The sequence below is a fragment of the Pagrus major genome, chromosome 11 (genome assembly GCF_040436345.1).
Source record: "Pagrus major chromosome 11, Pma_NU_1.0".
Lineage (NCBI taxonomy): Eukaryota > Metazoa > Chordata > Actinopteri > Spariformes > Sparidae > Pagrus > Pagrus major.
Window position 1 is genome coordinate 7205417 of NC_133225.1, and position 211164 is coordinate 7416580.

General features: G+C 42.4%; 17 protein-coding genes across 23 annotated transcripts; 9 read left to right on the top strand and 8 right to left on the bottom strand.

The window, feature by feature from the left end:
- Nucleotides 1-10479: 10479 nt before the first annotated feature.
- On the bottom strand, nucleotides 10480-52993 carry herc2 (HECT and RLD domain containing E3 ubiquitin protein ligase 2). Of its 3 annotated transcripts, none has more exons than XM_073477267.1 (91): nucleotides 52907-52993; nucleotides 51865-51973; nucleotides 49894-49987; nucleotides 49604-49735; nucleotides 47123-47345; nucleotides 46825-46925; nucleotides 45601-45742; nucleotides 45084-45188; nucleotides 44819-44990; nucleotides 44451-44624; nucleotides 43927-44115; nucleotides 43696-43847; nucleotides 43053-43210; nucleotides 42842-42955; nucleotides 42501-42752; nucleotides 42218-42411; nucleotides 41929-42129; nucleotides 40840-41068; nucleotides 40567-40691; nucleotides 40135-40313; nucleotides 39850-40034; nucleotides 39581-39736; nucleotides 39294-39479; nucleotides 39012-39173; nucleotides 38766-38869; nucleotides 38523-38673; nucleotides 38208-38422; nucleotides 37979-38111; nucleotides 37640-37767; nucleotides 37317-37512; nucleotides 37093-37226; nucleotides 36743-36919; nucleotides 36488-36624; nucleotides 35825-35976; nucleotides 35544-35735; nucleotides 35262-35449; nucleotides 34952-35144; nucleotides 34685-34867; nucleotides 34401-34585; nucleotides 34149-34296; nucleotides 33867-34063; nucleotides 33516-33746; nucleotides 33290-33428; nucleotides 32976-33122; nucleotides 32449-32591; nucleotides 31767-32034; nucleotides 31493-31635; nucleotides 31272-31370; nucleotides 31016-31184; nucleotides 30781-30906; nucleotides 30446-30554; nucleotides 30222-30361; nucleotides 29942-30132; nucleotides 29726-29831; nucleotides 29476-29567; nucleotides 29209-29384; nucleotides 28759-28870; nucleotides 28148-28229; nucleotides 27826-28060; nucleotides 27519-27696; nucleotides 27193-27274; nucleotides 26864-27035; nucleotides 26624-26768; nucleotides 25963-26188; nucleotides 24711-24882; nucleotides 24176-24362; nucleotides 22609-22752; nucleotides 22325-22516; nucleotides 22082-22235; nucleotides 21872-21979; nucleotides 21651-21782; nucleotides 21300-21458; nucleotides 21080-21198; nucleotides 20296-20421; nucleotides 20048-20203; nucleotides 19640-19954; nucleotides 19301-19515; nucleotides 19005-19182; nucleotides 18638-18799; nucleotides 17449-17540; nucleotides 17213-17352; nucleotides 16849-17036; nucleotides 16519-16716; nucleotides 16339-16422; nucleotides 15718-15859; nucleotides 15436-15630; nucleotides 15057-15169; nucleotides 13005-13195; nucleotides 12811-12916; nucleotides 12515-12727; nucleotides 10480-11412 (listed from the first exon to the last, which is right to left on the bottom strand). In XM_073477267.1, the coding sequence occupies exons 2-91, from the start codon at nucleotides 51934-51936 to the stop codon at nucleotides 11140-11142; spliced, it is 14475 nt and encodes a 4824-aa protein (XP_073333368.1). In that variant the 5' UTR covers nucleotides 51937-51973; nucleotides 52907-52993; the 3' UTR covers nucleotides 10480-11139. The 3 variants fall into 3 exon arrangements, with proteins under 3 accessions (XP_073333368.1, XP_073333367.1, XP_073333366.1); XM_073477266.1 differs by having other exon boundaries at nucleotides 33867-34060; nucleotides 39012-39188; XM_073477265.1 differs by having other exon boundaries at nucleotides 39012-39188.
- Nucleotides 52994-54092: 1099 nt separating this feature from the next.
- nipa1 (NIPA magnesium transporter 1) lies at nucleotides 54093-58592 on the top strand. Its single transcript, XM_073476506.1, has 5 exons — nucleotides 54093-54272; nucleotides 55442-55489; nucleotides 55571-55661; nucleotides 55927-56090; nucleotides 56226-58592. Exons 1-5 carry the CDS (start codon nucleotides 54143-54145, stop codon nucleotides 56723-56725), a joined length of 933 nt encoding a protein of 310 aa, XP_073332607.1. The 5' UTR covers nucleotides 54093-54142; the 3' UTR covers nucleotides 56726-58592.
- A 186-nt stretch (nucleotides 58593-58778) lies between these two features.
- Nucleotides 58779-62453, top strand: nipa2 (NIPA magnesium transporter 2). 2 transcript variants are annotated; one of them, XM_073475781.1, is made up of 6 exons: nucleotides 58779-58936; nucleotides 59578-59808; nucleotides 60219-60275; nucleotides 60670-60760; nucleotides 60866-61026; nucleotides 61234-62453. In XM_073475781.1, exons 2-6 carry the CDS (start codon nucleotides 59670-59672, stop codon nucleotides 61890-61892), a joined length of 1107 nt encoding a protein of 368 aa, XP_073331882.1. In that variant the 5' UTR covers nucleotides 58779-58936; nucleotides 59578-59669; the 3' UTR covers nucleotides 61893-62453. The 2 variants fall into 2 exon arrangements, with proteins under 2 accessions (XP_073331882.1, XP_073331881.1); XM_073475780.1 differs by lacking the exon at nucleotides 58779-58936 and adding an exon at nucleotides 59417-59482 and having other exon boundaries at nucleotides 61234-62217.
- cyfip1 (cytoplasmic FMR1 interacting protein 1) lies at nucleotides 62374-91490 on the bottom strand. The gene is made up of 31 exons (XM_073475779.1): nucleotides 91154-91490; nucleotides 85946-86066; nucleotides 85065-85154; nucleotides 84432-84509; nucleotides 83358-83459; nucleotides 83074-83255; nucleotides 82245-82341; nucleotides 81683-81811; nucleotides 81452-81556; nucleotides 80658-80749; nucleotides 79445-79562; nucleotides 78024-78146; nucleotides 77727-77852; nucleotides 77475-77641; nucleotides 76519-76666; nucleotides 75415-75568; nucleotides 75163-75319; nucleotides 73484-73580; nucleotides 72819-72895; nucleotides 72372-72480; nucleotides 72150-72269; nucleotides 71821-72020; nucleotides 70316-70403; nucleotides 65841-65984; nucleotides 65564-65654; nucleotides 64809-64939; nucleotides 64643-64715; nucleotides 63985-64079; nucleotides 63633-63871; nucleotides 63384-63531; nucleotides 62374-63036 (listed from the first exon to the last, which is right to left on the bottom strand). Exons 2-31 carry the CDS (start codon nucleotides 86060-86062, stop codon nucleotides 62872-62874), a joined length of 3762 nt encoding a protein of 1253 aa, XP_073331880.1. The 5' UTR covers nucleotides 86063-86066; nucleotides 91154-91490; the 3' UTR covers nucleotides 62374-62871.
- LOC141004347 (fibronectin type III domain-containing protein 9) lies at nucleotides 69069-69751 on the top strand. Its single transcript, XM_073475782.1, has one exon. It carries the CDS (start codon nucleotides 69113-69115, stop codon nucleotides 69749-69751), a length of 639 nt encoding a protein of 212 aa, XP_073331883.1. The 5' UTR covers nucleotides 69069-69112.
- Nucleotides 91491-94576: 3086 nt separating the features above from the next.
- On the bottom strand, nucleotides 94577-103075 carry tubgcp5 (tubulin gamma complex component 5). Its single transcript, XM_073477323.1, has 23 exons — nucleotides 102678-103075; nucleotides 102532-102585; nucleotides 102064-102172; nucleotides 101753-101849; nucleotides 101577-101656; nucleotides 100997-101135; nucleotides 100788-100905; nucleotides 100032-100121; nucleotides 99716-99809; nucleotides 99369-99621; nucleotides 98519-98721; nucleotides 98292-98407; nucleotides 97940-98208; nucleotides 97651-97849; nucleotides 97151-97339; nucleotides 96890-97072; nucleotides 96543-96627; nucleotides 96336-96456; nucleotides 96045-96196; nucleotides 95651-95776; nucleotides 95475-95563; nucleotides 95111-95211; nucleotides 94577-94986 (listed from the first exon to the last, which is right to left on the bottom strand). Exons 1-23 carry the CDS (start codon nucleotides 102809-102811, stop codon nucleotides 94940-94942), a joined length of 3048 nt encoding a protein of 1015 aa, XP_073333424.1. The 5' UTR covers nucleotides 102812-103075; the 3' UTR covers nucleotides 94577-94939.
- Nucleotides 103076-104297: 1222 nt separating this feature from the next.
- On the top strand, nucleotides 104298-109324 carry chst7 (carbohydrate (N-acetylglucosamine 6-O) sulfotransferase 7). Its single transcript, XM_073477011.1, has 2 exons — nucleotides 104298-105737; nucleotides 108324-109324. The coding sequence occupies exon 1, from the start codon at nucleotides 104441-104443 to the stop codon at nucleotides 105707-105709; it is 1269 nt and encodes a 422-aa protein (XP_073333112.1). The 5' UTR covers nucleotides 104298-104440; the 3' UTR covers nucleotides 105710-105737; nucleotides 108324-109324.
- A 1721-nt stretch (nucleotides 109325-111045) lies between these two features.
- Nucleotides 111046-140744, bottom strand: slc9a7 (solute carrier family 9 member 7). The gene is given in 17 exon segments (XM_073477010.1): nucleotides 111046-115440; nucleotides 115442-115699; nucleotides 119141-119246; nucleotides 120808-120890; nucleotides 122073-122136; nucleotides 128719-128872; nucleotides 129158-129269; nucleotides 129647-129760; nucleotides 131066-131154; nucleotides 133228-133333; nucleotides 133428-133569; nucleotides 133889-133994; nucleotides 134100-134212; nucleotides 134317-134393; nucleotides 136836-136913; nucleotides 136999-137201; nucleotides 140177-140744. Coding segments are annotated over 17 exon segments (2319 nt in total). The 5' UTR covers nucleotides 140463-140744; the 3' UTR covers nucleotides 111046-115212.
- A 2701-nt stretch (nucleotides 140745-143445) lies between these two features.
- rp2 (RP2 activator of ARL3 GTPase) lies at nucleotides 143446-150920 on the top strand. Its single transcript, XM_073475940.1, has 5 exons — nucleotides 143446-143713; nucleotides 146375-147043; nucleotides 148254-148368; nucleotides 149015-149100; nucleotides 149204-150920. Exons 1-5 carry the CDS (start codon nucleotides 143549-143551, stop codon nucleotides 149285-149287), a joined length of 1119 nt encoding a protein of 372 aa, XP_073332041.1. The 5' UTR covers nucleotides 143446-143548; the 3' UTR covers nucleotides 149288-150920.
- A 69-nt stretch (nucleotides 150921-150989) lies between these two features.
- Nucleotides 150990-160735, top strand: jade3 (jade family PHD finger 3). Its single transcript, XM_073475939.1, has 12 exons — nucleotides 150990-151230; nucleotides 154179-154247; nucleotides 154384-154443; nucleotides 154536-154618; nucleotides 154716-154873; nucleotides 154962-155152; nucleotides 155312-155523; nucleotides 156075-156242; nucleotides 156346-156462; nucleotides 157535-157993; nucleotides 158891-159008; nucleotides 159135-160735. Exons 3-12 carry the CDS (start codon nucleotides 154395-154397, stop codon nucleotides 159893-159895), a joined length of 2316 nt encoding a protein of 771 aa, XP_073332040.1. The 5' UTR covers nucleotides 150990-151230; nucleotides 154179-154247; nucleotides 154384-154394; the 3' UTR covers nucleotides 159896-160735.
- A 2077-nt stretch (nucleotides 160736-162812) lies between these two features.
- Nucleotides 162813-169653, top strand: plcxd1.1 (phosphatidylinositol-specific phospholipase C, X domain containing 1, tandem duplicate 1). The gene is made up of 7 exons (XM_073475941.1): nucleotides 162813-163442; nucleotides 163576-163693; nucleotides 165147-165289; nucleotides 165360-165488; nucleotides 166029-166184; nucleotides 167407-167587; nucleotides 167681-169653. Exons 2-7 carry the CDS (start codon nucleotides 163585-163587, stop codon nucleotides 167923-167925), a joined length of 963 nt encoding a protein of 320 aa, XP_073332042.1. The 5' UTR covers nucleotides 162813-163442; nucleotides 163576-163584; the 3' UTR covers nucleotides 167926-169653.
- Nucleotides 169654-171986: 2333 nt separating this feature from the next.
- On the top strand, nucleotides 171987-174809 carry plcxd1.2 (phospholipase C, X domain containing 1, tandem duplicate 2). Its single transcript, XM_073477083.1, has 6 exons — nucleotides 171987-172381; nucleotides 173046-173182; nucleotides 173695-173823; nucleotides 173905-174060; nucleotides 174132-174315; nucleotides 174414-174809. Exons 1-6 carry the CDS (start codon nucleotides 172303-172305, stop codon nucleotides 174662-174664), a joined length of 936 nt encoding a protein of 311 aa, XP_073333184.1. The 5' UTR covers nucleotides 171987-172302; the 3' UTR covers nucleotides 174665-174809.
- A 6-nt stretch (nucleotides 174810-174815) lies between these two features.
- Nucleotides 174816-178358, bottom strand: gtpbp6 (GTP binding protein 6 (putative)). The gene is made up of 10 exons (XM_073477084.1): nucleotides 177756-178358; nucleotides 177536-177673; nucleotides 177377-177447; nucleotides 177168-177298; nucleotides 177004-177074; nucleotides 176766-176924; nucleotides 176472-176680; nucleotides 176241-176389; nucleotides 175177-175329; nucleotides 174816-175091 (listed from the first exon to the last, which is right to left on the bottom strand). Exons 1-10 carry the CDS (start codon nucleotides 178138-178140, stop codon nucleotides 174965-174967), a joined length of 1593 nt encoding a protein of 530 aa, XP_073333185.1. The 5' UTR covers nucleotides 178141-178358; the 3' UTR covers nucleotides 174816-174964.
- A 1721-nt stretch (nucleotides 178359-180079) lies between these two features.
- On the top strand, nucleotides 180080-182773 carry LOC141004734 (ICOS ligand-like). The gene is made up of 5 exons (XM_073476392.1): nucleotides 180080-180533; nucleotides 180639-180962; nucleotides 181506-181790; nucleotides 181880-182056; nucleotides 182712-182773. Exons 1-5 carry the CDS (start codon nucleotides 180257-180259, stop codon nucleotides 182771-182773), a joined length of 1125 nt encoding a protein of 374 aa, XP_073332493.1. The 5' UTR covers nucleotides 180080-180256.
- Nucleotides 182774-182956: 183 nt separating this feature from the next.
- nit2 (nitrilase family, member 2) lies at nucleotides 182957-186950 on the bottom strand. The gene is made up of 10 exons (XM_073477017.1): nucleotides 186857-186950; nucleotides 186604-186722; nucleotides 185494-185614; nucleotides 184901-184989; nucleotides 184690-184783; nucleotides 184522-184596; nucleotides 184356-184434; nucleotides 183997-184095; nucleotides 183658-183713; nucleotides 182957-183537 (listed from the first exon to the last, which is right to left on the bottom strand). The coding sequence occupies exons 1-10, from the start codon at nucleotides 186882-186884 to the stop codon at nucleotides 183437-183439; spliced, it is 861 nt and encodes a 286-aa protein (XP_073333118.1). The 5' UTR covers nucleotides 186885-186950; the 3' UTR covers nucleotides 182957-183436.
- An 864-nt stretch (nucleotides 186951-187814) lies between these two features.
- On the bottom strand, nucleotides 187815-197877 carry tbc1d23 (TBC1 domain family, member 23). Of its 4 annotated transcripts, none has more exons than XM_073476566.1 (19): nucleotides 197784-197877; nucleotides 196761-196872; nucleotides 195913-196018; nucleotides 194250-194454; nucleotides 194031-194154; nucleotides 193806-193930; nucleotides 193664-193710; nucleotides 193480-193583; nucleotides 193227-193358; nucleotides 193027-193119; nucleotides 192766-192936; nucleotides 192637-192679; nucleotides 192371-192477; nucleotides 192080-192222; nucleotides 191631-191675; nucleotides 190859-190947; nucleotides 190589-190724; nucleotides 190191-190385; nucleotides 187815-189779 (listed from the first exon to the last, which is right to left on the bottom strand). In XM_073476566.1, exons 1-19 carry the CDS (start codon nucleotides 197819-197821, stop codon nucleotides 189695-189697), a joined length of 2100 nt encoding a protein of 699 aa, XP_073332667.1. In that variant the 5' UTR covers nucleotides 197822-197877; the 3' UTR covers nucleotides 187815-189694. The 4 variants fall into 4 exon arrangements, with proteins under 4 accessions (XP_073332667.1, XP_073332668.1, XP_073332670.1 ...); XM_073476567.1 differs by having other exon boundaries at nucleotides 193236-193358; nucleotides 197784-197851; XM_073476569.1 differs by lacking the exon at nucleotides 191631-191675 and having other exon boundaries at nucleotides 189612-189779; nucleotides 193236-193358; nucleotides 197784-197851.
- A 2058-nt stretch (nucleotides 197878-199935) lies between these two features.
- tomm70a (translocase of outer mitochondrial membrane 70 homolog A (S. cerevisiae)) lies at nucleotides 199936-207660 on the bottom strand. The gene is made up of 12 exons (XM_073476328.1): nucleotides 207344-207660; nucleotides 206049-206222; nucleotides 205065-205191; nucleotides 204858-204967; nucleotides 204614-204762; nucleotides 203007-203214; nucleotides 202752-202886; nucleotides 202518-202625; nucleotides 202252-202368; nucleotides 201996-202093; nucleotides 201785-201907; nucleotides 199936-201703 (listed from the first exon to the last, which is right to left on the bottom strand). The coding sequence occupies exons 1-12, from the start codon at nucleotides 207575-207577 to the stop codon at nucleotides 201550-201552; spliced, it is 1737 nt and encodes a 578-aa protein (XP_073332429.1). The 5' UTR covers nucleotides 207578-207660; the 3' UTR covers nucleotides 199936-201549.
- Between the last annotated feature and the right edge of the window lie 3504 nt (nucleotides 207661-211164).

Consider the following 211164-nt stretch of genomic DNA (forward strand, 5'->3'; position numbering starts at 1 on the left):
GATTCTTAGGATTGTTTTGGTTTTTTTTGCTTTGGACAATAGCCATGTTGCTAAAGCCGTGTTTCGCTACGAGGGGAGGAAAGTTAAAAAGTCGTCTTACGTCCACTGTAAGTTTATGTGGCTAACATGTTAGCACACAGTTGCCTTAGCCACACATCCAGCAGATACGGTGCAACATTTGCATTCATTTGTAGTCTGTAGTCTGTCAGTTCGTCACTATGAGCAACCAGTTTCACATGCAAGTTATCATGTTACCCACTGTTAATATGAAAATATTGATTATAGCAGCTTTAAAGCAACATTATGTAACTTTTTTACCTTTAAATATCAGCTTCAGAATCACGTTGATGGCTCGGTGTCTTGTAATAGAGTGAATGGTGTCTCTGTCTGAGCCACTATAGCCCACTATCACTTGTTTCTGCACTATGTAACGTCACAACCACAGGTTTGAGATTAGCACACTCCTGAGTGACCGAGAGACACACACACTTCAGTCTCAGTGTGTGTGTGTGTGTGTGTGTGTTTTAACTTTAACTACAAGTAAATTCCAGTCTTTTCCACGTATGTTCATAAATCCCCTGGAAGGTTTAACCGACAGGCCATGTGTAACGTGTGCACGTGTTGGTTCAGATACTTCAAACTGTCGTGTGACTGACTGGACCTCCAGACGCACAGTGAGAAGAGAGAACGAGTGTTAATCTCTCTCTGAACCAGAACTAGTTCAGTGTAAAGAAAACAGTCGGTCAACAGGCGGACATCTCTGTGGCCAATATCTTTAAAATGGATAAATAACACAATATGTATGAGGATTTTAGGGTGAACTGTCCCTTTAAGACACTTGTTTTATTTAGTTTTTGGCCACAGTTCCTTCCCAATTTCTACATAATGTTGCTTTAATATGAACGTATTGATAATAGCAGCTTTAAAGTTACAGCAGTGACTTACTGTATTAGCTCATCATACTTTCTCTCCTCATTTACTTTCATAAAATATCTTTGTCTTAACATTTATTGACTTTTATAACATTTCTCATCAATGATGCAATTAAGTTTTCCATCACTGCCTAAAGCCGGCCCTCAGGATAAGTGAGGGGCACAAGTCACTTTCCTTTACATCATTAACTGACTGGAACAAAGGCCATAAAGTGAACAGTGTTTTTGTCAGCGACACAATGAGCTAAATACTGTACATGTAAGTTATCAGGCTTTATTTTAACTGAGTACACTGTATTATTCAACTCGTGTCATGCTCCCAACAACACACCGGGGAAGCCAACATACATTATAACAGCTGAGTGATCCACAGCACCTATAAAGCACAGCGTGAGGTCAGCAGATGAGGTCATCTACAGGAGACATGTGGTCCTCGCCGACACAAAGGCTGCATCAATCGGACAGCAGGATTATTGCTCACATGAAAGGCTTCATGAACTCACGTGTAACATTCAAGCTCTTTGGGATAAGGCCTCTTTGAGGAGTGAGACTACAGTCTTAAAAACTGATCCTTCCAACAATTTGCAGGAGTATTTCCAGGAAAAAACTACTACATGTAAACCCCTTTTATATCAGACATCGTGATTTCATCCAAAGTTAAACGCCGCAGCTTTAATAGTAAACATTATAATTGATTTATTTTCAACAGAAACAAAAAAAAAAACAACTCTTCAAGTCAAGTTAAATGTACTTTTGAATCAGAATCATCTCAAAGCGCTGGCTGGTGCTTTTATTACGCCTCACATAACATCCTTGTCCAATGCTTGTGATGCGCCACATCAGGGAGAAGAATGATCCTTTTTATATAACATCCTGCCTGTGGGCTGAGCGTGACAGCAAAGACAAACTGCTTTTCTTAATTTTTCCACCCTCGTTCACAGCAATTAAGAATTCAAAATGAATATCTGTCAACAAGCGTTTTTTAGGAATAAGACTAAATCACATTTCAAGGAGGTTTATCGCTGCAACCGCAGTACAAACAGCGACTGTAACAGACGGATTATATGCGTCAGGTGTTTGGTTTTATGTACTGTAATTCAATTTTCAGTATCAGATAATGTATAAAATGATATAAAACAACATAAAAAAGGGATATTTGCATAGTTTTTGTGGTCGTGTATCAGGACATAATGCTTAAAGCAGCTTAAACAAAGCACACTAGTGTAAATCCACAAGACTGTAAAGGAACTGAACTTCAACTAAAACCATTATTTTGGCGAGTTATGGATCTTACCTTTAAAGACGAAGACAGTTCTAGATGATGATGATGAGGACAATCACACCGATGATGATGAAAGTAGTGATGATGATGAAGTTACGATGGACATCCAACAGCAAAAAAATCACAATTATTCACACTGACAATCCTGTAAAAACGCAGATATGTTTGACGGATGCTGGAACTGTTTCCTTGTTTTGGTTTTTCTGTTATATTTAAGCACATGAACCTGGTGGAAGACGAGGTTTCTTCTCCTCTCCTGTGCTCCCCAGCAAAGGAGAGAGATGTTGCAGAGCAGTCTGGGGTCTTGAGGAGCTGAGGAGGAGTTGAGGAGAGGAAGGAGGGGAAAGGCACAATTTGCTCTCCACTTATAGCAGAAAAACTTTCCCATTCAATCTTTCTCTCTCCCCTTTTTTACAACCAAACCCTGCTTAGCCACCTCCTCCTCCCACCACCTCCACCACCCCTGACGCCTGCACTCCAGCTCCCCCGCTGAGAGGAATGTTTCTCCAGCTACATAAAACACAATTTTAGCCCTTAGTGGAAGTGAAATTTGATAAAAGAGTGATCATTTTATACAAATGCAATATGGATGTGTTGACTAAAGGTTTTCGAAGCATCCTGATCTTGTAAAGGTCACACATTTTAAGAATGACAAGCTCATTTTGTGACTTGAGACTGAAGGAGAGCTGTCAGATATAAGCCATTAAGCCTAACTTGCTCCAACAGCGTGAGTCAGCTCCACAGATTTAAGGTGTAGAAAGGTCAGACAGGTCAGAGACAGAGAAGCTTCGAAGAAAAACTAAACTCCCAGGCTGCATTTTCAGAAGAAATGCTCCATTTGTGCAATGCTTTTTTTTCTTTCTTCTTCTTCTTATTTCTCTGAATGGTTGTTTATCTCCATTGTGTTATATTATATATCATATATGGGGGGCGGGGAAGCCGGTTAAGCTGGAATTAGTAAAACAAGGGGCAGATTTGGATTGTTAAAAAAAAAATGTAATCCACTGTGTGAAAAAAAAGGTCTCTGGGAAAATAAAAAGCCTTTACTGATGTATTAAAAACTTGTCAACCTATATTCAGTTGAATACAGCACAAGACAAGATATTCAATGTTCAATGTTGCTTTTTGTGAATCTACACAATTTGAATCCGACAACACGGCCCAAAAAAAGTTGGTACGTGGCGTTTGGGAACTGAGGGAATTTAACTGTGACCATTTGAAATTGAAATTCTTGCTCAGTCTTGTTATATATACGCTTTACAACAGTTTCCATTGTTGTATTTTGCTCTTCACGATGCAGCAACATTTTCGATGGGAGACGGGTCTGGAGACTGTAGGATCTAGCTTGGCATGGTCTGCATCGTCTGGATGGCAAAAATCTGTGTGTGACTTTCAGACTGAAATTTCCCTTCACAGATGTACAAGTTACCCACTGATACGCCCCCATACCATCACAGATGCTCGATTTTTAACTTTAAACTCTGGAAAAAAATACAAAAAAACTGGACAATCCTTTCCAGAAATGACAGCCGTGATTCCCAAAAAACAGTTTCACTTTCCAGCTTTGCGTCGGTCCATCTCAGAGGAGCTTTGGCCTAAATAAGTCAACAAAGCCTCCGGATGTTACTGATACAAAGATTTTTCATGGTCGAGTCTTCACTTGCATTTAAAGGTGCAGCTGCGACTGTGAATGTGTTTCCTGACAGAGTTTTCTGAAGCGTGTGAAGGGCTCTTCCTTCTTACTTCTTCTATTCTGTGTTAGCTTAATTCTGTACTTAGCCGTGACCTCTCAGGTCACTGACCAGCACCTGACTTGGATTTGACCTTAAGACAATGACCGACGGCATTGTGCAGTATGTGGCCCTGATCTACACACAGCAGGAGAGCGTGTGTAGTTTATTTTGTGTCTCTCAGCTCGGTGCGGCTGTCTTTGATAAGACCGAAGCAAACAAGCCACGTTTCTGTGGAAGGTGAGCGCGAGATAGAGAGACAGCTGTGCAGCAACTTGTCTCCCGCTGAAGAAGTCTGTCAGTCCTCCATAATTAATCGTCTCCTTACTAAGCAGCACATCACAGGCTCGACCGATTATTCTGTCCACGTACTGAATGCATGCGCGTCAACCCAAAGATAGGACTGTTCAGGGATGCTCTTCAGACTGGTCGTGGTTGGCACACTACTGATCTGATATTATTCTCTTTGATCAAGCTTTTCAATAAACGCTGCTTCTTAAGACATTCGGGTCTCAAGTCCACCAGCTCTACACAATTTTTAATGTAGTGCCGCCTGAGGGATCAAAGGTCACAGGAAATCAGTGTTGGTTTTCGGCCTAAATGCGGAGATTTTCTCCTGATTCTCTGGATCTTTTGATGATATTATCGTTTGTAGATGGTGAAATCCCTCGAGTTTATTGTGCTTTGAGAAGCAAAACAATTTTCTTGTGCAGTTTTTAACAAAAGCGTTGAACCTCGCCCCGTCCCTGCTTGTGAACGACTGAGCCTTTCACACCCAATCGTGACACCATCACCTGTTACCACTGAACCAAACAGGTGTTTTTGTCCCAACTTGTTTGAAATGTGCTGCTGGTAACAAATTCAGAATGAGGGATGTTTAGAAAAAGCAATAACTTTTTCTCCATATGATCTTAAAAATTCAGTCAAATACAGATTGACGAGGATTTGCAATCATTGCGTTCTGTTTCCGTTTAGGTTCAGCATCCCAACTTTTTTTCAGTCAGGGAATAAAGGGTGTCACATTTTAAAAGACGTTATTGATTAGCTACCCATCAGATGACCCCATCCGTATTCAGCAAGCTCATATCCCTCGAGGCTAAAAAGCATGAGAGTACTTCTGATACCATTCAGATTTATTTTAATTTAAAAAATAGTCAGAAAACAACCGAGCAAAGGCCACAAATGTGCAGATTCATCTCAAAATGTATAATTTGCAATTGAGTTAGTGTTTCCGGTCGGGGGTTCGGGGAATTTCGGGGTGCATTATCTCGAGTTATAACAAAATCAGTGAGTTTATTTTAAAATAATCTCTTAATACATTTTCCTTTGACCCAACACAATTTAGCAGATTAGGATTTTAACATCCTGCCATCCATGAGGGAAAAGCCAGTGAACCAGACTAATAGGACCTAAGTAATTAGAAACTCCCACCACTAAAACCTTCCCCCAATGAATTATCTATCCAGTGAACTGAACAAAATCAGCGACAAAAATATATTTCCATTAACTCCCAAAACGATCACCGAGTGACTGCAGTGGAGTTCCAGCATCGACCTTCTCATTTCCCAGAAGTCAGCGAAGACAATGTTTCCCATTGAGCGGATGGAGTCACCTGGTCTGGACTCACTGTTGCCTGTGACACCAAAGGATGAAAGCTACGCAGTAAAGATGACCCGGGGGGAGGCAGCACACTGGTCTTGTGGGCTGGCGTGAGATATAGTAGAGCGATCACATGTGCAGCAAGGAGAGAGGAGAGTGAGCCTGAGGATTTGAATGATGTTAACTAGTCCCACTACTGACTCTGTGAGTCCCATACATGCACAGACTGACTGAGTGATGACCTCCCAGCAAACAGGAAACCTTTTTTGTGACTTTTAAAGGGGTGGAGGGTGTTTTTGTCTCCGTTTTTCTAAAATAGACAATCAGCTCCTTGGTTTATCTGATGCTGAGCAGTAGATTTTTCACTGATTTCCTTCCAATATGAACTCTCATTGTTGTCTGTCATGCAGCCGGTGACGGTGGTGCTGCATGCATACAGTCATGCAGTCATGGGTGTACAGTGTGAACAGGAGGGGGTTCAGCTCACAGCCCTGAGGGACTCCGATGCTGAGTACTAACATAGAGGAGGTGTGATTGTCTGCGATCTGCTTGTGAGGAAGTCCAATATTCAGCTGCAGGGTGTTGTACTGAAGCCCAGAGTGTTCAGTTTTCCAATCAGCTTCATCGACAAGATTGTGTTGAATGCTAAGCTGAAGTCAACAAACAGCATTCTGACGTAGCTTTTCTTATTATCCAGGTGAGGTGAAGACTGAGTGAAGGGCAGTGGAGATGGCATCCTTTGTGGATCTGTTGGTTCTGAAAGCTCACTGTTGAGAGTCCAGGCTGGCAGGGATCTTGTCTTTAATGTGCTGGAGAACCAGTGTCTCAAAACACTTCAATAAACACTTCAGTAGCAGATATATTATATATATTATATATTACTTTAACGCGTCACACAGAGGCGTCTCGGTGTCCACTTACCGCTCTGTCTGCCTCTGTTGCACTGCATGTGTAGTAACTCGTGAAAAGCATTTTGCAGTTACTATAACTTTTACTACTTCACATCACAAGAGAAAACAGTCTTTCCAGTGTGTCCATTCAGAAGCTGCTCTGGAGCTCCATCACATGATCTTCACCAGCACATTGTATCAAAATGCTATCAAACAGCTTTCGTGCCATTGTGTATCAGAAGTCCTTAAAGTGCTCAAAGAAAATAGGAATTATTGTGACGTGTGATTTGATGGAAAGCTGGAGAAAAGCTACTAAACGGAGGAACTTGAGGTGAGATTGCTTCCTCAGCTGCTGTTTCCCAGAGTCAAGACTCAACTTCCTCACCTCACTTTATCACCACGCTCCTCGTCAGACTGGTGAGAATAAGATGTTGCCCCCACATTGAGCTTCAGGCCGCTCTCTGTATTCACTTACCTCCCTCTCAGCATACTGCAGACGGGCAGGATCATTTGCCACCAACTCAGTGACCTCTCTGGCTCAGCAGATAGCTAACCAACCGTTTGGAGAGAAACAATGGGTGAGGCCTAAGCCACCACTGCCAGTTCATCAGGGCTCTGGCACAAATGGCTGACAGCCAAGCGAGGCGCACAGCACACATTCAGCCTGAGTTACAGAGTGAAGAAAGCGGAGCCGCCCTGAGGGCTGAAAGGAGAGCAGATGATGAAGATCAAGTCCAATTAAAGACCTATAGAGCTCTGGTGGGCTTATGCTGCTGATCTTCCTTAAGAAACCTGATTTAAGAAGTTGTAAACCCTCTATTTGGTCGTGACTCCAGCTTGTCAGGTTGAACTAGTGGTTGTATTGAACCTCGGGGTTGAGGCTAATCTGCAGCCATTCATCACGGCAGTAATTGCACTTCTTCTTCGGGAAACCCCTCGTTTCTTACACCTACTACAACTTAATTCCTTCCTGTTCAAACACAGCAGCCCAATAAAACCTTCCAGGTCGGCCTGAATGATGATAATAATCTCCAGACCACCGGTCCCTCAGTGACTTAATGTCTGCGGATGGAATCTAAAATCTAAACTTCTCATTAGCTGGTTAAACCCTGGAAAAAAAGGCCATTTTGGGGGGATTATTGTGCCAGATTTCCTCAGAAGGCGGGCTGTTATGCTGTTTCGATGGAATTTGGATGTTCCCACTGAACCATCAGAAGAGTTGGACTGCTTCTCCGACCGGCCATGGGTCAATAGTTTAATCTTCTCAGTAGCTGTGGCTGGGCTGGCATGAATTTTTCATAGACAGCCCCGAGGCCTAATGTCTTGTTTCCATGATCCTCTGATCCTTTCGGGGTGCAAGGAGAAGCTGGGTTCCTCTGGTAGCTGTTTAAGTCAACAGGTGCATAGGTCAGGTCACTAAAGGACTTCAGACAGGAGGCAGCATATAAAACCTTTAGGATGAGGTCAATATGTGGTGGGATAGGAGACTACCGGTCACCCTGGTCAAACATTAACATCTTTTATTATTATTAATTTCAACATAAGCCATCTCCAGTGTCACAGTACATCCAACCAGCACCACATGTAACCAGGCCCGACTTCTTCACCTGCATGATCGTCTCTGACCGGTCACCCAGACAGCTGGTGCAACAGTCGGTCTGCAAACCAAAGAAATCTGTCCGAAACCATCTCATCTGCGATGATGATGAACGTGGTAAATATTATACTTGCTGAACCTCAGAATGTTAGCATTGTCTATGTGAGCATGTTAGCATGTTTACATTAGCATTTACAGACTACAGTATCTGAGCCGTTAGTATAGCTTGAGCTGTGCCTGCAGTCATTCGCCATTTACGTCATAGTGCACCATATTTACTGTCTTCACTTTCAGCATGCTGTGCAGCGTTGTGTCCGCCACTGGGCACAAAATGAAGGCCGGTGACACTTTTATCTGCTTTCATGTCTTCATGTTATAAAGAAATGCAGAAGGCTTTAAATGTTGTCTATTAGTGTGACGTACATTAACTGTAAAACACGTAGAGCTCAGTATTGAGTCATGCAGCCTCATTCCCCAACCCACCGCTCCAAGTCAGTCTCACACTCACTCTGCCTTTCCAGGAATTAATAGTGGTTATACACGGCTCACTGGTCCTCATTACTCCGGCTTTGATCATGCAAGTCAAAATTCTCTCATGACTGATCCCAAACCAGTGTTTATAGTAACTCATGGGTTCCTAATGCTGAGCTTCAGTTTATGAAGAAGGAAAAAACTGGGACAAAAGTAACACGATTTATGAATCTAGTGTTTCCTGACAGTAGATGTTTATAATGTGAAACCATTTCTCTGCTCGGGAAGCTGTCGAGAAGTTGCAGACACAAAGCCACCAGGCTCTTTTGTCTACCTCCCACATGCAGTCATGTGCTGCAAACCCAGAGAGCTGCCTTCTCCCTGTCTCCCCGTCTGTCTGTCTGTCTGTCTCCCTGTCTGTCCATCCCAAGCTGAGCAGCATCCCTCCCCCCACGTGATCTGAATGCAGCGGGCTGAGACTTCTCTACATGTTAACATCGACATGTTAAACAGCTGACCATGATGTTTATACTAATACTCAAGCTTCCTCCACAACTCATTTCCTGGAAAAGCAGCGACTTTTCAAAGGATCCAGTCACATTTGTTTCAAGTCCGATTCAAAACACCACCCACATGCTCACACTGCATGTATGTTGAGACGCCGTGATTAGTGATCCACACCCCTTTCAAACAAGTGATCAGAGATCAGGCAAGATCACAAATACAGAACTGAATGAATGAATGAATGAATGAATGTGAAATTGATTCTGTGTTTGTGCATCACTGAAAGCAATGGACAGAAATCTGTGAAAATTATTAAAAACCTTAAAAGGGAGAAGAAATTCAATTGTTCGCAGAGGAAAATAAGGTCCCAGAACACTGTTTGAAGCTAGAAAGGTGGCAGGGTCCGCCACATATAAGTTGAGTTTTGTTTATTTAGGTTGTTTAGACATAAACTCTTCTTTCTCTTGATTAAAATGTCCTCCACAAAACTACGTAGTGCACCTTTAAAACTTTTTTTTAGTTACAATAGTAGAGATTTGCCACGTTTACTCACATGTTTCCTTGTGTGGCTGCTGTCAGAAGTAGTTTACGTAACCGAGTATATAACACACAACTGTAGCTGAAGGAGAGCGTTCAGTCCTCGTCTCCGCTCTCCTCCCTCCTTCACTGTATTGAGAAGCACCTGACTCCCACCAGCATAATGTACTTTGTGATTATTTCTGAAAATAAGCGCTAAGTCTACAAAGAATGCTAATGATTTTTAAGCCAAATCAAGCCTTCATAAAACACTCTTTTTTTCACATGCCTTTGAACTGCACATGATTTTACAGACTCACACACTCGACAAAGTTTACTACAGCCAGAGACACGATGAGGAATGTGTAGTGAAGTCTAAAGCTCCCCCACATCACATCACCTTTTTTCCCAGCACGTGAGGGAGGCGCGGCCCCTCATGATACTCGGGCACAGCTGACAACAGCTGGTAATTATGAGATTTCTTTAAATCCCAGAGCTGCGGGGTTAACCGTGATGTCAAGATAACACCCCGCCACCACCCCGCTACAACCTTTGTGACAGTTTATTAAAAAGGATTCTTAAAGAAATCGAAAAGGAAAAATCTGATTTAATTTCGACCAAAGCTCCTCCGCCTGGTGAGAAGAGGGGAGGAAAGCCCGAATGATCCTCTGACCTAGTTTAGAAAAAATTCAATATGATGGTTTTATAAAAGGAGAGCAGGCTGTTAACCCTTTCCAAACAAATAATCCAGAGTACAACGTCTGATAAAGATTTACAGAGAACATTTTGATCATTTTTGAAATGATTCCTGAAACTGCTTGTTTCAATTCGTGTCGCGCTTGTTCCTTTTCAGATCTGCCGTTTGTTCGGCTGCGACGACAACACACACAATCACTGAAGGTAAATCTGAATGAATGTTCAACCAAACCCACACAAAGAGGGCTTCGGCCTTCAGTCGTCCTTTTTTCATTTGAATTTATTAACAGAAATGTATTAACATTTAATATGCAGGAATGAGACCTTTCTGTGAATACATGGCACAATCATATTATATACATTCTTTAAGGAGACAGTGCACAAACATGGTGGAGGGGGGGGGGTAAGTACAGGAATCGTAAAATGACCCTTCAGTGGGCTCTGACCGAGCCGAGTGAGAAACACTGACTTTTTTAAGTTAAAAATGTTTGGGGTTTTTTTTATAAAGAAACATGGCTATTACCAAGAAACAAAAAGTAATACTACTGTTTTGTTGCACATCAATTTCTATATACAAACTAGGGACAGGTAATTCACACAAACCAGAGGGAGAAATCTACCACAGTGCTAGGCTGGAGCCATTTTTTAATTCTGTAACTGTAACAATATACATATTTCCCATGTAACACGACAATTACATGTGCAGCTGATCACCCCACTTTATTTTAAAGAAACTAAATCAGAGCAAACCTGCGTTTGTTCCTCTCTTTAGCTTATAATGCTTTTAAAGCTCATTGCACGTTTTTCCCCCACAGACGTTTGTGTCTTAGTACAATGCCTGTATGAATGTGTGGATTAATTAATAGGTGAGATAAATTGCAGTCTTTCTGTGGCAGCTCCGCCTTTCGATTAAGCTCACAGTTCAGTGTCCAGTTAAGTAGTCCTGGGTGGAGTCCGAAGCGAAGGAGTCGGCGTCTTCGTTGTCGGAGTCTTCGCTGCTGTCGTCAGCGGCGGGCTCCCCGGACAGGGCGATGCGGGCGTAGTCGTCGGTGTCGATGGATTTGCAGAAGTGAATGGCGTATTTCAGTTTCTCCTCCAGCACCTGTTTACACGAGTACCTGGGCAGCTTCAGCAGGAAGAAACATGTGTAGGACTCTGGCAGGAAGTGGTCAGGGGGGTTGTATTTATCCAGCACCTGCAGACAGAGAGAGTTATTAGAGTTATTAGAGTTACACAGTCTCCGAATCAGGTCAAAACAAAGCTGGATTTATACCTCTGTGTTAAGGGGCTACAGCATTAAAAAGTTTAAAAACAAATGTGGTTTAATGCGTTCAACTGTTTTCTGGCTGAGCTCAATGACTTACTGGAGTCTCCACTGGTTGCCTGGCAACCTCTAGGTAAAAGACAACGACTCAGAGTCATTGTTCACGGCCAGGAAAGAAAATAATCCAGCACATCACCTGCAGTAAACTGTTTTTACACAGATCCACACATTCATCTCACTCGCAGCTACACAAATAACAATAATACTAATAATAATAATAATAACAATTTAAATTAAAAGCAAATTCTTTAAACAGGGTTTCTTTTGCATGATTCTCCACAATAAAGCAACATTATGCAAGAATTGGTATTTTTTAGCACCCATACAGTTTTAGAGAGCAATTCACTTTCACATGAGCTGGGGTGAATTTACAAATCGCCATTTCGATCATATTTTACGGAGAAAATTTTCTGTCCGGCTGCTGGAGTCCTCTGATGGACAGGTCTACGCTAGTTAGCTCAGGTAGCTGTTGCAGCTCTCGTATTAGCCGACGCTCCCCACCGCTCTGCTGCCCGCCAGCATTTCCACGCGGTCTCCCCTGCTTCGGGTCAAAGCTCCTTACTTTGCTTGATGTGTAAACACCAACACTCATGATTCTCTGCGCTCACAGTCAGGGCAGAGTCAGCTAACGTTAACAGGACCGCTACCTGCACGGCTAACTGAGAGACAGCTAGCAGCAGTTAGTGGTTACTTAATCAACAAGTTGGCTCTCAGTAATGGTCTGCTCCAGCATAAATTTTTCCACCATAATTTTTGTCTCATTTGTGGTCTGATAAACAGTAACTGAGAATACCAACACAGCCTCCCCTTAGCTGGAGACTAATGACTGGTGGTGTGTGAGTTGGTGGTAAGTCAGTTTACCATCCAAATGATTTTGAAGCTGTTATTTTATTTATTTTAAGCTAAAATATTTGCAATAATTATTAAATAATCAATAATTAAAGTTAGGACTACTCAGGTTTCCTCTTCTTACCTGCACGACAAAGTCTCGCCCACGGAAGTCAGCGATGGTGCGAGGCAGGCGTGTGCGACCCCAGACGAACCTCAGGAACAGAGACCTCTCCGTGTTGGAGAAGGACTCCATCACCTCCCAGAACCACTGAATGAGCGACGATGTCGGCTCCACTCCCTTGTAGGTGGCCACTGACTTCAGCAGGTGGAGAGGGATGTCGGGGCTTCCACACACCTGAGGAGAGGAATACATTTACTATATAACCAGCACACAGAGAGAATAGAGACGTCACAACTTTAAAACCTGCTCTCACTAACCATAGTTTCCAGCTCGTATCCGGTGAAAAGCGACAGCAAGGGAACTGGAACGACTCGAGCCATTCCCTCGCGTACGGCAGAGACCTGCTCGTCAAACTCATGGAGCCTAAAGAGTGGGGAAACAAACAGAGAAAGGTAAACACAAACCAAGATCAGAGAGTCCTAACTTTGTTCATTCAGTGAGGATTTCTCACCTGTAGTTAATAGCCAGGCGGACATATTCTGCTCGGTTCTCCAGGGTGATGTGGGAGTACTTGGAGCTGAGCTGGATGTCCTGGCCGCTGGCGTTGGGCACTGTGAAGGGCAGGGTCATGGCCTCGAACTCCTCGGCTGTGGCCTCGTTGTCCCGGATGTACATCAAACCAGGAATGAAATCCTTATCAACCTGAGGAAGAGAGCAGATCACCGCTTAATATTCTGACACAACTACCACACCCATTTGTCTGAATATAATCTTGTATACACATTCATCTGTTTGTTGTTGTTGTGTGTATTTATGTTTGTCTGCACTCAGGCCCCTCGTGCGCACAACACAGTTCCGGTGAGCTCCATCCGTCTTGTGCTGGATTTACTTCCCATCCAACCTTTCGAATATCTCAAGGGCAAAACCGCGAAACAAGAGCGGCATTGTGCAGGAGAAAGGCCTTTTTTTCCACTCCAGTATCCTCCGAAAGATGGTTCAGGAGCTCATGATCACAGCGTGAGGGCAGGAGTGGACCCTTGAACAAAAGCCGAGATTGTGGCTCACAGCTTCTTCTGCTCAAACGAGTATTGACTTGAACCTTTGAATAGCAGGTACAGTGCGAGTTTGCAGACACGTTTCTTATTGTAGAGCTCAGGCTGCACCCCTGAGCTGATAGGCTTAAGGCTTAATCTGGGGAGGAATGTATAGGAATGTGTTCTTTTTGCAGGTTATAACGTTGATCATGAGGGTTAGAAATGTTACGTAATACGTGTCATAAAGGGAGACATTCCTTCGTGTACCCAGAGACAGCCAAAAGGTTACAGAACATTACAATAATATTACACTAAGCTGCTCGTCAAACAAAGACGCAAGAACAGTTTTGTGCTTTCTCTTTGTGAGGTTTGTCCAACGGCTCGAAGTCAGACTCCGACTCTCCGAACTACATAAACTCAAAGCGAATGGCTGGTTTCAAAACCCCCAATGATGTTTAAAGACGAGATGGTTTGACATGAAGTTAGCCGCTAAAAACATCTTGCTAAAGATGCTCTAGGAGGAGCTTCTTGCCCTCAGCTATAAGGGTGCGATAATAATTTGCACAGGCCGTGAAAACACAAATTCTCTACAGAAGACGATAAAGAATGAATCTGAATCGAATGCAAACAAAGGAGAGGCCTCACTTACATGTCTCTGTTGAATTTCATGGTACAAAAGCATTTCAGTAACCTTCAGCACTGAAAGACACCTTGGAATCAAAGAACTGGCAACCTTACAGGGTTACTCTTTAAAATTATCACATAAAGCACACGAACAAGACGAAAAACTCATAATAAAGCAAATTCTAGAGCGGGGAGAGGTCAGTACACCTTTCTCTGTTAAATTGTAGAAACATTTTGGAAATCCATTTCTTAGTTTCAGCAAGACATGCTGTAATTTGAGACACAGCTACTGTAGGAGGATTTACAGGGACATCTGGTTGTATTCATCCACATAACAAAACATGTCAGTATTATGTGACAGTGAAGGAGATGGACGGATGGCGGATGGAGTCCACGATGTTTCTACAGTAACCCAGAACTGACAAAGTCAAATTCGTACTCCAAACAAATAGGGGGCAGCATATCGCCCGTGAAACCGCTAAATGCTGCTAACAAAGCTGCCGTTAGCTACACAGCTCAGTTAACCAGGCCCCCGGGGCAAGCGCCAGGCTTTAAAGGCAGTTTTCGTAAAATTCATGAAGTCTAGAAGAGCTGCACGATTAAATTATTTTATCTCCATTCTAGTTTTTCACATTCTGTTGATAATTTAAGTTCATTTTTTAATATTTTAAATTAAGATTCTTACATATTGCACCTTTAAGTGTTTTTACTGACAGGTCTGGACCACTTGTGCATTTTGTCTGCACCAGAAAGAAAAATCTATTCAGTTTCTTCTAAATAATCTGAGAAGTGTGTGTTTGTACTCGTGGTTCTTTCATCCAGTGTTATAAAAGTAACATTTTCCTTATCAATCATCGGCAGTGTGTACTTGTAGCCTGTAGAGAGGAGCAGGACTATGAACATACCTCACTGAGGTCGGCAATGGTCAGGTTCATGCCTGCCAGCTGTTTCCACACTGGCTCGGCCAGGTTCAGACTAAGAGGGCTTCCAGTCCGGATTGCAATGCCCAGGAGGACTCCTGCAGACACAGCAAGGCAGAGCGCATTACACACAGATCAAACATGAACAATGCCCTCTCACTGCACTGTGCAGAATGTTTGCAACAAAACAGCAGAAATATCTATTTTAAATGAAGCATGCTCAACAGTTCAGGCCAGGTGTTTTATCAGCGAGAACGCACACGAAGCATTTGTTCATTTTAAAATAAACACGCATATTTTCAGTTTCTGTTTATGGAGGATTAACACCCCAGAAAACCTGACTGGGAGATTAACTGGATTATACCTAGGAAGCGGAACATGCTCATGTGAAGAGGGGACTTGGCGGCGGGGTTGAGCAGGAAACAGTCCCTGTTGGCGCCGGACTCGTCGCGGCCGTTGGGGGTGACAATGAGCAGCGGGGTCAGGGCGTTCTGAAGCTCCTCGCACATTTCGGCGATGGACTCGCTGTAGCCTCCACCACAGTCGTCCACTGACTCCCCTGAGGAAAAAAAAGAAGAAGGGTTCTTAAAACATGAAGAAGGATGAAGAAAAATGCAAACTTTTGGGGAGACAGTGTAGCACCTACCCACAAATTTGACCTTCCACACTCGATGAGGGAGCAGCAGGCTGTCTGGGCTGAACGAACTCATTTTGGCACACATCTGACCAAATACAGACTTGGTTCCGTCAGGACCTGCCAGGCCCCCTTTGCTACGGGAACGCTTCACCTTCAGGGTGAAGAAGAAATAAAAAAAAAGAGATTATGGTCTGGTTTGTTTCTCTTCTGTGCTTAATAACTTCCTGCTAGATAGAAGGGAAGTCCTGACAGGCATGAATTCCTGGATGTGACAGCTCGGATAAAACCGGAGCTACATGGGAGGGAGGGAGGGGTGGGGAGAACAGTGGTCCTGAACGGAGACTGTATGTGGAGTAAAGTCTAAAACTCAGTCCAGGAACTCCTGTAGACAAATCACACACACACACACACACACACACACACACACACACACACACACACCGCAGAAAAAAAAAAAAAAACCCCTTATGAAAGACATCACATGTAATGCTCAGGAGTCTGTCTGGAACACAGCCTCCAAGGGAGAGTAGGGAGGGGGGAGAGAGGTACAGCAAGAGGGAGGAGGAGGCTTGAAGAAAGATGAAAGCGGTTGTGAAACAGATTACGAGCATGTAAATGTTAAAACTCTACCTGTATCCTGTTGAGCTCCACCACAGGTCCATGCTGTCTGTCCCTCACCATTGTAGCTTGCACCACCTTCCTGAAAGCTGCTTCCTGTTCCACCAGACAAATAAGATACTGTTTTAGTGCCAAGCAGACAGTCACTGCTGTTTAAGTTTTATATATAGGTTAAAATTCATGCTATCTCACCTTCCCCTGGGAGATGAGGATGCCCCTGAGCGTGTCGAAACCCACTGAAGGTCCGTGACCCGTCTGACCCAGTCGACCCTCCAGGTCAAACATGGGTATGCAGGGGCAGAAGAGCTCGGAGATGTGATGCAGCAGCAGCAGCCTGTTCCTCAGGGCCATGATGGGGATCTCCTGCAGGTGGTTGTACTCCATGGGAACCTGGAACAAACCACACAGACAGTCAGATTGACAGCATGAAAGGCATCTGCGAGTTTGCTCTGATAACGCTTCTGCTGGCAAAGTTTTACTGCCATCTACTGGAACATATGGACAGAGAAATCTGTACAGTACCTGTGCAGGCAGTTTCCCAGCGTTGGTGGGCTTGCTGGTGGACCAGGCGAGGGTGTGAGCAGAGCCACAGGCCACCCTGTTGATTTTCTTGCCCTGCAGCGCTGCCACAAGCCGCGGCCTCTGGATGGCATTGGTGGTCCCGTCTCCAAGCTGGCCCTCATCGTTGTCACCCCATGTGTACACTTCTCCTGAGCCAAACACAACAGAAAAGCTTTCTGTGAAGCTGCAGTCCAACCAGACTTAGCTGAACTGTTGGGACTCTGATACCAACTGGCAAGATGGCAAAGACTATCTGTAGATAAACAATCTGAATAAACAGAACACGTGAAAAAAAGGAATATCTGCATAAAATGGTCAATCTCACCATCTTCTGTGCAGCACACACAATGCAGTGACCCCGTAGCGATGGCGATGACCTTTTTCCCCTGAAGCCCCTGAACCTGTCTGGGTCGTCGAACGTGGTCGTCAGAGCCGTGGCCTAGCCGGTGATAGTCCCCTTTACCCCTAGAGATGACACGACACACAACTGAGCCATCTTTTCTCCAACAACAGTGAGACAAGACGTTACGAAAGATGCACTCTGTAGTGTGCTGAACATACCACGTGTACACGGCACCAGACTTAGTAAGAGCCACAGAAAACTGAGAGCCACACTCCACTTTGACCACCCCGAGGCCGGTGAGAGAGTCAATCTGAAAACAAGAAATCAATACATCAATCTGAGGATGGACTAGTTCTTACTAACGTGTACCACAACTTCTTAAACATCAAATTCAAGTTTTCAAGGACTTTCCAGGCAACTTCTTTAAAATTCAAGGACCCAACACGGCATAGTTTGAAACATGGACCAAGGGTAAAAACTATGAAAGAACTCTGATTTCTATTCTTTCTATTCTGTCAGTGACTCACGTCTCTTTATGTCTCATGTTCCCCCTTATATGCAGACTTTCAAGGATGTCTGAATCAGAATGGGACTAACATAAAAGAATTAAAAATAGAAATGTAATTAAACAATAAAAAAAAGAGTGTATGTGCTCAGTGAAGGAGTGTGTAGGACTCATTTCAATTTTTCAGATAAGTGAAGTCCAGCTGCAAATGCTGAGTCATCAATGCCAGATTCATTTTACAGACATTCAGTATCAGATGTTTAGATCCTTGAGGGAACATGTTCATTGCTGCATGTTGAGATTATTAATACCTCTTCATCATTCCTGGTGAAGAAACATCCAACACGCAACTCTCAATGGAACCAAATCTGGTTAATTTTCCACATAAATGAGATATGCCATGATAATAGAGCTGCAAATTAAGATTCATTTTATTATCAATTAATCTTCTGATTACTTTCACAATTAATTGATTAATCGAGTCCACAGTGTCGTCTTCAAAATGTTTCCATTGTCCAACCAACTGTCCAAAAGTAAAGACTCTTTATTAATTATCATAAATCACAAAGAAAAGCAAAAAATTAATCGATTATCAACAAAGTCGGAAACTTTTCTCTTCATAAACTAAACAACTAAGTGTTGTAGCTCTACTTGTGATTTAATGGACTTTTCCTAAAAAGTCAAACTGTCCCTTTCATCCCTCTCCATGACCAGGTTTCTTAGTAGCTGACTAAATATTGAAAATAATAGTTGAGGCTTCTCATCTTACAAGAAACCCAAGAAGTTACGTCTGTAGTTTTCAACACACTCTGGTCTCTTCCTGTTTAAAATAACTAGAGAAACAAGTATAAAGTGATGCTCCGGCTGACCTCCGGTGCAAACTGCAGAGTAAATTGCCTCACCTTCATGGGGATTTTGCAGCCATCGCTGCCTCCCCGGCCCAATTTGCCGTAGTCCCCGTCTCCCCAGGACCAGACCATGTCATCGTCTGTTAGACACAGTGTCTGGGCGTCCCCGCTGCCACAGGCTACGTCGATGACCCTGTGACCCTGGAGTGCATCCACCTGGATAAACCACATGGACACCAACATCAGTTTTATCTCACCGTGACCCTTGTAGGAGTGAGGCGGAGTAAAACTGTTTGATTCCTGTCCAAACGCTTCGGGTCGACAGTTATTCTTTTTTAGCCTTTTTAGTTGACTGGCAAGCCCTGAGCGCACTACGTGTATACTGCAGTATTTTGAGTAACCGAGTTGAATGATCACTAACCAGCTTGGGTTTGAGCTGGTCCTCGCTGTCTCCATGACCCAGACGTCCGTAGCGACCCTTGCCCCAGGTGAAGAGTTCTCCACTGGCAGTGATGCAGGCGCTGTGTGCCCCTCCGGCTGCGATATCCACCACTTCCACTCCCCTCAGGGACTCAATTACACGAGGACGGTCACAGGGACTAAAGTCAAGAGGAGTCACAGTTACTATAAAAGCACTTAATCCTTAATTCTTACAGTGACATGGATTTGTATTGACGTGTGTTGTGAGCTGAAAATTGTGGGTGATTCGGTCTCGACCTTCTGTTCCCATGGCCGAGTTTTCCGTCCTCGGCCTCTCCCCACGAGTAGACTTCTCCCTCGGAGGACAGCGCCAGGCAGTGCTTCCCTCCAGAGTTCACAGCCACTTTCCTGATGTAGACGTGCTGGATGGACTCCAGTAGAGTCGGGGTGGACACAGACTCTGTGCCTCCGATACCCAATCTGCCTCCAGCTCCATATCCTGTTGCATACAGCTGAGGATAAAGACAACATATGTTAGACTGACAGTATATTACATTTCCTGAAAGTCATCAGATTGACATTGTTGATCAATGCTCTAATAAAAAACATGCAGCCTACGTGAGTTGTTTCAAATACCTTTCCATCAGCAGTGACAGCAAACAGAGTCTGCTCCCCGCCGATAAGCTGCACCGGCCGCAGTGTGGCGAGGGCTTCAGTGGGAGTGGGCACTTTGACCTTTGCGCCCTCGATGCCCCCCAGCTGACCTCTGTGGTTGTGGCCCCAGCCGTAGATGGTGCCGCTCCCCCCGGCGGAGAGGGTCCAGTCGTCTGGCCGTCGGTTCATCCACTGTACAAGCTGCTCGTCGTGCTCGCGCTTGAACAAGTCGTGACTCTCATGGAGGCTGTTCATGGTTTCGTGATCGGCCATGAGCTCCCGGACTTTCTTTGTCACCTTCAAAGAGGAACGGATAAAATGGAGGGAAAAGGATTAAGATCATTTTCCCGTCAAAGTGCGCTGAAGGAAAAGTAAAGGTCAGACGCTCACCTCATCCAGAAAGGGTCTTGGTAGAGACGTTCTCTTGTCTAGAGCCACGGCGACTCTGGAGGCGGTGCAGTACCGGCGGAACCAGGCCCACTTATGGGTCTCGGCACAGCAGGGTAAAGTATCCAGCTCAAGATCGCAGGCAAGAGCAACCAAAACCTGAACAAAAGGTTCAAATTAGCTTAGCATCTGTAAAGATTCCAACACACACTCAACCCATTGTATTGTAAAGGAAACAAACGTGAGCATACCTTGAAAAATGGACTATGAAGCAGCTGCTTCCCTCCCCTGACAATGGGGTCCTCGTACTCATATTGCCTCTGCAGAGCCTCTGGTAGCCCCTTCACTAGAGCGGCCAGCGCACTGCCTGTGAAACTCTGTAGGAAAAAAACAGGTCATCGATCAATTTCTAAATCTAAATCTAGGCTTTGTTTATTTGTATCCATGTTACAGTTCTCAAAGAATTAAACAAAACATAACAGAAAACTGCAGCACTGCAGTAGATGGTATACGAGGTGAAGGGAAGAAAAATTAGCTGCGAGAGTGGAAAGCAAATACATTACAAAAAGGTACAAAAATGTAATCAATGGAACAAATAAACAGTCAGAAATCGTCTCCTACACTATCAATAACAATTGAAGAAGCCCGGCACACACAATTACCGCAGGCAGAGTGATGCCATTGATCACTTATCTTGTTGAAGCTTCTCAGCAACACAATTATTTCCGCAAAACATTCAGTTACCCTCGCAAAACTACATTAATTCTAATCTAAATCTACTTGCATGCGCTGTACACAGTGTGTGAGCAGATATCAAGAAAACACTGAAAGGAAAACAATAAGAAGACTACGTCAAAACCTCGTATATGGCTGGATTGTGTTTCTGTGCAAAAGTGTTGCCAATTCATTAGTCAGTGGTGGAGTTTACTAAATGAATTCCTGGATTTGAAATGCTCTAGTGCAAAAAAACAATAAAATAGGGTTATAGGTATAAGGTAATAAAATAGAAACATTTCAGTTAAGCTGTTTACCCACCATAGAGCGAGCTTCGCCTTCACTGTCACCCAGCAGCCTGTTGATGTTGATGGACTGACCGTACTCTGTGGTCAGGAGCTTTCGTAGTCTCTGCAGAGCCCACATCCTGTGTCCCGCAGCTGGACAGAGTGACATCAAATACAACAAGAGTACATATTTAATCTCTTATAGAAAATGTATCAAATACATTTGGACATAAATCTGGACAATCATACTGTACCTAGAGCACTAAGTTGGGCACAAGCAGCGAGGGAGGCAGCCAGGCGAGGCACGATGCTCCTGTTGGAGGCAAAATTGAGCCTGAAGTCCAGCAGACAGGTGACCAAGTCCATGGAGGGGCAGGACAGGATACAGCGATCTGACAGCAAGTCTTTGGGACCTGAAGAAAGACAGGAAAAAGGCTCAGTGTACATCCCAGTTTAGTGGAACACTTATGGTATGATGTCACTTTATCTGGTTTATTTATGCCAATGCGCAGAGGGAGTTTTGTTTTGACAGGTCACTCCGTGCAGTTTGATATCCGGTGACAAAACTAGTGTCAGCGCTTGTTGTGTGTCTTCATGCAGCTCACCAGCAGCAGGCATGATGGGGTAGACAGTGAAGCGCCAGCCCCAGCCGTTGACAGAGCCATCGCTGGTGAACTTCCATTTGAGTTCGTCTCCTGGGATCCTTAACTCGCTGGACCAGTCAGACCACTCCCGACCTGAAGCACACACGGCATGTCGCCACATTAATATTTGATTCATTGCCATACACTCTACACTCTTAGATTTACGGTCTCCCTCTCGTCACCTGATCTGACAGAGACAATCCGATTGGCTCCGTCCATGATTGTTAGCGGGTCGTGGCGTCTCTCGGTTGAACACTGTCGGTCGAACTCTATCCTTAAACCTTCGGCACCTATGATAGGAAATAAGAGATGTTGTCTACATCCAAAAGGCAAATCATATCAAACAAGATCCTGAATTTAAACTAACCAATAGTCCTGTTTCCCTTTCTTACCTGGGATTTTCACAGTACCACTGGTGGAGGTGTCGTCTGTGTACGGATGGCTGCTCTCCACAACAACTGGCTGAGAGGACAGACGGCCACTCTGTGAGTCTGTAGCAACGTCTTCCAACTCAGTGACGCACAACTCCAGCAGCATGTCAGCAACCTGCACACCACAGAGACCCCAAGATGTCAAATGTTACCCTTTACTTTAAATCACTACATGGAATCAAAAACCAGAATACAGTAAATCACCTGTGGATAAGCTGTCCCCATGCCGGACAGCACAGCAGACAGCACTTCCTTGCCTTTCTCCCCAGAGCGAAGAGACACTGCTAGTTTGAGCACGTCCACCATAACACGTGTATCATCAGGCACAAGCAGGCTGGTGAACTCATCGAGGTACTGAGGCTCTGGACCGACCACTTTACTCTGGCTCTCCGAGTCCTGAAGGTGGACATAAAATAAAAACATGGATGAGTAAGGTACATATAGCTGAGGTTAATGGCTTCCACACGTGCTCAGTTAGACAGACTTACCTCTTTGGTCTTTGTCATGGTTTCAGCTATGATGCTGGCTGCTCCGGGGTCATCAGTGACGGGGATGAAAGGACGTGAGGAGGCTCCAGAGGCAGAGGGAGTCATAGCTGATGATGGAGTGACAGCTTCTTCTGATGAGGCGACCTGCTCACACACAGAAACACACATATGATAGGGCCATATAACAAGGAACATACGGACTGTGTGACAGCATTAAATATATATATTTAATAATATATCAGTTCATAGCCGTACGTTATTGAAACTTTATTTATTTTAATACCGAGTGATATGATGAATATTTATTCTCAATAGCTGGAATAATTATAATGAAGTATAAATGTCTCGTGCATGATTTTAAACACATTTCATAGAATTCAACAGTAGTTCAAGTATGGTGTACTTCGAAACCTTGTGATCTTTCTTAGTATTTAGAGTAAAATTATGTGAGTTTAAAAACTGCTAACAAAAAGCCGTTGCCTTTGATTTATCCCCAAGTTCAGGAGATGGATAAGATACATAAGAATCAGCTACAAGGTGAAAAAAAAAAAAAAGACGCTTTGCAAAACTTCCTGTTCCTATTTTGCATTTAGTTGTCCTACACGTTCTAGATAAAAGTTGATAAAAGCCAATGTTTTTGGAAAAGAACAATAAGTATCTGGCAGGAAAATTTTACTGTGTATGCAGCTGACATTTTTTTAAAGCTATACAAACTTGAAGATTTTCATTAAATGAAACTCCTTTTTAAAAACCATCTATGGTCTGCATGTTTTCCGAAATAGCCATTTAATGCATGAGCTTTCTATGGTGGCTATGTGCCGCCATTACCTCACTGGATTTTGATTGCTTTCACACTCCTGAGGGTTTCACCATGCTGCATCTCATTCAGTGCAATTTTATCTCATTGATATCAACCTGTTTACTGTTCACTTTAGACCGTATCAGACTTATATTAAGCTAATGCTAATGCACACGGAACATCCTACTTGGTGCCTCATATGGAAAGTGGTCAACTGGCGAAACACAGGATGACTTTTATTGTGAAGTAGCCACAGTAAATGCTGTGTATGTCACCACCGTTAGCACTGGCTATAAACATTTATCAAAAATGCATCTAAAACACAAGAAAACGGTCATTTTTCATTAGTGTTAGTACGTAGAATCACACATGCTGTTATAAACCAGTACCTACAGGTGTCAGCAAATCAACCAAGACTGAAATCTTAAGGATCTTAATGTAATTTTCACTGTGGTAGAAAATTCTGAGTTGTAATCATGATCAAAGCCCTGTGAGAGTTTGTGGTGTTTCCAAGTTGAACCTCAATATAGTTTGCTGATGGCTGCAGCTGCACACCTGGTCATTATGGAGAAAAATGCACATTGCATAGTCACTTTTTTAGAGTAAATCAGCATAAAATGCAGTTGAGGCAGCGGTTTTGTGACCAAAAAAAAACAAAAAAACAAATAGCATGGGAACACCCTCACTCACAGTTATTACATTAACAAGTTTCTCAAGGTTGGCGTATGTAAAAAGAAGTCGAAAAAAAATATACATTGCGTTCCTCACCTCTCCCTTCTTGTCTTGCCAGGGATTAGGGCTGACTCGTTCCTCAACCTCAGGCAGGACGGGAGGACTTTCCTCATCGCTCACGCTGGATGAGGATGAGGAGTCTGACGGGGGAACAGGTGAGCTGGAAGGACACTCCGTTGGCAGAATCATGCTGGCTGGCATCAGAGCGCCGACCACTGCATCCCTGGGGAAACGCACAACACATCCTGTCAACAGTAATACCCACTGATGACAATTACCAGTGCCAGTCCGCCGGTTTAATCATTTAGAGGTCGCACACAGTTTCAGCTCATCCTGTTCAGAATTCATGCCTCAGCAGGGAGTCGCTCACCTCTAGTTTGTAAACACAGCAATTAGGATTTTAAGTGATGATTAACAAGATGGTCCTGAAACCCAACGTGAATCTATGCATGGCTGAACTGATTCCAGGTTAGATGTGGAGGCCATTTCAAGATTTGAGATGTGTGTTACAGTTCAATAACGTTCTTCTATGTCTTCTGGACAACCAGTCGAGGCTGTGCAGACAACATACCTTGCATACAAGATTTGGAGGGCTGACAGTACATGAGACAGAGCCTGCTGTTTGGCCAAGTTGCCATCCAGACTGAGGAGGATCTTGGCCAGCGAGGGGCGATTAGGCTTCACGTTGCTCTGCCCACTCATCTTGTTGTTCACCGCTGATGAGTCACTGTCTGACTGGACGCCTGCGGTGTACAACAACAAAACAATGAGACATGCTGTCATTGATGGGAAGCACCCTAAACCAGCCCCAGCCGTTATCAGCCAGTCCCAGAGCTGCAGTGCCAACTAAATCAGCCCTGCAGTTCTGGACATACAGTATAGCTCCAGTCCAACCTGTGCCAGTTCTCCAGAAGAAACTGCAACAGCTGTCTAGATAAGAAGACGTTGGATGCACATATTTACAGGCAGGACAAGAAATGGGGTCTGCAACTGTGCAGGCAACTGTAGGTTTTCTTTTATAAAGAGGACTACATGTGCAGGTCTGAAAATGCTTCTGCTAATTTTGTCCCAAACTTCTAAGAATTACGCTTAAGAGTCAAAAGGAGTGTGAAGAATAAATATAAGATGCTTAACTCCTAACTAGAGCAAAGTGGAGGAGAAAACTTAAGAGCCGTTCTCAAGTGATCACATGATTAATCACATGTAAACTATGTATAGTATATACATAGTATATGTTTAGCCAATCAGAGAAGAGGATTTTACCAAGATCTGCCCATTGGTTATTCTTTAAACAAATCCTTAAAATGTATTCAGTCATAAAAGAAGAAAAAGAATGATAATCTAATATGTTAGGGACAAAAAAGAAATCATTTAGTACCACAAGGTCAGGTGCAGACTGAAAGGGAACATGGAAAGTGATTAATGTCATCTTTAATTATGCCAAGAAAATATAACAAATGCTCAAATCAAGGACAAATACTAGACTAAAAACAAACCTATTCTGAATTTTCCATACAGCCTCAGCTATTGCGATATTATTCATTATTTATGACCAATCATTTTTTGTACATTCAGTCCAAAACATGTCCCAGAGCATTTCACTTTTATTTTAAGTCCAAATTTCTACTTCAGGTTGTTTGATAAATTGAGGCTCTAGTCTGATGATGAAAGAACAGCTCCCTCTTGTGGACAACCTGCTAAACATACTATATGTGTGTGTTTGTGAGACACATACAAAGAATCATTACAATCCTAACCACCACGACTGACAAAGACTGTGTAGGTGGTTTGTGTTAACAGCCTGCAAGGAAAAGGAGGATTACCTAAATAGGATGCTCCGAGGGAGTCCCTGGCCGTCTGGAACAGTACTGGCTCGTGAACTGAGGGCGTGGTCACGTCCACAGTGGTCCAGGCCACGCTGTGGGACGAGCCGCAGGCCACACGAGTGATCTTCTGTCCTTCCAGACCCTGCACCAGGGTGGGCTTCCTGTTGACCGTGGTGGTGCCGTTCCCCTGCTGCCCATGATCATTGTCGCCCCACGCAAACACCTGACGGACACACAACACCATCATTAGATTAGTTTAGTCAGTGTTCAGTGAAAGAAAGCATGTGTTGAACAAATGTTGAAGTACATAACTCTACACAGCAGGACTAAAGAAAAGCCACACAAGAAAAAGTAATGGCAGCACTCCAAGCACTCAATCTTAACAACCTCTTAAAGTGGTCAAATATTGAGTAGCTGCCTCTCATCATTGGAAGTGATGTGCTAACGTTATTAAATTTGTTCTGACGGAAGGTATTATACAAGATGAAATAAGCTGTGTAACGGCAAAGGTCAGAGGTGTAGAGCGCGAGTCGATAAATAAACTCCCGCTGCGGAAGGAGAGATCCACGGATCTGGACCAGTGCCATGGCAGTAAATGAGCAGAGTGCCTGAACTATGTGCTCTGGTTTATAATTCCCTGATGGAGGTCAGTACAAACCTGTCCTGTGTCTGTAACAGCCAAACAGTGCAGCGCTCCAACAGCGACGTGGACAATCTTTTTGCCTCTCAGTCCCTCCACCATCTGGGGCTTCCGCACATGAACGTCGGTGCCATGGCCCAGTCGGAAGTAGTCGCCTTTGCCCCTGTTTGGAAACACAAATCATGAAACACTCCTTGGAACAGAAAAGGGGAATTGCTGAATGACCCGAAGAGTCGCTGTCTCATTCGTCCATCTTACCAGGTCCACACAACTCCAGACTTAGTGAGCGCCAAGGAGAACTGTGCTCCGCATTCAATCTGGCACACTCCCTGCCCGTTGAGCCTCTCGATGTTCTGGGGGATGTTGCAGCCCTCGCTGCCCCCACGACCCAGCTTCCCAAAATCTCCATCGCCCCAGGAGAACACCAACCCTGACAGAAATGAACACATACGTTACCACCTGGAAACTGAGACACATCCATCTAAGCAAAAAGAAAACTTCTACACGGTATTAAGGGGATTTTGTGGCATCTTCATTGTTGCTATTTGTCTAAATTCCACAGGATTTCTTTAAGTTCATTGAATTACCTTCATCAGTGAGGGCTAAAGTTTGAGCATCCCTGCTCCCACAAGCCACCTGGATAACGCGGTGTCCCAGAAGCACTTTTACCTAGATGACGAAGACATGTGCATGGTCAATTTACACTCATCATTGTATACATGGAGTCATACCAGCAAAACATCATAAGTATAAGTCTTTCTTTAGGGAACCTTAAGCTCTCATGAATTACATTCTCAGTGCTGTATATCTCTGTGATAAAGTTTCTGGCTGTTATTTTGCCATTTAAGAACCTTGAGCCCATCATTGTCCCTGCAAAGTAAAGAAATACCCAAGGAGGGAGATACAGACATACCAGTTTAGGCCTCAGCTGAGTAGTGTTGTCCCCATGTCCAAGTCGGCCATATTCGCCCAGACCCCAGCTGTACAGCTCCCCACTGGAGGTGATGGCAGCACTGTGAGAGCTGCCACAAGCTATGTCACGGATGCGCTTGGTCTTTAGTGCCTCAATCAGCCGAGGCTTGTCACAGTTCCTAAGACAGAAAATCAAGACATCATTAGAATAACTTGTCCATAACGCTGCATCAATGACCGCCAACAGTACTGATATACCCAAATGTGTATCTCTGAGATATGAACAGTTTCAGTGCAAGATAACATACATTCTGCTGAAGTGTCCCAGTTTGCCGTCGTCTCCCTCTCCCCATGAGAAGACCTTCCCGTCCACAGTCAGGGCCATGGCGTGGCGCCCACCAGAGTGCACGGCGACCTTCTTCACCACGTAGTTACTGAGTGCGGTGATCTGACGAGGGATTGGGATGGTGCCGCTGGACAGGCCCAGGCCCAACCTGCCGTTAGTGGCCTCTCCACATGCGTAGATCTTCCCCTCGACCGTCACTACAACAAGGACACAATGGTTAAATTCAGCATGAGGGCATGTCACTGTATAAAAGAACATTAGCTCCAGAAACATGTATCACCCACCTGCAAAGAGGCTTTTGGAGCCGCCGGCTACTTGAACCACATTGAGTGCAGAGAGAGTTTCTGAGAAGGAGGGCACCTTGATCTGTGAAGGACACAAACCAAACTGATTAGAGAATGCAGCACCAGAGAGACACGTCTGCTCCCATCTGCTGTACACCGGTGGGCATATAGTGTTCGACACATCCTCAAATGTGCTTATCATACAGTAAGCCCCAGACAGAGCATAGGCCTGTGTTACATGGGGTCACTGGTGGAAAATAGTCAAGTACATTACAAACTCTACTTATCGGTCAATAATTATTTGTCACTTTGCAGGTGAAGATTTTACATTCACCAAAACAGCAGGCTACATAGATAAAATGACCTCCACCATGACCAGCTACAGTGTCAAAATGCTCCTCACATGTTAATGCAGCAGAGCTAAGAATCCAATAACAGCAACTATAATGACTGGTAGCTACCTAGGAAAACACTTTTTTTCATATGTCATTTTAGTGCTGTGTAAAGCTCAAACTATGTGTGTTGTCATCACAAGCATTTGAGGCATGTAAGCCATAGCATAGTTCGGCCAAGTGGCTAATTTAGGATCTCAAATACACTGTAAGCTTCACCTTGGAACCCTTGAGTCCTCCCAGCTGGTCCTTGTCATTCAGCCCCCAGACAAACACTTTGGTCCTGATTGTGGCTGCAGACTCCAGTCCCGATGACTTCTTCCGACCAAGACTAGAGGACAAAACACAAACACGCACGGTGAGATCCTGGATGTGAATGCACTTTATTTTAATTTAAGTGTTCTTGTGTTGATTGTGTGAAAATAAATAAATAAATAAATAAAAGATCTAGTAAGCAGCTGTATAGTTAAATGTTCACTGCTGGAACAGACCAAACACACTCTTAATGGATCTTAATGTTCCACAACTGTGGAAATCTTTCATTATGACATTAAGTCATGCACCTGTAAGACTGTACAGGATGCTTGTTAAAGATGAGATAGATATCTTCAACCACACCACACATATTCCTTCAAGCATTTTAAATCCTTATGTCTCAGCCGATCGTACCTCCCAGTGGCAGTTTTGTCGTCATCCTCTTCTTCATTGTCGGATGCCAGGAAAGGGACTGTGGCCAGGTCTTCGTCCTCTGCTCTGATGCGTCCAACGATACCAAGTCCATGAATCTTACAGTCTATACCAGAGCTGCGGCACTGTTTTATTGCGATCTCGATGTATCTGTGATACTGTGGGGGAAGACAAAATTTGAGTTAATACAACAAGGCAAAAACATTAATTAGAAGTTGTTGTCAATTACTAAGTTTTAAGCCAACCCACCTCTGTACAGTCACTGAGGAGAAGCACAGTGGTGTCTGTGGGATTGATGTTAATCGTCTTCAGCTCAATCAAGTTGTTCAAAGAGCTTCCACCTGTATATTGAGGGGGAAAAAAGTTACCTGTGGTTCCAATATCGTTTTAAATGTCAAATTCAAGGACTTTTCAAGGACCCAAGACTGCATAGTTTGAGCATCTGTCCAAATAAAGTCAAGTTTATAAACTTATAAAGAGCAACGTAAATCTAACCCACCTGACACCACCACTAGTGAGGGCATGTAGCTGCTGTCTGCTGGGTCCACCATCATCTTCAGCCTGTGCACGAGAACGTCAGGGAAGAGCTCGAGACGAATCCAGTGCTGCAGATGACGGAATGACAAATCCTGTCAGATGAGGCATTACACTTTAATAAAGCCAAACTAAACAGACTGTCATCCAGCTTATTAGAGTATGCAATTCAATCTCGTGCCTTTCCCTGCGAGCCGGAGGACTGCCAGCACTGATCACTGCAGTCAATGAGGCGTGACGCCTGGTTAACGGAGGATGACACGTTGAGGCTCTTGACAGCGCGGGACCAATCGTCAATCAGCATCCCTCGTTGGTTGCTGTGATGCTTCTTGAGCTGTTTTCCTGAGCGGCCGCAGAAAGCTGGAGACTGGCCTGATTGTGGAGAAGATGGACAACAGGTTCACACACACAGATAGAAACAGAAACACCACAGATGGTATCTCAGTGAATGTGTGACTAACCGGGCTCGTTGATTCTGCCAAAGGAATGTCTGGTGTTGTGTTTGCGGGTCTTGAAGCAGTTTTCACAGAAGTCAAAGTCGTCGCAGTTCCTGCATTTGAACCTGGCGCCGTTTATAGGGAACATTTGGCAGCCATCGCACCTGCAGACAACACAAGGAGCTATTGAGTATCACACTTAGATGTATCAATAACTGGGCTGATAGAAACCTTAAACAAATCCATACCTCACTCCAGGGTGAACACTGGGGACCAGTTCCATTTCAGACAACAAACCAGTCCAGTGGGACTGCTGAGGGAAGTCTACGATCACATCCTTTCCATTGGCACTGAAAGCTGAAACAAACCATTTGGCTCCATTAGTACAGAGTGGATTTAGCTAACAGCTTTAAAAAGGTGTACTGTTTAAAGAGTGGACACATGTGGAAGGTCACTCCAAACTTATAAGGGGCCGTATATCACCAGAGGAACCACCAATTGCTGCTATTTAGCGGAGTCTGCCTAGATACATCTTTCAAATTACACATTTAACTATGAAGTTGAGCTACAAAGACTGCCTTACCTTTCACAACCCCAACACTCCTGTGAGTGACGGAGCCCCATTTGTACTTTGGTGTGGTGACTGTGGGCTTCACTCTCACTTTGTCACCGATCTTTATATGGGAAGGAGAACTTTGTGGTGGGAATCCTGGAAAAACAAACAACAAATGTTAAAGGATGAAGAGAAAATGTGCTGTCAAGATTTCCCCTCAACTAATCACTTTTTGCTACATCACATTAGAATCACACCAGCTTACCAAGTAGCTCGATGTGGATGTATCGGACCCAGTACGTTCCTCCTTTCTGCTGCCAGTCACACTGCACATTCAAGTCATGAAGTCCGTCTCTGTCCAGCTTGATCACTTTCCCGACATCTCCGTCATACACTTCCTCGTACGTTCTGCAGCACTTTACCATCATCCCCACCTGAAGAGAAGTCACCGATCCATCAGACTTCTGTCACAGTTCATCAGAGCAGTTTTAGAGAAATCTTTGAAAGGCTGCTGATCTTACCTGAATGTTCTCTCTCACGTACACAGCATAATCATCGTTGCTTTGGAAATCGGATCTCTTCTTAAACGTTTGGCTTTCAGTCACCACTGCTCCTGGAGGCTAATGTCACACACATATAAAGATAGTATTAGTCATGTCAAGAGGAGAATTTGGCAGGCTTAGTGGCAGGTGACTCATTATTGAGTGTTTTTATGGCAGAAATAAAAGAAAGGGTATTGTACCACAGGGAAAGTTGGCTCGGCTTCCTCGAGCTCCTCCAGCACCTCCTCATCAGAGTACTCGTCTGACACCGTGTCGGCATCTGACAGCTCAGTGACGTGAATGTCTGGATGGTCCAACAGCCAGCCCACTAGAGCCTCAACACCTGAAAGTAGATTTCAAAACAATACATCACAAACGTACCAGACAAACTACGGCAGTGACAGCTCCAGAGTTTGGTGACACAATCTTACCAATGTATTCACAAACTCAGGTTTGTGTCATGTGAAACTGTACCTGGGACACCAGAGGCACTGCCTGTAGTTCCAGAGAGCGACTTCAAGGCAAACTCGATGTTCTTCCGCGGGAAGCCCATCTCCATCAGCTGGAGGACGATGGGTAAGGGAGGGATGGGGGAGGTCTTCTGTTTCTTCTGTTTGGGAGGTCGGACATGTTGTACGGTGACAGGTGTGGTGGCCTCGCTGGAGCTGCTCTCCTCAAACAGTGGAGAGGACGGGTGGGCTGATTCTACAGCCAGGTACTGACAAACTGCCAGAGCTGCAGCCTGCATGTACAACCATACAGATAAGACTGTGGTCAAAACTAATACACCAGCACTAACTTATGCAACATCACTACTGACATGGTTTCTGCAGGTTCCTACAAGTAATTAATTTAAGATCTTTTAAGACCTTTATGAATTTAAGACCTATTTCACCTCCATGCCGGCAAGAAAAACTGCAGCCAGGAGTTGCAGGAGATAACATTGTTAATGTAGCGTAACATATTGTAAAATATTTTTATGATTACACCACGGTTTTTTGCAGTGGTTTTATGTTTTTCTTACTTCCTATGTGACTCTAATCCCTTTATGCCTTAAATGCAGCGTAAAGGTTAAAGACCTCATCAACTTTTGGAAAACTTTTAGAAAACCCTGTATCTAACAGGGGTGTAACAAAAGATATGTCCATTGACTCACCTCCATCTCTTGCCTGTCAAAAATGGCTTTGATGGGGGAGGGCTGAGTGGCAGCAGACAGCAGCTGCTGCAGGAGAATCAATGGAGGTAAGGGGCCCTCAGGGGACAAGTCCCCTACATCAGGAGATGACACCACTGGATCTTCTGCAAAACCAAAAAGAAGAGCGGTGTCATGAAAAAGCCCAAACAGTACAGATAAGTAATTGCAAAATGGTGCTTCATAAAATAATGCTTTCTAAACTTTTACATCCACCCACATGTAATCTAAACAAAAACCCTCCGAAGTGTGCAAGATAAGCAGACTAGTTTGTCCTCCCACACAAAAAAACATTGCCACACTGTGTGATGACCCAGTGGGAGTCATGATGTTGACCCAAACAATAATAACACTTTTTCTTTGTAATGGCATTGAGTGTGCAATTACAAAAAACAACAAACAAAGCAATAAAAACTGTGAAATTAAAAAAAGAAGTAGTCCACCCTGTGACCTCCTCAGAAACACAGCCCCTCGACCGGGTGAGCTCTTACCAATGGGGTTGGGCCCTATATCCACGACCGCCGGTTGGGAGAGGATCTGCCGTAGTTTGTCCTGATGAGAGAGCAGGGCCCGTCCTGCCTTCAGAATGTACAGCCTCAGCTGCTGACACCGCAGCAAATGGATGTCTACCTGGTCAGCTGTAAAAACAACAGGCTTGATTTAATCCACTGGACTTGATCTCTGGGCCCTGAACACTCAATCTACACAATCTTCCACAGCCTAAAACATTTTGTTGTGGTCATTATTGGTAAAGAAAAAATGAGACAAGGTTACATTTATCGTAAGTCATGCATATTACCTGTACCTGTAAGCCCTCGACTTAGAGACTTCTTCATGCGTTGTTTCTCCAGTTTGCTTCCAGCCAGGCTGACCAGCTGAGCCCAGACTGCCAGCATCGGCTCAGTGAAAGGCAGGTTCTGCACACTGAAGGTCACTGCAGGCAGCTTTTTTGACAACAAAAAAAGACCGTCATTATTTATTATCTATTAAGTATAATTAGAGCTAATGAGAGCATCTAAAAAAGTCTGTACCGGTTTGAGATGACTGAGCAAGCAAACCCTGCAGGTCCTCATCTCGTGAAACTGGACGGTGATGCGTCCTTTTGGGGTGATGCGAGTGACTGTTCCCTCTCCATACTCCTCATGAATGACTTGGCCTCCTAGCCTGAGGCGGCCATCAATTCCCCCAATGACTGCCAGCACTGCCATCAGACTGCCGACTCTAGGACCCTCTGAATCAGGAAAGTACTCCTCCAGGAAACACTGAAATAAAGAGAGGAAGCACTTACAGTCACCATTTTGTTAGAACTTATCAATGAAAGCACTAATACATACACACACATACAATAATTGAATATTGCATGGTACGGCAATAATTCTTACTGCTTCAGACTGGCAGCCTGCCATAACATCTCCAATGGAGCTCAGCTGAGTGTTGATGTAATCGTTTATCATGTTGTTCCACTGGCCCAGAGAGTGCAGAGTGCGCAGGACAGAAACAATCTCCTCCGCCAGCGTGCTGCTGTGAGTGGCTGTAAGAGACGCCTGAGGGCGGGACTTCCTCCTTCGTAATGATCCTTCTGTGTGGAGGAAGTAGTCATTTAAATCATTTTTAATAACAAACATCACATTTCCACTAAGCCTGTGTATGATTCATCGACATACCTCTGAGGAGCGGCAGGTCTGAGGAGCAGGTGCTGAGTAGGCTTCCCAAGAAGTTGAACAACTTCTCCACCAGGAACTTCATGTCGTGAGAGCTTTCCGTCTTGTCCCATGAGGGCAACACTGCCTGCAGGAGACGCAGTGCCAGGATCTGGGAACACACGTGGTGCACAAAACAAGTGTTAGGAGCTGGTTTTCGCCTGAAATGTAACATTTTCCTACAGAATCCAGAGAAACCAATGTGAATTATCCTACCTGTCTCTGCAGAGTAATAGCATTGAAGGACTGGTGTCCCTCTACAATTCGGATGAGCAGGCCAATCCACGCAGAGGTGCTGAGCGTGCTGCACATCTGGGGCATGAGAGCGATGCTACGTATGAAACCCAGCGTACACCAGCTCCTGTGCTGCTCCCGAGAGACCAGCCTGTGGGAATGACAGCCTGACAAAAAAGATGGGTCCACTTAGAATAAAATTAAAAACCAACAACTTGTCTTGCAAAATGACAAAATGTTTATTATCAACATGGCAGTTCAGCTACCTGACTTGTCATTAGCTCCACTTTCCACGAGCATCCTCAGCAGCCCGCAGAGCGTCCGTGTAGCGTCCGTCTGCAACACCTCTGCATAGATCCCGGCTGAGAGAGACAGAGTCTTCAGCAGGTTGACGGTGCTGGTTAGCATCATAGCTGTCGGGTGGCTGCTCTTCTCCATCAGCTCGCCTTCTGTAACAACGAGAGGAGATCGTAACGGTCATTATTTGAATCGCACACTTTGTTTGTAGCTGTTTGTCAGTACTGTGAACTGACCCGTGTCATCCTCTGTGTCGGAGTCCTCAGTGGGGGGCTGGGCAGCTGGTGGTGGCTCTGCCAGTTTAAGGTCGTATTTGCCCTCTTTGCCCATCCTGTAAGAGTTGGTGCTGCTAGTATCCCACTGGACCCTGATCCAGCCGTCCTCGCCCAGCTCCCCGATGACCCGGCCGAGACCTGGTGCGGGTCCGTCCTGGACAGAGCATGCACAGGGTCAAATATAATCACTCTGGCTTTTTCTCACCTGCTGTAATAATTACAAGCACTCATCCATCAACTACTAAAATGACCTCGAAATGCATTCAGGTACCTGATCTCCCCATTTCCAGTCGACTCCCCTCATAACCCTGGTTCCTATCTTCATCATGGCAGCCAGCTCAGGGCCGGAGGCAGGTAGAGGGGCGGGTGTAGCCTCCTTTCTGGACTCTTCCAGTACTGTGGCTGAGCCTCCCAGTGCACATAAACTCAGGTCCTCCTCACTGCTGTCTGTGCTAGGCCCTGGATACACCACAGGAAGAGAAATCAAACACCTCTATCCATGAATGCAGATGCCCCTCTACTTCTACTCTGTATTTGACTGGACAGTACTCACCTATGAGCCGGAGTATACTCTGTGTGAGGGCCAATAAGCCAGAATTTAGCAAGAGACTAAGGCTGTTGGACCCATGTTTCAGGGACAGCATGTGTATCATAGACAAGAGGAAGCGGGCTTGTGGAATGGTGCCAAGACTTGGTCCTGCAGGGTTCTCATTAGTGATGGTCTGCAAAGGAACAGGCTGCACACCTGCTTCCAAGAACAGAAAGGCAATGCGTTAGTTTGTGTGTCTAAAAAAGTATATCATAATAGTACAAGTTTGAGAAGGCGCCACTCACCGAGCTCTTTGAAGCGGGCGCTGGCCTCCAGCAGGATGTTACGAACATTATGGATGGCCCAGGAATACAACTTGCCGAAGGTCACTTCCAAAAGCATGCGGTTGAAGGGAGGGATCAGATCCACGTCCTTCAGGCAGTCAGACAGAGGCTCTCTGATAATGAGAGTTGAGACTTTAGAGGGCATATTACCTGACCACAACAACACTGTAGCGAAAACAGATACTATCATTACATTGAAGAAGAAATGCAATGTCAGAATTTTAATATTTACAATATTAATAAGGTAATAATACAAACTCATAAATATTTATCTTTGGGTTAACTGAATAAACAAGCTGTTCTCAGCGGAAAATAAGGTCCTCTGAACACTGTTTGAAGCTAGAAAGTTGGCAGGGTCCGCCAAATATAAACAAAGTAAAACAGCATGAAACTGTGTTGTCCTTTCAGGTCAGTTTATTTATTCAGTCATGAAAACAAAAGAGAGTTTGTTTATTTAGTTTGTTTATGCATAAAAAACAAAAATCAGTCAATGAAAAACTTTCTCTTCTGTTTAAAACTTTTTCCCCAAAACTACATAGTGCACCTTTAATACATCAGACTGTTAACTCACTCCACAGGACTCAGGGAAACTTTTTCATCTAAGATCCAAAACTGTTGACTTACCCGATGTTGGTCCCTTCTGGTATGACCCTTTGCCAGCCACAGAGCATTGCATACTGCACAGACGGCAGCAGGAAGCTTCTGGAGGCCAACTTCAGCATGGTGTCGATGCCCTCGAGTCTCACCTCAGCCCTCTCCAGCTATGATGAAACAGATTCCAAACATTAAGATTTAATCATTTTGTATCCCCTTATTTGTTTTTGACTTTGTCACAGTGACTTATTATGAAGTTGGTGATGGTGTGTTGTTTACACCCACCTGCTTGAGAAGACACTTCCTCATCTTCTCCACGTCCAGTGGCTCCTCTTTCAGTGCAAACTCCACAATGGTGGCCATAAGGCTGGACTGGGAAAAGACACCCTGAACACTGTGTTTCAGCCACCGGTACTTCTGGACATTGGCCACATTATTCAGAAGTGGATGCCATTTGTCCTGCTGTAAAATAAAAATAAAAATACATGAATGTCAAGCTGCAAAGCCACCGTGCTGTCTGCACTGTCTGAAGCACTAAGGTTATCAGTTATCCTCATTTTTCATGAGGCCTAATGCATGTTTATATTGTCAAAACTGCCAACAGACCAGAGAACAGCCATCTTATGAAATGTTACCTTGGATGTCCTGCTAGTGGGTGATTTCCTGTCTGCAGGTGTGGGGCTAATGTGGACATTTAGTTCTTCTTCATTGGTCCCTTCATTCTCCAGCTTTGGCTCTTCTATGTCAGCAGACTCTGACTTTTTAGGCACTAAAAACAGAATACATTTAAATTCAGACACAGCTTAGATGCAGAGAAAATAAAACCCAGTTACTGTGTACCATGTTTTAAAAAAGCCACCTCTTTTTTTCCTACGGTCCCTGATGAGTTTCTGCGTGATCCTCCTCCAGCGTGGCTGAGAGCTCAGCAGCTTCAGTTTGGACACTATAGACAGGTCGTTGCTCACAGCCGGACGCAGCTCATTGAACAGGAAGCGCAGACGCTCGATGACAGGGGCGCAAACCTCCTTGTACGAGCGACCTTGTTCCTGATGGGTCTAAAATAAGCGGGACAAAGCAAACACAACATTAAAAAGGCCCGATTCTCTTTGTTTCTCCTTAGTATGCCAAGTATTACCTGCACAACATTCTCCACTAAGAAAAGCATACAAGCAGTAATCATACCTTAATTAAAGAACACTTTGCCTGGTACACCATACGACACACGTCAATCACAGATTTAGGGAGGGACCTCTGTTTCCCCTGGTCCACACCCAAGGCACATTGACTGACGAGTGAAAGAGCAATGTGACCTGTGACAGGAAGAGAGTTCACACTAAATTGCTGTGCAAGCGTAAATCATTTCAGAGGGGAAGAGCTGCTTATAATAATGTTGGAGATTGAGGAAGTGCAGAAAGAAAAGATTTCAATTAGAACAAAGAGTCAATTTCAATAGCAAAGTGAGCTAAAATTAGCTCTTAATTCCTCGTCAAACAGCCTGTCTGAGACCAGCTGCTAGCTTACCAAGGTCTTGATGTTTGAGCAGGCAGCAGAGCAGCAGGCGGCCGACTTCCTCCACAGGGTGCTCCGGGGGGAAGGTGATGGGTGTAATAAGATGGTACTGCTTACAGCAACGCTCTATTTGGCACAGGAAGTCCTATAATGTGATGATAAAACAAGACATGAATGCATGACTGCATCCTTCTGGTTCATGGCTCCTGTGTAGCTTGAGTCATTTTTGCCATGACTGTACCTTCACAGTGTGGTCCTGAGTGTTGTTGTCAGCGATGGCCTGCAGGAAAGGCTGTGCATGGTCGCTGAGGGTTATTCTACGGGAGTACAATTTGGCCTTGTCTGGAGTGGTTGTACCCAGAGAGCTGCAGTGGTCTTCATCCTTCTCTTCATTGTAGTTGTAGTGGATCTGACTGGTCTGCAGACCCCCAGAGAAAATGGAGGACTGGAGCCATTCTGTGCAAAAAAAGACACAAGTGAAACCAATTAAAATGCAGAGTTTGGAAAAGACACATTTTGATTTTCAAACCAGGTAGCGTTAAAGTAATGAACTCACTGGCACATTCAATCTCCATGGGGGACAGTGGGGTGCTCTTGGCCAGGTAGGAGGCGTGGAGACCCAGCAACAGCCCCAAGTTCCTCTCTGTGTCAATCAGCGGGGACGAGAGACTGCTGAGGTCTGGAGTGGTGACCGTCTCCTGATTAGGCTGCAGATGGTAAAACATCAAAATATCAAAAACTGAAACCAATCATGAAGAATAAAACTGACCTGGAAAATGTGTATTGGGATAGTCGGTACCTCCATGTACTGGCCCACACAGAAGGCCTGCATCGACTCTCTGGTGTCCTCAAACTGCAGAGCAGCTTCCAAAGCAACCACCGGGTCCTCTCCTGCAAACTGGGCTGTAGAGGGAGGAAAACAAAAATGCTATAAGATCCGGCTTTATCCCGTCATCTCCTCCAATGTCTGATCGAAACATTAGGTTCAAATGTATTCTGACGAATTATATTACATCTGATTCCAAGAAAAGATTTTTAAGCTTACCCAGGATACTGTTTCCTGTTAGCGACTGGGACTGAGCCTGGAAGTCCTTGATGTCATAGACCTTTCCATCAATCACAGTCCAGAAGCCGCCATCTTTGTTGTGGTTCTCCAGGTCAGCCTTGCGAATGAGGGAAACCTCTTCATTGTTCTTGGAACTTTGGCCTGTGAAGAAAGATCCTGCCACAGCAGAAAAACAGCTAGTTACATTTGAACATTACATCTTCCCCTCAAATTTAGAAAATGTAGGATTCTACTAATTGTAAGATAAAATTGGTGTTGTACCCATAATGCCTGGCCAGGCCAGATCCTCGTTATCATCCCTTTCATGTCCTGGCGCTAGGTGGTTGAAACGGTCGAGGTGTTCCAGGAGTCCAGCCAGGAGTGGGATAGAACCAGTCTCCTGCATCAGACCTGCATCAATGGTGAGGAGGAGGACGATGGACACCACCAACTCAGGCAGAAGCACTCCTGTCGAATAAGAAACAGCAAGACATCCATAACTGTCCCACAAGGTCCTGAAAGGTATGCATGCAGCAAAAAAACAATCAGCACAATGATAGAGGGATTACCAGTAAGATCTCCTTCGATTACACGAGAGACTTCAGCAAAATGCCGGCGACCCGTAGAGGCGATGCTTGTTGCCACTGGGAGGATGTCTCCAATGTGAGTGCACAGCAGGGCAATGTACTTTTTTAACAAGGAACCGACACCCAGAAGCTCCGGATCTGCAAAAACAAAAGAGATTAAATACTATTCATATTCATCTAGAGCTCATTTTCAAACTTGATAGTCAGTTAATCTTATCTGCATGACTAGAGACTTGAAATACACGACTTACTGTATCCATTGACGTTCTCTGTGCCGTTGACACCCAGGTAGAGCTTGCTAACCAGCAGCCTCTGGAAGCGCAGCAGCAGGTCCAGAGACGCAGAGCGCTCCTTGCTGACATGCTCCGCCTCTAAATAGTTGGAGATCCGCCGAGCAACATCCTTCAGCCTTGCGATAGTCTGGGAGGCAATGTTCCTGCAGAAACCAAATTAGTAAATAAATCTGCTATCAGACAGCAAGCGGTTACTCTTTGTAGTGGCATAGGTGTAGCATGATTCAGGCAAAAAGCAGGTACCTCAACAGCTGCTGTACGAGCTGCACCAGAGGCAGGCTTTGCTTCCCCGCTGACTCGTAAATCCCCGTGTTGATGAGGTCTTTATCCAGCATGGCGCGACAGCGGTGCATGGTGGAAGCATTGGCCTCCTGCTCATCGATCTCCTTCTCTTTCTGAGCCTCCTTCTTGGCTTCAATGTCCTGTCATTAAAATGAATTACAAATTGTGATTCATATGTATCCAGTGAGAGGCTTACTTTAGGTGCTCAGGGACATGGATGCAGACGATTTTAACGTCTAATATTCTGCATTAGCTGAAGGACTCCAACTGTACATTAAGTGCGTCTAAAAATCACATTTGCCCATTGACCCAGAGCTTGGGGAAAACTAATCATTTGAAATTCAGTGAATGAAAAGAGAGACAAGTGATGACTCATGCATTTAACACACTGACCTGTATTTCAGCAGTGATGGCTGCATTTAGTGCAGATTCCAACCCTCCATCAGCCATTAAGCTGCTGACCAACAGGTCGATCATGAAGCGACGTCCAGGGCTCACACTCATTTCATTTCCAGATGCTGGAAAAAAATTTTTTTTAAAATGAAACCTACCAACCTAATGCCTCCAGTGCCGACCATTTTTTGACTGCATATTATAGTTAATGGACTATTAAGTGTCCATTACTGTGTTTAATCAGCAGGAGCAGATGTTCTGATTTGCACTCACCAGCATTAGGCAGAAGTGAGGATAACGCCCTCGCCCTCTCCTCAGCAGTGGGCAGCAGCACCGACCAGCCACTTTGAAGAACTGCCTGGGCAGCTGCCTGCACAGTGTTGAGCACCCCAGCATTGCTCGCGAGTACTACCACTGTTTGTTTGAGGTTGTTAAGGAGCACGCTGCCAAGACCCAGTCCCAGCTCTTCTGGATCCACCTGGTTACTGATGGCTGCATGGAGCTGAGGAGGGAGGTTAGAAAGACATTATGATCCCGAGTTCACTGTTGCAATATTTTAGAAATGATTAAGCCCAATTGTGTTGAAACTGGGCATAAAAAAGGGTGTGGTGTGCTTAAAATGTCTGTTATCATATCTACTGTAATGACCTCATCACCCTAACAATGTTTTTAAATCCTCCACCAAAATCTTCAGTTTGAATAAAGTGACTCATTGGATTTAGTGAGGTAGTCTATTTTCTATTAAATCTACATTTTTTAATGAATATAACTGAACCAAACTGGCGATTTCCTCACCATCTTTTGTTGTTGGCAAGAAAGTGATGATGTCTTGATGTAGCGCCAAGCGAATGTGAATAAATATTATCTCTTTCTCTGTAACGACTTAAATAATTTACTAAAACAGAGCTGAAATTGATTTTTTGTTATTGTGGTTATATAAATGGCATTTATGGTGCAGTTAGACAGCGTCTAGACTGCCCCGTAAATACAGATATGCGCCTCCCTTTCTGTGCAGCAAGTGGGAAAGCAAACAGTCTTTTGACCGCAGTGAAAATGTTGTTATTGAAACGGCAACAAATGTGGATCAAATCAAAATAAATGATTATGACTTTTGGACTTGACAGCACTCAGTTATTGTAAATGTTTGGATCACATGCGTCAGAAAACAATCCTTACGCAAGCAATCTAATCCTACAAATAGTATAATACTTTTAATAATAGTGTAGCCTAATCTTTACCTGCAACTATGCAGAAAAACAAAATAAATAAACATGTCATAAAAACCTTTAAGCTTTGAACTTTTCAGTACAGCCTTATTGGAGATGCAAACATTTGTATATATGTTGATAGGGTGTCTTCTACCTGGAGCCGGAGCAGGTTGAGTGTGGCCACCACCATGCACTCCTTCTCCTGTGGGGGAGGCCAGTCTGAGCTGCCGTCCATCCCCTCGCTGACCTGTCGCAGGAGTAGGTCGAGCTGCTCAAAGGTCATGGAGCAAACATCCACCACAAAAGGCACACGCTGCCCGACAGACCACTCTGAGCACGAGGACCAGGCGAAGCTCTGAAAACAAACAACCACTAATTGTCACTGAATGTTTTGCGCTCATCTATAAAAGCATTTAAAAACAATTAATCACAGTTAGTATTACCTGTCCTGGACCACAGGAGATTCCCACTATGTGTTTGGAGTTGAGCCCTGGGAGTGCCTTAGGCTGTTTCTTGTTAGAAAAGAGTGTATCAAAGTGTTGTAGCTTATCATTGCTGCCCCAACTGTGCACCTCTCCATCGTCAGTGAGGGCGAGGCAGTGTGTAGATCCCACAGCAACATCCACAACTTTCTTTCCTGAATGCAAACACAACGACAAACATCATTCTTCGTATTCTAAAAGCTTCTGAAGACAATATAGATATGTGAGATAACAGTGAACTCACCCTGTAGGCTGTCGAGCAACTTGGGGTAGCGAACGTGCTCATCGGTGCCATGACCGAGGCGCTGGTTGTCTCCCTTCCCCCAGGTGTACACTTGGCCATCTTTGGTGAGGGCCACTGAGAACTGGCTGCCACAGCACACCTTCACTATGTCCAGGTCCTGCAGTTTTTCCACAAGTTTGGGCGTCTTGCAGCCATCGCTCCCTCCTCGGCCCAGTTTACCGTAGTCTCCGTCCCCCCAGGACCAGACCTGACCTGTTGAAACACGGTGAATAAAAATACTTCAGTTCTGATACTGATGGATTTTACGATCTGAAGTCAAGCCAAAAGACTCATGTTCTTACCATTCTCTGTCACAGCAAGCGTCTGTGCATCACCACTTCCACACGCCACATCCATCACCTTTAGTCCCTTCAGCGCTGTCACCAGCATGGGTGTGGTCTGGTCCTCACTGGAGCCTAGAAACAAAGCCAGAAGACAGTAATAAAACAGAAAAAAAGATGCTATATTTCCAACTGAGGCTGCGTCCAGCAGTTCACAGCTGATGGATCTTACCATGGCCCAGTCGACCGTAGTTCCCTCTGCCCCATGTATAGAGTTCTCCATCTGCAGTGATCGCAGCGCTGTATGTGCTCCCACACGCAATGTGTACCACGTGCTTTCCTGTCTGTTTACCATTGAAGGCTGCGATCATTGTAGGCTCTTCTAGATACCTTAAATAAAGAAAACATGGAGATAAAGCAGACTGATGATTCTGATGGATAAAAGGAGCTTTCCTATCAATGTGAAAAGCAATAATTAATGTCTTAAGCATTGTTTTAGGTTTTCTTAAAGGGGCACTGTGCAACCTTTTTCCAACCTTTATTCTTCAACTGTAGGACCTCTCAACGGGCAATTGACTCTTTGATCTCACACCATCAAAATATACATCTTTTTTTATCTAATGTTTAAACATACAAATGTAAACATATGACTTTCAAGTACATCTTAATTCAAAAAAATTATACCAGGTGTGTTCTCAGATTTCTCCTCTATATGGTCAAGTATCTGTTTGAGCAATTCAATTTGGTTACATTCTTTTCATAATGTGATTTAGTTATATTTTAGTCACACAATTGCAAAACTCCTTTACATATTAAGAACAAGGTGGAAATGATGAAAATCAAGCATCAGATCGGTGTATTCTCTAATTGCTTACGTGGTGTCTCCATGTCCAAGGCGGCCTCCATCGCCACAGCCCCACGAGAACACCTCTCCGTTGGATGACAGGGCCAAGTAGTGCTGCCCGTCAGGATGAGCTGCTAGCTTCAAGATCTTTCTGGAGCTCAGACCGTGGATTAACATCGGAGCCTGCAACAAAATAACTCAGTGAGTCAATCTGCAGCAGACACAGAGCTGCTACTTTTTTAGTAGTCATTAGAGAACTTACCAGGGTTGTGCTCTTGTAGTTCTGGGTGTAAACTGCGCCACTGCTGGACAGGATGAGAAAGCCCTTTTCTGAACAGACTACTTGTGTGACTCCGAGGCTTGACAGGGCTTTACAGTGAATGGGCCCATTAACATTGGCATAAAGTTTCCAGCCCAACAGGCCCCAGGCGATCACTTCCTGCAAGGTTCCCTGGAACAAAACGAGACAGAGAGGGAGACAAAGTCAGTCACATGGCGACTGTCTGCCATTGTGGTTATGATTTCTCCTTAGGCAGAAATACATAACCATAATCAAATATGAAAGGATGACATGAATTTAATACACGATATTTTTTAATCTGCTGTTTTTCCAAAAGGAGGATCCACACAGGACACAGAGTACACAGCCCAGATATAAATAGCACAAAGATTGAAAAACAGGCACACAACTCAAGCATTAAATGAAGAAAGGAGAAGCGTCAGTGACCTAAAAAAATGAGACGACTAATAATCCAAGCATTTCCAGTTGATAAAAGGAGTTGTCACCTTGTGTGACGTGGGGGAGTTGCAGTGTGGGGGGCTGCAGGGGGAAGCCAAGCGGTCTAGATGAGCCATGATCACCACAGCTGTCTGCCGGAGGTCAATAGCCAGGTCGTTATCCTGAGGCAAGGTCAGGTACCGCAGGAAACTCTCGTTTGGACTCAGAGGGGATGTGAGGATCTGCAAATCACAGCAATCAGCCACAAAGTACTTATCAGTTTGATTATCAACAATTATCGAGGACAACAGGGGTATTTTAAGACAGGCGTTTCCAAGCAACAGACCTTTATTTGATGAAAATCTGTTTGAGAGGTTTCTCTCATTGTTCTGTTTTTAAGCAACACAAAAAAGAAAAACTGAGAGAAGATGTTCACCTCTGCTTCCTCTTCAGGAACGGGCTCCTCCTTGCTGCTCTGTATGTTCTGAAAGCGCTGCAGGAGGGGCAGCAGAGGGGCGCTGGTTCCCTGGGTGGAGCGCTCGTTGTCCATCTCTCTGGTGCCGCTTTCCCACAGGCGGAGCAGCAGCAGAACGGCAGACAGCAGCTGACTGGAAAAAGACACAGTGACAAAATCATTGTATTTCAGCTGCAGGAGGATATCAGCATAGGCAAATCAGCAATGATTAAGAGTATCTGGTTACCTGAGAGTACCCCTCTGTACAGCCAGCTCCAGCAGGATGGCCAGGGCCAGGTGCTGGTCCTGGAGAGGAATGTTGCCTTTGGTGCTGGCACTTCCATGAACATCGCTGCTCCCAGAGAAGACGAGACATGAGGACCAAGAAAAGGAATATCCAACACATCTTACTATTAGGCCTGTCACGATAATTATGTTATCAGCTTATAAACCATTTCTTATCTTATTTACTTACCGATACATGGATGAATTGCCCGTTGTGTTTATAAGCAATTTATGTTAACAGAGCATTTTTATTATTTTTCACTTTCCAGTTCCAATTACTTAATATTAACAATTAAAAGTTATTTGCTCTTTGAAAATTTATAATTGCATTACTATGCTATTATATTATCATTATATCAGTGGCATAAAATTGTCTTAAAATTACAAGAATGTGGTTTATCACAATTACTTCTGGGAAGATATATCGTCTGACAAAAGCAAGGTCTGCAGAATAAGCAGCTGATCTGTAAATAACAAACCTGAGGAACTTGGTGGCCCTCTCAACGACTTCCAGCCACACCGATGATACAGTTCCCTCATCGAACAATGTAGCCTCTGGCAGGGCACGCAGGGCATCCAGAGACTCCTGGAGGAGTTCACTGCAAAGATCTGCATCGTCTCCTGTAAAACACATCTTCTGTTTTATATACGGCTACGCAACACACCAAAGCCAAAAAACAGCCAAAAGCCAAACACGAGGGCAAAAGGAGGATTTACATGATTTTAGTTTACACCATTTTCTCATGTTTCCCTAAATCTGGAACTAAAATGCAGTTAATGCAAATAAGCATATGACACATTTATTGCAGATTCACTAAAATCTGGTTAAAATCTGACTTCGTTATTCAATTGCATTCCTCAAAAGGAAAACTAGAGCTATTTATACTTCACTTATTGATTCTGAGATGCTTGACGAGTGTGATTATAACCTTGCATGCATTTACAGAAAGTAACCTTTAAGCTTCAAGTAACCAATCAGATTAAATGGTCCTCACTTCTTATATGAACCGCTGTCCCAATAAAAAAAAAAAAAAAGATGAAATGGTCCTCGTCATCCTCATAACATCCAGGATTTGTACATGTATTCATTCAGCAGGTGAAAGAACACACTGTTACAGTTCTGTTATTCTTACAGTGTATTCCAGGAATACAACTACACCGAGGATGAGAGGCTTAACTGTCAGTATGCGGGTGTGTGTGTGTGTGTGTGTGTGTTGCTCATGTTACAGGAAGGCTACAGAGAAGAGGCCGGCTCTTTGTTCCCACCCAGTCCCTGTGGACAGGAAGCTCTCAGCCTCACATCAGGGCATGTAGCAAAAACAGCATCTCTGCTTGTCGAGCTAACGACGAGGGACTTTTTAACTTACACAGCCAGAGTTGTTTATCATTAGACAGAATCTGACAGTGTGAACGATGTACAGGTGTTTTAACTGTACATCACTTGTACAATCTCATTCGAATTCAACACTGATGGCTTTTTTTTTGTCACCAACAAGCCATAAACTTTCCTTCCTCGTGCCAAAATCACATGCTAAGGCTAAAAACAAAGCATTGAGAAATATGTTGGGTTGTTTACTATGAGCAGCCTGTTGCATAACATGCAACACATTCATTAACAGCTGTTGAGCTGAGCTCCATTACCATGACACCAGCTGCCAAGGGCACAAAACATCTTCACTGTCAGTATCTCAGGTCATTCTTACCTGACCTCCAGGCCCGCCGCAGGAAAGCAAAGGCAAACGAGAGAGCCGCCCTGGAGCCGACTCTCGCCAAACCTTCAACGCCTTTACTGGCCGGACGAGGGCTGAAGAAACACAGCAAAATAAACACAAGACAAAATACATAGGGATTAACACAAGATGCATTTGTGTGTGTTAGAGAGGCCTCCACAGGGACTACACTACCAGCTGTTGGGTTTAAGTCAAACAAGCATGAACAGTCCTGTAGGTACATTCCAGGAGGTTGTATTTTGTACATTATAACTGCACTGGCTCCTCTTACCTCTTATTGTCAGCGGCAGGCAGTGGTGGGCTGGGGGGCGTCTTCCAGCGGACCTTGTACTTCTCCTCCATCATGCTGTGGCTCAGAGAGATGAGGTAGCGCTCCAGGATGACCAGGCGCTGGCGCAGACGCTGGGCAGACAGGGTGCTTTTGGCCATCTGAGCCGAGAGCTTCTGCTGGTCATCAACCAGGACCAAGAGACAGTCCTTCAACTCCGTCTCATCTAAATGCACCGGGGAAAGAGCAATGAAGACATAAACATAATGGAACTATAAATACTTCTAAAAAAACCAAACATGATTATTACACTTTATTTTGAGTGCAAAAAGAGCAAGTGTTACAAAGATATCTATATGGACCACTGGCATGTTGTTATTTAATCTCTATTATTATGATGTAAGCAAATTGGCTAAATTTTTAATACATGTAGAGGAAAAGTTGGACTTTAGGACAGTGATGTCACTCAGTTGCATTGTGGGTAATGTAGGTATCAGGTTGTGAAAAGGAAGCAGAAGGCATTACATGGAAAAGCTGATGTCTCTGGTTCTGCTGTATCGAGGCAGTTTTTAAAACTGTCTATAATGAGTCCAACAGTGTTATAAAAGTGCCTCGACCAGTGGACAGCTTTTAAATCTGGCGCCTACATTACCCACAATGCTACTTAAATTACATGCAGCTTCTCCTGGAGCCAAAAAAAAAGACTTTATACTACTTTTTCACGTGTGCAGTAGTACTCCCCAAGACCTGAAAACACACTTTAATGTGTAAAACTGATGGAGTTGACCTTTAAGGGTTAATCTAAATTATCTTGACTTGATTTTACTGTTGTCAAAAACATTGATATATTGATAGATTCTGAATATTTGAAACAATTTCAATACTCATTTTCAATACCACATAGGCCCGCCCCCACCCACTCTTCTGACTATGGATCTGAATTAACTTAGATGCTATTGCTCGTAACACACAGGCCTTGTTATATTTATCTTTTAATAAAAATCTTAATTTGAATGCTCTCAATGTTTTCTCCTCATTTTTTTCCCTGTGGTATTGAACATTATCTATGTTTTCAAGGTATTGTATAAAAGTGAGAAATTCCAGTGTACAACACCACTTGATTTATGATGCATCATGTCCACAGAATGTTCTATATTTTTCTGTTTACCAAGGTAAATAAACCACAGATTTAAAATTAGGTACACTGCAATAAGTGATGAAACATACATCACCCTCATGACACGAACAGCATGGTGTTTCAAGAAAGGCTTCTTTGACACTTCAGCTTATTGCTCGTAGTCGTGAATGTTTCATAATAAAAACAGAATATTCAAGATGTCCCCCACTGGCCTTCATCACAAACAGTCCTTTGTTCTGATTCAGTTCAAGAGAAAATGCTTTATTAGGCGTCTATAAAGTAGCGCTGCAGGGAAGACGAGAAAGGCCAAAATAGCAGGTCTGAAATCCACTTAAGCTTTATGTAAGCCAGACTGGCCTGAGGTTGTATGAGCCACACTACAGTCAGCTGTGCTCAGCTGTCAGGACAGATATGTATCCCACTCAGACAAAGTCTCCAACTATTTATTATACATCACCAATTGCTCAAAAGTTATTTGTGCTAGAGAACTTCCAAATTATAAAGTATCTGGCATGAAAAAGCGTAAAAACACATCCAGTACTGAGAATCAGAGCAAATCTGTCATCTGTCACTGCACCATCCGGCTCTCAAAACAATAGGTAGTGTCTGGACTCTGACTGCTGAGATCAACATGTTCCTGATATTGGACCACTCAGTGGAAAAGCAGGAAGTGTGCCGTTTGAACTTTAAGCATCAATGACAGAGCACTCGTCCATGCAGCGATCCAGTTACACTCACTGTACAATCAGACCATCGTGATTCCCTGACTCACTCAATAAAATAAAAAAGAGAGATGCAGCCAAGAAGCTACTAGCGAAGATTGCATTCAGTAGGCATGTAGACCCTCCCCCAACCCCACCCCCACCCCCACCCAACACTTATCTCCCACCACCACAACACCGTCCCACCCTGTCCTGCTAGTAAACACAACTAGGTTGAGAGACGCCCCCCCCATGCTGGGCCACATTATAACGCCTACCAAGATTACACTCGGAGGGGTAAAAATAACCACGGAGACCTTCGGACTGCAAGTCATTTCAGAGTTTCCACAACTCACGTGACAGCAAAACACGCACATATCAGCGGGGCCTGGCGGACGTGAAATTGATAAACAGAGAGGCTGACCATGTGTCGAAACGGTCAGTATCACTGTATCTAGTCGACATTTAGGTGTTGTGAAACCATCTGCTGTCAGCATGGTATTAATTACCCTACTTGGAAGCAGAAAGGTGTAAAATAACAAGACAGGAGAAGAGGGCAGCGGAGTCGTAGTGGAAGTAGGCCACGACGAGATATTTTGTAGCCAGACACATCTGAACCTTGTTCAGGACAGGTAGCACTCTCACCTGGCTGCCGTCCCCAGTCCCAGGTCTCAATGATGGAGTGATGTACTGATGTTGACGTCTCCTCCTCCTCCTTCTTCTCTTTGTCGTTGGGTTCATCCTTCTTCTGAGTTCCAAAGCAGTCAGTGCAATCCTCTGAAATAACCACAAGACATTCTGACATTAACCTTCTTGTCCATCAGAAAAGGTTAAAATTATAACCCTGGCTCATGTATCATCTTTAGACAGTGACTTAAACTGTACCAGGCCACCACAAACAGATGGCAGCAAAAAAACAGTGGTCAGTGGCATACCTGGGTGAGCTGACTCCTCTCCGTTGAATGTTATCTCCTCATCTTTTACCATTTCATTCCACATCTCACTCAGTCCCTCTGGAGAGAATGCCCGCTACGAAAGATTAAAAGAAACAAAATCAGCAGAGGACATTAATAAACTTGTTTGTTCACGTCTTTATGCGTTTGCTTTGTAGCCTCTGCACAACTGTCACCGACAGGCTGTTATCACATCATGATCGCAGCTAAAATAGATGCAGTGAACTTGGGATGTCATGTTTTTTTTTTATTGCATCTGATCTAAAACTGTTATTTTCACTCGAGCGCATTTTAAAATAACCATTTCCATGTGTGTTATTTGCCTGTGAGTCATTCCTTTTTAGGTTTTCAAACATTTGAAGCAAACAAAGTCTAACATCTGTTGAAAGAAATCTGTTGTACAGTCTTCATAACGAACTAACATTAGGTTAAGTGCTGTGGGCCACACAGACTAAACTCTTTTAGGGCAGCAATTTACGATTATTTTCATTATCAATTCGTCTGCCAATTACTTTCATGATGAATCATTTGGTCTTAAAACATTGTGAAAAAAGCTCATCACAATTTCCCAGACCACAAAGTGAAGCCTTCAAATTGCTTCTTTTGTCAAACCATCAGTCCAAAACTCAAAGACACTTCATTCACGATCATAAATGGCAAAGAAAAGCAGCACAATGTTTGACATTTCTGAAGAATGACTACAATTTTGCTTGTACCGACTAATCAATGAATCTGCTAATCGTTGCCATTTTAATCAAGTATAAGTAAAGACACAGTACAAAGTAGCTGCTCTGTCACTGAGCATGAACTGGTTCAAGGATGCATGTGCTGTAAAACATCTGTGTCATCACCCTCTCGGCACAACATTCACGCTTTGCTTTACTAAGAAACATTCACGTGGAAAGCCAACTCCTGCTTTCAAGGATCTAATGTCTGAATTCTCAAAAACGCGTAAGCTCGCAGACGGCACCATACCAGACACATAGCTGCCTTCAGCACTGGGGTGATCTGTAACGATGGGGAAAACATGACACCCTTCCCCAGTTTTGGTCCTCATTTGGTTGTGCAAACCAATTTGCAAGTTCAGGGTGAGTCCAGACAGGCTGCAATTTGTGGAGGTGACAGCAGGCGGCTCATCGCACAGCATATTTTGCGGTATGAGACAGTTGACTGAAAGTGTTTATCCCCATCTTCTCTAAAGCAGTCATATGTAGATGAAAGACCTCGTAATTACAACCAACATGAGTTTGTTTTCACAACATAGATCCTTTTTAAAATACCTTTCCCTCTAACTTACTGTAACATTAAAGGCTAAACCTCTTTTCACATTACAGAAAAAACAATAATCATCTGAACAAGAGGCTTGATACAGCTTGCAGGCCAGTGGCTGCAGATATGCCTCAAGTGATGAGACATATCTCAGCTTGTTACAACAATGTAGTCCCTGTTGGTCAACTCAGTGTCGGACTCTGACCATGTCAACGTAGCAGGATTTTGAACGTTCATGCTAACGAGTGTAACAACATTCACTTTCAGGCACTGTAGAAGAAAATGTTTTGGAGGAAAGCTGTAAGATAGACATTAACTATCAGTGAGACGTCAAGGTTTAGAGATGTATTGAGGTTAGTCCCCAACGTGATGCAACACAGACTCAACAACTATTTAGAAACGAAGCTGTTTCTAAAAGAAAATCAGCAATAGAGCTGCAAAACAACAGCTGGGAGTGCTGCAGCAGATGAACATGCAAATGTATTCAATAACCCAAGACAGTAACATTGTCTAAGCTGATAGAAGAAAGAGTTACAGCTGAAGCGAAGATGACAATTTTTGTCAGAATTCGCAGGTTTTCACTTCTCCCCCAGTCACATATGTCTGAACCCACAAAGTATCATGCTATTCTTTAAATATAAAAGCAGTCATTTTTCATTTGACTCCTCCTTTACATGCACATACCTGTAAGTCTATCTTCAGCCATTTGTCATGAAATCTCAGCTGAGCATCGAGGGTAAAAGATGGAGAAGGCATCTTCCCCTCTCCTCTCCGGGCTGCAAACGCAGCCAACCTGCAAGGTGAAGGGATGAACAGCTCTGTTATGATATCTGCTGTGATCAAGGTGAGATGAGAATCAGCTAAAAACGCCTGTCATCATCAGGTGTCTGTGTATCAGTGAAGCACCAGTCAAACTGGTGAACAGTCAGGAAACATCACCAACCAGTATTCACATTTCAATGTAAACACAAGGGAAGCCCAACAACGCCAGTTTCCAAAACATAACACTGAATCACTCCCATTTCAATGACAGATCTTAAAAAACACAAACTACCATTAGACTCACTCAGGATACATCTAACATTAAATACTGCTGCTTTTATCGTGGATCTCTCTGTTGAATTAAAGCTACACGAAATGCTTCATCCTTAGCTAGGTCACCCTTATCAATTATATATCTGCGACTATACATGCAATTCATAGCTTAATCTACACATGACTATTGTGACGTGTCTATATAAGTTGCACCTTGCATTATCCTTGTAAACATTATGAACATTGGAGTTTAAGGCCAAAGCTGTGTCCATAACTCAAACGTTACACGAGACGGTGGGAGGAAAACGAGAATTTCGTAGCATTAAATGCTAGCAAGGGCACATTCCGCGTTAACCTTGATAAAGTGGTTACAACCTCGTTATCACGCATGATAACAGACACAAGTCATGCGGGTATTAACGCACACTGACACAGCATCAGCACTCACAACGCAACACCTAATGCTAGGTAACGTTCACGTTAGCTCGGCGGCTAAGTGCTAACTTCTTAGCTAGACAGCTAATACTCAACACAACGTTAGCTAGCTAACGCTAAAGCAGCTCTCATCATCCAGGCAGCGATGAACAAGCGTCTGTGTCATGGACACCAAAGCCTAAAGAGACGCAGCGTCCCGGCGAGTTCACCAACGCACCGGTAACGTGACGATTTTGATCACAAATACCTGAATTACCTGCGGTCTCTGCTCAGGCTATTCTCGTCCCCTCAGCTGCTTTGCTGCATTAACGAGACGTTCATAATGGGCTTGATTGACAGGTCGCGGACTGGGGCACGAGGCATGGAAACACATTACGTAGTCGTAACTGGGAGATCGAATGCGATTCGTCGTCACCGGGACCTCCCGCCGAGGCGGGGCTTCCGACGCGAGCACATCCGTTGGACATTGTTTCTACTACTCCGCCCGCGCGTGCCGGCCGGTGTCATAAAATGTGCGCTTCTTTTGGTTGAGAGGCGGGACATAGGAGGGGCGGGGTCGGCCCAGAAGGAGGAAGAAGCGTCCGGCAGGTGGCGCTGTGTCTCAGTGGAAGAGAGGGGGTGTTTATTTCACTGATTTATTTGAGGACAGAGTTATATTTCACACAGTTTTAGATGTACATTTAATTATAGTAGTATTCTTTAAATAATAAGTATTTATTTTATCCACATCTGCAGCTGTTTTATCTATTTGACCACGTGACAAATATTAACCTGTCTGCAACTTACACAGTCATCAGACATCTGGGTTCCACACGTAAATTTAAGTTTAAGTTGTGTTTAAGTGTTTAATTTATGTATATATTATATATATATTTGAGTCGAGCGTGTTGTGTCTTATTTTTATTTCCTTGTGATTAATAAAATACCTCTTATATTGAGTATATAGTCTATACAAAGGGCATGAAGAGCAACATGTCAGGGACCACCTTATTTAGTCTGCTGGATGTGCATTTTCTAATGTAATAGTCTATCTTATTTGTGTGCCCAAAATTTAAGTTATAAAATTCATGGATGGAACAGGTGACCAAGCTGCCAGTGGACCACTATGCTATTGCCAGAACCTCTGTGTGAAGAGAGGGTCCGGACCAGAACAAATTAAGTGTAATAGATGATGCATTGATGTAGCTCCTTTAAAAAGGGGACCCAAAATGTCATTTAGTTGTTGTTGTCGTTGTTGTTGTTGTTGTTGTTTCATCTAGGAGGCTTGCCATAAGCCTTTTGGCATGAAAAATAGAATTTAGTAAAGTGCAGTGAGAGTAATGTAACGTAATGTAACGTAATGTAATGTAACGCTGAGATGCTGCAGGCTGCAGCCGGGTGCTTGCAGGTACCGCGCATGCGCACTGTCTCACTTCCTGGATTCAAACCCAGAAGTCGCTGCTGAACTTCAGACGTCCAGCAGCCGGTGTCGAGCTGAACATAAACAACAGCGATGGAGACCGAGTCCGATCCAAAGGGCGTCCCGGTGTCCGTCGGGATTCTGATAGCGGTGGTGTCGAGTTTAATCAACGGGTCCACGTTTGTGCTGCACCAGAAGGGAATATTACGGTCCAAGGAGAGAGGTAAAGAGGGAAATAAGCGTTTAAATCCACTTAAAAACACGCACTATACAGTTACTTTTGAGTGTTTGTATGTTGTTTTGTTTTGCTGGAGCCTAATTTCTAACAAAATACTTCATTTAAAATACTTAAAGTACATTGTCGAGTACGTCACTTCATTGTCATGGTTTTAATGGTTACATTATACAACAGTTAGCCTGTTTGTGAATGTGTCCAGCAACACGCTCATTTACATCGTCAGCTAAAGCTTTTCATTTGTGTTCCTCGTTTGTAATCAGGATATTATCGGATATTTCATGTTAAGGTTATTAGTTGTGCTGAAAAAAAAACTACTAAAACTGGAATGAAAGGACAAGTTGGATGTCTGACAAAGGTTATTTACTCCACTGTAATTATATTTGTTATATTTGCAAAGCTGTCCGCTTAATGCACAGTGTTTTGTCTCATGTCATTTGAAATGCATCAAAGTTTTGTAGCTGTTCACTTCCTCCTGTTGTGTTTCAGTGGTCTGCTCGCAACAGAAACCACACACACGCTTCAAATCTATGATGTGTGAAAATAGCAGAGCTCGACTTTACAATATAGGGGGGTTTCGGACAGTTTATTTCAATTGGATATATTTTCACATTTCACATCAATAGCTGTCAATAGTATATAGACCAAAAAAAGAGAAAATCTCCAAACCCTCTTTCCCGCCACCTTCTTCCAACTCATGTCGAAACTGATAAAGAGAAGAAAGAAAGAGAAGTAAAACAATAACTAACAGTAAATGGTGTCAGAAAAGGGACACGAGGAGTCAGGACAAAGACAAATATGGAGGGGGAGTCATCCTCTTCTGTGTCAAGTGAAATGCCTTAGTATAGTGGATTTTGTATTAAAATTTTGCGTTGAATCAGCCCCTATAGAGGAGGAGTGTATTTTATTTTGATACATTTCATGAGCAAGTATTTGCTTCTTTTGTCCAACCAGCAGTCCAAATCCCAAAGACTCTTCGTTTACTTTCACAAATCACAAAGAAAAGCAGCAAATCCTTCATTTAAGAAGCTGAAACCAGCAAATGTTTTACTTGCAAAAAGACTGAAACAATTAACCGGTTATCAAAATAGATGCTGATCAATCTTCTAATCGTTCCACCTCTAAACTCTTTTATTTTCCTTTTTATTCTTCCATAGGCTGCTCCTACTATTTAGATGTGGTGTGGCAGACTGGCACATTGTTCAGTGAGTATAACACCATCTGTCAGCTCTGGAAGTACAGTTCAGATGCAGTGTAAAATAAAATCTGTTTATGAATCTCATCAGTGATTGTTGGTCAAATTGGGAATTTCCTGGCGTACAATGCGGCCCCTGCTGTGATAGTGACACCTCTCGGAGCCCTGGGAGTGTTGTTTGGGTAAGACCAAGAGAGAATTAGATTATTTCTTTTTGTATTTGTTTCTTTCTTGAGCATTTTGCTTGACATTTTGACATGGTTTGGTGAAACTATAAACAAACTGTATTTTTGGGGTAAGGAGGTATTTTGAAGACATTTGTTGTGCAGTGTCTTGTTTTTGAAAATTGTTAGTTTCTAATATAGTTTCAATCTATATTAATAGTTTTGCTCCCATGACATTAAGCCATCGTGAATTGCCTTGTGTATGTCTTTCTGTGTGATGCAGGGCTTTGCTGGCTTCCTTGGTCTTGAAGGACCATTTGAATATCCTGGGAAAGCTTGGCTGTGTGCTGTGCTGCTGTGGCTCTGTTGTTGTGGTGATCATCCACGCCCCTAAAGCAGTGACTGTGACGTCGAGACTGGAGTTAGAGGAGAGACTATCTGACCCAGGTGTCAAGTTTGTTTGTGTTTTTTTTGCCTTTAATTCAGTCAAGTAATTGATAAATGTGTCGTCCAGAATTATTAAAGATGAGGTGCCATGTAGACATGCAGGTGAAAGTGACCATATCATTTCTCATCCTGCAGTGTTTGTACTTTACGCCATCTTGGTGGTCTTGCTGCTGGTCATACTAATTGTGTGGGTGGCCCCAGCTCACGGTAGATCAAACATCATGGTGTACGTCGCCATATGTTCCCTCTTGGGAAGCTTCACGGTGCCAAGCAGCAAAGGGATCGGGCTTGTTGCAGAAGAGGTCTATGTGGACGGGCCCTCCAACAGCAGAGCTCTGGCTCTCTTGCTGGGCTTGGTGGGGACGCTGGCTGTCAGCATCCTCATCCAGTTCTACTTCATCAACAAGGCCTTGGACAGTTTCACCTCCAACAACTTTGGGGCCAGATACTATGTGGCGTTCACTTCTTCCGTCATTCTTGCCTCTGCTGTTCTTTTCAGGGAGTGGGCTGCGCTAACCTTACCCGACATCTGTACCATGCTTTGTGGTCTGCTCACAGTGTTCGTCGGGGTTGGTCTGCTCCATATTTCTGAGGAGGCTACAATTACTTGGAAGAAGAAGAAGAAGACAGAGTGATTGAGGTGCCTTCATATGTACTTGAATTTGTGCCATACTGAATTTCTTAAAGCACAGAGTCTATATTTGATTTGTCTTGTACAACAAATGTGAATGACCAAAGCCGAAGTGTATTTTTAGCTGCTTTCACTCAAAGGAGACATATAATGCTCATTTTCAGGTTCATAATTGTATTTGCGGTTACTAATAGGCTTACATGCGTTCATACTAGAAAAAAAGCATCAGTTTTCTCCTACTGTCCCCCTCTGTCTGAAACGCTCTGTTTTAGCTCCTGTCTCTTTAAGGCCCCGCCTCTGAAATAGCCACTCTGCTCTGATTGGTCGGCTCACACATGCCCGAGCCAGCACAGCTCACCGTGTCTCTTGTCACCTCTGCCGTGTTTCAGCTTCTAGTCGGCTTCACTTCTACCGTGAATAAAGGCATTTATTATGCAAATGTGTGACGTGGTGACATAGTGTGATGTCACAAAGTCACGGAATTAAGGGCTGACTTTTTTCGAGCAGTGTTTTCTGTGGGGGGAGCTCCCACTGACGCGGACTTTCAGCCTTTTAACTTTCAAGACTTTTTACATGCACAAGAACTTATATAACCGACTGAAGGAAAGGAAACAAAATGTAATTTAACATGGAGACCTTTTATGGAGACGATGCACAATTAAGTGAAATATTATCGAAGTTGCAATATAAAATATAAAAGAATATATATATATATATATATATATATATAAAATCTACATCACATCTACATGATTTTTTTTTACGATGCAGCCCTACTTAACATTTATTTGAATATCTTTGTTTGTTTTGTTTGTGTAATAATGATCATTCCTTCTTTAATTTCATAAATACTCACAAATGCAACTCCTATCATGAGATTGTCACTCCTCCTCTCATAGCTTATAAACAGCACATTCAGATATAGCCTGGAGAAACGGTTAATTTGTCAACGTCACGTTTTTACACATTTCAAATATTTACAAAGAAGCTTATCTATCTGTAAATCACTGTTAACTGTTCAGATAAGTACTGTAAATAATTCTGTTTACTGTCATGTAGAGCGGTGCCCTTTTATAGGCCTTTTCAATGTTCTCCCAGTGTTGGACTGTATCAGTGTTGAATCACCTACACTGTGACTTATTTAGTATGTCTCTGAATTATTCAGTGTTATTTCAGGAGCAGTCTCATTTGTGCCGGAGCTGCATAAACCTTGAGTATCAACAATGACTGAATCATTTGTCTAATAGAGAGATTTTTTAAAGCTAATATACCAAATAAACTTTTGTTCTGTGGCTGGCCACTAATTTTCTTGTCACATTGTGTTGTGACTACAGGATATACACGTGTAATTAAAACCTCTTTGTATTGTTATTTTTTTTACAAATGTTGACACATATTTCTGATACTGTGTGTCTGCTATGTGCTGGCTTTTGCAAACGGTTGTTGTAATAATAATTGTCTCTTACAAGCCCTGCGAGTCCTTTGGTCATCTTGCTTGATTTGTAAAGTATTAAAGGTGCACTATGTGGTTTTGGGGAAGGAGTTTCAAACATAAGATATCCTCATTCAGTGACTGATTTGTATGCCTCAAAAAACGTAATACTTTCATACTGTTTTGCTTTGTTTATACGTGGCGGACCCTGCCACCTTTCTAGCTTCAAACAGTGTTCTGGAGACCTTATTTGAATTTCTTCTCCAAAACTACATAGTGCCCCTTTAAACTAAAAATGCCTGCATGTTCAGGTTTTGGAGAAAGAAGAAAACTAACCAGATATGTAAAGTACTTTTAATACTTTTAGTAAAACAAAGTGGGACTTAATCTGAATTTTTGTAATAAGCATAATTTTTAATAAACAATGATTTTCAAACTAGTTATAGTGTGTTGGGTTTTTTTTATGATTCAATGTAGAATGACTGCAATAAAGATTTTAAAAAAAGCTCGTAGTAAACACTGCCTCTAGCACAGTGTAGTGTGTTACTGGACTTCAGCCTGCGGAGGGCACACGGTCCGGCGCCATCCTCTCCGGTGATAAGCAGAAGAAGAGCCTCGCAGTGCGGCAGTCGGTGCTGGCTGAGTGCGGGGAGAAGCAGTATGAGATGTTTAGCCACAGAGCCAGGAAGCAGGCTAGCTGTTATTAGCTAACCTCTAGCTGCTAACCAAACCTTCCTGTCGGGTGGAAACCAGCCACTTTTTTGTTGTTGTTGTTGTTGACAGGTATGTACTTTCATTGTGACTTCTTCTTGAACCGATACTCAGACTCTCGGTCAGCGCGAGCTTAATTGGTTTCGCTAGCCAAGCTGTTAGCCGTCGAGCTAATTTAAGCTAAAGTGGCTAACAAGGGGGGGGTGGGAGAGACTAGCTAGGAAAATACTGTTAAATTCAACTCTGTGGTGCCATTATAATGCTGCGGTCCAATGAGAATAGTTTAGTGTCATTTAAAAATATTTGTGTAATTACGTAACGGACTATTATGGGCTAGCTGGTTAACGAGCCTCACCTAGCATTGCCCAGGTTAACATCAACGTCAATGGCGTGACACTTCCTGAATTCCTGAGTGTTTTAATGACATTATTGACAGAGCAGTGGAGCCACACAGTGCTCCTGTCTGTACAACACCCAAACAACCGGTTGGCCTCTTCAGCATTCACTCCTGTGATTGTCTGGGAAGCAGTCATACATGTCCTCTCACTCCTCTTGTGATGGATTATTCACTCACATCAGATCAGGGTTTATCAGTGTGTAATGTCACCTGTGGAGACGGTAGGTCACTGCTGTGAAAAATGATGTTTTAAAAACTTTTGCTGATATTTCATGTGCCATGTGTTGTTGTCTTCCTCTTGTTTCTCGTCTCTCAGGTGTCTGGGTTGGCCAGAACTGTACCTTTGGTCAGCATCTGCGTTGTTTGGTCGTAAATGTGACAGAGGACACCAACACATCCAGCCTCGCTATGGGTCAGGACAGAGGGAAGTATGATTTTTACATCGGTCTGGGATTGGCCATCAGCTCCAGCATCTTCATCGGAGGCAGCTTTATCCTCAAGAAGAAGGGGCTTCTGAGGCTGGCGAGGAAGGGGTCGATGAGGGCAGGTACTGACCCGACTGAGTAACTACTGCAAATCACACACACACAACCGAGCAGGGAGCAGATTGACTGACTTTGTCAGCTGAGTAAAGGCACTCCCTGGTGTAGTTGTGCAACACAGAGTCAGCTAAGAAGTCAGACCAGTGGGGAGAGCACACAAACACACCTGATGGCACTTTCCCTACACTTCAGACAACTCGCACAGTTTTGTTCTCTGCTGCAGTGTGTGTGTGTATTCAGTCAAGTGTGTGTGAGTCATCAGCTCTTAACGCCTAGTAATCATTGACTCCACAATGACCTTGTCCTTCAGCTCAAAACCAGTGCAGCTACCTGACTTGTAGTCGTGATCATGACACAAGTCAGATTTTTGCCTACAGGCAAATGTTATTTAAATATTTGTCTTTTTTCTCCTCAGGCCAGGGCGGCCATGCATATCTCAAAGAATGGCTGTGGTGGGCTGGTTTACTATCAAGTAAGTGATAACACCTGAGTCGCAGGTTAGATGATGTTAAGATGTCGAGATTAGAACTGGGTTAAAGTTGGTTGAAAACATATTTTTCAGACGCATAGGTTACATGTAACTGTTGTTTCTTCAGGCCCTTTTTAAATAACTATATTTCAGTGTGTTGTAAGTCCACAGTATTCTTTGACACGTCATTAAAATGCTGTTAAACAATAACACGTAGCCTAGATGTCTTAAAAAACTTTTCCGCCAACGTCAGCCAAGTTTAAGCCGAGACACCTTGACATCTTTGACCTGCATATGACCTAACCTGTGCTTGCAAGTGTTTACTTCTGTCTGCCATCACTACAACCGTTGTCTTTTGCGTTTGGTATTTAACTTAATATGTCTTAATCTTTTACAGTGGGAGCTGGTGAAGCAGCAAACTTCGCAGCATACGCCTTCGCTCCTGCCACTCTGGTCACCCCACTGGGAGCCCTCAGTGTGCTTGTCAGGTAAATACGACTCACTGCACGACTTTGACACTTAAACCTTCCTTCTGTTTGTAAATGTATGTTGTGGAGTGGAGTCACTGTGGCTCATCGTAAATGTCATTGCAGCGCCGTGCTGTCGTCGTACTTCCTGACGGAGCGGTTAAACCTGCATGGGAAGCTCGGCTGCCTGCTCAGCATCCTGGGCTCCACCACCATGGTAATTCACGCTCCAAAAGAGGAAGAGATCAGCAGCCTCGAGCACATGACCAAGAAGCTGGTCGACCCAGGTACAGAACAACTGACCATTAGAGATCCTGTCCACGATGACTTATCAGTTTATGTCCTTGTTACTCCTGATAACAAAAACATTCTGAGATGAATTACATGAAATACACCTGTTCTCCATCAGAATAGTGCCTAGTTTGCTTGCTTGAGACCAAACACAACTTTGTTCACATTTATTTCCACTTTCACACCTCCTTTCTTTCTTTCAGGGTTTTTCCTCTTTGCCACTCTAGTCATCATCGTGGCTCTTATCTTCATATTTGTTGTGGGTCCCCGTCACGGTCAGACCAACATCCTAGTCTACATCACCATCTGCTCAGTAATCGGGGCACTATCTGTGTCCTGCGTCAAAGGACTGGGTATTGCCATCAAGGAAGCAATCGCCGGGAAGAACGTTGTGAGAAGCCCACTGGCGTGGATCTTACTTCTGGGTCTGGTGGCCTGTGTGAGCACACAGATCAACTACTTGAACAAGGCTCTGGACATATTCAACACCTCCCTGGTGACTCCCATCTACTACGTGTTCTTCACCACATCTGTGCTCACCTGTTCCGCCATCCTCTTCAAGGAGTGGGGGCACATGGGCGCGGACGATATCATCGGCACGCTCAGCGGCTTCCTCACCATCATCGTGGGGATCTTCCTGCTCCACGCCTTCAAAGACGTCAGCGTCAGCTGGGCTTCGCTCGCCGTGTCCATGAGGAAGGACGAGCGGGCGTTTCCCGCGGCCAACGGGATGGGGTCCCACAGCACCTACGAACTGCTACATAATGAGTCCACTGAGGACATGGAGGACAGAGAGATGGGTTTGCCTTTTGATAGTGTCTCTAGAAGAAACGGGGCGATGACTTCCTCATTGGACCATTAAGGAACTTGTTTCCCCCCCAGCCCTCTACTGACTCACCAACCATGGCATTGTTATGGTAAAACAATAAGACAATCAGCTGTTTGGGGGAGTGACTTGGACAGACCAGTGGATTGTATTTAATGTTTTAATTTGCCTTACTTTTCTCAGAATATGGCCTGGTTGTAATCAGTCAGTTAGAACTTAATTTCATTCCTTCTGTAGCGCTGTAAATATGAGTTTTTTAAGAAATGTTTTTGTTATATGTACATGCATATTCATGCACTGACTTTCTTTCTATAAATCAAACAGATAAAAGTTTTAATATATATTCTCTATATGAGCTCCTGCTGACAATGATGACGACAGTTATAAAAAGGACAGTCACTATGATTTAAGTTTTTTTTTTTTCGTGATACTTGAAAGTAACAACAACTTTTGTTGGAAGTCGTTCCGAACCTTTTTTTTTGTAGCGTTTACATGAAAAGCTCTCGAGATGAACCAACAGATTTGTTACATATTTATTGAATTAAAATGATTAAAACGTTTGAAACACAAGGCACAGTGAATAAATGCTTAACATGAGTATGAGCTTTGTTACTTTCATTTAAAATGTTTAGCATGCATGTTCAACAATATAGAAAATACAAATTTACCTCCACCCCCACTTAAAATAGGCTGTTCACCCTAAATATTCCACCACTGCAAACCCTTAAATACGCATCTGATAAAACTACTTTCCCTTCCCTGATCTATAACTTTCTGCAGGTATAAAACAAAGAATAGTTCATCCAAAAAGGGGAAATATCTATTCATTTCTGATAAGGCACAAGTGAATACAAAAAAATAATTCTCACAAAATGTGGCCCAACTTCCTTTCATTTAATGGTCCTTTGCTACTAAAGACCTAAAGTAAATGAGGAATATTAGTGGATAGTCTGGTAATGATGACAGTGTTTGGAACTTCGCGCTGGTCCACGGTATCTACGGTGGCTGCGGCACCTCAGCTGCTGGCGAGTGACTGGTGTATCGGTGGCTGGAAGCATCGGACGTGTTCCACCGGCATGTTCTCTCCGTCTCCAGACTTCAGGTACTTGTTCAGGATGGCAAAAATCTCGTTGTTGAGGACTTGGAATTTGCGGATTCTGTCGACCATCTTCTTCAGTGGCTGAAGGGAGGCAGAAAATATCAATGAACAAGTGAACAAATCTTTTCTCTGCGTCTGATCAATGTGCTATGATGATTCTAGGCTGACTTTTTTGCAGAGTTAGATGAGAAGATTGATGTTATTCTTATGTCTAAGTTTAAAATGAAGCTACAGACAGCAGCCAGTTAGCTTAGCTTAGCATAAAGACTGGATACGGGGAAACAGCTGGTCTGGCTCTGTTAAAAAGTAAGAAAATCCACCTATCAGTGCCTCTAAAGCTCTAACACATTATATCTAGGTTGTTTAAATATATAAAAAACCATGTGAAAAACTTCCAATATATTTATTGCTAATCCCCTCCAACTCACCACACTCTTGATGACCTCATCCTTGCCGTCGTGCTTCTGCACCTTGAGAAGGTGGTAGCTGAAGTCGAGGATGTCAAAGCGTCTGTGTTGTCCCAGCAGGGCGATGATCATGCAGCCAGCCCAGTGGAGGCCGTCCCCGAAGCACTGCCTGTAAAACAGGAAAGAGGATGCATGAATGAAGATTTGGCACTTTAAAATAAATCACGTGGTGACAGGATGTTGCACAGACGCGTGTACTGCTGCACTCACTCCACTGTGAACTCGTGGGCTCCCACTGGGATGCAGTACACGAACTGCATGGCACTCCAGAGGCGGTGGAACTCCACGCACTCGTCCACGTGCATCACGCCGTTGCTGGGCAGCGGCCCCCGCCAGATGGGGTCGTCCAAGAAGCCTCGCACGCGAGTGAGGATGACCTCGAACATGGACAGACCGCAGCACAGCCTCTCTTTGGTCAGGAGGTCGCCCTCGCGAGCAATGGCAATTTGCTAAAAGAGAAGAGAGGCAGGAGACACGTTTAAAGGATGCACGACAGATCATCCAGTCAGTATCTCTCACTGTGATTCTGCAATGAACACAATAGCGATTGGTCTGGTCGTACCTGTGGGGTGCCAAGGCGCTCGATCAGTGGAACCATATGCAGTGCTGTGTATTTGGATTCCAGCCGCTTCATCTTGGCATCAAGGCGTTCCCCCTCTGCGAGGAGAAGAAAAGCGTCGTATGATAAATTATATTCTGTGATTTTCTTGTTGTCAACAACTCAACAAAGCACTGTGTGTATCCACAACCTGATATAGATCATTCGTCTGTGCCTTAGAGCTCCATTGTTGTCCATAAACACACAATGAGCTGTTGCTCCTGGTTATGTCTTCCTCCATTACAATAAAACACACACTGTAGTTACATGAGTCAGTCGAACAAAACCCATCGTGCTGCCATAAGTTATCTTTTACTCCCCTATTTGTTACACAGCTATTTTTCTATTTCTATAACAGTGTGAAACACTATATATGCCTTGCATCTCGAAGGGGGACAGTCTTTAAAATATCTGCCAGTATGTCTGTATTTAATTGAATACCATGTCTCACTTCTCTAACTGACTGTCTGGTGTTTCACTCTGACTTTAAATGTGGCCATTTAAAACCACTACTGTGTGACCACTTCTGCCTTTGAGGCGGACAGACAGCACGTAGCATGAACTAGTTCACAGCAACACCTCTCCACATCTAAATCAGCCACATGTTCTCTCATGCGTGTACCTTTGACGTGAACTCTTGGAAGAATGTTCTGAAAAGGTGCAGCGTGCAGCAAGTCACAAACTTCTTCCTGTGACTGACAAAGAGACAGTACAAGTCAAAACACAAAGGCACGAAAATACATAGAAATTACATCCTGAATCAATAAGATTCCAACTGAGATCAGTACCAGACTCTGCTCGCTCAGCAGACAGAACAGGAGGGCGTTGCCCACTTCCCTCAGGTTCTGGAAACACACCGTCTTGAGCTCGGCGTACTCGACAATGTCCTTCAGCTGGTGGTGAAAGAATTCCAGGATGCCTGAAAAGAAGTACAGCCTGTACATGTCATCTGCCACCTTATTTCATATATCGTATGTGAGCGCATGCTGGTGTCCATTTGCACTGCTGGTGTGGCAGCACGGCTAATTTAACCGTGGACAGGTCTGTGAAATGAGGGTATTCAGTGTGATCTATTCTTGACACTATTCTCCTGCATTTATATGAATAAAGGGAGAAAGAGATGGAACAAAACAAAAAAAAAACCTTTGTATTTGTTCTATTACTTCATGGAGATTTGGCACAAGGTTATTCCCTCAAGCAGCTGTTCTGAAAAGAGTTTATTTCAAAGACTCAGACTAGTTTCGCTTTCATCTGAAAGCTTCAATCAAAGCTCTTAAACAGCCGAACCCATTTTTCTGTGAAGAAAACTAATGTGAAGTAACAATGTTGAAGTCAAAGGCACGGCTAGATGAGGCGCTTTCATTTTCATCATTCTAGTAAAGGTAACGTAGAGAAAAATCAGTTAAATCACATGACACTGAAATTAATTCGCCAAATTCTCCATGGAAATTCAATAAAATGCAATTATGTCTTAATGCTTCCATGAGTTTAATGGGCCAAATGTCTGGCCTATTGATCAGTAGAGTGCTGCACGGTCAGTTACCTGGGGAGCCGTACTCGTGGCGGGGAAGTCTGCAGATCTTGGGCATCACCTCCATCAGGGTCTTCACATACTGCATTATGGTGCCCTGAAGCTGTACAGGAGAAGCAGAGTTAAAGCAGCAGTTAAGAGGAAACAGTAAACACAGACATTAACACACTGATCCGACGATAAAATCAGCAAATAAAGAAAGCAACCTCTTCTAACGCCTCCTCGCTGTCTCAACAGGAATTGACTTATGCCTCCCACACACCTTTATTGCTTAAAATGTCTGACTCACCAGGCTTTTGACGACCTTCAGCAGTTCCTCCATCACCACGGCGATGCCTTGGTAGCCCAGAAGTCTGCACATGACCTTAATGTGCGGGGGACCGACGAAATTCCTGTAGGTGCTAAATATGCTGCTGTACGCCAGGTTCAAGGTCTACATTCAGAGCAGAGACAGGTGGTGTGAAAGTGAGGATGAATATTGAAAGATAAAAACACATTATTTTTCTTATATTTAACTCACAGCTTCCTCATATTCTATCAAATACTAACAAATGGGTTCTGGAGGCAACCTGGCCCATGTGGGTGTACATGTATTTGTAGCCACAGAAGGGCTGAGTCACTTTGTCACAGTGAACACTTACAACGTCACCATCCAAGGGCACATCAGTAGTTTGTCAGCAAAACAAATGTTTCTTCATAAAACACCACAGTACCGATATTCAGAGAGGTTGTACAACAGCCACAATTTTGAGGTTCTTAGTATGTATCCTTAGTATTTGCTCCATGTTAGCATAAAGGACATGGGCCCAACTGGAATATGTGACATATTTACAATGACAATGCTAACATGCTAATGTTATAATAATAATAAAAGTTATAATGTTTACCATGTTCACATTATTGTTGGCAAGTGTTAGCATGCTGTATGTTAGCATTATTTTTGTAGGTATTTGGTCATAAACCAAAGTATTAGACACATTAGAGTTTTGACCCGATGGTGGCGCTGCATGAAAAGTCAGGGGATCAACAAAGTTACTGTAATTCATCCTGAGGGCGACGTGAATGTCTGAACCAAGTGTCATGGAAATCATTTAATAGTTGATGAGACATCTCACTCTAAACCACAAATGTCCACCGGGTGGCACACTGGAGATGGAGGAAAAGTCAGGATCACCAAAGTCAATAGGGTTTATCCTCTGGGCACCATGAACGGCTGAACAAAATTACGAGTAAAGCTATTATGTACATTTTGACCTGCTGGTGGCGCTACATGAAAAAGCGGGCACCACCAAAGTCATTAGGATTCAACCCCAGAGACCATACATTTCTGGCAATTCATCCAATACTCGTTGAGACAATTCAGTCTGGACCAAAGTGGAGGAACAACCGACCGATTTCCATCCTTAGAGTCATAACACCCCCACATGAACTCATTAATAAGGGGCGCCACAGTGGCTCAGTTGGCGGAGCGTGCGCCCCATGTGCAGAGGCTGTGTCCTTGCTGCAGCGGCCCAGGGTTCGGGTCCAACCTGTGGCTCTTTGCTGCGTGTCGTCCCCCCTCTCTCTCACCCCGTTTCCTGTCTTATCTCAAGCTGTCCTATCAAATAAAGCCATGAAAAGGCCCAAAAATGGGTTTATTACCCTAAATTCAATGGCAACCTGCCTGATAGATTGAGACACTTTGTATGCAAAGGTAGGCTTTTAGCCTGAGGGTGGCGCTAGAACAAAGCTCAAGGAATGTTAAAGATGCAAAGGATAAATTTCACAACAATCCGTCTGTTAGATTTCAATATTTTTTATGTCCAAGTGAAACGTCTGCTTGAAGGGATCACCGGTGTCAGGGGATCACTAGCATCATTAGGAATCATCCTCTGGGGACCTCGAATATCAGCAGTAAATTTCATAACAATCTGGCCGGCAGTTGTTCAGAGACTTTGCTCCGGAACAAGCTGCTGGACAGATGGATCGACCAACTGACAACATTTCAGCTCACACGCCATATGACAACAATAGATACAATGGTGTGGACAAAAGTGCTGGTGAAGGAGAAATTAAAGATCGATATCACTCTGATTTTCTGTCAATGGATTAGCAGCAGAAAACAAGAACAGAAAACAGCATCAGAACAGCCACATTTACAACAATCAAAACATATAATGGTCCATTTGGATGTTATTGCACTCTTTTCTAACATCCACTGCAACAGATTTCAGCTCTCTCTCTCTCCCCTGTCAGCAGAGAGTTGCTGCTGCTGTTGCTCTAATCCAGCAGCGCTCCCACTAGTGTGGCAGCGGCAGAGAAGACAAGGACACAGCAATCTCGGGTCCACTCCTGAGGCTGAAAGCACCCGGAGTCAGTGACAGTGGAATAGATGCTCAAAATGTCTGAATAGCAGGACCACAGGACGGTCTATCGGAACAAACACCTCAGGCACGACAGACTGGTATGTTCAACACGTGCTCGCAGTGTTTTTCTGGTAAGCCTTCCTTTTTAATCATGCTTTGAAAAGCTGGTCACGAATGATTTTCTTAACATGGTTCATTAACATTTAGACAAGTATGTTTTGTGGCTATTATTTACAGCTGATGAAACAGGGCGTGTGAAAGGATGCATTTAGTGAATTTTATCAGAGGAAAAATAGAGATCTCCAAAGTGAGGTGCAAGCTAAATACTAAATGATTTAAACTCTATTCTTCTGAGATGATCTGTGTCTGAACATGTAATCGTTTTAGTTATTTTTATGATGGTTTATTCAGAAGTCCATTTAAAAATCTAGAGTTCTGAGTAAAAATAACATAAATGTGCCTTGTTCCAATGAGCACCACGCCCTATCTGCATTTGTTAAAAGTGAACACGTCAGTTGTTTCACATTTAATTTCATTTGGTTAATTTTGAGCACTTTTAACACCTGAAAGGCTTCTATTACCATTAAACAACATTTGTTTTGGATCAAGGCCGTGCTATTATTTTGTGTTCTCGAGGTGAAAAAAGCCAAATTTAAATAAATATTACAAATAATGCTCCAATCAAAGCTGAAGCCAATAACTGTACCGTAAGCTGAGCAGTGGGTTTGCTCAGATCGTCAGTTCGTCACCTGTCCTGTAACAGGTGACTCGACAGCACAGATGAGCCTCTTCAAAAATCATTACGCATTACATTATTTGCTCAACATCTGTGCATACACTCACCTCCCTCCCACCACTGCACTTTGTTCCAGATAATCCTTCATACAATGCTTATTATCCTCTTATATTGGTCTTCCACTTTTCATGCTTTGTAGGATGTGGGGATGGGTAGGTGGCCATGATATTTTTCATTAATTCTGTTTAACACGATGTACTGAGAGCGTGAAGAATAGGGAGTGTGTGGTTACATTTTAATCTTTTTATGTACATAGGTGAGTCAGGATTCTGAGATTTAGGATAATATGAAATTCTTCTGTTTTGTCTCTTTTCCAGTTTGGTTTTTTCACTGCGACACTGTGATAACTGAGGAAATCCTTCACTCATATCAACTCAGCTCTGGACACACACAGACGGACTACACAAACAGCCGTGCATCATGGTGGTTGTGGTCTACAACATCTCCACCACCTCAGCCAAAGTGAGCTGGCCGCCTTCCCCCGAATGCCTGGACACCTTCTACAGCGTCATGTACGACCCAAACTGGAACAGCCTCCTGATGGGCTACAAGCGCAAGAGCTTCATGCACGAGGAACGCATCCCTGTCAGTCAGACCACCACGTACCTGGCCAACCTCCTCCCCCAGACTGCCTACTTCCTGTGTGTGACGTGTCAGGCGGCCAATCCGGTGCGGGAGCAGTGCCAGGTGTTCAGCACTCTGAGCGATAACAGCGATGGTCATGACAGATCTGGCTGGGAACTCGCCATGGGCGTCTGGCTGACCTGCTGCATCTTGCTCCTGGTCATCGCTGGCATCCTGTTGTGGGGATGTCTCCACACCATCTGCTCCATCCCCACTCGGGCCGCGGACGGATGCCACGTGGCGACCAACTCAAATCACCAAGATGTATCTGGATCCGGACGCATCTACACTCCACCCAGCAGCAGCGAAGACAACTCTAAACATGCCAACGTCATGCAAGGCCCCCTCCTCTCAGCGCAGACCACCAACCACGTAATTGCCCAAGACCATGAGCTGAGGACACTCGCTAAGCTGTCTGGCACTGAACCAGCATGAACGCACTGGATTGAGGTCATCGCAGCAACATTCTGCCAGGACTGAACTGTCACAGAGTTTTATTATCCACTGATGAAATCTACGGAGCCCCGGGGGTGTCAAAAATGAATACTTTAATTAATTCATGCTTTCAATTTACTACTTTGTAAAGCGCTTGAACAATATCTGAGAGTAAAACTTAAATCTTTTGTTTTTCATGACACCTCTGTAACATCCTAATCGTGTCTGGGATAAAAATGTTTTACAAATGCAACACTGACAATTTATCCTGTCTGTTTAAAATTGTTCTTGTAATACAAATTTAGATTTTTGCAGACAAACATCTACATTTTTTTCCATGTACCTTAATATTTAACGTATTGTTTTTCCAGCATGATGCCTGTATATGTGATCTACGGATATGTGTATATGTCTAACGTGTAGTGACTGTTTGGCTTCAACATGTGGACTGAAGAGAGCTCATACACAGCCAGCCAGGCCACGCCAGAGAACAATAATGATGGAATACAAGAAAATAAAGTGAAAGGCTTTTTCTTTGTGACTGATTCAGACGAGTGTGCTGACCTTTGAGCCGTACAAGTAATGGGGCTGAGCGTTGGGCGGCTTGTCCCTCTGGAACTCCTGAGAGAAGGGCAGGACGGTGCGCACAAACCTGAACACACGGATAAGAAACTCATCAAATATACGTCACTGTATCACTATACACACACACACACACACACACACACACACACACACACACACACACCTATGGGTTTCATCCCCCAGCCCTCAGCCACACTGTGTTGCATATTCTGAGATACAAGCGAGTTAAGTGCAGAAATAAAATGTGTACGAACCAAAACACTGACCATGAAACATCTGTGGTTTAAACAACAGCCGACAAGTTCAACAGTGTTTGAAGCAGACTCTACGGATGCTGTTACTGCCAAAATGAAAAGACTCCCACTGAGAGAGGCCTCCTTTTCATCCATTTATTATAAGGTTTCGCCTGCTGCAACCAGGAATCTGATCCCACATGAACAGCACATAAGCAAAGAGATGATACAGTATATATATAACTAGGAGCTTCATTAGTTGCTTTCCTGCTGTGATCTACAGTTAACACTGGAACTTTATTGCTCGGTTGTAGACCTTTTAATAACAGCAGGGCCAAAACAAGCAACCTTTGGCAGACAAAAGGCTTTGACTGTTGAAGTCTTCATAACATTTGCTTTTTGCTCAGTGCCAGATTAACCTGCTGTAAGGACCTTTGACAAATATTTGTCTTTGGGCCCCTGTTGACCTTAACTGTACGGCAGCATCATTATTTCCCCGGACATCTACAAAACCAACAAGTAGTCTGGAGCTGAAACAAGCCGACTGACAGATGACTAAAAAAGGCATCATTTTGATAATCAATCTAAAGTTTAATTAACTATAAATTCCCCATTTATGAATGGTGGTTATTGTAACAATTCTTTGTATTTTTGACACTGAAGTCAATATTTTTTTGGTTTTGTACTTAATTGGTCGGACAATGCCAAATAATTTATGTTAACTTTGAGCTTTCGGAAACCGTGATCAACATTTTCGCTCCTTTCGGACATTTTACACACTCACACACACAAGTTTCAGCTGTACAGCACTATTGCTACCTTGCCCCAGGTTTGAGTACAATGATAAAGGTTTTAAAACTAGATTTTGACACAGGGCTGCTCTACAGGACGAGTGCCACACGATTAGGTAATAAACAAATTATGCAAATAATCAAATTACAAACAACCAAATATATCAGGAGTGAACCCGGGGCTGTTTTGGCTCCTGGAGGTCTGAGGCCCTGGCGAAGTTTCCCACCAATCCAGCCTTGCTCCTGATGATGCTAGTTGCATGCATTTACATTAAAATCTATGTCTTTAAATCTGTGTTTATCATTCTAACCTGTCCCTGAATCACCACTGACCATAATGGCAGCATGTGGACAGGAATTTGCGTGTGTCATAGTAAAGTACCTAAGTCGCTTACCACCAGTGCAAGGAGAGGACAGTCATAATATTGATAATAGTCGATTGGGACTCAAATTAACACACCTGTTTGTGGAGCCGTTGTAGCAGTAGTTGGGCAAGAAGTCATAATTGAGCTCCCAGAAGACGTGCAGTGTTATCCGGCCATAGGGGGCCGACACGTTGTGGTTGGCCTCGCGGAACATGGCATCCATGCTGTCCAGAGTCAAGTACTTACTGAGGAGCTTGTGCGTCATGCGGTTGATGTCCAGAAGACCTTCCAGTTCCTTTAACAAAGTAATACACAGAAAAATGGTCTACAACTGTACACAAATGCACATGATATAAAATAATAGAAGCAGACACAAATGTTATGTGAGGATGTTACGTATTCATGAAGATTTAAATGAATATACCATGATCGAGGTGAGGTCCTCACTCTCAAAGCGATTGATGGCCAGCTCTAGAGACTTGTGAAGGGCAGCTGAAACCCTCTGAGTGATGAGTCTGTTCAGATCGATGGAGCGGCCTAGAAGCTGAGATTCACAACCACTCGGTAAGGCAGACACAACATGACACCAATATAATGACTGTGGCAGTGCAGATCATTCAAAATTCACGATTGGTGCGGTAAATACCTGGACGTGGCGTTGCTTCAGAAGTGTCTCATAGCGGTTGGAGGACGGCCAGGGAATGTTGGCCCCTTGATTCTTGCAGTCGGCTCTTAAACGTTTGTCGAGCAAAAGACTGAAGCGTTGAAATGAAGAGGGAAGTAAAGTTTTTTGTACGGGCTGTTTCCATAAAGGTGCAATTCTGTTTTTCAAACAATATCTTCTGGAATGAAGCTCTTTACAACCGTGGTTCGACCTTTTTGACGAATACCTTATTGTCTGATTTCGTCACATCTAAAAGTTCACACATTACTCTGAGCCATAAATGTTTCAACTGTTTATCCATTACTTTTAGATACCCATTTAATTAGGTTATGAATCACCACATACAACAGAGGTAAATCCACCACATCCATACTAATTGAAACATATGAAGAAAGAAAAAAAAAAAGTTTACATGGACATTTCACCCACCTTCCAGCTAGGATCTTGTAGTAGGCAAATATCTGATCAGCCAGCTTGTAGACAAACTGATCAAAGCACAGGTTCACCTGAAATAACAGAAGAAGTTCAAATTAACATGTATGTTTGAGAATAAACATTTCAATCTGTGACAACCATCTGAAAAGGGACGAAAATATCTACAATAGAAAATATTTTTCACAATTTCAGAAAAGTTGCCCTGGCATAAAAAAACCCTACAACATTTAAAATGTATTTAGTACATTGTTATGTTTTTGTTATTCATAGGGAATAGGATCAATTCCCCATGTGGTGGTTCGGTAAGAAAAATAATCATTTTAATTGGTTTTGCCGACGAGAGAAAACAACAGAAAACACTTTTATGAACATCTCAACTCAATTCTATCAGAGTTGAGATGAGCAATGCTTATACGCAGGCCTGTAGTCCTTTTTGAAATTCCAGCTGTATGAACTGCACAAACACACCTTCAGAGCTTTTTGTTACCACATAATGACTAGAAATACACTGTAATAATAGCACAATGGACTGAGAGCAGATATGGAAAACTTGCGCATAGAATAGTGACAGCACAAGGACACAGTTCTTATGAAAAGATGACACTCTGTGTTGCCTCTCTATCACATCACATCAAATCATCCCCCAAATATTTCATTACCTCGGCCTCTATTTCATCATAGAGGAACTGCTTCCTGAATTTGGTCAGGGCGTAGTTTGCGCTGTCGTTGTACAAGTCCAGGGGGTACAGCACATACCTGAAGAGGATTAAAGAAAAAGGCTTTACTTCAAAGAGCCTGAAATAGCGAGGCCTACATATTGGTTTATAAATTGCTGAAACTGTAGAAGGATACAAAAAGAGGAGAAAATAAAACAACCATGTACATATATATACACATATACATATATACATACACACACACACATATATATATATATATATATATATATATATATATATATATATATATATATATATATATATATATACATATACATATATACATATATACATACACATATATATATGTATATATATATATATATATACATATATATACATATATATACATATATATATATATCTTTTCAGACTTCAGTCTGAGTAAACATATCAGCATTTTCAGTCTGAAAAGTACTTGAAATGAACCTCTAAGTTCAAAAAGTTAAACATATTAAATTTACATAAGTGAGTGTACTGCACGGCTTATCTCTTAATTTGCAGAACTGGAAAAGCATCACTCTTCCCGTACACTGTAAAGTAAACTCCCTCCTCTAAAGTATCTAGACAGACATCCAAATGTATCTGGGTTCCATAAAAAGTTTACTGTCAATATCAAACATCTATATGGTTGAAATGCAGACTTTTGAGGCAATTTGGGGTGAACAGTTGAAGAATTACAGCACTTATGGTTCGTGCCAGTTGATGTGCTTAATGGCTTATGTAAAACCTGCCTCGTATCAACATAATCCTGCAGCAAAGATTTAAAACAGACATGAAAACATTCACAGTTAATCCCAATTTTTTAGGATTTTACCCAGGGTACTTTTTGAAAATACAAGATGAGAAGAAACTACCGCTGCAGCAGCTGAATGCCTCTGGCCAGTCTTACCACTAATAATCTCATATAGCCAATACTCAAAATTAAAGCACAAAATTTGGTTAGAAAAAGGGAAAAGACACAGTGTGGCATCTAAGTACTTCCAACCCCCTGAATGAGCCTAAGAATGGAGCAATCAGTGATGTATCTTCTGGGCTTCACCATTTTTAAACACCTACTTGCTGCTTCTCAATATTCAAAGTGTCTTCATGCCAAAGTTACAGTTTCTCCAGAACTGGGGGAACAGTGCTTGATGGATGATTCGTACGGATTTGTACAAGCTGAAGAACAGCTCCCAGAAAGACTAACAATTAAAATGTCTGTATGTCTTAAAAAATTATTTGGTAGGAATCTAAGGGGGAATCTCAGCACTGTTAGCAGAGCAGCAGCAGCGTCAACACTCCATCTGTCTTCACTGGGTGCCTTCAGGCACAGCATGGAGTGTAGGTCACCCACATTTCAGCAGCGCTCAGAGTCCAAACCACAATCTCTGCAGTTACATGCGTAAGATGGAAAACAAAATAGACTTGCAGCTCTGGCACATACAGAACAGCACGAGAAAAACGTGAGCAGTGACACAGGCTGTGTAGATCGCTGTATCGATTAAAACGGAAGTGTTCAGACATCTCGAAAAACGTGACTGAACACTTCCTGTAGTAACCTTTTTTGGATGGTGTGAAACTGTTTCACCACAATGATCTTTATCACAGGAAACAAATTTAGTTTTTGCTCTCCTTACTCCATCATGGATGCTTCCTTTGTCTCCAGGATGTGGTCGGTGAGGATCCAGGGCATGGACATTTCGATGGGGAACTGGATCCTGCGGCCCATTGTGAGCTCAAGGAAGAACTCCCTGAACCAGAGCTGGGAAAGATCACAACACTGCTGCAAGGTCTCTGTGAAAAGGGAGAGGACAAAACAGTTTTTTTTTATTAGAGCAGTTTGCTGCAGTTGCACAGCTTCAGGGTCACACTAATCTTTTTTCTCTTACCACTGAAGTTCAGCAGGTGAGTGTAAAAGAAGGACTCCCGGTGAAACTTCTCAATGTCCATGATGGTGGGGCCTTCCAGACTGCTGCGCAGAGTCTTCTTAGAGCCGCTTTTGTCCGCGATCAGAGACTCCAGCATGGTCCTCACCATGTAGAGCTGCATATGAAAGACAAGTAGCAGAGCAGAAAAAACATTGTAGAGGATTCACTGAAGAAAAAAAAAAGAAGTGGAATCATTGCAAGTGCAATCTTATTAGCATTGGCACCCTGGTGGTTTTACGAGCTACATCTCCCTCAAACACTGCGTATCATTTCAAGATACTAGTATCCTGATCTCATTATATGTGTGAGGCTTGTAGAAAAGCTCTTTTCTCTGTGGTGCCTCATACGTGTCACAGAGTAGTACCTCATTAAAAAGAAAGTGTACGAAAAAATGTCCTCTTGATTATTTCTGGTCTTTCAACCACAGCATTAGTCTGGAGGCTGCAGTGCATTTTCCTTTTGGTTAGCACACAAATACACTCAATGCAGTGGAGCCATATTCATCTCCATCTTTTATGACTCAAAACACTAGAGTTCAAATCTGTTGATCCCGGGTAGATAAACACAGAAGGTGACAGTTTAGCTGAGCTTTGCAGTGCTGCACCTGGAAAACAGATTAGTTCTTGGAACTGAGCTCTAAGCTGCTAAATCTGTGTGGTTTATGTAACATAAGGGATGCTACTACAAAATAACATAACATAATTGCACAGATGATTACTATTCAGCACTGGATGGATTTACATGAGAAGTGAGGCTCATTAACATTCATTCAGACATGAAGTGGAGAGAGAACAATGCAGAATACAGAACAGGCTGGTTTATGAGGCAGAGCAGCCCTGCCTGAGATCGTCTGGGCTCATATTATCCAGTGATGAGTGATTCATCTTTAACATGACATGCTGCAGACCTGAGCTGAAATCTCAAGTGCTACAGAGGCTGCTTGAGCTGCACGAGCCTGATTAATGTGGAATTGCAGCAGCCTGGGTCACAGTGTGTGGAGGTGTGGGAAAAGGATAACAAGAGGGAAACGTTAAAGCGAGGTGTGGTGAAGAATGGAGGCCAGACCTGTGTAGTGGAGGGCCCCACTGCACGGCGAGGAACCTTGATATCAAAGCCACCCTTGGGATCTTTTTCTCCGCGGAGGGCAGGGTCGTTGTGGGGCTCCCGGCCGGTCTCCCAGTCACACACCGTCTTCCGGATGGCCTGGAGGACGCTGCAGTGAGAGGACAATTCAAAAATGTAATGACTTTTCACACACTGCAGCTGCTACAGCTTCCCACGTGAATTACGAATGTGATAAAGTATAAAATATTGTTGCTCTGACAAATTTGCTGGAGGATCCACGCAAATCAGTAGACCTTAACTTATTGTATCTTAAAGACATTTTCTGTGCAGGGAGTTGCTGCACAGGAGTTTATTGAAGTATCAAGGACATCAGCAGGAAAACAGATTCACCATCACATCCAAAATGACCAAACTTCAGATAGAAACATGATTATGTGTGGTTATGAAAAAAGCAGTATTTTATAGTTCAGATTTTGTTCATGGCAACAGCCGTAAAAGAGAAAATGTTAAATCATTTCTCAATTAAACCAGCAATAACTGAAATGTCCGAAGCGAGACATATTACCTTTTAAGTTAAAGGTGAATGTGTTAGCAAACATTGGCATGACTAGACGTTGTGTTTCTGTCCACTTGACAAATGTAAGTTCAACATTCACTCTCCTTTAAGCTCTGCTTTGCTCTCCAGGGTAAATAGCTGGCTGCTTCAGCTGGGATAAGCTCCACTGTGTTCACCAGCTGGTTGCTAACTTTAGCTGCTGTTTGTTTCTAGGAAGCAGGCATACAGTAGGTAGAAGGGTTTACTACCCTCAAAAAACACTGCCCGCTTTGGCCAACAAATGCTGAGATATATGCAACTATGGGTGGTATTACTGTGTTAATGCTACAACATAAGTCTGAATGTTGTGTGTTTTTGCACCTGAGATACGATTACTTTAGTCACTTCCACTGATCCATACCTCTGGACGACATTCTTCTTCTTCTTGATTGCCTGTCGTAGGGGGTCACGCAGGGTGACTTGAGCAAAGTCCTGCAGAGCCGAGTAGATGGTGTGGCGTATGGCGTGATTGAACACACTCTCCATGCGTCCCATCAGCACCTGTAGTCCCTTTATCATTGCCATCACCTGCCAAAAGCACAACATTTACATCAGTGACAAGATTACTAGTAGACTGAACAACATACAAGTGTGTGATGAAGACATAACTGACCTCCACAAGGGCAAATTTCTCCTCGCTAGTGTAGTTGTATCTAGTGGCTCTCTCGTACTCCTCAGCGTTGTCAGGACACTCCTTGTTGGAGTATTTGTCAGTTGGATGAACCAGTTTCCAGGAGTACTGTGAGGAAAGTTTTTAAAAGATGTAACCAAATAATACATAAGATGATATATAAATCAGGGATTATTGTGTTTTCATTAATTTATTTAATATTTACAATAATTTACACAAGAAATAGAAAGTCATCAATACGATCTCAACTATGTCTTTGAACAGTTTGTGCCTCCTCACCACTTCCATGACGTGAGCGCTCCACTGGGAGAGCAGCTGCATGCCCTGCAGGGCCAAGTCGAACAGCTTCCTGTACTCTGAATCAGTCTTTTGGGCCTCCTGACGCCCTGATCCGGTCACCACCTACACGGACATAAATAAACATACTTTTAGACACAGACTGTTTTCAAACATGCATGTAGTAAAAAATCCACTGGCCCAGATGGCATCTCTGACCTGCTCCCAAGGCATGTGCAGAAGAGCTAACCCCAGCTTGGTGCCCCATTTTTATTCTTCCTGCCCTCAAGAAAAAATCTATTATAGTCCAAATAGCTAAGAAACTGTGTCCAACTGACAACAGTGATTTTAGACCTTTGACCCTGACTTTGATTGTTATGAAGAGCTTTGAAAAATACATGTTGTTTGGCTCAAGGCAGAGGTCAGCTCAGCACTTGACCCATACCAGTTTGCTTATAGGCAAGGGAGGGGCACTGATGATGCCATTAACAGCATCACCCACCTCATTGTCAAGCACTGAGAAGACCCTGGGAACGAGTACGACACCGCTATCCTCAGACTACTGCACAAAGACATAAGCCCATCAGCCTATTTCTCTGAAATAGGAAAGTTTGCACAGTGTTGTGACGACAACAATCTCACTTTGAATGTTGCCAAAACTAAGGAAATGGTTCTGGACCCTAGATCAGTGGGGGATCATGGCCCCTGTGGTCATACATGACACACACGTTAATCAGGTCTGCTCGTACAAGAACCTCAGCGCTTATTTGGACAACAGTTTAAGCTGGAAGGTTCATGTGGATGATTTGGCCATGAAGGTGATGGTGAGGAATGAACACCAGCCCCTTCAGTCCATATATGAACAGTCTGTTCTCAGGCAGGCTCAGAGGATATTGGCCAACCTATCGCATCGTATCATATCGTATTGTAAAATGCTGACTTACTCCGTAAAAGTTAGTGGGGAGAATTTGCAAAAAATGCTATGAAGGGGCAAATTGTTCAGTGACTTAATGAAACGTCAGAGATTTTAATGATGGCATCCTTTTATCCTTTCCTTTCTCAATCAAGACATTTCTGCATCAACAATTCTGATCCAGAAGTCAGTCAGTTAAACTTGCATCTGAGTCACTCTGGGTTGTGTATCCTGAAAATCCACTGGGGCAAGACATCTGGTGAAAAGCTCGTTACATCACCACTGAGAGCTCACATGTCCCCTTACATACGAAAGAGCTCTTAAGGCCTACTTGTAAAGAAGATTGTCAAAACAGCCAGGTGGTGGATGTTTTTTAATAGGCTCATGTCTGAGGTAATAGTATGCATAGAGTCTTCTCAGCCACCCTTCAAAGACAATCTAACACCTCTCTGATGAAACAACCTCCACCTAAGCCATACCTGGGTGTCTCCCTATGGAATTCCATACTAACCTCACTGTTGCTATAGCGAGCCAGCTCAGAGATGAAGCGCATGTGATCCTCGCGGATCTGAATCATCTGCTCGCAGATGTTGTACTGAGGGCTGCTGGATATAGATGTGCAAGTCCACCTACGGGGGTAAGAGACAGAGTGAGGAACACAGAGATATATTCCTTATTAAAAAAAAAGGCATGTCAACACTGACAGGAAGAAAACCACACGGGGGATAATGGAGCAGAAGAAGACTGAGCAGAACACAATTTAAATGCAAGATAAGGCGAGACACGATGCCATGAGGGTGACATGTGTTTGATATCACAGTGGCTACACGGACAGTACTTGTTAGTAAGATAAATTCATTGTTAGTTTTAGACTCTTCAGGGGAATTGTTGATAATATTAAAGACAAAATCCTCATTAGCCTGATTTCTTGAGGTGTAAAGTGGTTTTAAACAAAAGAAAAACATAAGATGATTATACTTTCTTTCTGTTTTACAGTCACACTGAATGAGAACTGCCTTGAAAAATAAAAAGGAAACATCAACGGCATCTCAAGGTAAACCTTTTCAGCTGTGAGGATGTGATGGTCAGGCAGGAACAAGCTTTCACTGAGGTACAACAGACAGAAATTGTATCATTTAACTGTAATTGAGCCTCTAAAGATGCACTATGCAGTTTTTATTTTTATTTTTTGGTATTTTAAAGCCATATGTTTACATTTTTATTTGTAAACATTAGAGCAAAGGCTTGTGTAAAGAATAACAAACACTGTTGCTAAAAAAAGTTACATAGTTCACCTTTAAGATCAGAAAAATAATATTTACAGAAAAAGGCTGGTTATTTTCTATAAACAAGTATAATATTAAACGTGTTCTCTAGCTTGGCATGATGTAGAATTACTAATTAATCGAATTATTGGAAAACCTTATTGCTTAAGCTTTTAACATCATGATGAGATAAGAAGATTATATGAGAAGATAATCATGACGAAATCATGACTTATTATTACTAAATCAATATATTATCAATACAGGTTATACTGCAGCTCCACATCCAAATGCTCCAACAACAGAGAATTATTAACAGGCTAATGAAATGATCGTTTAACAACACCGAACACCACCTTCATCCTTGTATGACATCTTTCATATCATTCTTAATCATCAGTTGCATATTTTATCTTTCGGTGACACATCCTGATCATTCAGTGTGAGATTTCCTCTCACCTGGATTTGTTCTCTTCAAAGTGGGCACTGGTCTTGATGTAACGAGACAACTCAATCTGCATGTCACCAAACAGAGGGACCACCTGGAGTTGCTGTGAACACCAACAACATAGATTTGCATTACAATCACATCAAACAGTGGGAGCTCAGAACAAAATGGCCGTCTCATTAAAAAGGCAAAATAAATTAAAAGAACGGTGCAAACAACTCATTAAAAAAAATGGTTTATAGTGGACGAAGTGCTGATGGACAGATGGTCCAAATGAAAATCCTGAAAAATATAAACGACAATCCTCATTCACAACATGTAAAAGCTTGTCAAGAATATTTATTTTCTCTTGGGCAACATAACATTTTCTTTTATTATTATTAAAAGAGCACACCGCTACAAATCAAGCATTAAGGATAGCGTGCAATTCATTTGTCACCTTTGACAAAAGGAAATGGTATCGGATGCTTTTCACTATTTAAATTGATAATGAACATAATAGTTACAACCATATTTTTAATTAATTAATTAATTATTAACACATATTAACTAAAAGAGGTTCTCTTGGCCATTTGTTTGTTTTTCTGTCTGATCTTATTGATCCACTCGTTGATTCATGGCCTCCATACATTAGGTCGACCCTGGTGGATACAATGATTCATATAACTCAGCAGCTATTATAATCAAGGCTATTGTATTCCCTATAGGGTTGGGATTTTAAACTGTAATGTGCTCTTGTGTGGTGAATTAAAATACAACTAAAACAAAATACGTTCATGTGTCCATATTTACCACATGTACACACCTTGAAAAACTTGTCAATCTTGGTCAGGTTGATTCTCTTCTTGGCGTCTAGTTTGTAGATGTTGCTGCTGTTTCCGTCCATGAGGTACAAGCCGAAGCCCATTACCTATAAAGTGGTTACATACAGGATGTCCATTACCATCAACAATGCTCCAGTAAATTGTTTCCAATGACGGGATCACAAAGTCAATTGTTTACCAATCGACAGCTGCAGGTGCAGGGCTTTACTTACTTTGAGCAGCATGTGCTTCTCGCTGGGAGTCAGGTACATCTTGTTCTCGTAGTAATCCACACACAGGTTGACGATGTCCGCCAGCAGTTCCTCATATCCATTAATCACTTCCAGCTGCTGCTGCAAAGACTGACAGAGAGTACAGAACAGATGATTGAATATTAAATTACAGTGCTCTTACTGAGGCAGTTCATTTACTTGAGACGCTTTCCTCATTTCAATATTCTCTGTGTTTTCTTGGCCTTGATTCGCCTCAGACTTGTCAGACTTGTCATTTACATTCTGATCATAACAAAGCAAGACAACTGAAGCACATCACTCTGTGGCTTTTGCATTATTCCTGACAAAATTGCCAACAGTGGGCCTACAGTGACATTATCATAAAAACAGTTATGGACATTTTACACCTTGGAAGGCTGTGTATTTTTGCATTATGTTCCAGACCTGCCTGAGAACCTTTAGATAAGCTCAACAAACCAACAGCAACACAGCTGTTGAGCCTTTTTAAGTCAAAATTATCAAATCCTAATAATGTCGAAGTAACAATATGATGCTGACCAACCTGTGTGATTTTGTTGTGGTTCGCCAGGAACATGGACAAATTCTGAGACTCCTGGATGGATGACGGCTCAGACATTTTTCTGAGGAACTGAGCAGCTCTGGGCAAGGGCAAGAAACAGATTTTAATTAAAAAGTTAACACCAAGCCAAACTAAGCAGAACTGTGAAGCGAACCTCCCCATTGGGGATGGAGAGGCACCGAGCGAAAGACGTGAGGCATCATGACTCAAACAAATCTAAACACGCAGATGTGATAAGATATTTTTAGATCCAGCGTGAATTTGTCCGTTGCAAATAACAGCTTTGAAATCATAGAAAGAAGGAGCTCCCTATAAGTGCAGAACTAGCCTAAGAATTATCATGTTTTTAGGATTTCTTTAGTAACAAAGTAATCCAGTGACGGTTGTCTGTACATCCATGGGACACTGCTAACGGGAACTGCTAATAGCTAATTCGGCATCCTTTATGGTGCAGATTTGCCAAAATGTAAATAAATACAGGCTTAAAAGAAACTCATCTCACAGAATCCGAGGCAACATTACACTTCACGCTGACATCCCTTAAATTATAAGAATTATAGTAGTAAGTCCAAAACTTAGATGAAGATAAGACCGATATTTAAAACTCTCTCTGTGTTTAAACCTGAACTAAATACAACAGAAGTCAAAGGTTTGGGATGCCACACTGTGGACACCTCTGGTCCAACACATGCTGTTAAAGAACACACAGTCATGGGTGCTGAGTGATGCTGCCATCTAGTGTCTGTTATCATATTCAACTGTGTGAATACATGCAATAGGCTGTAACTTTAAAAAATAAGTTCCTGAATACCTTTTGTAGGCAGAGTGGTCGTTCTTGACGCTGCACTTCATGTTCTTGAGCTCGTCCAGCACGGCGAACATGTTGATGAACTTCCCGAGGGTGAGCAGGTACGCCTCGGAGACAAAGTCTTTCCTGCGCTCGGTGTGACACAGGCGACGGACTTCCCCGCAGAAACGGTCGATCGCTGTACGCTGGAAGAGAGAAAGAGGAGAGAAATGAGCAGGTTTTTGTGACTTTTCTTGACCAGCCTACATGTAGCGGACAGTCCAAGCTGAATGTAGATTGTAAATTACCTGGAAGTACATGAAATTCATCAGCTTGGTGACTTCGGGCTCCAGGACCTCCACTGTCTTCTCATAGATCTCCACTCTGTTGGGTTGTTCGTTGCATTTCACCTAAAAGAGAAACAATATTGAGGAAAAGAAAAACCTCTGGAGCTTCTGGGATATTATTATATAACATTAGGGTTGCACCTAACAATTCATTTCACTATTGATTATTATGGAGATAATTTTCTGGATTAACTGTTTCATCTTTAATATGACAGAAAGTCAGAGATCAACAGTCCAACACCAAAAGATATCGAACTTGCAGTGAAATATGACAAAGAGGCCGTTCACATCTGGTATAAACATACATGTTGAGTGATCCAATCACAAGTTGACAGCTTTTAGCCCGTCAAATATGTCTCAACGTGCGTCTCAAGTGCCCTCTTGTGATCGGATCTCACTTCCCCGCTTTATATGCAAAATACATCTAACGTTACATCAGCGAAACAAACGGAAACAACGTTTTATACCAAAAGAAAGAAATATCTTCATGTACAACATTAGCCAAATTAACAAGTAAGCCCAACTAGTTATGAATTTGTTGTTGACAGCGTTTCAGTTTATAAAATTCCTCCAAACGCAACAAGTCTCAAAATAGAGCACTTTTTTAAGGGAGTCTGTGGACTTTCTCCTCAGACAACAAAGAAGTCTTATTCTTATTAGCAGAAGCAGACAGGGCGCACTTTAGACATGACAGGCTGGTACAGCGTGTTGTAACATTAAATAAATAACACTTTTTACAAGAGAAGAAACATCTTGTTTTGTATTTAATGCCAAATTTACAAGTTGTTAAGTTTCTCCTCACGCAACAACTCTTAAAATCACATGATTTGTCAGGAAGCCCGGGGATATTGGTCCTTCAGTGTGGCCCCGAACACATGACTGCACAGTCTGCTTAAACAATGTCAAGATGGATGTCAATGCCAAATGTGAAAACCCTCAAAGATTGTCTTCATATCCTCAAATCTTAGAAGCTGGAGATGATTTTCATAAAGTGATGATATGGACACACAGTGTGAGCAGAAGCACAGTGGTTACCTGTGGTATAGCACGTGAGCAGCTCCTCCAGGTGTAGAGCATGATGGCATACCCCTGCCCCTCCTCCAGCATCTCATTCTGATTCAAACACAACCAATCAGTCACATTGATAAATAAATCTCATGTCATCTTCATTAAAAAAAAAAAACTACACTCATGTTATACAAGCTAAATCAAGACACGGAACAACACACATACGATACGTAAGGACTACGACGTACACGCACCACTGCCTCTTTTCTAAGTCTTTTATCCCCAGTGGGTGGAGGGGAGGTGCACTAACCCTCCCTCCACACAAAGTGCTGTTTGATTCAGACCCTAGGCAATTATCCCTCACTAATTAGACACAAAGCCCTACTATTCCTGTTAGGAGATGGTCCAAAGCATCCGTTTGTCCCCGGGCCATTTGCTCCTGGGCCTGGATCCTAGGAGCTGCCTGCTAGACAATACCAAATGCTCTGGTGAGACGGGCGAGTCCCCTTACCAGATCCGGTTCACAGCAAGCCTTTGACCCAATTTGTGCTGAATTCATTTTTCCCTGCCAAGTCATTAGTGAGGTGAGAGAGGACTGACACTATAAAAATGAATCGCTAAGACGTGTTTTCCCACTGAAATGTGAGCCTCCTACTGTACCATGCTGGAGTGGACGGTGGCCTGCTCGATGTATCTGGCGATGCCGGTGACGAATGCATTTCTGTCCTCAAAGTTGGTGTTGAAGTTTGGCTGTGGACAGATGAAAAATGATGATTACAACACTAATGACACGAGTACAGGTGTCATACATGTAACAGGCAAAAACATCATGAACACTACATATTGAACAAGCACTTTATTATGACTTCACAAAATATTATGTTATGACAGACATGAAATTTGATATAAACTTTCATATATATGTTCTTTAATAACAGTACTGCCTGACTGTTGCATTCATGTGCCTGTTAGTGAGCATGAATTTCTGTTGTACAGTCTCCCAGCAACACATTGTCTTCCTGTTAGAAACATTTTTTGTAGCACTCAAAACAAGATTTTATCTCAAGATCTTCTCAGAAGAGAAACTCAGCACCGCTTAAGATCATTTTGATGCACGTGATTAATTTTGTTTACGGCTTTATGTGTTGTTTTTCACTGCAGATCAACTGTAACAGTTTATTTCTGCTGAATGTATTTTATTTAGGGTCTATTCTATACTTTTTACTATGCTTTAATTGACCATTTATGGGGTTTTGGATGGGGGGAAGAAGAAGGAAGTTTTACTTTAATTTGACCTCTGTTGTCATGGTGCTCAACTTCTTCAGAAGAGGAACAACACTTTATTTGGTATCAGTTTGTTCATCCACCACAACAGAAATAGTCTGATAAAAACGTGGTCACACTAGTGGCCTTCAAAATGATTAACTAATGTTAACGATCTAAGTTAGTATGAACAACTGTGTCTCTGACTGGAAACAGCATAAAGTGTCACTTATCACACTGCAGTTGGACAACAGCAGAACTCGGACTTCCGCACCGACCTGATACATGACGGAGGAGGGGAGGGGCTCGATGCATGGCTGCTGGTCCGGGAGTGGCAGCTCCTCCAGCAGGTCCACGTTGGAGAGAGCATCCTCTAAAGTCACTGTGGACGCCATGTTGCTGAAAGGGACAAAAAAGGAAGCGTGTTTACAACTTTTGTCTGGACCTTACAGCTCTTATCAGATGCAATAAAGCACGGCCGCCTTTATGCACAGGCAGTAACAGATGATGCACCAGACTTACGGCTCTGTGGCTTCATTTTGGTTTGACAACACAAGTCACAGTAAAAAGCTGTAAGAGAGAAACTGCTTTGGAGGAGGGGGAGGGAAAAAATGCTGGATTCACTGGACTGTGTTGGAGGCAGCAGCACTGCAGAGGATGAGCTGAGAAAACTGAACCAAACTAATCTTCATTTTAAAACTCTCAGACAAATTAGTAGCTGATGCAGCTGCAGGCGGAGGACCTTTGGCTCTCAACAGTCGCCATCAATGAAGCTCCACAGAGCGCTCTAGGTTTCCCTTTGTGCCAACAGGCTTCGCATCGCTTCCTGCCAAAATAACCTCAGTATAAAGGTGAGAGCTGAATCATGGCCTCTGAAAACAGCCTGACCCAATCTATCTGAGAATGGCTTTGTACATCTTGTCACTTCCACCATCTGGCCATAGGTTTGAGCTTAATGCAAAAAAAACTGTGCATTGTTCCAGGAAAAACACTGAAAAACACAAAACCTTTCTTTCCGATACAGCAGATAGTGTAGCCATCATATTCTACCATTCCTCGACATCACCAACAACATAATACATGAAATAAACATCGTAAAATCAAATGCAAATGCATTGGTACTGTATTAGTAAGTGGTGTGGTAAGCTTTTGCATTCTCACGCTGCTGCTGCTGCTGACTGCTGACTTCACTGACACCGAACAATCAAAAAACCTATTGCAATCAGAATTAACAATCCACAGCGACCGACCAACGACACAAAAGCCTGGCAGGCACAGCGAGCTCAGGCCCAGGGGTCAGAGGAGGTCACTGACCTCCTGATCTGTAGATGGAAGTACAGCACAGAGCACAAAGAGGGGAGGCTGCATATAACGAGCAGACTGCTGCAGGATGCTGACGTTTTTAACGGCTAATATAACACACAGTGACACTTGTGTCTTTGGAAAATGTTCAACAACTAAAGCAATGTCTTCCCATGAAATCACTCCTTTAAGTTTGGAAATTGTTATGGCAGTCCCACCCTGCTGGCTCATGGGATATGTGGCTGTTGAATGCTAACAATCACCATTTCATTTCAGTTAAAATGGAAAGATGTTCAAATGTTTCTATCCGGTGGAGTCGAGCAGCAGAGCAGCAACATATTTTCATTAATACAGACAGAAGCAGACGTTTCCTGTTTCATCTGCTCAGGAAGGCTAATAAAACAAAAACAATGACTTCGAGCTGCTGATAGATCAAATACAAGAGACCGACCTGTGACTTCACAGCCTTACTTCCCTTTTTCATCAAAATATTTTTTAATTATGCGTGAATTATGCAAAGCCTACAGGAGGCCAGGGTGATTGGCTGATACGAGCCCAGACAGGCACTCGGCAAGGATTCCTACAAAGTATGTGGAGTGACCACCATCAACAGTATCACATTACAAAAGGCAGCTGCTCTTTGATCACAGAATCGAGCCGCAGACCAAAATGTTTTAACTAACTGCAAGGTAAGGTATTGTAAGGTTTACTTGGGGGTTCACTGAGCATCTTGTGATGGCACTGATTAATACTTAAACTAAAAGAGTAGTTGATTTCATTTCAAATCAAAGGCTAACGCTCTGAAACACAGCATCACAGCCCTACAGGTGTTGACAGATCAAAAATGTGTGTGGATGTGTAAGAAAAGCGGTGTAAACATTAACACTCCCCTGGTCCCTGAGCTCCCAGTCTGAACTGCTAGCTACATGGCTAACTGAGCTAACTAGCTAATGACAGCTACAGCGAGCAGCAGCTGACATGTAAGAATGTTTATGTCTATAATGGGTGCAGAGTACCAGAATTATAAGTATAAAGAGTATTTGACATATGGTACAGTTCATACACTGTTCACCCAATATAGAGCCTCAAATCAGAGCTGAGTGTCAGCACCTGAACTACATAATCATTGTTTTGTTTCAGATCACATGCGTGGGAGTACAGAGCCAACAAATCCAAAAATGATGTTACGCTCCAACCACTGACAGGCTGTGCTGTGTAATAACAAAAGTAATTCAGCGTTATCGAGAGTAAAAATAGGTGTGGTTAGTTGCAAAATACAGTTTTTCAAAATAGAGGAGGAAGTCAGATGGGAAGTGCTATGTAAAGCAGTTTTCAGATCTGGTCTCATTAATGATTCATCCAAACGTCTTTTTTTAGTTTGTCAAACTGGACTGCAAACAAGCAGCGTGTCAGGCTGCAGCTCACTCGTCTTCGTCACAAAACAGGGAAGTGTGAATCCCAGACAATGAGAGCATGTGATGCAGGGTTTACTTCAAGACAGGGAACGACTGACAATGAACATTTAAGCTGACTCCAAGGATCTGAAAGTAACAAATGAGAAAGGATGCAAATACAGTTCTGCATTTCACAAAAATACATTTCTGTACTTAGTTCAATAGTTTGAGTTGTTCATGTGGAAATATATTTAAAAAACACATGAAGTCGCTTTGAGCTGTAATTACAGCGACTACAACTATGGCTGAGCCTCTTGGTCAACTTGAACTACGGAGAGAGAACATGTTCACCATCAAAAAAAAAGGAACCTCAGTGGCTTTTGCTTTCGTGTCCAGTTCCTGTTAAGACTGCAGCATCTTGAGCTGTCTCCTCTGCTAAGAGGCAGGCAAGGGACAAATTAGAAAAGGCATGCCTCTTAAAGTGTTAATTTAGCCTGTCAGGTTGTTGGACATTACGTTGTACACCATGTGTTTGTCGGGCTCCATCCGTAATGACACAGTAAGGAGCTTAAACCAGCCTCAAGTAGGTAACCTTGGCACTACCATGCAGCAGAATAAAAACACCAGCAATAATTCAGGTTCTTAGCACTTTTTGAAATCACACAAGATACTTCATGGGATATGATGAAATAATAAACATCAACCAAGAGACATGAAGTGTCAAGAACTAAACAAAACAAACAAAGTGAAAAATAGGAAAGAAACTAGAATAGTTAGCTAAAGTGATGGATAAACAGCTAAAATAGTTAGCTAAAAGTAATGGATAAACAGCTGAAATAGTTAGCTAAAGTAATGGATAAACAGCTGAAACAGTTAGCTAAAGTAATGGATAAACAGCTGAAATAGTTAGCTAAAGTAATGGATAAACAGCTAAAATAGTTAGCTAAAGTAATGGATAAAATGTTGAAATAGTTAGCTAAAGTAATGGATAAACAGCTGAAATAGTTAGCTAAAGTAATGGATAAACAGCTGAAATAGTTAGCTAAAGTAATGGATAAACAGCTGAAATAGTTAGCTAAAAGTAATGTACAAACAGCTAAAATAGCTAAAACCAATGGATACATGATTAAAACCATATGCATGAATGGATACCTCTATGAGTGAGTGAAAATATGACATCTGTATTGACTGACCTTTCAAGGTAGTTAATGTATGCAGCAGGAACATTAATCCGTGGTGCAGTTTGACTTTCGATGATCAAATGCAACCGTCTAAACAAAGCTAAGATGACACATTTGACACTGTATCACAAACCTAACCAGCGGATCACACTTCCATACACAAAACATTCCTCTTAAGTGAGAAACAGATGCAACGGCAACAGCCTACACCTTGCAGAACACGTCGACATTTCCTCAGAGGGCAAACACAAAACAGTTGCGATGAAGCCACCTCACATGGTTACATCAAAACAGTGCCACTCTGAAGGAAGTTCTCTAGATTGAGGTGTGAAAACACCATTTTAACACTTGCATGGCAGGATACCATGACGTCATTTATCAGTGCATTAAGAATCTCAGAAATTTTCCATAAGGCAAAAAAAGGACTTAAATTTTACAAAACATCCACATTTACCTGGTCTATTACGGACAACTTAGGAGACATTAAAAAAAGACTGATCCTCCAAACGTGCCAAAAAGACAGAACAAAAATAGAAACCCATAATTCAGTTTCATTGGCTTCACCTCTGTACTATATTCAATATAACTCGAGCATCGTTGAAGAAGGCATCCAACCACAGGAAGACAAACCTACACCACTTTCACCAAAATTACAAATGTGGTTTCATCTGTGATATCTCCATGCCTCATCACCTTCTCTCCTTCCTTCTATCCTTCAAGTCCTCGGAGGTAAAGCTGATAGGAGACTGCTGTAAACAGAGCAGCAGTGTAATAAAGTGAAACAGTCTTCTTCTCATTGTGCAGTAGGACCTCAAGTTTCCAGGTTTCATGGACACTGAACACAACAGTTGCCATATTTTTTCCTTCCACGGTGACAACACAGGCTAAAAATGTTTACGATGAACAGATTTTCAAATGTTTGTAATGTCTGACTTGAACTGGTATTTAGAGTGAGTGGCTGGCCGGGCAGTGAATGCAACATCAGGAGGGTGTGGAATACAGTGTGGTTCCTGAACACAACATCTGTCCTGCTTTACAGCACTTTCCCAAAGGAAGAAACAAAAAGGAAAATAAAGAAAGTAAATAAATAAGATTAAGCAAACATTGGGTTTGACATTGAATCTCGCTGACAGATAATAATGTTCAATCTGGGCCTTTTTTTTAACGTTTATTTTAGATACTACTGCGGCTAACACACCTTACGGACACATAACTCGACTCCAACTCGTAATAAGTGATAAATTCAGATGAAATAAAGTTGTATAAAGTTGTGATGTGATGTGGGAAAAACTCCTGTAAAACATGTAAGTGTGCGGTCGTGGCTGTATCCCTGCTCCGTGCCGTGGCCTGAGATTAGTCACAGCTCGGGCCTGCGAGCCAGGAAAATGGCTTTACATTGCAAACAAGCCGCTCACCTCCGCAAGCTAATCACTCAGAAGTCCATTTGAAAAAAGTGCGTTTTTAGACGAACAACTTTAGCGAAGCGGCGTGAAGCGGAGAGGCTACACCCAGAAGCAAAGCCGCTCAACTTTTCTTTTTCTCCCTCTCTCCACCGTGGCTGAAAATACAACTTCGCGATCAATCGTTTTTTTTTTTTTTTTTTACTCACCCGGAGTTTGTTGGTTAGCAAGGTAAACTTGTGCGGTTTCGAGCCGGACTACGGCGCCATTCAGCCGGACCGTTGGTCCCCTCTGACGACAGTTAAGTCCGCGTCTGGACGAGTTTTAATCCAAAAAGGTTTTTTGGGTTTTTTTTTCTCCTGTCGTCGGCCGAAGGAATCTTTCCTCGGTCGCTGTTATTATCATGGGCGGGGGAGAGAAGTAGAGCAGGGAGTTCCTGTCCCTCAGACAGGGAAACTCAACAGGAAACTCCGCTCGCAGCTGCGGTGCTGGTCTCCTCCACCAGGGCGGGACGAGCAGGACGAAGGTAGAGCAGGAATGTACAGTAAGGACCTGCCCGAGGTATGGCGGGCCGTGCGGGCCAAAAACACCGCCCCGCCCCCACACAGGGGGCATTTTACCTGCTATACAATTATCATTTTTTCTTAACTATTTATTTTTTGTTGCTGTTTATTGTTGTTATTATATTTTATTTTATAGCATTTAAAAAAAAAGTTTAAGTGTGGTATTTTATTTTATTTATCGTTATTTTTTATTGCTTGTATTTTTCTTTTTTTCTTTTTTTTTATTAGTCCAACAAACGGGGAAATTTGTGCATCACAGCAGCCAAAGGAGAATTCAATATAACAATAAAAACAATAATAATAGTAAAATATAAACAATATAATAAAATATTAATATCCCATGTTATTTGAATCACTTGTAAGGCACTTCAAAATGCATTTTTACCATTTTACTGGTCTATTCATGCCCTGATATACCTGATATATATGTTATATATATATATATCAGGTATATCAGGGCATATATATATGGCATTTTACCTGCTTTACAATTATTATTTTTTCTTAACTATTTATTTTTTGTTGCTGTTTATTGTTTTATTATATTTTATTTTTTAGCATTAAAAAAAAAAGTTTAAGTGTAGTATTTTATTTTATTTATCTTTATTTTTATTGCTTGTATTTATCTTTTTTCTTCGATTATTTTAACCGCCCACATTTTATTGCCTGTGGTGAGCATTTGTCTCTAAATCCATTTGTCTTCTTCAGAATCAGAATCAGAATTCCTTTATTAGTCCAACAAACGGGGAAATTTGTGCATCACAGCAGCCAAAGGAGAGTTCAATATAACAATAAAAACAATAATAATAGTAAAATATAAACAATATAATAAAATATTAATATCCCATGTTGTTTGAATCACTTGTAAGGCACTTCAAAATGCATTTTTACCATTTTACTGGTCTATTCATGCCCTGATATACCTGATATATATGTTATATATATATATATCAGGTATATCAGGGCATATATATATGGCATTTTACCTGCTTTACAATTATTATTTTTTCTTAACTATTTATTTTTTGTTGCTGTTTATTGTTTTATTATATTTTATTTTTTAGCATTAAAAAAAAAAGTTTAAGTGTAGTATTTTATTTTATTTATCTTTATTTTTATTGCTTGTATTTATCTTTTTTCTTCGATTATTTTAACCGCCCACATTTTATTGCCTGTGGTGAGCATTTGTCTCTAAATCCATTTGTCTTCTTCAGAATCAGAATCAGAATTCCTTTATTAGTCCAACAAACGGGGAAATTTGTGCATCACAGCAGCCAAAGGAGAGTTCAATATAACAATAAAAACAATAATAATAGTAAAATATAAACAATATAATAAAATATTAATATCCCATGTTGTTTGAATCACTTGTAAGGCACTTCAAAATGCATTTTTACCATTTTACTGGTCTATTCATGCCCTGATATAGATGATATATGTTATATGTTATGGTATCAGCAGAGGTCACCTGTTGATCTATACCCACAAATTATGTAGATTTTTTTTTTTAATGGTCACAAAAAAGTTTGTATTTTAAAATGTTGTATAAAAAAAATGCCTAATACAGTCCACCATTAGGCATAGGTATAAATATAGTTTTATTTTCTAGTAGCTACTAAAAGTAAATCATAACAAGTGTCAAAACTAGACAGAAGTAACTAATAAATAAGAGAAGGCCTTTTCAGTAATCCCGTAATTACTGTATTTTTCAAAAATGATAAAAGGCAAAAAAGAAGTGTATACAGTATGTCATAGTATAAAAATAATAATAAAGAAGAATTTTTGTCCAGTAAAAATATTCATACGTTATCAAGAATAACAGCTCTTCCCTTTTCTAAATAAAAAACAGATCCAAATGATTTTTTCATGATGATTAGTCTGTTCAGGGTTGAAGCAGGGACACAATTAGCAGAAGGTAGGGTACACCCTGGCTATTACACCCAGAAAGACACATTTACAAACAGTCTTTATGGTATGGAAACCCACACAGACACAAATAAAAAACGAAACTTCAATCACCATACAGCTGGTGACCAATGGGACCTTCTTGTTTCCTGTGAGCAACAGTGCTAACCCCTGAGCCACTTAGCGGTCCTTACTGAACTAAGATGCATGAGGATAATAGGATAAGTCTAAGCTCCCTTTTCTACCATACATAGTGAATGAAAAAAAGAAAGGCGACATTGTCTGGAATTAAAAAAAATCTAGGTATTGTACATTATCCTAAGGTCGTCACTATAAGCCATAAAGCAATGCAGCTTATGCAAAGAGGGACAGTGATTTGTTACAATTAAAAGTGGTAATGAGGCCAAACTAGATGCATGCCTGGACAGATCACTTTTCAAAAGTCACCGCAAGAAAAAGACCACACTGCTACTTTTTCAGGCGTTTGGAGTGCTTTGGCCCAGAGCTCTGTGGCTGTGGTGGCTGCTACAGTCATACATGGTACAACAGCCGCAGATGGTCTTGTTTGTTATTAATGAACACTTTTTATTAATTGGCTAAATTAACAATAATGCAAAAATCGAGCAAAACGAAATACTACTCTAAACCTAGAGGTCAAAACCCAGAACCCACATTTGTCGTGACAGTCCTTTGAGACTTTTAACAAATTTGTAAATCATTTCTTTATAACTTCTGATCATTTATACACCAAGAGCAGATTTTCAGAGCTGTATTAAAGGTGCAATACATACAAATTGGTGATTTGTTGAATTCATACTCCAAATAGGGAGCAGCATATCACCAGAGTAACCACTAACTGTAGCTACTGTCAGTTAAAACCCCTCTCTGTATGGTCAGACTGAGGACGGACTAAAGTGACTCACTGTTGCCTTTTGAGGGACAAAGTGGTATTACAAGACAGGATGGGCCAAGGCTAGCTGGTGATCATGCTAACTTTGTGATACAATACTTAAAAGTATTTGACATAACGTTAATATTATTTCTTAACTACATCTTTTAATGTTTTCGACTAAAATTCTTACACAGTGCTCCTTAAAATATTATCAAGTGAGTGTAACAATCTACAGTTACTTTTGCTTTACTCTGTTAACAAACTGTTAATACTCATATTAATACAATTTTATTATAAAGCAGTGTTATATTATGTTGAATAACAACATTTATTGTGCTTAACACACAGTATGCACACATTATTAACAGTCAGCATAACAGCTCATACAAAAAAAGCTTTACAAATATGTACAATTTCTTTGAATTCAGAAGCTGATGTATGTTCACAAGTAGCTTGTTTGACTGTGTAATCTTACAACATCACATAGTCCATCACCAACAGTCAGCGCAGATAGTGACATCATATGTTGCACATCATCATGAACAATGACAGCAGTCAGAGAACAGACAGTTATGAGACGGAGAAACAAACAATGGCGTTCAGTCCATCACATCAGAACAGACGTGTGTGGTTCCTCAGCACTGCTCAAACCCGGCCATCAGAGAGAGGGCCAGAGACTCCACTGTGCGAGGAGGACAGACAAACAAACAAACATTTGGTTACCTTAAGTTTATTACTTTGCATAAGTTGTAAAGTAAAGAATGTAGTTTGTTGTTTAAGTTTAAATTCACAAGTGCTGTACTTACAGTGAGGGAAGGAGCCCCGACATACAGCCTTGTTGAGTATCGTCACAAGGAACATGTGACAGTTCTTGAAATCAGATTCCATTTTATCGATGGACTCGATCCTGAGAGTGAAAGACAAACACAATATTTAGACACAAACAGGCTGGTCTTCAGCAGCACAGAGCTGTGGTTTTGGTGATGGTACTTCTGATAGGAAAAACACATTAGTATGTGAATACCTTGTAATCTTTAAACAATTCCACCACAAATATAATAAACATTAAATGTGACGTGTGTTCTGCTGTTATTACTTTAGAGACACAAAATTCACTGCAGGCTACAGCTAAGATTTTCATTCCCCTCCAGTTTATATGAAAGCTCTTACTTCCAGGCTCCAAATCCAGCTTGCCATCGGTCAGAGAAGATGAGGACTAGATTGAGAACTTTCATTATTGCCTCCTTCACAAAGCTGACCTGAGAAAACACAACATTGTACAACAGTGGAAACATTTTGGTGATGTTCGAGAACCACTTCAGCTGAGGAAAGGCAGCACTGTTTACCTTCTCCCTCAGTAGGCAGCGGTCGTGAATGGTTGCCAGATATCTGTAATGGATCTTGATCAGCTGGTCCAGGTCCTTTGCTTCCTGAACCTGGTGCTGAAACTCCAGACCCGTGCTGTGCAGAATCTGCCAAGACACAAAACAAACATGTAAGATTGCACACAAATTATTCATTTTCAATATATGCTTTGGACACAGATCTGATAGTGAAGTATGGTTCTTTAACAACAGTCTATACTGGTGACAGAATCTGATCCTTTTGATATGAAAATACTGATATGCATGAACGTGTGATAAAAACGTTTTGACAAGTGTAAATAAGTAATACAATAAACAATGGCTGAATTCCCTTTAGCTGCTTTGGTGACATGGTCCTTAATGCTATTCGTCTCACCCTTGTTGTGATGTAGTTGTGAAGGCTGTTTACAAAGTGCATCAGTTTGACTCGGAGCAGACACATTCGGTGAATCTGCTGATTTATAGGCTCTTTGACCTTTACTTCTTCACCCAGAGCTCCCTCCAGTTTCTTAGTGACATCTGTGAAATCTATAGAAACAAACCATTTCCCATATTAGAAAAATTACAGGGGAGATCCTCCATTCACATGACCAAGTTGATTTCAAACACATTTGGAGAATGTAGTTTATAATAATGCTTATTTCAAAGAACAAATGCTAACTCATACCACTGAATCGGAGTGTGTCCAAACTGTATTTGGCCCATTTGATCTGCAGCAGGAGGAGAAACACTTGATTGTAGATCTTCTGACACTCGGAGCTGATCACAATGTCAACAGGCCAGGGAACCTTCAGAGGATAACTTAAGTAAATATTAACATGGCAGCTTCAAAAGGCATGAACGAAATGTAAGCAAATACACTGACATTGCTTACCTTGTAACTCAGAGTCAGCACCTCCAGGTTATTCACAGGATGTTTTTTCCTGGCGGGGTCGATGGTCTCCAAGAAGACTGACAACCTATGAAATATAAAATGATGGAAGAGCATATTGACTTCTCAATAGAATAAAAAGAAATCATCCTTCTAGTTATCATAACACATCTTCAATGCACAGTATGTAGTTTCTACTGCTAGGGGTCTGTCAGTCGAGACAATAACAAAAGACATAGTTTGATGACATTGTGAAGTAGTGTGGGATCATGGGAGTTGTTGTTTTCGCTGTTGTCTTGGTTTGAACATTGCTGGAAATAAGCAAAAGTACTAATAAATACATGTAGTACCTGCTGCTGTCCTCAGGGTGGCGCTGTCCAACTGCCTCCTGAAGCTGACCGTTGAGAAAAGACAGCTGCTGCCAGCTCTCCTTCTCCTGCACCTTGTCAAAGATAGCCGTGTAAAAGTCATACATGGTGTCTCCGGCTTCCAGCAGGAAGTAGTTCCTCATAGCTTGGAGGTATTCCAGCAGCCTGTCGAAACATCAAGAGTCTCAGATGTGGGAAACAAAAAAAACCCTCAGTTATATCATTCCCAGGAGTAATGCTTACTTGTAATCTTTCTTCAGAGTCTTCATGAGGTTCCCACAGCACTCAATGTACCTCCTCTCGATGTGGGGGTAGAGGCACGAGCGCAGGGTGAGCTCAAATGTCTGACAGGTGACAGCCTGAGAGGAGCGGTCGACGATGAAATCACCCCCGGAAAAACGCTCGTGGAAGTCACTCTGCTGCAAGTACAGCCTGAGGGCGAACACAGAAAAAAATCCACTTTAGATTTTTAAAGCTCTCTGGATTTACCAAAACAAGTCTGGGACAACAAAAATACAATCCCTTCAAAATCTAATTATCTTCAGACAGTACCATTTGAGAGATTATAAAACCAGCAGTAGCAAAAATCCATTATATAATGATGGCTAAATTTAAGCCCTAAGCTTTGGTTTTAAAAGGATAACGGATGTCGAGTGTTTTCATATTCTACCATTTGAATTTGTTTAAATGTTTATCGCAAAGTAGAATTATGTCTCGACTTGAATGCAGTGGTCGCTGCTTACCTGGCAAAGTTGATGGCCAACAACGGATCGTGGACGTCCTCGATCTCCAGGTGCTGTGCTATGATGGACTGCATCTTTATGAGGCTCCTCTTAGTGGCCTGTTGTTCAGTAACTGTGTCTGTGGGCGACTCGTCTTGGCTGCAAAGGCGTGACTGCACCGACTCAAGAAACAGCGTGTACAAACTCTTCCTCTCTGCATCTGCAAGGCAACATTTTAACATTGTTGAAAATATACACGAACACTGCACTGTAAAAAACTAGTTAGGGTGCACAGAAAGCAAACACTGACCTCTTGAGGATCTGTCCGACTGTTCAGTCTCCTTGCAGTCCAGATTTTTTAGCAGCTGCATGGACTTCCCAGCCATGATGATCTGCTTGAGCACGGGTTTGAGGAAAGACACCATGGTGAGCTGCCTGTTGCTGGAGCCCTGATCCCCTCCGGAGCTCCCGCTGGCTGCGTCGTTCAGCTTCTCCTCATTCTCCACCGTCTCGGACACGCTGTACAGCGTGTAGGTGGCGTACCAGAAGTCCCTGTGGTTCACTGGGACGTCCTTGTTCCTGAGCAAATGCCTCCATCAATAACTAGTGTAGCCACCAAAATCTAGGAAGATACTGTTCTTGTTGAACTCTGTCCTACATACCTCTGGATGATGAACTCCTTGGCAGGGTCAAACAGATGCCCGTGAACAATCCATTCATCCACAATCTCCAGATATGGTCTGACTGTCTCTGTCCATAGAGAAAACAACAAGGCCACCTAACATGGGAAGACAACACAAAGAAATGATCATACATCCAGATGTCTTTTCTTTGCTAGTATCCATAACTTCTGCTTTATGTGTTGAATTCAGTCAGCTTTAATACTCACTGCTTGTTCTGATGCTTCTCCGACACTGTCATACTCAATGATAGCTTTGTACAGGGTGTTGAGCAAGTGAGACGCCCGCACAACATTCGGGGTCTCAGGGGGGACCTCTGCGACCCCGGTACAGAACACTTTGTGCAGCACTTTGATCTGAGCCAAGTGAGGGTTGAGTCGCTCCAGAACGGCAGACAGGGTCACTGTCTCATCTGCAAGAGAGGAGACATCCAACACAATAATAAATTAAATGTAATGTTGATATCATGTTAATAATACACGTGATAATATCGTCAAATGTAATCCAGCGCCTACTAAATAATTTCTCTTTCTTTTCGTTCTTGCATCGTCATAGTTTAAGTCAAACAGCCCTAATAGGGCTGCACATAGTTGACCTGCCATAAGAGTCAATTTGGTCCACCAGATGTTTCTGGTTTTTTCTAATTTTAGAAAATTCTAATAAATGTTTTTGCTCCTTTAGGTGAGCTAAAAGTGCATTTAATGCAGCTTATAATAAAATATTCTGGTGCATACTCATCTCATGTTGACATCACATTACAGCCTGTCAATATGGCAACGCATTCACTTACAGCTGGGTATCGATACATCAACAGCAACAAGGCCTGAACTGTCTTTTTAACTCTGACACTGGTCAGTTTTCTGGCATGTTAGTCATTAGTCAGTTTATGACTACTCTTACATAATATCACATGTTGTGTGTATTCAGAAGGTCATCCAGTCTAGTTTTACAATATCACATCGAATGAGATACCACTGCTATAGTATGCTGGCATTTTTGCTCAATGTAGTATTATAGTACCCAATGATTTCACCGCATAAAACTGCAACTTGAACTTGCCATTGCATATGAGCTCTCTCTCAATTGTGGTCAGCTCCTTTTTAAAGCTGGTGAAGTACTTGTTGAGTGCCCACACAAAGGCCTGGTAGGTCCTGAAGGGAGGCTCGGAGCCTTTCTTGGAGCTGTAGGAGGAACTGGAGCCCGGTGGGCAAGGCTCCGAGCTGTACCCCGTCACCTCGTCTATGAACCTCTGCAGCCTGAACACCGCCTGCCCGTACACAGCAATGTGCTCCAGAACAGAGCGCAGGCAGTTCTGTAGCACAGAAAGAGAAAAGACTGTTATTTCTACAGGAAAGAAGCCTTTTTTACAAAGATATAAACAAGTAATTTTCAGATTTTAAGCTTACACTGGTCAGGTGAGTAACCACCACGTTGTTCCTCACTGACATTTTTCCATCATGGTGTTGGAATATAAAGTGTTTCTTAACCCCGGAGAGAAGCCTGCAACATAACAGCAACACAGCTAAAGCCTGTAAATGCCTAAAGCACAGCTAAAGCCTGTAAATGAAAAGAAAAATCTCTCTGAAGTCCAACAAGGAATCTAATGTTTGGGGATTTAAGAGGTACTTAATAAAATAAAATGTGTGATAACGCAGGAGATCAACTTCTTTATCGGTTTGTACAATGAGCACAGTCACAGAGCAGAGCATCATTACATCTTACCACAAGGTCTCCCTTATTACTTGGGTCTCTGTGACAAAGGCCTTTTCTTCCGGCAGATACAACGGATCAGTGTTGTATAAGTGTTGATCCCTGAGGAGAGAAACGCAGAGAGTAAACATCTTCAATCATTTCAACTCACAAATGTTCTAAAGTCAACTTCTATATTGGCCAACAAGTCTATTTAAATATGATCCACTGATATACAGGAACACTATTTGACTCTTGAAAATCATTTACTTAAAAAAATACATCAAGTCTTATCTTTACGAGACAAAAATCATAATATTATTACACTGAAGTTTTACAAGAAGCCATATTATGAGACAAAGCTGAAATAAAAACGTCCAAATATTTTGAGAACAAAGTTGTATTCTAAAAAAAAAAAAAAAAGATTAATATTTTAATGAAGTCTTTTCATTTTCACCAAATAGTGGAATAATAAAACAGGCGAGAGCAGTCTGTCATTATCATAGGTTTTAGGACGAGGAGGAAAAAATGAAACCATTTCAATAACTGGGCTTCATGCCACACCAGTGATAACGCTGGGAGACACAGACCAGAGCTGCACACCAGTTATAAAAGGAACAATCATAAATTCATATTATATGGACAGTCAGGCTAATAATACACATGTAATCTAATCTACTCAATCTCCTGATAACATACAACAATGTTATATTCTTAAAATATGACAATCTTTTTCTTGAAACATCAAGACTGTTAAGTCATATTCTAAGCAACAGGTTGGAGTCTTACCACACATTTAGCAAGTTGGAGTGTAAATGCAAGCTGTGAGGGAAACGCGGCGCGTGAGCCACCCAGTACGGAGTCACTACATGCTGTTCAAGCCAGGCCCGGGCGTCAGGTTCACCCACTGCAAAAAGACACAAACTGGTTTCAGTTTCACATTATTCCTTAATTCACTTTTCATGATCATGTTATGTTGCCATGTGATTCATTCTCACCTGTCCATGAAACTGGGACTGTCTTGTTGTTGTTGTTGTCCTGGTCTTCCAGCGGCGTTCTGTCCAACTGGATCCCAGAGTCTTCCCTGCTGATTGGCTGCTGGCCGTCATCGTCGTCGCTCTCCTCCTCAGACCACTCCTAAAAAACCAGTCAAGACTCATTTATTTCTGCTGGATGGCTTTCTTTACTTCAGATTTACAGCTCCTACACACTTCTGGTACAGCCATTAGAGTATGTCAGTTATGCTGAATAATTGGACCTCCTCTCAGGTCTGTGTGGTCATGATGAGACTGTGTTTGACAAACATCTCCTTCACTCTGCAGTTAATTGTGTTACAGCTTTATGATTTCTGATAAGCACATGAAGGTTTGCGACCTCAATTTCTCCATTCAACTTCTCTATTCAACTTCAGCCAGAAACGTGCAAAATCACTATAGACATCTGTGATGGTTGAACAATATTCATTTGTATTATGGTCATTCATATCAATAAAGGTTGGGTTAAGGGATGCACGATATGGATTTTTTTCCCGCACATATATCTTGCATCCCTAGTTGGATGTGGTTATGATTTACTCACAGGAGTATCTGGGTATGGTCCATTGTCGATGTCCTCACCCTCCATCAGATAACCAGCCCAGTCAAACTTGTCCTCTTCTTCTGTAGACATAATGTAAAATAATAATGATAAACATGGACATGAATACAATTTAAACTTCACCAGTGAAATTAAGCATCTATGAAACATCTACTCACCAGCCTCCTTCACCCTGGGTCTCTCAGTAAACTCTGTGTTGGAGGGCGACCCCGATAAGAAGAGCAGCAGTGACAGTAAGCTGTAGTGTGCATCCGTCTGCAATAAAAAAGAGAGAAAATATTGTTCCATCTGTATGCTGAGAATTTGTCTTGATGGCAGTGTTAGGGCTCAGGGTAACACTTTATAATCATCATCAACAATAAATGATCAAGTTATTGTTAATTAAACTTAAGATTTTATTGGTTATTTCACTGCAAACGAACAATAAAATGCCTTATAAACCAGCCATCAGTCCTCCATGCTTCCATACCTTTGTTCCATCTGTATTAGGTAAAGGTGAGTTCACAAACTCTTCAGTCAGCCTCTTCCAGCTTTCTGCTTTACTCAAGTCTGAATGGACCATCAGCTTTTCATAGATTCTGGAAAACACAGCAGATTACGAATACACGACAGTGTCATGCAACAGACATGTAGTGCAACATGAGGGGAAGTGGAAAGAAATTAGCTTTTTAATGCAAAATCAGGAGGATCAATGATGCTGAGGAGGCTTCTTCAGTACATTTTAAAACTGGATCATCAAGGCACCGGTTTTTATTAAAAGTAGATGTTATGTATGTTATTAGACTTCTTATCTGCAATTAAAAAGATAATGAATACCATTGAAATAATTCACTCTGTCAAGTAACTTACTATAGATTTCATATTGAGGACTCTGCTATGCAACATGTTGTCAGTAGTACTATGAACATATCAAAAGAAAGCACGACGAGTCACTCACCCAGTTAAACTGCGTTGGACTTTATGGGTGTTCACGTCCAAGTAACGATGAAACCTGTCAAGAAACCAGACTGTTACAACCCTAGCATCACTGTTTGGTCACATGCTAGCAGCTGACAAGCTAGCTCCTGCCAGTGGCTAACTCACCTGAAATTGGACCAGGCGTATTTCAGTGCCAGCTGAAAGTTCTGGTCCTCCTCATCCTCGACCCCGGTGAGGCATTTGATCAACCTCTTGGTTTCCCTCTCTGTCTCCTTGTCGAAGGTGCTCCAGTGGGCCATGTTGATGTTGACAGCGGTGCTGCTGCTGTTAGCTTCACGTTACGAGCATCTGCATGCAGCTAAAGCTAGCTAGCTGTCCGTGAGAGGCTCGCTGCTGGTCTGGTGACTCTGCGAGCTAAAGTGCAGCACGAAAAGGTAAGTGTTGGCTGGATAATGCCATTTATTGCAAAGGCTCGACAGCTTTAGCTATTTCTCCATTGATTCTTTCGGTGCCGCGCAGAGTTTGCCTCTTGACAACAAACGAGGTGCAAGTGCGCATGCGCCAAATCAAACGGAAGGTAAAATCCGGAAGGATGTCACAAATATTATTTTATTTATATTTATCATATTTATTATATTAGTATTATCCTTCCGTCTTTTACCTTCCGTTTAATAATCCTAACAACAACTTTATTACTATGACACATTTAAAAATAGAGTTTACAAGCATAGTTTAAGGTGAAGTTAAAACAAGAAGGCTTAAAACAAAATGTAAAAACAAAAAAAGTCAACATGAGTAACTACAACTAAAAGGAATATAAAGCGATAACACAGGCACAATCACACAAAAAGTAAGGCAAATAAAGAGATAAAATCAATAAAGGACGATAAGAGGACGACATCACATCAGAGGAATTAAAAACAGATAAATAGACTAAGAACAGTAAAAGGAATAAAAGATATAAGGATGAAAAATCTATGTAAAAAAGCGGGTTTTAAGAAGTGACTTAAAGGAATATACTGATTCTGCGAGCCTTACATCCTCAGAGAGGTCGTTCCACAGTTAAAGGGGCACTATGTCGTTTTGGAGAAGAAATTCAAACTCAGAATTTTAATATTTACAATATAAGAAGGAATAAAACAAACTGAGAAATATTTATCTTTTCCATAACTGATAAACAAGCTGTTCTTAGATGAAAAATAAGGTCCCCAGAACTCAGTTTGAAGGTAGAAAGGTGGCAGGGTCCACCACATATAAAAAAAAAGTAAAACAATATTAAATTGTGTTGTCCTTTGAGGGTCAGTTTGTTTATTCAGTCATGAAAACAAAGACAGTTTGTTCAGGCAAAAGAAAATCAGTCAATGAAGACCCTTCTAATTAAAATGTCCTCCCCAAAAACTACATAATGCCCCTTTAAAACATGTCACGTGTTTTAAAAGGTCGACTTGTTCAGTGACATCATTCAACTTCTTCTGACTGTAAGAGGGGAGCCCTGATTTCTCACCAATCACCCATAATGCACTGCGCTCGAGGAACCTCTTTCCTTCAAGGCTCTCTGAGAATTCCAATTGTTTTTTAAACCCCGTCTCCTCCTCTCGCGATATTTTGCGCACTTCTCTAACGGTTTTTTTTTTACAAATAAATAAGCTTGTAACGGTTTTAAAACCGTTATTTCACCGACTGACGGCGTGTGCGCGCGCGGAGAGAAAATGTGGTGTTACGTCTTTAAATGGGGCGTGGCTAATACTCCCTCCCTCCACACACACACACACACACACACACGCTCCTTCCTCACACACACACACACACACACACACATAACTTTACTGTAGCGACCACCGCGCGCTCACACCGCGCTGTGCTGACCGCTCGGAGAAGACACACACACACACACACACACACACACACACACCTGGAGCGAAAAGGAAATGAAGAGGAGGCTCCACAAGAAATACTTGGTGTTGATTCTGGCATATTCGGGTTTACTTCTGCTAATCCCGTACGTGTTGGATTACCGGGATAAGTCCGCCCAGCACGCCCGGCATGGACTGCAGCAGCAGCCGCGCTGCCCGGACCTGGAGGACACGGTGGCGCTGCTGTGGGACCACAGCGGCTACAGAGTTAACGGCAGCGAGGCGACGGAGCCCGCCGTCAACCGGAGCCAGGCTCGGATACACATCTACCTGCACGCCACCTGGAGGACCGGCTCGTCGTTTCTCGGGGAGTTGTTCAACCAGCACCCCGACGTGTTCTACCTGTACGAGCCGATGTGGCACATTTGGCAGGCGCTGTACCCGGGGGACGCGGGCAGCCTCCAGGGCGCGGTGCGGGACATGATGAACGCCCTGTACCGCTGCGACTTCTCCGTCCTCAAACTTTACGCCGGCTCGCAGAACATCACCACGTCGTTCATCTTCGGCTGGAAGATGAACAAGGTGATCTGCTCGGAGCCGCTGTGCGACGCGCACAAGCGCCACGACATCGGTCTGGTGAAGGAGGACCGGTGCGCCAAGTGCCAAAAGCGGGACATCAGGGAGCTGGAGAGGGAGTGTAAGAAGTACCCGGTGATGGTGATCAAAGGTGTCCGCGTACTGGACCTGAGCACGCTGGTTCCTCTGATGAAAGACCCGGCGGTGAACCTGCAGATCGTGCAGCTCTTCAGAGACCCGAGGGCCGTGCACAACTCCCGCTTGAAGTCCAAACAGGCCCTGGTGAAGGAGAGCATCCAGGTGCTGAGGAGCAAGAAGCAGACCGACAAGTACAAGAGGCTGCTGGTGCCGAGCAGCAAGGTGAACCGGGCCGAGAGCTACGTCTCCAGCGCCATGGAGCTCATCTGCGACAACTGGCTCAGCGACATGTTGCTGGTGATGAACGCGCCTCCCTGGGTGAGGAGGAACTACCTGCGCATCCGCTACGAGGACCTGGTCCTCCACCCCATGGAGGAGCTGCAGAGGCTCTACCGCTTCTCCAACCTCTCCACCTCCACCGCGCTGGAGAAGTTCGCGCTCAACATGACGCACGGACACGGGTACTCGTCGGACAGGCCGTTCCTCATATCGTCCAGGGATGCAAAGGAGGCTATATACGCCTGGAGGGAGCGACTGAACGTGGAGCAGATCAACCAGGTGGAGGCCTACTGCAGTGAAGTGATGAGGCAGCTGGGCTACCAGAAGAACAGCGTGGACAAAACAACATGAGGATGTGTGATGAGGAAGCTGTGTTCAGGTATGGTGAGATCACACAGCGAGGTTTGAAGTCAGCAGTGTTTGATGTGTGAAGCAGAACAGAGCAGCGGTGCACAAACTAGATATGTTGCACTACTGTCAGTACAGGAAGTTGGTGGTTTTTTGTGCTCTGGGGCTGATCCCTGACCTGTGACCTCCTCCCGGCTGAGGCAAATTGAAAACAGAGCCCATAAATGGAGATCAGCAGAGAAGTACATTTGTATTCACTTCACACTGCAGACAGACACGCAACAAGGTCTGGTGTGATGCATTTAAAGCCCTCAACTCAACTAAAATGTGTTTGTTTCTTCGCTGTGATTGTTGACCTTCACTGTGCAGAGCGATGCACAGATGCACCCAGTCTGACAGTGGGAGGATGTTTTTTCACTTCCATACGCTGTGGGCGAGTGTTTTTCTTACAGATAGCGTGCAAACAAGCATGATTTTGTGACCGCGTTCACAGTCCGGTACGCGTCTTTACACAAGCTGATGTGGAAACCGTGAGCGTCCTACAGAACAAACAGCGTCTTGTTCTTTTAAACAATTCTGACAAAGATAGATGAAGTTATTTGTTGAAAACCAACGGAGATAAGGTCGTCAGCAGTGTTGTTCAACGCCACGCGATTGAAACAACACAACAGCTGCATTTGATAGAACTGAGAGTACTGAAGCTATAAAAAAAAGATACAGCTCTGCAATCAGATGTGCCCATGTTTGTTTGTTTGTTTGTTTGTTGGTTTGTGAGCAGGATTACACAAAAACTACCGAACGGATTTCCACAAAACTTAGATGGAGGATGGGACTCGGCCCAGAATAGACCCCTTTAACTTTGGGTGCACATCTGGATCCAGGAGTTTTGTGAGACAGGCTTTTATTTGTTTCTTTTTTGTACATTTTCATTAAAGGTGCAATATGTAAGAATGTGTTGGCAGTGTAAACATCAAGACTACCGCATTACTCGAACTAGCTGCACCGCTAACTGAGCTAACAAGCTAATGGCAGCTCCAGTTAGCAGCAGTTAGCAGTTACTCTGGTGATATGCTGCCCACTATTTATCTGCCATTTAAATTCAACAGGTGGCCAATTCTTTCATATTAATAGTGCATGGATCTGGATTGAAAAAATATGGCTGGTATCTATGAGCGAGTACTATTTGATGCAGATCCAAATAAGAATCTGAATGTAGGGGATTTAAATATATTTTAATTGATATTGGATTAGGCTTGATGGGCCTTAGCGGAGGTGTGCACTCTACTCTTAAAACTGTGTTTGGTATGTGTTAAGTCATTTAGTCTGTACCGGCCCTGTGGGCAGAGTGCTGATGAAGAAAGAAAAAAAAATCCTATTTTGGGCATTGTTTTTCTTTGTGCTGTGGTATCAAATGAGGCGAGGCAAGTTTATTTGTATAGCACCAAAGGCAATTCACAGTGCTCCACAGAGGCATCGAAACGCATTAAAGATAAGACATTAACAACATGTTTAACAAAATTGCATTTAATAGACAGTAAAATAATGAAAACATAAGTCAACAAATAGTTAGAGTTAAAAAAAATTACATTTAAAGGACAAAAAAAAGGAAATTAAAAAAGTTACGGATTAATAAGACATTATAAGTGCATTGTAAATCCCTAGTAAACAGTAATGTTTTAAGCCATGACAGTTTCGGATATTGAGGAAGCTTGTTCCACAGGTGGGGAAAACAGACACTAAACTTCACCTTGCTTGGTTTTGATCCTGGTAACACTGAGTAAACCCGTCCCTGATGACCTGAGGAGTCTGGATGCTTCATTATTATACACAGAAAGCCAGCTTGATATATATTAATATGAATTTGCCTGCAAAACACAGTCTTGAGTGAAACCCACCTGTTGATTGTGATGATTGTTTTCATTACAGTCTCACCTCCTGTTATCTATTGATTGTGTCCAGACAACACCGATAACCTTTTAACATGTCACATGTTTCTGTTGCTTTTTCACATGGAACGTTCTTTATCTAGTTTTCCTGCTTGTTAGTAAACTAAACGTCAGCGGATCTGAAAACTACATTCCAGCATTGCCATTTGAACACAAGTGTCGGCACTGTAACAGATTTTTATAGCTGTCAAAGCGAGACAGTCCCAGAAATATTTCTCCCTTCTTAGTGACCGACTGATCTGCAGTTCGATAGAGGCCTCATTGTGTCCTCCTTGGCGTTGCTAGCTCCTCTCATGGATTGGGGGGGCTGGCAGTGAGTCGCTGGGCCTCAGACGCTGCTGTCAAGAAGGGGATCATTGTGTACGGCTGTCCGTGACGGGGTAGAGCTCCCAGGGTTACCACCAGCCTGTCACCGCCAGCTCCCACAAGCCGACCCTTTAGAGCAAGCAGCCAGCATGGAGCAGTGAGCAGGGTGGGAGTCAGTGGGTGCCTCTCATTGCTCTGCCTCCACCCTGACACTAGCACTGATTTGAGCTCTTGATGGAGGTCACGAACATTATTAACCCTGTGTTTGCGTCGTTGTGCTCGGTCTCTCTTTCAGTGTGAAGCTGTGTCATAACTTAAGGGTGTTGCTTTTTTAATCTAAGGCTTTTTTTCCCTCTCTCTTCCAGGGGCCTGGTATTCGAGGCTGAGGGCAAAAGGTGGAATAAAAAAACAAGCAGCTGGAATGTGGTCCACTGAGAGCTCGCAGGCACGGCTCTCAGGCTGTTTTCCTTCAGCCGAGCCGGGTCGATGAACTGGAGAAAATCCAAGTGGAAAAAGCAGCCAATCACAGACTGATGAATTTGATCCGGGGGAGAGGGCGGCTTATTTTTACTGTGTTACCTGTTTAAAACCGGCAGGGTCGAAGAGAAAGTGTGAGAGGACACGAGCAAGGAGAGAGAGAGAGATGAGGCAGGTTTGTGCTGCCGTTACACCGGCCCGTCTCTATCCCTCTGTCCTTTTAGTAGCACTAATCCCTCCACAAATCCCCCTGCAGGCAGGCGAGGGCCATAAAAAGCCTGAGATGGGTCCTTCTTGGGAGATGACTGCCAGGATCCAGGTCGGCAGCGTCAGGTTCACCTGCGCAACTTATCCGTCCAGCCCATGACTAAGCGCGGCAGTGATCTCGAGCATTACTGATTCTTAACTGCAGTTGGCTCACTAACAATGCCAATATAGATGCTTTGAAAGAAGAAACTACAGCTTTTTTTTGTGGAAAAGAGGCCCGACTGAGGAGCTGTTGTTCCACCCCCGGCCCCTCAGGAATCCGGACAGCTGCAGTCGCCCCACTGACAAAACACTCACATGGGTGTGAAACTTTCTAATATCCCACGGACGTGTCTTGGAGAGCTGCCTCCGGCCTCTGCCAACGAACTTTTTTAGCAAGTTTTCACAAGCACACCAGATGGTACTGATTGTTACCGTGTACCGCTCTTACTGTTTTTAGTTTTTGTCTAAAATATTGTTCAAATGCTGTGACATCCCTCTGATGTGTCGAGGAGGGGTACAACGTGTACCAGCATCAACGTGTTCAACTTTAGAAGTTGGTTCTGTATTAATTGTTGTGGGTGAAACGCCTGATGATGAAGTTCTCTTGTCAAAGAAAGACATAACTTTACGACTATTTAAACTGACGTCAATAAAGAGTTAGTAAAAACTAGAAAAGTGTCTCCTGAGAAACACAAACACACAAACACAACATCTACCAGTTAGGTGTTTTAAGGCCGATACTAATAACCAAGTGCAATTTAAGGTGCTTTACTTGAGTATTTCCATTTTATACTTTGCTACTTTATACTTTCTCTCCACTACATTTATTTTAAAGATTTAGTGTTAATAGGCTTGTGACATGTAGCCAATCACATTGTGTAGTGGGCGGGACATTTAGTGAGATCACAGAGTGGTGACTACAAAAACATCTGCCCTGAATATCGGCCCCGATAATCAGCCAGGCTGATAATAGGTCTGTCCCGACTGAATAGCATGATTTTTGGATGATGTTATGATTAATGTAGACTCTTTAACCTTAAAGTTTTGGCTGAGTTATAGGGTAGAACCCATGGGGGTGACTGGAGGCTTTAAAACATCTGTAAAAGCCTTTAAGGTGCGATGGTAAAGAACTCACATGGCATCAAAATGTGCTTATCTAGCGTGGGTGTGAGTATTTTTACATAAATCCTGGCCCACATGGACTGCACAAGCATAATTAATCAAGAAAGGTTTGACATAGTTGTCCCCTGTTCATAATCGGAGGAGCTCATTCTTTATTTGCATGCGGCCACATCTCCACAGTGGAGGATTTTGCTTTATTAATCTGTGCAGCAGACGGCTCAAGTAATACAATGTCAGCCATTTTTCTGGTACTGAGATCGTGAGGCGGCAGCCACCTTTGGACTGGAAGACCTCCCAGTGGCAACTTGCGCTGTCTTTCACTCAGTCCTGACTGTGAATGGTCACAAAGGAGCAGTAAACAGGGATTTTATGGTCTTATCTATCAATTCGGACACTCCCACATCATTGTGTTTAGAGCAGCTAATACATTTACACATTATACAGGTTGGACTTTGTACGTGTCTCATGCGAAACCTGGTGACAGGTTTGTGGGTTTGTATTAAATAATGGGGGTTAAACAATATTACTGTCACGTCATGACCATTTTATGCCACTGATATATAGTATAATAGCATAATAATGCAAGTACAACCTTTCAAAGGGCACCGAACTTTACATTCTTCATAATATTCAGACGTTGGAACCAACTATAACAATATCCTAAATAAATAAATGGACTCACGGACATATGGACATATACTGATGAATCAATAAGATACGTACAATAAGTGCATCATGTAAATCATAACTGGCTTATGTGAGGTTGATCTGTGCAATCATAGATTTCATTTGAAGCATTAAAGGTGCAATATGTAACAATTATAGGTGAAAATATTAAAAACTTCATGTAAATTATCATCAGAGTCTGAATAACAGCTCTGACGTTATGACGTCTATGTATTGTGTGTCAAAGAGAGCTAGCATGCTAACCAGCTAGCCGCGACCGATCCCGCTCTAAAGCTTATGTGCTAGCAGTGGAAACACCGACACTCCACCGATTCTCTTTACTCACAGTCTGGACTGCTAGCTGCATGGCTAACTGAGCTACCTAGCCAATCGTAGCTACACTGGTAGCAGCAGTTAGCAACAGGTGGTCAATTCCCACATATTGCACATTACCCTTTACAGAAGGCACAACATATGATCAATAAAGAATAGTGGAGGAAGAAGTTTAAGAATGCAAACTTCCTGTGACGACTTCTTGGACCAACATTAAAAAAAAAAACACCACTGCGTGTCTCATAATTTGACGATTTTTATTAACATGATGACATGCAGATCATGGCGGGTAGAACCAGGCAGCCAGTTGCTACTACAACAGGTGCACATACTGACAATTGAGCTACATCTCATATTTCTCAGGTACAGAGAGCATGTAAATATAGCCAGCGAGACAACTGACAGCACAACAGTCTGGAGATAGAGTGCACATGAAGGTTATATAAGAGTCCCGCAAGTGTCCTCTGCTTGAGGTAAAGTGCCAAACTCTGCTCATTTTGTTTGCCTGCAGCCACCGGTGAAGACGGCCACGGTGTCGCTCGTCCGTAGAGTGCTCCCAAGAAAAACAATGTCGACAGATGCGAGTCCTCGTTTGGTCTTTTTCTGCACTTATGTTAGTCGATACAGCAGGAATTGAAGGGAAATTCAACAGAAATGATCAAAAAAATCACTTTTTTTTTTCTTTTTTTTTTGCACAATCCAGAGACAACATATCTGCTGCAAGTTATACTGTATGTAGAAGGTTTATCTATGCGGTGTGAGCATCGGTCTTAGTGACAGAAATGGTTTAATGCCCTAGATACAGACAAGCATCAGACTGCAAAAAGGAGATGTTAGAAAGCGAGCACAGCTTCACATTACTCCTCAGCTCCAGCTCAAATGACCCACAGTGAACACAGCTTGGCAACAGCTTACATAACTAGATTCATTTCCTCTTGGAGATCCCAGATGAGACGAAGAACTTGTGCGTGGCTTCTCCCTCCAGTGAAATCCACAGATTTAATTTAGAAACTGAGCCTTTCACACCTGCACTCGTGTACGTGAATGCGGCAGCCCCCTTGTGTGCAGTCGAGGGACAAAACAAAGGGCGACAGGTGCTGTGTGTGGTGAAGCGGCTCAGATGTCTAGACGTGATGGAGGGAACGCAAAAAATACTAGAAAAAGGAAACAGAAAAATGTCCCACTCCTAGAGAGAGTTGTTGGTTCCACCAGCTGCTCCTAAGAGGTCTGGTTACAGTAAACAATAGACCCAGCAGACTGCCAGTTAATATGCTACTATTTACATTTATTGGATAAGAGCTAAGTATAGCATCCTGAAGGGGGGAAAAAAATCTGCAGACGATCAAGTATTTCCTCTCATAATCATGCTGTGAAGGAGGAATTCCAAGTACATACTTCAAACAGTGAGGAAATTTGGTCACAAGATCTTCAAAGAGTAATTGATGAAGTATAAATAATAAAACATCCCTACGGTTCGCGTGGAGTGATGCCAATCAACCTGTCACACAACAATACTGTTCGGCGCTCTGTTGTGGAAAATGTCCACCAACAGAGACAAACGCAGCAGCGAGTGAAATCCAGAAGCCCGAGGTCATCGTCACGCATCGAGCATTTGCATGTGGCAGTTCAGTCTTTAACCCGTTATCTCATTTCAGACTGCTCTGTGCATCTAGGAGGAACTGGGCGGTGGGGGAAATACAGTCGCATGTGTTGTCACACCTGCTGTAACCACAAGATTCGATCTAATGTTGAGACAACATGCAGTAATGTGGTGCTAAAACAGAAACTGCAGGAGGGTCACGTTATATTATTGTTAAAAAGGTGCGATATGTAAGAACTGGCCACCTGTTGAATCCACACTCCCAACAAATAAGTGCAGCATATCACATATGCTGCTAACTGTATTCTGTTTATACATCCCTGGCTGTAGCTACTATTAGCTTGTTAGCTCAGTTAGCCCTGCAGTCAGCTGGACTACTACACCAGCACAGGAGCTTTTGGACCACTGGGAAAAAGAGGCATTCAGGCCCAGGGCCAGCTGGTTAGCATGCTAACTGCAGTAGACAACACAATGCACAGATGTCTTTAACAATTTTAGTAAATCTTTCAATGTTATAAACTCACATTATTTTCATACTGCACCTTTAAAGACTGTTGATGAGAAAAACGTGTTCCTGATTACAGAAATACACATGTTCTTGTTTCTTGTAATCAAATGTTAGGGAAGTGGCCGTCTATTAATGTATTGTGGCTGCGCGGTGAGTCAAAAGCAATTGTTCGATATTCTGGGAAATAAGATTGTTAGCTTCCTGTCAGAGGGTTAGATGAGAAGGCCGATACCACTCTCAGGTTTTAGAAAGGTCAATATGAAGCTACAGCCAGCAGCAGCCTGTTAGCTTAGCTTGGCACAAAGGATAAGCAGCAAGTTAGATGTAATGTGTAATTAGCTAGCAGTACAGGTCCTGGTAGGAGTTTGTTACCCTCAGACTGAACTAGGCTAGCTGCTTCCTGTCTTTGTGCTACGCTAAGGTAATTGTGCTACTGTCTGTAGCTTTATATAGACATAGACTTTCAAAACAGACAGATATGAATATAAGGAGGTTTTAGGTATTTGATTTATCGACTAACTGAAAACAAGAATGTTTTTCAAAAAGTGTTTTTCAAAGTGTATTTGCCAAAATGTTTAACTATCGCTCTCTTCCTTTCTTTTTTTTATCCCAGAGTAATAACTAACTGCTGCTAACTGTATTCTTTTCATACGTCCATGACTTTAGCTATGGTCAGCTTGATAGCTCGGTTAGCCGTGCAGCTAGCCAGACTACCAGGGGAGTGTTGGTGTTTTTTGCTAGCACAGAAGCTATGAATCACTGTAGGAAAAGAGGTTTTCAGGCCTGGGGCTAGCTGGTTAGCATGCTAACTTCAGTAGATATCTCTGCAACCCAGTACATGGAAAAACTAGTTCATTTTTTTTAATGTTTTGAACTATTTTTCTTACATATTGCACCTTTAATATATATTTCAGGTAAAACTAAGACTCAGGTACAACAGGTCAGACACTAGCTTTACAAAATATCCCTCCAATTGCCTCTGTGTTGGTGATATATGAGACCAACTAACCTCATCGTTCTGTTTAAACAATTTCAACAGGTATTTAAGGTTAATATACGGTGTAACTCCTGTTTAAGAGTGTAAACACTGCGGGAGAGTGTGAGTGCTGCTCTGTGAGCTGATGTGCTAGCACTTATCAACAGCTGGAGATTTTGAGTTAATTGATTATTCAGTCGACAAGAAAAAAAAGAAAAGAAATTCATGCCAAAATGTCAAAAGTCTCACTGGTTCCAGCTTCTTCAATGTGAGGATTCACTGCTGTTCCTTCTTATATACAGCAGGTAACTAAATATTTTTGGATTTTGGACTATTGATCGGATAAAACAAGCGATTTGGCAAACATTAACTTGAGCTGTGGTGGACAGTTTTCTATATTTCCTTACATTTTATAGACTAAATGATTAACTGTTGATTAAAATAATCGTCGGTTGCAGCCCAACATCAATAAAAGCATCCGATATATTTGAAATATTTCTAAAATCAGAAGAAAATATAGAGTTTTTTTAACATAACGATGAAGACCAGCCCTCATCGGCTGATCATTTTTAAAATTTTTGGGGGGAATCAGCATTATATCATGAGAAACAATATTATTAGTATCATAAAACTTTCATTCCTTATTCGTGTTATGATTGTGAAAACCAGCCTAATACACATTAAAAAAAGATCCGGACCAACTCAAAGACAAGATCCACAGGTGCCATTAGTAACAGTCACGGGGATGTAATGCACTGACAGAAGCAGCCCCACTACAGAGGAACAAAGCTCAGCATTGTAGCTATTTACATGCTCACATTCTTCACCCCTGTTACTTCAGCCATGACAGGCTGTGTGGCGACTGAGAAAGAAGTGCAACTTATTCACTGCTGCCTCCTCATGTCACCATCTCCTCCACACAGATGCTTTTGTGTGAAACAAAGGATGTCCTCACGAACATACCAAACACTGGTCTGTTAGCAGCTTCAGATGAATGGTGCACATTTACCAGAGCACTTCTTTCTGTTTGATCTCTGAACTATTAAAGTTTTGTGTGGCCTCGTGTCGACATCTAGAAGAAGCCACATCTTCTCGGCGCCCACTGGTGTGATGTGAAGACGAACTCGTGCCGTTAAGAGGGCTGCCAGGCAATTTTTTTCTACGTCTTTACATCTCCAGCTGAACATACACAGTGTCGCATGTTCAAAAAGTGCATCTCGCGTGAGGATGTTTTTGTCCTCTTATCCTGCATAAAAGGTTTCCCTCCAGTTTATGCAGAGGAAAATCAGTAAAACTGAATCACAGTATAAGCACATGAAGAGTTCATCTCCACGTCCAGCTCTGTAATGAGGATGAAAATGCTCCTTGAGCTCTGCTCCCGGGGCCAGAATGGAGCTCAGAGTTGCTCTGAACCCTCCCTTTTTTTTGTCTACTACCACATCTCTTATCTCTGAAGGACTGGACGCTCTGCCCCACAGGATGTAGAGAGAGCTGAGGCGTTCTGGGGTGAAGGTCAGGGCGGTGTGAGGAAAAAGGAAGGGGAGGGTCAGACGTGATCCTCTATGGGGAAAACCAGGCGCGTGCCGCGGCTCAGGAGCTCCTGCTCGCGGGAGTCCAGCTCACGCTCCAGCGCTTCCTCTGAGGTGCTGCCGCTCCTTTTCCCGTTGGCGCTCCAGCTCGACCCCCCCGCCGCGTCCGCTCCACCGCCGGACGCCCCGTTGGCCGTGATGGCGGTGTCGCCAAACATGAAGGTCAGGTCGCCGTCGTTACGGAGGAGGTCAGAGTCGTGGTCCCTCAGCTGCTCATTGTTCTGAAAACACACCCACATTTGGAAGATGAGGGGAGGGACGGAGAACATGGGGGGTGACACACACACACACATACAGATGTAGGACACACAGGTGTGGTGTGAACAGGTGAACACACGGGGCAAAGGCTCATAAGGGGCACTATGGATTTAGAGAAAGAAGGGAGGAGGAGACTTTCACTTAGTGGCCTCTTCTGCATGAAGGTTAAAACAAACAGGAAACCGCAGTCTGAACCGGTGTATGTGCTGAAAGCTGTGAGAATGACAAGTTACAGAAGGACACTAGAAAATTAGACACCCACTTTAAAACACACGTTGCATTCTGGGTAAGTAATGGATAGCTGCAAAACAGCAGCACGAGGTTCTCACAGCTCTAATTGACTGGCTGACAATCAATAGGCTGCCCATGTCCCCGGGGAGAACAGGGTGAATTAACACTGGGTCAACAGGATCGCTCCACTGAAGGGATCAAAAAAAAAGAAAAAAGGAGATTACATAACCTCTTCTTTCCAGCAATTAACTTGGAGAGGAAATAGAGAGGGGGAAATAACCCCTACTAAAAAGAGATTTTATGAGTCTGGGCACTTTTAAATTAAATATAGTGACACAATGTGAAATTAGGAAGTGAAAATAAACACATTTAGATTTATTATAAATAGAAAATCAAGAAGCAAACATAAAAAATTTAAAGAAATAAGCTTTTAAGGTGATTTTAAAGATAAATCTGGTAATACTTTATATTTTTTCTTACTGTAAACAACATATTTAAACTGTTAGCTGCCGTTAGACAACAGCTAATGTTAGCATCCAACCACTCCCTAGCTAACGTTACTGTTCGATGACGTTTCATGTTACAACTCATGTTCAACTCACACCTTGGACACATTTATTTAACCCTTGAAATGAAACACACTGAATGTAAACAAACTGTCATGTTAGCTAGGAAGTGGTCAAATGCTAACATTAGCTAATTATCAGATATGTTGTTTTACCTTGAAATAAGGCCAATTTCACTCCAGATTTTCACTATTCATCATCTTTTCAGTTGCTGATTAATCGTTTTAGGATAAATCTGGTCATATTTTTTTTATTTTTTTTTATTTCATCTTACTGTTAACAAAAGGACAAAACCATCACCGCATCAGTTCTGACACATGTCGCTTGTGTAGCCGAAGCTGAAGACCCCCATTATTGAAAAACTGTTAAAAACACATCAGTGAGCAGCAGCATTGCACTGGGTGACGTGTGACCCTTCAGCCTGAATGTGGACACTATACAGCTCATCTCACAAACACTATCCTGCTGTTAGCAACGCCACGATAGCACCAAATGTGTATTCATCCGCAGCTGAAAGTAGTCCCCAACAAATGCACTATTTTCTCCTGTTTGAGTGTCACTAACTGAACACTACAGCGTGCAGCTGTTGTAGGAAACAGTTTAGTCTTTTTAGGAAATGAAAGGATGTAAGAGGAAGATGTTGTTAATGTTAATGTCGTCGTTAGGATCCATCGGCTCGAGGCCGGTGTTGGTTTTGTCTTTTTCATGGGATTTTCTGACAATAAGAAAATACAGAATAGTGCCAGCCTAATCCTTCCGGGTGAGTCTAATCTCTCTACAGAGTAGTTTCAAAGCCTTGAGGCATTTTATTTCTGTTACAGAATGAAGTAGATTTTTGTTTTTTTTTGTCTAGTTTCCAGTCTTTTCAAAGCTACACTGCCCCTCAAAAATATAATTTATAACCGTGGTTTAAATGTGCTACACTTCTAGGTCACGGCGAAACAAAACTCTCCAGTTTGTGGAGCTCTCACTCCCTCCCCATTTCATAATATCCATAACCAAAGAGGAACTAGGCAAGGCAAGGAGCTTTATTTAATCCGGTCTCTCCCCACTTGGCAACACAGAGCCCTCGACAGTCTTGATTATATGAACAACCCCCTAAATTCACGGCTGGCCTGGCGCGCAGCCTCACGCTGGCAAACCAACAGCAGCAAACTAGAGGAGGGAAACCATGTCTGGATGCAGAGCTGAACTAAAACGTTCAGATAATTAAATTCAAATAACATACAATTTGCAGCAAAGACGTGCAAGATTTAGATTTTGTAACCCGACAGTCGACGGGCTCTTTGGGGTCACTGAGAAAAGGAGGGTGTAATGACCCAAAAACCTCCACATGAAAGTATTTTACATGAAATGAAAGCGTTTGCCAGAGTGAATCCAAGTGTGACCGTCCGCTCAATGGAGGTTTCTGTGTTTAAAATATTGGAGCTCAGTGTCTTTCAGAACAGTGATCATCATTGAGGCGGTGCTGAAAAGGCCCTTTTGTGTCCGTCGAATGCAAAAAAAGTCTTCTTGACTGTCCATTTTCTCTGTGCTTTGTTTGTTTACTGGCAGCCGCTGAGAATACTTTGACGGTATTACAATTCTCCTGAGAGAAAAAAGCCTCAGTATTCACAGAGAGCCGTCCTGAGGCACAGATCTGAACAAAGAAGGGGAAAAGAAACTAACTGCCTTTTAGTGATTTCACAGAATGCTTCGGTTAGAGCCAATTTAGCCCACACACACCATCTCAAACCGAGCAGTTTAATTTTAGCAGAACCAGAACGTATTTTTTCACAGTTCATTTCAAGTAGCATGAACCCTTCAGAAGAACGTCTCAGGCCATATATGATATTACAGATGACAACCACCAGCCAGCTGACGTCATGTGGTGGGTTTACGGGTTAGCGAGTCATCCCATATCACATCTGATTGGACGCATTTATGTAACCGCCAAGATGAGACATCAACAATATAACACAGGAAGAGGAAAGAGAGGCAATCTGATACAGAAATACCAGAGAAAGTGTTTTTCTTGACACGTAATTAGCATGAAACAAGAGATAAATGAAAAATGTTGTCATTTCACCGGGTCGCTAAAGATAAAATTCAAACATTTTAGGAAATACACTCATTCACTATCTTGCTAGGAGTGACAACAGAGAGAGCCCTGTTCCACTCGCTAATTATTAGCTTAACGTTAGCTTGGCACAAAGACTGAAAAGCGAGGACTCTGTCCAAAGGTGACAAGATCCAGCCACACTCTGGTTTATGTTTGAATGAAACAATTACGATACAAAAGTTAATAGGTGAGCTTTATAGATGTTGTTCAGCAGATTTTGTTTATATTGGACAGAACCAACTCGCTGTTTCCGACAGCTGGTTATAATATTAGCTACACATTGCACAGACATGTTAGTGGTATTGATCTTCTCACCTAAAAGGTTATATGTGTATTTCCCAAAAATGTCCGACCTTCCCTTTAAATCCTCTGACCGGACAACATGCACTGAATGGATTTCCTGCAGTGCGAACATGTGTTTTTTTTTACAGATCACTGGTTAATGTAGGAGTGTCACAGTGCATTTGCCGTGTGCGTACCGTTTGTACGTGCATGTGGACACTCACCTCGTACGCCTGCGGGCTGGTCAGACAGCTCGCCAGAGGTCCACAGTAGGCGGGCAGAGTGGAGGTGAGAGGTGGACCGCTGTGTGTCAGAATGGGCTTAAGGTAACTGGGCAGTTGTTAAGGTAAACGACCCGAAGAGCCCAATGAATATTTTTGCGTGGTTGAATAGTGATAAAGTTAAAGGTTAAGTTTGTCTGAAAAATTTAAATTCAGCCATCTACTCGACCTCATGTGACCGAAAGTCGGGTGAAGTTTCGCGGTCAACGAAACATTTCTGGAGCTTCAAAGCTAAACAGGGTGTCAGAAATCAACTGAAGCAAATGGGGACTTGTTTGGAAACGTAAAAAAACAAGTAAAAAAAACAAAAAACAGCTTTTTTTGTGAGCATACTCAAACACTGTTTTGCCGTGTAGCTCCAGAAATGTTTGATGGACTACAAAACTTCACCCGACTTATCTACCCGAGTAGAAAATGACATTTTTAGGGGAACTTTTCCTTTAATATCCAATATGTGTAACACTTTCTAGTATGGCACCCTTCATAAAGGATCCATAAGTTGTAATTAATGCCTTTATCAATACACTTAATAGATTAGTTAAGCCATTACCAAGAAATTTTGGGTTGCCAGGTTGTGAAAGATTCTCCAAAACCCTTGGTACCAAAGCTTGGTATCACACTTGATGCTTTTTTTCAAGAGTGCAGATGTCTTCTCAACTTGGCAACCCAAAAGTTGCCATTATTCAAAAGCTTACACTGATCTATAAAAACATGGAACAATACTATCTCATAAAATACATTTTGCAGAAGCTAACTCAAACAGAAGACGGTTTAAACTATCTGTCAACTAAAATATAAACAGAAGCTGCAGTCAGATATTTCTCTTCCTGCAGTAACAAACCATTAAAACATTTCAGATAATGAATTATGGCTTTATAACATTGAGGACATCTGCCAGCAGGATATATTTGGAGTTTAAATCTGTATGGGGATTCTGTCAACAGCTGAGGGTAAAGTAATTTTGTGATGCTTGGCAGCAGTGCAGCGGAGAGCGAACCAGCGGGTCCACTGCCTCATTTTCCTAATTAGTCAGGCAGCATTGCACTGTGGGAAAAAAAACCCAGTTCCCCTTTCAACTGTCAACCGTCAGGTCACCGCTCGCTTTGATGATGACAGAGGCAGTCTGCTCTGTTTTCGGAACAAGTACATCCGAACAGAAATCAAACTCGGCAGTCCGCTAGCCAGAAAATAAAAGAAATGAAGTCACACCAGTCTCCCCACACCAGAGCTCTGCGTCATGCATGTTTACATCAGTCTGCAGCTCTGGGACATGAGAGAAATGAACCCCGCTCGCTTCAGCTGCGTCTAGCACGTGTCGCCAGGGAGAAAGTCTCCGCTGCAACACACAGCTGCTCCGCCCGCTACACAATCAGCCACCTGGGGAGGCAACTGTTGAGCAGAGAGAGGCTGGAGGGAGGAAATGGGAGGATGAGCTGCTCAACACGTTTTTTTCTCGAGTATTCTGATCCCCATACGCCAGGATGAGCCAACAAAGACACCGACTGTGAATGTGACTTTGATGGCTTATACAGCTATACAAGGTAAATAAAGCCCTGGACAATGATCCTGACTAGACTACAGACTTTCTTTGTACGGCAGAGGAAGGATACTTGTGATCGAAGGTGTACCACAGTCTGAAGAGCCACGCGCTCTCCTGTTTGGTTTTACTTTGTCCTTCAGCCTGAGGGCCGTCCTGGAGAAAAACATGGAGAAAAACATGGAGAAGTCAAGAGTTGATGTGACAAAAGATCTGGTAATGTTGAATATGTATGTAAATAACTATGTTTAACATTATTAGGCAGCTCTTTTTCTCCTCTGTCTGGGCCTCCTGGTGGAAATAAGGTCCTACACATGTGCCAATAATGCCTGAGCCTGGATCCTGCACAGGATCCAACATGTTGTTATCAGGCTAAAATGATCCTCATAATCTTCATCGTACAGTTTCTGAAACTCTACAATAAAATAATAGCTTTTATTTTTAATCATAGGCAATATGAGACATTGTTATTGGTGTTTTTACATTGTGCTCACACGTGCATGCAAGGTGCAATATGTAAGAACTGTCTGTTGAACTCGTGATCAAAACAAATATGGGACAGCGTATAACCAGAGTAACCGCTAGGCCTAGTAGCTGCTAACCATAGCTGCAGTTAGTTGGCTAGGTTAGCCGTGCAGTGAGTGGTGGGAAATGTAAGCTCGGAGCACCTGGAAGCATTATGCTATAAATAGATGTCATAATGTCACAACTGTCATTTCTTCTTTCATGATCTCATTGATAAATGTCATGTTGTTTTGTTCCAGTTGTCTGATGACAATCAGAAACTTTAGCTTGGTTTCTTATCCTGTATCAGGATCGTGGCAACATAACAGCGTCATAACCGCCCTGTGAAAATGAGTCATCTGTATCTGAAAATCAGTTCATATGTGGGGGTTCATTCTCATGTCATTCAAGTCCTGGTTTTTACCCGAGTATAAAAAGTTAGAATGAAAGTCCCCACAAGACTGAGAAGTAGCTCAACATCTAGATATTATAAGTCTGTGACAAACTAATCAGTGTAAATATAACATCACAGTCCAGCTCCATCATGACACGTGCTCCTCCCTCCCGACAGAAGTTTACAGCTCAACAGACCAGACGAGACTCATCATCGTAAGTTGAAAAACTACTGAAAAGTGGGCTCAAGCGTTTTGCAAACTACAACTTATGGTGCTCTTCTGCTTTCGCTTTCTTGTTCAGCAATTTTTTTTCTCCACAGACTGGGCTATTTGCTGACTGTGCTCCGTGGCAACACAAAATTGCAGAAGCAAAATGGCACTTTCAGCAGTGAAAGAAGCGCTGACAATTAAAAAAACAAGGTCTTGGTGGGATCCTCACCCCTTGTAAGACCTGGAAGCTGTCTCCACAAGGCTGCTGGTCTTGATCTGGGTCCACACCGACCCTGAAACACAGGAAGAAAGGAAGAAAATTCATGAAAATGTAATTGAGCTGTTAAAGCAATCACACTGTCCCAATCAGGAACATCTGTCAGCCTCTTTCACAGCTCGCGACCTTGTGATCTTCTTTCATGACGTAGTTTGAATTAACATGATTGTGTCGACTGTTCCCCCTTTAACACATAATAACCCTGTTTCCTTTTGCGACTACTGCACCTTGCAGGAAGCAGACCTGTCCTCTTTGTGGCTCTGCTGTGAGTCAGAAGTCGCTTTGAAAGCGAACACATCAAAGCGCTGATTGCGAGACCTTTGAGTGGCGGAGAAATGCTCCGAATTAGTATGCAAGGAAACCACATGTTTGGAGAAACATTTAGGAGATGAATGATATTACACAGTTTGTATAATTCAGTGTGAAACCCAGGAGGAAGAGATTCGCCATAGTTCGTTAACATTTTGGCTCATGACCCAAAATGCAAAACCACAACCTTGTAAACAGGCCAGGGTTGTCACCAGAATCAAAAGGTTCCCATCATGTCACCCAGTAACAGAGTCATTTCAGCATGCGAGATCATGTGATTAAACTAGTTATGTGTGACTGTTAGCAACGTCAAACATGCTGCATTTTCATGTTTCTCTCATTAAACCAAATCAAATTAAACTCATAAACTACACGCACATAATCCCAAAGGTCAAAGCTGATCCTTTACCCAGTATGTGTGGGTCGACAACTGTTGGTTTGTTAAATATGAAAAGAAATACTAAAATAAACTTAAAATACTTAAAATATAAGGTTAGAGCTGCAATGGTACGAAAGTGTCATGGTATGACAACATTGTCACGGTATTACACAATTATAATTAACATAAATGAGCTTTAATAGGATGAAAACAGAACGTGCTTTTAGTTGAACGAAGGCTTTATTATGATTTTACAAACTATTCCGTCTCGACAGACATGAAACTTGAACTATTGTTTTTTTGAATAATACGAATACTGTTAAATTCAATGCTGTAGATGAGACGATGTGCACAAGAAAGGACGGGCTGGGGCTAGCTGGTTAGCATGCTAACTTCAGTAGACATCCAATACATACATTGTACAGACTCTGACATAATGTTAACGCCGTTATTTCTTCATGATCTGATGATGGTGCCAGTTCAGTTTTAGAAATGCTGGCCATATCTCACACATTGCCCCTTTAAGGTCACAGCAGCACATGTTTTCAGTCTTCGTAGCAGGACATAAATCACTTCCCCGTGGTGTCTCTTACCAACAGGGACGGATTAAAACTGAACACAAGCAGATTTTAAAGGGGCACTTTTAATTCACATAAGCTCTGGAGCAGTTGAGTCTAATCCTTGTGGACAGAGGCCAGGGCAGAGATGTGTAGCCTTTCATGGTTAGATCTGAAACTACAACTGACACTGAACAGCGAGAGGTGAAACTAATGCGTGTGGTTATCTTTAGACTTTTCCATGACAGCCGAGCAGAGGAAACAGGCCATCAGCTCAGAGTGAACGAGTAACTGCATTTTTTCTTTCCACTCTGCACCTTCACAGCAGGCCACGGGCGTTCAGCCGCCTTTTAGCACTTTCTCCTTTATCAACTACACACAATCACACACAAACACACACACAGAGGATCTTCAGGGGGGGGAGGAGGAGGAACCTGCAAAAACAAAAGAGGTGCAAAGCCTGCTGGTGCTGCATCAGGAAGGATCTGTGTGAGATTAAGACGCAAATGGCTGAGGGGGGCCCCAGAAAAGGGGCCAAGCCCAACACACGTTTCCTGTGATAAGAAACACTATAGATCCAACACGTGTGTTCATTTGCACATGCGTACTTATGCAAGAGCTTCACTTCTCCATCTAACCTTTAATCCTAATCCTGAAAACCTCCCCTCCTCTCTCCTTAAACCAATCAAATATGCCTCGCAAGCAATTTCCTCTGCAGGGTTTCGGTCCTCCAGAGAAGACATGCGATACTGAACGCAGTAAAAATGGAGGACCGGTCATGACATCGCGATTACTTTCCCACCTTTCTCTTTTTGCACGTACTTTTCAAATCAGTTCGCACGTATCCGTCGAGCTGCTTCTGGGCAACAGTGCGTGTGATTTGTTCTTTGCACCGCTGTGTGAAAAAAACTGGCGGACAGTCCGCAGAGACACAACAAAGAAACAGACTCGGGTCCTCAGACAAGAGAAAGCCTTGAATAAAACACTCGATCACGCTTCAGCGGCTCCTCGAACAGCAGCAACCTCCAGAGGGGCTGCTGTGTGACGCACAAACCTGCTGTGATGCTGCTTCTCATGAATCCAAATCTAATTTATCGCGTACGAGTCTCAACTTTTCTCACGGCCCTTTATAGGTAACCGACGTTCCCTTTCAGCAGAAAAACAGAAGTAAAAAGTAAAAAAGAAACATCCCCATCTGAGGCAACCGCACACTTTCCCAACACCAGTAACTGTGAAAGAGTTTGCACTCATCCGGATACAGTACCTGAAGTACTCCCACTCTCCGTGTTGACATCGCTCTGCCTGCTATAGACCTGTATTCACACGGCGGCGGCCATTTTCCCGTCCGTGGCTGGAACGCTGGGATAAAGTTACGTTGCTGCACTCCAGGTTGCAAGCCGTATAAAACTTATAAATGTTATTATTTCACCACTTCAGCTGAAACAATGACGGATATCAGGCCATATTTCAAGATAAAACAACGTATTTGATTAACTATTAGCTCTCGTTAGCGTTCAACCACTTCCTAGCTAACGTTTCTGTTTGATTACTACCGGTGAATTTCACTTCCTGGCTTAAATACATGTTTCAAACATATATGTTGATATTTTAAAACAATTTTCTTATGGTGACATGTCAGACTATCACACACTAATGCTAGCTGGGAAAGTGGTTGAATGCTAACGTTAATAGAAGCTAAGGGGTTATCAAATATGTTGTTTTACTTTGAAATATAGTCTGGTGTCCTGCTAGATTTTTACTAACTATTGTGTTTTCAGTTGTTGATTAAACAGGGAGTGGTGAAACGATAGAAATTTGTCAGATTCCCGACATTTATAGGACTTTATGTTGAGGAAAATGGCCGCTGTGTGACTACAGTCTATCCTTTGCTGCCCCCGTCGCTGTCTCATCATCGACACACAGACTCGGCATCGAGCACATTAAAGTATTAGGTGGTGTTTTTAGCTATTGTTTTGTAATGTGTGTATAAATAACCATCTCTCATGTGTTTATATTCTCATATGATGGAGCTGGAACGGTCATGTAAGTCTCTGAACTCTGGCTTTTGATCTCACCATTAGATACAGATGAAGATTATAATCTTATTTTCCAAGAATCAGTTGTGCTTTGACAAAGTTCCCATATTTTCACACACAAGATTAAAAAGTGGACCATTCACATCATTTCGGAGGATTAAACGGTACGTCACCAGCCAGCGTTGGTTTTAATGGACGACGAGACGTAAATGAGAGTTTAAGCAGATAACAGTGACCGCTGAGTGTTTTAAGAACAGTAATTGGCAACTCGGTCAAACATGATCCTCTGTTATGGGGACATCCACTAATCCTCGGACTTTGGCGCAGAGGCTGAACAGATGTTCAGGTCGACGCATGAATAATGAAATATCTAGAACTATTCGACTAATAATTCAACTGCAGTTTCAACACGTATACGTCAGTAACACCTCCAAGACTTTCGCTTGACTCCAGTTCCTCTCTAACCATTTTACAACTCCTCTTCGCCTCTGTCTTTTCCTTCGAGGCTTTTTCTCGTTACTTGACCTGTTTGGTTGTATAATGCGGTCATGCGCAGGCTGTAACTGGTAGTTTTCCCTGTTCGGCCATTGCCAATAAGCAGGAGGATGCAGCTCTCTGTGCATCCACAAGAAGTTCTCTGTCCTGATTGAATGAAGTGTGCAGGGATACCAGGAAATGTGATTTCTCTTAACAGCATGAGCAGGAGGAGGAGAGACATGGGACCAAACACTCTTTAACAGTGATTACTGTGGGAATATAAAACGCTTATAGCTGCTCTAAATTAGCACCTCATCTTTTCAGTCACATATTTAGTCCAAAACACATCATTCCAATCATAAATGGCAAAAAAAAAAGCTTTTTCAGGCTTTTATCTGTAAAAGACTTCCCTCATTTCACAGCAGACGCCATCATCCCTCTACACCAGAGATCCTGAGTGGCAGCTGCTCGATTCACAGCTCATCTGAGTAGATAAGAGCGTCTATGCCTGCCCTAGAGCCTACAACGGCCAATGAGTGTTTGTGTCGACAAGTGACCCACTTTCTCTTCCCTCTCCTCGCTCCTGAGCCACTTACACGCCAGCCTCCAGGTGATTGAGGCATAAAGCATGTAGCCAATGAGACAGCAGCTCTAAATTAGCACTTCTTCTTCTTCTTCTTTTCTTTTATGGGACTTTTGACTGCCGTGTCGAATTATTTCACCACTTCAACTTCTTTTAGTTTATATGTCTTTGAAAAATGTTGCCTTTTCTTGTTGATATAGAGACGTTCTGCCAAAATCCAAAACTAAACCAGGAAATGTTTTCTCAAAAATCCTCACTTTATCAAAAAAAAACTCGAACGGAGACAAACTCAGTAAACTTCAGTGCAGATGCTGCAAGTGCACTTACAGCTGTCAACACGGGAGCTGACAGATTGTTCGCTCTTTCCTGCCCCAGCGTGATCGCATAGGGATCTCTTCCTCTCTTGATGGCTGCACTGCCGGTGCTGGGTGATAAGCTGTTCGCCTGCTTCCTTAGAAACCATCCATCAAAACCAGCAGCATCTCCTCTCACACCAGACATTTGCTATCCCAGCAACAGGCCTCCATCAACACCCAGAATCCCCGGGGCAGAGGACTGTGTCGTGAGAATAATAAATAACGCCTCACAGACGTGATCTTAAGTTTAAAATTTATGAAACGAAAACTCCTCAGGACTCTGAACAAGTAGTGAAAACATGTAAATTTATGCCGACGTACAGAGGATGAGACCAGGTTCACGGGGGATATCCGCCTGCCATGCACCACATGGCCCGGTTACCATGGCGATTAGTTCACAGGGAGATTTTGGCAGTGCTGTAAACCTCCACCGAAACACAATAGTTCCTGCTCCGTCCGAGGAGGCATTACTCATATTAAACAGAGCCTGTTCACCCCGTAATCCGCTTTGTCGTGACAAATAGTAGCTCCAAGTGCATCGCCGTCTGACAAAAAAACAAGTGAGGCCGGGCTCCAGATGGACCGATCCTGCCACCAATGATAACATCTCAGAGTTGGGACAGATCGTGGTGCAGCATCTTACATAAACAGGAAATGATTTTGACTTTTAAGAGCTGCCATTCAGGTGTTCAACCTGAGAGTGTGGTACTGGGACACTGGGGCTTCTGCAAAAGATGCAGCTGAAGTCTGTGTGACTTTAAAAAGGTCTGGATGTAAGAACATGGGAGGTGGAAAGTCAGCAGCGATGAGATCTCTAGCCCCATCTCCTGGACAATACCGCCATTCAGCAGAGAGTCAATTTAATCACGCAGGAGGAGAAAATAGTAAGGCTTAAAACAAAAACTGACATTTAACTGCACTACAAAAATAGAGAGCAGTTACCTCAGAAGCACCAAGGGGAAGTACATGCTGTCGTTAAACTCAGACAAGCTGTAATGCTTTCATTTCTTGCCTTTTTAGGCTGATTGCTTTATACATAAAATAACTGCCAAGGGGACCGACATGATACCCATAAAATGGAGATACTGCACGCTGCCTCTGGTTAATCTGCACAGAATGAAAGGGGGACGTGCAGCTCAGCTTTCTTGTCCACGTCAACTGGTTTCATTTGAGAAAATGTACGTTGTTGTGATCATTTACAGTCCACAGAAAATAAATGTATCTCTGTTTTGCTACAGACCAACCCCAAACAAAAAGCAAGCTCCATCAAAACATGACGCTAAGCTAGCTAACATTAGCTTTAAGCAGGAGATTAGCTATTGTAATTTTGATATGTGGAACTGACATAATTACAAAGATGAAATTTTCTCAAAATTGATATTTTTCATTTGCAAGAAATAATTAGCAAATTTAGCTTTAGCAAAGGTTAGCTCTCCCATCTCTTGCTAGTTGGCAGACGGTCTGTAGCAGAGCGTAGCGTAGTGCAATGGCAACAAAATGTTTAAATGTATCCGTACATTTTATCTTATTCCTGTGAGGGTGTCAAAGATGTCAAAAGATAATTCATGATGTTGCCCAGATGTAAAAACATTTACGCTCCTCTCTCGGAGTGTAAAAAATTAAGTGGTTTTAGTATCTATATGTGTTTTCACTTAATCTTAGTTAGACATCAAGGTTCATTATAATCTTTTAAACACCGTGCCTGCTTTCTTTAGCAAATAAAATATGTAAAATACTTATTATTGATAACTGATTTAGCAAAAAAGTGTATTTTTTTACCATAAAGCTATGGGTAGGCCTCTATATTTGATATTGTCTTACACAATTAGAAATCTTTTAGTTGCGAGGACTTTCAGATTTATCCAAATGCAGAGCAGCTGCTGAAAAATTAGTTACGTCACCTGATGTGAAGCCAGGACAGCATGGGCGTCGTCCCTCCGCCGAACACCCAGACAGTGAAGAAGACGATGAGCAGCGTGGTGGTGAACATCATCTGGCGGGCGTAGGTGGCTGTGTCTCGGATGGCCAAGGCGAACGCCATCGCCCCTCGCAGACCTGGAGAAGGTCACATCAAGAAATCATCCAATCGCATTAGAGCTGCGACGATTAGTCGATAAATCTACTAGTCTACTGAAAGAAAATTAGCTGTCTTGACAAATTATAGATTTTTAGAGCAAATTGAAGACTTTACCACGGCTTCTGAGAAATTGTGAAGGGCCATATCACAATTTTTTTAGCATTTCATAGACTAAAAGATTAACTCTTCATGTAAAAATGATCGATGAGCCCTAAATCACATTTAATCTCAAGAAAAAAAGGGAAAAAGATGCTTTTCCACACCTGCAAACATCATCATATGCTGGAAGTTTCCCTTGATCTTGTGCCTTCTGCCGAGGTTGAGAAGGAAGGACAGCGGGTAAATGTTGAAAGCTCTTCCGATGAATATGGCGATCTGACGGGCAGGTCAGGACGTCTTTAACAGAACAATGTAACGCTTCAAGGACTCGGGGAACGGCGTCTCCTGACTCAAGTGATACATGAAAATGAAGCAGCAAAATCTTTCTCACAATGATCTGATTGTCTTTTTCGACATAAATAGCACAAAAATCCTCCACAAGGTTTTTTTTTTTTTAAATCATGACCCAGTTCTACAGCCGTGGAAAAAGAAAAATGCGTGTGTGCTGTGCCCCAATCAGAACCAGGCTTACAGACAGTGTGTTACTTAAATGAAAGGATGTGAAGTTGTGGGCAGGATTGTGAAAAAGTCTTCACCAGGCAATGTGCAAAAGTTCACAGAATATCTGAAATGTGCAGGACAGCAAAGGATACAAAAGCCCCGATGATGAAGATCGGGCTGAAGATGTGATTCTGGAAGGTGAACAGAGCCAGACCCATGTAGGAGAAGATGAAGTTCTCAGCCAGGAAGTGAAGCACCTCAAAGAGCTGCACGGAAAACATAACATCGTCATGAATTCGGTTGAGAAACGTCTGAATACACAGCAGGAACACCAGTAAAAATGGACATAAAGGACTTTTTGAAAATGTTCAGCATCAGTGAAGGAGTTTCAGGCAAAGTTTAACACACTGCGCTGCTTAGAAGACACTCCTCTCCTCTCCCTGCTTCTCTGAGCTACGCTACTCATCTATTCCCTCAGAATCCCAGGAAAGCTTTGGGAGTCGTTTCTTCTTATCGCTCTCAGGCTGTCGTGATGATTACAGAGCTGACTGCGTCTATGTTGCTCTGAGGGGGCGGCGCAGGACCAAGGGCGAACGCGCCGTGACGTAGATACACATGAAAACGTGTGAAGTAACTTTAAAAAGGAGAGGTTCATCCATCTCCTAAAGTTTCATAGTCCACAAGACATTTCTGGAGATTTACAGCAAAACAGCGCTGCAGCAGTCTCCTAAACAACCGGAGTAGATGGAGACTTGTTTGAAAATGTAAATAGACAAGTGGAAAAATAGGGTTCATAAGGCTTCTGAGGCAGAATCCAAGTGTCTGGAAGCCCTGAGATCCAATATTGATTTGAAAAGACGTTATTTACACCATTTTTTAAAGCTGAACTCTTCACCTTAGCATCTATGCTTAAAGGGTTAGCATGCTACCCGTCTGAAGCTGTGTATCGAGGGTGTAAATAATGTTCTTTCAAATCAGTTCGGGATTTCAGGGCTTCCAGTGACGCTGGACGAGCTGTTTGAAGCCACTTTGTTATTTTTTCAGTAGTCTTTTCACATTTTAAAACAAGTCCCCATCTACTTCAGTTATTTACTGAATGAACGAATTTTACTTTGAATGCTCCGACGCTGTTTTGCTGTGAAGCTCCAGAAAAGTTTCTTTAAATTCAACGTTCCCCCGACTTTCCATCAGCCTGACAGTAAGTGGATAGTGACTGAATTTTCTTTTTTTTTGGGGTGAACTCCTCCTTTAATCTTACCATTGTAATATTCGTACGCTGTTCTCTTTCAAACCAAATAACAAGAGCGTGCCACGACACTGATCCAAAATATGTCACGCTGCGTTGTGTCTACACGCTAATCTGTACCCTGTCCTCAAGACTGAACCCCCTCTGGGAAACTAAACGATCATGTCAGGAGGGATGTCCTCAGACAACCCCGATTAAGGTCACAGCAGGCTGATCACTGAGCCATCTGGCAGCGGGGCCTCGAGCACCCTGTTCGTACTATCAGGGGGTTCGAAACGGCCCAAAGTAACCGAGGCTGCGTGGGCAGGAAGCGGTCAGACGCTACCTGCTTGGTGCGTTTCGTGGACTCTTCAGAGAGGTTGTTGTAGGTGTAGTGAGCCTGCGTGATGCCACAGAACAGCACGGCCACGACGCCTGTAGAGCAACACACACACACACACACACACACACACACTCAGCTTCAATACAGTGAGTCAAACAGGCAGAGGGCGTTGCAATTTGGACATGCATTTGACAATTCGCTCATTTTTTTTAGAAAAATGAGAAGCGAAGATTAGGTTTGCAGTCCTCTTATTGCTATGGGTATTATATTATCTGTTCATTTCATCTGCTGCACATCTGCTGCATAATCTGAAGTTAAATCCCTGTCACGTTTCATTTGCATGACAGACAGTTTCAGGTCTCTGCGGATGGTTTACCAGCACTCGGTTTAAACTGCTCATAATTACGTTATCCAACATAATCAACAACATGAGCGAGCTCAGAATTTAAAGGCTCCATCTAGATAAAGTAAAGTGCTGAGTTCTCATTCAAGTAGTTATCAGGAAAAACCTTTACAAAACTACTTTGAGGCTTGAATTTATTTTTTTTTTTTGATGAACTGGGAGCATGGAGTTTAAAAATAAGGGCTAAGTTGCATTATGGGAAATGTAGGATCTGTTTTTTTGGAGCTTGAGACCGACTAAAGTCAAAAACTGAGGATATCTTTGTCTCTGCTGCTTCAATTTGGATAATTGTTTCACAAATCACTGGTGTGCACCTTTAATCTTCTGTTATAGAGAAGGAAAAAGCCGACGTGATGTGTAAGTAAGTTGTTGGGCTGATGACAGTCTGAGCAAAACCTTTTTCCACATTTTGGATCAGAAACAAATAGATCATATCTGGAAGTCTACAAGTTAGTAAACTTCTTTCAAACTAAAAAATAAGAGAGTAGGCTTTCAGTTTACTTTTTAGATATCAGAGATATACTTAATAAAAGCTACACTTAAGTATACTTGGTTTATACCGTAAAGTATATAGTCTAACTATATCTGGCTTATACTGAAGTTAAGTTTTCCTTTTTTTACAGAAAATGTGTGTTTCCTGGTTTTAAACTGGGACGTCGATTTGAGTTGTCATTATGTTCTTACACTTTGGCATCCACTACAATATTTGTTTGTTTTTTTGTGTACTCAAAGTCTACTCATCTTACACTAGTATACTCAGAAGTTCACTTTTATAAACCTAAAAGTGAGCAAATTTAGTCCCAAGAAGCAGTGATGTAGTGTAGCAGTCTGACACAGTGGGTCGGACTGGCTATCTGTTTTTGTTTTGGGCTGAATTTCAAACTCCCCCTGGACTGACTGCAGTGGATTCAGGTCACCTGTTCGCCAGGTGTGGAGACTGACTCCTAACTAACGAGTGGAGGCAGCTTGGGCCTGGGGGGGCCAGCCAGAAACTCTGGTCTGTTTAGGCCCATATTTAGATTTCTTTGCTGCCCTGTTTTGTTCTAGCTGAAGGAAATTGTGTTTATTGTTCAGCCCAGTTAGTGAGCACAAAAAGTCAGCAGTCAGCTAGCCTACCTGCATCAGGGCCGTCCTCATTTGTGCAAGTGTTACCTGACTTACAAATAAGCAGACACCTGCAGGTTTGCTTTTCTTTATCTTAACTGAAACCCAAGCCCATATACACCTTCAGATGTTCCCATTTTGTTTCTATTGGGGACTTGAGAGCTCGTAAAAGCACATTTCAGTCTGATTATCCCCTGAAGAGGCATTTGTTCATTATCCAAGTAGTTGACATTTGGCGTTCCCTGTAAATATACATATTTTTTGTTTATATTTTTATGCAGGTTGGAGCTGGTTTGTACCGCCACAGTAGTATCCTTGCAAGTATACAACAAGTACATTGATGTTAGAGAACTTGGTACATAAAGTACACTTGAAGTTTATGCTTGATAAGATTAAGATTAAGTTTACAACTTTTTTGTAGGAAGAATTTCAAGAATGAAAAGCAAGTCGAGTTGTTTTGACTCAGCGTTTCGTGATATACAGGACTTTGACCTGGATGACTGAGAATCAGACGGACGTTTGATGCATTCAAGTCAAAAAGACGTCTGTCAGATGGTGAATACGCAGGCGTCTTTTACCATCCTGACCACAACCCTCAAAGTACCTACTTCCCAAAAGTACATCTACCTCCGTCACAGCCCCGCCCTGACCAGCTCACCTGTGAACCCGCAGGCTTCGGCCAGCAGGAAGGTGCTCCAGGACATGAGGAAGAAGAGGGCCGTCTCCAGCAGCGGGAAACAGTGCAGCTTGGTGAACTTGGTGACGTGGAAGTCGAGTTAAAGACACAAAACGCCAATATGGAAATTAGACTTCATCTTTGCATGTTCATTTTAAAGAAGGGAACAGAGAAAAGGATATGAGAGCGGTGACGACTCCTGTGGCTGCTCCCATCACAAAGGAGCCGCTGAAAATACCCAGGAAAACCCCGACCGACTTGAAGAAGGCCGCGGCGTCGAACATGTGCGTGTTTGCTCCAGCCGGCTGGTAAGCCACAATCGACCTGAAATACAGAGAGAACATGTTGTGGCAGGTGTTGGAAAATTATCTCTTGTGTCCATGAGTTGTTTAACTACTTATTTTGCAGAATGAGATAAAAAATGGTCACAAACAAATATTTAGCAGTAGGTGATCTATAATCGTCCAGCAGAGGGAGGCAGAGTGCCGTCTGTCTGTCTGTCTGTCAAGTGGAGCAGCGATGCAAAGCGGTGCTGCTCCATCTCACATGTCAGTGATGAATTTCAACATCAGGAGGAGAAAAAAAAGCTCAAACCACAGAGGGAGAGCTTTTATCTGGTGGAAAAGGATGCAAAGTGACTTACGATGAAAGCACAATGGCCACCGCGTCGTTCATGACACTCTCTCCAAACAGCAGAGCGTAGAGATCCCCGTCTGCGTGGAGCTCATTGAAGATGGCCAACACCGTCACTGCACAGGGATTAGGACAGAAAAAAACATTCAAACAGCAGTTAGTTTTAAATATACAGCCATGAACGGCATCACATCATCCGGGTCAGCATGTGTATGTGTCACCTGGGTCTGTGGCGGAGATGATGGCACCAAAGAAAAGGCAGTCGGTGTAGTAGAACTTGTCGGTGAGCTGTCCGACCACTTGCATCAGTTTGACCACGCCGTACATCAGATTCCTGCGGGTGGAGACCAAGAGATACATAACACAAGCTCACAACGGATTGATTATAAGGCTCCTGATTTTAAACTGACATATCATAAACAGGAGGTGGACACTCACCCAATAACAAAACATGAGATGGCAGTGCCAAGAAATGCATAGGTTATAATGGAGCCAAGATTCCTGAAGAAGTTTCTCTGGAAGAGGAAGAAAAAAGGAGAATAAGCTGAGGGCAGGGAAAGAAAAGTAAGGAAAGGTAAAACTATGGTGGCCCTGAGGGTCAAAGCACAACAACGTTTCATTAAAACACAAAAACACTTTGGACAACATTTTACGAAAATGTCTAAATGTGTTTTCTGACGTGTTTTCTGACATGTTTTCTGAAATGTTGTGTTTTCTGACATGTGTTTTGTCAAATGTTGTGTTTTGTTAAACGTTGTCATGTTTCGACACTGCGTACCACCACAGAAAACTCCCCGTCAAACAGGACCAGAAACACAAACAGATTCAGCCGTTTGACTGGTTATAAAACAAACAAAGTAGCACAACACAAACACCTCTCCGGATGGTTTTAATGGCCAAGTTCCTTGTGTCTACAAACTAGAAATGCTGATTCAGATTTCTCCAGGAAATGAGCCTTTCCCTTAGTGACTGTCAGGAGTGAGTTTTTGTGAAAAACATCAAAACATCAAAGAATCGAGCAAAAAGGAGGAAAACTACTGTGATAAGTACACTGGGGATGTACATGACGGATCATTCTCACAGTTAGATGACGCACGGCTAATTATGACAGCTTAGCACATCAGTTACAGTCCAGTGTGTTTCGCTACGGTGATCTAAAGCGGATAATTAACTGAATCGACACGTTAACGAGCACAGAGACACAAACTTCTCTCTAAAGCTGTTAACATTGTGTTGCAAATGAACTCCCACTGCAACAGAAGATTTGAAGACATAGTATTTTAAAGAAAAAGGCTAACGTGACCCCTGGACTCCCATTTCCTGAGGCCCGTTTGAGTCAGCAAATTCCATTTTGAATTACAGTTTCACTCGACAAACAAAAAAGCCTGTAGATTCATAGTTTTGTAATAGCTATAAACCGTCACAGAGAGACCTTTTAAACACTCAGCTGAAAGCATCTTGTAGAAAACTACTACTACTCAGCAGCGACTAGAGTTCACAGCAGCTGAAACAATTGGTTGACAGCCGTACAGTGCCTATATATCAACAAGCCCGAAAGTTTGTCCTGAATCCAGACTTTTAGTAAAAGCCTGGTGTGTCGACACTGGAAAAAGGACAAAGGTTTACTCAAATGATTCGTTAGCAGACAAAATGCAGTCGAATTTTGAGTGTGCTGTTGATGGATACTATTCTCCCACAATGCAATGCACAAAGGAAGTGAAGGTGCTGCTCATAGCTAGGATTTTTTTTTATAAATTGGTGGTGGTGGTGAAACAGCTTGTAAAAAGCAATCTCACTGAAGATATTTTGCCTCCTGTTTGTCAAGTTTAACTGCAGTGACATTCAAAAGACAGTTTGATGGATGTCTGATGTTGCAATTAGTGTTAAAACTGTGAATTAAAATAATGAAGTGTGGATTTTTTGTATTGACCAACGGTAAAACAGTATATTATGACTAGAACTGCATTGATTAGTGGATTAGTTGCCAATTATTTTAATAACTGATTAATCGGTTTGAGTAATTTTTTAAGAAAAAAGTCTTAAATCTCTGATTCCAGCATCTTAAATGTGAATATCTTCTGGTTTCTTTCCTCCTCTGTGACTGAACTGAATATTTTTGGGTTGTGGACAAACACACTGTCCTTCAACATTTAACAAATCGGTTAATCAAGAAAAATATTCAACAGATTCATCGACAGTGAAAACAATCACTGGTTGCAGCAATTTGTTGACATTAAATATTTATGACTATTCCAAATTTCATGGCAGCCCTATCACACGTCTGCTGAGTTATTTCAAAGGCCGACACTGCCATCCAGAGCCACGCTGCTAGCATTGCTTAAAGCAGCATTCAAGCTAAACCACTTCACTCTAACCCTCCGTCCGATCCTTCAGACGATGCTCTGCACAGGAGCACAAGAACATTTCCCCTCGTTCATCTGATATCATCCATCACCGTGTAATTGGAAAAGGCGGAGGGAGTGCCCTCACAGTGAGATCATATATCAGATGTCACCAGCTGTTTAAACACATTTTCGCTCTCCATTACTTCAAGGTCGGGGCACTGAAGCACCTTCAACTCACAATTCTCATGCATAAAAATCACCACCTGCCGTCAGGGAAATTCTCATAGGCGATGGATTAATGACTAAAAAGTGCAGCGCTGCCACAGGGATTCCCCGAATAAAACAAATCTGTTGGTCTACGACAATCAAAAGCAGAAACGTCTCATCTTACTATTGTCAGATTTTTTTGCCAGGTACTAACACCAGAGAGGAAACAAAAGACATCTGCTCTGGACTTCCCCTCAAAAGGGCCACTTATGTTCGGTAAACACCAAACACTCTCAGTGTGGTCGGTGAGGGGTTTTTTTTCTTAGCAAACCATCTGTCCAATGAGACAGCAGTTTGTGGCAGCATCTATGGCACGAAGGCTGAAGTTTACTTGCAACATCTCACCTTCTTCAGGCTGTACCCAGCGTGGAAAATGATTGGAGGCAGCAATATGTTGAAGAATACTTCAGGGTCGAACGTCACCTGCAAAAAGATCAGAAAAAAACAGAGTTAACGTGGTTAATGTGGCAAATTCAGACCTGAAGAGTGGTTGCTTTTTTTGTTTTACCTTTCGCAGCATATCATTCTGCTCCACGTTATGAATCTCCCTGGAGTTGATCTCCCCTTTGAGGGTGTACTCAAAGAACTTGCCGCTGACATTAAGCAGCAGGGTGCTGACAGGCCCCTCCTTCAGCGAGCAGCTCGGGGGTGTCTTGTTGTGGTAGCTGGTGGCGGGGATGCCGTAACGCAGGATCACACCTACCAGCAGACCTGCGGATAAAATGCAGGTGAAATATAAAGATTTAGACTTTTTTTTGTTATGGCTTTCTAATAAATGCGGGGGCCAAAAATCACCCCAAAAAGAAACGCCAACAAAATCAAACCCCATCCAGTCAATAATGTTTCAGGTGCTTCTGCTGCACAAGCCACCGGGATCAGGCAAGTGACACGCAGCGCAGCAGAGCAAAGGAAGAGAAATGAGGAGATGGTAAAGCAGAGGCTTGTGGGGAGAGCTAAAGACAGGAATAAAAGGAATGAGGCAGCCAGTTAGAGAACATAAATCCTCTGATCAGATGGCAGTTATCTGCAGGAGACATGGCAAAAGGAAAGCTGTCAGCTCACTCTTCCCCCCCCAGAGGGTTAACCTCGGACATCACACACACCGGCCTCACCGCACGTACACTAAAAGTGACAGTTTTGTAACGAATAATCTTTGAGAATAAAACCGCCCGTTGTTTCAATCTCTTGCAAAATACCCTCGAGTTCACAAACTTTAGGTTCTTTCCAGTGAAAGGGAAGTTCCATGTTTTCAAACTAGGAAGTACCAAACAAGGAAAACAAGCATTTGACAAGATGTCGGCCCCGTGTTTAAACTGGCACCGAAGACTGTCATGTACGTTTTCTGATTCAACGATTAGTCTTGATCAACACGCCACAATACACGTCTGAATATACCGACTGAAAACACAGGATTTCTGTAAAGTCTGCTCTTTATACAGCAAGTCAATATTGTCACAAAGTACCCGCTTGGCAGCACTTTAACACTGGCGATAGTCTAAAAGATAAAAACAGTGCTTGGACACTGTAAGTTCCAACTTCATCACATAAAACTGAATCCAGCAAAAACCAGAATGGCACTCCTTCCCTTACCTCCGCCACGGCCTTTAACTCAATAAAGGCCTAAGCCAATATCAAATACAATTTGATTATTTAAATCAGCTACATCCGGATTCTTATTTGCATCTGCATCAGATTGTTCTCACTCGTAGATACCAGCCACGTAAAAGCGTCTGTTTTTTGTTTTTTTTTCCTTCATCAAGATCCATGTATCATTCTCCACGTCAAAAAAACTGCAATGTTAAAGAAAGTGAGATAAAAGTTCCAGGATCCGTCCCTTTATCTGGATCTACACCAAAACTTAATAGGGTCTATTCTGGGCCGAGACCCATCCTCCATCCAAGTTTCGTGGAAATCCGTTCAGTAGTTTTTGTGTAATCCTGCTCACAAACCAAAAAACAGGCGAAAACGTGACCTCCTTGGCGAAGGTGATAATATTTCTAGGAGCACGGGGGGCCAACAACTTGACTGAGGGAACAATAGAAGTTTAAAACTCTATTGCCACGTGTTTATTAACACATATAACACAAAATGTATATGCACAAAAGCCCTTATAATAACAACGCTCCCAAGTATATTGGGAACATAGTAAATCTCAGCTGTCATATTTCTTCAGTGTCTGTTTTGGGCCTGCTGCCAGGACCTGGCCTATATTTGTGGAGCTGGAAAATGAAACTACAAAGACTGAGCTGAGCTGGAAAAACGCCAAATCACAGTTTACTTTTAAAGCATTTAAGAAAACAAGTCAAAGTCTGACTTTTTTATACGAGATCTCTGGTTAATAAGTGACGTTTGCAGCACGGACTGACACTTCTGATAACGTATAAAGAAAAACGAGCTACGGACGCAGTGACTGTCGCTGTGTTTAGAGACATTATAACTGAAATAGCTCAATTCAACATTCCTCAGAAGATACTGTGGCAGTGCTCGCCGACTCCTGTTATGTGATCATGTCGTCGGATGATGAAAGACAGACTTTTATTTCATAAAGTAAAAGACTTTCTCCTCTGAATTTGGACTCAAGTTGCTGGGATACGAGTCTGATCTCCGTCGATTTCACAACTGAGCATGTGCAGTTTGGTTTTATAGCATTTAAGCCTGTTCAGTGAGCATTCGGCGCTTATGTTGACGTCCCTGTAGGAATAAAAACAAACTCGCTGACACATCCAGACCCCAGCTGATGACGGCCTCACACACTGATGGATGTGACGATGCATGTAGTTTTGGGGGAAGACATTTTAATCAGAAGAGAAAGATCTTTTTTTTTTTAATGCCTGAACAAACTGAATAAACAAACTGACCTTAAAGGACAACACAGTTCATACTGTTGTACTTTGTTTATATGTGGCGGACCCTGCCACCGTTCTAGCTTCAAACAGTGCTCTGGGGAGCTTATTTTCCTCTGACAACAGCTTGTTTGTTCACTTACGGGAAAAATAAATATTTCTGAGTTTGTATTATTACCTCATTAATATTGTAATATAATAAAATTGCCGCTCACTCAAAACAGACAAACATGAGGCAAAACTACCCAGCACCACTTTCATTTCTCTGACTTTGTAGCCTTTAACAACACACAGACGATGGTCATCTCCCCTGTTTTGAGATGCATGATTGTCAGTCAGCAGTAAGTCCTGTAGTGACTACATGCACATGCCAAACATGTTTAAATCTTTCCCTGTCTTGTCTCATTTCCTCACAGCAGATAAAAACAATAAAGCCTCCATCAAGGTCACTGTAATCTCATTCATTACCCCCACACAGACGCGTCTAAGTGGCCCTCAGATGCAGGAGTCAGGGTGCTGTGCTCCCAGTCAGTCAGGGATGGAGCTGCAGCTCTGGTGGAGACTTTTTGAGACGAGGCTGAGCAGCCGACAGCACCTTCTAGAAATTAGACCAGCCAATTAGGAGCTGTGTGTGTGCGCGCTGCTGGGAATGCGGAGGAGGTGCGTTTTTTTTTTTTTTTTTTTTTTGTTCAGACTTAAATCATCTTCAGCTTTATCTCCCCATCGCCTCTGTGCACCACGAGGGAGACTGAATCATGCAAAGCCTGCGGGAAGGTGGCGGCGGTGGTGGTGGTGTGCGTGTGCGTGTACATGCATTCAACATATAAGCCCATAAGCCCTCACCGTAAATCATTGCCAGTCCGGTTTCGTGAAGGAAACGGACCCGTCTGTGCTTGAAGAGCCATATGGTGAGAATGGTTAAGGTCAGCAGTAAGATGAACGTCAGCAGATTAACGCTGTCCTGTCGGTGACTTTCCTCAGCCTCCTTCTCGGTGGCAAGTTCTTCCATTGCGTCGTCCTCCGCCTTCAGTCCTGCCGACGCGGCGCTCAGCAGGATCCACACGGGCAGCAGCGTCGTGTCCAGCGCGGCGAGGACTCGGCTGCGCGTCGGCCGTCGGAGAGCGTCCATGGTGCAGGATGCTGCTGACTGCACACCGCCTCTATGCCATGTCACTGCTGGAAGGTAGCTACAGCTGAGCCGAGTGGGGAAAACAATCCGGTGCTCGCCGACTGTCGAGTTCAACCTTTTAAAGGTACACTACTACTGCGCGATGTGGTGGTGGTGGGGGGGGGGGAGAAAAAAGGGCGACGGCGGGTTTGAGACTGCGCTGCCCTGGTGGAGGAGCCCCGGATCACACCGTCTTACAGCCACTCACCAAGCGAGTCGGCTGCTTTTCAACCGACTGAGTCATTGTCCTGAGATTTTTTTCCTTTTTTTTTTTGATGATTGTGCAGTTCAGCGCGCCTCAAAACAGGAAACGCGCACACACACACACACAGGCTTGTGTTTGGATGTTAGAGGTCCGTCTTTTGCAAGAAAAGTAGACGCACACATCCGCTTTGGGGAGTGTGTGTGGCCTTGGTAGTGATAGTAGAGGAGAGGAGGGGGGGTGATACCAGGAGGGCACAGCTGGAGGGAGGAGGGGGAGGGGGGGAAGAGCAACCCAAGACTTTAAAGTGGCACTAATCAATAATGTTAAATTAATCATGGATCTAAAAGCTGGCCAATGTGAGAGGAGTCCCCTTGTAGCGATGAACCCACTGAGAGTAATGACCCGGCACCGCAGCTCCTCTCAGTGCTACGGAGCCTTTTTAGCTCCTTTCAGCTCGTTGTTTTGGTTTCACGGCCACTTCTTTATAATTTCTTTCGCTCTCACCCAAACTCTTTCCTCTTGTAGCAGGCAGCTATTTCAGCAGGCTGTTTTCCGGTCCACAGCCAGGCAACGGTTTTTATCTCGCCGTCGGCTGCGGCAGGGACTGAAGTGTAGTCCATATCCTACATGATTTATGGCTTTTGTAGTTTTTTTTTCTTTTTTTTTTAGGCAGGCAGCCACGGAGAAGGAGTGATCTGCCACGACACGCAGGCAGATGAATAAAATAAAATGAATTTGATTTAAACGCTTGAATGATTTACAGTTACATACAAGTAATTGTTTCTTTCTCCAAATGACAGACAGTTGACTTTTACATGCACAAAAATGCAACATAATGCAATAAAGGAAAGGCAATAACCCCAAAAATCATAACATGACCTCTTTAAAATGCTACTTTTACCTACATTTACCTCATTATTCAACACCGGACATTGTAACATACATGACAGATAGTAGGAAAAGCATTACAGGTCCCATTTGAATCTCTCAGTCAGACAGAAACACAGCTCCAAATGAAAGCCAACCATACTCTGTTTAACACATTAGCCACAGCCACTTTATAAGGCCATACTTAGCAGCACTGCTCCCAAGACGCCAAAATAATCAATTAATGCAGGTTTAATTATTTTAGTTTATCTTTAATAAATAAGCATTCAATCAATGACTGACTTGATGGGAGCTTGGACGTGATAGGACGCACACACACACTAAGCTGAGTGAGCGGTAGGGAAGTGAAAGTGAGGAGGGGTGGGGGTGGGGATGCGGGTGGGAGGGTCATTCAGCAGCCCCGGGGGCCCCCAAACAGGTTAATCCAGCCATGCCTTGTGCCATCATGCGCTGTAACAGAGATGTTTCTGGTTTCACACTGATTTAATGGACTATTAATGGACTGCACCGTCATTTTGCAAGCCATATATTGCGAGAAAGAAAGTGTTGTGGGAGTGAAAAGAGGATGGATTTCTTTCAGGGACTTTCAGCCTGATGCAATGAGAGCACCTGAAAGTACATTTAATTTAAAAGCAAATCAGCCATCACCTGCACCAGATGCTGTTTTAGTTTATGACTGTCAGCAATATGACAGTTGATGGGGGATAAAGGAAGTCTGGTGAGATGTTCTTAAGTAACATATCTCTACTTTAGCAGTGGTTAATCTGCCTGTGGGCTATTTTATTTTCTCACCCAGCCACTCTTATGCAACACAGTGTATGTAATTTAGCACTCGGATCAGATGCACCTTTTATAACTCCTTCACCGTACACCGTTTGAGCTGCACATCAGTCACTTAATGGTTTTGTGGTTGCACAGAATAAAAAAAGGGGGATGAACTGAAAGGCCCCGGCTTCAGAGCATCTTTCAAAGAGGCATGATGGGGGATTACCTATTATTAGAGTGGCCTAGTGGCTTAGTTGCAAGCTAATCTGATGTCTGGTTGGACGCTGTTACATGTTGTTTGTTGTGCATGATTGTGTTCTTTTTTACATCCACAGCTCAAACTGCATACACTGCAAATATATACAACTGGCTGGTGTGTAGCTGAAATGAACCCCACACTTTGCTTTATTCGTGCAGGGTTTGAGTCTTTTCAGTCATTTTATTTCATTAAGATGATATTATTATTTAATATAAGGTATGTTAAGTGTGATCTTGTAAGTTCATGTAAGCAGCTTTCTGTGGGGAAGACTACACCCAGAGAGGTGTGCCCAGTGTGTATGCAACGGTGCGTTCACGGTAGTCTGGTAAATTCGTAGATTTTTTTAAAAATGTTTTTACTTGGAAGTTCCTCCTCGCTCGCCATTGATGCAAATGGAGGTCATTTTAATTTAAGAGCACCTTATTTTATCATGTGCGAGGTGTAACTGTATTTCTCCTACAGGATAAAAAATACAGAGGAGAATTTAATGGCATTGTATTTCACAACAAGAGCATTTATGTGTTTCAACACGCAAGATAAACTTAGCATATTAAATTGAAATAGGGGAGAATATATTTTCGTCTCTGTGTTTTCTTTAATTTTATGTAAAGTATTACGCATTAAAAAATAAATAAATAATACAAATATTGGCTGCGGAGTTCTCTTTTCTTATTGTTCACAAACGTCTCACGAATGCACGCCTCTCCCACGTGATCCCGTCACACTCTCCAGGCCTGTGATTGGCTGCCGTAACAACTACCACCGCAATGATTGGTTGCGAAACGTAGCTGGGAAACAGGAAGCTAAAAAAAAAAAAAAATCTTGACAACTGAAGTGCACGTAAGCTTCTGCCTCACATTTACTTGTTCTCCGAGCTAATTACGGTCGGGAAAAAACTGGAGTTATCTGGTCTCTACCTATCAGACCAAAATGGGGTGCTTCTTCTCGAAGAAATCCAAAAGAAAGTCGTCCGAAAAAGAGGATTTTACGCCGACGACGACGACTGTTGAAACTACGACGACAAGCAACGCTGTTCCCCTTGGCAACAACACCGACGAGGCTCCGAAGCAGTACAGCTGGGACAAGAGGGAAAAGGTAACGTGAGGGACTGTAATCACATAAAGTAATAGGATACACTGACATTAACTCACACCTGGTGGCATATGGAGGTCTGAAGTAGCTGTGCCGGACTGCTTTAACATTTTAACTGGTGTGTTAAGTCGCTTCCAGGTAGCTACTGCACATTCAAGAGGTGCAGCTAGCTTACTTGTCATTTAATGTTTCGCCACTTCATAGATAAAAAAATAAATAAAAATGAAGCCAGCGTTTGTTTCGCAAAAACGTAAATGTTCAGCTGCCCTTTACGATTTGTCTATGAGTGTCAAGTCACCCTGTTGTGTCCTCATGGCGATATTTGCATTTCTAGCCTGATTTATTGAGCAGTGTTTACACGCTGAGATTGACTGCGCAGCAGTAAATTATTAGCCCACCTAGTCCCAGATTCACACGCTACCTGTTACCTAAGTAGCCACAGGAAGCATGCAGTGCTTATTATAAGTTGTAAACACTCCCGAGATTGTCTCTCACTTCTTGTATCCAGCGTTATCTCATTATGGGATTACTACACAGCACCGTGTAGTTCACTGCTCCTCAGCTGACCGCGCTTAAGATGTTCCGTTCAGACATTACAGGCGTTAACCAATGGGCGGTCTGACTTCCGTTTTGACTCATGGGATGTTGCACTTTAATACTGGTTACATCAAATAACACACAGCCTCATGCAGTATCCGGTTTTGGAGTAGCACCTGCACCTGCAAGCATACAACCTAGGGAAGCCACAGGAGAGGTCTGTCTGAGTCTGGGGTCCTTCCGTAGAAAAATGCTCGTTTCCTGCATTGTGGTGACAAAATATTGAGTGCATTGCAACAACTTTTTTTTTTTTTTTGGTTAAATACTTTCAATTTCACTGTCAAAAAAAGATTTCTTCACCGGTCTTCGTTCAGTCATTTCTTGCCCCTGCTCTTGGACAGCCTGTGCACGCCACTGCCCTATGGTTGTCAGCCTCTCTGTTGGGATTGATGTTGGTGTGACCCCCCCATGGGGGATTGAAAGAAAAAATTGACGCAAAGATTTTACAAAAAGCATGAAAATTCTTCCATCCTTCGCCTGTCAAAAAAAGTTGCCACGGTTGCGGATGGATTTGTTGTGACGCGTGCAAAAAATGACGAAATGTCAAATACAATACAACAGAGTACCACTTTCTCTGTGATGAGTCATTTGCTAATCATACATAAAAGAAAACGTAACATTTGATTTACAATCACTGCCTCACGTTAAAAAACTGTTTGCCTCTTCCCAGTCTGCAACACCTGCGTCAAGTGACCTTGATTATATGGCCTCTGCCTCCCTGACATCGGCACCGCTACCCCAAGTGGTGAAACGTTTCCAAAACAAGACAAAACAAAAATGTCTCTTACAATTTCTTTCTCTTCTGAATTTCTCTGACCCTTCACACAGAGGAGGAGGAGGAGGCGCAGTATAACAGCAGTTTACATGCTAGTGTTGTCACTATACTGAGATTTCTAACTTCCATACAATACCTTGAAAATATTGATACTCCATACCATTTTCGATTCCATTTTGAAGAAGTGAACGGCATAAAATTATAGATATTCATTAAAAGACAAATATAAAAAAAGCAAGGCTATGACATGACAACAAGGTACGACTTTTGTAGAAAACAGCAGAATGACAGTGGAAAACATTAAATATCATACTATTTTAGATACAGTCTAAAAGAATATGAAAGAGAGATTATGAAATCACAACTGGTACCAGCATCTCATAGAAAATGAGTACTGAAACTGCCTGAAATATTAAGAATCGATATGTACCGTCAGAGTTGGGGTTTAAAAATATAGCCAGCAACGTAATACATGTACCACAATAGTAAAGTAATGCAACTTTATTTATTTATGTTACTTTTGGATTACCTCAGTACCAAAAATATGCAAATAAATACGAGAGAAAAGAAATAAAAATAAGATGACTCTTGTTTCATCTTTATAACAAGTGTGTTTTCTTTAAGGATACACACTTGTGCAGTCGGTTTCACTCAAGAACAGAGTGATGTTGTGTTACGTGTGCATGGTTACAGACTTATATATCATTCTTTATTTTAGAATTGTAATCCTGTTAGTAGTCCTCCTTCTTACTGAGTGTATCTGTAATCTGATTACCTTTTTGTTCTATAACTTTACCTGATAACGTAATTCTGTAACATGTAGTCCATTATTACCCAAGCTTGTGTACTGACGTATTGATATCTTTGACTACTACATGCTGTACATTGCCGGAAATAGAAAAATTAAACAAGAGGGGAAAAAAGTGTGAAAAGTTGTTTTACATTGGGAGAAATACAAGAGAATTGTGACTCTGTAAGGGAAACTGGGAGAGGGCAATGAAAAACAGGGGTCTCCAAGGAAAATCAGGAGGGTTGACAAGTATGCCTGCAAGTTTACAAGTTATCAAATATCAGAAATGCATGGAAAAGCCAAGCAACTGTAATGTCAGACGAGCGTTAACAGAATAGATGTCATGCATAATAATAAGCATGCCTAAAACGCTCTGCACTCTTACAGAGATATTCGTATGGGTATCGGATGATGGAGGTGGGAATATGTCAGATACGCAGGTTGTTAAAAAAATCTCTAAATGTATGTTTATGTACTCATCTGTATCTTTCTCTTTGCACAGGTTGATCCTAAAGACTACATGCTGACAGGGCTCAAAGATGTCACAGTAGGTCGTCTGCCTGGCAAACTGAACGGCCAACAGTTTGTCATCCAGGAGTGTGAGAACTGCAACATCTTTGTGTTAGACCATTCGGCCACTATCACCATCGATGACTGTGTCAACTGCCGCATTGTTCTAGGACCTGTCAAGGGCAGTGTGTTTTTCAGAGACTGTAAGGACATCAAGTGCGTGGTGGCCTGTCAGCAGTTTCGCACACGGGACTGTAAAAAGATGGAGGTGTTCTTGTGCTGCGCCACTCAGCCCATCATCGAGTCGTCTACGGGGATGAAGTTCAGCTGCTTTCAGTACTACTACCCCGAGCTGGCCTTCCACTTTAAGGACGCCGGGCTCAGCATATTCAACAACAACTGGAGCAACATCCACGACTTCACGCCTGTGTCCGGAGAGAACAACTGGAGCTTGTTGCCCGAGGCTTCAGCGGTTCTGGATTCTGTACCAGCCCCGGATGCAGAGTCTGAATTCAAGTCTGTTCGAATCTCCGGTGACCCCGCACGCAGCATTGTGCCTTTGACAAAGGGAGGGAGGCGTAAGGACAGTGAAGAGTCCTGCCTCTTTGTTTTCTTCGCTGGAGAGTACACCACTGCAAATGCCCGCAAAATGATTGATGAGGTGAGAAGAATAAAAAAAAGGATGTGAATGTGAGGAGGTTTCACTTCATTTAACACCAGTGGTTATGAAGTGCTAACAAATGGAAATGTTATTAGGATGGTGGTGGTAATGATGCGTCAGACCTTATTTAGTGATGATATAATACACTGCTAAAAGTTTGATTGCGGTCAGCCATTTTTTAGCTTGTGAAAAGTTGAAAGTGAAAGAAAAGCAAAACCAGTCAAAACCAGCTTGCACTATTGTATAGAAAGAACAGAAGTTGAAGTATGCAAATGAAGTTAAATATAGAGGAACTGTAGATTGTTCAACGTCCACCTTTACATGATCCAAAACAAGTAGAGCAATCTACAGCTGGTTCTCAGTCAAATCCAGACTACACACATTATTTACTCAAGTAAAAGTACAGATACTTGTGTAAAAAAAAAAAACAACTAAAGTGGCTCTGCCTAAAGTAGAATTCCTGATTCAACTTCTTGACTCAAAAGTAAGAAAGTACAGTCTCTGAAATGTTCTCAATATAGTATATACTATAAGTATAAACTATATAGTATTTAAGTTAAACGTATCCCTATGAAAGACATTTCTGTGAGAAGCTAACTGAACCTCATGTCATATTAACATAATGCAAAGATTAAACCCCTAAGAAGATTAAACTTAAAGGTCGAATCAGTAGGATTTGTCCGAGCTCTTCGTAAACGCACCAAAAAGATAGTCGATTGTTGAGTCTCATCCTCCAAGAAAGAGGGTTTAAGATAACAAGTCTTACCAGACTCCTTCTAAATATCTATGAGTTGTAGTTTAAAATGCCACCTTCTCCAGTTGAGGCTGTTGCACCTCAATGCACTCGATGTGTTTTTCGAGTCACACATCAGCATTTCCTTATGGAGCGCTCACATATGACACAAATTAGTAGTTCAATTTGAATATTTAAAATGTTTGAAGAATGACGAATCGGAAATGTTAAGCCGCCCTTCCTTAACTAGCCGTGTTGCTACTAAAACATTCCAGTGATGTTTGTGTCATTGCCCAAATATGCATTACTCTTGTCGGATAAGCATCAGACTGGATCTACAACAGTTACATCTTGTCCCAAGACTCATCTTTACATGTTATCTCCTGTCTGTGCGTACATGAAGGATTTTTCAAGTACCTAATGGTTGACTGAAAACCTTTTAGATCTTTATTATTGAACTTTTCCCATCTCACACAGGCATCTGCTAAAGGATTTGTGCTGATCCAGACGAAAGAAGTGTCAATGCGACCTGAAGATGTGAAGCGGGTGTTTCAGAACAGTGCAGAGGATCTCGTGGAGTGGATCACCAAAGGTACTTTCTCTTTTTTTGTGGTGTTTTCTTTTAATTTTCCGCTGCCAAGGAACTCCGCTAGGTTTGACTGATTTTACCTGACAAAGTTGTGTCCAGCTAGTTTCCTGCAGGCTCATTTACATTTACAGTACTGAGAGTGTCAAGTTGTGTTTTTACGTACCACAGCAGAGCAGAGTGAAACAAGCACAGTGAATCTTAAAAAGCCACTTTGTAATCCAATAGCTGTACATAATGCTTTAAATAATGATCGTTTGTTATGCTTTTCTGTTGAAAACTGACACGGCTCTATTTCTTCTGATTTCCTTCTTCCATCCAAATTACTCCTTCTCACACCACAGTCTTCTTTCTTTTTTCAGAAGCAAAAAATGTGGTTTGGTCAGTATGCTGACATGATGTTTATTATTACAACATCGCTGACTGCTAGTTACCCAGCATCGATCTGGTATACATTGCAGAAATCAACTGAAAGTCTCAGGATCCCCATTTTAGTTGAAAGCAGTTTCACAACCAAAGTGTGTGTTAAAGTGGCAGCATAAGGCACTGAGAAGGGAGACCTGTATTTTGCTGTAGTGTAAATGGAGCTGTGGAGTCGTACAGCAGCTGAGAATCACTGTTGGATTGTGACTTTCATATCTTGCTACTAAAGGTCCTGTCATCGCCCTCGAGCTGAACGGTGACGGAGTCGTGGAAGCCTGCAAGAACATCGCTAATGAAGTGTTCAGTGGGACCAAGGTAGGCGCTGTAGTTGTGGCGTGTGTCTTTCCTACTTTTCGACATATATCAGTTCAATTTCTCTAGCAAAATATCAAATATTTTATGTCTTTGTGTTTCTCAGGTTTTTGTCTCTGATAACAAAAACACATCCTCTCGAGACGTGGACAACTTCTTCAACTTCGCTGACATGCAGATGGGCCTGTGAATGAGTATCAGATTATAAACTGCTCATCAGACATTCAGTTTGATTTCCTAAACCCCCCTGCCGTCAAGCTCAGTTTGAATATCAGTAGATTATTTGCCTGTTTTTGTCCTCAAAAATTAGGTAGGAAGGAAAAATATTAAGGACCGTGTTTGATAAAGCCTTGGATTAAAACAATTGAGTTCGTCAACCATGAGCCAGCAGAGGACTCGCTGTACACCACTTAACATCCACTAGTCGCTCAGAGTGCTGTGAATATTTATAGCTCTATGAATGTATTCTGTAATTCTGTTGCTTTCATCGATTGTGAATGTAGCTCTTTGCTGTAAATGTCATTCATTTTTATTTAAAGCTTTGTTTTTCTTTGCGGTCTGAAACCGTCGTTGCAGTGAAAAAAAAAAAAAAAACATGAGCACAAGAATGCCTGAGGGAAAATATTTTATATATACATAGATCATATTTTTATTTCTTCTGAGGATTTATTTGTGTATGTGGTTTAGATAATGGACTTGTTCAAAACGTGTATATTTGAGACATGTTGTGTAGACGATAACTACATCTTTGTTAATATCCGTTAGGCCAAAGTTGAGTTGTGGAAGTTTGAGTGTGTATCTCACTGTTCATTCGGATTAACTGATCAGTTTACACTAAACAGTGTAAACGCATGCTGGGTTTTGATTCAGGCAACTCATGGGATTTATTTTTCATTTTATAATATTTGTTTTATACTCTTTAACAAATGTTTTTGTATAGACACATCATTTTTTTAGCAAAAGTTCCATAACATGTGACTTCAGGCTTTTCACACGTGTACTCTCAAAGTGACACGATTGAAATACTAGTTATAGGGTGACAAATGTGCCGACGCAGGTATCAGCAGTCTAATCACAATAAAGTAAATAATCTGTCCTCAGTTAGTGTAGTTTCAGTTCAGGTCACCGCCACAGGGTTTGTAGTGGCTATATGAGGAACATCCTGTTTCCTCTTTGTAATCTGATCAACATGACCTTTTGTTTTTTTGAAAAAAAAGAGCACCTGAAGTTTAACATGTTTGAACAAGCTGTAAATGTAAATACTCCTGTCTGTCTGACTGTGTATTTTACTGTCATGCTGGTAAAACATTCTGTAAATTACTCATCAAAGTAGTGATTTATTTTTCTTTGTGCTTAGAAACGTCCTCCAGTGTTTCTCTGAAACAGGGTGAATCACGACTTTGAGTTAGGGAGTTGATCAGCAATGTGCGATCTTCCTCAGTGAATCAGTCAGCGGCTCATCTATCTGACTTCCACCTACTGAATCAGCACTTGTCTCACTGTCGCTTGTTCCAGTCAACGGCTTGACCTCCCCCAGTCTGTGCTTTATCACATTGCAGATTTAGTTAAAGCTAAATATAGCCGGACACATCAAACAGTTTTGTACAATTGCCTTTCAGAAAAAAAAAAAAAGTAAACGGGGACTTCTTGTGATGTACTTTTTGTATTTGTAAATCTTTTTGTACCTGAGCATCCAGTTTTTGTAGAGCGACCTGTCTTAATGAATGCACATAATGTCTGTAATTTGTTTGTTTCTACACTCAAATGACACCCCTGTCTTTTATAAGATGGCAGAGTCACATTAAAAAAAAAACATAGAATAACTGAAAAGCACACGCGTGGTTATTAAATACAGGGACTGGTGTTGTGGTGCACGCCCGTGGAGAAATCGAGCGCCCCCCAGGCTGGAGCGAAAGCGGCGGGGTTTAGGACCCGGCGGGACGCGTGGTACAATAGAGCTGTTGTGCCGTGGTGGTGGACAGATTGCAACCCAGGAGATTCCCACTGTGGTGGGATACAAAACCCTCAGTTTGATCCACAGCTTGGGAGCAAGAGCCTCTGTTTTTATACGCATACGCCGGACTGGGTCGTCTGGGCTGACAGGAGGTCGCAGTAACGCGGATAGCAGCGGAGGTAAGACGGCAGGAATGTGAACAATATGCTCGAGTGTTCAGTGTGGGGCTCAGTGTGCCAGGATTTGCCCTGGATGGTTTATTCAGGCCACGGGGCCTGCTCTTTTTTTTTTTTCTTCTTCTTCTTCTTTCTCAGGACTCCCTCTGCTTCATTATCTTACATTAAAACCAGCGACACGTTTCCGGTAGTTCCCCGCTCCCCACATTGAATAACAAACCCAGTGCAGCTGTGTGAATATTCGTGTTAATGGCTCTAGGAAGTGACATCTTTGTACGGCGGCGGTGGCGCCCATGTTTGATTTCTGCACAGCCTGCAGTGCTACAGCAGGCCTGCCTCTGTGTGTGTGTGTGTGTGTGTGTGTGTGTGTGTGTGTGTGTGTGTGTGTGTGTGTGTGTGTGTGTGTTTGGCGCCAACATGGCTCTCTGCACAGGGCAGGGACCTGGCTGTTAACCGGTGTATTTTTTTTTTCTTCTAAAAGCACCCCAGACAAGTAAAAATAAATGTGGGAAAGAAAATGTCAACAAGGTTTCAACCACAATTTTAGTCATTGTTTCCTGCTGCTCACAAACTGCAGAGGGGTTTCTTTAATGTGTGATGTCATATCCGTGATCTCAACCAGATTATACTGTGTATGTGTGACTAATATTAGTAACAATAAGGCTAATAAAGGGTCTGGTACTGTCTTATTTTCTGTCTACGGCAACACTGTTACTCAAGTTACTTAATGGTGAAACACTCACACTCACTTTGTTCATGTTTGTAGAGTACAACACAGTGTTATACTAAAATATGACACTGAGGCTGCTTGTTTTTTTGTGACAAACAGTCCGAACCCCTCAGCTATTCAGTTTACAACAATATAAAACAGAGAAAAATACAAAATGCACATGTGAAAAGCTGTAATCAGCAAATGTCTTGTATGTTTCCGTTAGATTATCAAGAGTCTGTTAACTAACTGCTTCATTGTGAGATACTTTAAAGTAATAATCTTGAAGATTTTCATGTGAATAAATATCTGTTAAATCACTAACGCAGGATGAGGTAACACAATGATGATCGAGCCTGTGGCCCACTGATGACAGCACTTGCATTTGCTGTAATACCAGAGAAATACACTGGGTTTCTGTGGCGACTTTCCCAGAAAACATCCCAAGCGGCGCACAGTGAGTGACGCGTCCACCCGGCAGTGGCTGGTCGGCCACAGAGGGTGGATCAGAGTGACGTCACAGTTTTGTTTGTCCGGGTAACAGCGGATGATGAATCTTGAAAAACTGAGATAAAAGGTGCAAATCGATTTTCATGTGGTGTTATGGAGGCGTAGCAAAGCTGCCAGCTGACGTCACACAGGCGACACTGGATCTGTGGGAAGCAGTGAGGTCCGAAAATACACCTGCTATTGCCGCCTCTGGAAATCTTCGAGAGCTGCACGCTTACTTATAATTACACAACCTTGATTGTTCCCCATGCAGACAGGACCGCCTCTTTTATAAAGTCCTCTGTCCTGATTGGATGAAGTGGGCAGGGATACCAGAAAATATATTTTCTCTTGTACCGCATGAGCAGGCGGAGGAGAGACGAGGGTTACTGACATACCACTGTATAACAGTGATTACTAAGGAAATAATTCTTACAGCAGCTTTAATGAAAAAAATGAAAGTGAGAAAGTATTTTTTTAATTGAACTGAAAAAACTGAATGGAAACACTGTAAATATACGTATTTATCTGAATATTAAGTCAGTAAGGTTCGTCCAGATCTGTGTACCGTCTCTACTTTTTATTTCCTTCCATACAGAATCGTAGCTTTATACACAAACAGGCCTTCACATTGTTCGTCATTCATCATTTTGTTTATTTATCAGCCTCGAGTAACTGAGCCCACAATGTTTGCTGCGTTCAGAGATGGTGGAAACACTGACAGTAGCAGATGTCTGTCGTTTTGAGCCCCGCTGTGGAGGTGAACACGCACAGGGTGTGATTTGTGTTGATTGATTTTTATCTTAAAAACAGCAGTAAGACGTAGTGAAAAGATGACTCCCGATGGTCGTGTTGTTTGAGACAGATCAGCGTGTGTCAATAGTCATTCACTGTGATCAGACTGGAAAATGTCCGTAGCTCTAGTCTGGATTTAGTAACGAGCTGGTAAACAGCTTGTACGTGTAACCGAGCAGTTGGCATCAGTGGATTTAACTCACACTATGGTATGGAGAGGAGTTGGCTTCATGCCCCCTCCTGCCCCTCCTGTCCTCATGGGGAATGCGAGGCATGTCCTGTCTGTTGAAACAGCGTACTGTATTTGGGGCTGCTGTGGTTTTGAGTCCCTCAGTATTTAGAAACCTTTTTAATGATCGCTGGTTCAGTGGGCTACAGGCACAGACTGTGAGCCTGCTCTGTTTTACTTCACCTTAAACTGTCAACAATTTTAAAAATAACTGCAAAAAGAAATCAGAAACATTTTGACCTCGATATGCACTAATGCGAGCAGCCACTCATCTGCTAAATGCTCTGCTTCGATATCCAATTATTAATGACTAAACTACATTTTTCACAGAAAAGTGTCCGACCGGCAGCAGTTAGCGGTTAGTTTAGCGATTGCTGCCCCCTGTTTGTTTTGAGTTCGACACGTGTTCAGTTCTTACATATTGCACCTTTTTTAATTGCCAAAATATTTTAATAATCTTGAAATCTTTTCATCATGTTTCAAGCAAAAATGCTAAATATATGTTGGTTAAAGCTTCTTAAATGTGAGGATTTGCTGCTTTACTTTGTCATTTCTGATTTTAAATGAAGACTCTTTGTGTTTTGGACTGTTGGTTGGACGAAAGAAGCAATTGAAGACGTCATTTTGGGCCCTGGCAACCCAATAACGTGAAGTCTAAATAAATGTTTTGCTCCATACATGTCTTTTTCAATGAAACTTGTTGGGCTGACATATATTTCTTATTTGCAGGCACAAAGTTAAGTGGTTAAGAGATTATCAGTGGAATCTACTAGCATGCTTTGCAACTTGAAATTTATGGTGAGTAACTATTTCCTGTCTGTCTTTTATCTCAGCTAGTCCTGTGATGTTTGTTTTTTTTTAAACAAGTTTAATCTTTTAATGATCTTAAACACACAGTTTTTTATTATAAATGTTTTAATGTCCTCTTCTGCAGGATGTTACAGGATGAAACGTCTCAGGTCCTCAAGCAGCAGCGACAGTTCTGACAATGAGAGTGAGTCATCAATCTCAAGGACCCCATAACCTAAACCAGACCACCTTATGTTCCTCGCTGCTCTCATATTCACACCGTCTTCCTTTATTTAGGTCCCTCTACTTCCTTCTGCTCCTCCAACAAGTATGGCAGTAAACCTGGAACCCCCGCCTCCAGCCAGAAGAAACCGGCTGAAGTGAGTTCCTGCTGTCAAGATGAAGTCAAGTTTTAAACCTGACGACCTGTGTGTGTGTGTGTGTGTGACTGACTATGTTCTGCTTCCTATCCCACAGGTGTTCAGAAAAGACCTGATCAGTGCCATGAAGCTGCCTGACTCCCACCATGTGTCCCCGGAGGACTACTACCTGCTGGCGGACACCTGGAAGATGGAGTGGGAGAAGGGAGTCCAGGTGCTGGCGAGTCCAGACACCATCCCACAGCCGTCAGTCAGGTAACGCTGTCGGATTCCCACTGGGAACACATCAGTCTAAACTTGCTACGATGCTGACAGGTTGTGACCGTGTCTCTTCTGCGTTCAGAGTTATGGTGGAGAAAACCAAGGAGGTGCTTTACAGCCACCAGAGGAAGTACGTCCAGTGCTCGAGCCAGGAGTCAACAGAACCGGGTTATGTCAACATCAGGGAGCTGGCAGAGGCCATGTGTCGCTACGATCTGGACGATGTGGACCTTTACTGGCTGAACACGCTCAACAGAGAGCTCGACCGTATGGGTAAGGGACAGGATCACGAGAGGATAATGCACCATGAAATTTAGATTTACTGGACAGTATCTGTCTCTCTAAGACGGAGATAAGAGCATTAAGATTTGGACTTATGATGTCCCGACAGTCTGCTGGGGTTTCTCTGACCAAGTGGGGTTTGTCTTCCAGGGGAGGAGCGCATAGACGAGCTGACAATGGAGCGCGCCATGGAGGCTCTGGAGAGGCAGTGCCATGACAACATGAACCACGCCATCGAGACGGTTGAAGGCCTGGGGATCGAGTACGACGAGGATGTGATCTGCGACGTGTGCCGTTCCCCCGACAGCGAAGAGGGGAACGACATGGTGTTCTGTGACAAGTGCAACATCTGCGTGCACCAGGTAAACACGAGTACACCTCTTTATGTCATCAGTTGATTCATTATTTCACATAAGAAACATACGAGCTGATTTTTGAATCTCTGTTACTGGTGAAAACTGCTGTCACAAGTAAATAATCTGGTTTTTGAAGGAGACAAAATAACCACAGTGCAAAGAAAATGAACATACAGACATTATGAAGTCAAATATACATGTGGGCATTTAATGTCAGTCAACAGTTCGAGAATTCAACACTTAACTTGTGTTATATTTGCAACATTTCAGTGGTTGAGTGATTCTGTGTTGTATAATATTACTAGACTGAATACTTGATGTTCAATATGTAAATCTATAGGTTAGCTGTTGTGCTAGTATTCAAATATAAACATTTGAATGCAGCTGTCGGGGGTGGGGTGGTGGGGGGGGTTTATTGGATATTTGGAAGGCAAATTTTTTTTAAGGAAGGACTTGAGCTTAACATAACGTTTGTCTAGCTACTCATATCAAATGAATTATACTGATAATGAATGCGCCGTTTCACAAATCGCTCCATCCTGCCGCTCTCCCCACAGGCCTGTTACGGCATCGTCAAAGTGCCTGTTGGTAACTGGCTGTGCCGGACGTGTGTCCTCAGCATCGACCCTCAGTGCCTTCTGTGTCCGAAGAAGGGCGGCGCAATGAAGGCAACACGTGCAGGAACCAAGTGGGCTCACGTCAGCTGTGCCCTGTGGATACCTGAGGTAAACACTTAGATCCTCTGCTTTACTCTTGACCTCTTTAGATTGTTCTTCAGTAAGTGTTAAGTGTCCTCTGGTTATGACGTACATTTTTTTTCATGTGTAGGTGAGCATCGCTTGTCCCGAGAGGATGGAGCCCATCACCAAAGTCTCCCACATCCCACCCAGCCGCTGGTCTCTCATCTGCAGTCTGTGCAAACTGAAGACAGGCGCATGTATCCAGGTGAGTCTGGATCTCTGTCCTCACTGAGTTATTTTTTACGTGAACGTTATTTATTCTCTATGATAACCAGATTAATGCAATATAAATTGATGCAATGTTCATGTAAATACTTTAATTTGGGTATCTTTGTTGTATTAAAGGAATAGTCCACCCAAAATCTATCCATTGAGTTTCAAATATTCATCCTCTGAAGACAAGAAACATGACCTTAAAAGATTTATAGCTTGCTCCTTTAATCAGCCTGGGGGCCTGAGTCAGGTTGGATACATAAAAGCGAAAAATAATAGTTTAAAATGATGAGCTGCTTAAATAAATAACATACAAAGGACTGGCTCAGTATGCACAGAAAACCCTTCATGAAAAAACTGATCATGTTGTCACAGTGGAACAAAGACTGGCTAACAGAAGGGCCATACGAAATATGATTATTCACTTTCTTGCCAAGTGTTCGATGATATTATTAATATCACTCTACACTAAATTTAAATATACAGCCAGTTGGTAGTTGGAAAGTCTGGAAACAGGGATTGTTGTTGCGCTTCCAAAAAGAGAGTGCACCCGGCCAAGATATAGAGCCGCACATAACCACCAATGAAACCACAGTTTTTGTACAGATTAAACAAACATGATATACAAAACTGTTTAGAGAGCTAGAGAAGTGTTGTTGGCTGATTTTTGACACTTTTGGACAGAGCCGTGCTGGCTGCTTCCCCCTATTATTTCCAGTGTTTGTACTGAGCTAAGCTAACAGTTTCCTGGCTGTAGTTTCATATTTAGTGTACAGGCATCAGTCTTCATAGTCGTCTCATCAGAATTTTGGCAGGAAAGTGAATAAGTGGATCTCCCAAAATGTCAAACCTCATTGTTCTTCTTTTAGACTGTGTCACCAAGATATTTCCTGAGGACCACACAACCATTGAGACAATAATCAAATTATGAAACAAATCATATAAACCGGAGTTACTGGGGGAATCGGGTTTCTGCAAAATATATACATTTATAAATGCCTCTCCGACTAACTGCTTTATAGTCCATGCAAACATAATAACCTGCCTCCCCTCCTGCTTCACAGTGCTCAGTAAAGAACTGCACCACTCCTTTCCATGTGACCTGTGCCTTTGAGCACAGCCTGGAGATGAAGACCATCCTGGATGAAGGGGATGAAGTCAAGTTCAAGTCTTACTGCCTGAAGCACAGCAAGTGTAAAACAGGGGAGTCTGGCCTGAGCCCAGCTCGCTCCAAACCTCCCGCCGAGGCGGAGAAGGTGGGCCAGCGGGCACAGAGACTTCAAGAACTGGAGGAGGACTTCCACACTCTAATCCAGCTGGAGGAGCTGACCCAGGCCCTCGGGCTCTCTGAGCGCCTGGCTGACTTTATCTATCAGTACTGGAAGCTGAAGAGGAAAGCCAACTTTAACAAAGCTCTGCTGCCACCTAAAGAGGAGGAGGAGAACATGGTGCTGCAGCCTCAGGAGGACAGCATCCACACACGCATGCGGATGTTCATGCATCTGCGGCAGGATTTGGAGAGGGTGGGTGCCTTTTTTTTTCTTCTTCTTCTTCTTTTTTTTTAACAGCCTTTAGTGCTGATGCTTGGTATTTCTTCTTACTGTGGTCCAGAACATTTCTCAGTCTTTATGCAGTGCCACATACATGCATCAAAGTCTTCCTCACATTTAGGGAAACCCTTGAGTATAGCACATTATCATATATTTCATTTCAAATACTTTATTGATCTCAGAGGGGAATGTAGTTAAAATAACAAATATGTCCATCACAGGATTCTCCCATGATCCAGTGTGCACACAATTCTAACAACTGTAAATGCTGAGAAAATCCACCTTGATCTATGATTAAGAAAATGTTGTAGGTTTGAATTTGGGAAGTCAGGGACTTTCCTGAGCTGATCTTACATCATGCATTGTATTGTAGGTATCCACCTTCTTCAGTGTTTTTTTGTTTTGTTTTCTTGTTATACAACGTGGAACTGCTGTTGAAATCAATTCGCTACAAATAGATCACATCGGCAGAAAACTCTGTAGCAGGCCCTGGAAGAAGTGTGAAAGTGAGATATTGTGAGGATTTAGGAGAGATCCTGGAGGAAAACTTGCTGCAGTCTGCAAGACAAGTGCCATTTGGAAGAGAACTTGCTGACACAAGTGGCTTTAAAACAGCAGTGTTGTTGTCCTGGTTCAATCACCAGGTCAATGCAGAGTTTATACCAGTACTTACAAATTGCATTTCAAGAAAAATAGAAGTAAATTAAAAACTTCAGAAGTGAATCCTAATGTATGGTTACACGTTAACAGTCAGGCCTCAAGTCTCAGGCATGTGCTGCCAGATCATTGAGAGGAGAATAGATCTTTACAGACATGTAGTGTTGTGCCTGTTTTTAATGGACAGTGTTTTTTTTCCCCGTCATCTTGCAGGTGAGGAATCTGTGTTACATGGTGAGTCGGCGGGAGAAGCTGAAGCTGCTGCAGAGTAAAGCCCAGGAGCAGATGTTCAACTTGCACGTGAAGCTTGTGAACCAGGAAGCCTCTGCTGGTGAGCCACCCGTTCCCCATGAGCTCCCCAGCTCCTATGTCACTACATACACACACTTTAGGATCCATTTAGTTGGGACGTTTAATCATAGCTGAGTCTTGAACATCTTTTCTTTTCTGTCACCAGGCCTCCCTTCTTCGTACCCAGGAGAAAGTATGCTGTTCCGTCCACCTCCAAGGATAACCCTGAAGCTGAAAATGCCCAAATCCTCCAGTCTTGGAAATGGAAGTTCCAAATCCGGCAACGGGCCGCTCTGCCCGGACAACAGCGGCAATGTGACTGAATACGCAGGTGAAGGGCTGGGGCAGGGGAAGCCTCAGATGCATGGACGTGGTCGGCGAGACGAGCGCTCCAATGGGCGGCTGCCTGTTAAACCCACTGGTAAACCTTTAGCCCTGCACGCTGCGCTTCACGGCCACTCCTCCAATAGCAACGGCAAACTGGACCAGGACCGAGCGTGCGTGGCTAAATCTAATGGCCTCTTGAAGGACAGTTCTTGCCAGACGCCCTGTGACAAGGACGCTTCAAATCAGGCTCTGGACAAGAGCAGCTTCCGCAAGTCTGCCATGGAGCACTTTGGCAGGTCCTTCAAAGAGGCGACCATTAACTTGGTACGGACCACAGAGGACCTGCGGGCCTCTGACAAACTGTCCCGAGAGGGTTCAGCCAAGGAGAGACTTTGGGCTAAACCCGAACACAAAGCAAAAAGCGCAAGATCGTACCAGGACAGTGACGGATACTGTCCAGACCTGGAGCTCAGTGACTCAGAGCCAGAGGCCAAAGGGAGGCACAGGCGGCAGGTCGGGCTGCCTCAGCCAGACGCTCCGAGGAAAGGGCTCAGTCGTGGGAAACAGTCGCTGGGCTCCAGACACTCCATGCAGAGGTGACAGCTGTTTGTTCACTCCACTCACTGCTGCCGCTCTCTCCTGACCTTCTTCCAAAGTGCCAGGCCGTCTCTGTGAATACATCTCCATCAGGGGCCACAGCCACGACCTTGCGCTCATGGTGCTGATGCGAGGTCGCCAAGAACGTCTACTGGGATTCATAAAGAAAGCCTCGTGTTGGTGTTTGTTTCTGTCCGTCTTCTGAGATTATCATGCTCGTGGCTCGCGTTACATTTTGTACTCAACTTTGTATGAAACACTCCTTCATGCTTCCCCACACACAGGTTCAATTTGCCTTTGACTAAAGCTGCTGTACATACGATGATCAAATCGGGATGTAAATAACGTTCGACTGAATCACACACTAAAGAAATTGAATCAAACCGACGGCCACACGGAAATTTTGTAGTGAATTCTAGTATCTGCTGCACCTGTTATCCTGCACTTGGTGACATTTTATATTTGTCAAGTAGTAGAGTCATTTTTATGAACACAAATGCCTTGTGTGTGTGTGTAGGAATGCAGTTTTCACACTTTTAGTCATGTCCTGGTTAGATAAACGGAGCATGTGTCAAACTGTGAAGAAATGTGTGTAAGAGAGTTTAATTACATTCCCTGATGTGTCCTTCAGTAACGTGGATGCATAAAAGCAAAGACTGAGTACAGATATGTAACTGATCGCCTTTTTGTACTGGTCTCAGATCATCACATGATCAGCCTTCATTAACAGACTTTTACCTGAACATGACCTTTGACACTCGGCATATTTGCAGTCTTTTTTTGTTATCTGTGTCACCCTTTTTTGATAATAAATAAATGAGGAATAAATAATCTGACCGAGCAGTTGGTGTTGACTATCAGTACTTAATATTCACTTTGTATAATTGACAGTTTACAGATGTAATTTGATTTTTGATTTGGCATTTTGAGACCCTCAACCTGTGCTGAACCTTAGAACGAGGCCAAACTAGATGACCTTTTTCAAAGGAAGTAATAAAGTGCAGATAAAGTTTAAATCTCTTGCCTTGTTTGCACCACGTGTGAGGAAGAGTTGGGTTTAGAGTGGTGGGTGCAAAAAGAGGCATCACAAGAAGCTCTGAACCCTAAAGCTGTTGTAAAACAGGCTTTTACCTTTTACATCATTTAAATCATCTTTAAAATACTCTGGTGGAAAATGTGCATTGCAACTGGTTGACAGAGACAAAGTATTGCACTTAACCATTCAACACTGATGGCCACATGACACTCTTGTGCATGTAAAAGCTCTTGAAAATTGAAAAGTTTGGGCGTCCCAGTAGCTCGGTCGGTAGAGCGCCTGACCCCCACACACAGGCCCTGTCCTCACTGCAGCGGCCCAGGGTATGAGTCCGACCCGCGGCCATGTCAGTCCTCCTTTCTCATCACATTTCCCATCATCTCCAAGCTGTCCTATCAAAATAAAAGACATCAAACAACCAAAAAAAATCTTTAAAAAAACCCAACACTGGTCCTGAAACGCCTCGTCAGTAATCTCGCCTTTAATTGCGTTACTCTGTGACATCACACTATGTCACCATGTCACTTATTTGCATAATTCATGCCTAGAGGCTAGTTTGGCAAGTAAGAATTGATTTAGCACAGCTGCTCTGTTGTTGTTAGCAGTGCTGGGTCAGGTGTGTGCGAGCTGACCAATCAGAGCAGACTGGGTATTTGGGAGGGGAACCTTAAAGAGACGGGAGCTAAAACAGAGCGAGGGGGGATACGGTGCTGCAGCACTGGACAGTACGAGGAAACTGATGTTTTTTGAGCATTAAAGCATAAAAACCTATTCTAGTAGTAACCCAAAATAAAATCATGAACCAGAAAATGAGCAGAATAAGTCTCCTTTAAGCAAGTCGTTGATTGCAGCATTACAGGTTTGTCCTGAAGGAGACACAACAGCAGTTAACTGGAAAGTATAAAGTATATTAAATATATATTTTTTAATCAATCGTGTAAAATAAAAAGTGATAAAAGACTTAATCCAATATGAAACTGCAGCTTTTATCTGCAAGCAGCAATACTAAGGTGACACGTCTTGCAATGCAAAATGTTCAGGAGAAGGAAGAAGACTGAAAAGAAAGAAAGAATGAAAGAATGAATGAATGAATGAATGACTACTGGCAAAACATCAGTAAGACACTTACAATGGTGCCATTGTTTACCGTTCATGATTAGTATCAGTTATGTGGATGAGAGCTAGGTGGCAGCATCGCCACACATATCAACTACAACCACAACTGTAAACAGTGTGCTTGTGTGAACAGGCCTTTTCTTCTCACAGCAGACATGTAGCCTCGTTATAACAGGAAATAACATTAAAACATGAAGTTAAATAGTGAAAAGCAATCACATTTTACTATATTAACATGTGCACACACTGATGACATGTCAACATATGTGCTGTGCCTCTAACAGAAGTTACAGCTCAAAGTCAGCAAGTGTTGAATCACTTTGTCTAGTTTGCTTCATCACACTGGTTAGTGCTGTTTCAGGGTTTATTGACCTGCTGAAGAGGCTGAGGAAGACCTGACCAACCAAATCATCGTAAAACAAACAGACAATTTAATCAATCTCCTCTTGGGAGGCACATTTCAGTACAAAGGTCAGTGCTCCAAAATCATTACCCGTTTACAACATTCAGGTCAATTTTAAGATAAAAGACAGGCCTCAGGTTGTGTGTGGACGAAATCTTTAAACCAAACCAGGAGTTTTGACAGATATTTAACATAATCTGAGTATTGTCAGCATTTATAAATATAGTTTTATAATTAATCTTTCCTGTGCATGTCCTCTTTTTGAACATGTGGCCCTTCAAAGTAAAACAATGTCAACTCGTGACCCTCTTGTCAAAGGTCGTGCGTGTGAGTCACGAGCATGTCCTGAACAGGTTGTACCTGTGGCCACACCCACCAGGTGATCCACCATTCAACCTGCTGAGGGGGGAAACACCTGCTGTGACATCACTCGTGTGGATTTGGACAGGGCTGCGGCATGTTTGGGAGTTTCCAGCCTCGTCTAACATTTTAAGGGTGGGCTCTTTAAGAGCAGAGCCTCTCTGATCTGCTGATCTGTCAGCAGGCGCGGAGCCGCCACCCTCCCTCCTTCCTCCTTCCTCCTCCTCCTCCTCCTCCTCCTCCACCGCCGCTGCTGCTGCGCCTCACAGGACCGACAGACACCCGGTGAACTGCGGGACTCACTCCCGATGCGCCTGCAGCGTGCAGAGGATCATACATGGATCTTGGATTCACTGTGGATGATAATCGATGAGTGAAGCTGAGATGATCCGGGCCCGTCGTCCCTCTCGTCCCGGGCTATGCAGGTGCGAGAGGAGGTAACCAGCCGGAGCCGCCACGCTTCTCTGTCTCCGGGTCTCATCATGCATGTTTTATGCACAGCCATGACATTTCTTAGCGCTGTGGGATGGACGACTTCTTCTTAGTTTCACTCGTGCTTCCCCCCCTGTGTGTGGTGGTGGTCGGGCCAGTTTGGTGATAGAGGAGGAAGTGGCAGCAGCAGCAGCTCTGATCAGGTAAGTGTGACAGCTCACACTGGACACATGCGCACGTTTCTGCACATGATATCCATCCTAACATGAAAACAGCCCTGCAGCAGCTTCAGTAATCTCACTGTGTGTCATTAAATGTGTCCACTGACCGGTGCAGGCTCTCAGTATGTCCGGAGAGAGCGAGCTGAGCCTGGGAGAGCTGCCCATGGAGAGCTGGATGTCTCACCTGCCATGTGCTCTGTGGGACACCCCCCTGTACCACCTGGCCATCCCGGGTACAACAGCACACTGCAGTGATGATGGGGATGGTTGTTAATGGGGTGTTATTAGTGGGAATATGTGTTTGTGTGTGTGTGTGTGTGTTGTTTCATTGAAGGGCAAGGCAAGTTTATTTGTAAAGCACGATGCAGACACAAGGCGACTCAGAGTGTCTCACAGGGACATTAAAAACAAGTAGGAAGACATCAAGACACAGAAACATTAAGACAAGTGAAGAAATAGGAAAGTAAGCTAAAAGAGAATAAGTTTAAGTTTCCAGATATGATGTTCATAATAACTGAACGCTGCTTTGACTCCAGGGACTGAAAGCAGACCTGTACCTGACGACCTCAGAGGTCTGGATGGTTCATAACGTGGCAGCAGATTAGAAATTCAGTGTTGAAATCTATTCTTTGACAGTCAGGAAGCCAGTGTGAAGATCTGAGAGCTGGAGGGATGTGATCTTTTTTTGGTTCTCGTTTGGATTCGAGCAGCAGCGCTCTGAGTCAGCTGCAGCCGTCTGATGGATGTTTTTAGAGAGTCCTGTAAAGACACAGTCACAGTAGTCGAGTCTGCTGAAGATAAATGCAGGTTTTTCCAAATCCTGCCGAGACATAAGTCCTTTTATCCCGGATATATTCTCAAGGTGACAGCAGGCTGACTTTGTAATTGTCTTAGTGTGGCTGCTGAAATTCAGATCTGAGTCCATGAAGCGAAAACACATTTAAATAACTCTGAGTGAGTCTGTCAGCTGCTCTGTTTGGAGGAACTGAGAGGTCAAAGAAAGCAAATAAACAAAACACAAACAAATCTCAGACACAGATGGACTGCAGGTCGGGACAACACAACCAAATACAGGAACGCGCTTTACATTCAAACAAATAAGGAAATGTGTTTTAATGTCCGACACACAAAAGTACAGATAACAAACAAGAAAAAAGAAAAACAACAATAACTAATCAAACAAACAAACCAAACAGGGAGTTTAGTTGAGGGTCATATTACAGTCAGACGCTTGAAAATAAACAGCTTTGACGGATGTGGGTACTGCAGAGGGCGACTTATTGACTCTCTCCAGGTTCTTGGAGAGATTCAGTAAACAGGAAGACGGCAGAGTTGTTGATAATCCTGAAATCCATTTGCCTCTACTCGGCCTGCCAATGTTTTCCCCGCGACAGAGCAATAACTCTTTTTAGCCAATAAAAGACCTATTTCTACAAAATACAGTTGTTTTGTTCTGATGTTATGATTAGCTGGGTGTGAGAGGTATTCCTACCTACAGGTTGTTCTGGATACACAAGAGATGGGCTTTTTAAAACATAGTGCGTTTTGTTGTTTGCTTTTGGTCCGTCTGTTTGCATGTGTATGCCTCAGTCGCAGAATGTTGAGCTCTCTGGGCCACCGTAGCTGTACATGAAACAATCACCGTGCCAAGTGATGATAATGTTTATTATCTTTTTCCCCTATCAGGCAGCCACAATGCAATAACCTACTGTCTGGACATGAATGACCGATCCCCTGTTGACCTCATGCAGCCAGACATGCTTCAGAAACTGGACAAATACATGAAACCTCTCATTCGGCCTTTTGTGTACAAGTGGGCGGTGACCCAGGTAAGAAATCACAGACACAAAGCTGCCTGCTTGTTGTAACTCATAGCTCATGAGCTCACATGTCTTGCAGGAGTACACTATAAAGCAGCAGCTGGACTGTGGGGTGAGATACTGTGACCTGAGGATCGCACACAGGCCCAACGACAGCTCCACTGATCTGTACTTCTACCACGGCGTATACACCACGCTCACTGTGGAGGTGAAGTTAACGGCTTGCTGACACAAATGTACACGATGCTGTTTGCGCCGGTGAATTTTACGGCCCTCTATAGGCCATTTGCATCTACAACAATAAAAATAACATAAAGGTAACCATAACGAACAGGCTTTTAGCTGTGACGAGACAGTGGCAATTAGGGTCGCCCATAGGCACTAAATCAACCAGCGACGCTGTTTCCGTGGCACTCAACATGTTCACGGGGCAGGTTAGCTGCAGAATAAGACTGAAAATCTTTCAGGCGTCTTCTATGATTAATCAGAACGCTCATCATTCAGCTCTCCTCCAGCTGAGATGCCAGATGGCGAGAAGAAGGGAAAAAAATCTCACCTATCCAGACGTGTTTGGCAGGTTGTTACAGGCTGTCATCAGATTGTAGACCCTTGTGTGAATGCAAAAAAAATCAACTCCTGCCAGATAACTGAACCTGGAAATAAACCTCACGTGTGCCGTTAGCTGTATTCAATGATTGAGTCCTGCTGCAGAGGCAGACTGAACGCTAACCTTGTGTTTTCCTTGCAGACCGTTCTGATGGAGATAAGAGAGTGGCTCGATGCTCATCCCAAAGAGGTGGTCATCCTCTCCTTCAGCCACTTCCTCTGCCTGAGCCAGGAGCTCCACGTGCAGCTGCTCACGACCATACGCAACATATTCACCTCCAAACTCTGTCCCAAAACGGTACGGCTTCTCATGTGTTCGAATAAAGACTTAACGGATACGTCTGGTCATAATAAAAGATTTTCCTTGTTGTCAATCCTGTTTAACAGACCAAAACCAACAATGAACTGATCCGGCTGATGATTGTTCAGGTAGCTCCTGCGTCCTGCCGCTGTAAATACTCACTGGAAATACCAAATATGTATTAATCCGCTGCTGAAAATAGTCCCCAACAAATACACTTTTTTCTGCTGTTTGAGTCACATTTTCTAACAACTACAATGTCCAGCTGTTGAAACTGTGGTGACTGATTTCTAAAGACCTTAATCGTCACTGTGGAACCAGTGGGCTCGGGGCTGACGGGGTAATTAAGTCAAAGCTTGGAGAGACGAAGTGAAACCACAACTTCCAGGCTCTGATCCAGTTTTTAGACCGCAGAGATTACAACTAAAAAGCTGAAAAACTTATTTTAGAGGATAATGTTGGTGACTTTATGGATTCGGATGAAACAAAGACACAATGACGAAAGTACTCACGCTTCGTTTTTTTCATGCTCAAGAAGAAAATGTTGTTTAATTTAGTTAAGAATTGGAAGGTTTCAGGTTTTAATAGCAGCTGTTGTAGTTGGTGTCAGTTTGTCTTCGAACATGGAAAATGAACCCCCGGGAACAAGCTTCATTTTTAAAGAAAGACTGTTTTGCATTTTGGCACAGAAGCTATTTTAACGTGCGTTTCTGCAAACCAGGAATATGTGGAAACTTTACATTTGATAAGTTGAAAAGTTTCTTTATGTTTCAGCTTCATCATTGGTCTGGTTTCAAAAACCACTGGGGTTATGTTCAGGAGAAGACAATAGTTGGGCTCACCTGATTCTGTCACCACAAACATGACTCGAAAATGTCCCGACATCTTGTCAAAAATATCCGACGGGTTCACGTTTACAAATGTTGAAATGCCGGGCAGCGCTCTCGCTGACATGTAGGTGAGCTCATATACATGTAATCTGAACGTGGTATGACGTGCATAGTAGAAATGTTGATATGATACATATGAGACATACTAATTTTAACATATTTCATGGATTGCAGAAATTTAAAATGCAAACATTTTGTTCTGGCGACAGGACTGTGTCATGACTCTGCTGAGAGATGAATTAACACGTTGCTGGTTTTGGTCTTTTTATGGGGTTTAACACTTTAAATGATGTTAAAGGAATCTGAGCCTGTTATTCTGTTGATTTCAGGAAGTGTTAACTCTTCGAAACCTGTGGGCCTTAGGCTGCTCAGTGATTGTGTCCTATGAACACAGTATTGCCGGCTGTCACAGCGACCTGTGGCCTCATATTCCTTACTGGTGGGCCAACAAATGCAAAGCTGAGGCTCTGATCGAGGCGTTTGAACACAGGAAACAAAACGGCAGACCAGGTAATCCGCCGCTGTCACCAAAACAGGAATGAAACTGATGATTTATTAATACCACTCAATCATAAAATGTCATGTGTTTATTTTGTGTGGCAGGAGGTTTCTTCGTCACAGGAATCAATCTGACAGAGGACCTGAAATACATCTGCACACACCCGACAGAGTCGCTGAAGGACTTGGTGATGTCCACGTATCCCACGCTGCTGAGCTGGGTGAAGGAGCAGACCCCCGGCTCCAGAGTCGGCTCGCTCAATATCATCGCCGGGGACTTTATCACAGAGAGCCACTTTGTACCGACCGTCGTTAAACTGAATGAGAAACTACTGAAATGGTCCTCGTGACTTTTTCACCGTGAATTTGCATTATTCTACTTAAAAAACAAACAAAAAAGTGAATCCCAGCATGAAATACACACGAGCTTGTTTTTATAATAGTTACAGAAAAATACTCGAGTACTTGAATCATTCATCCTCATGTCGATGCACTTATCGGAGGCAGTGAAATGTACATTTCAGTCTGAAGGCTGCTTGAAAAAACAGACTTTCTGGTATTTCGACCTGCACTTGTTTGTTTACATTCAGTTCACTATTTATGCAATGTACTGTATAAGTCGTCACGAGTCGGCGAGGTGGCCGGTTTTATGTTACGGTGACCAAAGCAATAACTATACGACTAATCTCACCTTAATGTAGGCATTTTAGATAAGTAAGCACAAGCAATGTATTCAACGAGCACATACTTTATGACTGTAATGTAGGTCACAGACTTTTATAACTATGACTATGTGGGCAGCAAGTAGCTAACCTGTATCACCTACAATATTAATCCATAGAGAATGTAGAGAAACTTATGCAAAACTGCATGGAAAAACCGATTTGCATGAACCCAACCTCGACTGTTCTACTTCTAATATTCTTTAGCCAACAGGTTCGGCCTTGTTTTCAGATGATGCTGCACCGCTGTGCCTGTGGAGATGAGCTTTTACAATAAACATGAGCATTTTTAAGCAAATCGGCACACTTTTCCTTCACTGTTCACGCAAATGTACAAATACACGTTTTAAATGTCTCCTTCCCGAGATGCCTGTGCTGCAGCGACACACTATCCGCACACCGAGGCATTTGTTTCGAAGTGACTGTGGTGTCTGTGTCGTGTTCGGTCCCTGAAGGGCCACAGTGGGGGAAAAAAAGCTTTTGTGCTCCTTTTCAATGCTTTTACGTCACCTCACAATAGTTTCTATGACACCGTCTGTCTGAAACTCTGCTGTTCTCGGGTCCATTCAGTCCAAACGTTTCCACCATAATAGCCACCATGATGAGAACGAGACAAATAATTCATGTGTAAATAAGACGGCATTAATGCTTATATCCAGATAATGGCTTCTACTGTCAGGCCAGGGCGTACAGCTGGACCTATTTACAGTGTAAGCAGGTTCCTACTAATGGTAGATGATGGTCATTAAATTATGCATTTAGTACAGAGACTGGAGCGTGCCACTGGTGTGTTTAGACACTTTTAACATGTTGAATTGCTCATTTTTTAAAAAACAAATTCGAACTGATGAGTTGAATTTGCATGTTTAAACTAAAGAGATCCTGAAATCTGCTAATTTACAATTGTTTTCCTTATTCTATGTTCAATGGTGCAATATGTCAGAACAATAGGGGGAAGCATGTCACCACAATAACTGCTAACTGTAGCTACTGTTAGCTAGTTAGCTCAGTAAGCTGTGCAGTTAGCAGTCCAGACTGGGAGTGAGGAGTGTTGGTGTTGGTGTCACAGCTGGCACAGGAGCTGTGGACCAGCATCGGACAGAGCTAGCTGGTTAGCATTGCTAACTTCAGGAGATATCTCTGCAATATGGAAGGCGACGTCAGAATTTCTTTACGTTCTGTAGATGATTTTGGTCATTGTTTTCGTGTTTTTAATTAAATTCTTAAGTTTTGCACTATTTGTAAGAAAAGTTGATTTTTGCGTCCCAACTCATCAGAAACGGACTCTTTGGGATTGTAGGACGGGTCGGCTGCCATCCCATAGCGTCGGGACTGAGACTATAAAATCAACTTTTCTTACAAATAGCACCTTTAAATTATGAATTAATGTCAATTTTTTAAATGAAATTAAAAGATTAAACTTAAAAAAACAACATTACTTATGTCTTCCAATCACACTCAATTAAACAATGAATTTTAAGTTCACTAGTTCCTGTTTGTCTCTTTCATTTAAAGGTGCTATTTGTAAGAAAAGTAGATTTTTGAGTCTCATTCCCAACTTGTCAAATAATGACACTTTAGGATCATAGGATGTTAATTTATCACATTAAACTGGCATTAAATTCATATAAATAAAACAAAATTGCTCATATTCAGGTTTAAAATGTTCCACTGATCGATGTGTTTCCTGTCGTATTCCTTCATTTCATTGGTCCAACACTTTAAAATGCACAGTTTGTGTTTCGTCCACAGGCCAATGTGAAATCCACTCTATAATTTAAAGCCAATGTGCAACATTAAAAATAAAACAGGGTCCGACCAACAGAGTAACTTGAAGTCTCACTGTTGTGTACAAATACAGTTCTCTCACCAGCTTTTTTTGTTTTTCCATTGACGTAAACAGGATACTGAATCAGATACTGAAAATCTATGGTTGTTGGAGCAACACTGTCCTGTCACGTACAGGAGTGCTGAACACTGCACTTGTGTAATCGGGGACTTTGTTCTGCTTCCTTGTTTTTTTCCCTCATTCTCGGCAGCTGCTGTTTCTCTGTGAGACGGGTGTTGATGAGGTCGATCTACAATCTCATCAACACCCGTCTCACAAAGAAAGGTCGCCTTTGCTCATGTGATGAAGGGAAGAATAAATAAACTTGACATCAACACTTTGACGTGACGCCTTTGCATCTTAAAATGGAAATACAATAAAACATCTGCAGTAAAAGAGAGAAGACATTTTCTGGTATCCCTGCCCACTTCATCCACTCAGGACAGAGACCTCCAAAAAGAGGCGGTCAGGTCTAATGGATCACGTGCAGAGAGCAGCATCCTCCTGTCTGCTGCTTTGTCTCCATGTTCATGTCGTGACGCAGCGAGGAGGGTGGAGGATGCTGACTGCACAACAGACAGGAAGTTTGCTGAAATGACGACACACTTGCAACAGCTTTAAGTAAAACAAAGCTGTTCTACAGCAGCTACACGTCACCAAAAATAAGGATGGGGAGGGATGACACTTTATATACTCTAATTTTCTGTTTCTGTAAATATTTCATTACATCCTTTCATGGTTAAATTTACTTTTAATTTACATAAATATCAAATAATCAGATGATGATATATCTCTACAGCCAGTAAATACAACATATAGAGTCTGTAAAGCCCACTGAGGCGATGTGATTTGTGAAATAAAGTCGACTTGACTTAAATGGAAGGAGAGAAAGAGAAACATAAAATAAGGCAATAACAGAAAACAGATACCACAAAACCTTAAAAAACATTAAAATCTCACAGTCAACACATTTTAGCCGAGATAATTGCTATTGCAATGCTCCGTAAAATGATAATATTGTAATTGTACTGATGGTGCCCACTATATTTGAACAGCCCATATAGTTTCATAAACATAACAACTCTTCATTAACTTGGTTAAAAGCACAATTTACATATTCAAACAGTTGACAGCAGTGTTGTGGTTTTACAAGCAACAGCTGGGTTTTCTGTAACGAACTGTTTTGAACTGAACTGAGTATTTTCTTTTGTTTTGTTTTTTTGTATTTTCTTTAGCTTTTTGAGTATTTTTTGTCCTTTTTTGGGTATTTTCTTTTCAGTTTTTTTGTATTTTTCTTTTGTTTTCTGAATTTTCTTTTTTTTATATAGTTTTTTGAGTATTTTCTTTTTTGCTTTTCGAATATTTTCTCTAGTTTTTGAGTAATTTCTTTAGTTTTTTGAATATTTTTTGTCTTGTTTTTTGAGTATTTTCTTTCTAATTGTTTGAATTTGTCTTTAGTTTTTTAGTTGTTGTTTTTTATCTTATGTTTTCTGAATTTTCTTTTTTGTTTTTTTGAGTATTTTCTTTTTTGTTCTTTGAATATTTTCTTTAGTTTTTTCAGTATGTTTCTTTTCTTCAGTATTTTCAGTATTTTTATTTATTTTTTCAGTATTTTCTGTATTTTTATTTATTTATTTTTTCAGTATGTTTATTTATTTATTTCTTCAGTATTTTTATTTATTTATTTCTTCAGTATTTTCAGTCTTTTTATTGATTTATTTCTTCAGTATTTTCTGTATTTTTATTTAATTATTTCTTCTGCAGGACTGAAGTTCAGAGTTATACGTGGTGTATTAGCTCCGCCCCTTCCAAACCTCATGACATCAGAGCGCAGTGATCTCGACATGAAGACAATAAAACATGTTCATTAAAGACTCTTGTATAAAAGTGGCCTCAAGCTTAAAACACTTTAACTCCACATGAGCTGAAGCGCCACTAAAGACACGTACCTGTCTCTAACGTCACAGAGGAATGAGGAACTCAGAGTTTCAGTCCCTCCTCCTTTTTTTTGTTTTTTTTTTGTGTTGTGTCGCTTGTGGTCGATGGTTTGAGGGACTGAGATAGAGGAAGGGGTCCGGATCGATCACATGATGACTCACCTCAACAGGCTCCTCGGGACCTCTTCAGCTCAGACCTGGATGTAGAGTCTCCTGCAGGTCTGACTGAGACTGAGCGACATGGATCAGAACCAGGACTGGATGTCTGCTTTACCCGAGGAGCTGTGGGACGTTGCTCTGAGCAACATGGCCATACCCGGTACAACACTCTGTCTGGTGACATTTAACCAATAAGTTGTACATTTATAGTTAATTTCACTTCAGTTTATTTAGTTATTTCACTGTCAACAAACAATAATGCTTTAAAAACCATTTAATTAGGAGCTGTTTATTGTGACGTTGTGTAAATGGACCTTAAATATTGTGATGCTCATCTATAAACATTATTAGGATGGTCAAATGTGGATGTTTATTAACCTTTACAGCTGCTTAATGAATAGTTGGAGCACAGTACAGCAAATATAGACATTGAAGTAGGACAGTCGTACTGTAGACGTACTGTGATGTGAATATTTGCAGTTTTTCCTCGTGGTATTTGACTGTTTATGTTCCCTGATGTTAATTATGCATCGCTTCTTCTTCTTCTTTTTATTTAATGTCTCCTGCCTCCTCCATCTGCTTATTTATATACTTACTACACAATTTTATACACATATCCCTTGTATTGTTTTACATAATCAGTTAGCTGATCTATATTTACATATTAAAGTTCACACCATGACCGGTCACTCTCACATCACACCACAGTCTCTGTCTCGGTCTAGTGGCTGGTGTATAGTAGTGGAAACCATTCGTTCCTGTTGCAGAGTTGGTATGAGCACTTTTTAAAGCTTCAGTGTGTCCGTTCACACCTGTCCACCCAGGGAGCCATGATGCCATGAGTTACTGTCTGGACATAAACTCCCCCTTGGTCCGGTCTGAATCAGACTTTTTCCGGCTCCTGGACGGACTCTTCTACTGCTTCACCAGACCTGCCATTTTCAGATGGGCTACGACACAGGTATGTCTGCTATAAACATGTAAAATATACATTAAAACGTAGCTGATCAGAATGTAGGCGATGTGTCAACATGCTGTGAGGTCCTCTGACGTACACACTGTTCACAAAAGTCACTCGGCAGCCTAACAGGATGTCTATAGGTCCAGTAAGACGTGTTTTTCAGGGTGTGTAGTTCATCCGGTTGTGTTTCTGTGGCAGTCTCGGTGAGCCACGATGCATGCCCTGACAAATCTTGCGTTTGTTTATATGATTTTTTTTTTATTGCACTGAAAACAGCTGCTGCCTTCCGCCGCAGGAAACATGGTGATCATAATTATAGTGAACTGAAACAGTTTGGCTGTGACAGAAACCAAAACAGAGTTCCTCACCTTTTCCGGTAGATGATAAAGAGTGATGAGTTCTCCTATTTGTTGTTTTTACTGTTGTGATTTGCACCTCAGGGCCACTGTACTTGTGGAATCGTAGCGGTCAAATGATTTTGGGCCGCGTTTATAAATCACACTTCCTTGCAGGACAAGAGCATCGAGGAGCAGCTGTCGATGGGGATTCGCTACTTCGACCTCCGAATCGCACACAAACCCAACGACTCATCCAGGGACCTGTACTTCACTCATGTCATATACACACATTTAAGAGTTTTGGTGAGTGTAATCATCTTAATTTAAAGTATTTCAGTTCAGGCTTTGATAGTGTTGTGTATAGCAAACGTCTTTCCTTTACAGGAAACACTGTCGTCTGTTGCCACCTGGCTGGACTCTCACCCAAAGGAGATCGTTATCCTTGCTTGCAGCCATTTTGAGGGAATCAGTGACAGACTCCATCAAGCCTTCATTTTCTCCCTGAAGAAGCTGTTCGGCTCAAAACTCTGCCCCCACACGGTTAGTTTTGTTCTTGTGCAGCTGATATGTTGTGTTAAAACAGCTTACACAGCCTGACTTGTCCTACACAGGAATCAGTCCTGACCTTGCGGAGTCTGTGGGCATCTGGTTACCAGGTCGTCCTGTCCTACGACTCCCAGACTGCAGTGAGACATCAGGAGCTGTGGCCCGCCATCCCCTACTGGTGGGCCAACCAGCGCACAGCACAGGGAGTGATCAGTTACCTGGACTGGAACAAAGACCTGGGACGTCCAGGTGAGTTTCATTTACACTTTGGCACACGTCTTTTCTGGCTTTCAGGTGTGTTTCATGAACATAATGAGTTGTCTGTTTTGTTTTTTTTTTCCTCACAGAGGGCTTCTTTGTCTCCGGCCTGAACGTGACGGCTGACAGGTCTTACATCACCAAGAATCCAAAGCAATCCCTGCGGACGCTGACCTTCAGTAACTGGGAGTGTTTGAGGAAATGGCTGGAGGAGCAGACACCTGGGTCGGACTCCCGCAGCCTCAACATCATCGCAGGAGACTTTGTGGGTCCGCTCCCACTCTGCTCTCTGGTCATCGCACTGAACCAAAAACTCCTACGGAAGAACGCTGTTAGCTAAAAAAACATTATGTTAGCTGTGATTTTATTCCACAGTGACTGATCTCAGAGTACCTACTGTATACCTCATGTCCTCTTTTCTATATTTCTGTACATTTTTGACTTGTTTCTTACTGAAAATAAATTATATTTTGAAAAAACACAAATGTGACTCAGTGTTTTAAATTTGCAATTTATTTATTTACAAGAATGTACATCATTCTTTTATAAAATCATACTTGCAAATATCTTAATAGACTTTATAAAAGTAAAAGTAACAGTCATCTTTTCAGACTTTTCAGCAGCATGAAGGATCTCTCTGCTATCTGCCTGTGAACAGTTTCTTGTAGCGTCCATAAGCAGCGATGCTGATGATGACCTTGACAACAGCCGAGCCTTCATCTGCATTCACCTGCACGTCCTGAACAGTGGCTTCCTTGTACAGCCAGCTGTGGGTGAAGAGGCACACTTACTATGGATGCTCTGTTATTCTGAACATAAAAACACAGCGAGAAAAAGAAAAGCGGCTTTCACCTTAACTGAGGAGTGCTGAGGTCGACTTGGAGGTCTAAAATATGTTTTCCCGTAGAGTTCACGATCTTTTCTTCCACTGCTTTCTTCAGATCATCGAGGCCTCGTCCTTCCAAGGCAGATATGGGCAGCGTGTGGGGCTCTGTGAACTGACAGCTGGGAGGGAAAACAGAAAATAGATTGACTTTTTTAATTTATAAAAGCTAAACCAAGTTCAGGCTCAACCTCCTTTGCATAGTGCAGGAAAAATGGGTCAATAAAATGATGCGGGTCATAATAATAACCAGCCAAGAATGGCCATGCTTGCAATTTTTTTTTTTTTAATTATCTTTTTGTTTGCCTTTTGATAACAGATCGAGATAACAAACCTGTTTTCTTGAGGCAATAAAAATAGTCAACACGGATCAACATCCTCTTTTTTCCTGCAATAACAAGTTACATTTTTTTTCCTGAGATTACAAGTTAATTAAGATAAAATATAATAAGATAATCCTTTATAATTCCCACGATGGGGAAATCTGCATTACTACAGCGAGGGGAATAACAAAAATAGAGAGCATCAATAAAAACAATAATCATAAACATGTAGAAAGTAGAAAGAACAATATAAACAATATAAAATATAAAAATAAATACAATGTAAATAACAAAACTCAAAAGATATTTACACTATTGCACATTTATGTCATCTTCATGGAGTAACAAAAGTTTTCCAGAGATAGCAGGATCATTTTCTCGAGATCTCAAGAAAACATTAAAAAAACAAACTTGACATCGTGGGAAAACAGGAAATAATATGTTTGACCCTATGTTGTTTCTCAGGAGTTCTCGGCTTCTGTATTTTTTACGACTTTCAAAGATCTTTTCAATTCCATTTAAGAAATAAGACCAAGTTTGTGATTTAAGGGGATAAAATAGAAATTGTTAGCATCTGGAAGGTAAACTGTATGATTGCTTGACACAAAACAAGATGTGTTATCCCAAGATGACATTAAAAAAAATAGTGCAAGAGTGGCCGTTCTTTGCTTCCGTATAAAATCTATGAACACAGGATTTGTTTCTCTCACTTGTCAATGAGGTCAATCTTATTGTAGACTTCTATCATGGAGCTCAACAGCCTGTCGGGGATCTGCAGGTTCTTCAGGACATTCAGCACGTTCACCTTCTGGTTCACTGTCTCTGGATGACTGATGTCTCTGACGTGAACCAGCAGATCCTGGAGGTACGAGAAAGACAAACACCGAGTCAACAATTTCACTCCAAAGGAAGCTTTTACACCCTCGATATCAGGTACGTACCGAGTATTTAATATCCTCTAGGGTGGCAGAGAAGGAGTCGATGAGCTGGTGAGGCAGCTGGGACAGGAAGCCGATGGTGTCCACGTACAGGACTGTCATGTGACTGGGCAACTGGCCGGCGTGGACGGTGACATCCAGGGTGGCGAAAAGCTGGTTTCTGGGTTCAAGACCACTGTCGCCAGTCAGTGCTTTGATCAGAGTCGTTTTTCCTGGACAAATAAAAGAAGCGTGGTCAACGTCATCAAACTGAAGCCCTGAATGCTGCACAATATCACAGCTGTCTGCGTTTCTCACCACAGTTTGTGTATCCCAGCACAGAGACGATGGGGAACTCCTTGTGTTTACGCTGAGATCGCAGCAGGTGCCTCTTTCTCCGCAGTTTCTCCAGTGCTGAGCGGATCTTCAACTCCCGCTCCTTCAGGAGCCTCTGCTGGACCTCCAGCAGGGTCTCACCTGTGAGGATCAATCACAAAGTTGAAGCTCCTTACTGACAAGCAGCTCATAACATCCAGGCAGACGGTGCAGGTGTTACCTGAACCTCCGATGTATCTCGATCCTCCACCCTGCTGGTCGAAGTTTGCGATTTCATTTTTCAGACGAGATCTGGCACCATCAGATGAAGACATTTATAAACATCAGAACATAATTGAGCTCAAATTGATGAAAGATTTTGGACATTTGAGAGGGTAAAGTTACCTTAACAAGGGGATCTCTGCCAGAGAGATCTGTAACTTGGCCTCTTTAGTCCTGGCGTTGCAGCGGAAGATGTGCAGGACCACTGAGTATCTGTCAAAGACTTTAAGCCCCCAGGCTTCCTCCAGCTCCCTCTGTATGGATGAAAATTAACCGTAAGTACATGAAAGCTTCCTGTAAGCAGTCAGAAGGCGTTTTTCAGATAAGCTCACCTCAGACAAAGGAGACAGACGCTCCACATTCACAAACACAGCAGTGATTCCTGCTGTTTGCCTGATTTTCTCTAAAGAAGAAGAAGACAAAAAGCACAAATGAGTCACATCCTCACTGATTCTGTACAGATTCACAAGTGTACACAGAATAAAAAATACCTGTAAGAGCCTGGAAGTTGCCTTTGCCAAATATCCTCTTCTTCTCTGGTGTCTTGGTGGACAGGATGATCTTGTCCACCACTCTCCAGTTGTCCAGAGTGTTCACAAGCCCCACCGCCTCAGCCATCATCAGCTCGGCTGTAGAGAAAGCAGTACAAAATGAGTGACACACAAATCTCCCAGCATGCTCCACACAGTCACACCTGAACCTGTCTGTTACCTGTGGTCAGGTGCTGCTTCCTGCTTCCCCACTTCACGTCAGGGTGGACGATGAACACCCTGTGCTGACCCTCCCCGATGCCTGTAGGAGCCTGCTGCTGGAACAGCTCCTCCACCTCCTTATCATCAATGAAATCCTCCTCCTCCTCCTCCTCCTCGTTAAATCCTGTGCTGAAGTCATCTGTGTTTTTCAGCCTCGCTGCAGAGAGTGAAAGCGTCCTGACCTGCAGGAAGGACAGACCTGTCCCTGCAGCTGCACGCTGAGGTGTGTGGAGGAGGCTGGAGGAGGAGGTGGTGGAGGAGGTCGGAGCTGCTCTCTGACAGCTCTGTGTGCAGGCTCGCTGCAGGAGAGGTAACCATGAACGGATCCTCCTCAGTGTGGTCATGTCGCCTCTCCTGCTGCTGTCATCGGGACTGCAGGACACGAACTTACAACAGAGACAACTACTGAGTCACACATGGGCACTGCTGTCTTCTTCTTCTTCTCCTTCTTCTTCTTCTTCTTCTTCTTCTTCTTCTTCTTCTTCTCTCGTACTAAAGGCTCACAAGCCAACCTGGAGAGCGCATACCGCCACCTGCTGTAGCGAGAAGTATCGTTGGAGTTCTCTCTAAAATTATTTTCACAAAATATTTTAAAAAATATTTCGTAAATCAGCTGTTTATCCTGTAAAAGGCAGCGTGTTAGCTTCCTGTTAGCCTCCGTGCTATGTTTTGAAGCCGAACATAAGTATAATGACATTTTGCCCAGAGTGTTGCCTTCCAGGCAGCGTTTCCTTCCAGGTTGTGTATTAAAACACAGCTTGCTTTCCTAACTAAAGGTTTGAGACAGTTAATGTGGTTAAATTGTCAAGTTAAGATGTGTGTTTGTTACGTAAATGGGAGTTTTTACTCAGTTTGGGAGGAAGAAGCTGCCTGTGAGACAACGCACAGGGAGAAAAAGTACCCATGACGTCTTCTTCTACGGCAACGTCATTTCCGCCTTCATCGTTTTATTATTGTTAAATCAACTTATGGCTGTAAATTAACAGTTAAATTATAATAAATTAGCACAAGGACCGCTACATGTCCTTTTATACAATATATATATATTTAGTGTTTAGTATTTTTGTTTCAGCGTCGTCAGTCTGCCCCCTGGTGGACTGCAGGGTCACTGCACCTTTACAGGTTAGTGTCGTTTTAATTTTGACTTAATTTTTTAATAATTTTAAAGATACTATAATATTGATAGTGCCACTTTAGCTTTTTTCTCCTTACGACATTTCCTGAAAAAGATTTGCCACGTTAGACTCGAATGAAGTACGTTGTTTTCATGCTTTGGTCCATTTAATGTGAGATTATTTTTGAGGTAACCTCATTTTCATTTTTATTTCAATTTTCCTAAATGTTTTTGTCTTATCTTATGTCGGAGTTTTAGTGAAGCAACAGCATGGATACAAAACAATTAGCTGCATCAGTTATTTGATCAACTTTTAGGCCTATCCAATAAGAGCGTAGACTGTCTGCATTTATTGGAAACTATTTTTTTGTTTGTTTATTTTTTATTTTCTGGGAGGACATTAGTGTATTATTGTCCTACAAATGTTTTCCTTTTTTTAAATTTTTAAATTTTTAAATTTTGTGTTGTGTATTGAACACAAAAGATCAACCAGCCATCTCGAAAAAACACATTTCAGATCAGAGAATCAACCTGAAGTGAGTAAAATAAATAATTAGAAAATAATGATTTAAAAAAAAAAAAAAGTAAAAACAGAAACAAAACAAAAAACATAAAATGTCTGTGTTCTTCGTTTTAAAGGAAACAAATTAAAATAAGGGGGACAGTGAGCATCATGTCTTGCAAATGATATAAGCATCTATTTTGTTATGCTGTCCTGTCAAAACGTCAATTTAAAATAGCTTTAATAAAATAATTCATTAAATAATGTTTTTCCCTTAAAACATTTTTGGATCCAACCTCTTTGTCCTGTATAAAGCTGCAACACATTGTTTCTATGGGCTACTGGAAAGTTGAGATTTTGTAATTTGAGCACAAAAAAACCTGATGTTAATCTACATCTTTAAAACAAGTTTTCTATGTGATTAAATATCATCTTCAGATTCAATATTAAACTTGTGGTGATGAATTAATTGGCCTGTATGAACAGAATTGGTTGCTTGTTTTAAACTCACATATTTTGCTTTTGGGGGAACCAGGATGAAGTGATATTCACCATTCAACACACTTATGTCTTCATTCATCTGAAGTTTACTTGTGGCGTGTAGTCTGCAGCTGCGTCACAGCGTGTGGGTGTGTGTGACCTAAAAAGAAGTCCAACAGGTCGGACCAATCTCCAGAACATGGCTCCAAACAGGATGTAAGCTGATGGAAGCTGAGACGGATGACTTATTTTAACTTACTTCTGCTTAAAAACCTTCATATTCAGCACTAGTCAACCACTAGTTTTACACCAGGGGAGAGAAGTGTGTGAGGCAGAGAGCAGGTATGGCACAACAAGCCGCAACATGACTGGCGATGATTTCACTGAGGGTGAGGAAAGGTGTGCGTATGACTCGGAGTTGTTAAAGACACAGAGAAGAAGAAGAAGAAGACAGGGGAGCAGAGTTAGACCGGTATGTAAGTTAGTGATGGACCAGTCTTTGTTCTCCAGCGTAAAGAGGATCATATTTTTGGATTGTTTTGGTGTCTTGCGTGCGCAAAGGTGCCCACAGCGGGCGAGGCCGGTGGCGCTGTGGCGCACGGGACTGCTGCTCTGCTTCCTCACTTTCTGCGCCTGTCTGGGTGAGATGACTCTCTGTCTGGTCATGCATGATCCGCACTGAGATAACTATCTGTGCTGAAACTCACTGATGATTTACCTGCGCTCTTTCACTTCTGTCTCTACAGATGAAGAGTGCGTCCTCGGCGTGGTTGGACGGCCTGTCTCACTGCCCTGCTTGTACCCTCAGTTATTAACCTATGAGAACTTTTCCATTGAGTGGAGGGGAGATGAGGAAGTGGTGCTCAGATCAGTGTTTGCAATGAACAAAAATGTGGAGGAGCTGGGCGTTAACAGCGCCATGCTCCCAGCTGATGCTGCACTGACCGGAAACTTCTCTCTGGAGCTGCCCACAGTTCAGCCCAACCAACACAGAACCACGTTCAGCCTGTTCATCATTTCAAGAGAGAACCAGAGTGCTGCGCTGTGCACCGTGTGCCTCAGGATCGCAGGTCAGTGCCAAACACACAAGATCTCCTCCACACACGTATTAAAGGAGACATGCTCATTCTCAGGTTCATCGTTTTATTTTGGGTTACTACTAGAAAAGGTTTAAATGCTTTAGTGCTCAAAAACACATCGGTTTTCTCGTACTGCAGCTCTGTATTCCCCCTCTGTCTGAAATGCTCCTGTCTCTTTAAGACCCCCCTTCTGAATACCCAGTCTCCTCTGATTGGTCGGCTCACACACGCCTGAGCCAGCACCACCAACAATAAGGGAGCAGCTGTGCTTAACTTGCCAAACTATCCTCTAGGCACAAATTAGGCAAATATGTGAGATGGTGACGTGTGAGGGCACAAAACCACAGGGCAGGACTACTGACGAGGTGTTTCAGGAGCAGTGTTTTCTGTGGGAGAGAGGAGCTCTGTCGTTTGGACTTTGACATTTTAAACTTTCAAGATCTTTATATGTATTTAACACCCTGAAGGAAAGGGACACAAACAAAAAAACATTGTAGGTCAAACTAATGTCTTGTCTTTGATGGCTGTCTGCAGCCAGTTTCACCTCACCGCTGCTCCAGAGAAAACAAGGAGCAGACGGAGAAGAGACGTCCTTCCTCTGTCACTCCAGCGGTGGTTTTCCTGAACCTGCAGTTAGCTGGCTCATCAACTTCGCCCAGGATCCCCCGGAAGGCACCGTCCGGACGCAGGCGACATTACTCCCAGACTCCCATCTGTACAACGTCACCAGCTTCCTGAAGGCCAACATTTCCCCAGAGTTTGCCGTGTCGTGCATCGTAGAGAACCTGACCCTGAACCAAACCTCGACTTCAACGAGCTGTGAGTGTTCGATCATTCAGCCATTAGGCCTCAAACACAACAGTTGGTCACCTCTCCTTCACTAATCTCTGGTTCTCGTTGGTGCTAAGATGGAGTGAAGGGCAGCCCGGTGGTGGTTCGAGCATCAGACTCCTTGTGGATGTTCAGCACAGGTCTCTGTGCGGTGATCGGGCTCATGGTGGTGGCTGGAGTCGTCTACCAGATTCACCTGGACAGAGTCAGTAAGAGGAAGAAGCTCGAATTTCAAAACCTGAAAGCTGACAGAGGTAGGCACCCGCCGCTGGTGACACATCGTCACTGCTGTCACTGTTGGATTCAGTTCAAAATACTTTATTTAAGCCATAACATTTACAGCCGCTCTGATGTTTGTTATGATCCGCACACACCCTTATTATCTGCACACTTCCCCTCCCCCGTTGGACAGCGACAGACTCTCATTCAGCAACTAACCCAGTACGAAGGTCAACGCAAACACCCTGAGCCGAGATTTATTAAAAATAACTGAACCGAAACAGTCGGTCCTGAGAGGGTTTCCTCAATTTGTCTGGGACCCCTGGAGGGGCCTTGACCCTCAGTACAGACACCGCTACCTTTAGTTTGTGCCGGACTTAACCAGTGTTTTTAGGAGGGAGTATTATGGATATTTATGTGGATAACTATACTCAATATAAAACTGTTTCCGAAAGCTTCAGCCAATCAGAGTAGTGCTCATGAATAATATTAATAACCCCAACTAACCTGTTTTTAATCACATGGCTGTTACTCAGTGGCTATGCAGACTTACTTTTGGGAGAAATTAAACAAAGAAATGTTTCCTAAACATCCAACTTTCTTAATTTTGGACAAGTATTCGTGTATAATGTGCTTTTTGACCCCTGCTAACCATGAACTGTTATTGAAATCAATGTTTGCTGTCATCAGGATACAAAAGGAGAAGACAAGAGGAGAGCGAGACGATGAAGTCAAAGGAGACTGATGTGTGAAAATCTGAGTTGACGAATTAACACTTTCACTGACCTCAGACAACAGAGCACTGATCTGTAAATATGTATTTGTTGGGACCACTTCAATATTCAGTAGAAGTGGTGGGTTTTTAAAGTTTAATGGACTTTGTGTTTCTCACAGGGAGGAGTTGTTTCAAGCTTTAATAAACATGTACAAACACATTCACAGAGCTGTTTTATTTCATTTTCTTACTGTTTCCACCACAATAGTGATGATCACGATATTTTCTACATTTGAAACATCTCAAGCCACATTCAGTACAATCTTCAAGAAATGCCAAGGGGTTCAATTCAATATGAAACTGATTAAAGGATGTAGATTGTCACATTAGAGAAGCTCGAACCAGAAAATGTTTATTTCTACTTCAAAAATGATGTAAAAAATTAACTGCTTACCAAAATTTTAATCAATTCTCTACTGATCAACGACTCAGACGTTACACTGAACAAATCACAGTCCCTTCCTCAGGAGGTGAGCGGTGTCGTGTTGCCCAAACAATGTTGGCATCAGTGAATTAACGACCACTCAAGCTGAATCTCTGTTTTCCACAATTAAAACAATTAAGTCTTGTGCTTCAGGGAGACTGTGTTGCACAGTTAGTGTCGGTGTCCCTCACACCTTTTCTCTCGAGGTCGCAGCGTTCAGCTCGATCCTTCCCTCACAGTCGTTACCGTGTAGACGTCGTCCCGACGCTGAGTTGTGATCGGGATCTGCTGCCGGATGTCGGCTAAATACTGCAGGTCTGGGAGCGGGTCACATGTGGATACAGAGAGGTTTAGCACAGGCTCAACATGTAGAGAGAAGACATCGCCTCTTTATCAATACTGTCCGCAGAAACAAGCAAACCGCTCTTCTCACTCACCGATATCAGCGTAAATAACGGCCTCCTCTGCTCCGGCCTTTGAGATCACTTCTCCCCTGTAACCACAGATTGTAACAATCACAGGTCTGCAACATTCAACACCTACAAATACTCACAGATAGACGGCACAAGATATAGTCATTATTCGAATATGAAACCAATTTCCAAAGAGAAAACATCTTTTCTTCCATCTTTCCCATCAAACTCCCCGTCTCTTCCCTCTCTGTAACTTCAAAATGGTCAGTCACATGCACCCGTACTCCTGTCATGTCAAACATGAAGATAAAATAACTTGAACTAGAAGAACCTGGACTTAAACATGGAGTATGTATTATGTACCATGGGCTGACAACAGTGCTGTGACCCCAGGCGACGTATGAAGCGGTTTCATCTCTGGCAGGAGAAGCTGTGGCCACGTACACTTGGTTATCGAGCGCCCTGCGAAGGAGACAACCACATGATGTATGTATAATTATGTAGAAGTAAACTGTAGCGTATAAAACCTTACCATGGTTGTGAAAGCAGAGAAATTAATAATTCATAATGATCACATCGTTGCCATCGACAGAATCATAAATAAGAGCACTGTCTTTTTGTCTTCATATTACATGTGTGGTTTGGAGTATCATGTTATCTCAAGGTTCACTCTGATAATTATTTTTCAGTAGGAAAAATGTTTTTCGGACTCTCAGTCTCACCTCCCTCTCTGCAGGAGCTCCCAGTGGGCTGGACCAGTCGTCATGTTGAAGGCTCCCGGGTAGACCAGCAGCTGACAGCCTGAAGACAACAGGACAACCAGATCAGCTGTCCCGCACGCCATTAAAAACCATGGATGTCATCTGCACAGGCTCACCAGACACTTACCTCTCCTGCTGTAGAGCTGTGCGAGCTCCGCAAACCTCATGTCGTAGCAGATCCCCACACCCACTTTACAGAACGCTGTGGGAGGAAATTACAGAGGAGACACATTACAATGATGCTCGTTCGGTCCAGCTGCAGGGAAGACGACAGGAGTCGGGGGATGTCGCTTACGTGTTTCGAACACTGACAAACTGTTGCCTGGGCTCAGCGTCTCAGACTCCTGGAAGCGGATTTTCCCCGGAACGTCGATGTCAAAGAGGTGAATCTTGAAAAGTGAAGATAAAGACTTTGAGGTGGCGAATATGAGGTCATTAAGTAGTTTAAACAAATATTTGTAGTTGCTTCAGGAGGGAGTATTATGGATATTATCTTACATACGTACCTTCCTGTGTTTAAGAATCATCTCTCCATCAGGCCCGAACACTGTACAGCTGTTATACAACTTCCCACCATCCTCTTCAGGGATGGATCCTGAGAAAAAGTCACATTGTTGAGCTTCAGTATGATTTTACTGTTGTTTTTCTTGACTGTAATCCACTATCTTTTTAATTAGCACCAGGTTAATCTAACCATCTGACAGATAGGAACCAATGGCAACAAGCCTTTCAAGTTCAGTACACTTCCTACAGTCTTACTGTGTGTGTCCTTCAGTGATGTCATTCAGTGGCTAAGTTGCATTGTGGGTAATGTAGGCAGCAGGTTTTGAATAAGAAGAAGAATGCATGGAATAAAAAAGTTGATATTTCTGGTTGTGCTGTATCTATTTTGATCATTTGTTTTGAAACGGTCCATAATGAGTCCAACAGTGTTATAGGAGTGTAACGCTCGACCAGTGGACTCCTTATCAAAACCTGGACTGCAACGTAGCCACTGACATCACTTAAGGCAATTTATCAGATTACATGCAGCTTCCTCTGGAGCCACAAAAGGCTTTATACTACTGCCGTGTCGTTACAGCCATAAGGGATTCCCTACCTCCCACTAGATACACCTTATTCTCCTTCGCTGCCTCTGACAGCACCTGAGTCGACTCTCCTGGGATTCGCTCAGCATACGAAGCGAAGAAGCCGGTTCCATATGGAGAATTGAAGCATTCCTGTATCAATGACAACACCAAGATATTTTTCACTTTTCAAAATTTCACTTACTCATACAAGAGAGTTTGGTGCACTGCAACAGGAAATAGACAAAACATTAGCAAATGCAGAAAACATTAAAAGTGTTGGATGGCAGCCTCAGTGCGGCGCTCTCTGATTCTGAAACATTAATCATTACGGCGACAACACAGACGTCACATTGAGAAAAAAATGCAGCAGTTACGTAAAAACACAAGCAAATTAAGATACACATTCACCAGTCTGACGACACTGTGGACACACTCCACTAGTGATAAGTAAAAGGTTAACATTAGGTGCACAACAAGGACTTTATAATCATACCTGGACAACAGCAACAATTTAGCGCCTGGCTAACTTCTCTTCTAGACTTTCCAAATATTTTTGGACCGAATGGCTCAAATTATGATAGTGAATCGAGTCATTTCGTGGGGTTGTGGCGCTAAAGTCTTTTTGGGCCCCAGTGCATCACGTGACGATGTGATAACACGGTTTGGCCGTTACGAAAACTGGCTTCAAAGCCTGGCGCTCTTCCCCGGTTAGGCTGGTGTTTAACCTGCAGCTCTGATAACACAGGAAACACAATATTAAGCAAAACTAAAAGGTTAAAGGTGCAATATGTAAGAATTGTTTTTGTTTTCGTGTCAAACATTGACTAAAATTATCAACATAAAGTGAAAAAATAAGAGTTTTTATGTTATGTCAGAGACGTCTACATATTGTGTTAGCATGCTAAACCAGCTAAGCTCCCTGTCTGCAACGCTAGCTGCACGGCTAACAGAGCTAACTAGCTAATGGCAGCTCAACTAGCAGTCACTCTGGTGAAATGCTGCCCCCTGTTGTTTGGAGTATGAATTCATGAAGTTGCCAATTCTTACATAGTGAGTCTTTAAAACTAAAAACAGCAGAGTTAGCTATTTTTTGGGGGGATACGGCTGTGAAATCCCCCCACAGCAGAGCCCCTCCTCACCGGCAGCAGCACCACTTTGCTGCCCTGTCCCGCAGCCTCCTTCACCAGCCCCCGGGCTCTGCTCAGGTTGTCCGCCTTGACGCCGGACACCTGCAGCTGGACCACAGCCAGACGAAACTCTGAGAGGACAAGAGACAACTTGTGACTGAGTGTCAACACGGACCGCAGCCGATGATATTAAACTTTAAATGTATTCAGCTGCACGTTAATTAGCTTAAACTTCAGAATAAACAACAGACAGCTTTGTACTTACTGGACATCGCTTTAGCTAAAGTTGACATGTATGCAGAGCGGTCCTGTTCGGTTCTAACAGTCCAGATGAGACATGGACCTCTGGTCCAGAAGCAGACAGACAACACAGGGCATGTGATTCCGGTGAGTATTTGGCTTTTCAAAATAAGAGTCTATACTCCTGGCACGGCTTTTATGACCACCAGGAGGTCCGCTAAAACAACATACAAGGATACAAAACAGCTAAAATGGACGGCTGGATATGCTAATTGATTGTTATACTAACCTAAAGTCACTCTACGAGACATGCTAGAGCTGATATAAAGTTCAGAACCTTTATTGTGAAGTTGAAAGGCGAAGTGACGTCAGCAAGGGGGTGGGTGTTTAGCTGCCAATCCAGCTTCAGACAATCTCTTCCCTCATTGGTCAATCAAATCAATGGTAAATATTAGTTATTATATTATATTATCATTTAAAAAATGTAAATATTAGACACTTGTAGGGTTTAGTCTTCATAACAGGTGTTATTTGTAATTATAATTTATGTTTACATTAAATACAATTGCCTCTGAATGAACATTTTGGATGTTGAATTTTAAATCGACTGTCTATATTTAATTCTTATTCATTAAACTGAAGGTAAAGCCAGAGGGCACCACAGAGCAGACTCCTCTTATTGCTACTGGCTGATTTTGCTTGTTTACTTGTCCGTCGTTCAACATGGTCACCATGTAGGATAAAATATGATGTGGTAAAGCAGGTAGACCACATGATATCCCTGCTCCACTGTGACTTGTTTACAATAGTCTGAAATAAGACACCAGTGTAAAGGTTGTCTTTGTTCTGGTATTTGAACACGACAGCAGCTTTACAACTTAAGAGTACGAATGTGCTCGATCTGTGACGGCTCAGCAAATATACCCACTATTTTAATGTACACATGTCAAATAACACTGTAAGAATGACTATACGTACACAGGTGCAGTCAAATAATCTCCATTTATTAAAAACAGAAATGCTTAGAAAATAATAGCAGTACAGTAAGGTGCAAATTACAGTTGAGACATGTTGCATTTCAACTAGTGGTGACATCCTTTGCCAGTGATGTTACAGATGATGTCAAGACTCCAGATCAAGGACGTTCCAGTCAATACTGAAGAATATCACAAAATTACAACACAATGCATGGATCACGCAGGAATGCTATGAAAGACCGGAGTGAAAAAAGACCAGATTTATGAGTCTTTGATTCAAGTTTTGGTTTTTGTCGCCCATAATTTAAATGTGCCATGTGTTTTAAGTTGTCCTCTCCCCTCATTTTAAAAGATGAACAGAACAAAACCCTCTCTGGACTCAGTCAGTTTGAACGGTCAGGAAGGTGTTGCATCACTTCAGAGGCTTTGAGGCTGCCTACACAACTAGACTCCGACACAAACGAACGAGTAAGTGAGGAACAAAGCGAGGAAAAAAGTCCGAAACAGAGTTTAAGATTAGAGGAGAAGCAGCAATATACTGTGATATGTTGCCACTGCTGGTGCCAATATCACACATCACAGGCATGAGGCCGAAGGCAACAGTGGCAAGCAAACTGAAACAGATTCGTTTCCACTAATACGATGGAGAAGACAGACTGATTTGAAAACACAGATATAATAATGACTTTTCTTATTACAATTATTCTTTTCACTCCTTTCAAAGCTGTGCCCAAAAGTGCAAGCACAGTCCTTGTTACAGCCATCTTTTCTTTCTAAATATGTAGAAGTTAGCATTCAATTGCAGTATTAGCCTTCCAGACGCTAAAATAATCAACTGGAACATTTTTGTTTGATTAACTGGGGAAGATAACTCACATACTGAATCTGAAGAGGATGGAAAAATACTGAGGTGCTCAGGCTCTTAACAACTACAATCACAGGACCTTCTGTTGTAATACTAATGTAGTCCAGAGGGGCTGTGAGCGCTGTTTTCTCAGAGCTACATCACACTGCTATGAGATGAGGTTTACTTCATTAATATATGTAAAAGCAGAGAACAAATCATCTCCCAGAAACTCTGTAAAAGGCTTATTTCTTACTCTATAAAGAAAGGGAAAGCTGGTTCAGGAGCCAGTTGAAGTTTCACTGCATATTCTAACTATCAGGATATGCTTTCAAAATGACATTGCAAAGGTCTGTGCTGATATAGAGCAGTTTACACAATATATACACATCACACGTTTTATAAACATCCTCAAATAATTCCTATTTAAGGCTGCCTGCTGGAAAATAAAAGTTATCAAAAACAGTTGTTGCGGTAGGAAACCTGCCTCGTGTGCGTCTTAATGTTTGAGCTGGCTGACTCGTGCTCACTTCCACACCAGAACAATGAACAAGGATTAAATCAAACTCCCAAAGCATCTGAAAATTAAATGACTGAGCTGCAGTAACGTTCACCACAACACAAATGGGTCATAATTGAGTCAAAGGAAAAGGTCAGTCATGTAGTGATTCGACAGGTCGGTCAGTACGCTACGTTAAGGCCAGAGGGAGGTTGCCAAAGTGGAATTGCACTGTAATGAGATCTGTTTTATCAATAATAAAGAAAAACATACAGTTTAACCAATATTGTTTAAATTACTGTAAGAGAATGGTTGGACGACTGCGGAGCACCTAAGTATTTCATCACACACAGCCTCTCCCACAGGCCTGCAGTCAGCAGTGTATCCCCCCATGTCCCAAACACAGACAACACAGGGCTTCACAGTCAACACTGCACTGGATCTGTCCAGGAGGGAGAGCGGGAGGAGGTTTCACTCTTGGCAGACAGAGATACTTCTTACAGTTTGTGTCACGGCTTGCCGTCGTGACCCTGTCGTCTCCCTTTACGAGCTCTCCAGAGCATCGAGGACTTTCATGATCTGCTGCTTAATGACCTTAGTGGCGTCGCCTGCGTTGGGTATCAAATATCTGAGAAGAGAACGGAGGAACCAGTAGTGAATTAACAAATAACCGCCAACAAACACAAAATATTCTCTGTGATAATATTCTTCTTCTCATGGTTTTTCACAGTAATGTCTGGTTTGATGCAGCAGTTCCCTCATCCAAGACAAGTTTCTCCCAAGAGAGACAATAATGTCAACCTCAAACTTCTGTATAGAGTTTCATAAACATGAACAATAAGATAATTGGAATTTAGCTTCTCATCCATTACTTGTCAATGACAAATTTTCCTTTTTTCTTTTCCTTAAAACAAAACAAAAAAACAACCCCTACCTCAATAACATGCTGTAATGTTACTGGATAACTTACCTAATGGCTCTGAGGGCCCCTAAAATGAAAAGAATCAGGATTTTAAATCTTAAATCTTTAATCAATCACCTCTCAACTGCCGATATCTCCACTCCAGCTGAGTTGTTAGTGCCAAACTTGAACGTGATCAGTTCTGGGTGCTTTTTTTTGGATGTGATCTTCACCACAGAGTTCAGAGCTTGTCTGGACTGGATGTAGGCGAAGCCTTTCCTCGAGGCGATCTCCCGCAGGCAGTACATGTGAGTCGCTGTGATCAACAAGTGGCTGGAAAAGACAAAAGATTAACAAAGTCAGTATCACGATTCATGGATTGCTGAATTATTACAACACCTCTTGTTGATTCATGTTTAAGGAAGTGGAGATTAGTCATGTTGAAATGCGTCTTATTTCCCAATCCCGCCCTCCACACCCATGACAGCTAGGGAGGATGTGTGTCAGGATGTCAGGTGACGAATATTTTTACTCACCTGGGGAACATGTGACCGGTTTCTTTCACCTCATTACACGGAATGTGATGCTTCACATCTGGTTTGTTTATCCAGGTCTGAATGTTGACAATCTCCTTCCTGTCGTCGTCTGACATGGAGGAGCTGTCGATCTCATCTGAGGGGCATTAGATACAGGTTAATATTTCGTTTTTCAAAATAAAAGTCGATCTCATCTAAATAAAAGTTCTCACATTATCAAAATATTTTCAATCTTCATTTCTACTGCAGCTACATTCAGGCGGAGTTTACCTGTATCATACTCCTCTTCATCACCAATACTGAACACAGGCTTCACCCCGCGGTAAGGTTTGCCAACACGGTCGCTGCTGCTCACGTGCCTACAGATGGAACAGGGCAGCATCAGCATCAGTGAAGGATGTGATGAAAAGTCACATTAAATACACAAAAAGCAAGGCTTCACACAAATAGAAATGGCATGACGAACTCCAGGCTTCAGTAAAACAGTGTTAGCCCAAAACTGCCAGGTTATGCTGTTAAATACAAAGAAAGAGGTTAAATGAGACATTTAGAGCTACAGGAGAGCTACAGATTAGTCAGTGTATGATATTCAGGGCTATTTGCAGCTAATCATTGTTTGTTTTTATCTTTTATTGCGTATGTTTCTGCATAGCCCTGGCTATCATCTAACAGAACTATAATGAAATGGAAAGACAGACTGTTAGGAGCATCTCCAAGCAAACAGCAGTGAAGCGAAAGTTCTCCCTCACTGATTCAGGAGTGAGTTGTGGATGTAAAGATGACTCAATGCTTCCTGAAAAGCCGCATCAGCTTCAGTGGTGCTGAACATTGTTAGTGAAAGCATGAGGACAGACCCTAAACATCTCAGCCTGCCCACACCGTATGGGGGACGTGTGGTGTTGTAACATGAGTGAGCGGTGTGGGCATACTAAGCATGCGTTAATGTGACAGACTAACTCTCCTATAACCCAGCGGACTGCTGCGGGTCAACAGCCAGTGGGGCATGCTGGTGACAAACAGCTCGATGTCAGGGAGCTCTTACCGATCTGGAGTCACCTTCTCTGGCCAGGGCAGATTGAAAGACATTCTAGCGTGGGATAAGGCACAAGGTTTGATGAACTTAAGATACAAAAAAAGTCCACTGCTGTGCACGTCACTACAGTCTTTGAACATTATTACAACCTACATGGTTCACACTTGAAGATGTGATCAGACAGGTGTAAATTTGTAGTAAACAGAAATGACAAAGTAGCAGGAGCACCTAATAAATGTTTGCTATTTTTTGTTGGAGTTTATCGCAGATTGAAAAAATTAATGTAATATTTGTTTTCTAGATGAAGTGACTTGTTTTGTGTTTGTGAGAAGAATCATACAGTTGAAATTGTAGCAAATTTTCACCCCTAAAACCAAGATGCCAGAGTATTTAGTCCTGTCAGTTTAAAGGGTTATGGTTTCTTAGTGAAGCATTTAGAGGAGGAATTCGGTCCTCACCTTTCTACAGGGGTGGAGGTATTCTCAATGAAGCTGATCATCTTCTCCTTCACGTTTACCGACTTCGACTTGAGAGCGAACGTCATTTTGTTGACCAAAGACTTGACGCCTTTGCTGTCTCCTGGGCTACTGAGTGATTCTCCCTGTATCAAAAGGAAAGAGGATAATCTCTTTGAAGAAGTAAAAATGTTTCCAACATAGAGCTGAAACAAACTGACAACATTATGCCTCTGTGATTTTCTTGAAGTCAAACTGCTAATGTGTGTGTTCACGAATGTTTTGGCCACTTACATCAGCAGAGCTGAGGCTGCTGTGAGATCCTGACGTGCTGACGATCCAGTGGACGTACGAAGAGTCGAGACCCTCCACATTCATGTCGACCAGATGTTTTTGGAGAGCTGGAAACACACAAATCTCAGTGAGTTTTCACCAATATCCAAACATAAACACATACACTGGTTATTTATGACAGAAGAAAAGTATGGTGAGAATGTGTACACGTAACATATACGTTATCCCTGGCATGAATGTTTTCTAGAGTCAGATAATCTACTCACCCATAAAACCTCCTTTAGCGATGCTGACATATTCTTTGTTTTTCTGTAACAGAAAAGCTTTAATTAGCAAAGATGTTAGCAATTCATGTTGCAATTCATGTTCCCTCTAGCTACCTTCTCGTCCCTCACCTGCAGGAAATGTGCCAGCACCATGTTCATGTACATGTCCTCCTCCTCCCTCCCGCTGCCCATGAAGCACAGGTGTTCTCCGCTGGCGATGGAGCCGGACTCCAAAGACTGCTTCTGAGCCTCCAAGAGGGACTTCACAGAGAGAGCAAATTCAGAGGGGTTCTGGAGCATCTGTGAGAAGAAAGGAAAACACATTTATTACTCCATATATTCCATAAATTTCATGGACTAACCTTAACACAGAAACAATATCGCTCTTACCAGGTCGGAGTCCAGGTGAAAAGCTGTAGACAGGTGCCCAGAGTTGTACTGCTCGGCAGGCCGACAGTCCACCACAAAAAAACGGACCCCATCCTGAAAGTAAAACCCAGTATTATCAGGTTGCACATTCTTCTCCCTTTCTTTCTACTCACAGGGTTAACTTCAAAAGGTTAATACTTTAATATTTAGTTGAGAATAACCTCAGTGACCTGCTGCAGCTGGTTGGCCTGCAGGATCTCAGGGACCGACACGGGGAGACACAGGGCCTGACTCAGGTCAGTGTCCTCTTCTTTAAGAGCCACCAGGCTGCTACCAAACAGATTCTGGTTCATCTAACGGGGCAGAAAAAACAGAAACAATGAGTTCTCTTGTGCAGTTGCCTTTAGCTCTTTGGTAGCATTCTTGGTTCTGCTCAGTATCAAATGGATTTTTCATCCATTCAGAGCACCTTACCTTTCTGAGTGACAAAGGGGTCTTGCTCTGGTAATACTGGGCCAGAGAAATCAAATCCTCTATGTCTTCAGCTTCCAGGAGAGAAGGAGACGATTCCAGCGTTTCTGTGACAGAAAAAGCCTCGTTTAAGTCAAGGGTTTAACATGATTTCGAACAAACCGCAAGTAAAATGAGTCAAACTTACTGATGATGTCCTCTTTGCTTTCTCCCTCTTGTGAAAGGATGCCCTCTCTTAGAACAAAAACAAACAAAGACAAACCACATTTGCATTTAAGGCTCTTCAGCGTGATCATGTGTCTGTACTGCATCCACTAGCGGCTGCTTACTTGGCATTGACGAGGATGATAAGCATGAGGAAGAAGATGAGGAAGGGGTCAGCCTGTTGAAGGTAGAAGTCCCACAAGGCCTGGGTAACATCAGGAAGGCAGTGGCTTGAGAACAGACTGCCCATCTATGGAGAAAATATAAACACAGACACATATATACTAACAACAATAACATGTCAGAATGACTCTGACAAATAGTGACCGTTTAAAAGAAGAAACACATACCCAGTTGATGGCGTAGGAGTCGGGTAGGATCTTTTTGGTGTCCAAGAAGGAGCAGAGCTCCGGCTCGTGGTACTGCAGCAGTAGTCTGTACAGGTGGAAGGGTCGGCCGTTTGGCACACAGTCCCTGAAATGAACATGTGTGACACCGGTTACAATTCAAGTCTATTTAATGTCTTTTTGTGAGCTGAAAGTGAGGGATGATTAAATCAGCGTTCAGACCTGGGGATGTATTTGTTCATGAAAGCATAGAAGCAGTTGTAGAGGTCGCTGCGAGGAAGGTGAAGCCCTAGTAGAGGTTTGAGCAGGTGGGGCCAGCTCAGCTCCGGGGTGAAAGAGATGTTGCGGGACTTGCAGTAGAAAGTGATGACCGACTCAACATCGGACACCATGTCACTCCTCTCCTCCTCGGATACTCCCAGCTGGTCTAAACACACAGTAACAAAAGCATGAAGCGTTAGTATTCTTCTGGAAACATCTTACAAATGTGGTAATCTACATTTGATACTCAAAAACAAGAAGCAGAGTAGAATTACAGCAATTAGTTGATAAAAAGAAATCTAATCGCCAACTATTTTGATAATCAGTTCATACTTTCAGTCATTTTCAAGCAAAATGTTCATTTGCTGATTGCAGTTTCTTGAATGGAAGGATTTGCTGCTTTGTCATTTATGACAGTAAACAAAGAGTCTTTGGGTTTTGGACTGCAGGCTGGACAAAGGAAGCTATTTGAAGACATCACTTTGGGCTCTGAGAAATCGTGATGACAAGTTTTTTTCTTTTTTTAACATTTTATAGACTAAACAATCAATAATAGAAACAATTGTTAGTTGCAGCCCACAAGGAGAAAAATGTAGACAAAGAGCTAATCAGCATGAAAAAGAGCACTGAAAACAGCACCTTTTCTGTAAGCTGAGTTTTTCTGGACATCATTCTCATGTGAGGCTTTCTATTTCGAGCTGTATCAGATCTTGTTGTCAACTTGTCAGAAAAGCAGACTAATAAAAGTAATTTGTTCCTCTGAAAAGCTGATGATCTTCTTTACAGACTGGCAGACCCAAAATTAACATGACCTGTCTTTCTTCTCTCTTGCTGCTTCCTGGTGAGTGTGTCCCATCTCCTGCCTCAACTTGAAACACACACTCACCAGAAGGTGCTAGAAACGCCACTTTCTGTAGCTGAGTGTTTCACATTTTCTGCTCAGAAATCTGTTTGATGGCTGAACAGATTATGTTAATCATTTTAATTCAGCATTAAATGAATACTCCTAATATAAATACAAAGTAATAAGGTGCAAAAAACAAAGGGTAATGAATCCATTCTTACATGTCAAACTAGCTGCCACTAATCTGACAATAATGAGGTAATATAGGTTAATGTTTACACAATATTTGGCTACTATCAGTGTAATACCTTGAAAATCACATAGAAATTCTTCAATTCAAAATTGTTAATTACTATATTACAGTGCTGAAATTCATCCTCCCCTATGTTCCATACATTCCCGTCCTTCTCAAGTTAATATGTATGAATTATGTGTTTATGCTGCGAGTTGTTCCTTGGAAACACTTGTGGTAGTGTAATAACCCAGAATCAAGTCTGCAAACCACTGAACTTCCTGTTTCTGTTGGTTTTTCATGCGAAGCACACGTCTTTCCATGCCATAAGATTTTTATTTTTTCCATTTTCAAACTTGAAAACTTCAGCCTTTACAGACGCTGACTCTAAAAATAAGACCAGTACTTTTCATTCTGAGGGGGATTCAGATCCTGGAGCTGCACAAACAGCTAGTGGCTAAATTCATCCTGTTAATGTTGAAGTGCTGACTAAATGCTTTTATTGCAGCAAATCCAAAGTGAAGGATTGTGTTGGGGAATTTACTCACCAATCAGCTGCTGACTGCGGTTGTGAATGAGGGTCTGTTCTGGTAAATCGAGGACGCCATCCCACGGAGACAGGCTGTCCCCTTTTCCAGAGACATTTAAAGCGATCTGCCAACACAAAAGCAAGGAATCACTGCAAAACATGCAGCTACTGAGTGACTAAGGGACACTTGATAATCACATGTCACAGACTGAGACTGATCTATAATCTCCATTTATGACCAGCTCATTTGCAGAGCTGCAGCTGTATGAAATGATCCATTAGCTTGTGATACTTGTTACTACACCTCAGAGACAAACAATCTGTGCAATCCAGTAATGTCTTTATAACAAAATCAATCAGCTTTAGCTAAAGTACAGAAGCTAAACAGAAAGGTGCAGTAGATAATGCCACTTTTCATAGAATGGCATTTTACACGCATGTCCAACAACACTGTGATGCCTTTGGTAGCGTTTACTAGATAACAAGATGAGCACAGGTGTTAAGCTATTGTATGAAATGCTTCATAGATATAAAATGTGCGGCAGGAATGTGGTTTCAAACAAAAGCTGGCGCATTAGTTGTGGGTGTGTCTGTGTCATAAAGAGGGGATAGCCTTTACGTCAGCTGAGACTGAGCTGCAGGTCTGTCCTGTCTGTTGACTTTTGTCTGACGTGATAAATTCCCACCCATTAAGAATGTGGACTCTACTTATAGAAGAAGTACCGGCTTCAAGTAATACACATACACAATATTTCGCACACTGTAAAAAATGAACTTTCATAATGACATGTTTAACAGTCACATTACAAGGGAAACTGCTTTCATTTTCAGCATGCATGGACAGATTACCATCAAGCCTCTTCTCACCTTCCACATCTTGGCCCTGTGTTGAGCCGACTGCTCCTGGACCTGGACGACGCCTCGGTCCATCTCCATGTCAGAGCCGCCAGAGTCCAGAGCTTCGGCTAGATCCTGGTCCCTGAGGAAGCACACACAGCACAGAGTTAAAAAAGTGAATAATAAATGATACATTTAATTAATCTAAAGAAAGAAGAATTGATGTGTGTGACATGTTTCAAATAGCTCCATCTTATTGACAGATCATTTAATTACAAAATGATCATTAGTTGTGCTCCATGTAATTGTTGTTATACAAATTACAACCTCAAAAACATTACTTAGGTTGAAAGATGTTCAGTTTGCCTTTTCATTACTACTCAGCTTGGTCATTCATCAGGAGATTTCCCTTAGCAGACAGATATCATGACTTATAAAAGATACGGCTAATCTTTTTTATGAGGACATTAATCTCCAGTGTTAGCTCTTCAACTAGTGCTTTGACAAGCCCGGTACTTCACTGTCAACTTCAAGACTACTTTAATAATGTTCGTTAATGTGTCTACGATGGTTCTGGTTATATTAGAGTTTAAAATATCACATAAGAGGAACAAAGTGGAGCTAAGTTACAAGCTAATGTTTGTGACTGAAGGGAAGCAGAACTCGACAAACACCGGTACCTCTAGCTAGTTATTGTTAGCATGCTGGCTAACAGGCTTTGCCTCTACAACTTGTCAACGCGAGACAGACAGAGACAAAAACATAAACTCTTTGAAGGAAGCTTTTTTTTTTAGTAATACACATCCGTCTTAATTGCTGAGCTGGTCATATATGTGAACCAACTTGGCTAGTTAACATTAGCTGGCTAGCTGCCGAGCAGTAACGGTACCGAGCTGGTTTCGCACCAGCGTTCACCGTCAGCAGGACGGACCGAGTACGCAAACTCATATTTCGTGACTATGAATCAATATCCAGTCAGATGAAACCGACACAATTGTTTGACAACCGAAAACACGTCTCATATAACGTCAGTCCGTAGAGAAACGGTCTCACCAGCTGCCCTGAAGAGCTTCCTCCACGGCGTCCGCCATTGTTGTGTTGACGGAGACACGTCAAATGCCGTCAACGCGGCCGAGGTGTCGCAAAACCCTGTCAAGTGATTAATGAGCCATTTAAAGACTTAAAGTCTGGTGATGAGTCAGATAAATGTTCTTGTTCAGAGATTTAAACAAAGCTGAGGGTCATATTTGTTGAAACTTTGTAGTTTTTAAATGCAGCATTTATGATGAAAGAAACGTATTTCCTGATGATGACAGTATAAAAGGCCTTAATGAGCCTGTAGGTGTTGACAGGATTAAGGCTGTTCCTCATCACCCCCACTGTGTTGTGTTTTAATTACATTTATCTTCATAATGTGTGTTTTGGGGGATTTTATAAATGTATTTTAAACTTGCAAATTGATTGAGAAAAGTTGTTTTTTTATATAAACAAATGAAACAACTAAAGAGTAGTGCATATGAAAACAGGCATTTCTAAAAGGGACTGGGAAGAAGTGTAAATGTATCTAATCCCACCCCCTCTCATTAATCTTTTAGCTGATAATTCAGCATAGGCTCCCTTATTTAATCATTACTTATGAATACATAAATAAATAAATACATACAAACACCAAAACCATCTTTTGTCCTGCAAAATATAATTTAGCTTATCAACCATTATCTTATTTATTAAAGCTTATATATTGATAACTTTTGGCTATAAACATGTACTATTCCCATAATTAATTATATATGTTATAATGATTTAAGTATGGATTCACCAGCATCCACTTACCCCTCACCATACATATCTATATACATTTACTTTCTGTAAACAAAAAACAAATAAATAGGAAAATAAAATTAATAAATAAATGAACAACAAATACAAAAAGCATCATATCCCCTAGTGAATTTTAAAGCCCTTCATAATCCCTGTCACCACTAGTAACATTAAAAATGGCTCTGAGGCCCCTAAATGGAGTTCAGCCATCGTTAATTTATTAGTCACACCTGTGCTTCTCATACTGACTTGACAAAACTGCTCAATTAATCACACGTAGGTTTACTTGTTGAGGGTTAATGTGTTGTTCCTATTTTATGAAATGATGACAGAAGCACAGATATAACAAAGATATAAAAAATGAAGTAGTAACGCTCTCACACAGGTGTTAGATTTGAGGCAGGTGTTACATTCTTTGCCTGTAGGTGGCAGCATCAACATGTCTTCATCTTTAAAGCAACATTATGTAACTTAATGTTGGTGGCACAGTGTCTTGTAATAGGATGAATGGTGTCTCTGTCCCAGCCACTCTGCCCCATCACTTGTTTCTGCACTATGTAACTTCAGTGCGAGGGGAGGATCACAGTGTAACATACGTGTTTACTTCAAGATATTGTTATGATGTAATGGGTTTTGTTTGTATTTACGACAGTGGTGTTGCACTCAGAAACTGTGACACACAAAATGCCAATTATAAACTGCTTAAAAATTCTGCTTTACTACAGGTGGTGCAGGTTAGCATGTATCAGGTTAGCATCCTGTTTGCTGACTACTTGACATTAAAGGAAAAGTTTTTTTTAATCTAATTTAAAATGAATTGAAAAGTTCAGACAAAAGGGAAAATTATTTCAGTGTCTACTCACTCTGAACACCATAATGGCTCCATACAGCTCGTCAGGTGTTATCAAAGTGTCCAGAAGCTCAGAGATCCCACATTGATTTGAAGAGACATTACTTACACCCTCTTTAAAGCCAAAATCTTCACTGTAGCTGCTTAGCTAAAAGCCTCAGCACGCACCCAGTCTGAACGGGTTGCAGGAGCTCGCCCTCGCGTCGAAGGTGTAAATGTCTTTTCAAATCAATTCTGGAGACTCGGATTACACCAGACGAGCCGTATGGAGCCATTTTATGCTTTTTCTCTCAACTGTGAAGTCCCCATCTACTTCAACACTTTCCATCAGCATAAGGGTGAGTAGATAATGACTGAATTTTCATTTTGGGGTGAACGTTTCCTTTAAAATGAGATTTTAATTACACACCGGTTTCATTAGCTGCTGAACATTTAATGACGAGTGTCATGAATTATCTGTAGAAGTCAGTATTGGGCAGAAATATCATAGACAAGAAAGAAAAAGAGACAATAAAGCAACGTAAAACTGTGAAATTCATTCCAGGAATTATAACTTTATTAGGATTCATATTCTCTTTTATTTTGGTCACCATACATGTCGCTGATGAAGAATGTCTGTGTAATATTTATCAAACAGCCAAAGTTAAGTGGATACCCACAAATTATCCGCTGAGGGATAAATCAATTTCTCAAAGGTTTATTTCTTGTGTGATTGTGTAAGTTTAAGAAAGACGGTTTTTGTTGAGAAGTCGTCCTCACCAGCTTGCAGCTTGGAATGCATGATTTGGTTCCTTCGTATTACAACATTCAATAAAATTTAGCCATTACTGCTGCTACATGAATGAATGTCACAGAACAAGACGTATTTAAATTTAGTTTTCTAAAAATTAAAAAATGTTCCAAACATACAAACATTCAGCGGCGATGGCTAATTTTTATTTTACATAGTACAGATGCTACTTGAGAACCAGATCATACACAGTGCCAAGAGATTCTCAGGGCTGCATGTGGGTGGGAAGCAATAAGGCTCGGGTTTGTGAGAATATAATTTGAAAATGTGAGAAAAAAAAAATACGACTGTCTTCAGTTGAAACCAAATATCGCATGAAAAATAAACATTTTACAAGAAAATAGAAAATAAATCATGTTTATCAATTGAAGTGAGCTAGGAAAAAACACTGAATATCCAATCCCTTGTGACATCTTCTGACACTCGAGGCAATTCAAAAAAATAACATTTTTCAAAAAACTAAAAAGACACAAAGCTGTTTTAAGTTTATCTAATCAAAAGTGTTTTGCCCAAAGTCTCTTATAGTTAGAGTTTTCCTAGTGTTCAAGACAGCACGAGCATTGCATTTACATTTATTTATAAAGTGAACATGCTGCACAAAGTATATATAAAAAAAAAGAAAACAGGCGATCCCATGATTAAAAAAAAAAAACACTTCAGGCTGCTAAGCTAAGTTCTCTGCTGCTCCGTGTCCATGGGATCAATTCCAGCATTACAAACACAGACATTACACATTTGACTATAATTTTAATCTTGCATTCAGAACTGATAATGTATGTTACAATAGGAAAAGGAGCTGGACAAAACCACTTTAGATCAGCATAAATTAACAAGTGAACAGTCCATTAGAACTATATAAAGCTCTCACAGTATTTTCTGTAGATTTAAAATTGTCACAAAAAGCCTTAAAGTCAGTTATCGGTTCAACAGACTGCGCACACTTCAACTCCCGTTTTCTTTGACATAGCGACTGTTAATTAGACAGGTATACATGGCCCTTCATGTATGTTTTTTTCTCTCTGAACACAATCCTTCTCTTTACTGAGCAATAAAAGGGTTTGACGACTGAAGTGTCAGCGTTGATTAAGACCCCCCTCCCCCCCACGCCCAACATCCCACCAAGTCAGACCCAGATTACAGCCTCTGCTTTGACAGTGAATAGAAATCCTTCTCTCCGTGATAGCGAACCCCTTGAATGTGATGTAAACACGGTGTGTATATATATATCCAGGGCTCTTACATATATCTCACATAATCCAGTACTCACTTTTTACAAATCAAAGTTAAATCAGACAGTTGCACTTTTAAACACAGTTATGTTGAGCGATGAACAGATTGGCGATCGGTTGGCGGAGGAGTTACAGTGTCGGAGGTTTCAGCCCATACTTCCTCGCCACTTCTGTCTGGGCGTACGCTGCGTCACATAACGAGTACAAATGGGCCATCTCCATCTCTGACTTGGCTAGGTTAATCGCCTTGTTGAACATTTCTATTGCCTTGTCCAGATTGCCCCTGAAAGTTAAGTTCTCCGGTTATTTCAAGCACTTCAAGAAGTCTTCTCATGTGTGGATTGAGACAAGTTGTTAATCTCACCTTTGAACTTCGATGGTTCCCATAGTTTCGTAGGCGAAGTCACATTTGTTGTCGATTTCAATCGCCTTACTGATGAGCTCTAGACCCAAGTCGAGGTCTTGTTTCCACTGGAGCTGTAACAAACTGGACAAAGATTGAACATTTAACAACAGATGCCTGGTTTACACATATGTTATCTTAATAAATGCCTATATAAACAGAAAATGCCTACCCCTTGTGGACATATGTGGTAGCGTTGTCTGGTTCCAGTTCAATACACTTGTCATACATCTCGTCTGCTTTTCCAAACTGCTGCTGATCAGTCAGAGCCTGAAAAAATACAAAGTTGTGTTGTACATGTTGAACACAATCAAGCACATCAACAAGGCCTTTAGCTTATTTTTTAACATATTGTAAATAAGCAGAACAAACTAGTACTAAAGCATCAACTGACGTGTAAAAAGAAAATCATGTTTTTGGTTCTGTACCTGAGCGTAAAGAGCGTAGCCCTCGGCACACTTGGGGAACCTTCTGATGACGTCCTCAAAGCCGTCCATGGCTGTCTGTACTTGTGACGGATTGTTTCCAGTATATGCTTGTCTGTACTGAAGAACACAAGAGGAAAAAAACACAAGAAACTCAGCAGCTAATCTTGAGCTGTAGCACTCATTACTGGTACAGAAAATCCAGTTTATCTATTAGATATGTTAGATAATGGCACACTTGCTTTTCAAATCGTAAGTTGAGTACTTACAAGAGCAAAGCACTTCTGTGCCTGTGCGAGAGCAGAGTCAGGCCTGAGCAGGATGCACTCATCAAAGTCTCCCACCGCCTCGTCCACCTGATCCAGTAGGATTTTCAGCTGCGCGGAAATAGAGACATTAGTGAGTGCTAATGCATAGAGCGAAAAAACATTAAAGATAGTAGTTGTCAACAGACAGCCAATCAATTAATAAACTTGAAGAAATCAGTTGAGCCACACTCCCACCTGTCCCCTGTGGTGATAAACATCAGGGTTGCGTGTGTCGATCTCGGCTGCCATGTTGAAATCTTGTGTAGACAGCATAGGCTGCTGCTGCTGCATGTACATGCTGCCACGCTTGATCAAAGCGTTGGCTCGTAGCTGCCGACATGTAAAACGACAATAGAGAGTGTGAGTTTGTAGTCGCTTACAGTCCTACTAATCCATTATCCCAGTAGTTGAATTGCCGTGAGACCAAGCTGTCAAATAAACAGTCCGTACCTTCACATTCGCGTCGTGCATGTTGATTACCCGGTCCAGATCGGGCTGAGCAGCAGTCGCGTTACCGATCAGCAGGTAGAATGTGGCACGCAGCAGGAGGGCCTCGGCAGTGTATCGACCACCTGACTCGATCTCCTTGGTGCATTCACTGATGATTTTGTCGTAGTTCTCCTCCTCCATGTACTGCTTTGCCTTCAGGTAGCCAGAGCTGAAGAGGTGAAAAAAGAAATGAGGTAACGTTTTAATCTACCTGGGGCCTGAGAGGGAAAACGCAAGACTTTCTGGCTCCGGAGCCGCTGATTAGAATTATTACAATCAAGTTATGGCACGTACACACTTACTCATAATCAACAGTGGCAACAGTTTATAATATCTGATCTTAAAAACTGGAATAGAGAAAAGAGTCAATAAGCCAAAGTCAAATATTAGCTAACCACATTCATAATTTAGCAGACTTCAATTTCCTTAATGGATTAAAGTATGTGAATGCTACTGTATGTTAGCCTACATTAGACTCAGCTGTAACCTGACAGCAACAAAATGCAGGTGGCAGTAACTGAAGCTGAAAATATGGATCGAACAGATAAGATAGGGTTTAATTTGGACCTCTGATTGTAAAGTCTGAGTTCGACCCAGCAATAGGTGATAGTTGAAAATGTGACTAGGTTCAAACTAACTAAATTTTGAGCATTCAATGAATATACACATGTGTTAATAAACCACATATACCCAACATATATTCAAACTCTTTTAAACTACATTTACTCATGTTTGGGAATCTTGTCTTTGGTTGGCACAACCTTCGTCGTCACGTGAAACATTCACATGCTCACCATGGTAGCAATGTCACAACACGACAAATGATTGTTCACTGATGAGTGTGTTGTGTTTTTAAAGCTTCATACAGATTTATTTTACCTAAACAGTGATAACTAGGGTAATGAACAGTAAATGTTTCAGTGCAGGGGGACTGGTTGTCCACCTGCCACTATGTGATACAAAAAATAAAACCTGCCAGCATTCATGTTAGGTTCACAGAGTACGTTATCACAGTAAGTGACAGTAAGTAAAGCCGTTTCTGATTCTGGTCAATTCCTTCATCTGTCTATTGGTAAAGCACTGAATTTGATGGATGTATCTGAATTACTTTGTTCGTGCATCAACAGTTGGTCAATATTTCTATTTGTCCAATAAGCTGTTCTGTAGAAATTCTTAACAAAACCAAATTTTCCAGATGCACACCAAAATCAGAGCTGGAAAACCTGACATTCAGTGAGCAATTCATGATCTCTAGCGGATGCAACGTTTGGGATTTGATTAATCAGTGCCCTGTTCTCTAGCACCAACTTCAGGTCAAACATTCTCTGCATGATATCTTTAATTCTTAAACTCTAAACTTCAGTTCTGCAGTTTTACACCCATTATCTTGCTTGTTATACATCTCTCTGAGCTTAGAGTTACAAGGCTTTATTTCCCCATTTTGTTAAGTCAACCCAGGGTCAAAGATCCATGTGAAAGATTCCCAGCAATATTACACTTCCCCACCTGCCACCAGCAACGACCTGAGTGCTACCAGCTAAGGTGTTACTAAGTGAACATCGTCTGACCTTCCAGTGACCTCAGCTGCCTCGCCCTCCTTGTCCTTGTCTTCGTCTTTCTTCTCCCCCTTCTGCAGGGGCTGCGAGATGATGTCGTCGGTGAACGAGCTAAAGTAGGATTTGATGAACTGAGGAGAGGGCATCATCGGTTCACGGTTCTACAAAAGAGGGGTTAAAAAAAAAAAAGAATAAGATTACTGTGATAATTCAGAGAAATTAAATTAAAACATGTGTCTCGAAATTGGACAAATACCTTGTATTTGTCTTTGGCCTTCTCTTTTCCCAGTTGTTTCAGCACCTTGTCTGCTAGCAACATGCTCTGTTGGTTCTGGAAAGCCTCAAGAATACACACCGCTGTGACGTCTGCAGGACACACAGGGAACAAAACCAACAGTAAATAAGTCGCACAATTCAAGTGAAATTTGAAAATATTTTTTTGGAAGAAAGGAGAGAGTCTCACCCTCTAGACACTCCTTCTTGTTGTCTAGTTTTTCCAGAGCTTTGGCCCTCCTGAACAGAGCCTTGACATAGCGTGGATTCATTTCCACGGCCTGACTGCAGTCCTGTACCACTTCTGTCCATTTCATCTGAAATATGAGGTATAAGATGATAATCTTCTAAAAGATATCTGCATCTGAATATACAGTGTGAATGGAGAGACCTAAAGCATATACCATATCTGAAAACCAATAGTGAAACTAATCTTTGAAAAGGTCCGGTGTGCAGGATTTAGTGGCATCAGGCAGTGAGACTGTAGAGTACTACCAACTAAACACCCTTTGCCTCAACATCTATTACAGTGGCCACTATAAATACACAAATGGGAAAGGCCCTCTCTAGAGCCGGTGTTCAGTTTGTCCATTCAACATTGCGAAACATTGCGTCCAACATGGCCGACTCAGTGGAAGAGGACCTGCTCCCTCTGTAGATATAAAATCATTCTAAGGTAAAAAAAACCCGACAGTTTCTCAGTTTCAGGTGATTATGCACTAATGAAAACGTGACTCTGAATATTATATCCCATTTCTGCCGATAGATCCTCCTAAATCCTACAAACTGGACCTCTAAAACAGAAAATCTGTAACCAAGACATAAAACACAATAACACAGTCAAAACATGCCAATGATAAAACAAGTCTGAATAAGCCACCAACATTTCACTGCTGAAGACTGGAATGAAATTTTCTTTACTGATTAATCAAAGTTTCAACATTACAGCGAGTTGGAGAGCTTTTGTGAGCAGAAGACCTCATGAGGTTGCGCCAACCTCTGTGAGGTAAACCTTCGGTCACACATGAGGGTGGAAACTTTTGACTTTTTGATTGTAATGATTTGCACAGAATCTGCAACACATTCACCGAACAGGAGCAACAACTTTCCTGCAAAGGTATGCCATCTCTTCTGGCCTTAATCTCTGCACAGAATAAAAGGCGGCGTTGCTCACCTGCTGCTCGTAGGCTGCGGCTCTGTTCTGGTAAAACGTTGATAAATCAGTCTTCTGCTCTGTGGGGCACAGTCCGATGGCCTCTGTGTAGCACTGGATGGCGTTCTCATACTTGCCAGCCTTGAAGTACTTGTTGCCCTTGTTCTTCGCTGCTTGGGCCCGATCCAAAGGGCTCTAAATGAAAGAGAGAGCAAAGGAAACAAATATCGATTAAATGCGACTCAGTGGACGGCTTTAAGGATTGAAGACCCTAAAGACTATTTTTGTGTCTACATAATTAAGAATCCCTCAGTATCTTCAGATGGGCTGTGCGAGTGAAGTGCACGCTGTTGGGACTGAATGCCATCAAATTGACAGGCAACCATCGCTGAGGACCATTTTCAACAAGTCAGACTGATTTAAGGAAAACAACTGTAATACTAAACCACCCATAATTATGCCGTTGCCCTGGAGAAAGATGCTTACCTACTATTGCTGACTCCTTTTACATGACTGCACATTAATATAACATAAGACCTCATATGAATCCTGTCTGATTTATCACATGGCTGTTAACTTACATTGCAACTTTCTCACAAAAAGGATCTCATGACCTCAAACTCACTAAAATACTGCAGCTAAAGAAGACACTTTATTGGTTTCTACATGGTGAAGGGACTATCAACGAGTCACACTAGTTGCATAAGTCAGACTGCACATTACCCTGCGTGAAACAACAAAGTGAGTGAAGTGACCGTGTGTTATACTACCTAATAAAAACAGCCTGATTCAAATGACAGCCGTCCCCCGCCCCTGTCGTCTTTCTGAGAAGATCACGTTAGCTCGCATGACCAAAAGCGAAACGAACAGCTTAGCTACCAACTGTTAAAACGTCATGTTCTCATATTGTCCTCATAAGTGTTTTACCTCCTAATTAAGCAGCAGCACTTACATATTCATGCCCACCACGCTTTCTTCACTGGCCTGTCACGTTAACACATTTCCAACCTGGCTAGCTAACCGAGCTAACGCTAGCTGCCCTGATAACGTTAGCCTACGCGACAGGCTAGCTAGCAGTCACCACAGGCTAATCCAGCCGCGGTGAACCGGTTGCTGTCGGCCTCGCTCTGGTGAAGGTGGCTGTCAGTGACGGTGCCAGGAGCGTTAGGTGTCCTTGACTGCGCCGCGTCGGCAATGACACGCGTGCCCAGAAAGGTGTGCGCGCCGCATCGAGGCGGCTCGTGCTAACAGCAGCGGTGTTGCGACACATTAGCATCGGAGCGGAGAGGAGCCGTTAGGCAGCGGTGTGACGTTACCATGTTCTCCTGCTCCCGGCCGGCTCGCGCCGCGCCGTCTTGGCCCTGCACGGGACTCGCGCTGCCTTCTGGTGTTTTCCGCTCCCCGGTGCCTTTCCTCTCCTTCGTCCTGCTGCGGTTCCACAGGTACACCGCGCCCACTCCCAGCACGATGGGGGTCCCGACTAACAGGGCCAGCTGCCAGCGGGGGAGTCCAGTCCCGGACTGCGGCTCGACTGGCTTTGAGGCAGCCATGATGTACGACCGAGCAGAGTTAGCCAGCAGCAGCAGCAGCAGCACACAGCGTGAGCGGCCGCTTCTTCTTCCCGTGCTCCGCGAGGTCACTGACAGCCCGAGGAATCATGGGATACTGGCGGCCGAGAGGCGGGGGCTGTGGGTACTTGTAGTTCCTAAGTGCCGTTTTGTAGTCCAAACAACACACGAGAGCAGTTTTTTTTAATTTCTCAAATAACTTATTATTATTGTTGTTGTTGTTGTTATTATTATTATATTATATATATTATTGTTATAATAATGACCATTATTATGAACATTCTTAATATTAACATATTATTATTATTATTATCATCATCATCATCATCATCATCATTATTATTATTATTATATTATTATTATAATAATGACCATTATTATGAACATTATTAATATTAACATATTATTATTATTATTATTATCATCATCATCATCATCATCATCATTATTATTATTATTATTATTATTATTGTTATAATAATGACCATTATTATGAACATTATTAATATTAACATATTATTATTATTATTATTATTATTATAATTACCATTATTATGAACATTATTTATATTAACATATTATTATTATTATCATCATCATTATTATTATTATATTTATTGTTATAATAATGACCATTATTATAAATATTATTAATATCAGAATCAGAATCAGAATCAGAATTCCTTTATTTGTCCCGCAAATGGGGAAATTCCTTAGTCACGGCAGCCAAAGGACAGTATCACACTTAAACAATAATAAAAAGTAAAAAATAAACAATATAATAAGAGATAAGAAATAGAATTAACTTGTATATACATAGTATTTACAATATGAACTTGGTATTTACAATATGACATAGTATTTATAATATGAACAGTGTAAGTATAAACAGTTTGGTATTGTTATTTACAAACAATAAATAATAAATATGGGTATTAAAAATTGTCCAATTAGTGCAAACCAGAAAGTGTGTGGATATGTGTAGAGTTTTGTATTGCACAGATATATAATAATATTAATAATAATATATAATAATATTAATATTAACATATTATTATCATTATTATTATTATTATTATTATTATTGTTAATATTATTATTCAGTATAATCAGTCATACCAGTTCAATGTATAAGGAACAGAGAAAAAAAAGACAAAAGTAACAACAGGCAATGGCAGAATGAGAGAACAACAGTAAATAACTCAATAAAAAATGACTTTCCTCAGAGTAAATATAAATTACTGAAATGCATTTCTCATTGGTCACCAGATTAAGAGGCTCAAAGTAACAATCATTTTCAATTTAAATTAATTTAAAGGATTGAGTTGAATCGAAGTAACCTCAGAGCAGTAGGTTCTCTAGGACGGTGCCAGTGATGCATCTGAGTCTGGGTTGTGGTAGGCCATGCACTGAACAGCTGTGTAAAATTAGTTTGAAATGTGCATCATGTAATCTGTCACTATAGCACACAAGAAACATGTTAGCAGGTGTAATTACAGCATTAGCCTACGTTATCATGTATTTACTGTAACGAACTGTTCGCACAGTATCTGAAGTTATAAAGAAAGGCCTAGAAAGAAACTAGCAGGCCTGTCGCCAACCACGTTTACCATTTAATTTGCAGCAAGCTGATTGAATTCTGTTTTATTTTATCATTGTTTTTTAAATTAAATTAAAATAAAATGTACCAAATGTGTGATGCTTTTGAATCTCTTAAAATGTACAAAACCTCTCTCTGTATGCAGGTTGGCTGCAGCCACCAGGTGGCAGTGCTGCTGACTTTCCATATAAAACCTTCCTACTGCCTTCACTTGTGCTGTGCAGGAATAACCACTTGAGTTAAAAGTGCTGTCTTGCATGTACACATTATTTTTGTAGGAAGACATTTTTGGACAAATGCTTATTGCTGTCATCAAAAGACAGTACTGCCATGTAGTCAACGTTTTCCTCATAGTTAAAGCAATATTCTTATTGATTTTTAGCATCAATTCACTACATTTTTAAAAATTCTGATCAATGTGGATTTATTAATGGTTCAACATGTGTTTGTTTTTGTGTCTTTGCCAAGTTCATTCTCCACTCTGTCCCATTTCAGAGCTTTGTGCTGCTCTGTCTGGACACTGCTGGAGCTTGACTGGTCAATTTGTGCCCAAGGCCATCTGTCCTCAACAGCAACCAGCACTGAACACTTTTCAAAGTCAACTGTATTTACAAGCCTTTGTGATGAAGAGCTCTGTCCTTGCAGCAGCATAGACTTTTCATGGGATAACTATCAATTTTTCTACTAAAATCCAACACGTGGTGACACACAATAACTTTCTGTACTGCATGTGTGGTGCGTCTCTCTCCAGTGACCCGGCAGATACTGCTGCTTTAGATAGGTGAAACAATAAGGATAACTGATCTTCTGGCTATTCCTGACTCTTGTTTGTTATTCCTGTAAAATGTGCCTGCTATAGTTAGCACAGCCTGGCTTAGTTTTAGTCGCTGCCAATAGATGTTTGGACACTGAGACGTGCCAACACACCTATAATGCTCGAAAAGTGTTTAGATGATGGTATTATGAAAGTCTAAATCTTTACAAGTCTACCATGTAAACACACCAAAATATTCCAGTTAGGTCATTTAATCAGATTAGCTGCAGGTGCTCATGCAGGTACATGTTATTTACACAGTTTGTCGTTGATCTCTTTGTTTTGCAACACTATTCTGCAGATTTTTGACACGCACACAACAAAAAAAAGTAAATTGAAGCGGCTGTATTTACAAATCTGATCCCTGTCCTTCAACTAGATTTGAAACATAGTATTGGTACTGTTTTCCTTCTTTTAATTTATTTATTCTTTTTGCAATTTATTACATTTCAGGTTACACCCACTACAACGACTTTAAAAAATATCCCAAAAGATGTTAGTTTGGCTTCGTTCTCTCGACGTGTAATCTGATAACAAAATTATTATTCCATTAATTGAAAAATGTTGGGCTGCATGTTGGCATTTATAGAGAGTGCATGTTGTTTTTCGGTCATTTGTGTTCAGGTGCAACCTTAATTGGCTCTCATCTTTGGAAAAAAAGCAGATTACTGTAATCTTGTTCTTAGCTGCGATCTCCAGTTACATGACAAAGCAGCATGAATGTCTCATAACAGTGCTCTCCCAGATTAGTCCTCCTCTTTGGGACTCGAGTCTCGGAGGTGATTAGCAGCCTTTTGATCCTGTCAGTTTGGGAAAGAAGATCTTGTTCATGCTCAAGTTTAAATGTTTAAATAATAAACAAAGTTATAAAACTTGACCTAACATTAAAGGTGCACTGTGTAGTTTTGGGGGAGACATTTTAATCAGAAGAGAAAGATCTTCATCGACTGTTTTTATGCCTAAACAAACTCTCTTTCTTTTAATGACTGAATAAACTGAATAAACAAACTGATCTTAAAGGACAACACAGTTTCTTACTGTTTTACTTTGTTTATATTTGGCGGACCCTGCCACCTTTATAGCTTCAAACAGTGTTCTTGGGACCTTATTTTCCTCTGAGAACAGCTTGTTTATTCAGTTATGGGAAAAATAAAT

Excerpts from the sequence above, each read along its gene's own strand:
- tomm70a (XM_073476328.1), bottom strand. The coding sequence starts at position 207,577 with ATGGCTGCCTCAAAGCCAGTCGAGCCGCAGTCCGGGACTGGACTCCCC. Across the intron at positions 202,626-202,751 it reads TTTATCACCACAGGGGACAG|CTGAAAATCCTACTGGATCA; the intron begins GTGGGAGTGTGG and ends ATTTCCGCGCAG. Across the intron at positions 201,704-201,784 it reads GGAACCATCGAAGTTCAAAG|GGGCAATCTGGACAAGGCAA; the intron begins GTGAGATTAACA and ends CTTAACTTTCAG.
- nipa2 (XM_073475780.1), top strand. The coding sequence starts at position 59,422 with ATGGATTATTCACTCACATCAGATCAGGGTTTATCAGTGTGTAATGTC. Across the intron at positions 60,761-60,865 it reads GCCCTCAGTGTGCTTGTCAG|CGCCGTGCTGTCGTCGTACT; the intron begins GTAAATACGACT and ends ATGTCATTGCAG. Across the intron at positions 61,027-61,233 it reads CAAGAAGCTGGTCGACCCAG|GGTTTTTCCTCTTTGCCACT; the intron begins GTACAGAACAAC and ends TCTTTCTTTCAG.
- nit2 (XM_073477017.1), bottom strand. The coding sequence starts at position 186,884 with ATGTCAACTTTAGCTAAAGCGATGTCCA. Across the intron at positions 184,990-185,493 it reads TAAGGTGTATCTAGTGGGAG|GATCCATCCCTGAAGAGGAT; the intron begins GTAGGGAATCCC and ends ACTTTTTCTCAG. Across the intron at positions 184,597-184,689 it reads TTTGTCAGTGTTCGAAACAC|CGTTCTGTAAAGTGGGTGTG; the intron begins GTAAGCGACATC and ends TTCCTCCCACAG.
- cyfip1 (XM_073475779.1), bottom strand. The coding sequence starts at position 86,062 with ATGGCGTCCACAGTGACTTTAGAGGATGCTCTCTCCAACGTGGACCTG. Across the intron at positions 77,853-78,023 it reads GCGCTCACGTCATGGAAGTG|TACTCCTGGAAACTGGTTCA; the intron begins GTGAGGAGGCAC and ends CTTTCCTCACAG. Across the intron at positions 75,569-76,518 it reads TGGGGCCCTCCACTACACAG|CTCTACATGGTGAGGACCAT; the intron begins GTCTGGCCTCCA and ends TTTCATATGCAG.
- chst7 (XM_073477011.1), top strand. The coding sequence starts at position 104,441 with ATGAAGAGGAGGCTCCACAAGAAATACTTGGTGTTGATTCTGGCATAT.
- tbc1d23 (XM_073476566.1), bottom strand. The coding sequence starts at position 197,821 with ATGGCGGACGCCGTGGAGGAAGCTCTTCAGGGCAGCTG. Across the intron at positions 193,931-194,030 it reads ACTCCTACGCCATCAACTGG|ATGGGCAGTCTGTTCTCAAG; the intron begins GTATGTGTTTCT and ends TTTTCTCCATAG. Across the intron at positions 190,386-190,588 it reads ACCGGTCACATGTTCCCCAG|CCACTTGTTGATCACAGCGA; the intron begins GTGAGTAAAAAT and ends TGTCTTTTCCAG.
- LOC141004347 (XM_073475782.1), top strand. The coding sequence starts at position 69,113 with ATGGTGGTTGTGGTCTACAACATCTCCACCACCTCAGCCAAAGTGAGC.
- rp2 (XM_073475940.1), top strand. The coding sequence starts at position 143,549 with ATGGGGTGCTTCTTCTCGAAGAAATCCAAAAGAAAGTCGTCCGAAAAA. Across the intron at positions 143,714-146,374 it reads GCTGGGACAAGAGGGAAAAG|GTTGATCCTAAAGACTACAT; the intron begins GTAACGTGAGGG and ends CTCTTTGCACAG. Across the intron at positions 149,101-149,203 it reads AAGTGTTCAGTGGGACCAAG|GTTTTTGTCTCTGATAACAA; the intron begins GTAGGCGCTGTA and ends TGTGTTTCTCAG.
- nipa1 (XM_073476506.1), top strand. The coding sequence starts at position 54,143 with ATGGAGACCGAGTCCGATCCAAAGGGCGTCCCGGTGTCCGTCGGGATT. Across the intron at positions 54,273-55,441 it reads ATTACGGTCCAAGGAGAGAG|GCTGCTCCTACTATTTAGAT; the intron begins GTAAAGAGGGAA and ends ATTCTTCCATAG. Across the intron at positions 56,091-56,225 it reads GGAGAGACTATCTGACCCAG|TGTTTGTACTTTACGCCATC; the intron begins GTGTCAAGTTTG and ends CTCATCCTGCAG.
- LOC141004734 (XM_073476392.1), top strand. The coding sequence starts at position 180,257 with ATGACTGGCGATGATTTCACTGAGGGTGAGGAAAGGTGTGCGTATGAC. Across the intron at positions 180,534-180,638 it reads CACTTTCTGCGCCTGTCTGG|ATGAAGAGTGCGTCCTCGGC; the intron begins GTGAGATGACTC and ends CTGTCTCTACAG. Across the intron at positions 180,963-181,505 it reads CGTGTGCCTCAGGATCGCAG|CCAGTTTCACCTCACCGCTG; the intron begins GTCAGTGCCAAA and ends GGCTGTCTGCAG.
- plcxd1.2 (XM_073477083.1), top strand. The coding sequence starts at position 172,303 with ATGGATCAGAACCAGGACTGGATGTCTGCTTTACCCGAGGAGCTGTGG. Across the intron at positions 172,382-173,045 it reads GAGCAACATGGCCATACCCG|GGAGCCATGATGCCATGAGT; the intron begins GTACAACACTCT and ends CTGTCCACCCAG. Across the intron at positions 173,824-173,904 it reads ACACACATTTAAGAGTTTTG|GAAACACTGTCGTCTGTTGC; the intron begins GTGAGTGTAATC and ends TTTCCTTTACAG.
- tubgcp5 (XM_073477323.1), bottom strand. The coding sequence starts at position 102,811 with ATGGCCCACTGGAGCACCTTCGACAAGGAGACAGAGAGGGAAACCAAG. Across the intron at positions 102,173-102,531 it reads GTCCAACGCAGTTTAACTGG|AATCTATGAAAAGCTGATGG; the intron begins GTGAGTGACTCG and ends TGTGTTTTCCAG. Across the intron at positions 98,209-98,291 it reads AAGGAGTTCATCATCCAGAG|GAACAAGGACGTCCCAGTGA; the intron begins GTATGTAGGACA and ends GCATTTGCTCAG.
- gtpbp6 (XM_073477084.1), bottom strand. The coding sequence starts at position 178,140 with ATGACCACACTGAGGAGGATCCGTTCATGGTTACCTCTCCTGCAGCGA. Across the intron at positions 177,448-177,535 it reads CAACTTCCAGGCTCTTACAG|AGAAAATCAGGCAAACAGCA; the intron begins GTATTTTTTATT and ends CTTCTTCTTTAG. Across the intron at positions 176,925-177,003 it reads GAGATACATCGGAGGTTCAG|GTGAGACCCTGCTGGAGGTC; the intron begins GTAACACCTGCA and ends TGATCCTCACAG.
- herc2 (XM_073477265.1), bottom strand. The coding sequence starts at position 51,936 with ATGCCTTCTCCATCTTTTACCCTCGATGCTCAGCTGAGATTTCATGAC. Across the intron at positions 39,189-39,293 it reads GGCCTGGCCAGGCATTATGG|GATCTTTCTTCACAGGCCAA; the intron begins GTACAACACCAA and ends CTGCTGTGGCAG. Across the intron at positions 36,625-36,742 it reads GGAAGTGTCTTCTCAAGCAG|CTGGAGAGGGCTGAGGTGAG; the intron begins GTGGGTGTAAAC and ends GTTTCATCATAG.
- jade3 (XM_073475939.1), top strand. The coding sequence starts at position 154,395 with ATGAAACGTCTCAGGTCCTCAAGCAGCAGCGACAGTTCTGACAATGAG. Across the intron at positions 157,994-158,890 it reads TGCGGCAGGATTTGGAGAGG|GTGAGGAATCTGTGTTACAT; the intron begins GTGGGTGCCTTT and ends GTCATCTTGCAG. Across the intron at positions 159,009-159,134 it reads GAACCAGGAAGCCTCTGCTG|GCCTCCCTTCTTCGTACCCA; the intron begins GTGAGCCACCCG and ends TTCTGTCACCAG.
- plcxd1.1 (XM_073475941.1), top strand. The coding sequence starts at position 163,585 with ATGTCCGGAGAGAGCGAGCTGAGCCTGGGAGAGCTGCCCATGGAGAGC. Across the intron at positions 165,489-166,028 it reads ACACCACGCTCACTGTGGAG|ACCGTTCTGATGGAGATAAG; the intron begins GTGAAGTTAACG and ends TTTTCCTTGCAG. Across the intron at positions 167,588-167,680 it reads GAAACAAAACGGCAGACCAG|GAGGTTTCTTCGTCACAGGA; the intron begins GTAATCCGCCGC and ends TTTGTGTGGCAG.